Source organism: Equus caballus, chromosome 15, assembly GCF_041296265.1.
Source record: "Equus caballus isolate H_3958 breed thoroughbred chromosome 15, TB-T2T, whole genome shotgun sequence".
Lineage (NCBI taxonomy): Eukaryota > Metazoa > Chordata > Mammalia > Perissodactyla > Equidae > Equus > Equus caballus.
This window is the reverse complement of record NC_091698.1, coordinates 81335721-81616509: the sequence shown is the minus strand read 5'-3', so window position 1 is coordinate 81616509 and position 280789 is coordinate 81335721. Positions and strand designations below refer to the sequence as shown.

The 280789-nt window shown below is 46.4% G+C and overlaps 1 protein-coding gene across 1 annotated transcript; it reads right to left on the bottom strand.

Annotated features, from left to right (window-relative positions):
• Positions 1-73934: 73934 nt before the first annotated feature.
• GALNT14 (polypeptide N-acetylgalactosaminyltransferase 14) lies at positions 73935-280194 on the bottom strand. The gene is made up of 15 exons (XM_023619292.2): positions 279388-280194; positions 150140-150309; positions 123903-124001; positions 116285-116352; positions 114061-114126; positions 113765-113886; positions 106736-106823; positions 105882-105966; positions 103272-103375; positions 92809-92935; positions 90487-90579; positions 86330-86413; positions 85716-85860; positions 75709-75828; positions 73935-74492 (listed from the first exon to the last, which is right to left on the bottom strand). The coding sequence occupies exons 1-15, from the start codon at positions 279514-279516 to the stop codon at positions 74334-74336; spliced, it is 1659 nt and encodes a 552-aa protein (XP_023475060.1). The 5' UTR covers positions 279517-280194; the 3' UTR covers positions 73935-74333.
• Positions 280195-280789: the final 595 nt, after the last annotated feature.

Here is a 280789-nt window from a genome sequence, read left to right as displayed (position 1 = left end):
CCCCCTCATCACGTGCACGCATGAGCCCTGCCGGGACATTGCTGCTGCCAGAGGGTCCTCGGGCCTTCCCATGGTCAGGAGGTGAGGCTATGCCCTCTGTGAGCAATGCCCTGGGGCACAGGAAGTGATCTTTAGTGATAAGTCAGGGCCTGTCCACCAGGGGCAGAGTAAACTCGTAGAGTAGGTTTTAGAGGAAGCTTTCTCTGCCTGCCCACCTCTGTTAGCCAAATGATTCTTAATCTTGGCTGTGCATTAGAATCGCTTGGGAAGATTAAAAAAATGCTTATGCCCGAGCCCCACCCCAGATCAGTCAAGTCAGAATCTCAGGGTTGAGTGCGGCTGCTCTTGGCGATAATATATTTAAAAAGATCCTGAGGTGCTTCACATGTGCAGCCAGTGTTGAGAACCATGGTTCACTCTCTTACCTCCTAGGTCCCTTCTCTCCTGGCACTTCCAGGAGCTCAGTACTTGAACACCACCCTCTGGCTGCCTCAAGGCCCCAGTTCTGCCACCCCATCCAGGCCTGCTCTTTCTTAGAGCACTCTGTGCCCCCCCCCAACACACCTCTCTTCCAGGTAAAACCCTCTTCCCTCAGTGTGGTACAAGGGGAGTACACCAGTTTTCAGGAGTCTTAGAGGGAAGATGTGCGTTTTTCTATCCCCTTCATTCACAGTGTATAAATGACTAATGGTCTTGTGGTCTCGGGCAAGTCATCTAAGAAACAGTTTCTGAGAAGGAGATTTATGTGCGGAAGGTTTATTGGGGACTTTTGTGGGGATCAGTGTCTGTGAGACAATGAAGGAAGTAGTACTGGATAGAGGGAGGTACTGGATAGAAGTAACTGGATAGAGGCCGTGGCAACAAAAGTCTCAGCTGACCCCATGGGGTCATGGGCCCATGTGTGCACATCAGGTGTAGACTCTGATGGCCCTTCAGAACTGTCGCACTTTGGGGCACGGGGGCAAGTCTTTCATATCCCCTACATGGACCAGTAACTGCATGCAGTTTGCCTTTGGGAAGGGGGTGTGACCTAGGATGAGGTGGTTCTCTTCAGTCAGGGGCTGTTCAAGGCAATGCCTGGAGAGGAACTTGCCTGAGAGCCATCAGTTGTCAACATGCCCAGCATGTTCGGGGAATGACATCTGGGACTGACTATCTCAGTCCTGAACCAGGATCTACCTGTCATTCCGCATCATCCACTACACCAAACATACCCAGGGTCTTTATTTTTTGAGAGAAGCTTGCCGATGCAAATGAATATCTATTTAGTTTCCTCCAGGAAGAGAGGCTTCTCTGTGCCCTTGAGAGGCATCTTGCATGTGGTATAAAAACTTTGGATTTGGATTGGAATCCCAGCTCAGCCCCTTACTTATTTTAGGCAAGTCAACTATAATCCCTAAGCCTCCGTTAATTCGTCTTTAAAGTGGGGCTGATGATTGGGTGCCTTGCAGAGCCGCTGAGGGTTAAATGCACTGGGTGGGCGGTATCTGAGGCAATGGAGCATGCGTGAGTTGGGTTTCGTCCACCTGGGCTTTCTCTTCCCATCTCTGACCCTACAGGACACTTAGGGTGAGACTGAGCCACTTCTCTCCAACTCATGCTGCTGGTCCTGGTAGCTGAGATGCTGAGAGAACACTCAAGGGACTGTTGCCCCCATTTGGTCCTGGACTTCCTCGATTCTTAGATTTCCATTTGCCTCACTGGAGTACCAAGGAATGCCTTGACCACTTTTCCTTTAATTGGTGGCCTGGCCGGAAGGCTTGCGATTTAAGGGGAGTTTTGTAATAGTAAACAAGACCCCTCAACCTTCCTGGGGCCTGAAGAAATCCTAAAGTCAATGTGAAGGACAACTACCAGTGAGTCCAAAGAATTGACTCAGACTGGATTTTTGCTTCATCAACGGAGTTGCCAGGTTCCCAAATAGTATTCATTATGAAGTTGATTAACAACCAGGCTTAGCAAAATGCTGTGAGAATGTCACATGCAAAAAATAAGTGGGACTCAAAATAATGTATTCAATATGATTTCCACTATGTCATACAATGGCTCAGGAAAATTCTGGAAGCAAAAACGCCAAGATGTCACAATAACTGCCTCTGTATGGTAAGATTGTGGCTGATTATTTTCATGCTTTCTTTGCATGTTTTTCTATAGTTTTCATTTTTTCCACAATGAGCAGGGGGTAGGAAAAGAAAACAGAAAATGTGCTCCCACCAGAGCGAATGCACATGCCAATGTTGCCCACTGGCTTCTCCCATGGATGACCATGGGCCTGCAGAGGGAATACAAAACTGTATGTCTGTCTCACTTCCGTGGGCTCAAAACTTCTGTGTGAGGAGATGTAAGCAGAGCAGACACTTGTGCTAACAAGCGTTTGGAGTTTGGCTGCTGAGTGTTTTCGGGGAACCTCATTGTCAGCTGCAGGCTGCCTGTTGCGTGGGGTGGGTTTCCCAGCCCTCACAGGGTAATTTTATCACTAAGGACAACAGTCGTAGCTCTGCATAAGCAGCTGTCCTGGTGAGACAGAGTGGGAGACTGTGGCTCAGGTGTCAGGGCTGAGGTGGAAGTGTGAAAAGGCTGGTATACCAGATGTCTGAGGGGGTCGGGAGCTATAAGTAGCACTGAGGGGCATGTGGGGGCCCACGTAGTGGGGAGTGGGCTTTGATGTGTCCTGGTAAGTCCCATCTGTATTCAAAATATGCACCCCCTCTGATGGTCCACTGCCCCTGCAGTTCCTGTGAGACTTTTCTTGGGACCTTTGAGGACAATGTCATTTCATTATCAAGTGTTTTTCAAATGTAACCCATTATTGAGAGAATTAAGGTGGAGAGCCAGGTGCACGGAGAATGAATATCAAATGGATGGGTTTCGATGAAGGTGGAGAGAGGTTTTAAGCTGAGGAGATTTTAGAGCTGGATGACAAGATTACCTTGCCTGATCTCTTTGCTTTATAGGAAAGAAGTTGAGCCCCAGAGAGGTTAGTAATAAGCCTGGATTTGACCCCCATCTGAATCCAGTCTGAATTCTGCAACAATAGGCTGTCGGGATATGTCATGGGCTGAACCATCTGCCCCCAAATAAGATATATTGGAATTCTAACTCCCGGAACCTCAGAATGTGATCTTATTTGGAAAGATGCTGTTTACGGAGGTAATCAAGTTAAACTGAGGTTATTGGAGTGGGCCCTAATCCAGCATGACTGGTGTCCTTATTAAAGGGGAAAATTTGAACACAGAGGCAGACACGCACACACGGGGAGAACGCCATGTGAAGACTGGAGTTGCTGCTGCCCACGCCAAGGAGCTACCGGAAGCTGTGAAAGATCTTCCTCCTTGCGAGGGAGCAGGGCCCTGCTGACACCGTGATCTTAGACTTCTAGCCTCTAGAACTGCGACGAAATAAATTTCTATTTAAGCCACTCGGTTTGTGGTACTTTTATTACAGCAATCCTAGCAAATTAATACAGAAGATTTGTCAGAGGGATGGTTTACAACATTGGCCCTATTGGATGGAGGAAAATCTGTGAATTCCAATCATCCATGCCAACCCCATACCTCATGACCATTAGCACTGAGATTGGAAAACTCATAGACAAACTACATTATTTGCTGCAAATTTGGAAACTCAGATGATACTTAAGGACCTGAGAAACCAAATATTGTCTGTGGATTGGTACAGCCATGGAAGAGCATGTACGTCAAGATACCCCCAGGATCCACAGAAAGAGGCTGAATCTGGATCAGGAGAGACAAGCCCAGGCCCAGGTCATGAAATAAAAGCAGGATGGACTTGCTTTTGCTCCTTCTTGAATTTCAAAGACAGTGTCATTCAGAGATCCAATAAGCTCTCAAATGCCATTAACTAAGGAATCAAGCTGAACTGACTTGACCCAATGACCTGGTGTGTTGGCACGAGAGAGAGGAGAGGAGCTTAAGAAAGGCAGGTGATGGATAAAATGCAAGAAATACAGTTTCTTTCCCTTTTTAAATCAGAGTTTTTCTCAAATCCAGCCAGCTCAGCACTGGAGTTCTTTTTATTAGTAAGAAAGGAAGTGTAGGGACACCCAGCTGTCAGAGATGCTGTCTGGCCAGGACCAATCTTGGAGACAAGGAATTCAAGCCAATTTTGCTTTCTCTCCTTTCTTTCTTTACCTTGCACATTACATTGCCTTAGAGCTCACAAAGCAGCAAGGGGCCCTGGATTAGAAATTGACTTTTTCCCAGATACCCTTGTTCCAGGAATGTGGTCTGAGATTCTAATCCATTGACACCTTTTCAAGTATACTGATCTAGCTGGCAAAATACCGTACAATCACTATGGGAAAAGAATGAACTCTAATGATTAAAAAGAAACTTGGAACTTCAGGGTATACCTCCACAAGGGGGCATCTGTGTGTAAGGCAACGTAAAACTCTGAAGTTGACATTGGAACTCACTTGAAGAGCCCTGACCTGTAAAATGGGAAATGGAATAGATTAGTCATTTGTAGATATATATTTTCTTTTTTTTAAAAAAATCAATGGAACTGTTTCTTCGAATTTTAATTGGAAGCCTAAATAAATAAAAATAACTTAAGAAATGAATTGTTCTGTTTAAAAATTGGGCAAAAGTCTTGAATAGACATTTCCCAAGAGATGTTTCTAGTTTTCCAGTATTTTTAAGAAAACTGTTACGAAGATCTTTATGCAAAACTATTTGTTCACTTGACTGATCATTTTCTAAGATAGATTCCTAGCTGTGGAATTGCTGAGTCAAATGTTATGCAGATTTTAAACTTTTGACATAGTTTGCACACGGTCCTTCAGAAAAAAATTTTTTTTCATTTTATTGAGATGTAATTGACAAACAGCACAGTATATGTTTAAGGTGTACAGCGTAATGACTTGACTTATACATGTTGTGAAATGATTACCACAATAAGTTTAGTTAATATCCATCATCTTATCTAAATGCAAAAAAGAAAGAAAAGGTTATTTTCCTTGTGATGAGAACTTTTAGGATCTACTCACTTAACAACTTTTTTTTTAAATTGAGGTATAATTGTCATATAGCATTATATAGTTTCAGGTGTACAACATAATGATTTGATATTTGTATGCATTGTGAAATGATCGCCACAATAAGTCTAGTTAACATTTGTCACCATACATAGTTACGAATTTTTTTTCTTGTCATGAAAACTTTTAAGATCTACTGTCTTAGCAACTTTCAAATATGCAATACAGTGTTATTAACTGTAGTCACCATCCTGTACATTACATCACTAGGAATTATTTTTCTTTTAACTGGAAGTTCGTACCTTTTGATCCCCTTAACCCATTTCGCCCACCTGCCACCCACTGCCTCTGGCAACCACGAATCTGTTCTCTGTATCTATGAATTCATTTTTTGTCAATGTGTGTTTGTTTTGCTTTTTAGATTTCACATGTAAGTGAGATCATACAGTATTTGTCATTCTCTGTCTGACTTAGTTCACTTAGCATAATTCCCTCATGTTCCATCCATGTTATTGCAACTGTCAAGATTTCGTTCTTTTTTATGGTTGAATAACATTCCATTGTATACATATGTACCACACATTCTTTATTCATTGATCCACCGATGGATACTTAGGTTATTTCCACATCTTGGCTATTGTAAACAGTGCTGCAATGAACATGGGGGTGCATTTATCTTTTCGAGTTAGTGTTTTTGTTTTCTTTAGATAAATACCCAGAAGTGGAAATGCTGGATCATATAGTAGTCATATTTTTAGTGTTTTAAGGAAACTTTATATTGTTTTCCATGGTGGCTGCACCAATTTACATTCCCATCAACAGTGCATAAGTATTCTGTTTTCTCCACATCCTCGCCAACACTTAAATTACTTGTCTTTTTGATGATACCCATTCTAACAGGTATGAGGGGATATCTCATTGTGGTTTTGATTTGCATTTCCCTGATGGTTAGTGATGTTGAGCATCTTTTCATGTACCTGTTAGCCATCTGTATGGCTTCTTTGGAAGACGTCAACTTAGATCTTCTGCCCATTTTTTAATTGGATTGTGTGGAGGTTTTTTGCTGTTGAGTTGTATGAATTCTTTATGTCTTTTGAATACTAACCACTATCAGATGTATGATTTGTTAATATTTTCTCCCATTCAGCAGATTGCCTTTTCATTTTGTTGATGATTTCCTTTGCTGTGCAGAAGATTTTTAGTAAGACGTAGTCCCACTTATTTAGTTTTTCTTTTGTTACTTTTGCTTTTGGTGTCAGATTCAAAAAATCATAGCCAAGACTTATGTCAGGAAGCATACTGCCTATGTTTTCTTCAAGAAGTTTTATAGTTTCGGGTCTTACATTAAAGTCTTTAATCAATTTTGAGTTAATTTTTGTGTATGGTATAAGATAGTGGTCCAGTTTCATTCTTTTGCTTGTGGCTGTCCAGTTTTCCCAACACCATTTATTGAAGAGATTGTCCTCTCCCCATTATTTGTTGTAAGTTAATTGGCCATATATGCCTTGCTTATTTCTAGGCTCTCTGTTCTTTTCCATTGATCTATGTATCTTTTTTTGTGCCAGTATCATATGAATTTGATTACTATAGCTTTGTAATATAGTTTGAAATCAGGGAACATAATGCGTCCAGCAACTTTCAAAAATGCCATACAACAGTGCTGGCTATAGTCATTGTGTTGTATATCACATCTCTAGTACTTATTTATCTTAGGAAGTTTGTAACTTTTTAAAATAAATTTATATTTCCGTCAATATTTTATGAGATGTCCCTAATCCCAAAGTCTGCCCAACACATACTAAAGAGTAATTCTCTTTAATCCCTTTATAAATATGAGAGGCATAAAAAGTCTTTTAATGTTATTTAAGGAAATTTCTTAACATACAGATATTTTTAATTGTTATGAAGTTAAATCAAATTTTTACTTCATGTGTCAGATTTAGCACAAGATTAGGAAAATATTTACTTATTTCCTCTGTAAAATTTCAAATGCAAAATATAAAATTAAAACCTTCATTGACACCCCTCCACTCCCAGTTTCTTTCCTGGAAGTAACTACCATTGTCAATTTAGTATTCTTTCATGACATTCTTCACGTTTTATATTTAAATCTTTAAGCCATCCGGAATTTATTTTGTTATATATTTTAAATTAGGAAGCTTAGCCTCCCCCCAAAACACTCTGTGGGGTATAATACTAACCCATCTCCTACCCGTGGATCAGAAATGCCCATTTGCATCATATTTTAAATTCTCATACGTAGTCTAGTGGTTAAGATTCAGCGCTCTCACCACCGCTGCCATGCGGATTCATTTCTTGGTGAGGGAACCACACCACCTGTCTGTCTGTCAGTTATCATACTGTGGTGGCTGCATGTTGCTGTGATGCTGGAAGCTGTGCCACTGGTATTTCAAATAGCAGCAGAGTCACCCGTGGTGGACAGGCTTCAGCAGAGCTTCCAGATTGACAGACTGGGAGGAAGGACCTGGCCACCCACTTCTGAAAAAATTGGCCAGGAAAACTCTATGAATAGCAGCAGAGCGTTGTCTGATGTAGGGCCAGAGGTGAGAGGATGTGCAGAAAGACAAGGCAGAGTTCTGCTGTGCTGTACACAGGGTCACTAGGAGTTGGAATCAACTGAATGGCACTAACAAATTCTTATATTTGCTTGTATCTTTCTCTGGACATTAAATTCCATTCCTTCTTTGGATACAAATTCTGCTCCATTAATTAGGCTCTCATTCATTTACTTCCAATTTATATTGAGTGACCACTGTATGGCAGGCGTGGGGCTACTTCAGTGAAACAGACAGCCATCTCTCATCTCATGGAATTCCGTTGTATGTTCATATGGTTGTTTAAGATATAATTATGCAAACAATTACTTAAATACAAAATCATCAGTACTAAGAAGTAAGTATAGGGCACTAGGAGAATTAGTTTTCTTAGTAATACGAACATGATATTTTCTTTTTTTTAACTTCTTTTTTTATTTTATTGCAGTAACATTGGATTATAACATTAAATAGCTTTCAGATGTACATCATAATATATTTCAAATTCTGTGTAGATTACATCATGTTCACCACTCAAAAACTAATTATAGTCCATCACCTCTCATGTGAGCCTAATCACCCCTTTTGCCCTCTCCCCCCCGCCCCTTTGGTAACCACCAATCCAATCTCCATTACTATGTGTTTGTTTGTTGTTGTTTTTATCTTCTACTTATGAGTCAGATCATATGGTATTTGACTTTCTCCCTCTGACTTATTTCACTTAGCGTAATACCTTCAAGGTCCATCCATGTTGTCACAAAGGGCTGGATGTCATCAATATTGTTTTATGATATTTTATTTTGAATATTGCATATTATTGATATTTTATTATGATGATGATTAAACTTTATTTAATATTTTAACGCCTAGGAGAATAAGTCTTCCCTTATTAAGCTTTTTTCAGAAATGTTCTGGTTTATCATGAACATGAAAATGTTTGTTTATCATGTTTATTCTTTTTTTAATGCGTTTTGGTGAGGAAGATTGGCCCTGAGTTAACATCTGTTGCCAATTTTCCTCTTTTTTAAAATTCTCCCTAAAGCCCCAGTACATAGTTGTATATCCTAGTTGTAGATCATTCTAGTTCTTCTATGTGGGATGCAGTCACAGCATGGCTTGATGAGCTGTGTATAGGTCCATGCCCAGGATCCAAACTGGTGAATCCCTGGCTGCCAAAGCAGAGTGCATGAATTTAACCATATGCCACTGGGCCAGCCACATGTTTATTCTTTCTTTTTGCCTAGACATTCTTACCTTCATTTTAAATGAAGGGTTATGTATCAGCCCAGGGCAGTGGTTTGCCAGGGTCTGGTTCTACAGCTCCTGGCAACCAACGATGTACATCTCTCCCCAAGTCCAATTCAGTGACATCACACGAGTAGCTTGAAATCATCCATGATGGGAATACTTACATCATGCAAACTTGCAACAAGCACAATCAGAGTTCCTTCTTCCCTTCTCAGAAAGCCAGTTTACCACCACACCACTGGCCCAGGGACATGTATAAACCTACTAAAATGTGTAGCTAAGGCTTGAGCTCAGGTCTTCTGACTAAAAATCTGTGAATTACTTAATTTCAGCAATTTCCAGAGGTCCCTCCTGGCTTATGGTTCCAGGCTATGAAAAACATAAGCATACAGAATCCATATCAGACACTGATCCCAAATAGTGTATGTATAAGCTGAATTTTAAAAAGTAATTTGAAAAACACATTAAAGTCTTACAAATACTCTATATATGAATTGGTCAATATTTTAACTTCTAGCACTCTATGCTGAGAAAATAATTCCCAAAATGGAAAAACATTTGTGGACATAGTTCATATTCAACTTTTAGTTGGGTCCTCAGGAGACAAAGAAGCAGATAGTAGGAGAGAGAGCTGGTTAATATGCAGGCGATCCTCTTCTAAATGTTAGATTATCTACTTTTGTGATGATTCCAGGTGTTTGGGGTCATTCACATGTATAATCCCTTTAATGGAGAGTCTATCAAAGAGAACTTTGTTTTGGAGAACACTAACTGAAGGGCATTTGTACAGCAGGAATGTAGACTCAGCATTATTTATAAATGAATCCTGAAATTGTTTTTCTCTGTTTACCATTGTCTCTGTTTTTATGTATATTTAAATGCTAACTGAATTAGAAAGTGTGTAGATGAGTCAAGTCAAATGGGAGCACTCAGGAAAAGCTTCCAGAATAAGGCAAAACATGTGGGCAGTGATTTCAGGAGAAGAGACAGATGGTTTAGCAGGGAAGAAAAGGGGAAGACTTTCCAGAATAGAGGGAAGACCTGGACTCCTCTCCTCCCACAGACACACCAGTGGTACAGCTAAACACAGAGCAATTATCTCAAAAGAAATTCAGAAACTAGCTGAGAGACTCCTACACATTGGGCAAATGGGAAATACTCTCCCTGAAATGGGTAGGAAAGGCTGAGCTACACTCTCACTATAAACCCCATCCCTGGCACAGCACCATATAATTGGGAGGGAACTCCCAACTCCCAGCTGCTCCCTGAGGAGCGAAGAGTTTGAACCTCACATTTAGTGCTCAAACTTTAAGACTCCCACCTGAGGGACAGGTTCCCCAAAACATTTATCTCTGAAAGTCAAGGAGGCTTGTGTCCAAGAGACCCATAAGACTATAGCAAACAAAGGAAGAGTTGTTAATAGCACAAGCAGTCATCATGGTCTTCCCGGAGGGTCACTGCAGAGGGAGCAGGAAAAATCGCCCATATCCCAGTCTTTCCCTGAAAGTGGTCTATCTGTAACTTTAAAAGCTGCCGCCTGAGGGTCAGGTTTCTAATTTAGAACGCATCTAGGGGTTGGCTTTGATCTTCCCCACAGACTGGGTAGCTGACAGACACCTCCCCTGCTGTCTCCCTGTAGCTTGCTCCAAGTCTCCAGTTTCTCCCTGAAAAACGCTTGTACACGTGCCTGCACCCAAGCTTTTGCAGCTGCTGCCTAAGAAGCGGGTCCCTGGTGCCTGACTCTGTTAGCCAACGTGGCTTCCATCCAGGAGTCCCACAGGACTGCACCAATCAAGAAGGAGCTTAATCAGCTATCCCCCAGGGCTGAGCACAGAGAGAACAGACAAAAGTGCCCATCTCCCAGTATTCCCCTAAAAAGACTTCATCTGCATACTTTAACAGCTGCGGCCTGAGCATCAGACTTCTAATTTATCACACATCTAGACGCTGGCTTTGATCTTCGTCAGGGACTGGGGATGCCAGTGGACACCTCCACCACCATCTCCCTGTAGCCTGCTTCAAGTTGTCAGTTTCTCCCTGAAAGGAGCTTATACATGTGTCTGCACTCCAGTTTTTTCAGCTGCCACCCAAGAGATGGGTTCTTGGATCACCTGGTTATGCTAGCCAACAGGACTTCCATTCATGAGTCCCATAAATCAGCAGAAATCAAAGAAGCAGTTCTTAATGGGTGCAAGAGCACCTGTCCCACAGCTACACACCTAGTCTCAGTACTGAAGGACAGGGCAAAACTGCCATCTCCCAGTTTCTCTCTGGAAGAGGCTTAACTACATACTTTCCCAGCTGCTGCCTGAGGGTCTGGCTTCCAATCAGCCTGCTTCTAGGCACTAAAGGTGACCCTCTACTTTGAGACACTGATGGGTCTTGGCACAACCTCAAAAACTAGGAGCTGCTAAGAGCAAAAACAGTGACCTGGACAATCACAAAGGTTTGAGAGACTACCAAGAGCTCAGGGTGGGCTGATTGATGAGGTTCATAACCTACATGAGACCACTGTGTCAAGACTGGGAGAGGTGGCTGTTTTATCTAACACACAGGAACCAATACAGAGAGTCAAGGGAAATGAAGAACACAGCAATCTGTTCCAAACAAAGGGATAAGATAAATCTCCAGAAACAGATCTTAATGAAATGGAGATAAGTGATTTACTTGATAGACCATCAAAATATTGCTCATAAAAATGCTAATTGTGATTAGAAGAGCAATGCATGAACAAAGTGGGAATTTCAACAAAGACATAGAAAATACAAAAAAAAAGTATAAGAAATCATAGAGCTGAACAAAACAATAACTCAACTGAAAAATTCAATAGAGGGGTTCAACAGCAGATTAGATCAAGTGGAAGAAAGGATCAGGGAACACAATGACAGGGCAGTGGAATTCATCAAGTCAGAGTAACAAAATGTAAAAAGAATGCAAAAGAGTAATGATAGCTTAAGGAACTTATTGGACACCATCAGATGGACCAATAAACACATTATTGGTATCCCAGAAGGAGAAGAGAAACAGAGGAAGGAAGCTTATTCAAAGAAATAATGGCTGAAAACTTCCCTAACCTGGGAAAAGAAACAGATATCCAGATCCAGGAATCCCAGAAAGTACTAATTAAGATAAAGCCAAATAGACCCACACCAAGTTGTATTATAATTAAATTGTCAAAAGTGAAAGACAAGGAGAGACTCTAAAAAGCAGCAAGAGAAAAACAACTTGTTATGTACAAGGGAACTCCTGTAAAACTATCAGCAGATTTTTCAGCACAAACTTTTCAGGACAGAAGGGAGTGGAATGATATAGTCAAAGTGCTGATAGAAAAAAGCTGCTAACCAAGAATACCTGGCACAGTTGTTCTTGAGAATTAAAGACAAAATAAAGAGTTATCCAGGCAAACAAAAGTTGAAACAGTTGATCACCACTAGCTCAGCCTTATAAGAAATGTTCAAGGGAATTCATCAAGCTGAAATGACAGAACACTAATTAGTAACATGGAAACACATGAAAGTATAAAACACTGGTCAAAGTAAGTAAACAGTTAAATTCAGAATACTCTAAGTTGTAATGATGGCAGGTAAGTCACTTACAAGTCTAGTATGAAGATTAAAAGAAAAAAGTATTAAAAATAACTACTACTACAATAATTTTTAAATGGTCAAGCAATATAAAAAGATGTAAATTATGACATCAAAAACATAAAATGTGATGGAGAGTGTAAAAATGTAGGGTTTTTTTTCTTTTTTAAGATTGGCACCTGGGCTAACAACAGTTGCCAATCTTTTTTTTTTTTCTGCCTTATCTCCCCAAACCCCCCAATACATAGTTGTGTATCTTAGTTGCAGGTCCTCCTTGTTGTGGGATGTGGGATGCCACCTCAACTTGGCCTGTCAAGGGGTGCCATGTCCACACCCAGGATCCGAACCCTGGGCCGCCGCAGCGGAGCGCGCGAACGTAACCACTCGGCCACAGAGCCAGCCCCTGTAGAGCTTTTATATACATTCAAAATTAAGTTATCAGCCTAAAATAGACAAATAATTATAAGATTTTTTTATATAAGCCTTATGGTAGCCACAAAGCAAAAACCTATGGCAGATACATAAAAATAAAGGAATCAAAGCATACCACTACAGAAAAATCATCAAATCACAAAGAAACTGAGCAAGAGAGGGAGAAAAGAGCTACAAAAGATCCAGAAAGCAATTAACATATGGAAATAGTAAGTCCATTCTAATCAATAACTACTTTAAATGTAAATGGATTAAATTTTCCAATCAAAAGACATCAAGTGGCTGAATGGATAAAAAAACACACACACAGAGCAAGATCCAACTATATGCTGCCTATAAGAGACTCATTTTAGCTTAAAGACACACACAGACTGAAAATGAAGGTATGGAAAAAGATGGTTCTTACAAATGGAAACAAAAGAGAGCTGGGGTAGCTATACTTACATCAGACAAAATAGACTTTAAGCCAAAAACTGTAACAAGAAAGAGACAAAGAAGGTCATTATATAATGATTTAAAAAATCACTTTATGAAGAGGGTGTAACAATTATAAATATTTGTGCACCCAACATAGGAGCACCTAAATATATAAAGCAAATATTAATAAATCCAAAAGGAGAAATAGACAGCAATAGAATAATAGTAGAGGATTCCAATATCCCACTTTTAACAATGGATAGATCATGCAAACAGAAAATCAATAAAGAAACATTGGACTTAAACTACACATGAACTGAAACACCCTAACAAACATATACAGAACCTTCCATCCAACAACACCAGAATACACATTATTCTTAAGTGCACATGGAACATTCTCCAGGACTGATCATATGTTAAGCCACAAAACAAGTGAGTAAATTTAAGAAGACTGAAAATATATCAAGCATCATTTCCAATGACATTGGTATGAAGCTAAACATTAATTATAAGAAGAAAAATATAAAATTCACAAATATGTGATTAAACAACATCCTCCTAAACAACATGTGGGCCAAAGATGACATCAAAAGAGACATCAAAAAATATCTTGAGACAAATAAAAATGGAACACAACATACTGAAAGTTATGAGATGCAGTGATTAGCAGACATTTATTCCTATCCAAAATGTCCATAAGACATTCGTTCCATAAGACATTTGGTCTATGCCACAAAGATTCTTGATACTTGCAAGGCCATTTGGTCTTGCCAAAAATGTTTGTAAGACATTTGGTCCACATGAAAACATCCTTGATGTTTGGTCATGTTTGATCTTGTCCAAAACATCCATGGATACATTTGGGCCATGTCAAAAGGTCCTTGATATTTGGTCCTGTCCAAAACCATTTGGCATGGACCAAATATGATCATGGACATTTTAGACAGGACCAAATGTCAACGACCTTTTGGCATGGGCCAAATGTGTTATGGACCAAATGTCTTATATATCAAATTCTTATGGAGCAAATGTCTTATGAATATTTTGGGCAGGACCAAATGTCCTGCAATGGAGGCAGCAAGAGCAATTCTAAGAGGGAAGTTTATAGCAACAAAGGCCTACATTAAGAAAAAACTGAAATAAATAACCCAACTTTGCACCTCAGGGAACTAGATACTAGAAGAACAAACTAAGCCCAAAGTTAGGAGAAGGAAGGAAATAACAAAGATCAGAATGGAAATAAACAAAATAGAGAGTAAAAAGACACTAGAAAAGAACAGCAAAACTAAGCTCTTTTTTTTAAAAAAAAATAAACAAAATAGAAAAATCTTTAGGTAGGCTTACTGAGAAAAAAAATAGAAAGATCTCAAATAAATAAAGTTTTAAATCAAGGGACATTACAATTGATACCATACAAATACAAAATATTGTAAGAGACTACTATGAACAATTATATGCTAACAAGATGGAAAACCTAGAATGGATAAATTCCTAAAAACATACAACTTACAAAGACTAATCATGAAGAAATAGAAAATCTGAACAGAACAATTACTAGACCCAAAAAACAACAGCCCAAAACCAGATGGCTTCATTAGTGAATTCTACCAAACATTTAAAGAAAAACTAGCACCAATTATTCTCACACTTCCAAAAAAATAGAATAGGAAGGAACACTTCCAAAGCCATTTTTTGAGGCCAGGATTAGCGGCTACCAAAGCCAGAAGAGGACACTACAAGAAAATAAAAGTACAGGCCAATATCCCTGATGAACATAGATGCAAAAATCCCCAAGAAAATATTAGCAAACTGAATTCAACAGTACATCAAAAGGATCATACACCATGATCAAGTGCTATTTATTCCAGGGATACAAGGATGGTTTAACACCCACAAATCAATCAGTGTAATACACCACATTGACAAAATGAAGGACAAAAATCATACGGTCATCTCAATAGATGCAGAAAAAGCATTCAACAAAATTCAACATGTTTTCATGATAAATACTCTTAACAAACTGGGAATAGAATAATATACCTCAACATTATAGTGATCATGTATGACAAGTCCACAGCTTACATCATACTCAATGGTAAAAAGCTGAAAGCTTTTCCTCTATGATCAAGAACAAACCAAGGATGCCAACTTTTGCCATTTTCAATCAAGGTAGCACTGGAATTTCTAGCCAGATCAATTATGTAAGAAAACGAAATAGAATTCACTCAAATTGGAAAGGAAGAAGCAAAACTGTCTCTATTCACATATGGCATGATATTATATATAAAAAATCTTAAAGAATCCACCAAAAACCATTAGAAATAATAAACAATTTCAGTAAAGCTGCAGGATACAAAATCAATGTACAAAAATCAGTTTTGTTTCTATACACTATTAGAAACTATTATAAAAAGAAAATAAGAAAATAATCCCATTTATAATAGCATTGAAAAGAATAAAATACATAGGAATAAATTTAACAAAGGCAGTAAAAGATCTATACCCTGAAAACTATAAGAAATTGATGAAAGAAATTGAGGAAGACAGAAGTAAATGAAAAGATATTCTATGCTAGTGGATTGGAAGAATTAATATTGTTAAAATGTTCCTACTACCCAAATCCATCTGCAGATTCAATGCAATCCTTATCAAAATTCCAATGATATTTGGAATTTCATAGGCACAGAAAAAAAGTCCAAAAATTTGTATGAAACGACAAAAGACACCAAATAGCCAAAGCAATTTTGAGAAAGAAGAACAAAGCTGCAGTCATCATATGTCCTGATTTCAAATTATATTATGAAACTATAGTAATCAAAGCAGTATGATATTGGCATAAATACAGACACACAGGTCAATGGAACATAATATAGAGACCAGAAATAAACCCACGCATATATGGTCAATTAATTTTTGACAAAGGAGCCAAGAATATACAAGGGAGAAATGATAGTCTCTTCAACATAGGATGCTGAGAATAATGGATTGCAACATACCAAAAAATCAAACTGGACCCCTGTCTTGTACCACTCACAAAAATCAACTCACAATAGATTAAAGACTTGAATGTAAGACTTGAAATCATAAAAGTCCTAGAAGAAAATATAGAAGGTAAGCTTCTTGACACTGGTCTTGGCAATTACATTTTTGGATTTGACACCAAAAGCAAAGATAACAAAAGTAAAAACGAACAAGTGGAACACATCCAACTAAAAGTTCTTCTCAGTAAGGAAACCATCAACAATATGAAAAGGCAGCCTATGGAATGGGAGAAAATATTTTCAAACCACATATCTAAGGAATTAATATCCAAAATACACCAGGAATTCATACACTTGAATAGCAAAACCCAAATACCTAATTAAAAAATGGTCAAAAGACCTGAGTAGGGGCTGGCCCCATGGCCAAGTGGTTAAGTTCACGTGCTCCACTTTGGTGGCCCAGGGTTCACTGGTTCAGATCCTGGGTGCAGACCTACACACTGCTCATCAGGCCATGTTGTGGCGGCATCCCATGTAGACGAACTAGAATGACCTACAACTAGGTTGTACAACAATGTACTGGGGTTTTGGGGAGAGAAAAAAAGAGGAAGATTGGCAACAGATGTTAGCTCAGGGTCAATCTTCCTCAAAAAGAAAAAAAAAAGACCTGAGTAGACATTTGTCCAAAGAAGACATACAAATGGCAAGCAAGTACATGATAGTGTGCTCAGCATAACTAATCATCAGGGAAATGCAAACCAAAACTACAGTGAGCTATCACCTCACACTTGTTAGGAAGGCTGTTTTCAAAAATACAAGCAAAAACAAATGCTGGTGAGGATTGGAGAAAAGGGAACCCTTGTGCACTGTTGGCGGGAATGTAAACTGGTACAGCCACTATGGAAAACAGTATGGAGGTTCCTCAAAAGATTAAAAATAGAGGGGCCGGCCTGGTGGCATAGAGGGTAAGTTCTCATGCTCTGCTTTGGTGGCCTGGGCTTTGCTGGTTTGGATCCTGGGTGCAAACCTACATACTGCTCATCAAGCCTCATTGTGGCAGACATCTCACATATAAAATAGAGGAAAATGGGCATGGATGTTAGCTCAGGGCCAATCTTCATAAAAAAAATTAAAAATAGAGGTACTATATGATACAGTAAACCCACCTCTGGCTATATATCTAAAGGAAATGAACCATCATCTTTAATAGATAGTGTTCATTTCAGCATTATTCACAATAACCAATATATAGAATAAGTGTCTGTCAATGGGTGAGTGGATCAAGAAAATATGGTATATATACATGCAATGGAATATTATTCATCCATAAAAAGGAAATCCTGCCATTTGCAACAATATGAATGAACCTGGAGGGCATAATGCTAAGTAGGCATTAAGCCATAAAGAGAAAGACAAATGCTGTGCATGGCGTACAGTATTACTTACATGTGGAACCTAAAAAAACAATGATAATGTTGTGGACAAGTAGAGTATCATGGTGGTTGCTAGAGACTGGGACTCAGGAAAATTGAGAGATCTATATTTACATCAAAGTTATAAGATGAATAAGTTCTGGGGAGCTAATGTATAGCATGGTGACTCTAGTTAATAACATGGTATTGTAATTGTATACTTGAAATTTGCTGAAAGTTGATCTTAAGTGTTCTCACCACAAACACAAAAAAGTTAACTATGTGAGGTGATGGGTGTGTTAATTAATGTGATCATGGTAATCATTTCACAATGTATCTGAGTATCAAATCATTACATTGTGCACTTTAAATAGATACAATTTTATTTATCAGTTATTTCTCAATAAAGCTGGAAAAAATGCTCATATCAGTTAGCCAATATATTAACTTCTGGCATGCTATGCTGAGAAAATAATCCAAGCAATTGAAAAATAATGTGTACATAGTTCATATCCAACTTTGATATGTTCCAACTACAGTGTTTTAATGTGACAAATTAGGAAAAGTAAAAATGTTCAGCCATAGAAGATTGGCAGGTGAATTATGATACATGCCCTCTGAGTAATAGTGTTCAGTCATTACAATTAATTTTATTAAGACTTCAGTATGGTAAATGCACATACAGTTTGGTAACAGCTATACAAAAAAGAAAACAAAAACCTAGGACTTGCAAAACAATACATATAATTTCTTCCCTAGGCATAAGGATGTTTGGTTACTTTCCCTCCTATTTGTTTTTAAATTTTCATTACATATTTCTTCAAAATGAAAATAACTATTTTATTTGTTTTTCATATCCAAGAGATAGGGGATATAGGTGCTGGGCAGAAGCTTTGAGTTTTAGAAAAGGCCAAAATTTTTTAAATATTTAGATATTTGATGAATTTTATATACTTACAATTGTCATTCAAATTTTCTATAAATAAAAAATAATTTGAGCAATGTCAGCATCATGGTGTAATAAGATGTCCCTTGTTTTTTGTACCCCCTCCAAACAAAAATAATTCAGGATCCATTCATGGACAAAAGTCCCTTTTTGGGAGTGGTGGGATCTAGTAGCATACACTAAGGGAACCAGGAGGAGTCTTGTCCACCTCTGCATTGGGTAATACACATATAGACCTCAATCCCACCTGTGGAACCTTCAGTGACCCATGAACCAGTCCCTGCCCCTCTTGGCTGCAGTCAAAGAGCCCCTGGGAAACACTGTCTTAGACAATCATCCTTTGATAAGAGAGCCTTTGTGGAAGTCCAGGTTTCCAGAGGAGAAGCTCTAGCACACCTGTTGGAGCAAAAAAAAAATATGAGTTTGGACATATTGGAGAGTGCAGTCAGTAAAGACTCCAGGAGGTGAATGCTACTTCAAATGTGAAGACAGCAATGCAAAATTTCAAGGAACATGAAAAATCAAGTCAACATGACATTACCAAATGATCACAATAATCTTATAATAACCTACCCTGAAGACATGGATATCTGCAATTTACCCAATGAATAATTTAAAAGAGTGGTTTTGAATTTGAAAGAGGAAACTTTGGAAAGAGAAAACCCAGTGACATACAAGAAAACACAGAAAGATAATTCAATGATATCAGGAAAACAAGAAATGAAAAAAATGAGAAGTTTAACAAAGAGATGGAAATCATAAAAAGGACAAAACAGAAATTCTGGAGTGAAGAATGAAATGGGGAGAAAAATGCAATAGAGAGCATTAACAGCAGAATGAATCAAGCAGAAAAAAGAATCTGTGGGATAGAAGACAGGAACTTAGAAATTATCCAGTCAGAGGAGAACAAAAGAAAAAGAATGAAAAAGAATGAAGTAAGTGTATGTGATCTGTGGGACCACTGAGTGAATCTATTTGTGAATTATTGGAGTTCCAGAAGGAGAAGAGAGGGAGAAGGGGGTAGAAAGCCTATTTAAAGAAATAATACTGAAAACTTCTCAAATCTGGAGAGAGATTTGGACATCCAAGCTCCTGAAGCTCATAGGTCACCAAACAAAATCAACTTAAAGAGATCTTCTCCAAGACACGTTATACTAAAACTGTGAAAAGCCAAAGTCAGAGAGAGAATCTTAAAAGCTGCAAGAGAAGAAAAATGTTTCTAATTTACAAGGGAAATCTCATACGTTTATCAGTGGATTCCTCAGTAGAAATCTGACGTGCCAGGAGAGATTGGGGTAATATATTCAAAGTACTAAAAGAGAAAAACTGCCAACCAAGAATACACTATCCAGCAAAGTTATCCTCCAGAAATGAAGGAGAGATAAAGACTTTCCAAGAAAAACCAAAGCTGGGGGAATTCATCACCACTAGACCTGCCTTACAAGAAACATGGAAAGGAGTTCTTCAAGCTGAAATAAAAGGACAATTAAAACTTGAACACATATGAAAATATACAACATGTTGGTAAAGGTGAGTATATAGTCAAATTCAGAATACTCTAATACTGTAATATAGTGGCATGTTAACCACTTAACTCAAGTATAAAGGTTTAAGGACAAGGGTATTAAAAATAATTACAGCTATAATAATTTGTTAATGAACACATAATATAACAATAGGTAAGTTGTGACATTAAAAACATAAAAGGGGGCAGTAAAAGTGTAGAGTTTTTGTCAAAGTTGTTATCAGCATAAAACAGACTGCTATATCTATAAGATGTTTTATATAAGCCTCATAGTAACTACAAAGCAAAAACCTGAAATATTCACAAAAGGCAAAGAGAAAGGAATTCAAAACATACAGAAAGTCATCAATTCACAAAGGAAGGCAGCAAGAGAGGAAGAAAGAAAGAAGGGAACTACAAAACAGCTAGAAAACAATTAATAAGATGGCATTAACAAGTCCTTACCAATCAATAATTACTCTAAATGTAAAGGGATTAGATTCTCCAACCAAAAGGCATAGTGTGGCAGGATGGAATTTTAAAAAGACTCAATTATATGCTGCCTCCAAGAGAATCACTTCAGCTTTGAAGACACACATAGGCTCAAAGTGAAAAGACGGAAAAAATATATTCCATCCAAAAGACACTGGAAGTAACTATACTCTTATCAGACAAAATAGACATAAGCCAAAAATGATAAGAAGAGACAAAGAAAGTCATTATATAAAGGAAAAGGGGTCAATTCATCAAGAAGATATAACATTAGAAAATATTTATGCACCTAACATAGGAACACCTAAATATATAAAGTAAATACTAACAGATTCTAAGGGAGAAATAAACAATGGTACAATAACAATAGAGAAATTCACTACCCCACTTTCAACAATGGACGGATCATTCAGACAGGAAATTAACGAGGAAACATTGGAGTTGTACAATACTTTAGAACAAGTGTATCAAACAAACATACATAGAACACTCCATCCAACAGCAGCAGAATACACATTCTCCTCAAGCACAAATGGAACATTCTCCAGAATAGATCATGATAGGTTACAAAAGAATTCTTAGCAAATTTACGGAGACTGAAATCATACCAAGTTTCTTTTCTGGCAACAATGGTATGAAACTACAAATTCTAACAAAAGGAAACCTGGGAAATTCACAAATATGTGGAAATTAAAGAATACGTTCCTGAACAACCAATGAGTCAAAGGAGATATCAAAAGGGAAGTAAAAAAATATTATGAAACAAATGAAAATGGAAACGCAACATACTAAAACCTATAGGAGGCAGCAAAAACAGTTCTGAGAGGAAGTTTATAGCAATAAACGCCTACATTAAGAAAAAAGATCTCAAATAAACAATGTAACTTTACATCTCAAGAAACTGGAAAAAGACCAAACTAAGCCCAAAGTTAGCAGGAGGATGGAAATAGCAAAGAGCAGAGCAGAAATAGTGAATTAAAGACCAGAAATATAATAGAAAGGATCAACAAAATTATGAGCTGGTGTTTAGAAAAGATAAACAAAATTGACGAAAGTTTAGCTAGACTAAGAAAAAAAGAGAGGAGACTTAGATATAATCAAAACTGAAAGAGGAGACATTACAACTGATGCCACAGAAATATAAAGGACCATAAGAGATAACTACGAACAATTACACACCAACAAATTGGATAACCTAGAGGAAATGGATAAATTCTTAGAAACATGCAACCTATCAAGACTGAATCATGAAGAGATAGAAAATCTAAACAGATCAATAATGATTAAGGAGGTTGAATCAGTAGTCAAAAATCTCCCAAATAGGAAAAGCCCAGGACCTGGTTAATTCACTGGTGATTTCTACCAAACATTTAAAAAGGAACTACTGTCAATCCTTTTCTAATTCTTCCAAAATATTTAAGAGTGAGGGGCTGGGGGCTAGAGGAAATGGGGACATATTAGTCAAAGGGTACAAACTTTCAGTTATAAACTGAATAAGTTTTGGAGATCTAACGTACAGCATGGTAATTATAGTTAACAATACTGTATTGTATACTTGAAAGTTGGTAGGAGAGTAGATCTTATATATTCTCACCACAAAAAAGAAAAAAGTAATTATGTGAGTTGATGGAAGTGTTAGCTAACACTATGGTGGTAATCTTTTCACAATATATAAGTGTATCATATAAACACGTTGTACATCTTACACTTAGACAATCTTATACGTCAATTATATCTCAATAAAACCGGAAAAAATAATTTTATACAAGAAAAAATTTAATTGATACTTTTATTGATTTAATTTAACTATATTCTATAAATAATGGTACATTTATACAATGGAATATTGTATAGCCATTCACATATACAGACACATGTACAACATTTAACAACACTGGGAAATGCTCATGATATAATGTGGAGTAAAAGAAAAAAATCATAATTGTATAGAGAGTACTATCTAAATAATTCTGTTTGAAAAGCACAAATAAAATCAGGCCAAGCTCATAAGGGTAAAGTTGTATAGAACAAAGATTGGACAGAAATATTTAAAAATATAAACTCTGGTTATCTCTAAATGGTGGTGTTATGAGTAACTTTTATTTTCTTCTACAGTCCTTCTGTATTTTCCAAATTGTTCATAAAGCATGTACATTATCCTTAAAATTAATGAAAAGATATTTAAAAAAATATTTTGCCTCTATAGAAAACAGTATGGTGGTTACTCAAAAAATTGAATATATGCTGCTAAGACTGATGTCAAAGAGCAGACTGCCTATGTTTTCATCTTGAAGTTTCATGGTTTTAGGTCTTGCTTTCAAGACTTTAATTCATTTTGAGGTAATTTTTGTGTGTGGTGTAAGATAATTTCATTCTTCACATGTGGCTGTCCAGTTTTCCCAACACCATTTATTGAAGAGACTTTCCTTTTTCCACTGTATGTTCTTGGCTCCTTTGTTGAAAATTAGTTGTTCGTAGATGTATGAGTTTATTTCTGTACTCTTGATTCCGTTCCATTGATCTGTGTATCTGTTTTTTTGCTAGTACCATGCTTTTTTGGTTGCAAGAGCTTTGTAGTATATTTTGAAATCAGGGATTGTGATGCCTCTAGCTTTGTTCTTTTTTTCTCAAGATTCCTTTGGCTATTCGGGTTCTTTCATTGTTCCGTATAAATTTTGGGATTCTTTGTTCTATTTCTGTGAAAATATTGTTGGAACTTTGATCAAGTACCATGTCTGACTGGACAAGGGAAACAGTAGAATAAATGAGCAAACGGAACTACATCAAACTGAAAATGAAACCATCAAGACGAAAAGATAACCTAAAAATTGGGAGAAGCTATTTGCAAACCATATATCTAATAAGGGATTAATATCTAAAATATACAAAGAACCCATACATCTCAATTAAAAAAAAACCTAACAACCCAACTGAAAAATAGGCAAAAGATTTGAACGGACATTTCTCCAAAGAAGATATACAGATGGCCAATAGGCACATGAAAAGGTGTTCAATATCATTAATTATCAGAAAAATGCAAATCAAAACTACAAGTGATATCACCTTACTCCCGTCAGAATGGCTATAATAACAAGACAGAAAACAACAAGTGTTGGAAAGAATATGGAGAGAAGGAAACTCTCACATACTGCTGGTAGGACTGCAAACTGGTGCAGCCACTATGGAAAACAGTATGGGGATTCCTAAACACCTTAAGAATAGAACTATCATACCATCCAGCTATTCCACTGCTGAATATTTATCCAAAGAACATGAAAACACAAATGCACAAAGATACGTGCACCCCTACGTTCGTCACAGCATTATTCACAATAGCCAAGATTCAAGGGATGAATGGATAAAGAAGATGTGGTATATATATACACACACACACACAATAGAATACTACTCAGCCACAAGAAACAATGAAATCCGGCCATTTGTGACAACATGGATGGACCTTGAGGGTATTATGCTAAGCGAAGTAAGTCAGAGGGAGAAAGTCAAATACTGTATGATCTCACTCATAAGTAGAAGATGATGACAATGACACACAAACACATAGAAACAGAGATTGGATTGGTGTTTATCAGAGGGGAAGTGGGGAGGGAGGAGGGCGAAAGGTTGTGTGGCACACGTGTGGTGATGGATTGTAATTAGTCTTTGAGTGGTGAACATGATGTAATCTACCTAGGAACTGAAATATAATGATATACACCCAAAATTTATATAATGTTATAAACCAATGTTATCACACAATAAAAATCAAATATAGTCATTTTACATATTATATATATTTTTTCTATAGTTTAACGACAGGGACGTATTCTGAGAAATGTATTGTTAGGTGACTTTGTCATTGTGCAAACAATAGAGAATGTACTTACACAAACCGAGATGGTATAGCCTACTACACACCTAGGCTACATGGCACTAATCTTACAGGACCACCATTGTACACGTGGTCCATCGTTGACCAAAATGTCATTATGACTGTATAAACTTACCATATAATCCAGTAATTCCATTCTAGGTATATGCCCAAAAGAATTGAAAGCAGGGCCTCAGATGTTAGTACACCATGTGCATAGCAACATTATTCACCATAGTCAAAAAGTGGAAGCAACCCAAGTGTCTATCGATGTATGAATGGATAAACAAAATGTAATACATACCTACAATAGGATATTATTCAGCCTTTAAAAGGAAGGAAGTTCTGACAAATGTTACAACATGAATGAACCTTGAGGACATTATGCAAAGTGAAATAAGCCAGTCACAAAAGGACAAATACTATATGATTCCACTTATAAGAGGTACCTCGAATAGCTAAACTCACAGAGACAGAAAGTAAAATGGTGGTTACCAGGAACTGAGGGAGAGGGCAATGGGGAGTCAATCTTTAATGGGGACAGAGTTTCAGTTTTATAAGATGAAAAGAGTTCTGGAGATGGATGGTAGCGATGGTTGCATTGCCATATGAATGTACTTAACATGACAGAACTGTACACTTAAAAATGGTTAAAATGGTAAATTTTATGTTATGTAGATTTTACCACAATTAAAAACAATATTTTCATGTTATTTGAATTAAAATCCAGGAGCTGGCCAGGTGGCATAGCAGTTAAGTTCACGCACTCTGCTTCCATGGCTCTGGGTTTGCCGGTTCAGATACTGGGCACAGTGCTACACTCTGCTTATCAAGCCATGCTGTGGCAGGCATCCCACATGTAAAGTAGAGGAAGATGGGCACGGATGTTAGCTCAGGGCTAATATTCCTCCAAAAAAAAAAAATCCAGATAATGCTAGGGTCACAGATACAGTGATAAAGTTGGAAGGCAGTGGGCCTAATTGTGGAGGACCTGGACAGCCCAGCTGAGCTGTTAAGTAAGAGGAGCCATGGGCAAGAGAGGTGGAGAGAGCAGCACTACAGGAGAACTAGTGTGGCAGCCACGCTGGGGATGAACCGAACAGGGGTAGCAGGAGAGGGGAAGGAAGCCAAAAGTTATCAGAAGCCTCTTACACCCTGGATGCTCTATGTCTGCCTCCATATTGGTGGAGATAAAGGCTAGGAGAAGTGACTTGCCCAGGGTCCCAGAGCTAGTAGGTGGCAGATCCCTGTCTTGAGCTCAGATGTCTAACTGCACATCTCTGCTCTTTTCTTCGTGCCATTCTACCTCCATTTATTATAGGTGAAAGAAAGGAGGAAGAATGGTTGGAGGAGAGAAGAAGACAGAAGGACTGGGAAGAAAGTAGAAAAAGAAAGAAAAGGAATGCCAGGAGAAGATGAGATTCAAAACTGCAAAGAAGAATAAACTTTTAAATAAGGCCCTGAGTCTGCAATGAACTTTTGACAATTACGGTCTGTCAGCATGGTAACTGATTCATAATTATTTTATGGGAGTTTAGCAACTCTATATGTAACTGGCTCAGAGCAGTTGCAGAGTTGTTAATCCTGAATGTTTATTACCCACCATTCAATAAACAGCTTAATAAATCTAAAGAAATCCAATTTATGGGGATGGTTATGGCATGCTATTCAAATTCCAAGGAATTACAATAAAACCATGTCTATTAAGGGTAATGCAGTTTTCTTTTTAAATTTGATATTGGAGGATGCTGGAACTTGACATCCCTTTGAGCTATTTTTGTCTGAGCCACAGGAGGCCAGGACAGGACTGAGGTCAGAAGCTATCTCTGGGTTGCTGTCTGCCAAGGCAATGGAGTGAGATGGGACACAGGCTTCACATTTTCCATGATTTTTAGGGATCTAGGTTCCTGGTGATGGTGACATTTCAGGGCTGTTTCGTTCCCTGTTCAAGGCTCACCTCTGACCCTGGTGTGGTAGAGTATGCCATGGCCCATGTTGGGTGGGCTTTGGGCATCTTCTAGAAGGTGACTGATTTGGGAAGGAGTGATGGTTTCTTTATTCATAGCTCCTGTCAAGATCAGGGACTTCCCAGCTCACTTCCAGGAGCCCAATGCAGCCACACAGAGGGCTGTAGGTAGAATAGAAAGGAGACACACACACACACACACACACTTCATGGTATTACTTATCCATTGGCCCATGGATTTCCTCTTACTCCCTGACACTTTGTCTGCCATTGTCTCCCATTAGGGAAGCAACTGGTTGAAGGTGATACAAAGAGAGAGCAGAGAAAGAGAGACTCAAATGGGAAAGATACTGGCCTAAAAAAGAATGGATCTGTCAGTAGCCATGCTGTGGTGATGGCTCACATAGAACAACAAGAAGGACCTAAAATCAGAATACACAACTATGTACTGGGGCTTTTGGGGAGAAAAAAAAAGAGAGAGAGGAATATTGGCAACAGATGTTAGCTCAGGGCAAAACTTTCCCAGCCAAAAAAAGAGAAAAATATATATATGTATATATATATAGATGAATAGACATTGACCAGTGAGAAAGTGGAGGAAAGGAACCCCAGGTTAAGGGAACAGAGAAGGTGAAGGAGCCTAGAATGGCATTCATTCACCTGCATAATGCCAGGAATTGTTGGAGGCACTGGAGATACAGTAATAAATAGGATCAAGTCTCTGATTTCGTGGAGCTTACACACAAGCAGGTAGGGACAAGTTTTAAATAGTCAAACATAGAAATGAATAAGTTGGTCTTAGGAAATGGACAATCCTGTGTGCCTGAAGTGTGGGGTGCATGATGAGGAAAAACTGGGCATAAGCTTGAAAAGATTCAAACTTAAAAGATTGTGGAGGGTCTTTAGTGCAGCGCTTAGGGGTTTGCATTTTGTCCTTTAGGGAGTGGGTAACTAACACAGATTTTTAGTGGAGCAACATTACTAGGCTTATGTTTTAGAACTAAAACCAAGTAAAGAATATATTAGTGGGAAAGAAACTGGATGCTGAGAAAGTAATTAGAATGTTATTACTATAATCTAAGAAAAAGATGATAAGAACGGATGTAGGTCCGTATCTGTGGGAATGAAGACAGAGAGAGATTTGAAAGGCATTTCAGAGGTACAAACAAGATCTGGTGACATGAGCAATGAACGAGAAAGAGGCAAAGATGATACGTTGACAGACTGAGTGACCTGGAAAATATTTACACCATTCTTGAAGATAAGGAATACAGGAGAAATAGGAGGTTAAAGGAACCCATGCAGTTGAATTTGAGAAGCCTATGGGACAGCTAGTAAGCTGATAACTAGAAATGTCAGCTAGGATCTCATCAGATAAGTCCAGGCTGGAGCTAGTGATTGGGGAATCTTCAGTCTAGATGTATAAATTGAAGCCACGAGAATGCATGAGGCCACTTAGAAAGAGACTGAAGAACATTAAGCCACCCTGATGAAACTCATGCAGAAGGGGATAAGTGAAGAAATTTAGGATAAACTCTCAGGGAGAATGATGTCCTAGAATCAAGGAAAGAAGTGAAAACATGAAGGGGTTTATAGGGCAAATGCTGCCTGAAGGCCAACCAAAAGCAGGAAAAAAGGAGGCTGTTTAATAGTTGAGCAATGAGAAGGCTGTTGGAGACTTTGAGTTAAGCCATTTTATTGATGTGATGGGAGCAGAATGTATTTTGTACAAGATTATCAGGAAACAAAATCCCAGAAAGTAGAGAAATGAAGCATAGAAAACACTCTGAAAGAGTGTTCCAGCAAAGAAAGACTTGGAATAATTGGATCTTACAGTCATGACATTCATTCTTTCATTCAATAAATATTTTTCAAGCTCCTGACACATTCCAGGTACTGAGCTGGGAGTTATTGTAAGAGACCAGTAAGATATAATTCCCACCTTCAAGAGCAGAATAGATATTCTCAAGTGCACCTGGGATATTCTCCAGGATAGACCATATGTTAGGTCATAAGACCAGGCTCAATAAATTTAAAAGGTTTGAAATCATGCAAAGTATATTATCCATCCACAATGGGATAAAATTAGAATTTAATAGCAGAAGGAAATTTGAGAAATTCACAAATATGTGGAAATTAAAGAACACAATCCAAAATAACTGAGTCAAAGAAGAAATCACGAGGAAAATTAGAAAATAGTTTGAGAACAATTAAAATGAAGACATAATTTTCTAAAACTTATGGCATACAGCAAAAGCAGTCTTAAGAGGAAAATTTGTAACTGTAAAGCACTATGTTAAAAAAAGAAGACAGATTTCAAAACAAAACCCTAAACTTCTACCTTAATTACTCTTAAAAATAAGAGTAAACTAAATCCAAAGCAAGCAGAAAGATGGAAATAATAATGATTAGAATGGAAATAAATGAAATATAGAATAGAATAACAATATAGAAAATAAAATCAAAAGTTTGTTCTCTAAAAAAATCAACAAAATTGATTAATCTTTAACCAGATTGATTTTGAAAAAGACTCAAATTACTAAAATTAGGGAAAAATGGGGACACTACTATTGACCTTATAATAAACAGTATTGTAGGAGACTACTATGAACAACTGTAGGCCAACAAACTAAATGACGTAGATAAAATGCACATGTATCTAGAAAGATACACACTGACTCAAGAAGAAATAGCAAATCTTAATAGACCTATAACAAGTAAACAGTGAATTAGTAATCAAAAAACTGCCCATAAAGGAAAGCCCAGGACCAAGCGGCTTCACTGGTGAAATCTACCAAAGTTTTAAAGAAGAATTTGCACTAATCCTTTCACAAGCTCTTCCAAAAAATAGAGGGAAATTGGAATCCTCATAAATTATTGGTGGGAATGTAAAATGATGTGGTTTCTTTGGAAAAGAACTAGTTTGGCAATTTCTCAAAAGTTAAACAGAGTTACCATATGATCCAGCAGTTACGCTCCTAAGTATAGACCCAAGAGGAATGAAAACATGTTTGCACATAAACTTGTATATGAACGTTCGTAGCAGCACTGTTCACAATAGCCCACAGGTGGAAGCAACCCAAATGTCCATCTCCTGATGAATGAATAAACATAATGGAATATTCATATCCATACTTTAGAATATCCATACAATGGCATATCCATATCCATACCCATACAATGGACTATGGAGCCATAAAAAGAAGTGAAGTTTTGATACATGCTACAACATGGATGGACCTCGAAAACATGTGAAGTGAACGAAGCAGACAAAAGGCCACATATTGTATGATTTCACTTATATAAAAAGTCAAGAATGGGAAAATCCATAGGGACAGAAAGCAGATTTGTGGTTGTCAGGGACTAGGGGAAGAGGACAATGAGGAGTGACTGGTGGTGGGTACGGTGTTTCTTCAGGGTGATGAATATGTTCTGGAATTAGATAGTGGTGATAGTTGAACAACCTTGTGAATATACTAAAAACCAATGAATTGTACACTTAAAAAGGTATATAGTATGCAAATTATATCTCAACAAATAATTTAGTTTATGCATTTTGGCAAAAAAGATATAACAAAGATAATAGACAAACAATAGATCCATTAAAATGTTTGTAATTCAGATGGTAGATGAAGGGCTAATTTCTCTACTGTGGAGAGAGGAATTACAAATTGACAAAAAGACTTAATCACAATAAATAGAACAAATTATATCAAAATACAATTCAGAGAAGGGCATATGCAAATGACACAAAATACCCTCAATTCATGGATAGTCACAGAAGTCTAAATTAAAATAACAATGTGATATCTTTTTGCACCCATCAGACTGGCAAAAATTTAAAAAGGCTATCATATCTATTGCTGGCAGGGATGTGGGGAAGGAATAAAGGGTGATCTCATACATTGCTGGTTAGGATAGTGATATAGTTATAGCTCTTTTGGAAGCTAGCAAGCAACAATTATTAATATTCAAGTACATATATCCTTTGACCTAGCAACCCCACTTCTATGAACGTAGCCTATATAAATAAAAAGAATCGTTTCTAAGGACATGGACACAGGTAAAACCATACATATGTGTTTTTTTGCTGAATTGGTTATTGATGTTTATAAATAAATATAAACTGAGTAGACTGTTACACCTATACTGTGGAATACTGTGTAACCACAAAAAAACACAAATTGGACAACTGCTAGAAGACTTACAGGAATTCTATGGGTTTTATTGGATGAGAAAAGAAAAATAAAGAAAAGTATGTATAATATAATCAATCCCTTTCTAATAAAAATAATTACAAAGAACAACATATGTATATATGCATATATTGAATACATAAATCTATATATGATTATACTTTTAATATGCCTATGAAAACAAAGGGGTAAAAGATCACTTTGGTGGTAGTGGTGGGGTAGTGGTGGGGAAGATACTTGAAAGGAAGCAAAAATGAATGGTACAGAGACCAGTTGGGAGGCTCCTGGGATAGTCCAGGAAAGACAAGATGAAGACCTTGACTAGAATAATGTCAGAGCCCAGGGGATTGAGGATCTCTCAAAAGTTCTGCTGGAACATCCTCTCTGGGGCTTTCTTTTGGAGTCCCTGCTTGCCTTTTCTCCTGCAGACTAGTGACGGGCCTGCTGGTTTCTTGCTCCACTACCAACATCCATTCCTCCATCTTGGGTTCTGTTCTTTCCACGAGGCCAGTGCTGAATGAAAGCATCTTCACAGCTTCTCCCAACCCCTACTCTTGCCCCAGTTATTGTCTGAACAGGCCTTCACATCCTTCTGATAATCTCCATAAATTTGGACCATGGAATCCAAACAAAAACCAGACAGGGTCAATAAGACATCCAAAAATGATATCTTAACGGCCTTTTCCCGTTATTTATCCTTGGTCTATATGCATAATCAAGACATCCAGCTGTCACTTTCCTTTACCTCTGTCTGCCCGCTGAATGTTTTCTGTATTCATCCTTCTAGGAGCCAATTCCACTCCTTTTTTCACTGCCTACAGCTTCTGAGTTCTCCCTCCTCCCTTCTATCCCAACTCCCTTTTCTTCAGACCTCTACTAGAGATTCTCGTGTTGGGGGTAGGTTAGTATATCAGAATCCTGAGGGGAAAGCTTTTCAAAATACACATGTCTGCCACTCTCTAGCCTGCTCCCCTCCCCTATGTGCCATAGGTTCTGGAAAAATGAGCTCCTTTTTTTTGTGAGGAAGATTGGCCTTGAGCTAACATCTCTTGCCAAGCTTCCTCTATTTTATGTGGGATGCCACCACAGTGTGGCTTGACCAGTGGTACTAGGTTCATGGCTGGGATCTGAACCTGTGAACACTGGGTTGTGAAAGTGGAGCCTGCAGACTTCACTATGCCACTGGGCTGGCCCCATGAGCTTTTTTTTTCATGGTAATATTAAGATGGTATTCACTGTCTCCATTTTGCAGATTAGAAAACTAAGGACCAGTGAGATTAAGTGATATCCCTAGGCTCTTCTGACTCTAGAGCACATACTATTTTTATTGCAGTCCCAGCTTTGTAGGAGAATTCGCCAAGGGCTCTGAGGAGGTGACTTTTTCTTCTCAGAGGAACCCTTGGGAGTCTAATGCCCAATAGCTTGTTTTTTTGTTTTCACTTTTCTGCAAACAGTTGAACTTCTGATATGTGCCAGGCATTAGGGTAGGTGCTTGGAGCTTGGAGTAAGGAAGGTGGAGGAGAGATATGGAAATATAAAGATGAACAAAAGAGAGCATCTGCCTTTGATGAGCTCACAGCAAGTGGGAGAGTAGATCAGTAAAAAGAGGCGCTTAGAATCAATGTGATCGTTACCTTTACAGGCTAGAGGAATTTGGGATTTAGCCTACCTGTGAAGGCTCCCAGTGAGAAGGTGTTTAAGATCCTCTTAAAGTAAATGGGTCTGTTTAGACTTACCTGTCTCTAAAAGAGAGTAATACTGTCCCTCTGTCTGAACTTGTAAAGCCTACCTCCTTTAAGCCCATTATGTTTCACCCCTAGCTTGGGAGCGACCTAAAGTAGAACAGTCTCCTATTTCCCCAAGATTTCTGAGGGCTCTGCATGAACCAGGCTGCCATGAGCTTTTGCTAACAAGGTCTTCGAACACTTCCCAGCCTCAGGAAGACAAAACAAATGCACGAACAAACACCTGCAGCGGGTGAGCCTTTACAGTGTTTTTTAAGAAGTGAGTGTGATCTTATAGGAAAGAATAGAGGTGAAGAAAAAGGAAGAGAAGAGAGTTCTGAACAGACGGAGGAGTATGAGCAGAAACAAAAGCTCAAAATACTTTTTGTGTCATAGATCATGGACTATGGCGCTAGACCCCCTGGGTCTGAACCCCGGCTCTGCCAGCTCTGCCACTCCCTAGCTGTGTGGTCTTGGGCCACTTATCCAGAAGGGCAGGACATTTCTGGTTCTGAAACAGAGAGAAATGTCGGGAGGTGCTGAAATTGTAGGTTGGTCCAGAATGTAAGTGATCTTACCTGAGTTTGGGCTTTAGTAGGGGGGAATTGGGAGCTAGAGCAGATTTTTTTTTTTATTAAAGATTTTTTTTTTAATTTTTTCCTTTTTCTCCCCAAAGCCCCCCAGTACATAGTTGTACACTCTTCGTTGTGGGTCCTTCTAGTTGTAGCATGTGGGATGCTGCCTCAGCGTGGTTTGACGAGCAGTGCCATGTCCGCGCCCAGGATTCGAACCAACGAAACACTGGGCCGCCTGCAGCAGAGCGCACGGACTTAACCACTCGGCCACGGGGCCAGCCCCTAGAGCAGATTTTTAAGGTGAATGTTACAAGGTCAAAAAAATTATTTTTGATCATTTCTTCATGTCTCCCCGGTGGTTTTCCTACCTGGCAGGGATTTCCGTAAAGCATTTGAAGAATGCCTGTGAACGGAATCAGCTACAGAGCAATGGCAGAGAAACACACATCTGACACGCACTGAATTGCCTATCTCTTCAAAGCAGAGTGGAACCCCGAGAGGGAGGGAGGTACCCCAGGGTGAGAGAGTGGAAGGGGGACTGCAAAGGCAAACGCTTGTGCTGCTTCTGCCTTTCAGGCCCAAGAACTTCTGAAACATCTGCCTTTCCTCTGTGCTTTCAACCTATAAAAACTGCCTCTTTGATCTAAAAGAAAAAGAACGAATTCAGCCTTTAGCTTAATGCTGTTGGCTAAGTATTTCAGAGAGGCTGCATGACTTAAGCATGAGCAGAGAACCAGGCATTGGAAGAAGCAGCTGTGGAAATAAAGGCAATCCACTTAACTTGCATGAATCACAGTGTTCTCCTCTGTAAAACAGGGGATGTAACCCTTGTCTCACATTCCTCCCAAGGAGGGGACACAGGAGGTCATGTAAGGCAAGTTTCTTCAGCAGATATCTGTTGACACATTAGTGACGCTTAACAAATCCCTGAAAACCACAACAGCATACCACAGTAAACACTGGATTAGCTCATGAGTCTGGGGTCCAGCGGATCTAGGCTTGGCTGCGCCTGACTGTGCTTGTCCAGGTGACTGTGCTCAGCCGAGGTCACCTGAATGGCTCTGCTGATATGAGCTGGGCTCCTTCATATGCCTGCGATTGGCTAGCTATTGCTGATTAGTATGGCATTGGGGCAACTGCGATGCCTGGTCTCTGTTCCACAGGGATGTTCTTCTAGTGGAGATGGCAGAGAGCAAGGATGCGTGGAAACACACAAGTGCTTTTCAACCTCTGCTTATGTCACATCTTCTAGTATCACGTTAACCAAAACAAATCACACGGTTAAGCCCAGCATCAGAGTGGGAGGGCATTGCAAAGTTACAATGGCACAAGGCGAGGATGCAGGGAATGGTGAAGAATTGGGGCCATTTTTGTCATCTACCACAGCCTCCATAAAGTGCAAGCTATGCAAAAAACTGTAAGGTAATATCACTATCCAAAGGCAATTTGATCAGTGCATGCTTGTTGAATTGATTTACATGAGCATTGGCCTGTTTCAGACCTGATTATTTTCACAAGTTCTTCCAATTGCCCCACAGTTTTTCACAGCTAGAATAAAACTCCATTTACAAACTATCTGTAAATTTTTCTTGGACAGCTGAAGTTCTCTGCTTCTCTCCACCTGATATTATAGCATGTGTGTATGTGTGTGTGGAGGCAGAGGTGGATGTTAGCGGTGATTTTCTGTTTCCATTTAGCTTGAGTTATCAGCGATAACTTTAACTTGGCAGTTTCATCAGGGCTTTTTCTAAATGTGCTGACATTTCAATTAAATGTCAGTGGCATCATTCTGTTTACCAGCTGGAAGATTTGTAATAGGGAATATTGGTAGTGCCAGGGACTAGAGATTTCCATTTGGTGAAATGCCAGCCAATGTCTTTTGTCTCTACTATATACCCTAAGGGTCCTCCGCACACGTGTTTTGACAGACTCATTGTCCCTTCAAAATGTCCCTGGTGCTTTAGGTCAGGAATTTTCAAACTGTTCCCTGAATTCTAATGGGGGTGTGTCAGGGGTTAGGTTATTTATTTTTTGTTAGAACATGGAATAAAACTTCTTCTGCCCTCTCAGTTTAATTAAAGAATAGCCTGAAGTTTGCAGTGCAGGCAATTAAAAAGTTATGATTTACAATTACGCATTTATATATGTTAACCTTTTCATTGGAAGCAGCAAAAAGAAATAGTTATTCCAATCATGGACTGTGGGGCTAGACTGTCTAGGTTTGAACCCCAGCTCTGGCCACTCCCTAGCTGTGTCATGTTGGGCCACTTATCCAGGTCTCTGGGCCTCCAATTCCTCATGTGGGAATGATAATATTATCTGTTAGAGTTCTGAGGCTTAAATGAGTTAAAATGTTTGAAGCACTCAGAGTGGTGCTGAAGTATTAGTTATTATGCGTTATTAATACAATGCAACCAAAATAAAATACAGATATAAATCAGACGCTCAAGCTTGATATAAAAAATGCAACTGTCACCAATGGTTCCTGGTTTAATCTTGTTTATCAAAACAACATTGGAGAAATACAACATAGAGAAGGACATGGCGACCCATATTATGAAGGAGTTTGACAAGAAGTGCAGCTCCACCTGGCACTGCTTTGTAGGGAGGAACTTCAGTAGTTAACGTGACACATGGAACCAAACCCTCCATCTACTTCCACCTGGGCCAAGTGTTCAAATCTGGTTAAAAGAATGGACTCTGACACACACCCAGTGGTCCATCCAAAACTAAGGACTGCAGCCTAAATGTTAAATACAAGAACCCAAAATCTATAGTGTTACCTAAGAGCACCCCTCGATCTCTGACCCTTTATTGTATTGTTTTGTGCAGAGGGCATTCCCTGTACCAGTTTGTTGTGGTTATAAAACAATTAGCAAAAAAGCTTACATTTGTATTTATTTTCTATTCCATACCTCTCTGCCCCATGTTTTTTTCCCTCAAAATCCATTTCTTTAAAAATCTTTTGGAGAAGCAAAAAACGTTTTTAATTATTGTCGTTATTGTCCGTGGTTGACTTTCTAAAAAGTAAATATTATTAATTAGAAATTATAAAGTAAAGACATAAGTTCCAGATGAGATTTCATTTATGGGAAAATAGATTCTGCTGCTTAAAAATTTTGAAAGCCACTGTTTTCAGCCATCCTACATGATTCTGTAATTCAGAATTATTCAGGGGCTTAAAAAGCAAATCAGATAAAGATCCAGCTTCCAACATATATGGCTCTGAAGGACAGATTCCAGGTTGGGTGTTTGAGCCTAGTACTGTGGAGCTGAAATCATTCCGCAATGGTTCCCACTAGCATATCCAGTTGAACCAAACAATTTGTAAGAGCATTTGGTGACAATAATCTTCTATGGAAAAAGTAATTGCCTTGTGTGCAGACCAGGGTCTGGAAACAGTCCTCTGAATGGTTGCTAACGCATGAGAGGCCGCTAAGGTATGTGTGGTTATTACCATCATTGCCGTTAGGCCTGGTTCTAATATTCTGGTTCAGCAGAATCCACAAATACGCAGGACTCCAAGGGGAGCCATGGCAGGTCCCTGCCTCTCCACTTCTGTCACCGTGTGGACACATCGGTGCAGATCAGTTTGATTCAAGTTGAGGAAGAGCCTGGTGGACCAGCAAGTCCAAACAGCAGTGGTCGGCCCCCTCCTGTGCCAGAATGCTACGTGCTGCCCTCACTCTCCCTGTGCTTGGAGAAAGCCCTGAATGACGTTGCTTCTTCATCAAGTGAGCAGCAAGGAGAGATACTCTAGTGGGAGTGCTACCAGCTACCAGTCATGCTCAACACAGCTCCCTACAGAGGCTAGAATCCTCCCCACTTTACAGATGGGCATACTGAAGTCTCAGTGACCCAGGAGGGCCCTGAACTAATGGTTTCTGACTCCAAGTCCATTGTGGTTTTTACTCTCCCAGCTACCCTTGGGGTCTACTTCAAGGATGAGCTGGCAAATACTGGAAACTTTAACTTATAAATTAATGCAAAGCTTGATTAACTCACATTATCACTCTTTTTGTTGTTATTGTTACAGGACCTTATTCAGCCATCTCCAGTTTTGCTCAATGCTCTATATGCCCAGGAAGCCTCAGAGAGATAGAATCTATTCTCTTTTAGCTATTTCCAGTGTGAGGAGCCAAATGCTCCCATGTCAAGGGCTCCTACTGCCATTTTAGTGACTTTATACTAATCTACAGAATAGAAACACTTTATTCTTAACATTTGTTATGGTTGACCATGTATGTTGTTTATACTTTTCACTGTAATATATATTGCTGTAATAAACATCTTTGCGCTTAATGCTGAAACATCTTTGTTGGTATACAGGTATGTAGCTTGTTTTTATACGTATTTTTTATAATGGCATGAAGAAAAGCTCAATTCTGAAAGTGAAGAAGGAGCACAAACTGGGCTGGGCTTGCTCAGCCACCTCCTTTGACTGAGTGGGGAAGGGGGTTGGTACTGGGAAGCTTGGTACTAAATTGTGGAGGGGTTTGAATGGCAAATGAAGGTATTTTCACTTTTTTTCTAGGAAAGGGGTTTTGCTAAAGAGGAAGGGAGGGTGATATGTACAAGCCAAGTGTGGGACTGTAAATCTGAGGTCAAAGGATAGAGTTGAATGGAGCAAAAAGACATGAGGCAGGGACAGAAGTCAGGCCCTCAGAGCTATGGTCGTTATGGCTATCTGGGTCCCTGTTTCCTTGTCCATGAAATGACCAGAAAGCTTAGAGTACAGAGGAAGAGTTCCAGCCTTGGAGCCAGATAGACCTTGATGTAAATTCTAGCTCAGCTACTTACCCCTCTGTAAAATGGAGAGAATTTTACATGCCCCATAGTAATCCTATGGTGTTGACTACAATTATGCTGTAGAGAACATGGTCCAGTGGTTGCCCAAGCTTGGATAAGCAGTAACTATTTCGTTCTCATCAATTTTATGGACTGGAGGTTGCTTAAGCTGTCTTCCAGCTCAGATGTGCTGTGGTTCTACTACGTGATGAAAAAACAATTTAGAAGAATGAAGGCCTAGAAATTAAATCACTTGCTAATGGATTCATGGTTTAATCTAAAAAAAGAAAAAAAGAGTCCTCTCCTGGCAAGGATGCAAAGGAAAATAATAGTAAAGATCCAAACATTTAGCTGAGAAAAAATGATATTGACTAGAGAGGTTTTCTTTAAAGTGTGTTTAATTTACATCACTTGATGCTGTCTGGGCCTTACAGGTCAGTTTCTCCCAGTTCCCAGGAGAGGAATGGAACGACATGAGGAATATACCTTGAAATTCTTGGATGATAAAAAAGGATTAAAAATCAATAGCTTTTCTGCTTCAACTCTTTCAATTTTGTTTTCATCTCCCTTCTGTAGAAAGAAGCCCTGCTATTGAAGAATGACTGGTGTATTTTTGGTGTGTTTTATCAAGGGATATAGGAAAGTTTCTCCAAGTGCCATCGCCAACTGCAAACTTCCACTCCATCAATGTTTGGCAGAGGTCGTAGTGCTGGATCTTGGGGAAGATAAAATGCTAGAACTGTGCTGTTCAACATGGTAGCCATTAGTCACGAGAATTAAAAACTCAGCTCTTCAGTCATACTAGCCACATTCCAAGTGCTCAATAGCCACCTGTGACTAGTGGCTACTGTATTAGACAGTGCAGGTAAAGTATTTCCATTCTTATAGAAAGTTCTATTGGACAGCACTGGTCTAGAGACTAATTTGCTGATCCAGAATCTGAGTCTCCAAACATTAGAGAGCACAGAGGAATATTAGAGATTGTCTAGTCTTTCCCCAAACCACACTAGGAGGCAGAAGACCAAGTTCCAGTCCTATCTCTGCCATAACTTATACATTGTCTTGGTCTATCAACTAAGGATCACATGCCTTGGTTTTCTCATCTATAAAATGGATTTAATCATTCTTCAGTCTGTCCACTAATTATTTTTTGAATATCTACTAAGATTAGGCATTTTGCCACAGATGATGCACATGAAGACAGGTTCTGTTGGATTTCTAGCAGCATCCCTCAGAGCTGATTGAAACACAACAATGTATCACAGCAGGGAGAACCATCGAGATAATGTACACTGAGGCCTCCATTGGGCCTGGCACACAGAAGGGGCTCATTGTGCTAGCTGTGCTGTCAGAAGCCACAGGAGATAAAGAGGGCTTTTCATAGAACTGTTTTCAGGTTCTCCCTTCACATTTTGTTGGTCTTTTACACATTCTTGCAAGCTGAAAATGGCTGAGAGAAGAGATAGAGCAGGGATACAGAAGCTGTGTGTTTGGGCAAGGCGTGGCCTTAATTCCAGGCCACCTCCTCACCCTCCTGCTCCTGCCCAGGGAGGTCACAAGCTCTAGGAACCAATGGAAAGAAGCAGTCAGAGGGGCTCCCATTCTGCTCAGATGAACCTGGAGTACCTGCTCTGGAGGGAGAAGCTGCAGGAACTGCCTCCAATGTTCATCTTCACTCTATCGCGTCTTAGCCTTACTAGCATTGCCTATTTATAGGACATAGGCAAGGAGATAGATGGAGGAACTGAAGCCTAGACAGGATAGAAGACTCACTCACACTCACAGTTACTGGTACTCAGGTAGTACCAGTATGGGCCCTGAGGACCATGTTTCAGCTGCTAATTACTGTCTGTCCCTCCCTGCCCCCATCAGAGCTGTCTGTGTCTCCATCATGTGTATGTGTAGGTGAGGACACCTCAGCCCTGCAGCTCAGTGCTTCCAGAGAGTGTTCTGGGCTAGAGGAAAGGTGACTGGAGGTTGTGTCTCAGCCCTACCATCAACTTGGCTGTGTGTTGTTAGGCAAGGCGACCAACCTCTCAAGCTCGTGCATCAATAAATGACCATGATGGCTGTGTCTTGTGTGTGGGTTCTAATAAGAACTAAAACTTGAAAGCTAAAAGGAAAGAGTATGCACAAATTAAAGCCCACGCAAGGGTATTCATATTTTTTGACTAGGCTGGGTACTTTGGAGATCTGCTGATGCCCAGTGCAACATCCCATGTAAAGAATTGAGGCTTCAGGAACATGGAGAAAAAGCAAAGAGCTAGGATGAAGCTCTCAAAGCCTTCCTCTATTGCTAGTCTGAAGCCTGCTCTAACACCCCAGCTTCCTTCTCTGGCCATCTATAGCCACAGAATCTCAGGGACAATCGGGTCCCAACTTTTACCTGTGATCAAATTCTCTAAACAGCATCTTTGTACATGGGTCATGTAGCCTGTATTTGGACACCACCAGTAACTGAGAGCTCACTACTTCCTAAGCCTGCACATTTCACCTTTGGGCAGTCCTAGCTGATAGAACAGAAGGATGAAAGGTTCTTTTGAGAGTTGTATAATTTACTGTTAATGACTTCCTGGATGACCAAGTTAAGGAGGATGCTGATGCTGTCCAGGCTCAGTGGTAGAATGATTGATCAGTTGGTCTGCCATTGGTATCAAAAGGAGAAGCTGTGGAACAGATGCAGCATATCTGCCCCCCAGTGCTAGAAGCACTTCTTTCTGTGAGTCAACTCTGCTTCTACCTAATGGTTCTTGTTTTTCCTTATAGTGGACATGGTTGGCGGCCTTGACAAATATCAACCCATCTTTCTTCCTTCCCAACAGAGGCCAATATTTCTCAGGTTGCCACTCTTCCCTCATGAAATCTCAAGAGGAGCTGACCTGTAGCAGCTCCAACTTTGATCATGACTAGTCTTAAAGAACCAGAGTAATCTCATCTTCTGTACCACAATAATTAATTTAGAAATGAACACGTGATCCAATTCCAGCCAGCGAGATGTGATTGAAGATGTTTGCTGAGGGCTTCTAAGAGCTTTCTTCATTTTTCTGAGAGTTATGGGAAATCAGTTCTTGCTTTCCTATTAGACATGAACAAGAGAGCGTGTAGCCCTTGTTGCTACTGGTGGCCATCATGAGCACTCTAGAGTAACCAATTTAGGATAAGGCTGACACTGTGGGTAGCGGAGTGGAGGAATGGGAAGAACCTGAGACCTTGATTATATCATTGAGCCCCTGAATCAACCAGCCCTGAGGTCCATCTACCTCTGGACCTCTAGTTATGCAAACTAGTAAACGCTCTAGTTATTTAAACCTGTTGGACTAGGGTGTTCTGTTGTCTGCCCTAATTAATTCATCCTCCTTGAGCCTTGTAGATGTAACAAGTCTAATTCATCTTGGAATGTCTAGAGATGCTCCCGTGTCTTCTCTTCTCCAGGTTCAACTTCTTTGGTTCCTTCAATGTCCTCATATAGGAGGGCTAGAAGTAATTCAGTATTTTGGAGGCTTTCTTCTAAGAACATTCAAATTGTTTCAAGTAACTCTATAACAGCTGAGAACAGTTTCTGTTTTCCACATCTAGGCATCTGGCGAGGCCAGTAGAAAAGTGAGCACCAACTGTGTACTCTGCCCCCTTCCTCCTGACACAGCTCCAGGAATCCGTATGCTGCTAGTGGTCATACGGAATTTCTCTTTCCTCAGCTTGGCCGAGGCAACCACGTTCTTCCTGGCTTCTGGGTAAATAACTCATGTTCTCGTCACTGCGCGTCACAGATAGAGAGTTTTCAGTGGGGTTCAATGTAATTGCTACCATCTATCACTTTAATAGCCTAATGAAGGTGAGATGTAATTAGAAAGGGTGTCAGTGGAATATGGAGTTTGTTTTACAATTATCTATACAGCCGGGGGGACCATCAGCACAGAACATTGCCTTTTAAAAGCCCAAGAAACATGCGGCATAAATGTTCATCCCTGAATGACTTAAAGGGACCCATGGTCAAATTCTACTGTGTTTTCTCTTAGCTCCTTTGAATACTGATGCAGGCTTGTTTGCATCGGGCAAGAGGTGGCTCTGAAGAAAGCTGCAGTTTTTGTAAATCAAATCCTCATTTCCTATTGACGTACATTAACATTGCAGAGCTGTTTCTCTTCTCTTGTCATCTCCTGAGTGTCTTCGGCTGCCCCTTATTTGACGAGCAGTTAATGATTTCTAAACAAACATTATAATCATCCTGGACTTGCTAGTGGAAGGAACTCTGGTAGCATAACATTCCTCTTCTTCAAGTGAAGAATTTCTCCCTGAGGGTTTTTTTATTGCAGTGAAATACACATAACATAAAATTTACATTTTAAGTGTACAATTTAATGGCATTAAGTATATTCATAATGTTGCAAGACCATCACCACTATCTATTTCCAGAACTTTTCATCATCCCAAACACAAGCTCTGTACCCACAAGACAGTCACCCCATTTCCCCCTCCCCTCAGTCCCTGGTAACCTCCATGCTCCTTTCTGTCTCTGTGAATTTGACTACTCTAGGTACTTTATACAAGTGGAGTCACACAGTATTTGTCCTTTGATGTCTGGCTTTTCTCACTTAGCATAATGTCCTCAAAGTTCATCCATGTTGTAGCATGTATCCAAATTTCCTTCCTTTTCAAGGCTGAATAATACTCCATTGTAGGAATATACCACATTTTGTTTATCAGTTCCTCCATCAATGGACTCTTGAGTTGCTTCCACCTTTGGGATATTGTGAATAATGCTACTATGAACATGAGTATACGAATGTCTGTTTCAGTCCCTGCTTTTAATTCTTTTGGTTATATACCCAGAAGTGGAATTGCTGAATCATACTGTAATTCTATGTTTAACTTTTTGAGAAACTGTGATACTATTTTCTACAGCAGCTACATCATTTTATATTCCCACCAGCAATGCGTAAGAGTTCTAATTTGTCCACATTTTCACCTACACTTGTTATTTTCCATTTTTTGTTTGACAATAACCATCCTAATGGGTGTGAAGTGGTATCTCATTGTGTTTTTGATTTGCATTTCCCCCTGGGGTTTTAAATATCCAAATCCCTCAAGAGGAGTTTACCTGTCCTGGTACCCGGTGGTAGCAAGCCTCCAGGGGCAGAGCAGAATCTATGCCCAGGAGCCTCCCAGAGCCTCAGCTGCCTGGGATGTGAGCCAGGGATTTTCACTCCTCTGGAAGAGACAGGTTAAAGCACCAGATTTTATTCTAGTTGGGATGGGGCAGAGGGCCTTGGACCTGGGAATAAACAGAGATGGCCTTCATCACTATCTTGTCCATGGGTTGATCTTGGGTGAGTCATTCGACCTCTCCAAATTGCAGGTTTTTTTCATTTGTAAAGTGAGCACATCCTCTGCTCAGAATAGTTATGGAGTGTTAAATAATATAATGATGCACAAGTACCTGGCACAGTTTAGCACATGTCAGCCTGTCAATAAATATGATCCAACTAAAGAGTTATTCATGATTGTACCTTGGCTTCTATTGGGCTCAATTTGTCCCAATATGAACCTTATAAATCCCATGAGGGCACACAGACTAGTTCAGATATTCCTCTTGAATCCCCATAGCCTAGTACAGCCTCAGCCATATAGGACTCTCTATTAGTTGACTGACTCATTATTTGGACTGTAGCTTTCAACCTAAAACCAAAAGAGAACGAATGCCAGCTTCTAAGTCAGCAAGACTGGGAGGGGCAGTACAGGGCAAACAACCTCAGCAACATCAACAAAAGACCCTAGACCTCAACCAAAACAACAGTAGCTTACACATGGAGAGAACTCCATGGTCAAGACAGCATTTCCTATATATGATCATCTCCTCTAATTCTCACAACAGCCCCATGAAAAAGGGGTCATTCCCATTCTCATTAGGCAGATGAGCAAATCAAGGCTCAGGGAAGTTTAGGAACTTACCTAAGGTCCAGAATCCAGGAATTTGTGGTGTCTGGACTTGAACCTAGGTCTTCTGATGCCAGGTCCGGGGCTAGTCTGATGACCGTTCCTTCTAAGATTCTTGACTCACACGCATTCTAGATTCTGATCCGATGGTAGGAAGACAAGTAACAGAGATCAAGAGCTACAAGAGCCTTTTGTTTCATCTTTCTCACACCCAGAACTTCACCATCCAGGTAATTTACTGGATGGTCTGTTACATTTATGTATGATGGTTTGCTGAAATGGAACTGAGGAGTCTCCCTGGTACCACCTTTCATCTTCTCCCAAACATTCGTTCAACAAACATTTGTGAGAACTTAAGCTCAGGCCAGTTTCTCTAGCTTGACTGTGGAACAACCACCTTCCATAACCACCTTCTCTCTCCTGTCCACCACCCCAGTGCCCCGCTGCCTTGGTTTGAATGTGGTTTATCCCACAGGAAGAAATCAGTGGCAGACAGACCGCTGGATGGCTGACCCTTATTTAGAAGATACTGTCAGTGGGAAGAACATTGCCACCAGATAATGATCACTTGCTGCTAGATAAATGCCAGGGCCTGTCTCCTGATGGATGTTGTGTAAGAAAATAACAATTCCTCAGCGTAGCTCTGTTGGATTGCTGTGGTGCTCACCCTTGCTAAGGGGCACAGGCACCCTTTTGGGAACTGAGCCACTGGAGACCAAGAATTGCGTCAGTCTAACACCCGGTGATGAGACCAGGAGGCAGGGGAGGCTGAACGGGCAACAGGGAGGGAAGGACGAAGCTCCCCCTCCAACCTGCCATGTGACTTTGGGGTGCTGTCTTGATTTGACAGTGCCTCAGCTTCTCCAACCTCCACTGTAATGGCTGCCACGTGCCACACGAGGCTGTTTTAAGTATCTGGGAAACACTTGAAACCAACATTAGGACGTCAAAAGGCATTTCCAGCCCCGGTGAAGTGCCTACAGCAGCTCCATTTTCACAGCAAGGCCGGCAGCAGGGGCAGGAGAGTTGGAAGCAGAGACTATGGGGTCGGAGAGGGGCTGAAGGGGAGCTGGGAGGTGAGAGCTCCCTCAAGTGTGAGGAGATTGGTAATAAAGTAACTCTCACTATAACACAGCCCAGTGCTCCTTTCTGGAGAAAAAAATGCTGAATTTGGAGTCAGGTGGTTCTGGATTCAAATCCCAGCTCAGCCACCCGTTAGCTGCGTGATTGTGAGCCAGACAGTCCTGTTGAGTTTCAATTTCCTGCTGTTAAAATGGGAGCACGACTCTCTCCAAGCCTGAATTAGTGCCCTGTCCCCCCAGCTTTCCCCTTCTTCCCCGTTAGCTCTCCTCAGTCTGCACCGGAGTGAGCCTTGTCAAACACAGGTCACATCATGACATCCTGTACTTCACTTCCCCAATGGAGAGTGAAAGGCAAAGGCTTCACAATGGCTTACAAGGCCTCTCAGGACCAGGGTCCCTGTCCCCTCTCTGACCTCATCTCCTTCTACTCTGCTTATTCCACTCAGCCTCCCTGGCCCCTCCCTGCAGCTTGGTGCCTTTGCGCTGGCTGTTCCCTCTACCTGGAACACTCTTTGCCCAGATATTTGCATGACTCCCTCCCTCCCCCGACTCCCTCAAGTGTTTGCACAGAAATTTCCGTCTTAAGGAAACCTACCCTCACCATCATTTAAAAAGTTTAAGCTCACTCCCCTCTGACCTTCCCAATTTGTCTTATCTCCCTCTGTTTTTCTTTAGCAGATACCACCTTCAGCCATACTGGATACGTACTGTTAACTGCTTACACTATACATATTCATTGGGTTTATTGCCTGTCTCTCCTCACAAGAATGTTTGACTACAGAAGGGCAGGGATTTTTGCCATTTGTATTCGATGCTGTGTCCCCAGCACCCAAAAAAGTGCTTGGCACATAGTAGATGATCAATAAATATGTATCAAATGAAATGCGTGTTGAATTATGCCTATTTTTCAGGGCTTTCTGGAGGATTAGAAATAATAAATACCAGAAATAATAAATATAAAGCCTCCAGCACAGGACTTGGTCTTTGGGAGGTGTTCAAACATCTTTAGTCTGGGCATGCATGCAAGGGGTGGGGTGTGTGTAATGTGGAGTAGTGCAGTGGGGTGTGTGTGCGATGCCTCAAGCTCTGCCTACGTCACCGATCGACAAGCAAGACTTTCTGGGACCCATCTGGGACTACATACGTTAGCACAGAGGGACTTATAAATGCTCAAAATTACTCTTTGTGGAATGTATTATTATCATAATTCTCATTGGAGATGAAGTAAAAGTCTCATCAAAATAGAATATTTTGCTCAAAGTCATACAGCTTCTAATGGAGCCATTCCTCACACCCCAGTCCCCCACCCCCAGTAAGGGGAATAATTGCACTCATTTTTCACAATCAGTGGCTCACTTTTTAAAAAATGCTTCTTGTAGAAAAGTTCAAAAATAAGAGTATAAAGAAAATAAAAATCACCCATAATACCACCATCCAGAGCTAGGTATGATCAGAATTTTATTCTATTTCCTTTCAAGCTTTTATGCTATATATAAATTATAAATGAATAGGTTTATTTAATAAAAGTGGATTTATACTATAAATATTATAAATCAACTTGCTTTTTGTTAAAAAAAACCTACATTATGGATTTTTTTTATGTCACTTCATTTAGATCAACTTTATTCTTTTTAATGGCTGCGTAGTGTTCTATAATATGATGGACCATAATCTATTTAACGAACCTTCTATTAATAGAATTTAGTTTTTTTCCAGTTTTTCCCCCATTACAGATAATGCTTCAATGAGCATCCTTGTACTTATTACTATTTCTGTGGGGTCGAAACCTAGAGGTGGATGTTCTGGATTGAATGACATGCACATTTTAAATTTTGGTTATGGAATTTCATTGTCCACAGTGGTTCCCAGAAATTACCGGAGCCAATAAACCATATTTCTGTCCAAACTCATCATTTATGTGGCGTTTTTCCATACCATCTCTCTCTTGTCAATTTGAAGAGAAGGCAAACACTTTAGCCTGAGAACATTTTCCCCATTTTCTTAAATAATTAACCAATAATGCCCCATGGGCCACTAGGGTTTGACTAGGAAAGCTCCCCGTGTAAGTGGTATACTCTTTTGCTTAACAAGCATCCAATGTTTAGCATTAAATGCAATGTAAGCCATAAATTTCCTTCATGACTTTTATCCAATTGAAGAAGTTCCTTTCCCTAATTTGCTGGGTATTTTAATCATGAATGGGTGTTGAATATTGTCAAATTCTTTTTCTGTATCTCTTGAAATGATAATATTATTTTTCTCCTTTATTTTGTTAATGTGGTGAAATACATTGATTTTCAAATGTTGAAACAACTTTGCATTCCTGGGACAAACTGCACTTAGTCAAGGTAAATTATCTTTTTTGGTGAATTTGATTTGCTATACAGTCATGTGTCGCTACCGACAGGGATATGTTCTGAGAAATGTGTCGTTAAGCAATTTTGTCATTGTGTGAACATCACAGAGTATACTTACACAAACCTAGATGGTATAGCCTACTACACACCTAGGCTATACAGTACTAATCTTATGGGACCACCGTTGTGTATATGGTCCATTATTGACTGAAATGTCATTGTGTGGCGTATGAATGTATTTTGTTTGTGATTTTTGTGTCTACATTCATGAGGGATATTCGCATGTAATTTTCTTTTCTGTAGAGGCTTTGTCAGATTTTTGTATCAGGTTTACAGTGACCTCACAAAATGTATAGGACATGTTCTCTCCTCTATTTTCTGAAAGCTTTTGTACAAGATCAGCATTAGGTGTTCCTTAATTTTGATAAAATTCAGCAGTGAAACCATCTGGCTTTAGAAGGCAGACATCAATCACAACATTGCTCCCCTATATGTAATGTTTCATTTTCCTCTGGCTGCTTTCAAACTTTTCTTTCTATCTCTGATTTTCAGCAGTTTTACCACGCTGTGACTTGTGTGGTTTCTTTTTCTTCTTTGTATTTATTCAGCTTAAGATTCACTGAGCTTCGTGGATCTGTAAGTTTGTGTTTTTATCAAATTTGGGACATATTCAGCCATTATTTCTTCAAATATTTTTTCTGCCTCATTGTTTTTCTCCTTTATTGTATCCCATTTACACACATCAAGTTATGTTATGTTTTTGATTTACTGCTTGATGTTGTGCTATAGATTTCTGAAGCTCTCTTCATATTTTTCAATATTTTTCTCTCTATTCTTTAATATAGACAATTTCTATTAATTCATCTAATTAATCTAAACTTCAAGTTCACTGACCCTTTCTTGTGTCATCTTCAACCTAGTATTCAGCCGAACCAGTGAGTTTTTCATTTCAATTATCATATTCTTTCATTCTGGATATTCCTTTTTTATGGTCTTTTTTTCTCTGCTGAAGTTCCATATCTGTTCATTCATTATCTGTATATTTTCTTTTAACATCTTGTACATACTTACAACAACTATTTTAAAGTTCTTTTTTGCTATTCGGACAACTTGAATAAGTTTCTATTGCCTGATTTTTCTATTGAATATAGGTCACAGTTCCCATTTCTTCATGTCTAATAACCTTTAATCATATACCAGATATTGCGGATGACATGCTGTAGAAACTCTGACTTATTATCTTACTCTCTAGCATACTGAATTTTGATGTAGCAGGCACTTAACCTGGCTAAACTCAAATTCTAAACTCTGTTTTCCTGAATTGGGTATCAGTTCTTTTAACTTTCCAGCTGGGTTTCTTGGAGTCTCCCCAACACATGTATAATTCAAGGGTCAATTAAGAATTTGGGCAGAATTTATAAGAATATTTTGCGTTTCCCCTCTTTGTGGCTCCCTCCTCTCCAAGATTTCCCTCCTCATTTTCCATCTGTTCTGGCAGTCCTGAAATCTGTCCTTAGACTCCTTAAGCTTGTAAGACTATGGCTTCCTGGTTGAGTTATATTCCACGTGTTGTATATCCTAGATTGGAGGCCAAGGGGAGAAGCTATCAGGTGAAAAGCTGTATTAATGTGAATCTCATTAGCACAGTTCCCTTCTTTCAAGGGTTAATTGTCCAGTTTCTGCCTGCCTTTAATAATTTTCCAGTACCTTCAAGTGGCTTTTTGTTTGTTTACCTAGAGTTTATAATTCTACCTGCAGAATGATGAGTCTAAAACAAGCTACCTTACCATTACCAAAAGCAAACACCACTGGTATTTGTGTGTGTGAATTGCCTGTTTTCTATCTTCCACATTTTGCTATTGACATATTCATTTTTTCTTATTAAATTATAAACTGTTCCTTATGAGCTCATTTCTGCATCTGTTCTGTTCATAATCTATTTCAACTGGCTGGCAAAAGAGCTTCTGTTTCACACTCTTGAAACAGAATATAAACAATGGCCTAAGAGAACATTTACAAATGGATGAAGGACAAACATAAATATGGAATTAAAAATCACTCCAAGGTGGTATCTACCTACACACTATTATATAATCCTCTGCATTTAGAACTTGTAGTGTCCTCACTGCAGGCTATGCATGACACACTATTCCTGTCCTCAGACCAATTTGCTTAGGCTACTTTTCCTTCTGTAATGTTCTACTCACTGTTTGAACCCAAGGAGACTTTACCTACCATGGTGTATATAGAACAAAGATCACTGAATATGGAGTCAGGAGACCTGCGCTATAATCCAGGCTCTTCCATATTATAGTCAATTTATAAGAATCAGTTTCTCCACCTTTAAAATAGGCATAATAAAAGGGTATTGTGCTGTGGATAGAATGAAGGAGGTGAAAATGCTGAGCACGATGTGTGACACACAGGAAGAGCTTAAAAATGTCGAATCTGAATTCTTTCTTGACCTGTCCACAAATGAAGAACAGAGGTGAAGGCTTCTTGGCTGTGGGTGCTGCAGATGATACCATGGGGAGAGATGTGAATGCGGGTGGAGGTAGCAGTCCTGCACAGATAGACGAGAGAGAAGAGGGAGGGGGGAAGTTGGGACTGAATTCTTCTAACCACTAGAGTTTAGATTTGCTCTCTGGAGCAATAATAAATAGATACTGTGTTAACCCACTGAATTTCAGATGGTCTGTCATGCAGAATTATTGTAGAAAACAAACGCAGGTGACTTGATTAATATAATGCAGCTAGTAATGTGAAATTGGATTCAATTTCCAGCCTATCTTACCCATGATGCCAAGCATTTTCACAGACTTGAATGTAATTAACTGTGTACCTGGTTTATAAGAGGAGCACCATGAATCCTGATATCTGAATCTGAATCTTACTTACTTTGCAAACATCTTCCAGGGAGCCACACACAGGCGAGACTGGGGACTCTGGAAGGCAATCTCAGCCACAAGGCCATCATATTTCTCTGCATCTAGCTGAGCTGCCCTGGGTGAGGCTGCTACCTGGGGTGCTGGGTGAGAAATCCACTGAGACTGGAAGCCTAGAGCACCAGCTCTCCTCTCTACCTTCCGCAGCTGTCTGACCTGTAAGGCTCTGAGAGGCCTGTGTGGGATGGGCTATTAGTTTGCTTGCACTGCCATAACAGAATACCATAGATTCGCGGCTTAAACAACAGGATCTTATTTTCTCAGCGTTCTAGAGGCTGGAAGTCCAAGATCAAGGTGCCGTCAGGGTTGCTTTCTGCAGAAGCCACTCCTCCTGGCTTGGAGAGGACCACTTTGTCACTGTGTCCTCACACGGCGTTTCTTCTTTGTGTGTGTGTGCAGAAAGAGCGAGCTCTGGTATCCCTTCCTCTTCTTATAAGGCCACAGGCCCATCAGATTAAAGCCCCACCTTTATGACCTCGTTTAACCTTAGTGACCTCCTTACAGGCCCTATCTCCAAATACAGTCACATTGGGGATTAGGTCTTTAACATATAAATTTTGGGGGGGGGGGGCACAATTCAGTCCACAACAGATAGGAAAGTCAGAGCCATGAAATGAGGAGGAGAGGGTCAGAGAGGGCCAAAAAACAACAGACAGCTTCCTTGAGAAAGAGCACAGCAAACCACGGGCCCTGATGAACACGGCCGCCCAGTGCGTACACAGTTCTTCGGGCATGGGGCCAGTCAGTTCAGACACCATAGGGATTTGGTTTGTTCCAAGACACCAGCTATTCCTGCTGAGTGGAGATCAAAGCAGAGCTCTCTGTGGACCAGAGCGGGCCTGTGAGCCTGTGCTTTCTCAGGCAAAGAAAAAAATAGAGGGAGCTGGAGATCATCTTAAGGATCCCCAAAAATATCCAAAGGAGGTGATAACCAAGTTCCTCAGGTTCCAACAATAACCTGTGCAGGGCTGAGGACACATAACATCTGAAAACTCTGAAGAATGTGCACAGGCTTAGGGCGAACCTGATCCAGCTTCTGAAAATCCAAAATTAAAAACGAAAGGAAAAGTAAGGGCGTGATGCTCTCTACGGTCAGATTCTCCATAGGGCTCCTTTCAGCAAGAGCTCCCTACTGCCATTAAAATATTACTTGAGTTGCAAAATGCTAATTAGTCCTAACTTTTCCAGAATACATTTACTGCGAACCTAGCTACCCTGGTTTGACGCAGGTTTCATGTCCTCACATTTCTTTGAGCTTTTCTTTTCCGGCCCTGTGCTGGGCATTGCACTAGGCTCAGGGTTATCGAGGTGAAGACTCAGTGCCTGACCTCTAGGAGATGAGTGTTTACTGGAGGAGCTGGCCCTGTGCACAGCTGGCTGGAATGCAGTAATAAAAACGTACCCACGTAGTACACCGTTAATAAATTTTGGTTGAATGAAATGTTGAATGATGTGTAAGATAAAGAAAAGATTGGCGATGGTGATGTCAGTCAAGTTCTATGCCCAGGAGGGAGGGGCTGGATGCACCCTGGGGCCCCTTTAAATTGTCCTTGACTCATCAATCCTTATCTTCTACTCTGAACTGAATTAATTCTGACTAATAATCTCTTCCTCCCTCCAGAGGCTAAAATGGAAAATTCTTCATTGTTCTTGAAGGCTTTTAAATAATGTCTCAAGTACATTTAACATACTGGAGGGAAGGTTGGATCTAGGAAAGAATATGGATTTCAAGCATGGCAGACCTATGCTTGGAAATTGCTTTTATTGAAAAAAAAAGTTTTCTTGGGTAGTATGTAATTTTTGAGTGCAAGGGATATGCATTCACGCAAATTCCTCAAACTTTTGCCATGGTCAATGGCACCTCTTTGTGGGAAATCCAGAGAATGAGATTTTGTGTGAAATCTTTTGCACTCCTCATGTTATGAGTCTTCTCTGGAGTGTGCAGAATCATTAAATGCTCTTCCTGGCACTCTCTCCTCCTGGTTTCCAGGATTATGCCTCTGATTCTCTTTTTATTTTCTCTCTCAGTCTTTGCCAGCTCCACTCCCTCCTCCTGCCCCAACATTGGAACTCCTTGGGATTGTCTCACAGGATGATCTCACTGTCCTCAGGCACTGGTCTGTCACTTATATGCCAATGACTTCTACATCTGTTCTCGAGCTCTCCCCTCATCCTGGGGCTCCTGGTTCAAATTCCCATCCTCCTTAGATAACTCCTCTTGGATTCTTATTGTGCCTGAAATTAAATAGGTCTGAGAAAAAAACATTTACTTTTTCTCTCAACTCCCCGTTTACCTCATCCCTGACCTGGATTCCTTGTCTCAATTAATGATGTCACCACCAATTTGGGCATGCTGGAGCAAGCTTTGAAGCTTCTTGCCCCCTCATCTCTCACATACAGATAAAAGAAAATGCTATGGGTTGCCCTTGGGAATGTTTCTAATCTGTCTTCCTCTTCATATCTATTAGCTCTGCTCTCTTCAGACCCTCACATTTTTTTTCTCTTGCAAAAACATTGCAAAATCCCCAAATGAGTCTTCCTCCTCTCATCCTCCTTCTTTTTCAATCTCTCCTCAACATCCTGATCCATTTCCTTGCTGTCTTACTGTCTGGAACCTGCTGCTATGATCTTTGTCCTATTCCTGGCCAAATGAGTGGACTCTGGGGGCCACAGGACCGTCAGGTGGCTGGAACAATGCTCCCCCCTAGACCCCTGTGTACTGCGGATTCACTCCTTTACCCTGCCTGGGGAGGTGGGATGAGAGTGTGGCCCTCACCCTCTCTGGTCCAGGTGTGGCAGGGGCTGACAATAAAGCCTCCTTTGGTTTTTCTCATTCCCTCTGTAAGCTCCCACTTGATTGCAAGCAAAAAGCCAGCTCTTAGATCCAGCTTCAGAACTAGGAGTGAAAATTTCAAACATATATGGAAATAGAGAGAAAAAAGTGTCATAAACCCCAATGAACCATCACCCACCCAGCTTCAACAGTTTTTAACTCATGGCCCATCTCGATTCTTCTTTACTCCATGCAATCCACCTCTCCCCTCCCCGGGTTATTCTGAAGCAAATCCAAGACTCAGACGCTGTTTTTCAACACAGCGGAAGCACCAGGACACTAGCCCTTTGGTGAGTGATAGCTTTGGTGCCCACGTTCCTCTCGTCTCAGCACCTCTCCAGGTGGCAGCTCTTGGGGACAGGACTCTACGAGGGGCTCTGGGACTCAGCTCTGCCTAATCATGGCTCGTGACCCTCTGCTCCACTGTCATCCATGGGTGACACCGCCCCCTGTCCTTAGGAGCTGAGGGGAGTAGTTGGGGCTACACTCCTGGCAGCCCTGCTCTGCGGCAGGTTCCTCACCCAGCTCTACATGGCCCTCTGCTGGAGGGATCTGAGGCAGCCAGCCAAACTACTCACTACCTCCCCAAGTGACTGTCCCACCCTCAGGATGCTCACCAGACTTCCAGCAAAGTTAGAATCCATTCTTGAGCTTGATGGAGGACCAAGGGAGAAGGAGCAGCCACACAAAAATGGGAAAGAACCCAGATTCTGGGGAGCTAAAGTAGAAAATGTGGTATCCAGGTTCCAGTGGAGTTTGGGGCAGGAACAAGGGTGACGAAGCCACAGGTGGCACAGCATAGGGATATTGTGTCCAGGCAGCTGGAGGAGAGGGGTCTCAGGCCAGAAATTGCAGTGGTTCGCTTCTCCAGGGCTTTAGCAATGCCTCTTTTGTAATCAAAAACATTTGCAGGGCTCTGGGCTCAAGATACAAATTTGCATATTGCTTTACATAAGTCAGCATATGGAGTTCACTCACCCCTAACACCAAGAAAGGGAAATTAAATTCAATTAGATTAATTAGTGCAACTGATTGCAAATTGTTTTCAGACCTAATATTAAGGGTGCTGCACGCAGCAAATACAGAATAGATTTTTTAATTGGGAGAAGGGGGAGGATGGGAGGGAGGCAGCTTGGGCAGCCCAGCCAGGTTTGCTAGAGAAGAGTGAGGGAGAGAATAGCCAGGGTGGGAGGAGGGCGCCTGTACTTCTCTGGGACCTTTGAGTCCCCCACCCCACCCCACCTCATGCATACAATTGTTCCAGATTGGGCAGAGGCTGACTTCCCTGGAAGATAAAGCTTAGGTTTAGGGTCACTCTCTGGCATGATGGATTCCAAGGCTCAATACCCAGTGTTACATTTGTAAGTTTTTAAGAGAGCCCCCCAGATTGTATAAGTTTTAGGTCCCTGACAACCTACGTCTGCTCCTGCTACTTTCCCGTCATTCCCCTTCTCCCTCCTTTGCTGGTTTGCTTCTGTCCTTTCCTGCCTTGTTTCTTGGAATTCAGGGTGGGAGGAAAGGGCTCCAGGGAAGAAAGGGCTTGGCGGGTAGGTGCTAGGGCAGCCCCTGCCTTTACCAGCCCTGCAAGTCTGCAGGCCCTGTGAGCACAGGCCTGGTCCCTGCTGAGCCAGTGCTGACTCCTGGCTGGGCACACATCGGCAGCCTCTGGTTCTCCCAGGGTCAGGACTCACCTGGCCCACTCTTATCAGGGGTCTGTCTGGGCTCAGGGAAGATCCTGTGCCTGGGACTCATCTGTTGGGGCCTGTCCCTCCCTGGCCTGCAAGGGCTGCTCAGTTTGAGGAGGATGAGCGGTTGCCTTAAGTCCTGTGCAGAGAGGACCCCCATGAAGAGGCCCAGCTCCCCTGGCTGGGGCCCCGACACCCTGTAAGCTCTTGCCCTGATCCCTGGACTGCCAGTCCTGCCTGGCATTCTCCTGCCAACCCGGCTGATGACAGGAACTGTGACACTGCTATGCCTGGCCTCTTCCCCCCCGGCCCTTGCTCTCTCCCTTTCCCAAAGGCTTACGTCCCTGAAGTCTCAGCATGCCTAGGACTGAGTTGTTCTCAGTTTCGATGAAAAAGGACTTATCCACTTCCTTGATTTTTGCTTTCCAGGCTGGCCCCTTTGATGAGGTGGCAGAAGGCCAGGGCACTCCCTAAAGAGGTAAAGGGTCTGATCTGGGAGCCTCTACCCTACTTCCTTCCCACACAGTTTCTCAACAAGATGCTATAGATGGGCTTTCTGCACGATGAGTCACAGCTGGTGGCACAGGAATTCCTGGATGGGTCAGCTGTGTCCCGGAGACTCTTCCGCCTGACTCAGGTTGGAAGGATTCATTCATTCGCCATTCACATATCACCTCCGGTACTAGGCCCTGTGCTGGTGTGAGATGATTCAGAGGTAGACCCATACAGCCCAGTGACGGGCGTTAAGACAAGACCAGAAATAACACGAGACAGAATAGGATAAGCCTTCAAGAGAGGCACAAACAGGTCCTAGGTTGTTCAGAGGTAGGGAAAGCATATCTGGGTGGGCAATCAAGAAAGACTTCAGAATGGAGACCATGCAAACTGGCCTTTCAGGCAGGGTAAGATGGCAACAGGCGGGGATGGAGAGAAGGGCCCACTATGGAGGGGCCAGAAGCAGTCACAGGATGAGGTGGCAGGAGTCTCACGCCCAGAATGTAGATCTTGGGTAGGGAAGAAGTTGACAAGTTTGAAAGGATTGTGGGCAAAAGGCAACCTAAGGGGAAATGGAAGAAGGAATAGCATAGGAAGGAAGTAGGGGAGGGTGGGAACATGAGGGTGGAGGAAAAGGCCTCTGCTCCTTTTCATAAATTCCCCTCCTTTCCTGCTGCTTCCAGCTGATGATGAAGAAAGAGGATGGATGACCTGGACTCACTGGCCCCAAAGCTTGGCTCGGCTTGGTGTGGGCTGAGGCCTCTATACATGTTTCCTGCCAGCGGCTGGGGTTCCCCTCAGAACCCCCGAGTTCCTCAACTGGGCCTTGGGCATCTGAGGAGGAGCAGTGGCTCTCCGTTCAGGCAATGGCCTGTTCTGCCTCATGAAGAGTAGGCTCCTGACACTGCTAACCGCTTCTAATAAACCCCATGCTGGTGGGTGCAGCACCAGAGGTAATAATCGCTCTTCCTGGCTCCCTCAAACCGCAGTCAGGATTCTAAAGATGCATGAATCAGAGATGGCAGCCTGTAACAAAAGCTTTACCTCCAGCTGTTTTGTTCATTTTCTAAACAACAACAGAACATTCCCTCTTTTTCCACCCCTCCTGCTTGTTCCTTCGTGTTTGAGATCCATTATCAGTCAAATGCATTTGTCTAAACCTCTAGGCTTATACAGCTTGAGGGAGAGAGGCCAGAAATGCCCGAATCACAGGAAGCTGCCCTGTGTCCTATGGTCACTCGCGTTTGCCTCTCTTTGCTGCTGGTAACTTCCCACCTAGAAAGGGATCCTAGGTCCCTCTCTGCCTAGCTGGACACAGTCCATCTCCCCTGCTGGCTCTGCCTCTGACCCTCTTCCAGGGCTGTAGCTCGGGGAGACCTGGCCCTTTGTGCTGAGCCTTAGCATCAGGTGCCCTGGCTAATACCTGGACTTCTGCCTTGTGCCGAAGCCCTGGTCCTAGTGTTATTTATACCTCCGTTCATGACCTTAGAACCTGTCTTGGTCCCTGCTTGGTGCCATGGTTGTTTTAAGGTCCTAACTTCTTCTTTTTATTTTAAATTGAGATGAAATTCATATAACATAAAATTCACCATTTTAAAGTGAGCGATTCAGTGGCAATTATTACATTCATAATGTTGTAAAACCACTACTTCTATCTTGTTCCAAAACATTTTCATCACTCCAAAAGGAAACTCCATACCCATTAAGCAATTACTTTTCATCTTTTGCTCCTCCCAGTCCTTGGCAACCATGAGTCTGTTTCTGTCTCTACGGATTTGCCTACTTTGACTGTTTCATATAAACAGAATAACACATGATGGGACCTTTGTATATGGCTTCTTTCACTTAGCATAATATTTTTATGGTTCATCCACATTGTAGCATGTATCAGTACTTCATTCCTTTTTATATCAGAATACTATCCCATTGTATGTACATACCACATTTCGTTTATCCGTTCATCTGTTGGTGAACAATAGGATTGTTTCCACTTTGGCCTATTGTGAATAGTGCTGCTAAGAATATGCATGTGCGTATATTTGTTTGAATAGCTGTCTTCATTTCTTTTGGGTATATATCTGGGAGTGGCAAGGCTAGGTCATATGATAACTCCATGCTTAGCTTTGAGGAACCACCAAACTGTTTTCCGCAGTGACTGAACCATTTACCTTCCCACCAGCAATGTATGAGGGTTCCAATTTCTCCGCGTTCTTGTCCATACCTGTTTTCTGTTTTTTTATTTTTATTTTTTTTATTATAGCCATCCTAGTGGGTGTTAAGTGTTACCTCATTGTGGTTTTGATTTGCATTTTTCTAGTGATGTTTTTTGTAATGATGTTGAGCATCTTTTCTTGTCCTTATTGGCCATTTGTATGTCTTCTTTGGAGAAATATCTATTTAATTCTTTTGTCCATTTTTTAGTTGGGTTGTTTGTCCATTTATTGTTGAGTTGAAAAGAGTTCTTCATATATTCTGGATACCAGACTCTTATAAGATATATGATTTACAAATATTTTCTTCTACTCTATTTCTTTTCATTTTCTTGATAATGTCCTTTGATGAACAAAAGTTTTTAATTCTGATGTTTCCTGAGCTTTTGGTGTCATATCCAAGAAATCACTGACAAATCTGAGATCATAAAAATTTATCCTTTTCTTCTAAGAGTTTTATGGTTTTAGCCCTTATATTTAGGTTATTGATTCATTTTGAGTTAATTTTTGTATATGGTGTGAGGCAGGGATTCCTAACTTACTCTTAACTCCTGCTTCCAAGCACACCTCAGCTTGGGATCCACCTGGGGCCCAGTAGCCTGCTGGCAGTTGTCCCTGATGCCTACATTGATAAGTGTTCCTTGCCCTGGATTATCTGTTGGTCTAGGAAACCCCTCCATCCTGTGTCGGCCTCCATGATGTGGGTTGCTTGTCCAGACTGCTATTTCTTGCCCTGCACTGGACTCCACTAGACAGGACTTCCTGTCAGCCAACCAGCTAGATCTGTTCCCCCAGCTCCAGCCCGAACTCTGTCATGGGTCTAACCCAAGCCATCTCTCTCCCCTGAAACTGAGCTATCCTTCTGTTGCATCAGGCCATTCCAGCAGTATCCTGTGACAAAATCAAGTTTCATCAATATAGTGCCATTGCTAAGGGCATGGACTCTGGAACTGGGGACCAAATCCCAGCTCTTCCACTTATAACATGGGTGACTACAGAGAGCTGTTTAACCTTTTTGTGCCTCAGTTTCCTCATCTGTTAAAATGGGGATAATTATTACACTTACCTCACAGGGTTGATGTGGCAGTTAATAGGGTTAATACATAAAAAGTGTTAAGAAGAGTGCCCAGCACATGGTAAATCCTCCGTGAGTGTTAGGTCTTCTTAAAAATGTCTAAAAATACCACTGGTCCCTGGGAAGGGTATTACAACCAACCAGAACAACATTTTAGCATGGATGAGCTCATTGTTTTCCTAGGTCCAGGGATAGGAGGGGGTTACCTACCAGACCAAGGAGAACAATAAACTTCCTCATGCCAATGGCCATGGCCAACAACTAGACACAAGAAAGGAAGGAAAGAAGGAGGAGGTACAGGGCTCAAACCCAATCTTGCTGGTTGCAAAATTCTGTTAGTGCCTCCAAGTTAGATAAATCTACAGCAAATTCAGTCGCATGATATCTGTGATCTAATAAAAGCTACAGAAAGCAGGAAGTGATTTTGCTGAGTTGTCCAGGGTTATTCTATTTTTTCCCCCTGATTTGCCTGCGATTGAGCTCTGGGGGAGTCTTGTTATCCCTGATGTCATCACCATTGGTAGGTTTGTGTCCTGGTGCCAGAATCATGAAGGTCCCCCAGAGTTACCTGTAAAGAAACCTGGGAGGAGGACCCCTCCGTGCCACCACCCCCACGGCTGCGGCTGTGTTCTTTTCAGAGCTGCAGATGATTCATCCCTGGAGGGAGGTTAGCCACCTGGATTTATTGTCTGTCTGAACAGGCTCTGTGCAGTGAGACCAAATAAAAGGGAAAAAACAGAGCTGTCTCAGCAAAATCTGCTGAATCAGAATTAACAAGAAAATCTTGTAACTAATGATCAGAAATTAAAATGTACTCAGGAGCTGAGGTGTTTAACTGAATAGCAACGCTGTGGGTGATACTGTGCAGGAGAATGGAACTTTTTATAGCTCATATTCTGCTGTGGCAATTAAGGGTAGACTGTTCACAAGCTTATCTAGGTAGGGGGCTGGTCCCCCAACAACCTGGGGACCACTCCCGACAGGGACTCCTCCCCTCCCCCCAGCCCTCTGTGTCTCTCATCAAAGGTGCTCTACCTTCCCATAGCACCTCTCAGCTTACCATCTTTATCTCATTAGATGCTCATGACAGCCTCATGTAACAGTTGAAACAGCTTAATCCTACCTCCCTCCCTTTTACAGAGATGAACACTGAGGTGCAGAGAGGTTATGCCAGTCAGAGGTAGGGCTTGACCTACGATTCATGTTTTTGAATTTTTGGAAATTCCTGTACAATGACATCCTTGTAAACAAATAGATAAACTCTAGTTTAACTTTTCTGTTAACTTAGATTTTTCACATATTGTGTATTTAAAGGGCCACATACTGTAGCAAGCTGTCAAATATTGGAGCCTGCAGTGTAAAAACAGGGTTGTTTTCTATATTTTAAATGTTAAAAATAGCTTTCATTAGAATAAAAGTCAAATATTTTCTTGCTTGCCTAACTCTAAAAGCACTTAGAAAGTTTTACAAAGTCATTTAGATCTGGGGCTGCATCGAACCGTGAATGTTTTCAGTCTCTAAGTGAATGTCTCAGAAAGCTATAGGGACTCAAAAAGAAGGTGTAGAATGAAATGGGCCTTCAGGCTGGCCACACCACCTTGCCTTCCAGGCAGCTCTTGTGGCCACCGAATTACCAATATCACAATTAGCCACACTTCACCTACCAGAATAATAGACTCCCGCGAGGGAGGAGCCTGCAGGTCCACATGCGGAGGGGGAGACACTGTGGGATTGGATTTGAGTTTTAATGGCAGGCGTCTCCCTGGGGAGACAGAGAGGAGGCTGCTGCTCCCAGAGGGAAGAGCTGCGTTCTTCAATTACAGGAAGCAGCAGTGGGAGCTGGCTGAGAGGAGAAAAGAAGCCAGTCAGGAGCTGGGCCACTGGTCTTCCTTCTAGCACTTAGTAGTGCCTCATTTTCAACATCTCGAAAATGAGGATAATCATACCTCCCTTGTAGGGTTGTTGAAAGTCTCAAATAATAATGTAAATTATACACACACACACACACACACACACATATATATATATATGTACACACACACAAATACTTACATATGCAGTGCTCATCCTAGAGTAGGCATTCGATGATGACATATATGATTATTAGAAGGGAGAGAAATAGTAGTTGTACCTGTATTGCAATAGCAGGAGGCATTTGCTAAGTATTTCCTAGATTTGACTTCTCTCTCCTCTATGAATATACAAAAATATTCTTCCAATAAAAGTCATGCTGAAGTCCTATTTCAGTATGACACCTCCTGCAACGCCAGCCTGAAGTCATCACTTCCTCCTCCACGCTCTGTCTGCATCTCTCATTAGACCAAACATTGTAACACCCAATAGCCTCCTATCTATTTACAGGACCTGGGGCACAGGCAGATCCGGATGGTCCAGGCAGAGTAGGGCAAGACATCAGGACTTGGGTTTGTGAGTAGTGATATGTGGTAAGGGATCAGGACATAAGTCTTGGCAGGGGCATGTAAATCCATAAGGCCAGCCTGAGACCAGGAGGCCAGTGTGAGGACAGAGAAGAGTCAGGGTGGGAGGACTACAGCTGAGTAGTGGTGCAAAGCTTAAGGTCTGGGGTTGAGGCCCTGTCCAGCCAGGGCAGTGCACTGGCAGAAGTTCAAGTGGGCAGGTAGTTTGCACCAGGGACAGGTGGCCTGGGACATCAGAGCTCCAAATTTAGGCATTAATCATGAGAGACAAGGGTGTGCAGACCCCTGTGAACTAGTAGGTCACCAGAATAACTTAAGGGATTTTCTCAAAATACAGATTCCCAGGCTTCAGCTGCTGAAAGTCTGAAAGAGTAATCGGAGGCACTCTCGGAAGAGATACAGGCTTTCCTGTTCTGCGAGTGCACGTGCTTACCAGGTGATGACTGAGGAAGACCGCCTAATAGCAGTGACCTTGAAACTTAATTACAGACTTAATGAAGGTTACTAAGAAGCAGAAGGTCCTCAAGGCACATGAACCAGAAGCTTAAAAAGTGAGAGTGATGAGCTTACAAACACTTTGTGAAGAAAAATTTTATAAAGAAGGGCAAATACCACCTTGAAGATCAAAAAACCAAGGTCAAGTTACGTAAAAAGAAAAAGAAAGAAATCATTTTCTGAAGAAAGCTCCATGCAGAAACATCATCACCAGGACCCCAGGTTGTCTCCTCAGGGCGCCCTGCATCGCATACTCCCTCTCAAACAGACCCACGACGAGTGGCAACGGCTGCGTGAGAGAGCACCGTTGGTGCGAATCAGGCAGTATTTGGATCATACATCCTATTGATTGAACCAATTTCTAGGTAATTTCCTCTACATTATAAGATGAGTCTCAGGCTCTAAGCTCAGGCCCACCCCCTGAGAGGCTGGGGCTGAGTGTGGGACCACTGTGAGGACATTAGGGTCAAGAGGCCTTGGTTTATCAAATGTATTTATTTCTTCTCCTTCATAGAAATGTGCTTACCGAAATGTGGTAGCCTTGGCTCTCTTCTTCTGCCTTCTATCCAGAAAGCCAAGCCTGGCATAAATCTCCCAGGTAGGAAACTGTTGGATTGTTCTCTAGAGAAACTAGAGGAACCAAGAGCAAACACTGACCAATATTGACAATTGGGATCATCCCGATGAAATGGCCAGATCACCTTTGATTACTCTCCGGTTCGGCTCACCAGGTGGCATGCCCTGCCCACACAAACAGAATTTCCAGACGTTTTAGTGTTTCATTCTTAAATATACCCTTATATCCATAGCTAATTGGAAATTTGAGGAAATCCTCCAACCTAAAAGACAGAGAACAAAGCAAGCCAACAAATCTAAAGAAAACTAGAGAATTTCATAAGGGAGTGCAAGGGGGAAAGAAAACATCTAATGATTAAAGAAATAGTATAAGAAAAATCTCCAGATGTGCAGGATACAAAAGTTTCTAAATAGATATTTGGAAATATCAGAAGACCAAGTACAAAGAGATGGTCCAAGGGCTTCCAGGGAGAAAAAAAAGAAGTAACAAACTAAAGAAAATGACTGCACTGACATCAGTGGAAGCTCAGGAGCAGCAGTGGAAGCTAGAAGGCAAGGAAACAATTTTTGGCAGACAATTTACCGTGTGTCCCTTGCATCTCTGAATGCCTTGTAAGAGAGGCACCAACTGCCTTTTGTCTTGGACTATCTTTTCAAGTATGTTTGCATAGTGAACAGCTTTGGAAGATGGAGATAGTGTTTCTCTCCAGAGCAAGAGGTATGTCCATTATAAAAGATTTGGGTTCTCTAAGCTTGGGGCTCCTCTCCTGTAACACAACCAATTGTTTCTTCAAGTGCCATTTGGCCCCCTTTATGTCCCCTAGGAGAATTGGGGTTGGGGAACTGGTGCAAAAAATGCTGATATTATGGCTTCTCTCATTGCCGTGAGTAATGAACTGTCCTTTATCTCTGACCCAGGAGTTCGTGTCTTCTACCAGCCTCCATGAAACTGGGGCAGGCCAGCTTGCCAGCTTGCAAGTAGGACACACCTCAGACTCTTCACAGTTCTTCACATTAATGCATTCAGAATTTTGAAGGAAAATGATTTTCACCTTAGAATTTCACATACAACCAAAGTAGAAAACAACTATGAAGTAGATATTTTTTACAATTCAAAAAATTTTACCTTTACAAATTCAAATTAAAAAAATTGACCTCCACTGTGTACCTATTCTTAGGAATGTACTCTAGGATGTTGTCTAGCAAAAACAAAAAAAAGGAAATAAAAAAATAAGAAGATATATGATCCAGGAAAGAGGAGACGTAAAACTAGAGATTGGAGAAGAAAATTCCCAGGATATCTGCTATGTAACGTGCTTCTATGCAACTGATAACATTGGGACATTTTAACAGAGAGCCTCTTGAGTGAGGACACTAAGGAAAGGAAAAAAAAGGAAAGAAAATGACGATTTGTTTGAGCTTATGAAAAGTATTATTATGACATGTTGGAAAATTTGGAGAGAAGTGTGAGAGATTCACAGAAAACCAGGGAAATGAAAAAAAATGAAGCAATTATTAATTCTAGGAAACACAAAAGATTGTACAAGAAAGGAGGTTGGTTGTAACTCACCATTCGGCTCAGTGTGTAAGTGCTGATTATTGATTTTGCCAAAAATTATTTTAGAAATATGTCACAGAGATAAAGGAGAGAAATGTGGGAAGTGGTGTGGAAAAACTAAGTCCTTATCTACCATGGCACGAAGTCAATAGATAATGTCTAAAACTGATATTTCAAGAAACAGCAGTATAATTTTAAATTATAGAGGTAAATGCCGGGGAAAGCCCTAGAAGGGTGAAGGATGGTTATCTCTGGGACGAGGGAGTGCGTATGGAATAGGGGGTTTCTGTAAACATTACTTCAAACAAGTATTACTTTGATAAAAACAATTAACAAATATAAATTTGAGCTTTTTAAAGACAAATATAGCTGGCACAGGCTTTTAGTGGGCTGAATCTCCCTTTTTTCAATCAAACTGGCCTAGTCATTATCATCTCAACACCTCAGCTTTTCTCATCATGAAGAGAAGACAGAATTTTTAAAATGTGTTACATTTTCAATTTCTTGGTAACACTATATATAACATCAGTCTCATGTTTTTCTTGATTAGATTTTTTAAAAGTTAAGCTTTCTTGAAAAAAGGAAAGAAAACAGAGACCTGGGATCAGGAGCTGAAAGAAGGGGTTCCAGCCCTGCCTGCCCCCCGTTCCTTACTGTGTGTCCTTGGACAAGTTACCGTGCTGCTCTGAAACACAGTTTCCTGCTCTGTAGAGGAGGAAAGCCACCCCTTCCTCACAGGGCAGTTCCAGGCAGGTCATGGGCATTTTATTTTCCTGCAGTCTCAGTAGACCCTGGCCACTTGCATGGAGAAGCCATCCACTAAGTATTGGCTTGATTTCGGCAAACCCAGAGTGATTTCTAAAGACATTTTAAAATAGAAGCAAGTGGCTGCTGTGATTTGGGTACAGGCCTGCCAAGAAGCTGGAATTGGACTAGAAGTGCTCTTTCAAAGTTCTGTTCGTGCTCCGTAGTCTAGGCTTTTCTTTCATTCTACCACAGGAATACAGAATTCAAGGCAACGCGCTTGGGCTGTTGCAATTAGAAAGAATAGATAGAGAAGAGGCTGAGGTAGTCAAACCTGTTTTCCCAGGAATGACTTTGTTTTAAAATGGAGAATTCCCACTTGGGCCACCCTGGATTCCCAGTAGATGCGAGGATTTAATCTTCAAGACACTGGAGCTTCTGGTTCTGGATCTGAACCGTGTCCTGTGGTTGGAACACATCTGCCCATCTTGCCTTCCTATGGGTTCCCCTTCCCAGGTGCCCCTTCCTTGGTCGGCTGTTACCCTAAAGCTGACTCAGTCTGGATGTCCCAAAGCCAATTGCGGCAGCAGAGGGCAGTCAGTGGTCATCCCTCTGGACTCTTGGCCGACTGCCCTGCCATTCTCAGATGGGCCAGTCCTGCTCAGGGTGGCTGGGTAACCTGAGGACAGCGGGGAGCTCCCTTCAGACAGTTCTGAATGCTCTGAAGTTCCTCTTCTATATATTGTCAATACCCCAGGGTCCCAGGGCAGAAGCACCCAATTCTCCATCACCAGACACTGGGTTTGAGAGTTTTTCACTTGCTTCATGATCCACCAGAAAGAATTCTTGGCAGTTAGAATGAACTATGGCTCGTTTGTGCTGCCCGAGTTGCAAAGGCCTGTTCTGGACAGAAAAATGTGTATGATGGTGGCCGGGCTGATTAGAAATGAGAGCAAATGGAGGAGCACCTTAGTGTGGAAAATCTGGTTCGGTCCACTCAGGGTGGTTCAGTTCTCAAGCACTCTTTGAAGGCCAGACCCTGCTAGATGCAGCGTGGGTCCCATCCTTTGAGGAGCTTACAAAGAAATGGGGCCCGGAGGACAGACACGTAAACAGAGGAAGCACATGTCACGAAGTAATTGCTAGGGTAGCTATGTGGAGGGTGCTGTTCCCGCAGAAGGACATGGAGACACAAAGTGGTCCATGAGCACATTGTGAGGATACCACGGGGACACAGAGGGGACACCTAGCCTCTCTGCTCCCCTCCTATAGGGGATATAGAACTAGTTTCCCGGGGGATGGCTCAGCCTTCCTTTAGTCCCATGTTCTTCTCCAGCCTCAAAACAAATCGTGGGAAGTTCATAAAGACAATGCCTCCATTATATTCTAGCCAGGGTTGAGCCAGGTACTCATAAACAGCGTAGAGAAGCCGATGTGGGTTTCTTGGTCTGGAATTCTGCCCTCTCTTCCTCTTGTCCTGTCAGCCTCATGGCTCAGCCATCCCATTCTCTGTGAAGCTCCCCCATTCCCTCCTCTGGCCCCTTGTACTCAAGTGACCTTTATGAGAGCCATGACCACACCGATCACATCCGCCCTCCCACTCTGCTCTGTCCTCCTCTTCTCGCTCAACTCTCTCTCTAAAATAATACCTGCTTCTCCCCTCTGCTTGCTGTCCTTGAAGGCAAGGACCAGGTGGCCAGCTCCTGGCACAGTGCTGTCACAGAACAGATGCCTAGTAAATATTTATTGCTTAGTGATTTGCATATACATTTGGGGGGCTGAATTGCCGTGTACTTTGTGAGGCAGCATGGTCACTGAGAAGAGGCAGACGGCCCTGTCACTTACCAGTCGGGCAACCTCGACCAGTTATTTAACTTCTCTGAGACTCAAGTTCCTCATCTGTAAAACTGTGAGGAACACCTTTCTCTTAGGAAGGTGGTTGGCATTCAATAAAGTAGTCAATGTAAAGCCCGTGGGCATGGAGTAGGCACACAACAATAGCTCACTAGATGCTGATTCTTTCTCCCTTCCGGACCTCACAAATGGCTGGTGGGTGAATGACTCTGAGGGTCAGCGTGGCTAACCAGGTGTTAAGGATGTAGAACTACTTAATTTTAAAAGTCAGCCCCTTAGAGAGTTTTGCACAAAGGACTTCACTGTATTTGTAGCATTTTATTTCCGGTGAGAACACAGTATTTGTTGTTTTGTCCTCCATGTGAGAAGTAGCACCGACTAGAGGTTATGAACCCAGAACTCTGGAGTGGACTTCTTGGACTTGAATCTTGCTTCTACTACCAGTGGTACGACTTTGGGCAAGTGACTTAACCTTCCCAGCCATCAAGTCACTCACTTGTAAGGTGGAGATACCAGTAGTCGCTGTTATGATATAGCTACTATTTTCATGAGGATTGACTAAGTTAAATTCTTTAAAGCTCTTAGAACAATGCTGAGCACAGAGTAAATATAAGTGGTTGCTATGTGCTTGCTCTTCTTTTGTGTGTCTAAAATGTTTTATAATTAAGTACTCAAGTCTGGTTATCAGATACTCAAATGGAACAGTTAAATGTGGGAAGATGAAGGCACTTGCTCAGCAGGCAGAGCAGGAGCCATCCAGCATTAAGGCCTTGTTCTCCACCTTGTTCCATCTCCTCCCCCCATTTCTCCTCTCCTCCCACATCCACCACCACCATCTCCCACAACCATTGTCTCCTTTCCACTCTGACTGATGGTGATATAGTTCAGGCCTCATAATCTTCCTTGGACTATTTCTGGAGTCTCTAACAGATCCCTCTTCACAGAATCTCACCTCCAAACCACCTTACTCCCTTCTACTCGATCCATCTTCCTCCTTTTACAGTCTGATCAATATTACTCCCTTGCTCCAACACCTTCAGTGGCTCACATATACTTAACCAATTAAGTTCAGAATCTTCTTCCTGGCATTCAAGGCCCCCTATCCGGCCTTACCTGAAGCCCACTCTCTTGTATGTGTTCTACACCTCAGGGTGGTTGACATGCTCCACAGTCCTCAAAAAGGCCCATCCTTTCCAGCTTCTGTGCCTTTGCTCAGGCTGTTCTTATCACCTAGGATGTGTCCCCATCTCCATCTTCTTGAAATCCCACTTCCCCCTTCAAGTTCATCCCACGTGGGGTCTTTCCTTCCTTTGAACCTCAGAGTTCTTTCTTGAACCTCTTTTCTTTCACAATGTTCTGTCTGAACTGCTCTGAGGCCTTAACATCCTCTTGCTCAGGCCCAAGCTTCCTAGAGAACCATCAGCGGATCTGGAACTCCTGCCCTGGTTTGGTGAGATAGATCAGACCCTACCTCCTGAGCAGAGGACCCCACCAGAAGGCAGCTGGAAGCCTAGGGAACTGGGTGCGGGCACCAAGCCGGATACCGTGTTCTGACAGGGGCTAGGGAAACCTCCAAAACCAAAATTCAGGCAGGTGCCAGGCTGACGAGTGAAGAGGGGGCAGAACTCAGCCATGAGAGGTCGACTCATGGGTTAGACAGGAGATTCAAACAGAGGGTAGGAAGCAGAGCCGGAGACGTTTCCTGGGTGTTGGGGTGTGACATGATTGCCCCCATAAGGGGGGAAGGAGCTTCTGGGGGTGCGGGCCAGGCTGGACTTCCTCTGCCAGGCCTCTGTTACTCGCATGCTTGTCCCCTGTTCTTGTCTATAACACCACAGATGCTGTGCAAGACGCTGTGCATGGCATGGCTTCCCCACTTGGCTCTGCACAGACCATGCACACCTGGTGGCTAGCACACAGCTGACAGACCCCATCAGCGTGTACAGGTGGGGAGTGAACACGAAGGCTGAGGGAGCACCAGGTGGGGCAAGTGGCAGAGAGCTGCAGGCGGCGAAGCGCCAAGAGCAGCGAGGGCCCGCCATTCTCCCCCCGTTCCTCACTGCTCTTTGCTGCTTGCTTCCTCTCCTGGACTCATCGCCCATCTGGAACCAAAAATCAGTGCTGCGGGGCTTTGGGTCCTCTACCACCCTGGCAACCCCACGGGGGAGTCTCAGGCCCCAGCCTGACCGCCGAGTGACCTCTGAGGATTGAAGCTCAGCCATTAACACTCCCAGGCCTGCCCTCTCCTCTGGAAACTGATGTTTAATTCTCACAATAAAATCACAACGAGGACAAACAGTTTTAGACATAATATGTGCCTGGCTCTGTGCTGAGAGCGTCACATGAAACATTTCATTTAATCTTGCAATAAAATTACGAGATAGGTAGACTATTAGCCTTAATTAGAGAGAAGGAAACTGAGTTCAGAGAAGTTAAGTAATTTGCCCTAGTCACACAACTAGGAACTGGAGAAGCCAGGATCTGAACCTAAACCCATGGGACTAACTACTGTGCTTTAGAGGAGCGTGCTGGTCAAAGAAAATGGGGAGACCAGGCTCAGGGGAGGGCTCCTTTCCTTACATCAGGGCAGGAGAAATTGGGATCCTATTCAGTTAGCGGGGAGGGGTTGGCAGAGGGGAGGCATGATCGCAGGGGTGAGAAGGGAGGCCGAGAATCAAGGCACAGGTGAGGGGTTGGCCTTGGAGGAGGCTGCTAGGGGTGGAGGACGGCGCTCATTCCACAAGCCTCAAACTCCTCCACCAGCGGAGGAGAAAGTTATTTTCAGTGAAAGGCAGGGGAGGAAGCTGGAGGAATCTGGGCTTGGGTGGAATGGAGTTCCATCTCCTCGCTGTGGGCACAGGCCCAAGGCACCTCCTCGAACTGGATAGGCCTGTGGAATAGAATAAAAGGCCCAGCCGAACTGGCTGCCTCCCTTGATCTCACACCTCAGTGCTGTGACGGAGAACAGCTTTGGAAAAGAGCTTTGTCTCTCTGCTGGCTCCTATTTAGCCTCTGGCTGTCAGCTCACCTTGTCACACCGCAGCGGGAGGAGGGCAGAGGAGGGAGGGAGGCGCAGTGCACACCCACACCCCATCCACTTGTCCTGCCGTCACCAATGGCTGTCATTTACCCCAGCATGTGGCCGGCCCAGAGAGGGCTGTGCTCTCGGAGGCTGGATTTCTCAGAAGGCCATCCGGTGCGCCTTCCACAGGGGGCTTGCCACTCCTGGCTGTGCTGGACAGTGAGCTACTGCAGCCTGTTAGCCTTAGCAGCAGGTGCAGGGATCCTGGGCTGCTCCTCCCTGCAGAGCGAAGCCAGGTCATATTGACTGGCTGAAATGAACGAGGTATCCGGCCTTGTCACATCACAGAAGATGCGTCTCTCACCCAAGGTTTTTTTTTTTCCCCTCCTTTCTTTCTTCATTATGTTTGTAATTTTGTTTTATTATTTCCCATTGGAAAGCTGTGAAATGAAAATGATGCAATCGACTGCTGTGAAATAATGTCGTGCTCGAGTCCTTTTCCAATAAGCCCCGAGGTTTGCACTGTGACGGCTTCATTAAATTAGTCGGCTCCATGGCAAATGGAAAAGCGCTCGGAGCTTCGGATTTTGCTAATCTGAGTTGGGCTGCCTGAGACCTTAGACCACCAGGGAGCTCGGGAGGTTGGCTCTGCGTGCTGGGGAGAAGAGGCATTGGCATCGACCTCGTGCAACATCCCAGAGGTGCCATGTGTGCACAGCTGCTAGACGGCTCATGCAACCCTCAAACCTTCACCGTCTCCTCTGTGTGCCAGATGCTGCCCCAGGTGTTGTCACGCACCAAAGGAACGGATAGGTCAGGGCACTGTCTCTCTAGGGGCACAGTGGACAGCATGTGGAGTCGGGGAAGGGAGGGGTGCAGGTAAACTATGGACCACAGGTAAAAGGCGAGCCTGTCCTTGAAGGCCAGCCACAACTCAGAGTGCCAGATGCCAGTGAATATGCCTGAGATTCTTGCAGATGAAATGCAAGTGCTCCCGTCTACCCTCCCATCACCATCCCCCAGAGTTTATGAGAACAGATTCTCTGGTGCCGGGCTCTACTGCAGTATTAATGATCTCCATTACTGATAGTTCTTTCCAGTTAGCACTTGCAGTATTAAACTCCGTCATTATGAAGTAAAATATGCACGATCCCTAAATCTGTGTGTATTATAATGAGATTTCATTGTTATAAATTTGTCTTCTGGGTCCTTCATTTCTGCCTTTGCTGTCTTTTTAAGAGTCTAATGTCTGATCACTGTAGCCAGGAGGTAATTAGGAAGTGGTACTAAAGAATCACAGGCTTATTCTCTCACTCATTCACAGAAATTTATTGAATGTCTAAACTAAGATACAGCTAGTGGGAAAGACATTGGTGACAGCCAATTACAGCACTAAGGAATTTGGGTCTGACCTGACATGGAAGCCCCCTCCCCGACACACGTATAAGTATTGGATAAGATGCTATAAGACAATTTGAAATCACAGCTGCATTTGAAAGGAAGAAAGTGGGAAATTCCAGACTCCAAAAACAAGTGGGAATTCAAAGCCAGAGTGGTGAGTGAGAGCTGAAAGGGAATTGAGGTCAGAGATGTGGAATCAGGGCTGGGGTTTTAATCCCCAAGCAGAGGCAGAGATGAAGACCACAGCCTCACAGGTGGCTGGGGCCAGAAATGAGACCCGACATATAGCTGGGTGCTTAGAAGGGCTAGACAAGCCCCACCCACCAGCTGGGTGAGCGGTGATGGCATGGGAGCAGGACAACAATTTGGGTAGAGAAAAGATAATCTGTGAACGATCAAAATCCAAGCTTGTGCCAAGCATAGATGTGGGGTCCAAATTCACGTGACTTTCACAGTATGGAAACCACAATTGGAGAAATCAGTGGACAAGCTGGTTTGAAATCAATGGAACCCAACAGAGGCAAACTGAACCTTCCCCGAGGCATGCCTCCACAACCAGCACACCCTGGGTGCCCAGAGGAAACCCCCACTGAAGATGAGCTCACACAGAAAAATTACACAGCACATAAGGAAAGAAACTGACAAGAGAGCAAGTCTCAGATTCAACATGGCAACCGGCTTGGCACCTATGCTGACCCCAGAATTACCTAAAAACTCCCATTTCTGCCCATCCACTTAATACCATCATTCCTTCAACTCTAACCCAAACACTAGAGAGTGCCTGAAGCCCCTGCCTCTCTTCTTTCCAGTTCATAAATATAGATATGATGGATGTATAAATTCCTTTTCATTTAATTTGCATACCATACCATTAAGATACTTAGGAGCTCATACTGTTCACATCTGCTCACACTAGCCAAGTGTCATCCCGGGTGAGGGGGTTTCTGCCACACTCAGCCACTTCCTCACCTGGCAGTGTGGTGAGACTGCTCCAGGATGGTGACTCTCCAAGTTCATTTGGGGGTCTCAACCTTGTGAGCCCTTAAAATATGAAGAGTGCTGGTCCTTTTTGCTTTCATAGGCTGACATCATTTGACAACCGTTCACTTTCACCTCCAACTTACTGACCTACCAAGTGAATTCTCCCAGGTTCCTGAAATCTGGCATTCAAACTCAGTGATCAGAGTCGACTGAGCACTCTAATTCAGCATCTACCAAAAGACATGACTGCCAGGTGAAGCTTGGCCACACTCACTCTGCTGCGCAAAGGCAGGCCGCAGGCGTCCTAGACTGGAGCAGGTCACTGTCCTATCAGGGTACCATCAGCTTTGTCTCGAATTGGTGGAGGTTTGCAGCTGCTACTATTCTTGCTTTTAAATCACAAATTACTCTTGCTTTGGCTTCCTCACCATCAGCTTAGTGGATAGAGGGTGTTTGGATAACTACACAGTTGTAGGGATTCCTATTTGCAGCATCAGAGTTTTTAGCTTCTATTTTCCACTAAGGAGGACTTAAGACACATGCCCTGCAGCTCACGTCTGAACTGTCCGTATCTCCACTAGTAGACTGCCCTCCACATCCTTCACAGAGAGTCTTCATTATCCCCCCAAGGCCTTTCCCTGGTAAGAGGGATGTCAGTGGGATTGCTGAGCGTTGTCTCTTCTCCCACATCCAACGCAGCTGAGATAGAAAATGCTTTCCCCCCAGGGCATAGGCCTCCACTCCTGTGTCCCCCTTTCCTCGAGTGTTCAAGAGAGACATATGGCCGTCTACACTCTGTGACTTTATAGAGATAGCAAAATGTAAGTCAAGTCACTTTATCTTGGACAAGGAATAGCTTTTCCAATCATCCATTTAGGAAAACATTCATTGATGTACCTGGCCCAGTGCTGGGGATAAAGCAAGGCAAGAGACAGCTTTCCTGCTGCCAGGAACTCAGGGACACAGAGGGAGACAAGAGATGAGGACAGTACCAGCCCTGCTTTCAGTTATTTTAGTGTCGTGCCTGCTTCCTCTACTCAGGGGAAAGGGCACTGGTGAATCCATCTGTTGTTTCTTCTCTGCAAGGGCGGTTTAAACTCTGTGGACACAGAGCTTGAGGAGCCATCAGAACATCTTCTTCTATCGATGTTTTTTATCTATTGCTTGGCCGCTTCTCCTTTTCGGAGTGGGGAGTGAAACAGCCCCACAAAAGAGCCAAATCATAAGTAAAGAAGGCAAAAGGATTGCATAAACAAACACAACCACCCGAGGAGATTCTGGGCCTGTACGCATTCAGCCCTTACTTTCCACATCTGCAGTCAGCCACGGTAATGCATTTTATAATGATGAGCTTGAACAACGGCCCATCACTGAAGGCTCTCTGGATGAAGGGGAGCTGGACACCTGTTTAGGGTACAAGAGCTACTGTGGTGGACGGATTCTAAAATGGCTCCCAATGATCCCCACCTTCTGGCATCAGCTCTCTTGTGTAATCCTCTCCCCTTGAGCATGGACGGAGCCAGGGACCTGCTTCTATCAAATAGAATATGGTCAAAGTGATGGGGATAACTGGTGAGATTAGGTTATACAAGACTGTGACCTCCACCTTGCTGGCACTTGTGCCTTCCCAGCTTGCTTGCTTTGGGGAAGCAGTCTGCTACGCTGGAGAGGCCTATGTGGCAAGGGTCTGAGGGTGACTTCTGATCAACAGCCTGTGAGGAACCAAATCCTGCCAACAACCACTGAGTGAGCTTGGAACCATTCCTCCCGGGTTGAACCGTGAGATGACTGCAGCCCGTGCCAACACCTTGACTGTCGCCTTTTAAGCTACCCTGAAGCAGGGGACCCAGTGAAGCTGTGCCTGGATTCTTGACCCATAGATCACAAATGTGTGTTGCTTTAAGCTGCTAAGTTTGGGAGTAGTTTCTTACTCAGTAATAGATAACTAAGATTGTTACTAAACAGCAGATGGTGAACTAACCTTGGCAGAGAATAGACTGGCATGTTTTGGGAATTTAAACAATATGGACTGATTCTTCTCTTAAACCCTAGCTGATAAGAAAGGACAAACACAATACTCAGAGCACAGTGGGAATTTATTAGAGAAAATCCTGCGCTGACAGCCACAGACTATAAGGGCTCCCAGGGACATCAAGGGCAGTGATTCTAAGCAGCAAGGGGCGTCAGAATCAGCTGAGGAGCCTGGACCCAACCCTGGACCTACTGAAGCAGGGTCTCCACAGGTGGAACCTAGAGCCCTGAATAGATACCATTTGCCCCGATGAGATAGACTGTGCGTCCCGGGGTCAGGCCACTGATGTGCTCCTGCTCCCACACTTGATATAACAGGAAGCGAAGGGGCAGAGAAGTTATGTGCCTTTTTCAGGTCACACAGCCTGTTGGTGGCAGCTCAGGAGAAGAGCACAGGGCTGCCATCTCCTTGTCCTCTGCTTTGTCCACTCTGCCACAAGACCCCACCACCCCACATCCCCACTCAATGGAGAACCAGCCTAGCCCTGAGCTAACGAAAATAGAAATAAAGTAAGAGAGACACAGAGGAAACTTCTAAGGTTCCTTTATTGGTTTTGAAAACAACCTCCATTCTTCACCCCTCCATCTAGTCCTGGCCTAGAGAGAAGGAAGGCTTTTCTCTCTGGCCGCTTTGGTAAGAAAAAGAACAACATAAACACTTCCCATTAGAACTGTGTCTCTACATACCAAGCAGGGCTGGAACTTAATAGCATTGAGAACACGTGGGCTCTGTCTCTGAGCCCCACTTGGTTTGCCATCTTTTCCTCCATCCTCCCTGAGACAGCCGCTCCTGTGCTGGGGGGCTCTGCCTCCACCTCCCAGTCCAGGGCGTCTGCAGTAGTTGCGGGCTGCTCGCAGCCTGATTTCCAGTCTGCTTCAACAGGAGAAGCGCCACCCCCTGGCCCCCGCTGGTTCTGGCGTGGATCCTCAAGAGCTCACCATGTCCCAGTGCTGGCTCATAAGTGAGTTCTCACATGGGTTGACAACGACTTCCCTGCCATTCTCAGTGCCATCACCAAACATGTCCGTGTCTAGGCAGAGGTGGGACGCCACGTGCTCGATGCGGGAGCCAGCCATGGTCCATTGCTGAGAAGATGGAGAGGAGAGGGGATGAACCAGGATTCTCTGGCTAAGACCCCGGGTCCTATCAATAATATCAGGAGTTGCGGTGTAATCAGAAATGTTTATATCGTATGTCTAGGGTCACCCAGGGACTTGACTTCATGGTCTCATGGAGGAATAGAACTGCAACTAATTGCTTTGCTAGATATTATTGTTGTTTTTTTAAATAGGATAAAAAAAAGTAAAAGCAAAAATCAATATGTTTGCTATGAAAACTCATTAGAAGGCAATAACTTTCCAAGCAATAGGCCAGAAAACGTGAAGTAAGCGAGTCACAGGAGCAACCACAGAAATGATCTGCACTTGGTATTTGCACTGTCACAAAGAAGTGGGAGAGAGCTGGGGGATGGCGGGAGCAAGGAGGGCCATGAGGCAGGGGCAGAGGGGCTCCTGGGCAGCACCCGATGCCGTGAACCTCTGCTCCTTCAGCACATGAGGGGCCCCAGCAGAGAGGTGGGTCTCACGCTGCTGCTTCCCAGACTTCACCTCACATGACAAGGAGGAAGGGGATGGACACGTATTGGGGAACCACCATTGACAACGTACCATGGACCATCTCAGTTAATTGCTCTAAAGAGCTACCTGTGTGGCGGGCATCATCAACCCCATTTTAGGGAGGAAGGAAAATGAAGCTCAGAGAGGTCCAGTAACCTGGGAGGGGTCACACAGTTAGTGGATCATAGAATGGGCATTTGAATCTTAGTCTAATGCCACTACTCAGTTGACAGGTAACTGAGTGCGCCAACACCTTGCTGCTGGAGGAACTGGGCACCTGGTGCATCCCGAGTGCTATGAACTTTGGTGGCCATCCTGCTAGAGCCCAAGGCCCCTGAAGGCAAAGGTCTGAGTCTTGCTCATCCTTGTGGCCCTGCAGGCTCTGTCCCAGTTCTCTCTTGTTCTGGGATCCCAGGTGGGCATTGACGCAAGACAGGACAGTACAAGATGCACATGCACACTGAGGTCCAACGAGGTCACTAGGCTTTTAGGGGGCAAGCTGACCACTGCTGCTGCGCCATGTGGGCAGCACTTCCTTCCCTCTCCCGACCACAAGGACCTCTTCCGAATTGACCCTTCCTCTTCTCTAGTTTCTCTCTCTCCCTGCACATGAGACTTAGACCTACACAGGCAGTCATGTTCTTGAAGGTGGCCATGCCCCAGGGCAGACCCAGTGAGCACTTACCTGTTTGTCATCTTCATTCTTGCAAAGGACAAGAACCACCGGGGCGCCAGGGAAAACGGTGATGACCGACAGGCACAGCTCCTCCTGTATGATCTGCTGGGTGTATGTGAAGGCCCATATCTGGAGGGAAAGAGGCCAGGAAGGGTCACATCGGGATCCTTGGAAGCCCCCACTGGTGGGACACTACTGTGCCTGCGTGGGATAATGAGGACAGCCGGTACAAAGCACCGGGGCTCCTAGCAGGAACTGACATCAACAAGGTCGCCCTAGAGAATGCTGCTCAAGAGCCAGAGACTCAGAGATCACACCCCCACTGAAACCTCTGTCCCCACACCCTGTGAAGGGGACTGGCCTGGGGAGTTCAGGCCGCCTCTGCGAGGCACTGAACAATTCGGGGCTTTGGGCAGGAGCCTAAACAACACAACAGCCACGCAGCGTGGTGTCCAATCTCTGTTTGGATTGGATTGGTGTCTGTACCCCACACCTGATATTTTAAGCAGCTACTTGGTAGGTCACCCCCAGCAGTCTCTAGAATGCCCCCTCTTCTTTGAAAAGGAGCCCAATTCAGCATCCTGAGAACACGAGAATTAACGGCAGGAGGCAGACAGAGGGACAAAGGGAACGAGGAGGTGTTCTGAGGGAGGGAGAGGAAGAAGAGCGGAGAGGGAAGAAGAAAGTCATGAGAAATAAGTTATTCCCAGTGGGTGTGTGCACTCCAGCGCTTGGGTGTAACAGGTCATCTGGCCTCTGAGCTCCTGCGGAGAGAGCAGAAGTCAGATGGACAAGCAGAGTCCTGACGGTGAAAGAAAAGGGGCATCCTGAGAGGTTCATTATGGGAAAGGTTCCTCACACATTTCCTCAAAGGTGCCAGAGATCAGAGCAACCAACTGCTCCTGAAGAAGCCCAAACTACTTCGCAGTTCATAAATCAGGGGGGCGAAGGTGCTGGCCTAACAGTTGTCAAATGTGAACCTCCAAGAGGTTTCTCCCACCTTGGGAAATGGGGATAACCCCTGCCCTTTGCCTTCATCATGCGGCAAAGCAGATGATTCGTGAATTGGATGCCCCGAGCAAAGCTGCAGAGAGGACCCTGTTGAGGGCCGTATCTCTCCTCCCCTACTATACCCTTGCTGACCAGTTGACCCTCGGCCTCTGGACCAGGCCACTCCTTGGCTACTTCTCCTTAGCTCAAGAAGGAAAAAGGGTGCCTTAGCTGGTCAGCCCCTGCTCTAGGACCATGTGTTCCGTAAGTCAACAGGGTCCATCTGCTCCTCATTTTGCTCCTTCCCTAGCTCATGGCAGCCACCTCTTGGCCCCAGGTCCTCACTTGACTTCGACTGTCCCCTGACATCTCCAATGTCTTTCTGTGACCTGGCTTGTTCCTCCTCCTCTCCCACAGGCTTGGGCCCTTCTGCTCTCCCCACCAGACCACCTAGATGCTGACAACTGCTTCTCCTGATCTGGGACCTTACCCTGTCCCTCACACCTGGATGGGGCCACCACCTAGTGGGAGCCACTGTCCCCTAGGGTTGTGTCGTGCCTGTGGATTCTTTTGTCCCTTTTCAAATTGCTGATGTTAGGGGAAGACCTAGACCAGAAAGTCCTCCCTGGGGAGTGGAGAGAAAAATAGAGACGAAAAAAGACTGGCTGTGAGATGAGAATTCTTGAAGCCTAGGGATGGGTACATGGGGGTTCTTTATACTCTTCCATCTATTTCTATCCCTATTTTAAAATTTTTCTAATAAAAAGTTATGAAACGTACTCCTTGGGACCTATCAAGGGGTTCTCTGGCCTTGTGCATGTGAGCATTCTCCACATGGATCTGCCTTCCTCCAGGAGAAGCTGGAAGGGGAGAGACCTTTGTGTGCACAGAGGCGATGCAATACCGTGATGGCCCTGCTACATAATGGTTAACGTTTATGGAGGATTATTACGTGCCAGGCACTGTTCTGGGAGCTTTATACAGAGTAATTTAATCTTCAAAAGACTCCTAATAGGTAGGTATTATTATTATCCCCATTTTACAGATGATGAAAGTAAGGCTCAAAGAGGTTATCCAAAGTCACGTAAGTGGCCCACTCTCTTCAATAGCTCTGCTAGTGCTGCTGCTGCCGCCAGTCATGGCTGGCGCTGGCGCCCTTCTATTCAAGTTTAATCACAGGGGCTGTCTGTCCCTGAGACGCCTCTTCCAGGTCGTCAATACTAAAACTATAGATCAGCTCCATCTGGACAGCAGAGAACTGGCAAGAGGTTCTTCTTCTTGGCCAGTTCCCAAGGACAACCCCTAGGAGGAGAGAAGCAGAGTCACCCCCCATGGTGGGGACTGGGGACAAGGCAGACCAGAGAGTAGGCCCCTTCCCTAACATGGGTGGGAACTGGGGCAAGAGAATGAATGGAGGCCCACACTCTGTGGACTCCACTCCAGACCAGGGGACAAACGCAGCACTGGCTTCCAGCCTGGGCCTGCCCCTCCTTCCTTCCCACTCCTCTCTCTCCCTGACTGTGAACTCCCAGCCTGCATATCCACATGTGGTCATTCCCCTCACGGTCCCCCTTGGGCCTAGGTATGTGCTAGGGACACAGTCCCCCCTCAGGAGGATGGACCCAGGGGTGAGATCCATGCAGGTCCTGAAATCAGGCTCCACCCATTCGGGTGGGGGCTCTTGGGTCCTAGACATCTGGAGTAGAAGGTGGGAGCGGATCCTGGGTGTGGGCCCCGAGGATTCCCTGCCCTCTGGCGGTGGGGAGAGAAGGGCCCAGGTTCAAGAGCAAGGCTGCCAGGGAGCTATTTGTCCAGGCCCATCGTACAACTGGCCTCAACTTTAGACATCTGCATCATCTGGAAATGAGGCTGAACATGTAGTCACTGATGTGGAAAGAAGACAAAGTTCATCCCTCTGTCTCATTATCCGACCACACAGCTCGCAGTGAACCATGAATTAGCATGTTAAAAATAAACCCTGTAATTATCCTATGATCACCATAATACACTGGCTTTGTATTTTTTATGTTAAAAGCATTAACTGATTAAATATAAAAACTTAAAATATACCACCATTTCCGAAAGCCCATTTTGGCTTTTCTTCTTTTTTTTAATATTCTACGGGCTTCAAAGACTGGAAGTGCTGGGGGTGGGAGGGGAGAGGTAGTTCTTTTGACATCTGAGACACCCCCTCCACAAGGGCCTTTCGGGAAGGAATGCATGTGGTACACCCCAGGCTGAGGCTGGGGCTGAGGAAACCACCGCAAGACACCCAGGGGAGGATGTGCACACGCAGACGGGAATCGAAGCCCTTACGCTAAGCGGGCTTTCCGTTAGCTGGTGCTTTACTGGCATCAAAAGAATTCAGCCTCACAATTTCCCAGAGGAACACAGCTCTCTGGCCACATCTGCAAGAGAGGGGAGGAGGGAAGCAGAACACAGGAGTGAGTTGGGCAGGAAGCAAGGAGAGGTTTTCCGATTCCCATTCTGCGGCCTGTCAGACTTCCCAGAACGACCAGTGATGAATGGGTTTATTAAATGTATCCTGGAGTCAGAAATGGATTCAGGAAGGCAGCAGTGGTTGGTTAGGGTGACCTGGCCTCCATCGCTGAGCACTGGGCCACCTGCTGAGACTCCATCTGGGACACTGGCAAAGTCATAGCTCCTACTCCCAGTGTACACACACACAGCTATACCCATGAAAGGTAACCCAGAGGCCATTCTGGAGGTGGTGTGGGTGGCCTCGCCCCTCTGGGACAGGCTAGGAGGGGGCTGAGGAGGAGGGGGTCCACTCCTGGACCTCCAGCCCCTTTGTTCCTGCCCTGGAAGAGGTGAGCTGATGATGGGGAGGGGATGGTTCAGGCTGGACAGGCTTAAGGCATTTTGTGCTTAGAGGAAGTCACTGGAGGTAAGCACTGTGGGTGGGAGAAGGGAGTGGCCTGGCTTCAGGGGCAGGAGACTTCTCTCTAGTCAATGCCCATCTGGCTGCAGCTGTGAAAGCCTGGATGAATAGGGGCCACGGCACGCAGCCTGGGGCTTATTGTCTGGCACTGGATGGAGAAGCAGAGAGGAAAGATCTTCTTAAATGGAGATAAGTGAAGGAGCGAAGTTCTGAAAGAGGCAGGCAGGAGACGAAGTGGGGGCCCCGGCACAGGGGTTCACTTAGAATGGTCCAGAGCCACCTCTAGCAGGCAAGAAGCAATCAGCCCAGGGCAGTGGTTCTCAGTTGGGGTGATTTTGTCCCCCTGCACCTACCCAGGGGACATTTGGCAGTGTCTGGAGACATGTTTTTATTATTATGACTAGGTAGGTGGGGCCAGGGTTTCTGCTAAAATCCTTCAATGCACAGGACAGTCGCCACAGCAAGGGATTACCTGGTATTAAAGCCAATAGTGCTGAGGTTGAGAAACCCTCACCTAGTCTTAAGGACTTGGTCTCCAGGAGGCAGCAGGCCTGTGTCTGAACCCTGCTGTGGCATTACTCGTGTACGATCTCGGTAGCACTGGTCAGCTTCTCTAAGCCTCACTTACTCTGTCTGTGAAATGGGGGTGAGGAGGGGGTCACTGAGGTCAGTGGTACTCTGAGCAATGCCAGGAGCTGACCCGAGTTGACTGTGAATGTGGGACCTCCTTGGTGGGATGGGATCTGAGCCGAGAGCATTCAGGGCCACTGGCAGGCCCCGAACCTCTTAGACCACACTGGGCAATGCACTCATCCATTGAACACGCCCTTGAAGCCCTCTTCAGACAAGGTGTCTGGAATGAACGAGTGGCTGCAAGTGAAACCTTAGTTAGCTGATCTCTTGATGCAGCTGGATCCCTGAAGGATCACTCAGATGCACTGACTGGCCATGCCAGGGTCGCCTCCATCAGCTGCGCAGACACAGACCTCAGCCACATCCTGGTGGAGGGCCTCTGACCAAAGGCGGCAGGGTGACCTGGCAGGCTCTGAGACACACTCCCCTCCTTCAACTGGGGCCTTCACTAGACTCACTTTTTGAGACTTTTCTTTCTTTCCAGTCCATCCTGTCCTTTCCTTCAAAGTTGTAGGAATATACTTACACATGAGATTAAATACCCACACCCAGCACATTTTTTGTAGAGTCCTGTTGACGGACTCCGGAGTGACTGCCGGGGCTGTAATCCTGGCTCACCTGCTCATTAACCCTGTGAACTTGGGTGACTTACTTAATTCTGTTCCTCAGTTCCCTCATATGTGAAATGAAGATAATATCAGTCCCTAGGAGGATAATGGTAAGGAACAAATGGGTTAATACATATGTGTGCCCAAAACGGTGCTGGCCACAGAGCGAGTGCTCAGTTACTGACTGCATGTTGACTATGATGATGGAGGAAGCCAATAGGAAGACAGATGGGCCTAGAGCTCTTCCTTTGGAAAACTGCCTTTGCTTTGCCTCCCAGGAGAGACGCTGGAGAGGCAGTTGTGATGGGCCATTCCCAAGGGTGTGTTGAGAAAGCTTGGGAAGGAGGGGTGGTATCAGGCATGGGAGGCGCTGTGCTGGCACCCTGTCCCACTGGTGGACCCACTTAGGGGTGCCAATGTGAGTCCAGGTTTGGGGGAAGAGCTTTTATCTTCATCTCACCCACCCAGGGTATCAGCTGCCTGCACGCATACTTCACAAGCCAGTGGCCTAAATTGCTAGGGACATAGGTAGAAGGACACACTAAAAAGGTTTTAATTTACGTTTTTTCCCTTTCTTTAAATTGGGATAGCAACTAGATTGCTGCATCTGTCTTCCTTCTTTCTTTCACAGATATTTTTCTAGGGAATCCAACAAAGTTAAGAGGGAATTTGTTAACCTGGAGGCTGCTTGGGCTTCACACATTTACAAACTGATGATGTATTTCTCTCACATTCCACCCAAGGCATCAGTTTGCCGACATCTTCAATATATAGTCAGATTAAACATTTTGCTCCCAAGGTTGACAAGCCAGCCAAGAAAGGGATGTTAGGCAGAAGGATGAAGGATAGATGGGACAGGGAGTGGAGAGGGACATGAGCCAGCATCAGAGCCAGGGGACAGCTATAGTCTGATAGTCTCCTTTCAACAATGAGGACACCCATGTACCTGGGGACACACCAACTGGAGAGGACAAAGCCAAGTGGAAGCAGATCTCAGGGCTCCTGACCCCCATCCTCTGGTGCTCTTTCACCCCAGACATCTAGGACTCTGGAGCTCCCCACCCAAGTGGATGGAGCCTGATTTCAGGACCTGCATGGATCTCACCCTGGGTCCATCCTCCTGAGTGTAGACTGTGTCCCTAGCACACATCTAGGCCCAAGGGGGATTGTTTAGAGGGAGTGACCATGTGTGGATATGCAGGCTGGGAGTTCAGGGTGGGGGAGTGAGGAGTGGGAAGGAAGGAGGGGCAGGCCCAGGCTGGAAGCCAGTGCTGCGTGTGTCCCCTGGTCTGGAGTAGTGTCTGCAGAGTATAGGTCTCCATTTATTCTTTTGCCCCAGTTCCCACCCATGTTAGGGAAGGGGCCTACTCTCTGGTCTGCCCTGTCCCCAGTCCCCACCATGGGGGGTGACTCTGCTTCTCCCCTCCTAGGGGTTGTCTTTGGGAACTGGCCAAGAAGAAGAACCTCTTGCCAGCTCTCTGCTGTCTAGGTGCAGCTGATCTATAGTTTTAGTATTGATGACCTGGAAGAGGGGCCTCAGGGACAGACAGTCCCTGTGATTAAACTTGAATAGAAGGGCGCCAGCGCCAGCCATGACTGGCAGTAGCAGCAATAGCAGACTATTGTGTGGTGGCTAGATTGTCCAAATCCTGCCTCCATCACTCACTAGTATATGAGCTCGGATAATCTCTCTAGGCACTGGTGTCATCTGTGAAAGGAGGAGAACAGTAATACCTCCTTACCAGGGGGCTTGTGTCATTTCCTTGATGTGGCCTCTCAGAGACAGAGGAGGTGGAGCAGGAGAGAGGCTGAATGAGTCATGGGAAAGGGTGTGAGGGGCAGATGCGACTCTCTTTGCACAGACCAAGAGGCAGGACGAGGAGAGAGACATGGGAGGGGAGAAGTGGGGAGAAGAGGCAAAGCAGGGTTAAGAGGAGCGAGCCCTCCAACCCTGGGACGCATTAGCAGAGCGGTCAGGAGGCAGGAAGGCAGGACTGCGGGCTCATGCCAGAAGGATGAGAAAGGTAACACCAGTCAGTGCTACATGTGTGTATACTCCACACACAGATGTGTGCACACACACACGGGGATTATTCAAGCTGAGCGAGTTATGTGGATTTCTATCAGTCTAGGGTGGGTTTACCACCTTCAAAACACTTGGACATGCATCCCAGTCCCGCTGTTGGCTGCGCCCCCTCTAGAAGGGGGTTGTGTCTAACCCAGCCTAACCCCACCTTGCACCCCAGCCTGCAGCCTGCGGCCCGGGGCACCGTGGGCACTCGGTATTTTCTGCTCAGGCGGAACGATAATCTTTCTATCTCCAAGTGTTCTTCCATTAGCCTGAATTCACACTGCTGCTACACAAACCCAATTGTTCTCTCCAAAGCAGAGAGGAGCCACAGCTGGCACTACCATCTAGAAGAAACTCTGCTCACTTCAAGACTGTTACTATGATAACCTTTAGTTTCCCACAGATAATGGCTTTTTCCTCCTCTCTCTCACACTCCTGGAAGGTCACCTGGGATAGGCACTATTACCCTCTGGTCAAATAAATGCCTGGCAACCTCTCCCTAGGGCCAGGCTATTGGGGGACCAGAAAAGCCCCCGCTTTGTGGAGACAGACCAAGCGAGCTCCTGTCCCAGGGAAAAGGGAGGCGACAACATTCTGGCTCTTGGGACCCCCATGAATAGCACCCATACACAGAGTCAGAAGAGAGGGATGTGCGTCACCTACTCACATCTTACAAAATGCCATTTGAGCAAATTGTGTCACTTCCAGCCAGGCTGCCACACCTACAGCAAAATGGACACCTCTGCTTCCTCTGCCTTTTCTTGTCTGACTCAGGCAGCCCCCTCCCGTGTCCTGCTGGAGCAGAGAGTCGGCTCTTGAAAATGTCACAGCAAGGGCAGGCAGGTGGTGAGAAGCCTCAAACGCTGGGCCAACAGTGTGGATTTTTGTGGTAGACAATGGGGAGCCATTGAAGGCTATATTGAGATGAGGAACAATGTTTTGATGATTGCAGGTCAAATGGGGGATGAGGTGCAGGGACTGGAAGTTGTGGCCAGATTCTAACACAATGGTTCCCCACAGAGAGGTTTTGTGCCCTAGGGGCATTTGGCAAAGCCTGGAAACAGTTTGATTGTCCTGAGTGGTGTGTATGGGGGTGCTACTGGCATCTGGTGAGCAGAGGCCAGGGATGCTGCTAGACAGCCTATGAAGCGAGGACAGCCCCCACCACAAAGAATTATCCAGCCCAAAAAGTCAGGGGTGCTGAGGCTGAGGAATGCTGATCAGGCATGAAGAAGTGAATGCAGGGTCCCAAGAACAGCTATTCCGAGGGAAGAAGTGATGGGACTTGCAGAAGCGGGGGACACAGGAGAAAGAGGAGCCACAGCAGATGACAAGATTGGAACCATGGAGTCTGGGAGAAAGTGGCCACGTGGAGAGAAATAGTGGGGTGGGGAGAGGGCCGGGGTGTCTGCCATGTGCTGGTAGCTAACCGTTGGCTTGAATTACAGATGAGTTTGTTGTGGCTGTGGACTTGCTCCATCACCCAGCCTCAGCCCAACACCTGTGAATGCTATTTCCTGGGCCGCCCTCCCTCCCCTCCTTGATTTGGCCTATTTCCCTCATCTCTCAGGACGCAGCTCATTTTCAAGTCCTCTGGAAGGCTTCCCTGATTCTCATGCATATGTTGGATGACTCTCTTGGTGCTTCTATAGTGCCCTGGACAAAACTCTATCCAGGACTGAGATTCTATCAGAATGGCTGCTTACTTGCTTATTTCTGTGTTTGATCCCTCAAGGGGCCATGGAGGCCTGCAGCCTAGCTGTTCATCTCTGCACTTTCACCATTGGAGAAAATGTAGATGTTTGTTGAGTGAATTAATGAATGAATTCATGGATGGATGAAGATATAGAATTTGCGGCTCACCGAAACAGAGGAGGTTGCTAAAGCTGGACGCATGGATAAAATCTCCAAGAAACCAATTTTGGAGAAAAGAACAGCGACCTGAGAACCTTGGTGAATACTCATCATAAGGGTATGAGAGTGGAGGAGAAGAGCCAGCAAGAAAACAGAGATGGAAAGAGCAGGAGTGCAGGAGAATCAGGATCAAGCAGCATCATCAGAGCCAGGAAGAAAGGTACGAGATGGATGTGCTGTAATGCATCCAGCAGGCCAAGGGTTACAGAGATTGAGACAGGCTGTGAATGTGTCAGTGACCTTTACAAGAGCAGCTGCATCCTTAGAGGGGAGAACGCTGACCTGCAGAACACAGCGGTGTTATGCTGATGAATCAAGTAAGGCACAAGGAAACCTTTCTGAGAAAGGGCGACACAGTTCCTCCAGACCTGGGGAAGGCAGGAGAGAGCAGAGGTGGAGCCACAGGCCTGCTGAGGGCAGGACTGGGACAAATGAGGGCACCGTCCAGAGCAGGGCTGCGGACGACGGTGATGGTTTTACCAAATCTGACGTGACTACCTGGCAGTCATTGAAACCAGCAGGAGGCTCACAGAGCAGGCATTTCATCCTGCTTTTCTCCATTTGCATTTCATATTTGCTAGGAAGCTGTTCCCCCACCCTGCCTGACCCAGCCCACATTTACTGCCAGCAGGTTGGATACCAATGACGCCCTTCATTCAACTGCTAATTTAATGGCAATTTCCTATAGGCATGATGTTGCCTGCGAAGGTGTCTTTCAGAGAACTTCCATGCATCTGGCAACCCAGCAGAGTGAACCCAGTCCAGACTGAGGGTGCATCAAACTTCTCCAGCTCTGCAGCTGAGCTCTGGCTATAACTGGACACCTAATGTCATGTAGAAGCAGGTGATGGGGGCTGAGTCTACGCACACGTTCATATATCCCCAGCCAATTACTTACCTGGGACATTGTATCCTCGCCTTTGCTCTTGACACAGGGGCTTAACTTGACATTGGAGATCTTTTGGTTATCCTGCTTTTGAGACTCTAGGCACTTCTGCCTCTGTCGGATATTGCCCTTCTGGATGGACGAATCCTTGGGGATTCTAGAGGAAAGCCACAGGAGAGATGAGAATCTGCTGGTCTTTGGACTAGTAATACTAGCAGCTGGAGGGGTTGGGGCAGTGTTTTGAGAATGGCAGGGGTGTTTCACCCTGGGCTGTGTTATAAGAATTTGTGCTGCTGGGGGTGGGGTGCCACTAGGAACAAGGCCACCAGGAAAGACACAGGAGCCGCAAGGGTAGATGGAGCCTGGAACAGAGCTCTCAGGTCACCCCAGGGCTCAAACCCCAGAGGATGAGAAATACTGCTACTAGCTAACCATTCATCTCTGATGCTACTGATTAATATAATTCCTCTCTGGTTTCAGGGATAAGGGGAACCAACTGTTCTTCTCAGACCTGCATATCCTTAATAACTCTCATCTAGTTTGCTACAGGCTGTCTCCTCTCCAGACCAAGTCAGCCGAGGGCCCCTCCTTGCAGCCAGCAAAAGCTTGAATGGTAGAGTAGATACCTGAGTTCTGGGTAGACATTCTCCAGGTACCACTTGAAGCTCTGGCACAGCAGAGTGCTCCTTAGGTCCACTCTGCTGTCAATGCTAGGGATGACGGCGATGGGGGGAGATAAAAGATAAAACACAGATAAAGATTAAAAAAAACGAAGATAAAACACAGCTGTGTCAGAGACAAGTACCAGGCTGGGAACCAAAGAGCACAACCTGCTCCCATGTCTCTCTGGAGAGTGCTGGAGACATTAACCAAGAGAGATTTCTAGGGCTTCAGACAGAGCTATGGAAACACTTAGCAATATCTCACAACAGTGCCATAATGACACCAAGGACTTCGGCTTTTACTTGGAAATGGAATTTGGGTGTGTTTTTACTTTCCATTAAAAACCAAGCTACAAGAACATAAAGTGTGTTAATAATTCACTGTTGGGGCTTTGCCTACTTACTCACAAATCTCTCCTTGGATTTTGCAATTGAAATACCACCCCTGACTGCCCAAGCCTCAAAGAATCCTCTCCTTTGGCTGGTCCTGCCGCCTGGGCAGGTATCTGTTCATCAGATGTTTATTGAGTACCTAATATGTGCCAGGCATTGTGCCCAATGTGGGATATGATCGTGAGCTTTTGAGCAGTAGAGAAAGGTAATGAAACAAGAGACTCCAAGCCTACATAGACATGAGATGGACATGTGGGGGCTGTGGGAGAACCTCAGAGGTGCACCCTTGCTTGTTGGGTTTGTGGTGGTCAAGGTAGTGATGTCGGTGCTGGTATCTGGAAGGAAAAGTAGATGTTATCCAGACACACCAGAAAATGGGTGAGGTAGGGCCCCTGGGAAAGACAGGGGAATAGTGAAGAGAGATTAGTGCATGTGGAAAAGTGAGATGAGTCCTGTTGGCAGAGGCAGTGCTGCAGGAGGTTAGAATGTATGCATGTACGTATATGTGTGTGTGTGTATGTGTGTATGTGTGTGTGTGTGTGTAGTTAGGAGGCAGTGGTGGAAACCCAGGTGCTCATCATGCTTTCAGGTAGGGAAATGAGTGTGCAAACAGAGAGAAATCACAGGTTTGAGTCCCTCTTCTTCTCTCCATCTGTACCACCAGCTCCTGCCTGAGTGCTATTTACACTTTGTCCTTCCTTGGCAACCATACAGAACTGGCCCCGCTCTGTCCAGCCTCACCTCCTTCCACCCTTGCCTAGTCCAAGTGCTCTCATGGCACTGGGATTTCTTATACAGCACCACCCACATTTCCTCCCCAGACTCTAAGTTCCATGGGGACAGCAATGATGTCACTGTTTTTAAACAATACTGAATGTTCAGTATTTAGCAAGGACCTGGGTGCTCAGCGCATGAATGAGGCAGTACCACTGGGACTTGGTGAGCGTTTGGATGTGCAAGGAGAGGAGGAAGGAGGAGTCAACGTTGACACCCAGATTTCTGACTTGGTAATAGGATGCAAGGAAGAGCGTCCACTGAGATGGGGAATATGGGATGAGGAGCAAAGTGGATGAGCTTAGTTAGGACTTGTTGAGTGAGAGGCGCCAGGGAGATATCCAGGCAGAGAGGTCCCGTTGATACTTGTATATAAGGGCCTGGAGCTCAGAGAAGAGGTCCAGGTTAGAGATAGAGATGCAGGTAACAGCAGTGTAGAAGTGGTGGTTGACGCCAGGGTGAATGGGTAGTAAGAAGAGGGATTATGACAGACTCTTGGGGAAGCCCAACATAAAAGGTGGGAAGAGGACACTGAGGCTGCAAACAGGACCGAGAAGGTGGAGCTTGAGCAGCAGGGCAAAAGCCAAGACCGTAGTTGTGGAAACATAGATATCAGAGATGCCCTGGAAGAGGGACAAGGAGGGAGAAGACATCCCAATGAAGTAACGGATGACGTAAAGGGGCCAAGGGAGTCACGCGTGAGCCAGGTGGGAGCGATTGCAGGAGACTGGGGGAAAGGCCGCACACACATCACATCACAGTCAGGGGAGGAGGGATGGGGAGGTGGAGCCGGAGACAGCGGATGCGGACAGCTGTTTCATGAAGCTTGGCTCTGATGGAGAAGACAGCGGTGTGGGTGATGAGCAACGTTGGACCGAAGGAGAGTTTTTGTAGTTTGTTTTCTTTCCTCCTCTTCCTTTTTTTATTTTTAAGATGTAAGACACTGAATCCGTTTAAAGGCAGATGGGAACCATGCAGTAGAGAGATTAGGGATCAGGAGGGAGTGTGGAGACATGTGGAGGGCAAAGTCCCGGAGAACACTGGTTCCCACAATGTCTGCACCTCAGAATCACCCAGGGGTGGGGGATGTCTGAAAAATTCTACTTCCCAGGCCTCACCCCAGACTAAATCAACTCTCTAGGGGTGAAGTAGGGGCATCGGTAGTTTGTGAAGCTCCCCGGGTGACTGCAATACGCAGGCTAGTCTGGGAACCATCACCCTAGAACCTTGCTCCTTGAATTCAGGTCCACAGAGCAGCGGCACAGCATCACCTGGGAGCTCATTAGAAATGCAGCCTTACTCAGCCAGCATCCATAGCTTAACAAGCTCCCTAGGGGATCTGTGTTCACATTAAAGTTTGAGAAGCCCTGAGCCTGGAGGAAGGGGGAGATGAAGCCAGACAGTGGGAACTCGATAAATGTTGATTTATGAATGAATGCAGGAATGAAAGGTGCATCCAGAGTACAGGTGGAGGGCTGGCCTGACACAGCAGGAAGCACACCTTGTTCTTGGAGATGAAAGAGACAGAGGAGGATGGTGCAGATATTGTATAGTGAAGTTTATAGGTGGGTCTGTCTTGGGAAGTTGAGGCCATCTATTTCATCCATAAAACAGAAGGTGTCATCTGCTGTGAGTGAAAGGAGGGGAGTGGCCTCAGAGGCTGGGGAGAGTTGAGAAGGTTTAAATGGCAAATGAGGGGGAGCACTGGCCAGGAAAATTGGCAGGACCAGTAGGCACACTGAGGGCCTCCTGGGACTGATGGCCATGCAGGGTTAGCAGCACCTGCTGATGTTTCCCAGAACAGCTCAGCAGCTGTGCACAGGGGAGGACAAAGGACAAAGTTGGGGTCATCCAGGGTAGAGGGAACTTTGCTTGGGGATGTTGATGGATGCACAACAGGGCAAAAGATCTGAGGACAACAACTTTTAAGCACTCTCTTCAAGCATAAGAGTGGAATCCAAGCTGGAGAGGAAAGTACGGAATAGAGGGGTGGATGGACATGGCCAGTGGACTGGGAGGTGATGAGGACTCAGAACAAATGCCTTACGAGGCTCTGGGTGAAAGAACTGGGGGGACAAATCACTTTGTCAGGGTCTGATTTAATCCTCCCAGCAGTGATGGGCTCGACCTGTGAAGTGCTGGCTGTAAAAAACACATCTGCTCAACAGCCTGACCAATGAATGACATTAGTATGACAAAGAACCATCGGTTCACCTCCAAAAAGATGAATGATAACATAAATGAAGTTGCCATCTTTCTCTCTTCAAATCAGCCCTGGGCTGGGGAATGCAGCATCATTTAGTTTTGGAATCAGACAGGTGTGGTTCAAGCCTCATCTCCCTCTTACAGTGACGTGATCTAGGGCAAGTAGCTTAACTTCTAGAGGCCTCAGTGGTCTCATCTGTAGAACAGGGGTAATTATACCCATTTCTCAGAGTTTGGGGAGGACTAATGAGATATCTTCTGTAATGGCATCTAGCACTTCATAAACACCCCTTCCCCTGTCCTCTTCCACCCCCGTGAGGCGGGAGCGCTGCTGTAGGGGACACTGTGTGATGCTGCTCTCCACAGGAAGGAGGAGAATTCAGGCTTGGCGGACTGAGAACTAGCAGGAGGGAACTCAGACCCGGAGGGACTAGGGCTGTTTAGTCCCACATCCTACCTTCCTGTAAAAAGCTAGAAATATTGGTCCATTGAACAAGGCACAGCCCCACCTAGTGAGTTGGTGGTCCAGATTGCCAGAGTCATTCTACCAGAGCTGCCTAAAGCTCTGCACCACCAGAACTGGGCCGGAGGAAGAAAGGGTGGGAAAGGAGAACAGCCCTAGTCTGGGCCCCGGAGGGGCTGAGAGGCTGGGGGGACTGGCTGACAGGCCTGTCAGGACACGCTCGCCTTGGGCCTATGAGCTGCAGCTCTTCTCAACTCTGCACAAATCAACCAGAAGGGACACTTACTTTCCAAACGGCCTCTCCAGGGCGAACGGCCGGGCAGCATAATAGTACTGCTTGTATTCATCCATCCACACTTCAACTGTCCGCTTGGTGTTCCTGTGGGGAGAGGGGGTGTCACGGAGGGGCTCTCTGAGAGGACCCATGATGCATCCAGTTAAAAAACACACACGTGAGCCAGTTGGCAGCACTACGGGGTGGGGCAACCAGGATCCAGTAACACTATTCTTCCCAGGGTGCTGAGCCCAGACAAGCCCTACGCCCTCTCCAAAGGGAACTTTACCCCAAGATACAGGATTTTAATAGTTATGACAAACTCTTCCCCAAAAGGTACAGACCAGAAAACTTACTCTAGAAACTAACAACTTCTGTAGCTCTTTTTAAAAAATTCTCAGTGAGAAAAGAGCCAGGAGAACCTGGCACATCCACGTGGTGCTAGAGACCAAGACGAAAGAGCGGGACCTGTGTTGGCCATCTCGCCTCTGACCACCCAGGCTGGTCCCCCAGGTGCTCCCCCTTACACAAGGGAAGTGTTAGGGTGCCAGCTCTCCAAGGGGAAAACCAATCACCGGGTCTTCCCGGCAGCTGTGCGAGCAGCTTGGTGCAGGTGTAAAGAATTAAGGAATCAAGCCATTTGTCCAACATTTTGCCAGCTCTCTTAAGTTTTTTAAATCAGGTATTTAAGTATCAGGTATTTGAGTCTGACCCCAAAGGTCACAGAAAGAGAGAGACAGACATGGAGGATGTCATTATTCAGCAGTCAGGGAGGCAGGGATATCAGGAAGAGCCCAGAGCAGAGACAGACGACGTGGGAAAACAGTCAGATGGCGGGAGCAGTGCGGGAGCAGCACCTGCCGAGGCGCACGTGAGCGAACTTGGGCTCTCACTGAAAAGGACGTGTTCCTCCACACTTCTGGTTCTGTTTGGAGCAGAGAGAATTGATAGAGGAGCATGGTGAGCCCTTCCAAGCTGGTGACATGAAATGACAGTCATGCACACAGCCTAGTTCTTGGTGCACTGAAGGCAGTTAACAGCATCCTGCTGGCTCCTTCCACTGGCCTGACCATCAGCAAACTGGAAGCTGCCTAGTAGATGGCTGTGCCACCTTTCTCTAACCACTGAATGACCCACTGGTGGCATGCAGGGAACCCACTGGCCAGGGCCCAGTCTCAAAGACAATGAATGTTCTGGATCCCAAGGCTCTGCCCTCTCATCCCAGCCTGGCTCCACTGCACATCACAGCCCCACGGCTGCCCTACCCCAGATGCCCCCAGCTCACCTTTCCCCAAGAGCAAAGCAGCCTGACCTTCGTTCCCACTGCTCCCGCCTGCTGGGCTTCTTCGTGCCCGACCCTTGCCACCACTGTGCTGTGACAGGTGTTGTTAACTCTCCTGCTCAGTCCCACACCTCCTCCCAGACCGCCGTGTCAGGACACGACCCACACCTGCTCATACGTGTGAAAACCGAGGACCAAAGAACTCAGAAGAGGAAAGCGACACCTCAAACGAAGGAAAACACCAAAAGAGGTGCATAGCTCCTCCCTCCCCAAAATAGACCTAATGATAGAAAAACAGGCAAAAGGGGAATAAATGGGTGAGTGAAGCTGTCAGAGGACAAGAGGATTAGCAAAAAGGAGAGAAGAAGCCAGAGGAAAAGATGAAAGAGAGAAAAAGGGATACACATGAATTATTTTTCAAGGAGAGGAGACAGGTTGAAAGAGAAGAAATCAAGCAAACGAGAGGGTGTACGAAGGAAGCAGGCAGGAGGAAGCAAGTGGGCACTGCTGGGTCGCTGAGTCCCTGGCACCTTCATCCTGTTCCCCAGGCAGGAGATGAGATGTTGCAGGGCCTGCCCAGCCTGGGCCCTGTCTATGTACCAGTGAGGCCCTGTGGCAGGCATGTGAGTTGTATCCACCTGTACCTCCCCATTCCCAGATCTTCCAAGGACCTTTCCGCTGGTGACTCAGCCTGAAGGCAGGAGCAACAGATCTTCTACAACTCAGAGGCAAAAACAGCCTCCTCTCCTTAACCCCAAACAACCCAAAACACCCCGAGCCCTGAGCCCTGGAGGATGGTGCTGCCCAGTGATTTGAAGCCCCGGAGGCCACATGTGGGGCCCCAGGGGAGTCAGTGGGGGAGATCAGCCTGGGAGCCGCCTGCCTAATGCCAGATTGGCATTAGGCAGAGCCCCAGGGAGCACGATGTGCATGTCCTGTCCATTCAGAAGGCTCAGGCAACCTACCGGAGAACCTAGGACAGCCACAACCCATCACCAGGAAGGCCCTCAGTTTTCTGCTGCCCCCACGGAGCCCCTGGAACGTGCACTTACTTTATATATGTGTTGGCGTTTCCATCTGGGAAGACATATGGGTGCTTCTTCCGGAAGACATGGCCCACTCGGCTGCAGGGGACAATCTCGAGGCTGCCCCCACACATCCACACTCTGAAGGAGATTTCTGCAAGACAGCAAGGCTCCCTTCATCACTTTGCACCCCTGGAAGGGAGGGGACACACGACAGCAGCTTCAAGGCACTAGGCCCGAGGAAGTGGCAAGGGCGTGCTACACCCAGCCTAGGGTGCTCCAGTCACAGCGTGTGCTCTGCTGGCTGGGCAACCTCAGTTTCCCCATCTGCCAATGGGGATGATAATAACTCACACTTGGGAATGTGGTAATGAGTTAATATGGAAACAGTGGCTGGCATGGAGGAGCACCTATCTAAATCAGCCCCTGTTCCATCCCCTCATGGAGGGACATATTCAGGGGCCAACATGGTGGGGGGCTCTGCTGCGATGCTTTAACCTGGAAAAAGGAACCTTGGGACAATGAGAGAGCTGCTTTTGGACACGTGGAAGATGGATTAGACTCGCTGGTATGACCCCAGTGGGTTAGAACCAGGACTGAGGAGAGAGAATTTCTATTCGAGAACATGGGAGAATTTTCAGACAGTCAAGAGCGAGATAGAAGTGGCTGAAATGGAGGTAGTGAGTTTCGCACTCTGACATGCTAGCAAAGGACATGGCCAGGATGCAACGAGGAGGATCAAGCTCCCAGGAGATACTTAGACAAGAAGTCCAGGAGAGCGCCTACCAAAACCCAGACTGCAATTCTACCAAAGGGCGCCTGAATCGTAGCCCAGGAGGAAGTTGGAGCATTAACCAAGAGCTGAGAGCAGCCACAGACAATGCTAGAAGCCTCAAAGATGTTGCTGGGGGTGCTCCCCTGGGCGGGGATTTTGCACACATACCCATTTCTTCCTGGTTGGCTGCTGCTGCAGGGACCTCAGAGAAGTGGGTGGGGTGCAGCAAGCAGAGGCCCCTGGGGCTGCTTACTGGCAGGCTTGAGGCAGTGGTGCTGGCCCAGAGGAAGCAGTGGAATACCAACAGGTTGGGGGGCATAGCTTATCATGGCCACTGTGTAGAATTGCCAGCACAGAGTGATAACAAAAAGCAGAATGACCGTAGGTAGTTTTATTATTGCTTTTAACCTCTCTAGACAGTGTACCCCCTTACTGCACCCAGGGCAGGCTGCCCTCCTGCACCCCACTGGGTCTGCCGCTGGTGGGAAAAGCCAGCTTCCTATCTGGGAATTCGTGCCCAAATTCTGCCCGGCCCATGCTTCTGTAGTCAAACTCAAGTATGAGGAAGACAGGCTGGGTCAGGAAAAATCCATGTCCGTGGGTAACTGCCCCTGGGAGGGACCACGTGGAAGTAGACCGGGTGTCCACACATGAGCAGGGAATGAGGCTATATTCCAGTACCTTCCCACCACATATGTGCCCTGCACCCTCCATCACCTTGGGCCCCATCTCGCTAGGTTTCTTCACCACCGGTCCTCTCTCTCATCCACTGCCCCTCCCACTTCCTGCTCTGCATCTCCCTTCATCCCAACTCTCAAAGAAGGTGCTTGGACCACAAATTCTTCATCCTGATCCTCACCTGCTTTCTCACTCACCTGTCCTTATCCACCCTTTACCTGTATCTTCCTGCCTCCTGCCATGTGTCCTTGGAAAGGCCAGTGAGTTGCAGGAAAGGCTTCCTTGACACCAACTCCACTGTTGCCACCTTCTCCACATCTCCCCTCTGCCTGCCCAGGTGCTGTCACGAATGGGCCACTGCTCATTCCCAGGAAACTCAGATTTCCCTGAGTGGGGACAATGTGTGCTCTAGGATGAAGAAAGTTCTTCTCAAGATTGCTACTGAATGATGACAAGAACAAGGGATGGGGGAGGAACGGGAAGAACTTGGCTTTGGGGTCAGCAGCCCCGAGCCTGCAGTAATCTACTAGCTGTGTCCCTGAGGAAACCTGCTGGAACTCCCTGAGGGTGGGTTTCCCCAGACGTCAAACGAAGATCATAAAAGCACTCCACAGGATTACTGTCGGCATCAAATGACATAGAATTCTGAGAATAACTGTGCAAACTCCAAGTGCAGTTAAAAGATCTGCAGCAGTTAGGACATTCCTCTGAAGCCAGTCACTAAGACACGAACACCAATGGCATCGCCCACTTCCAACTTCCCAGACGATTTACAGCCTTCTTTGGCTACAGGAGGCACTTGAAATTCGTGGATTCAACGCTCCAGATTTTGATTCTCTGTAAAGGTTCATGATACCTGGCAATCTGGCGTGTGACTGGGGCACTGATGAAATCGTGTGTGCCAGCCTGGTGTCTGTAGGAGTGAGCTTAGCCAACTGCCAGCACCCACCTCTCCAGCTTGCAGTGAGTGCACCAAGGGGCTGAAGAGGTGGTCCATGGAGTTATGTAGTACTTTTGCGCATTTAGGCTCAGGATGTCTTCCTTAACAGGTCTAAGGTCTACTGTGCCTCAATCAACTCCTCTCTGGGATCTCAAAACACAGTCTGCTCTAGTTCCCAAAAAGGAAAAACCTCTCATGTCTCAAAACCAGAGACGGAGGCCTTGCTTACTGATATAACCTACAAATTTTGTGCCAGCTTTCTTCCAAAAATATGCATACGTTTCAGCTATGGTCTCTTCCTTTCATGTATTCAAATGAGACATATGTCTCTCTTTATTTGCAAAGCGAATCCCTCCAACCTAGGCCTCAATCTCATCCCCCTACACTCCTGCAAACTGCTTCTTTCCTGTGCTCCCTTTGCCCAGCATTTTGCTTCTCTCTGAATCTACTGACCCCCCTCCCCTCTGCCCAGTCATGCACAGACCCCCCAACTTGGAAAGTAGTCACCTGAGCCTGCTCCTTCTCCACCTTCCTTCCAGTCTCCTGGCATTCTTCACCCCAAGGCTCTGTCTCTGAGTGTCTTCCTGACACTGCTTCTTCATCTGACCCCAACGTTCACTTGATGCCGAGGACTCACCTCCATGCCGCCAGCCCCAGCTCTGCTCCAGGCTCCAGCACCAACTTCCAATGGCTTCTTCATACTCAGTCGAGGAGCGCTGGGCACCATCAGAGGCATCAGTGCATCCTGCCCGCCTGTCAGCACCTCCCACAGCCGGCAGCAGCCTGCCTCCTCCCTCCACCTCGAAAACCACCCTTCCTCCTCCTCATTTTCCTGTGCCTGGTGCTTTAGCCTAAAACTTCAGAGTATCTCAGTTCTGCAAACATGAGCCATGGGACAAAAATGACCTCTTCATTAACTCCTGGGCAAGGCTTTGTTCGGTCCTCTTTCAGGTGAGAGCTGAGTTGTGCCAACAACCTGCTTGTGGTTGTGGATGTTCTTACTACACGATGCAGAAGCGGTTTTGATAGGACAACTGCCGGCGGGTAGCTTGCCATCGAAGCACCTCTCCCCAACTCCTAAACTCATGCTCTTGCCCTGATTCCACCCTCCCTCAGGAGTGAACACTCACCATCAGCCAGGACAGCTGTGGATACAGAGATACTGACTTCAGGGCACTCAGACCAACAAGAGACAAATCTATCGCCAGCTGTCACGTTTCTTCCTCATCCACTCATTCATCCAAACCTGACACAGGTCCATCTTAGTTCTCCTTCAGGCCAGCTGAGGCTCACAGCAGCCTGCCTTCTGAGATGTGGCAGGAGTTTCTCTCCTCTAGAGTTCAGACTGTCGTAACTGAGATGTTCAGAGACACGCGGGCTGACATACATTGCTGTGCTGCTGCCAGAGTCGAGGCAACCTGGGAAGTCTGTAGATCAGTGTAACGATTTACAGGTACTATAGTGTGGACTATTTAAAACAGACAGACAAGACACAGAGTTGCCCTTCCCTCATCTACACCACTGACTTCAGCAGAACTATGTGTCCAGGACTATAAGCCTGGCCCAGTGACTGGCAGATACCTGCTGAAGCCTTTGGAAAGTTTTGTAATCCTGAGGCCTGAGGCAGCGGGGGCTCGTACAGCAGAATTGCTGTAGACTGAGGTGTGAGGCAGCGAGCTTCCAGGTACAGCCCAGACCCTCCGCTCTCCAGGTCCGCAGCTCCTGCAAAGTCATCACTTTCTTAAGTGAAGGAGGATGGAGCAAAAAGATGATGTAGGGAGTTCGTAGGGGTGGTTCTTGCTGACTCAGCGCCCTCATAATCTCCCTGCTATGAATGTCATGCAGACTCAAATCCATTTTGAATTCTAGGCAGGGAGATGTGTAATTATTCCACCCTCATTGGGGGCACTGTTATCTTATTTTCTTTAAACTTCAGATTCACATTTGAGAGCAAATTGCCCTCTCCACCCTCCATTCTCACCTCTTCTGTCTCCTCATAGGCCACCACCCTTCATCAGAACCAATGTCTACCTGCAAAACCCATGACTGGTGGACAGGAATTCAGGGAAAATGAGAGAGCTTTCTCCCCAGGAACCAAATCACAGCAATTCATATGCCACTGCTTGGCCAGACTGGTCAAGATTCTAATTTCAGTTTATAGGCTGGTTTCTAAACAAAGGCAAAGGGAGCAGTAAAATGGGCTCCACGGGCTCCACTAAATGCAATGAGCCCTGTTTTAAATGAAGCCTCATATATTGTATAGACATATATTGCACACATAGCAGCATTATCCATTCCACCTTTGGGCAAGCTGAAACCTACTGAGGACAAAGGGAGTAGAGTGGACAGTGGTGGGCAGAGACATTCACCTGGCTGTTGTTATTTGTAAGTCTACACATAAATGTGGCGACAGGAAGCTTTCTTTTCAATAATGTTTAAGTTCTTAGTGCCTCCTGGGCCAGAAAGCTCTATTATTATTTTTTAATGAATGCATGAACTTGAGTAGAGATAATCTTATTGGCCCACAAGACAGCCTTGAGTCTGTAAGCAGAACTGTGTTTCACACACATCTAGGACAATCAGGCTGCATCCAGGCCCCCAACTTCTGACCGAGTAGTCACCACAGGCCCACCGTGGTCACCAAGGGACACACAACTGCAGATGCCAAGGTGTCACCCTTTATCCTTCCATCATCCCCATGGAAAAGGAACAACCAGTGTCCTCTCTGCTGGGACTCGATGAGACCTGGGGATGTTCGGGAGCAGCAGGAAGGGAGGGCCTCGAGGGACCTCACCTGGGCATGGAGATTAAGCAAAGTAGCCCAGACAAGGGACAGAGCAGTGGCCTGCTTCGCTTTGCTCTCCATCTGGGAGAAAAGATGACTTTTCATCAGACTTGGATGCTCTTCTCAGATGAGGCCATTGCCCTCATCTTGAGCCAAGGAGCATAGAAAGGGTGAGGCCGAAAGAGAAACTTGGAGGGATCAACTATTCCAGCATGTTGGATGTAGTCCTATTCTGACATGGCTCGTATGCAGCCTGAGGGGAAGCAGAGGCTCTGCACGTGGTCTAATCAATCTTCACAGCAGCCCCGTGATGTCGGGAGTGTAACCATTGCTATTGCTGCCATTACAAATTACCACACTGACCGAGTGTGGGGGTTGTTGGGCCCCCTGCTAAGGGTCTCACGAGGCCAAAATCAAGGTGTCAGCAGCATCATGTTCCTTTTGGGGGCTCTGAAGAAGAATCCACTTCCGAGCTCATTCAGGTTGTTTGCAGAACTCAGTTCCTCACGGTTGTGGGCCTGAGGGTCCCTTTCCTCACTGGCTGTAGGCCAAGAGCCTCTCTCAGCTACTTGCATGCTGCCCACTCCATCTTCAAACCAGCAGCGGCCAGTCCAGTTCCTCTCCTGCTGTGAATCTCTCCCACTTCTGCTCCATCTCTTCTGCCTCTGGCTGGAGAGAGTTCTCTGCTTTTAAGGGCTCATGTAATTATACTGGGCCTGCCTGGATACTCTCCCACCTTCAGGTCACTGATTTAGTAGCCTTAGTCCCATCTGCAAAGTACCTCTTGCCACATAAGGTAACATCCTGACAGGTTCTCGGTAACAAGCTGCTCTCCTTGACCCAACTGTAGTCAGGCTCCTGGAAGCCCTCTTCTCAACCAGGCCTCTACCTTGGCCCCTGTCCTTGTGAGGCCTGCATTGCCCAGTTTTAGCAAGAATCTTGTTAAGCCAGTTTGGAGAGAGTCCCTCATCCTTGATATCTGATGACGCTGGCAAGAATCCTTAGGTCAGTTTAGCAAGATTCCTCCACCCTTGATGTTCCCTCTCAGTGATCTTCCATCCACCAGCCCCCAACCCTGCTCCTTGGCTGAAAATCCCCACTTGCTCTTGTATTCAGAGTTGAGCCCCATCTGCCTCCACTATTGTGAGTCCTCACACTTATGATAGTCCTGAAAAGTCTTCCTTACCATTTTACCAAGTGTCAGAATAATTTTTTCTTTAACACCCGGATTAGGGGGTGGATATCTTTGGCGGGGGAAGGATTCTCCCTACCACAGGGATCATTGTCTCTACTTTAAAGACTTAGAAACAGGCTCAGTGAGGTGAAGTAATTTTCCCAAGGACACACAGCTAGTGACGACTACAGGATTCAAATTTAGGCCTGATTCCCCAGCCCATGTTCACACACACGCGCACACCAAGCCTGACACAGCCTGATGTCCCTGACCACATTCTGGGGTTGGGGGACAGTGGCTCCTCTCTGGGCCCCACTTCATCTCTCTTCTCAGCACTAGCTTTTGTATCTGCTCTGCTTTGGAAATCCCCTGTTATAAATCCAGGAATCCCATACTCACTCTTCATATATGTGCCAAAGCCTCCTTTTTGGAAATGTGCAGTCCCCATCCCACCACCACACACACACACACACACACACACACATACACACTGCTTACAGGGGCAACAGCTTCCTTCTATCTCTAACGACCAAAAGCTAAAAGTGAGATGCACTTCAAGTGAGTAGATGTGTTAGATATATTACACGTATCCTGTGTTATGCAAATTGGAGTTTAAGCATCCAATTTTAATGCAAAACAACTTCTGAAAAAAAAAGGCTAAAAGCCACATTTCCCTAAAGCCTGTTCCTATGCTGTACTGCAGATGTAATTATCAAAACTATTCAGCTCATCTCAGAAACACTTTGCTGGAACGATGGCCCCAGGGTCAGGCTGGGTGAGTGCCTGTGCGTGGGGCGGGCTTTCAGGCTGCCGCTGAAGCTGCTGCCAAGGCAGGAAAGCGGGATGGGCAGGGCCAGCGGGCCACTGAGGATGGTCATGGTCATGGTGGCCCTGGCCAGAGCCTTTTCCAACATCTCACAGATTTTTGTGCTGTGAAATAAAGCCAGTGCAACACAGGCAAACACGTCTAGAACACACAGAGATCCCATTTCATGGAAAGGAAAGGTACCTCTACCTGCCATTGTCCCTTTTCTCCGTTTAACGCAATAAGATCTAATTTAAGGGGAGCCTCATAGATTGGAGATATATTGCCCTTCCCACCCTGACTCCCCTTCCCAGGCAGTTTCTGGCTTTTGAACACACAGTTAGGAGCAGTTTCCACTGTTCCAGGCCTTGAGGTCAAGAAGTCGGATGAAGGTTCTTGCCCTGCTCCAGGTTTAGTAGGTGGAGGGCAGCAGGCGTGGAAGAATAAACACAAATACATAAGAGGGCTCTGTGTCAAGGTGGAGAGGAGAGCCAGGTGCTGAGGGGCACAGAGCAAGGGGGTGGGTGGGCAGAAGACAGTCAGGGAAGGTGTCCCAGGCCCCGTAGAGGTGGCCCCAGAGCTGTGGTGGAATCAGTGCTTGGTGGAGAATGGAGGCCAGGTCATTGTGGAGGGTCCGCAAGTCCGGGCAGTGCAGGAGGTTCTGTCACTGCCTCTGCACTGAAGGCTGGAGAGGCGGACAAGGCCAAGGAGCGACCCAGCTGAGGAGCGTGGGCCTCGTCCTTAGGACAAGAAGCAGCCACTGGTAGGAGAGTGGGAGAGATCTGCATTTCAGAGAGGGTGCTGTGGCAGGAGTGGGGGATGAGGGCTTTGACAGGAGCAGAATAGAGGTGGAGGACCTTTCAGGAGAGTCCTGGGTGGAAAGAGGCAGATGGATGGGAACCATGCTGAGGGAGTGGCTCTCCAGGACTTGGTGAGTTGGGGTGTTGGGGCGGCGGGGGGGGGCCCCTCCTGCTACCCCTGGAGAAGGAATTCCTTCACTCTGACATGCAGCTGCCTTCACCCCTCAGCACCACCGCTCCTCCACAGCTGAAGCATCCCTCTCCAGCCCTATCAACCCCCTGATCACCAGCCCATCCAGCACTGACTCTTCCAAATTCCCACCTTCACGTTCTCAGGTGCCTCGCTATCCTCACTTGCAGAATTGAAGCTGTCCACGTGATATAGCCACCATTGAAAAAGCACTGAATTTTCTGGCATATGAAATGCCAAGAAAAAAAAATCAGAAATGGCTTTCAAAGTGCTGGGAGCTGGCCATAACACGATGGAATGTTGGGACGGGTGAAAACAAAGTGTTCCCTGTGATAGCTGTCTGCAGCATTTTGTTGGTTTAAAATTTTGTGATGGATTGTAAAATGTCTCTCCCACACCTCCCCAGAAGCCCCTGCCTACTTCCCTAAGCCAAGTAGATGAGACGGCCACTTGATTTGAGTGGATGTATGTCAACATTGCAATAAAGAGAAGGTTCTGGTAGGTTGGACCAAAATGTGCTATCATTAAAAATAATTTGCTGCCTCAATCCAAATGTCACTGCCACATGGAGGAAGGACCACATCTACTCTGTGAGGTTCAAGAGGACAGAACACGTCCTGACAGACAGAAGCTGGAGGGAGATGGGCTTCAATTTAGAAGAATTTTCTAACTATTCAACACAAAAATTCTCAATGACAGAATGTGCTGAACTGTAAGCAGCAAATGCATCATCATAAGAAGCATTTGAGCAGCAATTGGATGGCTGCTGTCTATCAAATATGCTGCAGAAAGGATTCATTTGGGGGCTGGGAGGAAAGGCTAGAGCACATCACTAAGGATCCTGAGAAGTACTGTGCTCATCAGGACATCTGCTGGCTGCCCAGAAAGAGAGAAATCTCATCCCCATTGAGAAGGCCAAGGGTCTACCTGGCTCCAGGTTCTCTCAGGCTGATGCAGGCAGATCCAACATCAAACCCACCCCAAATAACCCCATCGCGTTCCAGGATTGGGTTCCGAGAAGGGCACTTGGTTTGGTTTATGGTTGTTGGGCTTTTCTGCTGTGTCTGATCCAGCCCCCAAATGGCAGGAGACAGACTTTTCTGATGGATTCCTCCATGCTGCCCAGTTTGGGAGAACAGATGCTATGGGTCAGGCCAGCAGCCATAAATTTCCAGGAAATAACTCTTAGTGACTGAGGAAGAAAGCCATAAAATACTCCGGAGGGAGGGACAGGAGAAAACAATGGCAGAGGACAATGCACAGGATTACTGCTAAGTGCCAGGACGAGCCCCATGGATCATTCTCCTGGCTTGCGCCACTGCTCCAGAAGCCTGTGCCAAACACGCTCCCCAGTGCCCAGAGAGCCAAGGGGCCCCAACTCTCTGGGATTCTTCTTTTCCTGCGGTTTATTTAACAAAGAGTTACTGAAGCCTCCTTCATGGCAGGCACTATACTAAGCACCAGAGGGACAGCTGTGAACAAAATGGACCCAAATCCCTGTCTTGTGCAGCTTAACTTCTAGTCATCCCTTAGGTCTCACCTGCTAAAGGAAGGAACGGAAACTAACATTATTGTGCCCATATGCTGCCAGGATTTTTACAGACTTGCCTCACTGAGTTTTCACAACAACACCAAGAGGCACCCCTGCCTCAAACTTTTAATACCCAAGGAAGCTGGAGGGTCACTCAGCATCATCAGCTCAATGGAATGGGTTTCTGACTGCTCTTTCTCCCACAGCCGCAAACCACAGCCCTGCACCACTGTGGCCAGACCTAGCCATCTGTTTCCACAGTTTTGGAACCTGTAACCCAGCCTCTTCATCCCCAAGCCTTTCTCTGCACTAAGAGACAGGGCAAGACACCCCCAGGGTTTCTGTAGCAGTCGCCCCAGATCTTCCCCATTCACCTAGTGCTGAGCGCTATAGGCATAGAGCAGTCAACAGATGTTCTCCAGATGTCCACGGCGTTGCTGTCAATCCTGCTCCTCATTCTCCTTATCCTCATTCTCTTTCTACCTCCAAATTTCCAAGTTCAGTGCTCCTAGCTCAAGTCTCTTCTGGCCCTCACACTTGGGGTTCCTCCTTAGTCTTCCTGGCTTCTGCGTCTCAACTGTCCCCTAACAGTCTGCCTGGGCATGCTTCATTTGTCCTCAGCATCCATGTGGTCCATGGAGAAATCCCTTGTTACCTCTGCTCTCTCAGCAACCACTCCTCTGGTGCCCCACCCAGCCTTCCCTCAGAGGAGTGACTTACTCCTCATCTCCCCAGGCCTCATCCCAGGCGCATGCAGTCCAAGGACCCAGAGATCCCCCCCTCAGCCCCAGGACGCAGAGACAGTAACTCACCAAAGTTCTCCCCACCCCAGATGTCCATGTCCATGTCATATTTCCCCAGGTAATCGAACCAGGATTTGTTCATCACGAAGAGCCCTCCAGCTATGACTGGAGTCCTGTGCATTTGGAAGGAAAAGAGGATCAGTTAGGGCAGGAAGACCACTGTCACATTCTTTTTCCCTGGAAATTCAGAACTCAAGGCCATTTTCTTCCCATTTCTGCTCCTCTTCAGAAGGGCCAATACATTTTCTACTTTCCATTTATCTTGCAGAGAAGCTAAGTCACTCATCAGCACATCTCCTGTGGGGGCTGGGACTCTCTCAGAACCCCAGCTGTCCTGAGAGCCTGGGGAGCCTCCACTGGCCTCTCCCACAGGCCCTGCTCAGTGTAGCTCCCTTGGGAGCTCCACTCTTGGGAGTGGGGATGGTGGGCACTGAGTAGGCAGAGAAGGGCTGACAAGCACGTGTTAACAGTACATCCATTTCTTGAAGCTGGGCTCTCTCTCGCTCTTTTCCCCTCTGTAATGGATTTAGTTTTGTCCCCCTAAAAAATGTATTGGGGTCCTAACCCCAGTACCTCAGAATGTGACCTTATTTGGAGAGAGGTAATCAAGAGGTAATCAAGTTAAAATGAGGTCATTAGGGTGGACCCCAATCCAATATGACTAATCTTCATATAAAAAGGGGACATTTAGCCACAGAGGTAGACATGCATAGAGAGAAGAGCCATCTGCAAGCCAAGAGGAGAGGTCTGGCATAGCCCTCAGAAGGAACCAATCCTGCCAACACCTTGATTTGGACTTCCAGCCTCCAGAGCTGTGAGACAATATGTCTCTGTTGTTTAAGCCACTCAGTCTGTGGTACTTTGTTACAGCAGCCCTAGCAAACCAATATACCCTCATCTTCATTTTCTTTTCTTGGGGTCCCATCCAACCTCCCCCACCTTCAACTGCTGAGAGAAGCCGCTTGGAAAGAAAAGGGGTTACAGAGGAAGGCAGGCAAGGGTAGCAGAGTGCAACCAAATAACACGGTAAGTATAGGGATGTGAGTCTGTAAGAACCAATGGCTGGGGTAGGTGGGCAAGCCCTAAGGGCCCTGGCCCCTCATTCAGTGGGCCCAGAGGGTGAACGGAGTTTTCTCCTATGTCAAACAGTTAGTTGACGGGGAGCAGGTCAGAAGCCTTGGTCTCCTGCTGCCATGACACCCTGCTGTTCCCCAAGAACTAGCCTAATCTTGGGAAACTCTTGTTCTCTGATGAGCAGAGAAGAGAACCTGCCCTGAGAACCCCACCCCTGGGACAGAGAAGGGAAAAACCCAGAGGCAGCTGCACCACCACTACCTTTATCGTCAACTTGGCCCACTGCTTTGAGGTGTCTAGGCAGGCAGATGCTCTTCCCATACCATACTCACATCAGGTGCTGCCATTGGTGAGTGACCGAGGAGCTGCATGGTGCTAGGTATGGTAAGAAGGTTTTACTCTCCCTTTAGAAATAAAGGGAATTATCGAGAGTGCCATCTGGCTCCAGTCTCCCTCTTGGCATCACTCTAGATCACGAAGGCTAGAGGAAGGCGGAGGGGCTAGCAGGTAGATGAAACAGAGGTCCCACGGTAGAGATTTCTCAATCCCTACACCTCTTTCTGGAGCATCACCATTCAGCTCATCATAGCCCTTCGGTTCTCAATTTGAGGTAAGTGATTTCAAACATTTATATGTGGCAGGCCCCAGTGATGCAGAGATGCCCTTGAAGAGTTCAGGGAATCCCTAAGGTACTGGCTGGAGAAATCCCAGTTCAGTGACCTCTGTACCTCTTCAAGCACTTCCTATCCTCCTGACACCCGACCTGAGGCAGATATGATTTAGCTTGGAGATTCCCAACAAATCTGGGACGTGCTTACCATCCAATCTTAGGCAGGAACATCGAGGCCACACACTCTTGATGCTGAGACAAGAGGCTCCCCCACTAGGTGGACCCCTATGCTCTATTCTATGCTGAGCCCTCAGATAGGCCCCAAACCCCAGGCAGCCATCTTTCTACCATGTGCTGTGAGTCACAATGCGGAGTGGAAGAGAGAATGCAGATCGGGACAAAGCCATCTACAGAACTGCGAAAGCAACGCAGAGTTGATGCCACCATCATGTTCTTGCACAGAATAGAACAGAGTTGTTTGTTAACAAGTAGCAGTGGCCATGCCTTGATAGCAGCCTCCCCTTACAGCAATGGCTGACTCAACTTTCCTGGGCTCAATCCTGACATCCAAGAGCCAGGGGCTCTGCTCCTGCCCCTAAGGGACCATCTTTCCCTTGTCAGAGGCTCAAAATGGACCATGTGGGACCCTCCAATGTTTAGCAGGAAGCATAAGTACATCACGGCATCCGTGTGGGTGGAATACACTGGGCAAAATCCTCAGCACTGGCCTCTACCAGGCCCCCATCCCCTTAGCAGAAGTCTCCATGCAGACAGAAACCTCCTAAAATAAGGGCAAAAATAGAGCTGGCCTGGCAAAGCATTCTCTTGGTCTCTCCCCAATCTTTTGAGCATCTAATGTGGGATGACTCCTTATACCATGTGACAGTAGGAAGGATCAAACGGAGTCTGTCCATGCCACCCCTGCCCTGACTTACCTGATGGGTTCAGCAGGGTCCAGGCGCTGAGCCTTCTGCTCTGGGGAGAGCTGCTCCCATTGAAAGTGGAGGCTCCAGTCAAACCCTGGAACACAGCACCCACTCGGTTGATTTAGTCTCTCAGATCTATCTGCAGAGCTTGCTCATTCTGTCCCTTTGCTAGAAGTTCAAGAATGTGCCTAGTTTCCCAGGGAAGCTGGTCCCAGGGATAATGGGTCTCACTAGGTTGATCAGCAACAGGGCTGCAGACTTTACCTTTCCTTCTCTTTCTCTACCTCCTACTGCCTCTCTGGGCCTTCTCTCCCAGGTGAGTTAGAGAATAAAGGGCAGAGGATAAACCGTGAGATCAGACAGACCCCAAGAGGAGGGCCCAAGGAGGAAAAGATAGACAGTTATGGGATGTGTACCTTGGCCAGGAGCCTCGGGAAGGTGTAAGCAGGAGGTTTGTGAGGGGCTGAATCACCTCTAATCAGTCTTGGGGTGCGGACAGCACCAGCCCTGGGCAGAGAGCTGTGGTGGGCCTTGAGGAGAGTGTGGTGCCTACTGCTGAGGTACCAGAACAATCCAGGCCCCACAGAGCCAGGCGTCCCTGCTTTCCTCACATTCTCAGGTCCTGGAGTGAGTTCTGTGTTGAGCCAGAGCTGTGGGGGCTGGGAAGGTCCTGCCCACTCCCTGGGCCCTTCCATTCACAGTCTAAGTGATAAGGGTCACTCTGGAGCCACTGACACTGCAGGATGCAGGACTGGACGTTCCAGACAAACCACCAAGAGACTTTTCCTCACTTTCCGCCTTGAAAGCAATGACAAGGAGAAAAAGAAATTCCTTACTGGGGAGAAGGCGTTAGCCCCACTCACCCCCTCTGAGCTCTGTGGCCGACTCGATGTAGTTGAAGTTGTCCAGGTTGATGATATCAATCACAGGGCACACCACGCGCGTGTAATCCTGTAAAACAACAGACCCTGTGCTCAGTGTTCAGAGTCGAGGAGCCAGGCCGGGAATCAGGGGGCTTGGCAGAGTCTCGCCCTTCTAGTGCCAGAGACTGGTTTTGTGGCCTTGGCCAAGCACGTTCATCTCTGGATCTCAAATTTCTCATCTATAAACTGAGGGCACTGGATGCTGTGACCTCTCTAGTTCTGATGCCTAAAATACTAAGAGCCTTTCTCTGACCCCTGGGGGCCTTCTCAGCCTCAGTGGCCATCTAAGCATCGTGGAGACAAAGTGGAGGCTGGCTGGAGAGCACTGCACCCCAAAAGGTGAAATTAAGAAGAAAGGGGCTCTAGACGTCCTTCACCATCAGTGGGCTCTCAGGATACAGTCAGCCGGAAGGTGACCTCAAGCCTGTCCACCCAAGAAGCAAAGCCACACACCCACAGAGGGGACCTCTTGGAATTTCCAAATACTTTCATTCTGTGCTTGTGGTTCATAGGCAAGTTGATTAATAGCATCTCCAGAGATTCCTCACTTCAGTTGCCACCTGTGTACACACAAATCAGGGCCTCCAGCCCTGCCCTCCTTCCTCCCTGCCAGACTTGGATCCAGGATGCGATTGGCCACCTCCATGTGGATTTCACCCAGCCTTTTGGTGGCGGCTTCATCAGCGTCTTCCCAAACACGCTCCTTCCCCTCGGTCCCCTATTTCTGTGAACAGAACCATTGCATTTCCCCCTTCCTCCCAAGCCCTAAATTAAGAAGCTTCACCTCTGTCCATCACCCGGATCAATGCTGCCGATTCTAACTCTGAAACCACTCTTCTGAATGAATCCTGCCCTCCTTTCCCCCTCACACCTGGAGTACTGCAATGGACCCCTAGTCTTTCCCACCCCACCTCACCTTTTCCCTTTCATCCTACAGGCAGCTGACAAAGTTGTCTTTCTGAGACACAAATCTCACTCTGCAGCTCAACAGCTAAAAACTTGAATTGCCTGGAAGATAAGGTTCAAACTCCTTAGCCTGCCATCCAAGACCATAAAAAATAGGTCTGCATCCACTTTCTAGCCTCATTGCTTGCGACTTCCCCCAGGCCACCCTGTCTACAGGCATCAAAGTCCAGGGAACATTTTCAAAATCTGCAAGACAAATTCACCAGTTCTTGGGGCCCATCAAGGCATTGCATATATTTTAAAAATGTTCCCTAATTCTGAGTGAACACCCCTGTACCTGGCATGCCCTGGTGGGCAGTATAAACAAGCTGTGAACATGGAGACTGGATAGCCAAATGGGAATCAAGCAGGCTGGGAGAGCCAACAGGTCTGGGCAAACCAGGCAGGACCACTTTTCCAATCCTCTGCACCTACTACTCCTGGACAGCACAGGCAGGAACCCCCACCTCTCCTTACAGCCATTTAATTTCCTGGTTCAATTTCTCTCCCAAATGAGGCTGTCTTCTTATTTTAAGCTCAGATTCACAGAGTGCCTGCTTTTATGTTCACAGACTTAATTTGGCCCTCAGCCTCCACGTGTGACTCATCCTGACAGTGACAAGGTGCCTTGGAAGCCAACTGGACCACGTGGAAAGAAATGCTCATTTTCAATGCATTGCTTCTACCTCTGGGATGTGCACAGATGTTTCCTTCACAGTCAACACAGCACTTGCCCAGCTGTCACAGTTCGCTGGGGCTCCTCTTCGCCATTGTCATCGTGTGTCTCTGTGTGTCTACACACTGCGCACATATATACAGTCCTCTACGTCAATACTTACCCATGGACACATCCCAAAGACATTCTTGTGACTTGACTTCTGAAATGTTCTCAGAAGTCCAGAGATGGACCTTCTGATAAAGTCCTCATTTTGCCTTTGCTTGCTGAGTTTCGGGGCCTCTGTAGCTTCACTAAGTCCTTATGCAGACCCTTGTGCAGTAAAGGATTAACCTTGCCCAAAGATATGTTTGGCCCTTGCCCAGCTTCTGGGAGGTAACTTCTAAGCCCTCAGAATGTCCTGCCTATAGGAGTGTCTCTGTTTACCTGGGAGCCTTGGGCTATACCAGAGAGTCTATGCTAACAATGTGATTTACAGCGAGGGCCCTGGGCCATGTGGTTCCAACTCAACTTGACCTCTGGAAGGGCGTGGAGACCATGGGGGTGATCAGCCATGTCTATATGACTGACCCCCCACAAAAACTCTGGACACCAAAGCTTGGGAGGCTTCCCTGTGTTGTGATACTCTACATGTGTTGCTATACATCCTTTCTGGGAGAAGTAAGTGCTGTCTGTACACCACGGGGAGAAGACAACTGGACACTCGTGCCTGGAACTCTCTCTATTTACCTTTTCCCATTGCTGGTTTTGATTTGTGTCCTTTTGCTGTAATAAACAGTAACTATGTGTGTGACAGCTTTGCTAAATTCCGAGTCCTTCAAGTGAATTATTGAACCTGAGGGTGGCCTTTGGGACCCCCCAAAACTGCAATCCTAGGTTTTAAAAAACTTTCCTTAATATGAAAACCAAAATGCAAGATAAATTGCTGGTTGCCTACCTCAGCCACAGGCTTCCTCAGAAGCCACCATGGGCTCTGTCTCCAGGGTTGCAACAGGCTTTGGTGTACCCTCCCTATAAGTTCTGAGGGTTTCCTGTCACAACTCAGTTGTGGTATCTGCTTGAAGTCATGGAGACCAGACAGGTAGTGAGGGGTGTTTGGGGCTAAGTGCTGGATGGACCCATGACCTTGAAAAGGGGCTGCAGGAGACTTTATAAATGGCTCATTAAAGCCAGGACACAAACCTCTCTGAGTGACCCTGGGGGTCAGTATTTGCTCCACTTCTGTATCCCTCAGTCCCAGTCCAGAGCCTGGGGGGCAGCAGGTGTTCAATGGGCGTTGGCTAAGAGAGGGCGTCTATTAACTTCCTCTGAGGACACTGTGTCAATAGCTGGCAGCAAAGCAAGTGGGTCAACTACAGCTGAGAAAGATGGCCTCTCCTCCTATAGGCTTGAGGATAGAAGGACTTGCCAGCCATAAAGACACCCAGACCCATCACAGGTCCTCACCTGTGTGCCCCAGGAGGCTGTATCTTTCAGGCTAGGTCCACAGGTAGGCTCCAGGAGGCAGCTAGTGGAATCCCTGGCAGATCCAGGACTATACCTCTTCTCCCCTCCCCTACACAAATCCAGGTCCGAGCCCCGCCCCTCCACTGAGAGCCAACGGCTGTCAATCACCTCTGCATTCACACCTCTCCTTTCTCTACCCATTCAAATAATTAAAACCACATGTGAATGGGCAATCAAAAAGTTCCTAGAGAGGATCATTCACTTATTTCCTCAACCAGCATTCCTGAGCACCTACTCTGGGTTAGGAATTGTGGTGGTACCAAGATGAATAAGACCTCACAGTCTAAGGAGGGAGGTGGACAGGCAGTAGAGGATGACACTAGGCTCCCTAAGCAAGGTTAGAGGGAGGGGTGGGGGAGCAGGAGGGGGTCCTCGGGGAGGAGATGCTATGACAGGAGACCTGGTTCTAGTTCTGGGTCTACCATCCAGTGCACGTGACCTTAAGTAAATCAACACACACTGAGGAATTCTGTTTCTTCATCTGTAAAGTGAAGACAAATTATGATTTGCGAAACTGTCCTGCCTTTCTAACAGGCCTTTTGGAAGAAACAAAGCATGTGAGAGGGCTTTGAAGCATATGTTAGCCATGGTTTGTATCAATTTACCAAATGCTACAGCAATTCCAATTTCTTAAAATCTTTTTCCCTACTAAAGAAATATGTAGATAAAGAGGAGGAAAAAAGAAGCCTCTGCTAAAAGAATAAAAACCAACTTGGGGCTTGTTTCAAGTATCATCATGTAATTGAAGGGAAGGGAAATGGAGGAGATTTTCCATGTGGAAAACACCAGCTGAGAACAGTTTCTGCCGGCTCAAGCCCAGCCTCTTTCTTATCTCTTTCTATTTTTGAAAATCCCAAACTCCAATTACAGCTTAAGATTTCCACTTCCACTTACGATTAAATCACATTTTACTGTGAGAGAAGACACACATAACGACACGAGGTAACACAGGCTGACACGTGCCCACACTCCCTGTCCCGAAGGGGATGTCTATGTCTCAGCGTAACCAACCTTTATCAAGGGTCAGGGTCTGGTGAAAACCTCTGTAGCCCACGGAAGCTGCTGCAGCCCCCTGAGATGCAGAGTGCGACCACAGTTGGGGGTCTGTCTGACTCATCTTCTGATATAAAAGCTTTAAGTCAGACTGCGGTGGGGCCCTGGAGCTCAGCCTGGGAGGTTGAGCTCTATCTTGGGGCCCAATGACTCCCCTAGGAGGAGTGCTGGACCGCAGGCAGCACTCACATGCAGGGAGGAGGAGAAGGCGGCTCCCTGGACCTGGCCTGAGGCTGGCCAGAGAGGTGGAAACAGCATTTTTCAGAGATGGCTTCGGGGATGGAAAGGGCCTGGCAGGTTCCTTAAGGCTGCCCAAGGAAAGCAAAGCCCCCCTAACACATCCTGCAGGGACACACCAGCCTGGGCGAGCCGATAGGTCAAACACTGAATTACCACAGGACCCAGCAATTCCACTCTTTGGTCTATACCCCAAAGAACTGAAAGCAGGCACTCAAATGAAAACCTGTACACCAATGTGAGCGGCAGCACGTTATTCCTAAGAGTAAAAGAGTGGAAACAATCCAACTGTCCACCAGCAGATGAATGGATAACAAAACGTGGTATAGACTGTGATGTTGATGTTGTGATATAAGAAGAAATATGTATTTGGCTTTTGTTCCTGGTTCATGGCACAGAGCTTCTAAAACGCTTGTAATTTCCTGAATGATTGGGGTGAGAAGAGTGTCTTTTGTTATTCATAATAAGCCTCTTTCACTATACCTGAGTTTATGCTAATGAGGCGGCTCTTGGGGGATGGGGCTGGTACTGGAGGAACCAACCCTGTGATTGGAGGTTTGGAACTGTCAGCTCCAATGCTTACCCCCTCCCCTCCCCCTCCCCATTCTCCCCCCACTCCCAGAGAGAGGAGAGGGACGGGAGATTGAGTTCAGTCACCAATGGCCAATGATTTAATCAATCATGCCTACTCCAAGTGATGAAGGCTCCATAAAAACCCTACACCATGGGGTTTGGGGAGCTTCCAGGTTGGCGAACTAAGTGGGGTGTGGATTTGGCTTACGGCCCATTCCAACTCTCCCTCGAAACTGCCCAAAACAGGTGCTCAATAAATGTCAGTTACTTTAGGGGCAGGAAGTGAGCCTGCCTTCCTCCTATTCCAACCTTATCGCCTCCGCAAGCACTGCATCTCGTTTCTTATTATTATCATTTCCGAACACTGAGCACCATACTCTATGACCACAAGGAGGTGACTGGTGTCCCCACTGGGTTTTAACTATACCTAGAAAAGGAAACTGCGGGGCCAAAGGGACAATTCTTGCCAGGAATGATCCTAGCTGGCCATGCAGTCCAGAAAAGCTTCCTGGACTAGGGGAGATGTGGACGAGGCCCTGAAGAGAACAGGGTTGTGCAGAGGAGGGGAAAGGCATCGGGGACAAGAAAAGCTTAGTCAGAGGTGGAGCAGTGGGAGTGTTGGCACGTTCAGGAAGAAGGAGCAGCCCAGCTTCGTCAGAGCGTTAGACTGGGGAGGCGGTGTGCTGTGGCCACAGGCCCTCCCCTCTCTCTGCGGCTGGGGAGCACCTAGGGAGGGGAGGATTTGGAAGGGCCCCAGGGCCAGGCAAAGCCCCTCAACTGAATAGTCTGTTCATAACCTACTATTTCTCAATCCAGACCTCTTCGCTGGGATTATGTCAAAAAGCAGGCAGACGGGATTTTCCTAAACAGCACTAAATGTAGGAGCCCTCCCCATCTCAGGGAAAGTGGTCATGAGATGGGTTCAACATCGAGGCCCACGTGTAAGAATGCTGTCAATCCACCGAGGTTCCCTCATTGGAATGAACAAAGTTGGTAAGGATTTCCTAGTCCTCTGAGCTCTTCACACACCTCAAGTCTTTCATCCTTTTAACACCATCATTTTGCAGGTAGGAGGGGAGTAGCTACCTCGAAGAGTGAGAAGGAAATAACCACAGCACAGGGAAGATGCTGTTGAGGAAACATTGAGGTTCCAGTGCTGATGGTACCAGCTAGGGAATATCAGCCCAAGTTACATAATCCCTTCCAGATGGTATCCTCATCTGCGAAATGGGTATGTGAAAAATACCCGGCCTTGTACTTCACAGAGCAGCTGCAGGAGTCAGTAACTCAGGGAGAAGGTGAACTGCACGGATGCTCATCACCGACCCTGTGTCTACAACATGCAGTGCCTCCTGTAGATCAGGACGGGGTGGATGGACTTCTGGGAGTACAAAATCAAGATGGGAAAAATTTAAATTTTTTTTTCACTTTCAAGAGGAGTAACTGAGACATGGAGAGAAGAAGCAGACAGACTTCCAGAGTAACTTAAAGGCAGACAGAGGCAAGGAATTCAGGTCTCTTAGGATCCAGCCCACCTGCCTTAGCCTTTGGGTGAGGGTGACATGTGGGTAGAGGTAAGACAGAGGTGTCAGGAATTAGGTGATGAGGCCTGGCTAATTCCACTGCCTTTTCACAACGACACTCATCAGGGATCCCTTTCTGGAACCTTCTAAAGTCTGGGAGAAATTGGTCTGGGCAGTTCTCCTGCCAGGAAGCTGCGTGTGTCATGTATCAGGTGCCTGCAGCACCCCCTGCAGGCCTGCTGTGGGTGACGGTATGGTACAGACAACGGGTCTGGGCCTTGCTCCACCACTGCCTGCTGTCTACCTCAGTCTCTTCATCTATAAAATGGGGACAGCAGTCTGTCCTGCCCACCTCCCAGAGGCACTTGGGGGCACAGGTGAGGTAATGAGCTTAGGAATCCTAGAGAAATTGGGGGGCAAGGAAGCCAGCCCTGCTCCTCAGTTGGCCTCACTCACCTCTTTGACTCTGTGCAGCAGGGGCTGGAGCCAGTCCCTGTTCACCTCACAGTGGCTGTCCATGAAAGTCAGAATGGCACCCTCGGCAAAATCAGCACCCCGAATCCGGGACCGGACCAGACCTGCAGTAGGGATAAATGGCCCAGTGGGTGCCCCTGTCACTCCATCATCCAGCAAGCCCATGGAGGAGCCACTCAGCATTCCCTCCACGCACCGAACACACACCCAAATGCACATACACCCCACCAGTCTGCCACATCGACATCCCCAGGTCCCACCCAGCCACACAGACCTACCTTGTCGGTTTTCATTGCGTAAGCATTTCACCTTGGGTAACTTGATGAGCTGATTGCAGTCATCAGCTGCAAAGACAAAAGATCACCTGGAGTGAGTGCCAGGGGATGGAGGTGAACCTGAAGTAGTAGGTAGTAGGTAGGTAAGAGTAGGCAGCCTCGCCTCCTGTCTCCACCCCCAACTGCGGAGCCCTGTCTAGACTCCAGGGTGTTTATGGGCTTTGGAAGGGGCTGAATGAACACTGCTATCAGTACACAATGTGGCCCAGTCTGTGCAAAGTGAGGGGCCTCTTTGGAGCAGGTCAATCACACAATGGCACCTGCATACTTGATGGAACACTTCTGGATGGGAAATCTTGGCATGGACACTGGGGACATTTCTCCTTTCTACAGGTCTTTCAAAGTCTGAGGTAAGAGTCCTATTCACTTTAGTGGGGTCTGGTAAAAAGCTTCCAGGAGGCCAGAGAATGGATGACATGAATTTTGGAGTTTCCTTTCAGATCATGGACCCATAATACAGGAGACCTTATTTGTTAAGGGATCTGTCCAGTGTGTTTTCCATCACAAGAGCTGCTTCAACTCTCCACCAGGCAGGGAAATATGCCAGGCTAGACAAGAGACCCCATCTTGGGCATTCGCCCTGCGTTGTCCTCCAGCTTGCCCGCCTGCCTCATCACTTCTTTGGCTCACCAGTTCTTGGCTCTGAACTCCATATCGTGACCCCGCCATTTTGGTTTTGGCCCATTGGTTTACCAACCTTAGCCTCTCTGCTTCTCTGGACTCTACAGAGTGACTACACAGACTCATAGAGGCTTCCTTGGGGCCCAGGTACTATTCTAAGCACTTTGTGTTAACACATTTAAATCCTTATCTAAACTATATATAAAATAATTATTATCACCAATTTATAATCAAGGAAACTGAGGCACATCCAGGTTAATAATTTGCTCAAGGCACAGAGCTAGTAAGTAAGTAAGTAAGTGACAGGTCTAGGATTTGAAGCCAGGCAGTCTGGCTCCAGAGTCCATTCTGGGAATAACCACTGGGCTGTTCTGGTTCCAAGTGAATCTCACAGCACTCCCTCCTCCAGCCTCAGCACCAGGCTACCTCCCAGCAGGATGAGTGTCTCCCCACCTCCAAGCCCTTCCTCACCAGGGAGGGGCGATCAGATCATGGAGTCTCAGAATTCAGAGTCTGATCCTATCACTCTTGACCTGGTCCACTTAGGCATTACTTCCAAGGTTCTGAGGCTATGTCATAGGTGTAGATTTGTAGCCTTCCTACAGCAGACCCAAGCATGGTAGTGGCCTCTATGCCCAGCTTCCAGCATCAGCACTGGCGGAGACAAACTCTACTCTCTTGCAACTCGGAGCTGTCCCCAGTGGCCACTGCCTGCTTCCCCCCCTGGCTTATCACCAGGAAGAAGCAGTTTTCCCTGGATGTGGGTGACTGCCTGGGACCGGACCCAGGCTGCTGGCATGATGGCTCTCAGAGGAGATGTCAGAATCCCAATTACTTGAAGTCTAACGATGCTTTTACAATTATCATGCCTGTCAAACTGAACACACAGATGTTGGAAAACACCTGCATTCTTTTCCTGGGGAATGTGGATTTGGAGGGTGAATTTGTGTGGGACCCAGGTTCTTTGATAGAACAACTAGGAAATGGTGATGACCAGTGGGTTGGAAGGCAGCTGCTCACTGTGTCATGGCCAGGTGATGGGATATCCTGCAGGGGGTCCCAAACACAGAGCTCACCCAGTCGTGCCGTGGGGATGAAAGGGAGAGGGTATGTTAGGCTCAGCTCAGGCTGGCACATCACTACAGCACACGAGTCACGAATCTCTAGTGATGGGCACTGCTTCTGGGCTCTAGGTCCCAGTGTTGATCCTTTGAAGGCTCAGATCCTTTCCCATTTCCAGGAATGCAGGTTAGGGGGCAGTGACACACAAGCACGTGCACACGCATGCATGCACACATGCATACACACACCAACCCAATCAAGAATCTGCTAAATTTACCTGCTTAGGTCCTCACAGCAGAGAACCCAAGAAATTATTTTTTAAATGTAAGGTTTATCTCCTTCTTGAGCCCCACATGGACACTCAAAGTCTTCCATACCTAGTACAAACCCAGGCTTTCGTCCCTCCCCTGAGAACCAGGGGGCTCGCCTCTCCTTGTTACGCAGGGGCTGGGAACAGACAGAGAGAGGGAGCGATGCTACTTACGGTCATTGCTGAAGTCATCCACTAATATGATTTCCTTGATCAGATTCATAGGGGTGCGGTTTAATACACTGTGAGATGAAAAGAGGAAAGATCGTTACGCTTCTAGTGGCAAAATACATGTACTAACCTGAGTTTTAAATAGACGCCACTGCCTTTGAGGAGTGAAAACTCAGAGCAACCAAAGTCACGTTGCTCACCCGTGAGCCACTGGGATACAACTCTGCCTCCTCTTGGTGAAGGCCTCCACCACCCACCTAGCACCTGGACAGAAACCCAGGGGTCCTCCTCAACGACCCTCCCCTCTCTGCAGCTCCACAGCAAATCAGGGACCAAGACTTGCTGCTTCTGCTTGAAAATGTCACGCCAGTCTTTTTCACCTCTTACACCTCCATCCTGGTTCAACCTCTTTGGCCCATTTTCTTGCAGGAGCCTGGACCTGCACCAGCCCGCTGTGGCCTCCAGAGTGAGCTTTCTAAAGCACAGATCTGATCTCTGATTGTGTGACTTTCCTTGTTAATGCAAATAAATGCATTGACCAAACCCCTACCATGGGTCTCCCCATCTACACCCCAAACCCTGAGCCTGCTCCTCCAGGCCTTCACCATCGGGAGCCAGCTCCCTTTTCCGAACTCCTCATGCCCAGCGCGTTACCTGGAGAAGTCCTGCTCATTCACAAGGAAGAGTCTGTTCTATTGCCGACGAAGCTTGAAATGCCCTCCTCGGCCACAAGGGCCAGTTCAAAGGTCACTTCCTCTCTAACAGCCTTCCAGCCTACTTAGTGAGAAGTAATCCCTTCCTTCTCTGGGACCCGCAGCAGTTTGTATCAGAAGCTTCGCGTGGCTTTCATTGTTGTCTGACTCTGAGTGGGTTTTGCTGGCCCTTAGATGGTTATATCCCCGGGGCAGGGGCCTTGTTAAGTTACTCTCTGTGTTGCCAGAGTCCAAGAACAGCACCTTGACCCATAGCCATTTCCTCCAGGGATATTTAGCGTACACCTACTATGTGCTAGCACTGGGTATGTGATGAGGAACAAAGGAGACGTGAGGTCTGCCCTCCAGAAGCTTATGGTTTAGGAACTACTTACTACAAGCTGTGCAATCTTGGGCAAGTTACTTTACTGCTCTCTGCAGTAAAGTATTCTCATCTGTAAAATGGGGATAATAATAGTAGTACCCATTTCACAGGGCTGTTGGGAGAATTAAGGGAGAAAATGTATCCAAAGCATTTAGCACAATGTCTGCAACGAAGTAATAATTATTACTACTTTGTGTGTCAGTAATGATTTTTGAATCGACTTCATTACCCTCCTGTGCTGTGGATCTGTTCCCATGGGACAAGGCGGGGTTTGCGTGTTCACGCTGGCCCTCAGGCCTGACTGGGATGGCTCAATTCTGCTTCTCCTGAAGGCCCCAAACTACATGGTTCCTCAGAAACATTCCTGGGCCACAATGCCCCCTGTAGGACAGCCACAGCCATGGGAGTGGGCGAGGGGCTTCAGTTGGGTGCTGGCTGAGGTGCTGTGTGCGTCCCCCTCTCAGGAGGACCACTCTGAGCCCTGTTTCTGGTGAGCCGCCTTCCCCAGCAGGATGCAGAGACTCTCCAGGAGAACTCTGCCTAGAGCTACCTTTATTTATGAAGCCTTAATTCTCACCATGGCAACTAGTGTAAGGTGGAGGGAGGGACCTCCACCCGGAGCCCTGAGCCTCCATTGGGAGGTGGGGACAGGGAGGGGCAGGAGGTGGTGGGAGGGGATCCTCACCATGAAGTCCCAAAGAAAACACAGGCAAACCCACCAAGCAGCCCTCTAATCAGAGAGGGAGGGGAAGAGGGAGGCAGGAGGAGAGGGAAAAGCCGCTGGAAGAATACCCTCTAATGAGGTTTGATGAGGGCTGCAGCTTCTGCTTGCCAGTCCCCCAAATCTCTGCCGGCTCTTTGAAATTCAAGAGTTCTCTTCTGTGAACATCAAAAGGTAAATCGCGTGCAGCTCTGTGCTGGTTGAACTGAGAGATGATTAGCGAATAAAAAATGTCCAGGGTTTAAAAAAGAAAAAAAAGAAATCGTCAGCAGTAAGTGCTAATTAGACCATTTCCTGGTAACACCTGGCTTGTTTTTGCTCCTCTAATCAGAGCAATTGGAGTGATGGCGGGGGGCTCCTCAAAAGTGGCTAGGGGCTGGGGGGGCCTGAGGTGGGCAGGCGCACTGGGGTCCAGGGGTGGAAGGAAAAAGGGCAAGGTCAAGTCCAGTTCAGGGGGCCTGGCCTGGCCCAGATGGTCGCCCAGGCCTTCCCTGCTGCCCCAAACCTCATTTCCACCACCCAGAGCCTGGTTGCCCAGGCCTCCCTCCTTTGCCCTCACCAGCTTTTCTGCCAGGACACCTCACCAGCCACTCCATAGCAAAGCCAACCCTCCCTTTCCCCCAGGGCCCAGCTTAGCACATCCTTGTTCTTTGCTTCACCCCAACTGCGGCTGTCCCCTGCCTGTTCCTTACACCACCTTGGCCCACCTCACTGGCATATCCAGGTCAACCTTGCCCGGGAATTATTCCAGAACCAAGTCTCCTATACACAGCTCACCTCTCTGCCAGAGGGTGGCTGCGCAGGCAGTGCCTACATCTCCAGCTTTCCACCTGCTGCACCCTAACTGGGGGGCCCACGTGGAGCACCCCGAGAGGCGGTAGGTTATGGCAGTCTGGGAGGCCAGGTGGTCTCACCATCCACTAGCTGTGCAATCCTGAACCAGGCGCCGGGGCCGCTCCCAGCCTTCGTTTCCATCTGTAATTACATTTTCCTTGTAAAGGCAGGCGATATTAATACTTGACCTACTTCACGGGCTTTTGTGCGTATGAAATGAGGAAATGTATTTGAAATTGCTTTGTGAACTCCGCAGTGCTATGCGCAGACAGCATTTATCAAACGCTCCATAAATACCAGTTGAATGAAGACCTGAGGCCGGTTGATGAGTTGACACGTTCTGGAGTCAGACTGACTTGGGTTCAAGTACCGGATCTATCTGTATATCCTCATTAACTAGCTGGGGAGCTTCTGTTAAGTACTGAACCTTCAGCACCACAACTTCCTGAGCTGCATGAAAGGAGCTTAGCACCATGTCTGGCTCAGTGGCTGCTCTCTGAATCTGGGTGTTGATAATAATGATATTGGTTCTCACAGTGTGATCCCAGAGCCAGCAGCCTCAAGGTCACCTGGGGACTTGTTAGAAGTGCCAATTCTTGGGCCCCAGACTTACTCAGTTAGAATATCCGGGGATGGGACCCAAGAAACTGTGTTTTAAGAAGCCCTCCAGGAAATCCTGATGCCTGGTCAACTTTCAGACTACATTAGAACACTGCTGCCTATCTGGCTGGAGGAGCATCATGACACCTGTTGTCACCTGTACAGGCTCAGTCTGTGCCAGGCACTGTTTCAAGGCCTTTATCTACCTGAACTCATTTACTCTTCTCCATAATCATGCGAGGTAATTATTACCAACAGTCCTTGTTTTGCAGAAAGGAAAACTGAGGCAGAGAAGTGGAGGAGCTTTCCCAGGGACACACAGCTGATAAGGGCAGAGCCGGCAAATCTGGCCCCAGAGTGTAATTTCTTAACCCCCTTAACCTGAGACATTGCTCCTCTAAACATAGGGTTTTACAAAAAAAGTGACAGCAAGGAGACTCAGGGTATAAAGTGAGCAATCGTGCATGCACCAGAGGCCCCATAGGGCCACAGGATGCCCCAAGAGGACAGGGACAACCCTGGGTCTCACATATACACGGGGACCTGCTGCAACACCAGTCAAGGTAAACGACTCTTCAGGGCTTGTTTTCTCTCGCCTTAGATGAGAAAAGTCCCTAACTCATCAGGGTTGTGATTCACTCTCCCTCCCCCATCACACTCCCATCATGCCTCTGCCCAGCTCTGAGTGCCCCCCGCGTGTGTTCCACCCCCAGCCCCCAGCTAACCTGGGAGCTCAGGGGCAGAGCTGGCCAGAGGGGTGAAGGCCTGGCCAAGCGCTGGGTGGCAGGGCGGAGAGGAGCAGTCCGCCCCAGTTCAAAGAGCCTGGCGGCAAAGGCATCAGAATTCTAGAACGTTAAAGATGAAAGATATCTTAGAGAAGATCCTTTCATTGGTGACAAAAGAGAGAGAGCCCTCTCCGTGGCTGGTGATTTATTTGTGCCACAGTGTAGGGAGTGGAAGGAAGGTACGGAATCCCAAGGCAAATATGATACTTGGCAATGGAAGTTTCTGGAGGTAATCTTCCTTGCCTCCACCCTTAAAGTTCACTTCTACCTAGCCTGCTGTTGATGTAAATGCCCGTCTGTTCACACATGGCTCTCAGGCCCCCTGTCTGCTGTTTTTGTGCATCATACTTGGGTCTGAGCCCGCAGCCTGGCTTACACGGGAAGCTCCTGAGAGGCAGGAAACAGCTCCACGGGCTTTCTTGGCAAAGCACCCAGAAGAGTTTGGTGTATAGTCTGGCACGTCATGGATGCCTTCTAAAAATTATGGTGTTGATGGGCCCCAAGCCCCCTCCCAGCATGCAGGGCGCCGGGGCCTCAGGGGCAGCCCTCCATCAGGCCAGTGGACAGAGGCTGCACCCTGGGGCTGCACCCCTAGCTGCCCCCCACTTCTACCCAGGAAGGCAGAAACCCGAGTCCTGGCCCTTGTGCTTCCTAGCCCTGTGGCTCTGGGCCTCCATTCACCACGTGCACCCGGCCTCACAGGCCCTGGATGGGGCTCCAACTGAAGGGAGAGATGGAATGTGTTCTGTAGACCATAAAGCTCAGCATACATTTAACATATTAACATTATTATTATAAAGCATCATTATTACTATCATAAAGAGATGGAGGAGCAGCAGGAAGAGAAGGAGAAATACGTCTTAGAGCTGAAAGGGATGAGTCTGAGGGCAGCAGCTGAAGTGCCCCTGAGAACATAAACACAGTGATAGGGAAGCACAAGGGGTCTGGGGTCTCCTTATTATATTACAATGCCCCCCAAATGTCTCAGTGTAATGTCTTACTTTGGGAAATGTGTTAGAACTTGAAACATGAAAGATATTTTTATCACTGTCTTTATAGATGTGGTTAATGACCAACCCAAGGTCACAAAGCTCAGAAGTGGCAAGGTAGGGACTTGAACCTGGGTCTTTCGACCCCAGGTGCAGTGCCCTTTTAAGGAGCCCATAGCCTCTGTTCCTTTGAGAGCTCACTAGCTGTGCAGATGTAGGGATGGCTAACATTGATCCAGCACTTTGTGCCAGCATGGTTCTCAGTCCTCTACCTGAATTAACCAAAGCAAGTCTGTGGAGTCAGCACGATTATTATTCCTATTTCCCTGATGGGGAAACTGAGCCATAGGGAGGTTAGGTAAGAGATGAGTAAGATGGGGTCCTTGCCCTAAAGGAGTTCACTGAGGATTGCATCCGGGAAAAATGCATTAAGTGCTGGAGTATAGATGTACAGAGGAGGAGCCCAGAGGAGCCCTAATGGGGTGTGAGGGTGGTTAAGGGGGATGGAGGTACATGGCATCAGAAGACTCCTTGAAGGAGGAGAAGAAGCCAGCCGGGAAGCCAAGGAGCCTGTCTGGGAGGCTATCATGTCCTCATGGAAACATGTGGCAGACACGCCCAGCCATGACCTTGTGCACTGGGGCTGTTGTCTGGCAACTTGGAATCAGCCACCTCTGCTCCACCATGTGCCTGCTCTGCCTTCAAGGTCCTAAAACTCCATTCTCCCTTCACCAGAAGAGACCCAGGTAAATGGGACCACCCCCCATCCCTGTTCTCCCACACATACCCACACAGGTTTACAAATCAGAAGGCACTTTATCAGTCTACCGTGAGACTCACAGTGACACCTGACAGTGACTTGGGACATTTTCTTGCAAGAGCTGAAGGCTTTTTGGGAAATCAAGTTTGAATCAGGCAGCTTGTGGGGTGAATGAAGAAACCAGGGCAGACAGGGCAAGCAGCTGGCAGAAGAAACCAGCCAGCCTGTCGCCAAGGACATCTGGGTGCAGACAGAGCTGCCCCATGGACAGGGGGAAATGCCAGGCTGAAGACTGCGTGTTTGGGCAGGCCCTCCCTTTTGTTTCTAAAAGATGAGCTGACCTTGCACAGTGGACATTCATCATGAGTGACAGGTGGCGCCGAAGACTTGGTGCCCACCGTTAGAGTGAGCCCATCACTGACTCCCTCCTGTCACCTGGAACTTCCCCACTTGTCCACAGCCATGTGGGTGTGGGAAGGAGAGAGGGAAGGTGTGGCTTGTTGATGGAAGTGACAAGAGATCTTGTGTGGTTAGTTGTACTCTCTTTGGCCCACATTTAATCTTACCTCCATCTCTGTGGGATCAGGCAACCATCTGATTGGGATGGGCTAGCAGATAGGGGACAAGCTGTAATGGGCCATGTGTCCCAGGGCCATGGAGGTGCCTCGGCCACTTTACTCCAGGGCTAGACCCTTGCTCTGGTGGAGGCATGGTTGGGCGCATCCTTGGTCCAACCCCTCCTCCAGGGATTCTGAATGCCACCACTGTGACTGGCTTTACCTTATTCAGGTTGCTGAGAAAAACTCTGAGGTCAGAGTGCGAGGGGTGGAACCTTGCTCACCATTGTTAGCTCAGCAACAATAGGCCTTAATTTAGTATCTCTGAGTAAGTTTTCTCAGTTGTAAAGTGGGCACAGCGGTGGCCTCTCAGCTGAGAGCACATGGGGACTTAGTGACTGGTGGCTGCCGTTACCACCATCCAAGATGCCAATGCTGCCGGAGACCTGAGTGAGGAAGGGCAGGCCAGATGGTGTTGGGGTGAAGTGGGCACAGGGAGAGGGGCTCCAGAGGAGAGGAAGGAGCTCCCATGGGGAAGGAAGCCAAAACACCCAGGGTCTTCCGAGAACTGGGGTGAGGAATTCCTGGCCAAGTCTCCGGGCCGCGTCTGTGCTCTGAAGGGAGTTCTGCTGAGGGCTTCGCTGGGACTTTCGCATATCAAAAATCCACGCAGGCCACAGGCCATAGGTAGCAAGGACGTACGGGTTACACCAAGAGCATGGCCCTGACTAGGAGCTGAAGGTGGATGGAGAGGCCTGAGGGGGAACGGGGCTGGAACACAAGGTGATGGTTGAGAAAGCAAATGCGAGCCACTTGGGCTGCTCTGATTTGTACCATAGACCATAGCAGGTGTGTGGGAGCTGCGGCGAGGGAGGTGCTGGGATAGGCAGCACTCAGCAGACCTGAGTTCTAATCCCAGCCTGATGCTGGGGCAGGGTATCTACTTAGCCTCTCAGGGCCTCAGGGCCCTCGGCAGCTGTGAAAATTAGAACTCCTGTTCTGGAGGCAGTCTAGCACAGCGGTTAAGGGCAAGGGCTCTGGGACCAGGTCCTCTATGAACCTCAGTGACCTTCCGTAAGTTACCTAACACCTTGGGCCTCTGTCTTTCCCCCAAGGAAACGAGATAATAGCTGCCCTCGTAGGAGTGTGAGGAGTGACTGAGTGCGGTGTGTTGAACAGCACCTGGCAGGCAGTTAGAATACCTGATATTCTTATTAAAGGGGTGGTCCCCCAGGGAGCAGATACCGCTTACCAAGTGCTGGGCCCGGTAGGGCTGACAGATGGGAAGGCTGTCTTACCTGCGGATGGTTCTGAGCAGGGTGGAGCGGGCCTCGTTGTGGAAGGTGATGATGATGCTGGTGGGAGGGAGGTCTGTGCAGTACACCAGTGTGGTGCATCTGGGGAAGGAAGCACAGGATGACAAGTAAGACCTTTGGGGGCAAAGCAGATCTAAAGGGCTGGAACCCAGGGCATCGTGGTGTCACCAGTACAGACGGATGCCTGGCGTCTGGTGGGGGCCGCCCCAGCTGCACAGCACTGGGTAAGACCCCAGGGCCTCACCCAGCCCTAAGGGAGGCAGGGAAGCTCCGAGAATGACTAAAGCTGAATTTCCCACCACCTTGGGGAAACTTGGGCTTGGAGCCAAATTAAGTTGCTATACAGAACACAAACGTGGATTTCTTGCTTGGCTGAGTTCGTGCACAGCGGTTCCTAGCAGCCGTGCAAACCCACCCCAAGACGGGTTCTGCTCCCCAGTCTGTGTCCAGCCCAGCCGGCAGAGGTCTCACCATGTTTTGGGCCAGCACCTCCAGCCCACCACACCATGCTGACCCAGACCTTCTGCCACACACACTGAAATCTGGCCTGTTTAAAGAGACAGAGCCTCAAACCCCGGCATGAGCACTAAACCCCATCTTGAAAAAGCATTCATTTCCACGTGTCCAGGATCATTTCGTATGACAATTACATCTGGGGTAATTTCAATTTAATACCTCACTGCAAGTGAAAATTGTAGCCTTCAGCCCGAAAATTACTATAATAATGAAAATAAACCCGCCAAGTGAGGCTAGAGCCACCAGGGGCTATCTCTGGGTAAATGCTTCCCCCTGTTTCTCGCTCTTTCAGGGGTTGTCCAATTATGGGGTGGGGTATTAAACGAGGAAGTAAATAACTGACGTTTGGTGAGTCCAATATTCCCTCTCTTCATTTTCCGATTTCTTCCTAGGCCTGAGGGTTTTAATTCGGGGTCCAGAGACTCAAGGATGGACTTCAAGGGGACTGTGAGCCCTCTGAATTTGCTTGCAAAGTTGTGTATGCAAATGTGCATTTTTTTTTTTCCATAGTTTTCACTAGATTCTCAAAGAAGTCTGTGGGCTAGAACACTTCAGAACCTCAATCCTAGGCCAATGGGCCTGATGTCTCTCTGGCCTCCCTGATAATTCTGATACTCTTTCCTACAAGAGCAAACACTGAAGAAGAGAGAGCTTATGCAGAGGAAGCTGGGCTACTGTGCTCAGAACCTGAGCACAGACTGGGCTTGGGTCACCCACAAGGAGCCAGGAATTAGGAAAGGAAGGTCCTGGGGGGAGAGATGGGGAAAGGTAAGTCATGACCTTCAGGCCTTCCTGTGCTCCCCTCATGGAGACAGCTTCTCATCACATGGTGTCAGCTCCACCTCCTAATAAAACCCTTCTGGATCCACCCCTCCTCCGTCATCCCCATGGGCCCGGCTCAGAGAGTCTTTACTCCTCTTGGGGATCCCTGTGGCAGCCTCCTGACCAGTCTTCCTGCCTCCACCCTCTGCCCCTGCCAGCCATGTCCTGTCTACCACACAGCTCTGCCCAGGTCTTCCTCTGGCTTGAAGCCCACAGTGGCTCCTGATGTAGAAAGTCCAAACTTCCTATTACAGCCTTTAAGACCTTTCACAAACTGTAGCCTCATGTGTTGCCATAACTCTCTGCCACTGTTCACACTATTACTTCTGCACGGAGCAACGTCCTTCCTCCTTTCCCGACCTGCGCTCCTACTCATCCTTCAAGAACCAGAGTGAACGTCCCCTCTGTTGTGAAGGCATTCCATAATCCTCCAGATAGGTAATGACCTCTCCTTTGGGTTCCCATAATTCTGTACATATCTCTCTTCTAGTGCCTCTCGAGGTAGGACTGTCTCCCCCACTTGACTATGAGTTTGTCTAGGGAAGGACTTGTCTATTTCCATATTCCTGGCACAGGAGTTAAGTAGATTAGATGCCCATTCATGGAGAAAGGGAGAACAAAAGTCAGGAAAGGCATTCCTAGGTCAGCTGAAGACTCAGCCTTTTAAGGTTTCAGAAGGTGCGGCAGCCAGCTTTGCAGACGGCTTCTAGTGATTCTCACCTACTGGTCCTCATGCTTTGTGCAGTTCTCTGTCCCACTGAATCAGGGCCAGCTCATATGACCAACTGAATATGATGGAAGCGACAGTGTGTGACTTCCAAGGCTAAACCATAAAAGCACTACAGGCTGTGCCTTGGCCACTTGGAGGGAAGCTAACTGCCACGCCGTGAGGACACAAGCAGCCCTGCGGAGAGATGCCCAAGTGCAGAGGAACTGAGCCTTCCTGCCCACAGCCAGCACCACCTTGCCCACTGTATGAATGAGCCACCCTGGTAGTAAGTCTGCCAGCTCCAGTCAAGCCTTCAGATGACAGCAGCTCCAGCGGCTCCAAGCCAGAACCACCTGGCCTAGATGCTCTGAGTTCCTGACCCCCAAAGACTACAAAGGCAATCAATGATTCCTGTTGTTTTAAGCCACTGAGTTCTGGGGGGGATTTCTTGACCCTTAGATAACCATTATTAAAAGGGAAGGAAAATGCCTTGAAAAAGCCCTGGATTTGCCTGTCTGTGGACACAGACCTGAGTCTAAGTTGGGAGCAGTGGGGAGGGAGGCAGGCAGGTGACTGGTTGAGGTGGATTTGGGGGGACCTCAGTTCGTGTGCTGCAGGGTCCGTGAGGACATGGTGGGGCTTGGAGAAACCCAGGCAGAGGAGGAGGCAGCAGTGAGCAAGGTCAGCACCAAAAGGAATGAGGTGGGAGTCAGGGAGCGGGAGGATAATCCTTTGTCTCTTCACAGGAAGGTAACACAGCAGAGAGCTGAGCAGATCCTCCCTGTCTCCATCAGAGACGGGGAGAAAAGACAGCCTGAGCAGAGCAACTCAGAAGCCCCCGCTGCCAGTGCTCTGCCAAGGGCCAGGCTCTGGGCACCACCCTGGAGATAGCCTGCCCTTCCACATCCTGGGAGGCAATGGGACCTCAAATCCCAGGTTTTGTGATGTAAATTATTCAGGGGTAAGTTGGTGTGGGAGGTTGGTACTGGGAGTTATCTGCTTCGAGAGCTTTTGGAGACAGAGGCCACTTTTCCTGCCTTGGAGGCATCCAGCTGGGGAGGCAGGTGTATCAACACGCAATGACACAGCGGTGGGCGTGCACACACGTGCAGGGAGAGCGGAAAGGCAGGCGTAACTCCACCCGGGGTAGTGAAGAAGCCTTCACTGAAGAGGAGGTGCTGGATCTCACAGAGTGAGGTAGGGACAGATGGACAGAAATGGGGTACAGTGTTCCAGTCATGGCACGGTCTGGACCTGCCAGCTGAAAGCCAAGTGATACAGTTCATAGAGTACTCGCCAAGGGATCTGGACACCACTGACCAGCTGTGGGACTGTGGGCAAACCCCCTGCTTCTCTAGGCTGTGTCTGCTCATCTGTAGGACAAGGGTTGGGCCCAAGGCTCTCCCGCTAAAGGTTCTCACAGCATCAGTAATCAGAAGCTTTGATTGGAGCTGACACTCAGTAAGCATGGTTGATTTGAATGGAATGTTGCAAAGACCATTCAGCCTCTGAGGCTCAACTGTGTGGCTGGACATCTGAATTTACTTTTCTAAGCTTCAGTGAAGACAATAACTTTTAACTTGTAGATTTTCCCCCTAGATATTACTGTGTTAGATAATAACAGATTGACAAATAGTAACTATCATTATTTTTATCATCAAGTTCAAATCTTCAGACTCCTCCTCCCATTGGGTGGAGCCAGATCTTGCATGGGCTGGAAAGGCATCTTTGGTGAGTGGTTCTGCCCTGAACAACAGTGGGTGAGGGGCATTGAGAGGCAAGAGGAGGAGAAGAGCGCAAAGAGCATAAGCACTGATGTTAGAAAAAGGAACTTGGGTTGCAATGTTGATTTCAATACTGGATCTGCTGAAAACTGGCTGTGTGCCTGTGGGCACGTCATTTACCTTCCCTGAGCCTCAGTGTTGTCACCTTAAAATGCAGACAAATGCCTTCCTTCCAAGTTTGTTGTGAAGACTGCAGATACTGCAGACAAAGGACCGGGTGTTTAATAGGTGCTGAGTAAATGGTAGCTAAAATTACTCTAATTACAGCCGTACAGTGGCTGCACCAGCCTCCATGCAATGGTCAGTGGTCATGGCCTAGACCCACAAACTCATAGTTCAGAGAAGGAGAAGTCTTGGAGATGATCCAGTCTGACTTCCTAAACTGGGCAGAACTGGGCGGTATAAGGGGCATTGGGTGGAGCCTGGGCGGTTGTGCTCCTGGGCCTCAGCTCTCCAGGCTCCTATGCCTAAAGGATAAAGGACAGGGGGCTCTTTCTGGAGGCTGATCAGGAATCCCAGTACCTCCCACATGCAGAGGCTCAGGGAGGGCAGGCAGCAGGGCGGTGCCTCACACCTCAATGGCACAGGCGGCCCTGCTCATGGGACTTTTTGGTCTCTTCCTTCTGCCCCTGCTCATAGCTCACAGTGCCCGAACTCATCCTTTGTCTCATCTGACTCTCACAACAGCCTCTGAGAACCTCCACTCCACAGATGAGAATAACCGAGGCTCAGCCTCGCTCAACCTGATGAGTGATTCAGACAAGCTGAACCCGGGTCCTGGGACTTCTTGCTGTTATTTGTCCCTAGGGTCTCGCTGTGAACTCACCCTGGTTAAGGCACAGGAGCCTGTGGGGCTGCTGCTGGATAGGGCCACCTGCCCTCCAAAGTCCAGGGGGGCCACAGCCCCACTTAGGAATGACCACTGGGCGCTGCCAGCAACAAGGCCAAGGGGCTGAGAAAAATCCTTAAAACTGGACACCGTGGGGAGAGTCAGCTGACAGTGGGCTTTCTGTGAGAGGGATCTAAAAGATTAATCAAACAGCAAGATCTATTAGGGACACAAGGGGAATGAAAAAGGCTGCCAGCACTGAGATCTGGCGCCGGCAGACGGACGAGAAAGCATGTTTATAATTTATTGAAGATTCAGGGGTTTTACTGGAGAGAAGAGCTACTGAGCAGGAAAGATGGGTGTGGGGGTGGAACCAGGAGGAGGGGCGGAACCGCTGCCCTGTGGACAGACAGATCCAAGCCCGCCAGCCCGGGGCTGCTGTCCTGATTGCCACAGTGGCTCATGAATAACTCACGCTCCTCTGAGCTGATTTTCCATGTGTAGTTTTTCTTTTCTTAAAGGAGGATTCAACTAAGACTCTTGAGTTCTCCAAGTTCAGGTGGGTCTCAAAGCGCTTCCTGAACCATCAACTTCTTGAATGTTCAGTGCCATTTACCAGCCTAGGATGCTTCCAGAGGTGTTCTGAGATGCTAACCCCAGGGCACCAGGTGGGAGCTTCTCCCTCTTCGGTCTCTTTCCATCCTCCAGCAGCCAAACACTGCTCTCCTGCCCACCCCACTCCGCCCCCGCCCCCCTCCCCCGCACCTGAACATGTGCCAATTCGGGCGTGTCAGAAACACACTAATCGAGGATCGCTGTCAGTTATCACAGAAATGTACTTCTGTGCACAGGCCTTTTATTCTACTGCACAAGCTCATTAAACTGGCAGCAGCATGTGGACCCGTGTGTCTACACTCAAACCACCACCCCAAGAAGCAGTTTCTACTGGGCTCTAGAATCCAGTAGTTACAGTGACCCGCCCAGAAGGGAGGGACAGGCTGCCTGCTGCTTCTGGGTAGTGACAGGAAGATGGGGAAACTTCTGGCAGAAGTGCCATAGGGACATCCTAACAGGTGCTCCCATTACAGCCCAGATGGAGCAGGAAAGGGGCAGTGAGGGTGTCATTTCAACAAGGCCCCAGAGGGGTGGTTAATGAACATCTATTCCTAAACAGAGAGCTTCAGTTCGACCTTTGAATCCTGCAGCGCCAGTGCACATGGCAGAGGGCAGACCCAAGCAGAGAGAATGAATGGGTTACCTTCTCTGTGTGTTCCATGTGCCTGAACTCTATAGACACAAAGGCCGCGGGAAACAGAAATAAGACATAAAGTGGGGGTGGGCCCAGTTTCCTGGGAGAATACTGTCTGTCCCCACAGGAGTGACACTCTGTGGATTCCCGGGTGCAGGTGTGTGGGGCACATTGTCCCTTCCCCACTCCCATCTCTCTCACTGTGTCATCCGCTTCAGCCCAGAAGAAAACTTGTGGAGACCACCGTCTCCTCCCCTCGTTTCCCCAGCCACCAACACCTGCTCAAAAACTCACGTGTGTGAGGAAGAAAAGGATGAAAGGGGAAAAGCTCTTGGCCCAGTGACCTTTCCAGAATGTCAGTTCCCCCAGGACAGGGACAGTGAACTTGCTGTCAGCTTTTAGAATCAAAGATTTTGTTTTCAGAGCTGAGATTACCTAATACATTCCCAGCTCAGTTCTATGTAAGGAAGCCTGCTCTCAGCTCTGAGGAAAAGGAAGATGACTGAAAACTGTGAAATGCCAAGTCTAGGACTGGCCTTTAGGTTCAAACTCAACGGTTTAGAAGAGAAAAACACAAGCAGTCTAAAAAGTATGACAACTGTAAAATCAGAAATTCCTTTTAATCTCATTTCATGGGCAACACTGATACACTATAAGGCATGAAATTTTTATTTCATGTCAATTTCACATGCAGATTAATTTGCTCATTGACATAAACATATACTGTTCTCAACAGCCATTCTGAGTACTACAGAAATCCTGCATCACATAAAAGACACTTAAAATAATAGTGAGAACTGCGATTCCATTACACTGCCACGTTTTGAATTGCTGAACGTGTTATTAAGTTCATGTGTACTGGGTGGCATACTGGGAAGGGATAAGTGGGCCAGGGCAGTGAAGCGAACTGCTTAGAAACTAGGTTGGGCACTGTGGTGGGCAATTGATGGCCCCCAAGCCTCACCTTCTTGTGTAATCACCTACCCTTGAGTGTGGGCTGAACCTGGTGATTTGCTTCTAAGGAACAGAATACAGCTAAAGTGATGGGATGTCACTTCTGTGATTAGGTTACAAATACTGTGACTTCCATCTTTTTGGCTCTCACGGTTTGGTGAAGCAAGCTGCCATGTTGGGGAGCCCCACGTGGCAAGGAACTGAGCGTGGCCACCAGTCAACAGTCCATGAGGAACTGCCAACAGCCACGTGAGGGAGCTCGGAAGAGGGTCCTCCCATAGTCATGCCCTGAGATGCCTGCAGCCCCAGCTGACACCCTGATTGCTGCCTGTGAGAGACCCTGAAGCAAAGGACCCACCCAGGCCATGCCTGAATTCCTGACTGGGAGATGAGAAACATTATCATTATTTTAAAACACTAAATTTCGTGGCAATTTGTTATGCTGTAATAGACAATGAATACAGGCATCCTTGGCTACCGAAAAAAAACCCAAGTCTACCAGGGTTTCTCACTCCCCTGGAGTCCAAGGAAAATTCTCTTGGGTACTTGGTGGAAGAGCTCTGCACTTGCATTGTGGTTCTCCCCACATGGTGCTCCCAGAGCCCCCATAAGACCCTCATTCATGCTCTGGTGGCCTCTGTTCCACAAGATGATGCCGGGCATGGGATGCCTTGTAGCCCCTACATACAGAGGGAAGCTCTTCAGCAGTACCTTTGGGGGTTGTTCCACTCTTTATAGAGTCAGCTCCCTTAGGGGTTTTTAATATGAATCACAACACTTTGAAACTTATTTGAGTGACTCTCTTCTCACTTCTCCAATGGATGGTACATAACTAGTACCCTTCCACATGCAGAGAAGAAAAGTTAATTCATTTCAAACAATGGATGTTGTGGGGCTTTAAGGCTTAATTCACTTTCAGAAGTTCAGTTAAGAAAGGGTGACCTAGGGGCTGGCCCCGTGGCCGAGTGGTTAAGTTCGCGCGCTCCGCTGCAGGCGGCCCAGTGTTTCGTCGGTTCGAATCCTGGGCGCGGACATGGCACTGCTCGTCAGACCACGCTGAGGCAGCGTCCCACATGCCACAACTAGAGGAACCCACAACGAAGAATACACAACTATGTACCGGGGAGCTTTGGGGAGAAAAAGGAAAAAATAAAATCTTTAAAAAAAAAAAAAAAAAAAAAGGGTGACCTAGACAGTATCACAGATATTCCTCCGTTGCATGAACACAAGGCCATTTGGCACAGGACTTGGTCTCAGGGTGTGCCCATTTAGGCCAACAAACACATTCCCTTGTACCAACCACCATCATACTCTTGGTTGAATCTACCTGTCAGACAAGCTCAGGGTCTGTGCTTCACTCTTGCTCCTTGGAGGACCCTCTGGATTTCTTAGCCACCTACTTCCAGCAGCATCAGACTGCTCAGAAAACCTACACCTTGGCAATTCCAGGGCACTTCCACTGTTGGATTAATTGCAGGCTGTAGATCAGAGTGGTGATTCCAGAAGTCACTCTGCAATATAAGAATGCCCCATGGGGTCTTTCCTGACAAACTGGGAAGCTAACTGGGGAAGGAGGACACTATGACATAAGGGACCTTGTTGTCTGGAGTCCCACAAAGGCTCAGTCTCTGCTTCTGCTTTCTTTTGTAGCTCACAGAAGTGGGAAGGCCTTTCTTTTTTTGGCTCCCTACAAACCCCTGGGTTGTTGCAGCATTGGACTGAAGGGACCATAGAGATCATCTGGTTAGGCAGTCCCTGCACTGTGAGCTGGTGGACAGTAGCTCCAGGAGAAGTCTATGAATAAAGAAGTCTCTGTGAACGAAGTGTACAAGAGTCAAATAAGTTTGGCAAATGAGAAATACTGGAAAAATACTAGATCCCCTTTGTGGTGCCCCACCAATGCACAGGAACATGTTAAAAGTTCTGAGGCCTCTGCTGGCCTACTGTTTACCAAGCTTTGATCTCCAAAGCTGCCCCATCCCCACCCTTGCAGTCTTTCTTTTTTTCTAGCACACAATCCCTTGCATATAATGAAAACTCAAACATTTACTGGATATATATTGAATTAAGCCTACCATTTCACATCCTACCAAAAAGAATTCTGTGGGACACGGGTTTAAAAAACATTGGTTCCAGCTCCCTCCTTTTTTTTTAAAGAAGAGGAAATTGAGGCCCAGAACTGCGAATTGACCTGCCAAGTTCACTCTGCTAGTTAGTGGTCAAGCTAAGATCTCCTAGTTCTTGGCTATTGAACTTGCTGTTTCCTTAAGGCACTCAGGCTTGGGGGCCTCCTGTCAGATGGTACAGAGGGGCCCCAGGCCCCAGTCCACATGGGCTTACTGGCCACTTCTGTAATTAAGTGACAATTTACCTCCTCCTCCCCTCAAAATACTCCCACCAAGGTCCCTATTAATTCTCTATGTTGCTAACTGCAATGGAAATTTTTCAGTCTTTATCTTACTTGTCATTTCTGTGGCACTTGACATTGAGGGTGACACATTTTATTAAACGTTTGGTCTTTGCCCTTGGCTTTGGTGAAATCACCCTAGCATGGCTCTCCACTTCTTAGGCTGTTTCCTCTTGGTTTTCCTTTTCTTTCTCCCATCTGAAATTCTGGTATTCCTCCCCAAATTCTCTCCTAAGCCATCCTCTTGTCAATCTTCCTTCTCTTTGGATTATCTAACTTGTTTCCATTTTCCATCTCTTTGCTAATGACTGCCACCATAACCCTAATCCTGATGAGCATCTTCCCTTGGATGCCCCCATCAGCTGGTCTCTTCACCTGCCCTCTGCCTCCAGCACCCTGGCCAAGCCTGCTGACCCTTCCCTGTTCCCCAGCTCACCATCTACCGTGTGCCCAAACACAAAGATATTCTCGAATCCTACCTCTCCCTTCCCCATACCCAATCTATTCAAACCTAGTCCTGTCAATCCTTCCTACTTATCTCTCCACCTGGCTGCTTCTCTACATTCCCATCATCTCTTCCTTGGATTACTGCAGCAAGTTCCTAGCTGGCTTTATCCCCTTCCAATCTATTCTGCACATTGCAGCTAGAATGATCTTTCCAAACCGCAAGTCTTTAACACGTTTCAACACTGTCCAATTGCTCACAAAATAAAGTTGAAACTCCTAATCACAGTTTACCATCCTTACTGACCCGGCACCACTTCTGACTCCTCTCCATGCACATCCTCCAAGTTCCAGCCATGTTCTGCCTGACCTGTCTTTCTCCCTCTGGCCCTCCCACTGCCTCTCTCCCATATGTCTGAAATGCACACTCCTCTCTTCTAAAGCTTGGCTAATTTTTCCTTTTTTAACCTTGGTTTGGAAGTTACTTCCCCTAGGAAGCATTTCTTGATCTCCCAAGGCTTTTCCAAAGTGCTCCCCTAAGACGCCACATGCACCCCATCAATGTAATTTACTACCAAGCATTGTGAACTTACTTTTCCGTCTCCTCTATCGACTGTTAGCTACAATGAAGGCAAGGACTTATTTGTAGCTGAAACCTCAGTACTAGCATCGTGGCTAAACACAGTAGATACATAATAAAGGTCTGAAGAATGAGAGGATGGATGAGTGGGGGAGGACGCAGGTGAGGCTTCCACGGGGGCAAAGCCAGAGGGGAAAATATCCCTTGCCAAGTTATGAGTGACACCAGTTCAAGAGAGCTGCAGCCCTGTAAGCTGAGTGAGGTGTCAAGTCAGTCATGCAGAGAAGAGAGACCAAACAAGTCACCAAAACTGAAGTTGGAGTATGAAGCCACGGTGGCGAGAACTGGGAGCCTAGGGTTAACGCTGTCCTGGGAGACACCTGGGACAGTCATCTGGTGCCTGTGGAGAGCTCTCACAGGGAACAGATTCTCTGTTGCACGGGAAGTACTCAGCTGTGTTTAAAGGCCGGGATGTTCCTTTTGTTTACCAAAGTCCCATGGATGATGAACAATGCTTCCTCGAGTGAGAGGCCAAAGACTGGATCTTACCTGATAGGATTGCCAGACTACAGCTCAGAAACTCTCTTCTCCTAGCTCTGCACTGTCCAATATGGTAGCCACTAGACACTTGTGGCTATTAAGCATTTGAAATTCTAGTCAGAATGGAGATATGCTGCCAAGTGTGAAATACACAAGATTTCAAAGGCTCCATATGGGAAAGATTGAAACATTTCTCAGTAATGTTTTTTACATTGCTTATGTGTCAAGATGATAATATTTGGCTATATTGGGTTAAATAAAATATATTATTAAAATTAATTCCAGTTGTTTCTTTTACTTTTTAAAATGTGACTGTTAGAAAATTTTAAATTACATCTGTGGCTCACATCTATTTCTGTTGGACACCGATGTCCTAGGTCATCACTGAGCTGTAGCTTGTATATAATCTAATTTAAAATTTCAACATTAGTGTCAGACAATGGTTTCTAGACGTTGGATTCTTTTGTATGAGTAAAATAAAACAACATAAATTATAGAGACTATTATTAGGTTTGCAACATTTTATTTTGCAGGAAAGAATATATTTAAAAAATCCCATCATCTAGCATCATTTTTTTTTTCATAAAAGGGTGTTTAAATACCAGAAAAGGCCCCAATCTCAGAATAATTAAAAGCCCTTTAAATTGTAAAATTTAGCTTTAAGAAAATCTCCTTCATGGTCTCCCCTCTCCCCCAACTCCATGGATCACATCTGCACAAGTTCACTAACTGACATCAGAGACTACAGTTCAAGGGTTTGTTCCCCTAAAGGAGGAGGAGCCTGTGTCTGACCACCCTCTGCTGGCAGCATGGACACTAAACACAAAGGACAGGATGTGTCCACTCTTGGCTCTGGAACCAGAAGCCCCAACTCTGTTCTTGGTGCTGCTGATACTAAGGAGTCGGTTGGTTTTTCCAGTCTCTGGTCCCAGAGCTCCTCCTGCCCTTCTGCTGCCTGTGCTGTCTCGTGCAACCTGGGCTCTCCTGACCTGGAGAATGCAGACCCCTCTGGCTGCATTTAGACTCCCTAGAAATGACCATTGCTCCACTCAGCACCAGGGCCCCTTTGCTTTTCCAGACCACTAATTTTGGTGGTCTCATTTTCACACTGACCAGTCCCTTTGGAGTGAGTGGGATGCTGAGGTTTGGTGGCAACCATGGGGAGGTGGCAGTGCCTTCTCTCCAGGAAGATCAGCAGCTCTCCGGAGGCTGCAAAGAGACTTCTCTTGGGACGCTGCCAGGATCTGTGCTAGTTGGTACCAAGCACCACCCAGATGGCAGCTGTGTGCGTGCATGTGTACGTGTGTGCACGTGTGAGTGTGTGGGTACGCGTGAACAGGGGGGAGTGTTCTCAAAAGGCAAATGGCAGAGTGTAGCTGGGACCAGGAAGTGTGGAGGTGGGCCAAGGCTTATTTTTGAAATGTTTCCTGAAAAAGATTCCTCACTGTCTGGGACTAAGGCCCCTTCAAGTCTTATTTTAGCTCTGCTTGAATCACGTTACACAATAGTAACAATAGATAACATTTACTGAACCCTCACTATGTCTCAGGTATTCTTCCCAGAGCTTTAAATCTGCACAATAATTCTTGGAGGCGGGTGATTCTTCCTCTCTCGTTGTGGAGGAGACTGTGAGGTCATGGTCAGTAAGCAGGAGAGCCTCGATGTAAAACCGGAAGGTCTGGCTTCCAACTCTGTGCTCTCACATGCTCCACAAAATGCCCTTTGATGGTCATCCGATTCACGGGCTCTCAAACCTTGATTTCATATTGGCCTTTTTCTCTACCTTTGGTCTTGAAGGCTGCATGCTGGAAAGTTCTAGAAAGATGGAAAATCATAAGTCTGGGCTGTCCCTCACCTGCTAAGGAATGATGTCTCCTCTTGATATTCCCTGAGCTATTTCCTGATATTTCTCAGTTTCCAGCTGAAGGGTCAGAGAAGAGACATTCCCTCCTTTTACTTAAAAGGGGAAAAGTTCCTTAAGTTGAAGCAGCTGAGATAAGACCTGTAGCCTAGAGACTCCAGGGATGTAGCCAGACTCAGCACACTGAGGTCAGGAATGGTCTGGTTGAGGGCCAAGTGTCCAACATCTCTTCTTCGCAGGGGACTCACAATGACGTGCCCCTCTGGATGGTCTGAGATGGGGAGGTAAAAAGCAAAGGCTTCCCACCCCTTCCTGCACCCTCCTAGCCAGTCAATCCATCCCTGAGTCAGTCCTGCACCAAATTCTGCCTCCATCCCTCTTTCTCTTCTTGCTCCCATCTGCCCAAGCCTGGCCCACACCCTTGCAATGGCCTCCTGATGGTTCTCGCCTGCAGACCCCGGCTCCATCTCATCGTTCCCCTTCCACTTAATCTTCCTAACACACTACTTCACACATATAACTCTCCCTACCTTCAGTAGTTACCTACAGCTAAACCTTGACTGCATCCCAGGGCCTCTCTCATCATGTTAACCCTCCAGCCCTGCCCCACAGCTCCCTTGCCTGGGCCTCTGGTCTGGCTAACCCAGTCCACTCACCTCCCTCAGCTGTGCCCTGCACCACAACCTCCAGACACCTCCCTCACTCTGCCATCTTCTTTGCTAGGGCTGCCTAAATTGTAACTGTTGTGCAATATTCAAGCCCCCGTCAGCTTCCTCCGTTGCACTTCTCAAGGGCTCCCTGCTGTTACTCCCCTTTATGCATGGCTGCATGGCCCCATCTTCTCTGTGGGCAGGGGCCACTTTTCTACTTTATGTTCCTTTGGGCAAGTTACTCAACCGACTGGAGTCAATTTCCTCATCTTGAAAACCAGGATCATAGCAAGGTTGTTGTGAGGCTTAACTGAGGAAACATATATAAGGTGCCTACCACATGTCAGGGGAATAGTTCGATCAATAAACGTTGGCTGATTATGGTCCTGGATTTATGTGCGAACACGGAGAATTCTTTGTTGAGTGAAGGTGGTTTTAAATTTTCCATGATTTGATTTTCTCCCTGTGTTCTGAGGATTCATTCCCACTCCTGCACTCCCAAACCCTGATGTTTTCAGCAGACAGTTTGAGAATGAATCCAGTGAGGTGCTCTTTCGAGTCTCTGTTCCTTCCACTGACGCTGATGAAGAGCCTGAGTGCCCGATATTGTGCTAGGCTCTGGAGGGAGATACAAAGATCAGTCAGCGCACCCGCCCCAAATTGCTCAAGGTCTCTGAGGGGAGACAGAAGGCAAACTGATGCTTGCAACTCAGGGTAATGGGTGCGGCTCACAGGTAAGCATGGGAATGAAGAGCAGTTGCAGAACTTAGCCTGAGATGTGTAAGATGTCAAACACAAGATGTCTTCCTGGAGAGGTGACCACCCCCTCCAACCTGGATTCCTGAAAGATGAAAGAGCATCCTGAGCAGAGAGAGCAACAAAGATGAGGAAGCGTGAACCCTCATTGCATGTGCAGTCAGGCAGCTGCAAGCCCCGGGCCTGGCTGGGTTGGACATGCCTTCAGGGCAGGAGTGAGCTGGTGGCACTGAAGGGGTAGATGAGGAGCAATGTCTCTGCATTTGGAAAGCTCTCTGGGAGGAGATGTGGAGGATGGACTGGTGTGGGGCCAGAGCCAAGTAGGAGGGCAGGGCAGCTGGGGGTACTGAAGTCGCCCAGGTAAGAGGGCACAGCAGCTGAGCATGGCAGCAAAGTCAGGGATCAAGGGCTCTGTAGGAGGCAGATTCAACAAAATGAGAGTAGGAGAGGAGGAGAACTCCAAGGATTTGGTCTTGGGTCAAAGGGTAAACAGTGGGGCCTGCCCCAAGACTGAACAGGTGGGAGCAAAGTGAGTGTTTGCTGTCTTGAGAGGTGGTTCAGGCAGGCTCAGTGAGGCTTGGGGTAAGGACTAAATGATGTGTCCATATGATGCATCAAGGAGGAGAGACACAGTGAAGCAGGGAAGCAAGAGAATGGATGTAATGGCGCCCGCTCTGGCTAGCTTCGGGGTCATCATGAGGGTCAGGGGAGGGCAGACATGAGAGTAGTCCAGACACGATAAGGTTCAGTCACATATAAGGGGCTCCTCTCGTTGCATCAGGGACACCAAGGATAACCATGAGGAGCACTTGCTGATCATGACCCTTGCTAACCCAGAGGGAACCCCGCTGGCTATGTGACCCCAGGTCCCCAGCAGAGCCCTTCTTCTGTCACATCACACATTCTTCAGTTCGTTTTCTAGCCTCCCTCGGGCCCGGTTGCTCGCATCGCTCCATCCTACTGTCTGTCACCGCGGCCGGCACGGGCGGCTTCCTTTCCACAGCTTCTCCCACCCACAGCTGTCATCTCCTCTCTGCTCTTTTCATCTCTTATCAAACACATTTTGTACTTTCTGGCCCCCGGCCCTTAAATCACTCCCTCTGCCGGCCTTGGCTTCTATCCTCAGTATTTTAAAAGTACAAATTTCACCAGACGTGGCATGGAAATTGCCTCATTGCTTATTTTGCGTTCCAGTTTTTAAAGTAAGTTTGACATTCAGGCGAGTTAAGCATCGGGCGCCGCGAGCCAAGGCTGAGGCAGGAAGCTCTCTGCAGAACTTCCCTGCCCGCGCCCCCTCCACCCCCGTGCCACCTTGCTTTTGGAGCGTACCCCAACTCAGAGGTGGGGGGCAGGGCGCTGAGCCAGGACTGTCCAAACTCATTCACGTCACCCCTTTCTCCTCCTTTGGAGCTGTCCCGCTCTCTGCCCTGCCTCTCCGACCTGCTTTTACTCACAACTGTGGAGCAGTGGAAATATCACAGGGCCTGCGCACTAATGCTGGTCCTGACACTAACGCCGGTTTGACTGCTCATCACCACAGCTAACAGTCACGAGTGCTGACTAGTTAAAGACTGCACTCAGCATTTGACATGGATGACAGATTTGCTCACCCTCACAGCAACGCTGCGTACCATTATTATCCCCATTTTACAGATGAGGAAACTAAGGCTCTGGGAGTTTAAATAATTCCCTGAGGAGGGCTAGGAGACCTAGCCCTGCCACTTAGTCAACCCGTTACCTTGCCTGGGCCTCAGTTTCCTCCCCTGTGAAATGACAATGACCCCTTCACCCAAAGGGCCACTGAGGATGTCGTGCGAAAGGGATGTGAGAGCACTTTGTAAAGTCTCATATAAATATGAGGTGTGATTATTCTTATTCTCAGGACTTCCTGCAAGCTTCATCCATTTATTTAGGAACTGCTTCCGGAGCCCGAGCCTCCTTGGGGTTCCTTAAGCCTGTTCTGCTCGCCCCGTTTCTCTCTGGCATTAGAGGCACGTGCACTACAGCACACCACGCCAATGGCTCTGTAAAGCACTGGGGGAAATGGTAACCCAACACAGTGCTCTGGGTTCCAACCCCTTATTCTAGACTGAAAAATGTGAGCAGGTCACCACTTTGGAGTCAAGCTGCCATCCACGTGATGTGCCAACTCCAGGAGCAAACAGCTCTGCTGTTGTTGTGTTTAATAGATCCTGGGGCCTTCAGAGAAGTGCAAAGACGGTGTCAAACCAGCTGACATTTGGATCTCAAGCTGGGAGGAGGTCTGGCAACCTACACTGAGTAGATGGCATGAGGGGGTGGGGGAGGCCAGTGCAGGGAGATGGACAAGGCAGCGCACAAAGGGACAGCACTAATGGTTCTGCAGGCCCTGGAGTCCTGGGAGGAAGGGAAGAGTGTGAGGGGAAAGATTAATCTGGGTCTGAGGGGGAGGGGAGATGCAGCTGAGCCGCAGGGAGTCATGCATCTGGAAATAGCCTCCAATCTGATTCAGTTCCTAGTCAGTTCCCACACCTTCTTACCGGCAGAAGTATTTTCAACCAGCACACAGAGCTGAAAGTGACCTTAACAACCATCTCTGAGCTACTTCTCACTTCTTACACGCGGGAAAATGGACACCCAAACAGCTGAAGGGCCAGGGGGTATCTTATAAAGGACCCAGGTTTTCTCACACTCAGTCCAGTTGTTTTCCCCGGATTTTAACATGCTACCTTGAGATATGGGACAAAATGCCAAAAAGTAATCAGAAGGGGAGCAGGTAATTGAGGAAGGACTAAGAACCAGGTTTCATGTTTGGTTCTGGGGTAAAGGGCACAGAAAGATGAATAGAGAAGAGACAAAACGTTTGATCAGGTGGCCAACAAACATAAGAAAAGATGCTCCATTCCACAGATCAGTGGGAAAAGGCAAATTTAAAGCACAATAAATAGAATAAATAGCAGGACTCAGCTTCCAGAAACGCTAGAGTGAAAAAGGCAGACAACAGCATGTGATGGTAACAAAGATATGGAGCAACTAGAACTCTGATACACTGCTTGTGGGGGTGAAAACTGGTATATCCTGTCAATTTAAAAAGCAAATTTGCCTGTTATTTTATCTCAAAATGAGTTTATTTGGGAATAGCCAAAAAATCCCTGTAATTTGGGATGTGCGTGCTATGGTAAACCATAGGCAAATCCAGCAAACAAAGAAGGGGAGCTGCTTTTATAGAGAAAAGGGGGGAACAGGGGAAATCCATTGGGGGTTAGTAACAGTTCACGGCAGCAACAGCTTCTCATTGGCTGAGCTGCGGTGTTTCCCATTGGCTGGGCTGTTGCCAGGTGGGGAGAGAAATCTTCCTTCAGTAGTAGTGTTACTTCCCGTCCAAGATGCCAGCAACCATCTCTTTCTGTTTAGTGTAACTGATGACGTATGATAGTGCATGAGAGCTGCCCCTACAGGCCTTCCCAACTCCAATTTAGCTAAGGTTTCTTTTATTAATTTTCACAAACCACTTCCTTAGATGTTTGACAGTATCAACAAAAGCTTCCAGGGATACACCCTACAGAAACACATGCGAGTTCACCAAAAGAGAAATACCAGATTAATCATAGGAGTTCTGTCTATAAGAATCCCATACTGGAAAAACCCCAAGTGAGCATGAATAGTAGAATAGATATACAAATTGTAATATATTCATACAAGGGAATACTATGCAGCAATGAGATTGCATGAACTGTGTCTTGCAAAATGTGGCTGTACCTCATGCACATAACTTTGAGGGAAGCCAGACACATCAGAAGACATACTGTGTAATTCCATTTTTGTGAAGTTCAAAAACAAGCAATGCTAGTCTGCGGCATTTGAAGTTCAGACAGTGTTCCTCATGGTGGGGAGGGGGGGTGGGGGCACCAGGGTGGCTGTTGGCAAACTGAGGGTCTCGTCTTTGATCACAGTCCTGGATGCAGAAGAAGGGCATGTCCTCTTTGGAAATTTCTTCAAGCAGCACATGTCTGAAGTGTGAACGTTTCTGCATGTATGTGATACTTTGATACAAAGTTTATTTAGGAAAAGATGAAGAGAGATTCTGGTTTGGGGGCATATTTTGGTCTTGCAGGGATATTTCAAAAGCCACAGAACTCAAAGGATTCCATACAGCCCATGCAATAGGCAAGGACTGCAGTCAAACTCAGGGGGGCCTTCTCCTCCTCCTAGAGCTCCAGCCGTCCCAGCGCTCCCCATAGCACTGAAGAGAATACCTGGGAATGCAGAGTGCAAACCCAGGGCTCCTCCTCAGCCTTCTGCCTTCTTAAAGGTGCACACCCCAAAACAATTTTTTTTTAAAGTTAATTTAGAGGAGAGAGAAATGATACCACCTTCCCCTTGGTGTTACTGGCCCTGAGTGCATGGGCCAGGGCTTATTTTCAAAGCGAGCTTAAGGGATCGTTCTTCCCATGGGGAGTGATCCACAGATGAGAAGGCACTGGTGGCCTGTGGAGGGCACTAAGGCAGTTCCCAGTCACCCAGCTGGGGGTTTGCTCACTTGGGGCATCTAAGTTCCATGAGAGCAAGCTTTTGGATGGCTCGTTTACTGAAATTTTCCTTTCTAATTGTCTTGCACTCAACACTTTGCAGGATGAATTTTTCATGGCAAATATTTAATTCCAAATCAGTTTCCCATCCTGGGCACTGAACACACTTCTCTATCTCTTTCCACATCTCTCTCCATCACCTCATTCCTCAGGCAAAGCATAATAAAAGAGGCAAATTCAGGGGCCCAGCCTGGTGGCGCAGTGATTAAGTTCATGTGCTGAGCTTCAGTGGCCCAGGGTTCACAGGTTTGGATCCTGGGTGCGGACCTACACGCCACTCATCAGCCATGCTGTGATGGCGTCCCACATACAAAAATAGAGGCAGATTGGCACAGATGTTAGCTCAGGGCCAATCTTCCTCACCAAAAAATAAAAGACAAAAAATAAAAAGAGGTAAACTCAGAGAGGAAGAAGGGAAATCTTCTCTCAGAATAAGACCATTTAGTACCTTTCACAGCCACACAAGGTTCTTCCTGGGTTACCTGCCCCTTAGAATTTGACTTCAGTGACAGAACACCAGAAGAAACTATTGACTCCATTAGCTAATTGAAATATGTTATTTCTGTGGTGGGAAGGGCAGCATGCAAGGGATCAGGGGACCAGGAGAGGAAGGAATCCTGGCCATCCTCTATGGTCTTTCTTCCCATCTCACCCTGGGGAGAACCCATTCTGAGGCCCTGTAGCAGGGACTCAAACAGCTGCCAGGGTAGCAGACATAGTTCTCCCACAGAGCTACTTCCGGGATGTTTGGAAAGTCCTCCTGCTGTTCCCTTCAAAGCTCCCTGAATTCTGAGATGCTCTGGAGTGAAGTGTGCTCAGAGCCACTGTCAACAGGCTCACAAACTCCTGTATTGAAAAATGGTGCACAGGAGGGACCAGACCAAAGCAGATGGGGAGAGCTTGTTTGCAAAAGCTAAGTGTCTGTGATGGGTTTCCCCTCCCCTCCCCTCTGCCTTGATGTGGAATCACCAACTCTGTGCTGAGCTAGTGGAATAGCCTTGACTCTGAGGGAATATGAACATTTTTTATGCTTAGCTGTTCCAGCCGTAAAGATTTTTATCCTATTACTGCTAAGTGACGAGTACAAGGGGAGAAATGATGATGATGTTTGGCAGCCATTCCAACCGAGTAAATACAAGGAGGGAAAAATGCGATCCAAGACTGGGCCACTGCCCCTTCATTTCCCAGGATGAAAAGGAGCAAAGGAAAAATGTCTTCCTGGTGAGATGTATCGAAGTGTGGAATTTTCCCTCCAGGCAAGCGATGGGCATCCCACTGTTTGAACCATTTAGCACCGCACTGGACAAAGGCCGGGAGAATATGCCGAGGGGAACAATCGAACCCAGCTGGCTCAGGAGGAGGTGACCTAATGAGGCTTCCCAGCTCTCACTCCTTCCAGCCCACAGCTCACGGCCACAGTCCACCCTGCCACCTGCTCCCCTGCAGTCAAAGCAACCCCATAGTAAGTATTGCTAGGCAACACACCAGTGAAATATACATTTGCTTTATCAAAGTATTCCCCTCTTCTTGAGGGGTGTGCCTCCATTTAATGGCTTCTTGTCTGCCAGACGTTTTATGTGCTACTTGGATGATGGCAAATCCAGCTGTTGTCATCGGCGTGTGGTGACAGCGGTGGGGGTGGGACAACTGGAAAATGAGGACTATTTGTTAGACTAGTCAATGCTTTATAATCAGCAGAACTCCCCTGGGAAATCTCAGACTCATTCCAGCTAGACGCTGTCTCTTCCTTACAATGAAATAGTTATTGATGGCACACAACCCCCACCCCCTGAGACAGGTGCCACGTCTTATTCATCCTTATGACCCCACGGGACCTAGGCAGCGCCCTGGAAATTAAGGCTTTCATGGGTGTCCACAGAACTGTGGGCCTTAGGGGGAAAATTTGGGACTAGGATGCCCCGATGCAAGGGCAATGTTCTGTCCACACTGAGGCTGGGTGGAGAGTGGAGTGTATACCTGTGTATATATCTGGAGTGAGAAGACCAACCGCGGAAAAATGAACTGCTCTACAATTGAGTGGCGAGTCACGGAGTGATAAGGCTTCAAGGTTATCTAGCCTAACTACAGAGGAGAAAACAAAACCGAGAGAGGAGCAGGGACGTGCAGAAGGCCATTGTTGGTTACCTCGTCCCCATTCCTCTCACAGGGTCTGAACCAGGAATGAGGAGACTGAGCTGCAGCAAAGACGTGTAAATGGCAGCAGGTTTCACTCTCAAGATTGTGAAAATGTCAAACGTTATGGAAGGGGCGGGGTGGGCACGGGAAGGTTGTCAGCCCCTAAAGGTGAATGAGCAGGGGATCCATTTGAAACTGTAGACACTCTCCTTGCAAACCATCCTGGCTGTGGGCATCACTCACTGCCATGGACCCCATAAGCCTGGGAAAGCGGAGTTCAAAGCCGGGCTCAGCCTTATTTTCTCTTACTCCTTTCGCACTTATCCCACACTCCAAGTAAACCCGGCTGTCTCTCAAAACACCGTCAGCTCCATCGGGCAAAGGACCAAAAGAAAAACGGTGACTCTATGCTGTTCCAAACAGGGAAATTAAGCCCCCGTCCTCTCTGGGTTTTCTTCTATCATGTGACACCACACTATGACTTGCTTCTCAGGGGTTCCACACTGCCAGCGCATTTGGCATTTCTATCGGCCTGCTGGGTGAACACTTCCACAGGCCTCCTCCTGTCTCCCTCCTCACCCGCCTGCGGCACGTCTGGATTCCTAAGCCATTCACCCATGCCCGCCCTCTCGGCAGCGCTTGCTCTAATGCTTGGCTAATAGTTCTCTGTCTCAGGCACTGTCCAAACGCCTCCTATAAATCAGAATCCAATTACGGTGGTGAGAAAATTGGAAGCAAATTTAATAAGCGCAGACCCCTCCCACATGCTGTCTCTTCTCTTTTCAGTAATGAGAACTCTTTAAGGGAAAACGCCTTTTTCCTTTAACTGAGGATGTTCTCCTGACCCCTCATCTGAAGCCCCTGAGGATGGAAATATAACGAAAAGGGGGCTTCTTCCAGCTCCTCTTTTCCTCTTTGCACATAAGGCAGATGGAAGAGAGTAGTCAACTGTCTTTCCAGTCTTACATTTTCTTTCATTTGTTCAACAACGTTTACTGAATTCCTACCACACACCAGGCACTGTAGTAGACGCCATCAAAGACTGCTCCCCCTAGAGGTCAAGTGGTGCCATAACTAGCTGAACCTTAGCTACAAGGCATCAGGGGAACATAAAGGTGGACCAGGCGATGAAGCCTGCATCAGTGGGGTCGGGTCCCACAAGGGAACCAGGAGTTCAGCATGGGGCGTGGCCACCGGTAAAGGAGTGGTCCTGCAGTAGGAGATTCTTGGTTAAAGTGATTCCGACTGCCAGCAGGATGGCAGCATATAGATCCTGTGGTTGAAGGAACTGGGAGAAGAGGGAGGGGCAGGGATGAGCCAGAGAAGCCAAAAGTCTCCACAGGGCCTGAGACAGAAGTCCTGTCACCTGAACAGAGGGAGAGCGTGCAGCATGTAGGCAGGAAGCTGGCCTTATTCCAGGGCCTCTACTTTCTACTCAAGCCCTGAGGCCTTCTGCTGGGCCACCCCACTGTGGGCTTCATCTAGTCCACAAAAGCAAGCTGCAAGTGCATGCTGATGCCCTGTGGTTTTCAAACTTGAGTGGGCATCAGAATCACCTATAGTGCTTGTCAAGACACAGACCGCTGGCTCCCACCCCCAGTGTCCCTGATTCAGTAGTTCGGGGTTGAAGCTTCAGAATCTGCATTTCAAACAAGTTCCCAAGTGAGGATGGTGCTGCTGGTCTGAGGTTTGGGGAACCACACTTTGAGAACCGTTGTTCCAAGCACTTGCTGTTCAAAGAGGGATCCCTGGCTGGGCAGTATCAGCCTCACTTGGTAGCTTGTTAGAAATCAGAATCTCAGGCTGAATCAGAGGTTAACCAGATCCTCAGATGATTTGATTGCCTATTTAAGTTTGAAAAACACTTACCTAGAGCAGCAGTTCTTAATCCTGGCTGCTTGTTAGAATCAACTGGGGAGCTCAGAAAAGAGATACTTCAGCTGGTCAGAGTCTGGTTATCAACATTTTTAAAAAGCTCCCCAAGTGATTCTTCCGGGATGGCTGGACTGAGAACTGCTGAGGCTCATCCTCATGCAACACACTCCACGTCCATAGGGGTTGGAATCTACCATGCTCACTTTTCTAGCATCGATCTTAACCTTGAAACCCACCACTGTTCCTGCCTGCCCCAGCACTACTCCTGACAACTTAGTCATCTTCCTAATGCCCCTTCCTCATACTGGTGTTCAGCTGCATCTTTTGTTTGAGCGTCTTTAGTTTTCTCAGGAGAGTCCTCCCCTTCTATTCCAGGCTCTGCAGTGTCAGCCTGGCCATATTATTACCCTGTAATAATAACAATGGACATTTTTGGACAATTTACTATGGCGTAGGGAAGTACTTTACATATATTTTATTTGATCCTCACAAAGGCTGCATTAGGTAGGTATCATTATTGTTATTTGTATCCTGATTTTTCAGAAGAGGAGACTACAGTTCAGAGAATCCAGGAAATGGTGACTTCGCTCAGCTAGTGAGCAGCATAGCCAGGACTGGAGGCGGGTGATCCGGTCCCAGAGGCTATACCCTTAACCCCTGGGCTGCACTGACTTCTGCTTGATTCCCCCTTACAGGAAGACTTGGCCTTGTCCTGTCGCTAGGAGTGGGAACGCATGTTTATGTTTCACCCTTGAGAACCTGGGTAACAGGGGGCTTGCTTTACAGCAGGGTTCTCATCACAATTTTGTCCCGCAGGGGACATTTGGCAAAGTCTGGAGACACTTTTTAGTTACAACGTGGAGGGGGCTACTGGCATCTAGTGGGTAGAGGCCAGAGAGGCTGCTAAACATCCTACAGTGCACAGGACAGCCCTACCACCAAGAATTATCCAGGCCAAAATGCCAGTTCTTGTGGAGATTCCGTGGTCTACAGCATGTAGGTCACCAGCAGCCCAGCTGTTCGGCGCTGGGCAGGCAGGGCCCAAGAATGGGTCCCAGGGCTCTGTCAGCCAGGCAGGCAAGCCCCAGGCGTTGCATCAGGATGATGTTAGGATATAGCCGGGAGGCTGGAATCAGAGGATTAAGGGACTTAGTTGGTGACTTCAACTTCATGAACAGAGATTCCCTGGGAGGCGAGGGCTGGAAGTAGGAGATCCTGTAGGGGACTGTTTGAGAGAAGAATACTGGGCCTTGCTGGCGGTCTCTGGAACTCTCATTACTACAAGGGCTATATGGTCACAGGGTCAGCCCAGTACCAAACTCAGCCTGGAGATGGTTGATTCGATTGGTGGCTTCTCACTGCTGGCCTGGGGCCTTGCACATAGTAGGTGCTTAATCCCCCTGCCATGGCTACCTGGTCTCATGTGCTTGCCCTCAGTCTCAATCCCCTGTCCTTTCCCCTTCCTGTTCATTCAGATTAGGATCCATAAACCTGAAATTCTCTGAGTAACACAATCCTAGCTCCCACAGGGCAAGGTTGAGGCCCTGAGGCAGACATATGGCTGACACACTTTTCCTTTTTTTCTTCCCAAAGGGTGTCTGGATTCTGTCTAAATCCTCTCTTCCCTGCTTGCTGCAATCCCAGCAGATCACACTTACTTAACAGATGGAACACACTGGGCTAGGTGCAGAGCCTGGAACTGGACCTGGTGAACTTGGATCCTTGGGGACAGGCTCAGTTCTTTATCCGCGACCATCGTATATATAGGCCCTTGTAAACCTCTTTCATTTCTGCCTCTCAGATCATAGAATAGGATGCACACAATTAGTGCTGCTCAGGGTATCCCTGCCTGCTCAGTGAATTCCCCAAGGCCTCCCTTCTGCAGGCGGGAGCATTCAGAGGCGTCTCTCTGAGAGCTCTTACCCAGATGCACCAGCTCCTTTCCTGGCCAGGAGATGTCCTCTGTCCCTCTGGACGACCTCAGTAACTAGACTCAGGACAAGGGAGGGACCACCTGCCCGAGACCCAGTGGGGCTTCTGAGCCTCTGCCTCCTCCCTCTTCCCTGTTCTCCTATATGGAGTCTCTGCTCAGGGAAATAAAATCACCCAACATCTAAATAAAGTTCTACCAGGTGCCAAGGACCAGGATAAGTGCAGGAGAATTTTAATAGGAATAATGCAAGACTCCGACTTTAGAAAGCTTACAGGCTAGCAGCAGGGAGTGTTCTAGGTATAGGCTGTCCCCTGGGTCTCTGGGTGTAGGGGACCTCCAGGCCCTGCTGCTAAGGAAGAGTCCTGTGGGTACCTTGAGGGGACAGTTAAGTTTGCAGACTGTCAGAGTTAGAAGAAGCCACAGATATCATCTAGCTCATCGCCCTAGCTTTATCCACAGGGAAACCAGGACTCCAGCCCCTTCACGAGACACATGCTGTATAAGCCAAGGTTTCTGAGCTGTACAGCCTAGGTGGGGAAACTGAGTCCACCAGCCTTCACATATTGCCAACTTAAGCAACACCAGATTGACCAGCCTCATGAGTCATGAAAATTCTTACTACCCTGCTCCCCAACATCCACAATTTGGTGCCCGTGGATGGAAACTAATATAGAAAGCTAAGAAGTGAACACCAGTCCTACAGCCTTCAAGCCCCAAGCAAGCCAGCCCACTACTTCGGTGTGGTGCAAAGACCACTTCCTGATGCAGACAGGCACGCATCCTCATGGGCCTTTGGCACACCTGGGCCTCCAAGCTTGGAGGCTAGCAGGCCAGGAGGGAGGAGCTGGGGTTGAGGCTCACCTGCTTACTACTCAGGCCTCACCAGGAAGTGAAGGGCTGGCATGACTCTAGGAAGGATTTGTAATTAAAAAAGTGCCTTCACAAAGACTGTTTTTGCTGTGAAGCAAAGCTTTCTACATTGTGCCAGGCCTGGTCTCTACAACCCACCTGCAGGTGTGGCCTCACCAAGGGGATGGCAGGACAGAGGCTGTGTGGCAGAACAGCGGCGCAACAGAATGGGCTGCTGTGAAGCTGACAGCGGACCCAATGGCAAGAGAAGAGGCCCCTCTGGCTTCTCTTCTCATGTGGCAAAATATGCCTGGGCTGTCAGATCAAGGACCTCTCCCAGTAACAGAAGAGATTACCAATCTGACTTCCCAGGGGTCTGTCCCTCCTGCCCTCCTTCAGTTTGAAAGCCAGGCCAGGCCATGGGAATCTGCCAGGGACAAACAGGCTCTGGCTGTCGGGTTTTTAGTGCTCCATGATTCCTTGGCAGATGTCACCCAGGGTGACCAGTGGGTGAGCGGGGCAAGGTGCAGGTGAAGGAGGCCTCGCACCCTCTCCACGGGGGCGCTCTGGGATGGCTCACAGCAAAATGCAGCACAGACAGGGTAAATTACCACATCATAAACCCTTTAGCATCCAACTGGCAACAAATGGTTTACCTGCCCCAGTTCTTGGCACTGGGCACTGCATGCATCAAGCCTGCTGTTGATCTGTCATGACAGCAGGGAGGGGAAAGGAGTAACGGAGAAGGAGAAAGTACCTTAAATGGCGAGTATCAGGGACAGCCCGATTGCTGGAGATCCGCTCGCTCTCCCGCTGGTTGAAAGCATACAGCTTATAGGGATCATCGCCAACGCGCCACTTTTTGGCATTCAGATACCGCCGCTCATCAAACTGGTCCCACTGGTCATCCCAGTCAGGCTCTGAAATCTGTGTGAACAAACAGGAAGTCTGTGAGAATGGCTCCTGGCCCTCCATTAGCCCCCTCTGTCTGTTGGTGTAACCGCAGAGACCAGCCTTATTCTGGTATGGTTTAGCTCAAAGATGGACACAGAGGTAGGATGTCAATAAAACCATCGGCAACAATAAAAACAAACAGAACAAGGGCAATCAAGGCAGCCACCACTTTACTGCTCACTGTATTCCAGGTGCTGTGCTGGGACCTTTCCTCACGTGACCTCGTGTCACTCTTACAGTAGTTCTATGAGAGGGATATTGCTCACATTCCCATTATGCAGACAAGGAAACAGTTTCACTAGTCTAAGTACCTTGCTCAAGATCCCACAATTAGGAAGTGGCAGGGCCAGGACTTGTATTCTAGCATCCCCACCCAGAGGCCACCTCTCCAGGGTAATTTGAGAACAGCCGGAGGAAAAGTGCCAGCACAGTAGCATAGTAGGTACACAATGACTGTCATTCCTTCCTCTGCCATAGGAAGGCAGCATCACGAAGTGGGCGATCCATCTATAATGGTGTGCTACCCACTAGACAGACATCCAGTGTGTTCCTTTCTTCCCCCAACCAAGGAATCTGCAATTATTAAGAAGCATCAATGGGGGAGCAAGTGATAACCCTCACCACATGTGGAGACAGCACTTTAGAGCATACAAGGTGGTTTCTGTATTCATGGTCTCAATTCATCCTCCCTAAACCCTCTGTGCTGAGTTGGGAAGACAAGGTTTCAGAAAGGTTACTGACTTGTCTGAGGTTGCACGGGTGGACAGTGGCAGAACCCAGAGCAGAGCTCAGTCTCTGGGGCCCTCCAGTGCATTCCCACAGCAAAGAAGGTGAAAGGATGTACACAGGGAGGGGATGCCCAGAGCCCAGGCTGCCTCATCTGCCCACCCACACCAGCTCCACAGCCAACACTCTCCACACAGCCAGCAGGAGGTGCGGACTTCAGGGGCTCAGCAAGCCGGATGCTTCCGTTCATGGCCATGGCCTAGTGGATGCGAGCACTGTCATCCTAGGGGAGAGCCAGTCTGTCTCCAAGAAAGCTCAGACCTTTTAGGTTCATCAAAGCCAAAAGAACACTGCATCTCTGGGAAGAACCTATTGACCAGGCTCTGACCTGGAATGTGAGGGCTGGGGCCCTGGGGCTGGCATTGTCACCAAGGATGACATGCTCATCCATGTGTTACTGACCCTAGTCGCTTTGCAAGTATCTAAAGCTGCCTGGTTACCACCCATCCCATCACTGACCAGGATGCCCTTCTGCTCTTAGGGAACCTCACAGGAAGGCACAGAGCAGGCCCTGCAGACAGCAGTGCGGGTGCTCAGCCCACAGAGGCAAGGTAAGGTAAAAGGGGCCGCTTGCCAGTGTGCACATTTGTTCAGGAACCATTCGATCTTATCTGGTAATTGATCTCTCTCTCTCTCTCTCTCTCTCTCTCTTATCTCCTTTTGAAACAGCATTCTCCTGCTAATAGCACAAAATGAAGCTTTGGAAACCAGCGATTTTTATCCAATAATTGATTTTATTAATGTCCTGTGATACTGCTGCTACACAGGGGGAATATGGGGGGGGGGGTGTGAAACTCCCAGCCAGTGCTGTACAACATCACAGCCTGACAGCTGTCACCTGTGCTTAGAAGATCACGGCAGGGTGACCCTGACATCCCATTCTCCAGGAAAGGGTCATGGGGCCGTGAGCCGTCTCCTGCTGGCTCATTTCCAATTTAATTCATTGCAATTCTCTAAATAAGTTGGGAGCCCTACAGTGCTCTGTGCTACAGAGGGGAGATGTGGAGACGGAAGGTCCCTGCCCTTGAGGGGACTGCCGTGTTGCAGAGAGACACGTGAAGATACTCACAACACCTCTAACAGAGGAGTGAAGGAAATGGGAGCAGCTTCCTGGAAGAAGGGTCAAATGAGTTAGAGCTGAAGGATGAGCAGGGATTTTACTTTGCTTAAGGGGAGACTGGGAGGGGAAATACGCGTGTCCTGAAAATCCAGATAAGAGGTAGGAAGGCTGGAAGAGGAGAATCTGTTCAGGAAATGGGTAGCTCACAGATGGGGAGGCCAGAGTGTGGACTGTAAGAGAGCATGAATGAAAGAGGACTCCAGAATGCAGCTGAGTCTGTACGAAGCAGGTCATGGGGAAAATGTCTCTGGCCACAAGTGTAGGAGGGAGTGGAGGGAAGAGAGCTGCCGCAAGGAGACTAATTGAGATGTGACCTCAGTAATCTAATCTCCTGGGAAGAGAAGCCTGAGCTGAGGCCTGCTGGGTCCAGCCATCACTAGAGAAGCAGGTGGAGGGGCAGTCACCTGTGGAGAGGCACAGGGGCTGGTGAGAGGGCAGGTAACCAATCCCTTGGCCTCATCCCAAGCCCCTACTCTCTAGTTACACCAGACAGGGCACAGGGCCAAGAGGGCATGAGGTGGGGTGACCTGCTTGGCCTGGCAATCACCAGCCTAAAGGGTAGTTAAGCATCCCTGGCCTCCCTGGCAGGATCTGCCTCCCTGGAGATGGTGCATGAGAACTCAGTGGGATGCAGGACTCCAGAAAGCCTAGAGCCAGAGCCGCAGCCAGGTTGGCGAGAGAAACCATGTGAACAGTCAGCGGAGGGCATCCTTGGAGGGGATGGCTCCCTGAGATGGTCATGTGCACAGAGCTGGTTCACACTCTGGTGCACTGAGATCCACGGGGATGAACTCCCAGCACCGGGAGCTTGCCTCTCTATCATAGCTGGATGTATTAAATAATGATGACGCTGTGTTTAAAATACTAGCACTACCATGTGAATAGCAATTTCTATTTCACAAAGCAGCTTGCGCATATTGTCGTAGGATCCACACGCAACCCCATTTGTACAGGGAAGGACGTGGCTTAGGTTAGATGGTTTGCCCATGTGCGACAGCTAGTAAGAGATGGGATCACCGAAGGGATCCTCTCAGAGCCTCCCAGCGCCATGGTCTGCTCTGCCCTACGCGGGACAGAAACAAGGGGTGTCTCCTCTGCTGAGGATGAGTGTGCAAAGACCCCCCTGAGGAGAGGAGTGAGGGACATGCCCACAGGAAGGGCCAGGCACTCTTGCCCTGCTTGCCCCTGAATTGAGTGGCTATGTCCCTCCCAGGATTTCTGAAGGGTCACTGACTGCCGGATGCATTCAGAACTAATTTGGAGTTGGCTTCCAAGCTCTTCCACTCACGAGTCCCCACGTCCAGCCTCTAAGGGTCCAGAGCACTGTATGTTGGACCCAGGCTTTGGATTCCTGGCTTCCTGGCTCATGTGAAGATCCGGGAACGCTTCATTCAGAACATGCACTTTCACCTCTCCAAACTTTCCTCGCCCCTACCTCACTTTCTGACCAGAGTTTCTTCAATCTAGAGTGAGTGTGTTTCAAACAATAAGTACCATGCCACAAACAGAAAACAAAGACAATCTTTTAAACAGAAAATATCTGAGTAAATGAGCCAAACTCCTGGCCCAGCCCAGTGCTTAAATAATCTGGCACCAAAGATGAAAGCTCAAAAGCACATCTGTTAAGTTTGCTTAATTTCTTTCCTCCCACCATGCTTCCATGAGAAATCTTGAATTCCCTTCCCTCCATCCTTTCCTGGCCTGTTTTCTCTCACTCCAGTTTCAAGCTGGTTATTTGGCTCAGGAATCATGGGTGGAGTTTCCCCTTCTGTTAGGTTTTGAAGCTGCCTCTATTTCCCACTGATGTTTTTTCCCTCCTCCCTTATTTTCCCCAGCTTGGTACTACTAAATCTCTTTCATTGTCCTAATTCTCTTCTTTTCACCAGATTTAAGAAAATCTCTATTCCTTGATAAATCTTCTATCCTACTCTGAACTGCGCCTGATCCTTAAAAGAACTTGTCAGACTTACCCTATAACAAAACAGCTAACACCTTGGGGGGCACCTAACATAAATATTTACATTTAATCCTCACGATAAAGACATCAATATTACCATTCCCATTTTCTTTTTTTTCCTGAGGAAGATTCGCCCTGAGCTAACATCTGTTGCCAATCTTCCTCTATTTTGTAAGTGGGTCACCACCACAGCATGGCTGCTGATGAGTGGTGTAGGTCTGTGCCTGGGAACTAAACCAGGGCCGCTGAAGCAGAGCATGCTGAACTTAATCACTAGGCACTGGGGCTGGCCCTACCATTCCCATTTTATACCCGGGGAAACCGAGGCACAGAGAGATTGAGTAACTTGCTAATTGTCACACAGGTAGTACATGGTAGAGCCAGGATTTGAATCCAGGTAGCCTGGCTCTAGCTCCTATGCTTATAACCATTAGGTGCCACACCTTATCACAGCCTCAGTGCCATTTTCTTGGGTCATCTTCAAAGACTATGTGTTTCCCATTAATTGTTCTCAGTCAACTTCTTTCTCTGCTTTTTTGAGGGATCTTCTTCCCTCAAAGGATTTCTGTGCCCACTTTCACCGTCACCCCAACTGCTCTTCATTCTCCCTTCTGGCAGTCATTCTCTTCCCAGCAGCAGGCTTGTTCCTGACAGCCAGGGCAAGAGAAGGTGGAACTCTGCAGGCAGATTCCTGTAGAAAGGTGGGAATGCACTCGGCAAACACACGGGAGAAGGTCAGAATTGAAAAAAATGAGATAACATTGTTTAACGATGATATAACAGATCTATCCATCCAATGTTTGAAATTCCAGCACAACATTCATAATGTTATGTGGAAATAACAGCATAATGTCCAGTGGACATTGCTCCTGGATCCAGCCAGGGACACAGAAGTCTCAAGTAGCTGGCTCCAAGCTTCAAAGGACTGTGACTTCTAGAAGTCTCCTTCTAATATTGAACCAGAATCTGTCTCTTGGTAATATCGCCCTTTGGGGTCTGGTTTTATCCCCAGGGTTATCTGATACAAATCTAATCTTTCTCACACTTTTCAGATATTTAGTGGCAACTATGGTGTCTCTCACGTCTTCTAGCCCCTCGTACCATCATATGAGATTTACAACTCAGGAGAATTGACAGAGGAGTGCCAAACATCTACTAAAGGGTCAAGTAGAACAAGACCAACTGAAGTCAGATGGAGTTCATCTAGGAAGAAACACTGGAAACTCTTCCAACATGTGGCACGAGAAGGGAGACATTACTCACGATAGAGTCTAACTTTTATATCCAGGTTTCCTGGACAGAAGATGTTGGGTGGGAATGCTGCGCCTGTGATAATGTCTGATATTTACTGGGCACACAAAATTCACCACCACACTCCCCTTGTCAGAACCTCAGAGGGAAGTAGGGGACCTCAAATTATTTCTAGCCCTTAGACACCTAAGATAAATAGAAAATTGTATCCCCAGTTTCCAAAGGGGAAACTGAGGCACAGGAAGCTAAATGATTTGCCCAAGTTCACACAGCTGGGAAGTGTCTGTCTCAAAGCCCCAGAGACCCAATTTCTAGGCCAGCTGTGCGGCTCTGGAGTTCTCATCTACATGCATCCAGGCTGCTTCCAGGACCACACCCCCTGCTTCCCAGCACCACACCCAGGGCCCCAGCTTTCCACCCACTGGATGCTTCTGCTTCTAGCACTATGGCAGACCAGATACTCATAGGGTCCATCATGCTAAACTACAACTAGATCCTGCATAGATAACAACAAATGTGTTTTTTCAAGAATTGCTGGGCTTTCTAGAAGGAAAATCTTCAATGTGAGGAGGGGGTAAGGCCAGGAAAAAATACAGGGTGCTACAACCAGAGCTGGGATAGCTGAATGGTAAGCAAAGACAAATGTGAGGCTGCCCTGAGGGTAAAGGTCATCGAGAAATATCTCCCCAAAAGTGGAGAAAATGAACCTGAGTCTCCTGTAATTAAGGCCAAGAAGGAGAACCAAATGGCTCCAGATCAGTTATCCCTAGCTTGCACCAGGAGCAAGTGTAAATCCTATCTGGAGGACAGCATCTCCAATTTAGACCCTTAGGGTTCCCACAGAGCTTGCCGAAAGATGAAATCACAATAAAAAATGGCCAGACACACAGGGAAATAACTCACTATAAGTGAGAGTCAGTAGAAACTATAAAAGACAGATTTAGATCCTCCAAGGACTTCAGACACAGGAAATACAGATACAAAATGAAGCATAACTGTAGATAAAATGGTTAAAATCTGGAATAAAAAATTAGCAAGAAACAAAATTTCTTTGAAAAAGAACCAACCAGAACTTTCTGAAACGAAAAAGTATAATAAAGATTACAAGTCAATACCAAACAGGCCAATCAGAAATGTTTGTAATCTGCAAAGCATTTTCATTGGAATATCTCGTTTGTATTACCCCTGTGAAGGAGGCAGGCCAGTTATATTGTTCCCATTCCGCAGATGAGAAAACTAAGGCTCAAGAAAGCAAAGGAGCTCGCTCAAGACCACAGAGATAGTGAGTTTGCTACTGAGACTCTAACCCAGGACTTTTGACCTCAAAGTTGTGCTCCTTCCACACGCCGAGATCTTTCACTCATCCACAGGGTCACCATTTTCCCCCTGCTGGGCAATCACAAGAATGCAGAAGGGTCTGCTGACTCCTGTAATGTCCTACTGTCCACCTAGCTTGGGAGTGACTTTATTTTTCCAAGGGCAAGTCAAGAGAGTAAAGAGGACAGCTTAATCCCTCATCACACTAATACTGCTGTGTGAGTCCTACCCAGAGTGAACAGCTGGGAAAGGAAGGGTTGGTCGAACAGACTCCCCACAGCATGCAGAACAGCCTCAAATCCAGGAGTGGCGAGCCAGCCCTTTGCTCACCTGGGCTCATGACAAAGGAAAGAGCTGGAAAATCCTCTCCCCTCATCTAGGGACAGCACATCAATTATGGATTATTAGATAAGATCTTCATTTTAATATCTCCACCATGTATTATCACCTCTTCCTCTCACTGGAATTCTGTCTTGGGAGTTATTTAACTGATGTGCAGAAATCTAAATTTAATTTATTATGATCTAACTCACTTTAGAAGCCAAATTGCTCTGCACTGGAGAAGGATCAAGTCAATATCCCACTTGGCTTTCTATTTATCTTCCGTAGGGTTTTGTCTCCTTCTTTTTAGTATTCATTTTATCTCGGGTGCTGGTAATAAATTTAAATTTTCCTCAGAATTAGGCAATTGCTCCTTCAATGTTGTAGTTTAATGGTTAGTATTAATTATATGAAAGTCACTCCTTGAAGAGTCTGATAGATGGAATGCACATATAATTGAGGGGGAAAGGGTTATTTCTCAGACCAAATGAGGTAGCACATAATTCAGCAGGGATAAGTTTATTCTTCTATTGTATCTCCTTCTGTCTCTCTTCTCCACTATCCTTCTCACCCAAGAGCCACGTGCCTAGAAAATGGGTCTTCTGGGAGCTGCTCACTGTGGCTTCTCTGAGCTGCTAGGGGGTCTGACAGCCTGGACCTCACGCCCAGATGCCTCTCTATTGCTGGCTCCTTTCTCCATCTGGTTTCAGTCCCACTTAGTCTTTGACAACAAGAGCTACCACCCCCTAGCCCTCTCCTTCAACATACACATTCACCACCTATATCCCACTTGTACACCACACACGAATACAGCTTTGGGGGGTGCTTCAAGCTTTCTGGAAGAAGTTTTGATAATCATTATAATTGCCTGAAAGCTCCAACTGTGAAATATAATGTGATTAACAGAATGGACAGAAGCCCAACTTTTGTTTCTGGAATAGAAAAAAAGAAACTCACATAATTTGGATCCTATATGGAGATTAATTTGCTCACTAATTAGCATGAGAGGGAGGTGCCAGGAAAATAGAAGTCAGCGTGACTGGGGAAGGCGGCCTGGCTCCCCTGCACGTGCCAGGGTGCGTGAGCTCTAATGCTGATGTGTCTGCTCCCTTCCCATCCAAAGTCCTATGAATTCCACCACCAAAGCCTAAACCCAGAGCTGCTTTATGGAGAGAGTCATCTCAAATTGCTTGCTGCTTGCAAGAACAAGAACACCTCCCAACTGCTGGTGGGCATGAGGACTGAGAGAAAGCTGGCCCCACCCACACCATTTATTTCTGCATCCTCTTCTTTGTGTTCAAAGACTGGAGCAGTAAGCAGATAATTGGAACCTGAGAAGCCTCTGTCCTTTCCAAATCTGAAACCCAGAGAGCAATATCTCAAGCAAGGAGGGAGTCGGGTACCCACACAAGGCTCAGGAGAAAGAGGATTTCGTGGACTGGATGGTGCAACAGGAGGGTGGATTTGTTAACCAGGAGCCCAATGCTGGAGGAAAGCATGCCCAGTGCCCAGGAGAGACCCAGGAGAGATTTAGAAAGAACTAGAAGTGGCCTCAGGAAGACAGGCCTCTAGCTGGACAGAGCTAGACATTGAAAAGCATTGTCTCCAGTGTGGACAGTTGAGCTGTCTTGGGTGCAGTGTCCCCTCGTCAGACTGAGGGCAGGTCTGCAAAGGTGAGGCTACAGCCTCTCCCAGGGCAGGGCATGAGAGAAGGGGAGGCCAATTCCTCTGGGGTGGCCCAACAATGTAGCCAGAGTGGCCTCCAGCAGGATAGAGATGGGACCTCCGTGGTCAGAGGCTCACCCAACTGGAAGCCACTTCTAGAAGGGGGAAAAAAAAACCCCACTAAAAACAAGATTTGGATTTCTCAGTGACTGAAGAGGTCTCCCTCCAAAAGTCAGACTCCTCTCCCCTCCTTCGCCTGCACAGGGCCAGGAAATCATTTAAGTCATCATCAGAAAGCTCTTTAGCCTCCAGGAATAGCTATGGAGGCTGGCAATTTTCAAGAGCCCCTAGGGAATGAAGGTACCTCGTGGGGGTCACAAAAGAACATGTCTTCAGGGTCAGTGAGAACAGAAATACGAGTGAATATCTTGTAGGTACCACACAATACCTGGTAGTTACATGGCTTAAACCTCCCTTTGGGTAAAACAAAATATGCCCATGGGCTGAATGTGGCCTGCAGGCCACCAAATTGTGGTCCCTGGGACAGTAATGGAATAAAAGGAAAAGGGTAAAGAAAGATAAAGGAAGGAAGAAGGAAACAAAGGGAATGGTGCTCACACTATGTGTCAGGCTTTTGTGGCTTTTTTTCTCCTTCAAGAGGCCCTTGGTACATTTCCACACAATTTCACCTAGAAGAAATCCAGCTGCAAGAGTGTTTGTGTGCAGGAAGGTGGAGATGGGCAGAGAAGGGGAAACACAGCAGCAGGGATGATCCTGTAATTCTTCTCCACAGTCCCCTCGATGCCGTGAGACAACTTGAGTCAGGAAAGCCGGTCTCGAGCCTGGCTCTGCTCTGCACGTCCTTTCAACTACTTGTGGTCAGTTTCTTCCTCCCTCCCAAGGGCAACACTAATCTTTACCCCACACGTTTTTACAGAATTAGATCTCAGAAATGATATAAGACATGAAAAATTGCTTGGCAAAACATAATGCATATGTAACATATTATTATCGTCAACATTGCTGCGGTCACTATTATTTGTTTTGTGGACTGAATGGTAATGGAGAGAAAATGCAATTTACAGTCATCCAATTTATGTTTAGCTTCTTCCTTCCCCGGGGCAGAAACAGGGTCTTTGACAGTATCCACAGGCGACTGGATGCATCCCCTTACTGTCTGGCTGCGGTGAAAGCAATAGGTTATTATCAACACTGATAGTTCCTGGGACTCAGCAGGCCTTTTCTACTCAAAATCACCTTCTCAAACATGGGTTTGAGCACAGTGCTATGCAAATGATAAGACAAGAAAACTACTTTAAGAAGCAAAGTACGTAAGGTTATCACCAGCTTAGAAGGCTAGAAATTGAGCTTTATGTGGCCTCTGTGCTAGCTCCCTTTTTATGCATGTGGGGAGGGGGCCTGAGGCCAGCACAGAAGCTGTGCTGGGAGATTGTGGAAGAGACCTGGGGATCTCAGAGGTGGGGTCAGAAGCCTGAACCTGCTTGAGACCCCAAGTATCCCATTAGGCCAAGGAGTCTGGATGTCAGGGCTCCCTGCTCAACTTCTGGCCCCTCTCCTCCAAGGACTCATCAGCCCTGGAGGGTCTTCTCCACACCTCCTGAGACCTGGCTTCCAAGGGCTGGAACGGCCAGTCCTACAGTGACACTCACAAGGAATGTGTTTAGCAAGGTTTGCAGGCAAAGATGGCCTTGGAGAAATCAAGATGGAGACGGCTGTGGGAAGCCAGGGAAAAGGGCCAACTTGAAAAAGTGATCACTTCTCACTCTGGGCACCATCACTCAGAACAATAACCACAACGAATAGTTTTGTAGTGTTTACTCTCTGCCAGGCTGTGTCCTAAAAATGTCACTCACTGAATACTCAGAACAAACCTGAAGCAGGTGCCGTTAGGAACCCTAGTTTACTGAAGGGGATCTAAGGTTTGAGGAGCTGAAGGGACTCAACTAGTAAGTGGACGTGCTGGGATTAAACCCAGGTAGGGGGGCTCCACCATGTCCTTAACCAGGACCTGCAATGGCAGAGGGTCATGGGTGAAACGAGGCTTCCAAACCCTGCACCTGCCTATAGAGGAGGAAGGAAGGAGGTGGGAGGGGGCACCAGCTAGAAGCTTAGCTGTACACTTTCTGCCAAGGTTATCCTGGAAACATCCTCCCTAATCCACATGCCAAAAGGTGCTAAACTGGAATCTGGCTAGAAAGAGAGTTTCAGAGTCAACTGTCCCTAGGCCCTGTCATTCATTCCCCAAAGGAGACATTAGCAAGAAGCCTCAGCTCTTGGCTGCAGAGAATTTGTTCCTTCTCTTCTACGCCTCGGAGGTGCAGGCCAGATCTCCCCAGATACCACGTGCAGCGCGGCCTGGAGCTTAGCGCATTTTCTATCCGCTCTGTAAATAAGGTGACATCCAGATACCCTCTAGCTCCCTCAAAACTAGGTCAGCTGCTGAATATGTAGGTGTGGGGTTGGAGGGAATGACTTTGAAACGATGTTATCTCACAGGACTCCATGGGGACTGCTGGCTGGCTTTTAATGAAAGGGGCTCCTTTTATGTCAAAAGCAGACCCAGAGTACTCAGATGTCACGCCAGCTGAATCTGGATGGGGGTGGGATGCCCAACTCAGCCAAGGGCAAATTTAGTGCTGCAGGCGACATGGCAAGTGATAATGGCAGTGAGCCGAAAAAGTGGGAGAAATCCTTATGAGCCTGTCCTAAATACTGACCATCTTTACAAAACAGCAGGAGTCTCCTCTATGGCATCTTGCATGAATGATAAACAAGGGATTTATAATGCACTTGCTTATGTAAATAAACCCACAGCGGCATTTCCCTCGCCTTAGGAAGCACCGATAATTGCTCCCCAAATGACATGCTAGTCACCAGCCATTCTCGTCCATTCATTACAGCACCTGTGGCAGGATCCCTTCGGCAGGTTAATCCTGAACTGTGATAGGGATGTGAAGTGCCAGAGTGATATTTAAAACATCTACACTCTAATTCAAATTTTTTCTTTTTAAAGAGTAGCACCTGGGCAAACATCTGTTGCCAATCTTCTTTCTTTTTTTGTTTCCTCTTATCCCCAAAGCCCCCCAGTACATAGTTGTATATTTTTAGTTGCGGGTCCTTCTAGTTGCGGCATGTGGGATGCTGCCTCAGCATGGCCTGATGAGTGGTGTCATGTCCGCACCCAGGATCCGAACTCGTGAAACCCTGGGCTGCAGAAGTGGAGCGCATGAACTTAACCACTAGGCTACGGGGCCGGCCCCTAATTCAACTTCTCTTAATGCACTGTGGCTTTCTCTTTGCTTCTTCAGAATTAGGTGTCCTCTGACTTTAATCACATCCAGGACTATATGGGAATCCAGATTTGCAGTTCAGATACCTTGGGAAGAGATTAATCACTTCTCTAGAGCTGTTTTGGTTTATGTTTTACTTCATTAAGAGCAGTCACTACAAGATTCCTTAAGTAATCCATTTCTTTAGTGCATTAAAATTAGGTTCTGGTGATAAAGGACATTCAGTATCTGAACTTTTCCAGAGCTCTCTTCTGGGAAATGAGGTTCAAACTATCAAAGGCCCAATTGCCCGGAGCGTTTCCGCCCACCTACCTTCACCCTCTACTCGCAGCAGCCAGCATCCAAAGCTCTCCAGCCCCCAGCCCCTGGGCAGGGCACTTCCCTCCTGCACTGTGTTATGCTGTGAGAGTGACCACTTTGTCTCAGGTTCCAGCTCTTCTTTCCAAGAGGACAGAGTCAAAGCCAACGGCATGAATCTGCCCCTCAGATTTTCCAACACCATCCTCTTTCTTCAGTTTCCCAAGGACCAGATTCTCTCCGAGGGCCCTCCCATCATCAGGACCCTCTGCCTGGGGGTGGTATCCTCTTGTCTCATTCACTAAGTGACTCAGCGCCGGGTTCCCACAGGCCTGGCCATCTTTGGCCCCAGCAAAGAGCCTTTCCCAGCACAGTAAACATTAAGGCTTTCCAGGCAGCCAAGACGACTGTACCTTCTGGTCTGCCTCTGAAAGCAAGGCTGGGCAAAGAGGCAGTCAAGTTGGGGGTGGCTGGAGGGTGCAGTGTGTACAGAAAGTAGGTCATTAGTGGTAAAGACTACAATTTTCAAGAAGTTGTTAATGCTTTGTTTATTTGGATTTCTCCAAATGCGACATTTTAATGGCATCATAATTGTGTGATTACAGTACAGTCAACACCACTCAGGGAGAAAAGGCAACAGGGACTCAGGCAACCTGCTGAGGGAGGCAGCTCCCTGCATGAGCAGCCAAGGGGACTGTCTCAGTCCTGCTCAGGCCAGAATGCCTGACAAGCATGAGCAGTGGCTCCCCAGAGGATCTGGCGCTAGACAGGGACCATGGGTTTCCAGGAAACTTGCACCCAGCCTAGCCCTGGGACAGAATCAATGCCCAAGGCAACAGGAGGGGAGATGAGGGCAATTACCCCTCACCCTGGAGGCCACCGATAACAGCATTGTCATTCACTTCTTCATTCACTTTATGCATGTGTGAATTCATTCACTTATTCATTATTTCTTGAGTTCTTACTGTAATCTGAGGGAAAAGGTCAATGGATATTCAGAAATGAAAGAACAAATTAAGTAAGAAGGAGAGAGTGGCAAGGAAAAGGATCCCACATTGATGGGCACCTATCAATCCCTATCTCTTGGCTTCCAGGAGCCCTCTCTTTTGGGCTTTCCCTCAAACTTCGGCCTCTCCTCCATCTCCCTTGCTGGCTTCTCCTCCTCCCTGCCTTCTAAATGTTGGCATTGCACATGGATTTAATCCTGGTCCCTCCTCTCTTCTCATTACATGCTCACTACAGGTGACTTCTTCCATTCCTGTGTCTTCAAAACCTTCTAAAGATGGATAATTCCCAATATGTCTTTCCAGCCCAGATCTCTTCTCTGAGCTCCACATCTATATTAAACAAATGCCTACTTGACAGGCCTGCTTGGGTGTCTCACAAGCCTCTCACTCTAAGTAGGTTCCAAATGGAACTCTTGATCTTCCCATCACAACTGGGGCCTCCAGCAGTCCTTCACATGTGGGGAAATGGCACCACCATCCATGCAGTCACTCAACCAGGAATGTGAGAGTCATCCTTGACACTTCACTTGAATCCCGACACACATATCTAACCCATCACCACATCCTGTTGATTCTACCTCGAAAATTTGTCTGCCTCCATCCACCCACCCTCCCCTATCTGTACACCCATGCCCAACCACCACTGACTCCTTCCTGGAAAACTAATAGCAATAGGCCCCAACTCCATACTTCTACTCTTGGCCCCGATAATCCATTTTCCAGAGTCACCTCCTTAAAAATGACACCTGCTCCCGTTCTAGCTCAAAACCCCTCCCATGACTCCACTGCACTCAGAATACTGTCCTATCTCCACCATGGCCCTCCAGGCCCTGCTCCATGTGGCCCTACAAATTATCCAGCCTCATCCCAGTCTCTCTCCCTCCTTGTTCATTATGCTCTGGCCATACTGGCCTCTCTTCAGCTTGTAAAACAAGATAAGCTCTTTCCCATCTGTTATGAGCTGAATTGTGTGCCTCCAAGATTCATCTGTTGAAGTCTCCGGTACCTTCGAATATGCCCCACATATGGAGACAGGGCCTTTAAGGAAGTAACTATGGTTAAATGAGGTCATATGTGTGGGCTCTAATCCATGTGATGGTATTTGCAAACAGGAACTTTAAAGAGGTGATTAAGTAAAAATGAAGCCATCAGAGTAGAACCCTAATTCCATATGACTGGTGTCCTTATAGAAAGAGGTAGAGACACCTTGGATGCCCCTGCACAGAGAATAGCCCATGTGAGGACATAGCGACAAGGCAGCCATCCGCAAGTCAAGGAAAGAGGCTTCAGGAGAAACCAACACTGCCGACCCTTTGATCTTGGTCTTCAGGCCTCCATAACTTCGAGAAAATAAATTCCTGCTGTTTAAGCCACCCAGTCTGTGGTACTTTATTATGGCAGCCTGAGCAAACTAATTCACCATCTCCGGCCTCCATGCCTGTTGTGCTGTCTTCCTGGAATATTCTTCATCTGATTAACTACTCAGCCCTCAGCTCTCACACGAACTGTTACATCTTTAAGGAGGCCTTTCATGAATCTCTAGGCTGCCTCAAGTCCCTCCTTATACTCTCCTAGAACCTTGTATATCTCCTTCACAGAAACTGGAAGTCCCAGCCTATACCAGAGAACTTCATCAAATTACATACTTCATGTCTGCCTCTCTGACTAGTCCAGAACCTTCTCAAGAGCAGGACCGATGTCTGTTTCACTCACCACAGGTCTCACTGGAACAGTTCCTGGCACATGGTAGATTCTCAAATATCTGTTGAATAAATGACTCAACTGATGTTAATTATCTCACTTAATCCTCTTAAAAGCCCCAGGATTTGGATGTCACTATCCCCATGTCATTTACAAGCAGAGGCTAGGGGAGGAGAAATAAATAAGCCCAAGGAAGTAGCAGGCCTGGGAGTCAAACCAGAACCATCAGCCTACAAAGAACCAGTAATGGCCCCATCAACCCAGAGAAGGGAAGACCAGCAAGGACTGGGCCATCAGAGAACACTGCAGGGAGGAGGCACGTCTTGGCCTGGGCCTGTAGGGATGGACCAGACTGAAACAGGAGTCCAAACTGGAGGGAGGCAGGGGCAGAGTGGATGCCCAAAAGAGCTGAGTTTGCCATCTCTCTCCTTCAGTTCCTCTCTCTGTGACCTCGGGCAAGTGATTAACTTCTCCCTCTCACTGAGAGCACCACAGCTGCCTATTCTGTAAAGTCATCACACTGCTTTATGAACTAACGGACTAATACAAGTAAAGCATTGAGCAGTCAATAAATTGTAGCTACAACTTTATTTGTTAGTAAAGTGAAGACAATTGTGTATGTCTACAGGACAGGAAGTGATCTCAACAGTAAGGCAGCGAGGAGACATGGATAGAGCCAGGAGACCTGGCTTTTACATCTGCCTCTGCCACTACCTTGTATCCTGGGGTAAATCACTTCTGCTTGCTGGGTCTCTGGTTAGTTTCCCCACCTACCAAATGTAGGGGTAACATAGAGCAGGCATTCTTAACCATTTTGAGGCGATGTGATGGAAGCCATGGCCCTTCTCCCCAGAGAAATGTTCTTGTAGACCCAGATCCAAATTTCTGCTTTCAGTATCAAGGACCTAGGGCCACCATGGAACCCCAGGAGGCACATGGCTGTAAGAGAAGTGGGTGCCTCCCTGAAAAGATGGGCTCACAATGGCAGACCTGCCTGGCAGGGAAGAAATCAATGATGTCCTCCTTCTGACCCTCCCAGCTGCCCTTTAGGGGGCTGATAGCCAGTTCTCCAACTCTGCCAGCCTCTGCCCATCCCATGGTAAGCACAGTAATGAGGCCTGCTATGCAGAGGGATCCCGTAATTGGTCCCTGTTCTGTGCTGTCCTGGAAAAAGACAACAGCCTTGAGATATATTATCCAGACGTGCAGTCCCCACCTGGCTGCCATCTAGGCAGCCCTAGAAAACATCTCCAGAGGTCCATGAGGGAGCACTGGGAGGAAAAGCAGGGTGTTCTTAAGCTGCTTCCCAGAAGCTGAGGGTGTTTGAAATGGGGCAGGGATAAAGAAGGGTGGGGGTGTCAGCCCATTTCAGGAACCTTGCTACTCCTTGGTGCCCAGCTCTGAGTACAAAAGATATTTCCTTGGCCTCTTTACAGAGCTGACCAACAGACATGCTCTCGGGATTTAAGTCTTTAGAGCTGTATTTATTTTTCACATTGCTGCTGTAATGACTTTTCTGAAATACAGTTGGATCCCATTGACAGAATAAAGGCCAAGTTCCTTACCATGGCTTCGAAGTCCTTCGCTGGACTTCGGCCTCATCTGGCTTACTCTCGCTCCCCACACACTGGCATCCTTACGTTAAACTGCCACCACCAGCGCTGGAAGTAAGTTGAGAAAATCTGGTCCCTGCAACCTAAAAGTGTCCCCTCCTCTTAGGTCATGGCATTTACTATAATTACCTGTCTTTTGGGCCTTCCTCCCTGAAACTGCATATGCCTTAGAGGTGGGAGCGTGGGTTTTCTCTCTGAATCCCCGAATCTGTACAGAGGCTGGGTGTCCTGATGAAGACCGCCCACAGCCTCAGGCCAGCTCTCCCTCTCCACCCTCACCCTGGCCGAGGCTCTCAGGCTGCAGAAAAGCAGACGGAACGCAGAACTCACACTCTGCCTTGTGGAGGAAATGAATAGGCTCAGACATGCCGCGAAAGGGTCAAGAACTGACTTGCCCTAAATCAGGGTTGGTAGGTGAGGCAGGATGAATACAAACCTTACGGCAATGAATGCAAACATGTCACTAGGGAAAAAAAAAAAACAAAGACAAAGAAATAGAGCACCGTGTGAAAAAACTTAAAAATAGCACCACACATACACATAAAACAAAAACCTCTGTCTGACAGAAAACCTAACCTAAGGAACATGCTTTGTATTACACAACAACTTAAGAACATGAATTTAATAAAACAAGAGCTAAAAGATTAGATGATAAAACAAAGAAATGAAATGAAGAGTCATAAAGTTGAGAACCACAAAACACTTTTGCAGAACCAGTAAATAAAGGAAGAAATTCCAAGAAGCAGAGCAGACACAGCAGAAAATCTAATTATTGACACCAACCAAGGTTCCAGTCCTGGTCCGCCACCCACCGGCAGTGGGCCCTTAGGTGAGTCACTGTGGCTGCAGAGGAGAAAGGCTTCCATTACTAAAGCAATCAGGAGAGAGAAGAAACATGGAGAAACAACAAAGGGGACCCAGCACCCAAAAACTGGTGAACCTGAAGCAGAGACACAGGTGGAACACACAGAAAAGTATTTATCTTCTTTTCAAAAAGAGCTCCTGAAACGAATAAAGAATGAAATCTACACATCACAAGAGCTTGCCATGTTCCGTGAAAAATTGACAGAACAATTGATACGAAGACATTTCCTAGTTTAGGTATTGAACTTGGAAAATTGAGACAGAAATCATCAAGCGTCCAGGCAGAACTAACAAGTCACCTGCCAAAGGGAAAACATTTGCTGACTTCAAACCTCCCCATGGCCACCCTCATTGTCAGAAGACAACGAGGAAATACCCACAGAGGCTAACTCCAAGCATGACCCAGAGCATCCTAACCTGCTGGAGTGTTGTTCAAGTGTGAAAGGCGGGAGACCAACATTCTCACCATCAGAGAACTCAGGGCTTACAGCACCTCTGAGCCCATTTTGAAGAATCTACTAGACAACAACACCCAGCCAATGAAGAGATGGTTCGGGATGAAAAGCCCCAGAATGGAGTATAGGACCCAGTAGAGCACTGAATTTACTTAATTATGAAATTAAAACTAAACAGCTATGGGAATGGTCATAAAACTTACTACTTATGTGATTTGGAGTAAGCTACTTAACCTATTCAAGCCTCAGTTCCCTAACCTGTAAAATGGAGAGAATCATGCCTATCTTACAAGGTGTAAATATTAAGAGGGGCTGGCCCCGTGGCCGAGTGTTAAGTTCACGCACTCTGCTTCTGCGGCCCAGGATTTTGCTGGTTCGAATCCTGGGCTTGGACATGGCAGTGCTCATCAGGCCATGCTGAGGTGGCGTCCCACATAGGACAACCAGAGGCACTTACAACCAGAATATACAACTATGTACTGGGGAGGTTTTGGGGAGAAGAAGAAGAAAAAAAGATTAAATGAACATATCATAGGTAAAAAGCAGTGACTTGCACATAATAACTGTTCACTAAGAGGTGAAGGTGACGAAAGATGAGGATGAAAATGAGAATGAAAGTCACCATTCCAACTCTTCCCACCAGAAAAAAAAGACAAGAGGAGGAACCACTGCTCTGGGTCTGGACAGCTCCCAGTGGAGACTGTGGGCCTTCGCAAAGGTCCCTGTCCCAGTGCTCCACATCAGAGGAGGGAGAAGCCTGCCCCGCAGAAAGACATGGGCCCACAGTTTCCAACCAGGCAGAGAACAGCCCCCTTTCCTCAGGACAGAGGTAGGGAAGTTGAAGACTGAATGGGAAGCAAGATTTCACCTCCTGTGAAGCACAGGGTGCAAGGTGGTGTGGCTCTGGCTTACTTGCCAGCGGGCACCTCCTCCTGATGGCCTGGAGGGGATCTCTCTAGGACCAGCCGTGAGGAATGCAGCATCACAGGGAACACCTCACACATAGGTCAGGAAGCCAAGGTCCAGACTCAGCACTGGCATCCACTTATTCCTCTTAACCTCTCTGCATCTATTTCCTCATCTGTGAGATACGAGGGTGGCAGTCATGATCTCTGAAGTCCTCTGGGTCTACCATAGGTGTGCAGTACAGAGTTCTGAGCGGGCTGCATCCCTAACATGAAGTCGTTGTGGCCACAATTAATTCAACAAGCAAACTAAAGGAAAGAGGGAGAAAGGCAAAGGGAACATGAGATTGAAGTGTAAATTAGCAGGTGAGGGGATGAGGAAAGGAAGCAGGCAAGGAAGAGAGCTCTGCACCCTATGACAGAACCCATGATTTTCAAGTGCCCTGCTGGCTCCCTGCCAGTGAGAGCTGAGCGCTGCCCTCAACCTGCGTGTAGCACCCCAAATTCCACTCCTGACAAGAGGACTGCAGAAAGACGTTAACTCCGCCTTATAGAAAGGGTCCACAAAATGGCATAAAAACTGCATCCATCTACCCAAAAATCAGTAGGCTAAAGTTTGAGAAGAAACAGGATATTTGCATAGTCTCAAAGGATATCCCTCCAAGATTTTTATTAACTACAAAGGGGAGAAATGGTAATTTTACAATGGAGAAACCTGGCAGGCACCACCTTAGCCAAGTGATCAAGTTTAACCCACAGTAATGACATATAGATATCACGTGTCTTGCACATAGAAATGACACACAGAAAAGGCTCAACATCACTTCTGGAGCATTCTTGCCAAAAGCACATAACCTCACTCTAATCTGGAGAAAACATCAGACAGACCCAACTGAGAGACATTCTACAAAATAACTGACTCGTATACTTCAAAGTGTCAAGGTCACTAAAGACAAGGAAAGACAGAGAAACTGTCACAAATTGGAAGAGACTAGGGAAACCTAATAATTAAAGCCAACGTGGGATCCAGAATTGGATCCCAGGAGAGACAAAGGATGTTAGTGGAAAAACTGGCAAAGTTTTAAAACGTAGTTTAGTAAATAGTATTGTACCAGTGTTAATTTCCTGGTTTTGATCAATATACTATCGTTATATAAAATGTTAATATTAGGAAAAGCTGGGTGAAGGGTATACGAGGATTCTCTGTATTGTCTTTGCAACTTTTCTATAAATCTAAAATCATTTCAAAATAAAAAGTTCTTTTTTAAAAAAAAAAACAACAAAACATGTATCTTTCCAAATCCACAGACTACTGAGCTCCCTAAAACTAACTGTCCTCAATGAAGCATAACCATGATGCACACGGGTCCTGAAGTCAGATGTCATGGGTTCAAAGCCCAACTCAGATACTTACTTGCTATGTGACCCTTGAAAAATTACTTAAACTCTTTGTGCCTCAGTTTCCTTATTGGTAAAATGAGATCAGAACAACAGGTCCACAGAGAGGCTATAAGGTGCATTGGATGCTGCTAGTGTCTCACCTTGATCCTCTTCATAGGCTCAGTGCATTTATCCCCTTGGCTGCTAATGACCTAGTAACTCAAAGCTGTCTCCTTCTCCAGATAATTCACTCCATTGAGTAGGAGCCTGGTAAGGACCCCTTCTGGGAGTGACCAAAGGTCAATAACCAACTGACACCGGGCACAAAAGGCCAGCCCTCTTGCCTCAAAGTGGGACCAACTCTGTAACAATTCATAATCCAGGGCTCCCTGTGGCACCAGGCCAAAGCTAGTCTCCAGTTGACACTACATCCTTGCTAGCTTTTAAGCCCTGCCCCATCCTGCTTCCCTCACACCCCTTCTTCCGGAAGCACTCCCCAAGTAAACAACTTTCTCAAGAATCCATATCTCAGACTCTCCTTCCAAGATCAGACTGTAAGAAGGTGGATGACTTGCTGGCCAGATGGCCATAAGGACCTCAACACTGGTGGCTGGTGTAATAAGCTGTGGCAGCGCTATTTTCAACACACCTGTGGTGAACTGGATAGATACAGACAAAAGGACAGGCCCTGGCTTGTGCAATGCCATTGGTGTTTGAGAAGTTCGATGGAAACAGTACCTACATAAACTACGGAATTAGGTAGTTGCTGCTAAGTGGCACTGGAGAGAAAAGCCAGTCCTTTTTCAAAAAGGTAACCATAGCCAGGTCTTTTGAGGGCTATTGATTACAGGGTCTAATTTGTTATTGACACCTTGAAACTCAACGTGCCATCACAGTTCCCCTGCTGGATTAGAGGCAAAGAGGGGTCAGCTAATAAATGGAGTCCTGGCCCAGATTAGTCTCACAGTGGGCTGACTGGACCCACAGACCCACGTGGTGGTCATTTCCCTAGTTCTTGAATGTGAAACTGCAAGGACATACTTAGCAGAAGTACCACAGTGGTTCTTTGACCTGTGGTATAAGAGCTATTGTGGTAGGTAAGGACAAGTGGAAGACCCTGAAATCTCATTCCCCGGGGGAATTAGTGCCACCCATAAAACTTTAAAAAATGCCAAGATAGTGATGCCTATCATAAGCTCATTTAAATCACCATTCTGGCCCATGCAACACTGGACGGAGTATGGCAGATGATAATGGGCTACCACAAAACTAAGCAGGTAGTAGGCACAATCGAAGCTGCTGTGCCAGATGTGGTATCTTTGCTAGAGCAGACTGACACAGCCTTGGATTAGTGATCTGCAGCTACTGACCTGGTGAATGCCTTTTTTTCAATACCCCTCAAGGAGGATCAGAAGTTCACTTCCACATGGGATGGACAACAATATACATTCACAAGTTTGTGCCAAGGCTGTGTTAACTCTCCTCTTCTCTGTTAACAATATCATCTAAAAGAACCTGGACTATCTGGACATACCTCAGAACACTGAACTAGTCCACTATATTGGTGCCATCATGTTAACCAAGCGAGATGAGTAGAATTGGCAAGTATCTTGGAAACCTTGGTAAGATACACGTGCTCCCAAAGGTGGGAGATATGCCCTGTAATGATCAATGATTCAAGGGCTTGACCTTGGGCTGAAGTTTTAGGGGCCCAGTGACCTGGGGAATGTTGGGGCATCTCCTCCAAAGTAAAAGATGTTATTGCACCTGCACCTTCTCCACTATAAAAGACACATAGCTCTTGGTAGGCGTCCTAGGTTTTGGAATCAGCATGTTCTATTCTTGGGAATACTGTTCCTACCCATTTCAGGAAGCATCAAATGCTGCTACTTTTAAAAGAGATCCAGAGCAGAAAAGGGATCTGCAGTAAGTCTAGGCTGCAGGACAAGGAGCCCTGACATTTAGGGCACACAACTTGGCAGATCCCATAGTACTAGAGGTGTCTGCAGTGGAGAAAAATGCCATACTGTAGCTTCTGGAAAGGCCCAATAGGGGAGCTGCAACATAGAACTCTAGGGGTATGTAGCAAGGTTACATACGCTGTTTGAGGCAGAGAACTATACACCAGGACACGCTACTGGGTCCTGGTAGAAACAGAACTTTAAAACATACACCCCTTAGGCCTGGGATGTCAAGTAAAAAGGGACATGGAAAAAAATCTAACTGTGGAATATTAAACACTGATGTACTTAGAACTATTAAAAATAAACTAGATAGCGTCATACCTACCAAGTCATAAGCTTGAGTAGGCCTGGGAGCAAGCCATTATTAAGTGGAACTGGAACATCCAGAATTAGGCTTGAGCATGTCCAGAGAACACAAGAAAGCTGCACAAACAGGTGTCCCAGACACCCCCCTCCTCGTCACTTACAGCTATTGCACTAATATCTCTTACTCAGCTCACAACTATGGCCTCAGCGGGAAGGGCTCTGGGTTCCCTATGACAGAGTAGGAAAATGTCTGAGCTTTGCTCACAGGTTAGTTGTGCAAACCACAAATGGACTGTTATTGCACTACAGCCACACTCAGATGTGACTGAGTAGAATGGTGATAAGGGAAAATCCTCCCAGGGTAGAGTTTCAGACAGTGCACCTAGTCATCCACCTTGTGTGGACAGAGAAGTGGCCCAAGGTAAGGATATACATGGACTAACAAGCAGTGGTAAATGGCTGAGCTGGTTGCTCAAGGGCCTGGAAGGAGCAAGATAAAAAGACTGGAGAGAAGGAGGTCTGGGTTAGAAGCATGTGAGGGCTTTATGGAAGCTGGCACAACACGTGAGGATCTCTGTATAACAAGTTAATGCCCACCAAAGAACATCCATGGCAGAACAGGCAGTGGCCAGGATGGCTCCTCAGAAGTCAGCCAGCCTCTGTCCTCAGCCACCCTAGTGCTTTCACAATTGGCTCATCGATGAAGTAGTCATGGAGGCAAAGATAGAGGCTATGCATGGGCATAGCAGCATGGGCTCCCTCTCACCAAGTCTGACCCAGCCACTGCGACAGCCACATGTCCAACTTCCCAACAACAGAGGCCAGTGCTGAGCCCAGTACAGCACCACCCACTGAGGAGACCAACCAGCCATTGTGTGCAAGTGGCTTACACTGGATCCTTCCATAATGGCAAAAGCAGCGATTCATCCTTCCTAGATTAACACATATTCCAGGTATGTGTTCGCATTTCTTGACAGTAGAGCCTCAGCTAGTACCACTGTTTGAGGGCTCCCAGAAAGTCTGACCTATCAGCAGGGGATTCCCTATAACGTTGTCTTGTACCAAGGGGCTCAGTTTATGTCACAGGGGGTAAAGAAGTGGGTACAAGACTACAGATCCACTGGTCCCAAAACATACCATGCCGTCCTAAAGCTGCCAGCTTACTAGAGTGTTGCTGAGGCACCAGCACAGAGATGATGCTCTGAGAGGACAGGACACCATCCCTCAGGGAGCTGCCATACACCAAGGGCCAGCGTGTGGTGCTTTACATTCAACAGGTGGAATTCAAGGGGCTGGGTTCCCATCCATCACTCCCACACTTAGGGAATTTATGGTTTTCTCCACAATTGAGGCTTTTTGAGTCTAGAGCCCCTGGGACCCACAGAGGGGACACTTCTACCTCTCAGTCCCACCTAAGGGGACAGAGTTCTCCTAAACTTAAAGCTATGGCTGCCACCTCTTCAGGTTCGGTTCCTCTTGCCAAGAGGGAGGGTAACTGCGGTGAGATGAGAAGGTGGAGCTGCCGCATAATGGGGGTGGGGAATAATATGCTTGGCACTCAGGAGATGCCCTGGAGCATCTCTTGGCACACCCAGACTCAGCCATAACTGTAAATAGGCAGCTACTGCAACCACTGATTGACAGGGGCATAGTAACCAGGGCCTCAAGGATGAAGGTCTGGATCACCCCCCTGGGCAAGCCACCTAGACCAGACCTCGGTGCAGTGGAGGCAGAGAGGCATCTAGAGTGGGTGGTGGAGAAGCAGACAATGAGAATCAGGTACAGCCCTGGAACCACCACAGCAGCAGGAGCTCTAGTTTGTTCTACTCGCCCTCTCCATACAAGTTCCCCTAAAAAACTGTGACCAACCAGAATCCAAGAGCTGTACTGGAATGGAACATGGTCTGTACTGGATGGAGTGGTGAACTATGGTGGGTGCTGTTGTGGTCCCACCCAGATCCCTTTCTCTGCACCTGTATACTCTCCCCCAGCTCCTGAGAGTGAGGGCTACCAACTTCTCACAGCTGCCCTCTTCTGCAGAGAACTGCCCTCCACTGAGTAGGACCTGCATCCTGGGAGGTTACAGCCCCAAGCCTGGGCAGTGGCAATCTTTGCTCCAGGGCTCCCCGTGGGACCAGGCCAAAGCTAGTCTCCAAGACCACTGCCTTGCGTGGCATCTTCCTCTGCCCTGCCCTGCTTCCCTCACTCTCCTCTCCTGGGAGTACTCTCAGTTACATCACTTTCACGAGCTCTGACTCTGTGGATCGCGATCTAAGACACAAGGTCACACCTGTAAAGTTTAGAATAGTGCCTGGCACGCAGCAATTTCTCAGCAGGTGTTAGCTGTCATCCTTACAACGTGCCAGGCTCTGTGCTGGGGGCATTCTACTCACTACTCACTGACTCCTCCTAGCAACCCTGCAGTGTGAATAACAGGATGACGGTTTCATGGATGAGCAAAGACTCAGAGCTAGCTGTGGCCGACTTCCAACTTGAACCTCAGTCTGTCGGGCCCACGGTCATTCTGTTAATGTCATTTCTGTGTCACATATCAATTCTGTCTCATTTTCATAAAGGTTCCAGAGACTCTAATCTCCTTCTATCCCCATGGCCCTCAGCAGGGATGACCTGACCCCTGGTACCTTGCAAGCCAGAACTTTTCCTCCTGTGCCCCATAGGGCCTGCTAGGAGTGACAGCACACCCTCAGCATCCACCTCCTACCTTCCTTTCCTCCATCCATCGCAAGCATTTCTGACAGACCCTAGCAATGTGAATTCTCCTAACTCTATTACGACCTTAATGACATCTGAATTTACTGTAAATAATATACATCACACAGTATCCATTTGTATAAATATTTAAATTTCCTGAGGAAACACAAGATTTTTATTTTTATTTCTAGGGGACCTAGGTTCTTGGACAGACTGATGAGGAAAAGGTTTAAAGACTGGAATCTTCTGCCCCAGGTACCGAGTCAGAGGTGAGTGAGAGGGGAGCAAAATGAATAACACTTTCACAGCACCCAGAGGGCCCACTCTGCAGGGAGAGGATCCTGGGTCTCGCCGTCCATAGAGACCACCTAGGAAAGACCCGGAACGCCCAGTCCCTCTCACCTAGGACTCTGCCAGCGCAGCTGCACTCGGCAATGGAAGGGCTGAGAAAGAGGGCACTTGATGAAATGAAAAGGCAACCAATTTAAAAGAGATTAAGCAGGGAAAAGGCGATTTAATGATCAGCTTTTGCCACCGTGAACTAACTGAACCCACTGGCATGGAGACTAATGGTTTAATATGTTGTTAAACAAGGGGGAGACGGCTGTGTGAGTAATAAGGCATCTGGAGTTACAGCGACAAGGGTAAAATTACCCTCCCGCTGGCCCATGGCCTCGGGGCAGCACTCCACTCATTTCCTGACTGAGGTCAGGGCCACAATCCAGCGGCTTCACAGTCCCAGGAGACGCAATCTTCCTGAGAAGAAAAGGGGCCTGGAGACATGTGAAAGGAAGAAAGCCTCGGAGGGCAAGAGGAAGGGGGTGAGGTGGGCAGCTCGTGCATCAGGGCCCACGGTCCCCAGGCCCGCAGAGACCCACCTGTGCCGGTGGAAAGGGGCCATCCCAGCTCAGGCACCAGGGAGCAGCAGCAGCTTCCAGGGACTTGGGAGGAATAACTTGCCACATATTGTTCATTCTTGTGAAACCGTGTAGAGGGGTGGGCTTTTTTTTCTATTTTTAAAGGTATTTGAGGTAAATGACATCTGGAACAGTGAGGGCTCCTGGGGACAGATGGACAGAGTGAGTGGTAAGGAGATTTGTGCAGGTTCTTTGGGATGTGAGAGCATGATGCCAGGGATGATGACAATAAAACACACAGTTTGACTCAGCACATAGCCCTCATGACCTCATGGCCTTTCATTGCGATCTCTGTGGTTGTGTGGTGCACCCCTATACCTCACTAGACCCTGCAGCGCAGACAGATTCTCTGTGAGGGGTCATTAAATGAGTGCGTGAACGAGTGACCATGGGCCCCTCACAAATGACAATATGACAGGGGCTGGAGATGGGCGAGTTAGGTGTCTGCAGGTAGTATGCTTAATGCTTTATTGGGCATCATCTCACATAACCCTCAGAACAATGCCATGAGGTAGGAAAGATTAGCTATGCCCCCAAGGCCACATGCTGGTAGAAGGCAGCCAGGCTTAAATGCAGGCGTCCTAAGTCACCACCCCACGTGCTGGGAGGGATTTGAGAATTTCTTGACATCAGAGCTTACTTTGAGTGGGTTTTGCTTTAACTTTCATTTGTAAAACACCCTTCCTTCTGGAACTGCAGAGCCTAGTGTCTGACGCCTCTTGCCAACACACTGTCATTTGGGAGGGGCCCAGAGTCACTCGTTCACTCATTTAAAGACCACTCACTGGGAATCTGTCTTGCCCTGCAGGGCCCGGGCTAGGCAGAGGGCCACAGGGGTAAACTACACAGCCACGCAACCTAGTCCTGTATCAGGAGCCCGCAGGCCACAATGGAAGGTCATGAGTGTCATGGCACTGTAGGCCCAGGGGAGACAGGGTTCCTTGCCAGGGTAAGCAGTTGGCCAGCACCCCAGCTCTGGCCTGGAGCCCTGACCCTATTGAGAATGGCAGCTTGGAGGAGAGGAAAGAATACTGGAGTCTAGTTCCATCTCTGCGTGACCCCAAAAGACCAAGCTTGAAGCCTCCATTTGCCCCTCTGTAAAATGGGAATCATGATACCTGAGCTGCCTGCGTCATAGGGTCATTGTGGGAACTAAGTAAAAGGCTGCACGTAAAAGTGCCTGGACACCCTCACAGCTCTCTACAAATATAAGGGATTAGTATGGTGCCAGAATTTAAGTATAGAATTGTGCTGGGGGGGAGGGCGGTGACAGGCGCTCAGTCTACCCTGTGAACAGCATCGCTGAGTGCTAATTGATCAGGGGTTTGGGGACACACATGTTAGACAGATGTGCTTTGCTGCTATAACACAGCAAAGCAGTGTTGGGTCATTATCCAGGACATGAAAATAGATTCAATCTATAGAACTGAACAGTTTAATTGCGTTCATTAAAAAGGGACTGAACCTAAAGTGAACCTAAAGTGAGAGCTGATTTGTCTATAAATGTTCCATCAAAAACACGGGCTACAGTTTTTAGCACCTTCATGTGGGTCAATGACACCCCACAAAACAGAGAGGCTTAGAAAGAAGCAGGAGACCATCAGCAGCCCCTGCCCTCCCCCCATCAGAGGCTGTCAGAGCACCCTCTCTGGGCAGCACAAGGCAGAGGGGTGGGCAGTTCCCAAGTGTGCCTGGAGTTCAAGGTGGCCTCAGGGATCACATAAGGATCGTCTTATCTACAGGCCCAAGGCACCTGGCACACTGGGGAAGCTAGTTAATTCTCTACTCCTCAAAAGTCATGCTGGGCCTAAGAATGGCCCTCCCAGACCCACTTCTCCTGCACCCTCGGGAGGTAGGGGGGAATGTATTGCTGGTGGGAACAACCTACCTCTGTCTTGTCCTAATCTGCCTCTGGGCTCCCAAACATCGTACAGCTTATAGGGACCATTTGGGACAAGGCAGCCCCACCTGCTGATCCAGAATTCATCTAGCTCATTCCTGCTCTGGGTGAGCCAGCGGGGAGAAACCGGCTTTCCAGCAGCCTGCACATTTCTGAAAAGCCAATTACATGCTTATTACTCCTCTCCAGGAATGAAACCCACGTCCCACGTGGCCAGCCCCCTTCCCCAGCACACACTGGCTTATCTCAGCCATGCGGTCCCTCTGCCAGCCACTGCTGTCAGAAATGTATAGCTGGGCTCTTAATCACCTGCCAATGGGCCTGGAGGGAAGGCAGGAGCCTAAATACCCATCCTAGAGCAAAGAGAGATGCACACAAGAGCTGGAAGAGCCAGCAGGCACTGCATGGATGGGCCGGTTTGCAGGTGAGGAAGTGACACTCCAAGGGCCATGTGAAACTGGGGTCACTAAAGGGCACCAAGGGAAGAGGAGGTTTTGGAGGAGGTCTGGGGGCCTCTCTCTCACCTCTGTGGGCCAAATGCAGCCTGCCACCTGCTCTGATTAATAAAGTTTCATGGAAACACAGCTACACCCACTGGTTCACACACTGCCTGTGGCTGCCTTCTCATTACAACAGCAGAGCTGAGCCCACGTGGCCCACAAAGCCTAAAATATTTAATATCTTGCCCTTTAGAGAAAATGTTTGCCGACCCCTGGGGTAGCAGAAAGAGCATGGGAGCTGGAGGCTGGAAGTCAGGAGACGAGATTAAACGTGTACTCTGTCCTGAGCTGGCTGTGTGCCTTGGGTAGGTTTCTTCAACCCTCTACAGATAGTTTTTCTCATCTGTAAAATGACGATATAATATCTACTTTACAGAGCTGTGGTCATAATTAGTAAAAATGAGATAAGCTGTGTGAACAGTGAAGGCCTCGAAGGCAGATGCATCAAAGAGTAATTAGATAGAAGAGAGATTCTCTCTTCCTCTGTGGTTCTGAAATATATCTATGCATCCTACTCTTCATGGGCTAGAACACTTTTGGAGATCCTGCGTGTGTTTTGCAAATATGTGTATAGATGGGAAGCGTGGATCAGAAAGGGGAGGAAAGGAAAAAGGGAGAGCTGTTCGTTAACATCGACTTGATTTTCTCAGGAGAAATACTGATAAGCGGACAAATCAAAGCCTTTTTTTTTTTTAATATGGACACAACCATACCCAAAATGTGGCCACATTACCTGCAGGGGATGGTGGGATGCTGGGCCCCATCATAAAACCTGGCCTCGGGTCAGCCTCCCCTGGATCTTGACTCCGTTCTTGGCCCTATAGTGCTGGAATAAGGCCACTTTTTACCAACATCCTACCTTCCTCAAAGTCAGAATATCATCCCACAGGGGGCCTCCAATTGCATGTACCACTTCTACAAAACAGTGTCTTCACACTTAGCACGTGTGTTAGGAACTAAGGAGGTGCTGCTGGGGCCCCAAGACAAGTGGGAAACAATTCCTGCTCAAGGTGCTTACAGCTCCTGTGGGAAGAGGGGGCAAGCAGGGCCAGGTAAGGACCTTTAGCATCCCTAAGCACAGAGGAAATTATAATCCTAAATAAAAACAAGATGCCACATTAAAGCACAAGACTTTCAGGTATACTGAAATGGACAGAGGTTCTTTGTAGCTTTTCTAATACCAAAATTCTGGGTCAGTTCGCAGGAGCTGAATTCCGCTCTGACTCCCCCACCACAGGTGGCCCTGCTGTGCTGTGGCCCTCAGCGTGCACTCTACCAGCTTCGAGAGGAAGTCCGCACTGACAAGAAGTGCTCTGGAGAGCCTAAGCAAAGGGCAGAGACGGTCAGGAGGGACCACTTCCAGGAGGGGTCTTGTGGGAATGCTACATGTGGGGGCACATTTGAGACAGGCGTTGAAGAACAGGCAAAATTCCAACAGATTGAGACATGGGAGAAAGTTTTCTAAGATATCTAAGGATCTGGCCAAACACACGCATGGGGGTAAAAAAAAAAACCAAGGCGTATTTAAAGGAATGGTAAAAATTTAAATTTTCCCTGGAGTAAAGGTTCTGGTGGATGAAAAATAATTCTAATAAGGTAGAATGTGGAAGGCCTTAACTACCAAGTGTGTTATTTCTATCTCATCCCCTCTTGCCTCTTTAAGGAATTCCTTCCTGTAATTACCCTCTCCGTCTCGCACCATCACATCTCCTCTCTCTGCTGGATCATTTCCATCAGCACACAAATATTTCCCATCTTTAAAAAACCCTCCCTTGACCCCAGATCCCGCTCCAGCAAACATCCAGGTTCTTGGCTTTCCTTTATAGAAAAAGAATCCTGTCTTCACTGTCTCCTCCCCTTGAGCCCCACACCATCAGGTTTTTACCCCTATGTCTCCAATGAAATGGCCCCTATAGAGGTCATCCATAATTTATGAATGGTCTTTATGAAGGTCATCCACGATCTATGAATGGCCCTTATGGAGGCTATCCATGATCTATGAATGGGTTTATGGAGGTCATCTATGATCTATGAATGGTCCTGATGGAGGTTATCCATGATCTATGAATGGTCCTTATGAGGGTCACCCACAATTTATGAATGGCCCCTAAGAAGGTCATCCATGATCAATGAATGGCCCTTATGGAGGTCATCTATGATTTATGAATGGCCTTATGGAGGTCATCCATGACTTACACACGGCTAAATCCAATTGACAATTCTCAATTCTCTCATGCTTGATCCCGCAGCATCATTGCACAGTAGCTCAACCTTCCCACTGGGACACTTTCCTCCTTTGCCTCTGGGACATCACTCTCTTCTGGTTTTCCTCTCACCTCTCTGGCCACCCCTTCTCAGTCTCTTTCTCCCTTCTAAGCACTGACATGCTCCTGGTTCTGCACCCAGGCATCTTCTCTTCTGTATCCACACACATGCCCTGCATGATCTCATCTAGTCCCAAGGAATTCAACACAGAGATGACTCCTAAATTTATACCTTTACCTCAACCTCTCTCCCTCTTCATATCCAACTGCTTACTCAGCGTCTCCATTTTAAGGTCCAAAATATATCCTGAACATATGTCCCCAACTGAAGTCTTGATTAGCCCTCTAAACCTTCTCCTCTAAGCCTTCCCTGTCTCCATAAGGGGCAAATCCATCCTTTCCATTTCTCCAGCCTTCAATGTAAGCATTACCTTCAACTCCTCTCTGTGTCACTCCCCACATCCTTTCTGCGGCAAACTTGAAATACATCCCAAGTGACCTGTCAGCGCCTCCACCATTATCACCTAAGCCGAAGCCAATGTCATCTCTCATGTGAACTCTAACTGGCCTCCTTCTTTCTTCCCTTTCTCCCTAGAGGTTATTCTCCATACAGCAATCAACAAGAGTGGTCCTTTAAACACATAAGTCAGATCATCGCGGACTTCTGCCCAAAACCTTCTCCTGGCCGCACATCTCACTCAGGAACAAAGTCCTTACAATGGACCAAAGACCCCATGTGTTCTTATCTCTACTGCTCTCTCCTCACTCACTACATTCCAGTCATACTGGGATCTTGGCTATTCCTCCACCATGCCTGCCAAGGACCCACTTCAGGGCCTTTGCACTTGCTCTCCCTTCCACCTGGAATGCCTTTCCTCCAGATATCTGCATGGCTCACTCCTGCCTGCTCAGATCTCATCTCACCTCTTCAGAGGACTTGCTCAACCGCACTTCCACTTATTCTGTTCTATTTTTCCTCATAGCATTCATCAGCACCATATAGATTATGTATCTATTTTCTTTCTATCTCCTCTCACTAGAATGTAAGCCCCATGAAGGCAGGAACTCCACTGGGCATCTCTAACCCCCAGTCCAGAGCCTGACACATAGTCCTACTCAATAAATATTTGCTGACTAAATGCCAGGCTCCAGAGTATGGATTTTATTTGGAAAAACAATGGGGAGGCACTGACAACTTCTGAGGAGAATGACCCCACACAGCAGTTTCTAGGACAATCTCCCCGACAGTGATGGCAGGCTGGTGAACCTGTAGAAAAAGCCGTAGACTGGAAGCCAAAATACCCGTCATGTGGCTCAGCTCTCACCTGGACACTCTGTGTGCAGAAGGCTAGTCACTTCATCAATTTGGGCCAAGCTTTTTTTTTTTTTTCTTTTTTTTTTCATTCCATGATAATAAGGAAACTAGCTAACATTGATTTGAGTATTTATAGTGGGTTAAATATTTTACATGGGTCACTTCATTTAGTCATTTTCATAACTCTAAGATGTAGGTATTACTATTATACCTATTTCAGAGGTGGGAAAACTGAGGCACAAAGGTTTATGATAATGTTAGGAAGTTGACATCCCAGACCCCAACGCAGGAGGTCTGACCCCACAGCTTGCGTTCCTTCTCACTGCATTCTGCTTGCCAGCAAGTGGGGGCTGGATCCATGATCTGCAAGGCACCCATCACTAACATTCTATAAAAAGGAGAGAGAGAGACAGGCGGAGACAGACACAGGGAGCCATGATGGAGAAACAGAGAAGGTGAGTGAGCAAAGGAAGCAAGCGTGCAGGTGTGAGGCTGAAAGAGACCAACCAGAGAATGACCAGACAGGGCTGGATGTGAGACAGGGAGTGGAGAACCATAGTACTAGAGTGGTGAGAAAACACTCACAGGCATCTTGGCCAACTGGACATGGGTGGAGGGAGGAAGAAGAGACCAGGGTTGAGGTCAGTTCCGAGAGCTCTAAGCTGGGGGAACAAGGTTGAAGGGGTCTGTACCACAGGAGAGAAGTGGAGGTGAGACAGTGAGTGTATTAGTCAGGGTTCTCCAGAGAAACAGAAACAAGAGGAGAGAGAACAAGTGAAAGAGAGAGAGAGAAAAATTTTAAGGAATTGGCTCCAACAATAGTTGATACAGTCTTGAGTCTGAAGGCTGGAAATTCAGGCAGTCTTAAAAAGAATGCCTTCTTCTAGAAACCTCATTCCTTGCTCTTAAACCCTTCAACTGATTGGATGAGGCCCATCCACATTATGGAGGGTAATCTGCTGGACTCAGAGTCTGCTGATTTAAATGTTAATCTTTATGCAAAGTCTACTGATTTAAATGTTGATCACATGTTTAAAATACCTTCACAGCAACATCTAGACTGGTGCTGACAAAATAACTGGGCCCCATAGCCTCACCCAGCTGACACATAGCATTAGCATCACCGTGAGCTTGTCCTCAGGTGTGCTGAGCGTACAGTGTTGACTGTAGACCCAGGTGGAATGTTGGGCGCTTTCCGGAAGACATTTCTCTCCAGTAAGGGGCCGGACCACTGGCTTTTCTGCAGGAGGTTTGCAAAGGTCAGAGTATCCATCTTGATTCCCCCTTTCCTCTTATTACTTTGCCAGGTCCCTGAGGCCTTGTAGAAGCTTTTTTCTTCTACTATTACGGCTGTTGTTATTATCCTTCTTAATCTCGGCAGGAGGATGCCCTGGCTGGCTTCCAAGAAGGAGAATTACTTTCTGTCTCCCTTACACTCTCCTGTTGCTTTTAATTAGATGCAGAGTATCTTGTCTTCTCTCCCCAGACAGACGCCAGAGAGTGGCCTGTGATGGTTTAAGTGGCCACTCTCCCCTGGCTCAGAGATGAACGAGGCCTAGAATGAGGTCATTCTTGCCACTACATGGAGACGTCTACTTCTAAGGAGATTCCTGAGGTCTCTGTGCTTATTGCATATCAGAAGAGGGGCTGCCACAAGAATCACAATGGGTTCTAGTCTTGCCTCTGCCACTAATGTGCCAGGTGACTACCTTTATCGATCTCTAGTCTTGAGTTTCCACACAGACCTGGCTCATCTCTAAGGTGTTTTCCCGCTCTATCATTCGACTATGCCATCATGGCTTGTTATTTCCGTCATGCTCATATACAAAGAAAGGGGTCTGGCTTGAGTCAGCGTGTGTGACTATGTGTCCAAGGACTTAAGGGCACAGATGGGAACTGAACCCAGGACCCTCAATTTCGGGTCCAGAGCCCTGTCCTCTCCAGTCTTCCCCATGCTTCTCACTTTTGTGAGCGAAACCCAAGGTAAGACATACATTTCACGCTGTGACCAGTGCACCTGCACAGCACATACACCTACAAGCCCAACAGAGACTAACATTTTATGAATGAAACTCTCCCTTTCTGTTTGTAATGCTTTCTCATTCTGTCCCATGCCTTTAAAAAATTACAATTCACTGATGCATCATAATCCATATTAAAAAATACTCTAGTGGGGTTGGCCAGTGGCATAGTGGTTAAGTTCGCATGCTCTGCTTCAGACACCCAAGGTTCACAGGTTTGGATCCTGGGTGCAGACCTGCATACGGCTCATCGGGCCATGCTGTGGCAGCATCGCATACAAAGTAGAGGAAGATTGGCACAGATGCTAGCTCAGGGCCAATCTTCCTCACCAAAACAAGATAAAATAAAATTTTAAAAACCCCAAAAACCTCTGGTCCACCTGACACTGTCCAGGCACAGTGAAGAACTGGGACACGCACGTGCTCTCCCAGGGGCTTAAAGACAGGCTCTGCTCTCAGAATTTTCTGACTCTGAGAAGTCACAGGGCCCAGGAAGAGATGGAATCTTCCACCTCGGGGGTCCTAGCACAGTCCACATAGACACCATACTAAAGGCGTCATGAATGAGATCAGCCAAGCTGGCAACTCTAGGAAGAAAGCTGGTACCTGGACACCAGGGGTTAATAGTAGCCTGTCCCCAGCATGCCTTTTTGGATTGGTTATGGTATTAGCTGCCCATTATCTGTGCTTCTATCACCACAATTTCATGTGCCCACCCTTAATAGGAATCTAAATGAAATTCAAATCCACCATCGTGTACCCATATAAACCGTACACCTCCATAAACAATAGTTTTTGCCTCTGGAAGGCTTTAGGCAACAATTGCTGCCTGGGGGACATGACATGCTATTCGGGCCATGGTGTGCGCGTATGTATGTGCGCAAGTGCATGCATGCTGGAGGCAGGAGGCTGCAGCAGTGGCATCTTCCTCAGGTTAAAGAGGTTTGCTGAGCCCATTGCTTGTGAGAATATGCAGTGAGGTGCATGATGCATATGAATATGCTTGTAACCCAAACCCCTTCTTTAGTGTTTAATGTTCTCATTAATAATTCTCCTCGTTCTCGTTGTTACCAGCACGAACTTTTTCTCATCTTCCTTGTGCTCCTCAGTGCCAAAGTCTGACCCCTCACCCACGAGGTTGCCCAGGGAGACAGTATGAGAGCGCTTGGCCACTCTGACGGGGGCAAATTATTACCATGTCCTTTATTGGCCAGCACGTATCTTGCCAAGGGCTCCACCTACTACAGGCACCTCACTTCTCTAAGATAATGGTCCTATACCCCCAGGACAGCACAGGCTGAAGCTGCCACGAGCCCCCAGTCTCCCTCCTCCTCCTCCTCACCTCACCTTGGAGCCAGATCCGAACTCTCAGCCCATCCAGGGCCACCTCTGGGCTGAACACGCCAGAGCCCCTAATTTACCCCTGCTGGATGATGATGCCGACATTCAGGGTGACTGCCCGCAGCCAGGCCCAGTTAACGGGCCATCTCCATCCAGGTTAGAGCCTCCACTGTCTGTCCTTCTCCCCAGCATCTCCCAAACATAATAGTCTGTGTCAGAAATACTGCTCCTGTATTATAAATATGCAAAGCTTGGGAGGCAGCAGGCAACGGGGATAAAACACCAGGGATTATTTACGAGTCTCCAACTCGCACGCTGGGGCTTTATTTGCTTAATGAATGGCCAGGGCCAGCCATCAGCCCAGGGATTTATTTCTCACTGGGAGCAGAAGACACTAGGATGTGGAGACGTAAAAATGACAAATTCTCCAACTTAGCCAAGGTGGTATTTCATTGCCACGATGTCTAGCGGGGAAGGGAAGGTGAGGAGACCGGAAGGACGGCTCACATGCTAAGTAGCAACGGCTGAGCGGAGCTTACAGTTGAGGGATTGGGCATGTTAAAAAAAAACCAAAAAAACAAAAACAAAAGTGCTGCTTTCCAGAATGAAGGCTGAGGGCTAGGAATGAGGGCATTTGTTAGCAGTACAATGCTCTTACTACCCTCAGCTCTGCTGGGTGCTCCCTGAGCTCCCATTTATCGAAATGCCCCATCCAAGAAAATTCTATGTGTGTAGAGGGAAGAGTATTGGCTGAGAAGAGTAGAGGCTTGGATCTGACTTTCTATTCAGCAACTCGCTAACAGTGTGACCTTGACGGAGTCACTTCAACCCTCTGGATCTGTTTTGTCATTTGTAAAATGAAGGCTTAGAGAAGCTCTGTGACCCAAACAAAGAATGGAAGTCAGGAACAGCCAGCCTGCCTATCACACACACTCTGCCGCTTCCACCTCCACATTCACTGTCACAGATGCCACTGCACCACCTCTGCCACCACCATCACCCCCACTGCCTCCACCATCATCACGTCCAAATGCCTTGTCTTCACCACCAACACCCAACTGTCTGGCCCTGTACAGAGCCAGTCTCACACGGGGCGGCAGTGGTGCTTATGTCCCCTATTGGTGAAGCCATCTGGGCAAAGACTGATCATTGTCTCCTTGAATCTTTCTCCACTTCATCCTTCTGGTAACAGAACCCCTGAGTTTTCGCTGGGCATGACCATCCAGCTAGTGACTTTACTTCCCAGCCCGCCTTGCAGCCAGATGGAACTTCATAACGACTGGAAGGTGAGTTGAAGTCATGTGTACAACAAATAGGTCACAACCTTTAAAAAGGAAATTGACTATGCCTCACTCTTTTCTTCCCCCTTACCCTGGGCTGGGACATGGATTTGCTGCTGGTGGCCAGTCTCAGCCATGTGGACAAGGGCAATGTTCTAAGGCATAGAGGAGCAATGAGGCAGACTCAGGCTCTTCACATGACCTCATGTTGCAGGGCACTACCCATCCTGGACCACCTTTGGACCGTTTAGAGAGAAAAGAAGAAGCTTCTACCTTGGTTGAACCCCTATAATTTTTGGTATCTTTGCTACAGCAGCTTAGCGCATATCCTAACTAATATACCTCCCACTGTCCTTCCAGGAGGAGAGAGGCCTTCTCTGCTCGGTGCAGCCACAGCACATCATCTCTGTGATAGCATATCATATATACTTATTTGGCTATTACATGTGAGTCTTCTAGAAAGTAAGCAGCTGGAGAGCAGGCCCTGTGTTAACTTCATTCTGATATCACTAGAGCCGAAAAAGTGTTTACCATGTAGTAAATACTCACAAAATTATAGTTAAATGAATGAATAAATTCCCTATCAGACCCTCCCATGAAGTTTTCAAGGTTCCTAATTACTGAAGAACTATGCCAGGAATCAGTTATGTATGGAATGACCTGACCATTTTTAGTTTTCGGAACAGTGCAAGAGGAAGCAGTGGGCATCCAGTCCTTAACTGACATGCTGGGAATGAAGGCAATAAGATTTCTGGAGACTGCTGCCACTCCTAATGGCCAGAGTAAGAAATGTTCTGTGACGTGGCAGCATCTGTCCACTCACCTCCTAGGAATCACACAAATCTGGGGCTGGATACCACGGTTGGACAGAAGAAGAGAAAAAAAAAGTGTTTGTATCAGAAACCACTCCAGGTATTTTTAGGAAGAGGGATTTAATAGAGGCACTGAGAAGCTTATAAAATTGTTGAAAAGGCTGAGGGAGTAAAAGTTACGGAAGTCAGTACTAGTGTTTAGGAAATCAGAAAACGCAGGAATTGTAAGAGACTGCCACCAATGGTCTCAGCTGCATACAGCACAGAGTGGGTGACACCTCTGTCACCATTCATGGGAGGACACCCAGAAGGGCTGGCAAAACCTCACGTCTACCATCTGCTGAGGTCCATGAGCCTTCCCATTGAGCCGTTGGAGCAGCAATGGCTTCTGCTTCTTTCCTATCCTGCAAATTTCAGGCAAATGCTTCTTGTTGATGGAATCTTTATCACCAGAGTCTGAGAAATGTAGTTTGCAGGAAGAGTCAAGAAGGACAGAGATGGTGCTGAGCACCAACAGTCGATATCCATCACAGCCTGGATTTAGATAGGGTTTAAGGTGCAGATCCATCAGCAACTCTTTTCTTGAGATGCCTATTTCTGTATTTTGGATTCACTAGGTGCTGAAAGATCTTGATTTTCCCACTTTCAGGCCAAAAAAGTCACTAATATTCAAGCATCACGAGAAAGCATGTGCACCCCCCAACCCCAACCAGCCAGTTCCTATTGTACAACTCTTGTATGAGAATGAAGTTTCCAGTAATGGAGATCACTCTGTGTTCAGAGATTTTAATGTCATAACCTTTAAGTGACTACAAATCCTTTCTCAAAATTGCAGACATCTCAAGTCCTGTCCTGACACCATGAGATCACTTAACGGGGGAAATGTCTGGATGGTTGTAGGAGTGCCATCAGGTGACCCTAGGGTACAAGCAACTCCAGATTTGGGGAGCTCGTCCCCTTGCTCCCTACCTAACATGACCTCAAGTGGGTGACTAGAAACATTTATTAAAGAAAGCACATCACTTGGACACATTTTAACTCTCGGATTACTGGACCATCATTTTCAACAGTTACTCTTAGATGCCATGCTAACATCACAAGTGGTAATGAGGAAATCATATCTAGACTCACTAAAGTGATTGAAATCTTACTTTTGATCCAGTCTACCTTTGTATTGCGCTGAAAACTATTGATTAGCCTCTCATCTACCAATGCCACCTGCACTTTCTCCTACTTTACTTACCACTTCCTCCCTCCCAACTCACCAAGTTAAGGAAACCGAGTCCTGAGTCCTCAGTTACAGCTTGTTTGCACCCATTCACATTAGGATCCCTCCAGACAAGATTGTATGGAGAAAAAAGAAGTCTTTAAATGCCCTGCCTAAGCCTTGAAAATAGCTGCCACCCTTAGAATCCCATGAGGAAATGTGGCTTTGGGCACAGGATCTTGGCTACACTTCCATTTTGCAAGGAGAGGCAGAGGCTCCCCTTCCTGGACACACCCGGTAGAGGAGCAGGCCACGGCTGGACACACGATACTGGGGTAACATGTTCTCTCCCCCTTACCTCTCCTGTTTGGAGCCTCTGTCTCTGGCATTGCTGAGCTGTGCCCTGCTCCCTCTGCCTGCTCCTCTGGGAACTCCTGGTAGGTGCCACATTCATCTGTACTTGGATGGAGGCATCTTTGTCGTTCAGAAAGGCCATGCTGAAACCATGGAGGGATTTTGGGAGAAATACCCAGGTGCCAGACTCATGGTACAAAGGAGTCCCTGAGGCCTGTGGTAATGAGGCCAGCTCCCCCAGCTGGGTGAGCAATCAGGGGCTTAGGCCAAAAGCCCTAACCTGTGAAAGAGTGATTTTTCTCAGAAAGTCCTCTGTGCCCGTGGTCCTAGGGAACAGGTGGTTATGGCTGGCTGAGGACTCATCCACTCACGATACCTCCAGCCACCAATATCCCAGAACTGCCATGAGGGTGGGGGGTGGCTCCAGAATGTCCTGAACAGCAACTAAAGGCAGGGCAATTTCCATTTCCAGGCTGCAAGAAACAGACGAAGCAGGCAGTTCAAGGTAGGTGGCATTGGCTTTTGCTGCTTTTACTTCTCCGGGAGCTTCCAAGGTCAAGCATATTAAGAAGAATCCTGGGGCTGTGAAATGACTGGAGCAGCCTGGAGGTCTGTGCAAGCAAGCGCACAACTTGATTCTGCAACCTTCCTGCCAAGGTAGCTGTTGAGAACATCCCCCATCACCACCTCCATCCCTCAGTTTTCTCTTTCCAAGCCCAGGAAGCCCCTCCTCAGCACAGATCAGCAGCACTGCTGAGCAATTAAGGTCAGATTAACCTCCCATAGATCTGCCCTGAAGAGAAGATGCGCCCTGCACTCGGAAGCCAGGAAGCCCTGCCTCAGGCTGCACTTTGCTCAGTGCTGGAAAAACAGCTGGGCTCTGTAAGAGAAGGAGCTGGGAAAAGCTGCATCTCACGTCCTACGGGGACCCCTGGGTCAATCAGCTCCAAAGCAGCCCTGAGCTGGGGGGGACCTGGAGTCACATCGCACCCCAAGTTTGGCGTCATAGTGTGATCAGTAAACATCCTTGGATGGGGAACAGACGGGGCATCATCTGGCTGGTGCTGCGGGTAAGAGAGCAGATGGCAGTGAAAGACTCAGGTCTCCCAAATGAGCTCTGTAGGCTCAGTGGCTGCTTGTCTCAGGCCGAGTTACTGAAAGGTAGATGAGCTCTTGAGGCGCCGGCGTCTCTCTGCCTTGCTGGGCATTTCCCTCCTGCTTCCATGGACAGGTGTTCCCACCTATCTACCACATGTGTATGGGTCCTACTTGCAAAACCCAATGCACCAGCGGCAGGGACAAGATGGGGTCCCTGTCCTCCCTGGTGGTCTCCCTGATGACTCTAACATGTCTAACAGCAGAACCACAACAGTTTCTATTTCAAAATAAAGAACCATGAAATCTCAACACAAGACTGAAATTGTCCCAATTCTCTCTTCCAAGGCCAATCATTTAAAATGACCGCTCTATGTTGTTGCCTCCCTTCCCTTACTCAAGACTCTCCAGCTGCCTTCTGATGCTGCTTTTGCTTCCTTCGTTTGCTAAGGAAACTCCTGGGTGTGGTTCACAGACACTCCCTCATCCCCAGACCCGCTTGCTTCTCTCTTTCACATCTCAGGGTAACAGCGAGCTACAACAGTTCCCAGTTCCTGGTTCCTTCCCACCAACCTTACCTTGGCCCCTTAACAATCTCCACGTCTTCACTGGCTGAGTCCTCGTCCACCCGACTTCCCATTCCACTCCTTTCTCCACTCCTCTCCCTGAGATAGGCAGGGCATGCCCAAATGTTAGTTCTGAAACTAATTTCTCCAGAATTCTCTCCCACGTTTCCAACTGCCCACTCAACATTTCCACTTGGATGTTCTCACGATTGAAAATGCACATCAGAAACGGAACTCATCATGAAAACAGCAAATGAACCCTGGTACTTGTCAAGAGCTAGAGCATTCACAAGTGGATTTACACCTGTTTTACACCCATTTTCCCGTTTAAATCATACCAAGAAATCCTGAAATGTAGACCAGCAAGCATTGCTCTTCTCATTTCATAGATGAGGGAACTGAGGGCTCAGAACTGCTTAAGATCAAATAGCTAGTAAATTATGGAACCAAGACAAAACTCAGTTTTTCTCCTTTCTTCCTTCTCAGATCAAAGATCCAAAGAGCCATCAAACCCTGTGAAGCCTTCTTCCCTTCCTGATTGCTTCTGTACTGAACCGGCCCTTACACTGCCACGACTCTACCCTAGCCTCTTGTCCCGAGTTGCCTGGATTATTGCAGTGGCCTCACACATTCTTTAGCTGCTGTAATGCACTGAACACTGACACCAAATAAACCTTTAGAGCATTTATTTCACATTGTTACTCTTCTAGGAGAGGTCTCAAGGACTCCGCCCAGCCCGTTCTTCAAAACAGGGCTGATCCAGCCCCAGGCCCTTCACACCATGGCCCCACCTTCCTCATCCTCCTCCTTGGCAGCTTTGCCTGGAAAGTTCCCCTGAGCTCCTCGGGGCTATTCCAGCCACTGACTTTTGATCTTCTTCTAGTCTTTTGATTGTTTTTCTCTTCTCTATTTGATTTATTTCTGCTCTAATCTCTATTAATTTCCTTCCTTCTGTTTGATCTGCTTTTTCTAATTTCTTAACGTGGAAATTTAGGTTATTGATTTGAGATCTTTCTTCTTTTTATCTACAGGCATGTACAACCATAAATTTCCCTCTAAGCAATGATTTAGCAGCATCCCATAAGTTTTGGTAGGTTCTGTTTTCATTTTCAGGCTTCTCAACATATTTTCTAGTCTCCCTGTGATTTCTTCTTTAATCCATTAGTTATTTAGGAGTCTGTTGTTTAATTTCCATATATTTGTTGATTTCCCAAATTTCCTTCTGTAATTGATTTCCAGTTTCACTCTACTGTGTTTGGTGAAACTGTTTTGTATGATTTCAATCCTTTTAAACTTATTGAGGTTGTTTTATGGCCTGACAAATGGTCTCCCTTGGAGAATGTCCCGTGTGCACTTGAGAAGAACATGAGTTCTGCTGTTATTGGGGAATTGTTCTAGAGACGTCTGTTGAGTATAGTTGGTTTATAGTGTTCAAGCATTCTACTTCCTTGTTGGTCACCTGCTGAGTTTTTCTATCCATTATTGAAAGTAGGGGATTGAAGTCTGCAACTAGTAATGTTGAATTGTCTATTTTTTCCTTCAATTCTGTTACTGCTTCACAAATTTTGGTGCTCTGCTGTTAGGTGATTACATGCTTATATTTGTTAGGTTTTTCTGATAAATTGACACTTTTATCATTTTAAAATGTTGTTTTTGGTCTCCAATAAAAATTTTGTCTTGTCTGATATTAGTATAGCTCCTTTTGGTTATTGTTTGCATGTTGTATTAACCATTCATTTACTTCCAACCTATTTGTGTCTTTGAATCTAATCCACTTACTCCCAACCTATTTGTGTCTTTGAATCTAAAATGTGTCTCTTACAGACAGCATATAGTTGGATCATGTTTCTTTTAAATGCATTTTACCAATCTCTGCCTTTTTCTTTTTTTTTTTTTTTTTTTGCTGAGGAAGATTTGCCCTGAGCTAACACCTGTGCCAATCTTCCTCTATTTTCTCTATGTGGGTTGCCACCATAGCATGGCCACCAATGAGTGGTATAGGTCTGTGCCCAGGAACTGAACTCAGGCCACCAAAGTAGAGCACATCAAATTTAACCACTAGGCCAGGGGGCTGGCCCCTACTGATCTCTGCCTTTTGATTGGAGTGTTTCGTCTATTTAAATACAATGTAATTACTGATAAGGTAGGATTTATGTCTGTCATTTTGCTATTTGTTTTCTATATGTCTGATGTCTTTGTTCCTCTATTTCTCTGTTACTGCCTTCTTTTATGTTAAACGTTTTCTAGTGTACCATTTTTATTCCCTATTGTTTCTTTTGTGTGTATGTGAGTGTGTGTGTATGCGTTTTAGTGGGTTCTCTGGAGATTACAATTAACATCTTAATTTATAACAATCAGATAAATACCAACTTATTTTCAATAGTATATAAAAACTTTGCTCCAATATAGCTCCATTCCTTCCCTCCTACTTTATACTATTATTGTCATACAAATTACATCTTTATGCATTATAAGCCTATCAACACAGTTTTATAATTATTGCTTTGCATAGTTGTCTTTTAAATCAGACAGGAAAAGAAAGGAGTAACAAATAAAAATACTCTTACACTGTAGTAACTTTTATTACTGATCTTTATTTCTTTGTGTGGATTCGAGTTTCTGTCTACTGTTCTCTCATTTCAGCCTGAGAGACTCTCTTTAGTATTTCTTATAGGACAAGTCTTTTAACAACAAATTCTCTCAGTTTTTGTTTATCTGAGAATATCTCAATTTCTCCTTCACTTTTGAAAGGTGGCTTTTACTGAAGATAAAATGCTAGGTTGACAATCTTTCTCTTTCAACATTTTGAATATTTCATACCACTGACTTCTGGCCTCCAAGCCTTCTGATGAGAAATTAGCTGTTAATCTCATTGAGGATCCCTTGTGTGTGACAAGTCTCTTCTCTCTTGCTGCTGTCAAGATTCTCTGTCTTTGACTTCTGACAGTTTGATGACAATGTGTCTGGGTGTGGATTTCTTCGAGTTTATTCTACTTGGAATTCATTGAGCTTCTTGGACGTGTAGATTAATTTTTTCATAAATTTGGGAGGTTTTTGGACATTATTTCTTCAAACATTCTTTCTGCCACTTTCTTTTTCTTCTCGCCTTCTGGGATTCCTATTATGCACATGTTGGTATGCTTTATGGTGTCTCACAGGTCTCTGACGTTCCGTCCATTCTTCTTCATTCTCTTTTCATCCTGTTCCTCAGACTGGATAATCTCAATTGACCTATTTTTAAGTTCACTGATTCTTTCTTCTGCCAACCCAAATATGCTCTTGAGCTTCTCTAGTGAATTTTTCATTTCAGTTATTACATTTTTCAACTCCAGAATGTCTATTTGGTTATTTTACATATATATAATTTCTAACTTTTTATTGATATTCTCTACTTAATGAAACAATAGCCTCACACTTTCCTTTGATTCTCATATGTCCCCTAAGTCACTGATGGACCCTCAGGCCTATTTCCTTAGTCCTGTCACGTATGAGGTGGAGAAAGGTCCACCTTGGAGGAACTCTTTTCTCATTTAGCTCCACATTATTCCTGAATCACAGGAGGGTAATGTACATGATCATGTTACAGATATAAAATAGAGGAAAAAAACAAACATATTAATTCAAAAATGATTTATTTAACACTTGTTAAATGCCAGGCACCATTCTTGGCACTGGTGATTCAACGATGAATACAGAGTCTCAGCCCCTATAGTCAAAGAGATTTCAGCAGAAGGAAGAAATGCCTAAGGCCATCAACAGGCAAAGGAAACATCAGGAACAGAACCTATTTGTCCAGATGCCATACTTTCCTGTCACTTATGATCTTTAGTAGATGTTTATTTCACTCTTTGCTCTGCTTAGGCTATGATGCAGTGGTGCTATCAATAAGATCTGGCCATATTTAGGAGCCTGAACAGGAGATAAAGATAGCAAAAGAAGAGACTGACATTTGTGGTCAATGCTCCTATGTAGAGGCTTCCAGGCATGCTTATCCATAATCACAAGTAGTTATCAAGAAGCACAAATTACAAGAAACAGACACTTTCATGCAATACTATAGACGGCTTTGCTTGTCACCCCCGTTATAAAGCTTCACGTGAGAAATTTATTTTAGAACCAAGTAATAGAAAAAGCTTTGCTTCTCTTGAGAAACTGATGGTTTCTCCCTTTCTGGTAATAGAGTTTTGAAACCACATCTCCCTTTTCACTTTGGCTACTAGGAAGCTTAGAGCTAAATGTGAAGCTTAACTACAGCAATTATAGTTACTGAAACATTGAGTTCTTTCCTTCCTGGTCTTGACTATCTATATTTTCCCTGGTCCAAATTCTTTATTTCTATTTTTATATTCTCGTGAATTTATGATGTGTACTGAGCATAAATCACTTTATTAAGTTATGTGACAGGAAAATCATTCAGATATTCTTTTTTTTTTGCAATACTGAAAAAGACCTAAAAACAAAAAAGTATTTTCCCTCTCTCCTCTGAGAATCTTGTGTCTCCTCATCTCAGAGGTTGTTATCATGTGTGTGGCTAAAAACAGAAGCTGCTGGGAGCCAAGAAGACAGTCTCACCCAGTCTTGAAGGGGTAGTAGACCAACTCAAGGGTGAGTGGAAGTTCTGAGAATGTCCCCTGAGGCTGAGATGGGGCTTGGTTTCTGGAGGTGCCATGAGCGGCAGAAATCGGGGCTCTCTTCCTTGCAGTGCCCTGCAGCTATCGGGGGATCTCAGAGGACACCTGATGCTTCCAGCCTGGGCCCTCGAGCTCTCTTAACACAGAAGCAGAGGAGCCACTGGCCAACGGCTCACATGGGCTAGGATGCGACCAACACGGACAGCCCACAAAGGGAGCCTTCCCCAATTCTCCTGAACTGATGAGAATCCTGAGGCTTTCGTATAATCCTTAGGGAGTGGTGGGGGGTGAGGGGCTCTCAAATGACAGATTGAATTTCCTGCCAGCCCAGCAGGTGGAAGCTTGGCTCTGATTAAATTTGATTTAGAAAAATAAAGAAATGTGACATTTCTTGCTCTCTACTGTTGTTGCCTGAAATTCATACTCACTACATGGGATATAAATAAATGAATGAGTAAATAAACAGACCAGGGGCCAGAGTGCCTAGGATGAATTCCCAATTTGCTGTGTTTCCACCATTAGGGTCGTACAACCTTGAAACACAAGGGCTAATGGAGAACTTGGCACTTAGCACAATAAACACCATCTGTGGGGACTTTATGGTAAGGGATGGAGTTAAAAAAGCCAAAGATAGTGCCAGACTTCATAAAACTTACAATTTAATGTGGGCGGCACATTCTAACAATAAACATTAATGAGAAAGGACAGCCATACAGTCGTGTGGCATATTTTTACTACACACTCACTACACATAAGGCACAAAAGAGAAAGGTAAGGATTAAGACAGCACCCAGCAGGTAGGAAGCATACAGCTTGGGAGGAAGATGTGAGAGGCAGAATCACAATACTCTGGAAGAGGGACACATGCTGTCAAAAGGATTTGCATAACGTGGTATGGAAGGAGAGGTCATTTCAGCCTGAAGAAAGAGAAGTCTTCAAAGAGGAAGGGGTGTTTGGCATGGATTTTGAAAACGGAAAGGACTTTAGCAGAGTAAGGTATCCTGAGGGGCACTGCAGGCCAGGGGTGATGACGGGGTGAGCCCACACCTGCTCACGCTCAGGGACACGGGGTTGCAGTAAATGCTTCCTCACGGATACGCCTCATGGTGCATGAGGGTGAATGGATAAGTGGTGGTGAGAAGACTTGAAAGGTGCATGCAGGTCAGTCACAGACGGGGTTTTGGAGACCGTGCTCAGGTGTTTAGATTGTAAGATATAGGCAAGGTGGTGTGGAGTTTACAGATCTTTGAGCAGAGAAGGGTCCTGATAAGAAGGATGCTTTTGGCAGTTTACTTGAATAGCTGAATGTGGGATGCTGCATTAGAGAACAAGGATAAAGTGTTACAGGGAGAAGGATTAAGAAGTCCATTAAAATGCCTTGGGCACTTGAACTATAAGAGAGGCAGAGGGTCATGGAAAGAATGTGGGAGATGCAAGAGAGTTCACAGATGTGAAGTGAGGAGCTGGGGGGAGAGGGAGAATGAGGATAGATATGAAGGGAAGACTGAGGTCTCAGGCCTGGGTGAAACAGGGAGTACAGGAAGAGGAGGATTTAGGAGGAAAATGACGAGTTCAGGTGAGAATGAATGGAGCCTGAGGTCCCAGTGTGGGCCCTCTGATGAGATGCTTAGCAGGCACCTCAACTACAGAGACATTATATAAGTGTGCACTCAGTTTTATACGTTTATAACCTGATCTTTCAAAACTGGTAAATTAATGGAGATCCATAGTCATCTAACAAAAGGATTCTTCACCTTAAAAAAGCATTAATAATAGGGTACTTTAAATAGTTAGCTCCCCTGGTGAATATAAAACAGGCTTTAACATTTTTTTGGAAAGGTGACTTACACTTCTCTTTTCAAAAACTCATCTGTTGTGTTAAGTAAAGCATATCTATGTATGAATATGGAATGAACTGGGAGTCTTCAGCCACATAAAATTAATCAAGGTGGACATCATGAAGGAGGCAATGAATTTTAAAGAGAATACTGAAAGGGTGGCATTTGAATTGGTGAAGAACAAAGATTGAGGCCTCAAAAAAAGGGGGGTGGGACTGTAGTTTCACTGGGATGGTTAGCCTCCCATGTTCTCCCCACTCCTCTTCCATCCCAGAGATGGGTCCAGTGGCGCTGGCTGGGACGTGGGGATTCCAGCTCCACCCATGGCCTTCTTCATCTCTGTAGATGGCAACTCCACCTATCCATCTGTTGAGGTGAAAACTCTAGGGTATCCCTCACTCGCTTCCTCTTTCTTACCCTCTGTATCCAATCCATCAGGAAATCCTGGTGGCTCTCCCTTTGAAACATACCCAGTTATCTGCCTCTTCTCGCCAACCCCACTGCTGCTTCATCCAAGCCATCGTCTTGGGCCTAGGTTATTTCAATAACCTCCTGATAGGTCTCACCGCTTCTGCCCTCGTCTTCCTCAAGTCTATTTCCAACACAACAGCTCGAATGGTCCTTTTCTCAAAACCCTCCAATGGCTCTCCATTTCCTTCTGAATCTAAGCCAAGGTCCTTCTCCTGGTTTACAAGGCCCCACATGATATGACTCTCTTACCTGTCCCACCTCATCTCCTACTTCTGCCCTCTCCCCTCACGCCAGCCCACTCCACTCTGGCCATGCCAGCCCCTTGCTGTCCTTCAAGCACTCCAAGCAGCTGCCTACCTGGAGCCTTTGCAGTTGTTCTTTGCTTTGCTGGAAAGCCCTTCCCCCAGACAACTGCAAAACTAAAACCCCACCTCCTTCCCGTCTGCACTCAAACCCTGCTTCCGCACTCTCGCCCCTGTGACACGGCCACCTGCTGCCTGCCGCTCCGCAGTATTCCTAGTCCCTCTCCTTGCTCTCCTGTCCCTTTGCTGCATAGCACTTATTTCCTTCTGACATACGATCTACTTTCCTTATTGATTATGCTTATTATTTACTGGCTATCTTCCCCTGCTAAAACAAAAGCTCCATTAGCATTCTTTATGTTTTCTTTTGTACCTAGCCCACTGTAGCTATTCGATAAATAACATAGGAAGGAGTCAATGAATGAATGAGTGAAGAAGAGAAAAACGATGTAAACAAACAAGGGGAAAAACCACAACTCAACAACTTCTGCCAAAAACGCTGCCCTTGGAGACGGAAGGGGAAGGATCCAGTCACTGCGGGGCCACAGTCTGGTTTGCGGGGCTCTGGACAAGGCATTAAAGCTCTCTGGGATCCTCCACCTTCCCAGAAAGGGACGGGCCAGGTGGTTTTTTTAGTGCCTTCCAAAAATTATTTAATTCATTCAACAAATACATATTAAGGACCTACTACATGGTAGGTCCTGTGCATATAAAAATTAATAAGATAACACACCACACTGGTCCCTTCCCACAGTTCATAGAGAGCAATCTGTAAACAAACACTATAATACAATTCACTATCAGATGTCTCTAGGAGACATAACAGTGATGGAATCAGTGGAGGGCATGGGCCTGCTAGGTGACAGGGTGCCGCCTTGCATCTTGGAAAGCAGCGCCAGAAGGACCCACCCTCTGTGAATGCTGTCAGGTTTCCTGACTGCCAACCTCATGTACCGCCCTCTCTAACAACATAGCAAAGGACTAGCAACTTATTATAAGACCATTTAATCATGCAAAGATCAATTTTTTCATGTAATTGTTTCTTCATGTTCCCATTAGTAAGCCTTTCAAAGCCACACAGTGTTGTGAAAAGTCAGCCCTTTCGTCCTGACACATCAGAATTCCTAGAAATATTTGGAAGGACTCGGCAGGAAAATAACGCACTGCCCATTTCATCTAGCAACGGTGTTGTGCTTGCAAACTCAACACACTGCCCTCTTAAAATAAACACAATGCATAGAGCTTGCTTTCTTCCAAAAACCCAAGGTTCACATTCAAGTCAAGTAATGTTTTCCTCTTTTGCATTCCAGATTATTATCATTTACTGACAACACCACCATTTTCATCAGGACATTGATTTATTAGGTATCCTGTGCCTAGGATGTAATTCAGAGCATGATAAACAGATGTGTGGTCTCTGCACTCTAGAAACTTGTACTTCGATACTGCATATTAACAGTGCACAAACCAGAAAGGATTCTTCTAGAAATTACATACTGTCTATACTCTATCCCAAGTGTATCAGATCCATCAAATGTACTGGAAATTCAAACCAATACAGGAACTCACTATCTAGAAAACCTTCAGAAAGGACTTCGAGATGGAGGGTGGGGAGGCAGATGTAAGGAGTCATTTGCATATTGGGAAGAGAAGAATGACCAGGTTGCTCAGGGAGAGTGTTACGGGACCACTGAAATATTTGAGAAGCACCCATGATCTGGGGTGTTTAGGAAGATGAGAAAACTGGCCTAAAACTTGAATTTTGAAGCCCTAGCTATGAGGGGGCCATTTCTACATCCCAGCATCCAAGGACTGGCTGAGATTTAACAACAACCAAAGTGCCACGCTGAGCTCAGACTTGCCAATGAGGAAGCATTAGTTTCTAAAGTCCACACATCTGAGTTATCAGGTGCATTCACTGCCCGTTAACCCAGGATGAAATTCTTTTCCACTTCTTGCACAAAATACAAGCATGAATCCAGGAGGAACTCCCATGATCTCTCCTCCATTTTGGTAAGAAGCTTGTAACTGGCCATTCCTCCCTGTTCCCTGTGGTTATCAGGAAAGTCAGAGTAAAACATTAAACTTTCCGACAGAAACCACATGAGACTTGCAGTCATCTGTTTCTGCTCTCCACTTCCCACCCTTCTTTACCTCCATCTCTATTCTGTATTATCATCATGTTGTTATTGCTGCATATGCCCCTCCAATCCTTTGTGCAACAAACCAGAGAATAATAATAATAACACACCGATAATAATCATGTTAAACTTTTACTGAGCAAGTGAAGTTATGAGCAGTCATTGGGCTAAGCTTTTCATGGAACATTTTATTTAATCCTCACAGGATTTCAGTGAGGTAGGTGCTATTATTATCTACATTTTAAGCATTTAAAAAAAAATGAGAGTAGAGGAAGTTGAAATAATGTGCCCAAGCAGCAGAGACCAGGTTTGAATCTAAACAGACTGACTCTGGAGTCCATTCTCTTAGAGCCCCTACACATATATACACCCAGGCATAAAATACTTTACAGGGCATTATTTGGACTGCTGCTATATCACAGCTGGTGAATGTGGTATGGAAACTGATGATAGCTACCTGGCTTCTGAACACCACTTTACAGTAGGGGTTAACTGTTGGCCCACAAGCCAAATTTGTCCCTTAGATATGCATTATGGGAAGCCTGGGCTAGCTATTTTTTTCTAATCGAATCTAATTTTGCTCTCCAGCTCTCCACAGCTCCCACCATTCTTCACTGTCCAGCTCACTCATTTATGTCACGCATTTCAAGTTCACAGACCTTGCTTTAGAATTTTCAAGATATTCTCCCATCTCTCACCTCACTTGGTCTTTGAAATGTTTCTGGAAGGGAGACAAGACCAAAATCAGAATCCCTTTTTGCAAATGAAGAAACTAAGGCACATGGAAGTTGAGCCCCTCGTTTGGGCTCAGATGCTAGGAAGGGGTGTGGCTGGAAACAGATTCCATTCGGGTCTTCTGCTTCCTTCTATGGGGCTAAATCTCACAGCATCTATCACCCTCCCCGGTGGAACCCTGAAAACACAGGGTGCACAGTGCCAGCCATCAGCAAGGGAATGAGCACTTCTCCAGGAGAAAACAGAGAAGAGACTGATGGGCAGGAGGCTGAGCTGTGGGCTTCAGGCTGCTGAGGGGAGGAGCCAAGAGGCCGAGCTTGCAGCCCCCTGCTCCACTGCCCCCAATCAGACCCCGCAGGAGCCCCTTACCCTCCTTCTGCTGCTCCTTACCTGATCACTTTACTATAAGACAGGGTGTCCCAGTAGCCCAGGTTCCCATTTGTGGCCACTCTCTGGCCTCTAACAGCTTTGGAATTGGGTCTTCCCAAGGACTCTTCTCTGAGATCTGATGAGCACCACAGGTAATGTTTCCACCTTTGTAAATCTACAAACAAGGGGCAGGAAGGCCCAAGGTGCTCTCCAGTCTCCCTTCCACCTCCAAATTCATAAAAACCTGGGCTAGCGACCTTGAAAGTTCCTTTCTAGAAGAGGAAGGTGGCCTCGAGCCAGGGGTCCCAAATCTGGCTGCATGACAGGATCACCTGGGAGAGATTTTTCAAAATGCAGATTCCAGGGCCATTCACCCAGACATACTGAATCATAAACTCATCGAGATGTCCTGGAATCTGCACGTGGACCATCTCTGCAGATGAGCCTCCTGCCTTAAGGGGCCAAAGTTGTGATGGAGTTTTGTTACCAGCCACAACCAGAAAGAGGACACATACAGACGGAGACATGCTGTGGGAACTGAAGCATGCCCACCCACCTTCATTGCTGGGCTCGTTTTCAGTGCCGGTATCCAACGTATACTGGAGAGTGTTGGCTCACAGCCAAGCACCAGCCCCTTAGGAGTCCAGCTCAGGGTCCATAATAGGTAGATTTAGGACATTTTAATCCAAAGCTGCCAAGCGTGCGAGATGCCTCTAAACATCCTAGAGCCAGCTGCCAGCTCAATGGGAAAAATGGCGCAGACACAAGGGCCATGAAACCACCTGCACTGGGCCCAGCAGGGCACGCTCAGAGTCTGGGATAACCTCATCACCCCCAAGAAGGACTCCCGGGTGTATGTGCTACCTGACCCAGGTGGGAGGATACACGGCAGGAAACCCTTATTGGTCTGTTTTTCTTGCTTTCTATTAGGAACTACAGGCTTGGGGCCATCTGGCTCTATGGCTTTTGGCTATGGGACAAGGGAATGCCCAAATGTGACTGGAAGCAGCCACTTCTCCCCAACAAGGACCATGATAAGGGAGAAAGGCAGAGGGAAGATAGGGCTCTGCTTCTTTGTTAGCAGATAGCCCTAATGGTAGCAGGACTGCAAGTCCTGGCCCAGAAGCCTAAGGCTTGGGGAGGACCTTGCTTTGCCTCCACCCAATTCCAAAACCGACTACTCCCCAGCCTCTGGAAGCTAAAGCAATGAAGGCCAGATTCTCAGGAGCATAAATAAAGGAGAGAGAGTGCCAGAGAGGACTGGCTCCTGGGATAGCCACCCTGGCTCCTGCCTGCCTGCCTTCCCAGCACCTGCACCCTTCTGGGGAGTTCTGCCATTGTTCCCCATGCTGAGCTGCCCACCACGAGGCGCGCTCTCATCCTCTCTCCCTCCACGAACCGAGAGCTCTGCATGGACTCCTTCACTCTATGTGCTGCTATCGATCTCGATCTTGGGCCAGGTCTGCTCTCTGCCAAGACCCCAGAGAAGCCCCTCAGGCCCTTGCAATCAGGACTGAACTCGACCCCCTAACATTCGCCAGAATTCAGGGCCCTCCCCCTGACCCGCTCATTCCCACCAGGACCCTGTCACTGGACAAATGCTCCTTCCAGCCCATAGGCCCCCCTTCCTTCCTTCCCTCTCTTCCTCTCACCCCACCTGGCCAGCCTTGCCTCATGAATGAGAACGGAGGAGTGAAGGCCATTAGAAATCTCTAATGTGATCCTTGCAAATCCTGCAAGCTCCCATAAAGGGTATTTTGTCCAACTAGCTTTCTGTGGTGCAACATAGTCATCCACTTGCTTGCTTTCTTGACAGCCCTCATGTGCTCTACCCCAGGAGTCTGTCTGTCCACTTAGGTGTCATCTGCCTTGGCACTTAGGGTCTATGTCTTCAGCTCATTTTCAGGTATCACATGCAAACCCGCACTTATTAAACACTCCAAGTAGAAATGGTTGTCACTCAAGGCTACAAAGAAAGAAGACCCAAGGTTCCTTAGAAATCTCCAAAATCCAAAGGCTCCTGAATGCTCCAAGTCAGGGCTGAGCTGGCTCTGCTGCTTGGCTCCCAGGTGACCAGGGGACAGCCAGGCCAGCGCGGCACGGGCCTTGGGAGCCTTTGAACATCACTGGCAGCTCACTTCCCTGCCCTCGGGTCATGCAGAATCCAAGAACTGGCGGGGGCGGTGGTGGCAGGCATGGGGGGCGGTGAGTGGGGACAGAGAAGGGGTGAGGGGGTGCGGGGCAGGGGAGGTGCGCAGGCTGAGAGGAAAGAGAGGAAGCCGCAGGGCAAAGCAGGGAGGACCAAAGCAGATGGGTGCCCTGCTCAGACTGGCGTTCAGGGAGGAAACAGAACTGCAGACCTCGGGGTCTATAAAACCCAGCTCCTCTTCATTCGAGATTCTGCTCAGACCTCCTTCACTGATTCCCTTCTGACTTCACATTAAACTTTACTACAGCGCACAGCTTGTAAATGGCATCAAAACAATTTACTATAGCCTCTGTATGCCTTGGTTTAAATAATAAACATTTTTATTTCACTCTTCTGTGAAATGAAAGTCTTGCGGGGGGGGCAAAGTATAGAAAAGTAGAAGTGGGACTGAGAGGTGGGACAGAAGAAGCAGGAAATACCTGCGACCCGCAGTGATGTGGGAGCCCCACTCTCTAGCCACAAGGAGCTCTCTCGTTTCACTGTCCTGGGCCATGCGTTGAGCATCATGCTACTCACTCAAGACAAGAACACCAGGTTCTACGGGCGAGAAGCTGTGTTGATGGGCACAGCTCATTGGGGTTCCAGTAGGGCGCAGACATGACAGGCTCAGGATGTGGTCCACAGCCCGGCATAGACACCCACAAAGGGCAGAGGCCAGAGAGTAAAACTGAGGAGGAAGAGGCCAAGGGGAGAACCATTTTGGAATGAGGTTTGTGAGGGGACATTCAGGGGATAGAGCTGAGCAGGAGCCCAGCAAGGTCCTAGGGAATGTGAGGTGGCAGGGAGCCTGGCTCCCAACTGGGGGCCCTAAGGGCACTGGTGGCCAGGGCCCCACCCCAGGAAGCAGCAGAAGCCAATCACGTCTGGGATATTCTCGCTGGAGGCCAGCACTAAAACTCCTTAAGTGGAAATCATTCAAGCTCCCAGGCCTCCTGCTAAACCTGAAGTGTCAGCAACTAGCCAGCTTGTTACTTTAACTAATGCCCTTCTATTTTCTGCAGAGTAAACAACTTGATCCCATTAGATGTTGTAAAATATTTACCAAGCGGCCAGGGTGGCTTCCTTCCTCCCAGTGTGCAAGATGGAAGAAAGCTCCGGTTAGGCCTCTGAACAAAGATCAACAGACATCACCATGAGCATTCACCCGAGGCATGCAGACTGGGGAGGGAGCGGGGAGAATGGGAAAGCAGCAGGGAGCAGGAGCAAGTGGCCACCAGACAGAGCCTCTGGAAAAGGAGAGGAGCAGTAATGCAAGTGGCATCGGGACTGGATCCTGGAATGGAAGAACGAGAACTAGAATAGCCAAATAAAGTGTGGGGTTGAGTTAACAGTAATGTACTCATGTGGTTTCTTAACCGTGACAAATGTTCCTTGCAATGTAAGATGCTAACATTAGGGGACCTGGGTGAGGGGTATGCAGGAACTCTCTGGGCTATCTTCACAATTTTTCTGTGAATCTCAAATTATTCTAAACTAAAGAGTTTACTGGGGCTGGCCCCGTGGCCGAGTGGTTAAGTTCGCGCGCTGCGCTGCAGGCGGCCCAGTGTTTCGTTAGTTCGAATCCTGGGCGCGGACATGGCACTGCTCATCAGACCACGCTGAGGCAGCGTCCCACATGCCACAACTAGAAGAACCCACAACGAAGAATACACAACTATATACCGGGGGGCTTTGGGGACAAAAAGGAAAAAATAAAATCTTAAAAAAAATAAAATAAAATAAAAAAAAAAAAAGAGTTTACTACATAAAAAAGTGTATGCGTAGCCCTTTTGGAGGCCAACAGCGACAGGGACCCTTGCTGCGTCGGACCTTACCCCAGAGAGAGCCTGCAAGTCACAGGCAGTTTGTAACTGAGGAGGAGAAGGGCAAAGAGGAAAAGGAGAAGGAAGGTCTTCCCACGGAGATGGAAGGAAGGAATCAGGCAGGAAGATGCTGCAGAGAAACCACTGTCGTTGCCAGAAAAGGTCCCTGGATGGAGGCAGCGAAATGAACTGGGTAGAAAGCCTCACACCATGCAGAATTCTCATGCCACGTGGAATGTTCTCGGCTCTTATCAGGCAGCCCATCCCTAGAATCCTTTTGAAGCTGCCTCCAGTGGTCTCATAGAAAACCCTCTATCAGGTAGCGCATGTTTGGCATTCTCATCGCAGGCCCAAGATGGAGTGAGTAACCTCTCTGGCCAGGGAGAGGGAAGCTGGCAGCGACCTCCCCCCACTGGAAGGAGCTCTGGGCTTTTCCAGTTCTCCTCTCTTGCATCAGCCTTTGCTGGCCTCCGCCTAAGCCCCACCCTAGCCCTCTCCAGGGCAGGTGCAGTGGATTAGGTGAATATGACCAGTGTGGTGTGTACCTCCTGCTCTCCTGAGTGCCTGGCCTGTTCCTACCCCCTGCTGAATTTCTGCTCTGAACATAGGTAGTCACACCCTTCTTTGGGTCTCTTCTCATCTGAGGCAAGAGCAGAGTTTCCCAATTGTCAGAATGAGGTAGAGGGAAAGTGTAACGGTTAATTTTATGTGTCAGCTGGGCTAGCCTATGGTGCCCAGTTGGTCAAACAGCCATCTAGATGTTGCTCTGAAGGTATTTTTTATGTGATCAACATTTAAATCAGTAGACTTTGAATGAAGATTAACTTTTAACTCAACAGACTGAGTCAAGCAGATTACCCTCCATAATAGATGGAGGGCCTCATCCAATCAGTTGAAGGCCTTAAGAGCAAAGAGTAAGATTTAATGAAGAAGAAAGAATTCTCTTCAAGACGGCAACATAGAAACCTGCCTGAGTTTCCATCCTGCCTGGCCTGCCCTATGGATTTCGAACTCAAGACTGCAACATAAGCTTTTACTGAATTTCCAGTCCTGCAGATTTTGGACTTGCCAGTCCCCATGATCACATGAGCCAATGCCTTAAAATCAATCTAGATAGACGGCGAGATGGAGATAGAGATAGACCTAGAGACAGAGATAGAGGTAGACACACACACACTGGCTCTGCTTCTCTGAGGACCCTGACTAATACAAGAAAAGCAGAGGGTCCAGAACATCAAGGCAGGGTCCAAGGCACCTGCTCCATTCACTGTCCTGTCGATGTCCCTCTGTGGGTTTAGAGATGTGACATCTCATCACTGGGGCTTCCACAGCTTTATCGCTCAGTCACTGAAATAAAGAGTTCATATTGATTGTCTTAAGAGGATGTCTTTCCCTGTACTCAAAAGTGACAGTAAGTGACAAACATTTCAGAAATAGCTTAGTGGACATTCCCCCCACTGCCTCTCATTTTCAACTCAAAAATAACAACACATCACTCAACTTCTCACTCCCCCGTCACGTGTACCCTGGGCTGACAGAATTTCGTTGGTGAGGAGAACAAATGTGCCACCTGCCAAGAAGATAGACTCATTGAGGTGCCGAGTTATCCACGAGGGTGCAACAGAACCCCCTCATCAGGACAGGCTGCTAATTCTTTCAAGTTGTCCTTCTGCCTGCAATTCTCTCAGCATCAAGGAAAGGAGTAGCACCCACGAAGCTGCCCAGGGGCTCTAGGCTGACCCAGGAGTCCACAGATCTGGGTTACGTCCTCAGTACCGCACACAACACTGAGTTGCTCCTATCCCTGTGCTCCTGTGAGCCTCGGGTCCCTCGCTCTGTTAAGCAGAGAATGCTCACCTGACAGAAACGTTGGTGACACATACAGTTGGGTCAATGACATCCTAGAGATCACATCCTAGGTGTCACTAGAGGACATGCTCAAGGTCAAACAACAGAGCATGAAGTTGAGTATTTTCACTCTGAATATTTTTTCAAGGAGGGGTAGCAAAGAGCAGCAGCCTGCTCTTCACAGAAGCCTAATGTCCTGGGAGGCAGCAGGGCATCCTTCCTCTACTCACCAGATACCCCTTCCCTCTGCTTCAGTCCCAGGCACTCTGGCTCCTTCCCTCAGCTCAGCTGCTGACCTGGAGGAACGTGCTCTGGGAGGTGGAAAAGAAACACCAGCTCCATCAGCCTCGACTGGAGAGGACCAGCCAGGCAGCAGATGCTTTAGAAATTGGTGGCCTCTTTGGGACCTTCTGCCTTTTTCCTTCAAATTAGGGTTGCCAGATTTAGCAAATAAAAATATGAGATGCCCAATTAAATTTGAATTTCAGATCAACTACAAATACAACTCATGGAATATTTGGGTCATACTTAAAAAAAAATTCATTGTTTCTCTGAAATTCAAATATAACTGGGCATCCTGTATCTTATCTGGCATCCCTACTTCCAATGGAGGAGAGCCTCGAGAGCTTCAGAGTCAAGCCCTGCTTGGTCACCAGCCTGCAGGCCTCTCGTCGCAGTTCCTAACAGCTGGGGCCACTCACTCAGCCCAGACTCAACCCTAAGTTGAAGAAGGAGGGGTGGAACCAGCTGCAGACACACAGCGCAGCAGAGCCCCAGTGCCCCCAACCAGCCTCACTTGGCCCTGAGCCCTAATATTGTGATCCACTTCTTGTACCCGCATAGCTGTGCTAATGTTCCGCCTGGCACCTCGTTGAGGCCTGGGGACCTGCCTGATAATATCAAGCCCTTTGCCCGACCTTGGTCTAGTGACTAAACCCTGGCATAATGGGTGGAGGGCCCTGACTGCCGGGACAGTTGGCCACTTCATCTTGAGGACCACCATCCTTGCTGGTGGATCTGTGACGGCACACAACTGCAGCCCCTGGACCCTGCACCAGTTGCAAGGATAAACTCGCCCACTAGCACCCACAGCTGGGTGAGCTCTCCACCCAGGAGAGGGGGACTCTTCAGCCCATCTTCCCTCACCTGCCCTCTCACGCACTCCCATCCTGTTGGTCTCCAATTCTGATGGCCATGGGTTGGATCTTAGCCAGGTCTGGTTTCTGAGCAAGATCACCCTTCAAATTAAGACCCACAAAAATGCATCTAGGGATCTTTCCACACTAGAAATCCCATTGCTTCCCCTAAGGCACCTGTTCCATTTGTGGCCTGAATCCAAAAGCTTCTGATTAGACTGGCTTCTTAGCAATCCTGGCATCCACGCTTTCTCAGCAAGAGACATAGCAGGGCGTTAATATTCTACTAAGGGCTAACCCTTTGCTTCTCGTGCCAGTTTTCAGACTATAGTGTTCAAGGGACCAGCAAATGAGATCAAGGTTGGGAAGGCCCCTCATACCAGTTCTTGCCCATCTCTGAGCCCCTGTCACTGCTTGGCAGGAACCCCACCATACCATAGTCCGGCAAGGCCTGAGGAGAGTGCAAATCAGCACCGTTCATGCCCTCATGCCTTCACCTACCTGCTGAATTTACGTCAGGCCGCCCCTGTGCCAGGTGCTGCATTAGGCTCTGTGGATACAGAAGGACCAAGTCAGTGCCCCTGCCTCCAAGGAGATCATACATTATTTAGGGAGAGAGACAGAAAACAGGCCACTTCAAGGAGGTATGACAAATGCTTCAATGTCCTGGGGTGAGCTGTCTACTTAATGGCTTTTCTGATTTTTTTTTAATGGTTTGAGATAAGATTGAAGTCACATTTACATCTGTGTGAACTTGCTCTGGCCATTCTGTCAACGTGACCAAAGAGAACCTTGGTGTGGCTGGCTCCTTCTTGTCATTCCAGTCTCACCTTAAATGTCCCCTCCCCTGAGAAGCTTTCCCAAATGCGTTATCTAAAGTGGCCCCTGTCACTCTACCTCCTGTCATCCTGTTTTATTTTTATTACGGCATTTATCATGGCCTGGCCTCTGCTTATCTATCCACCTGTCCTCACCTACAGTAGATTCCTGTCTGTCTCCTTCAATGCTACACCCGCAGCACCCAGCAGTGCCTGCAGCACCCAGCAGTGCCTGCTTCGCCGAGTTTACGGCACAAATGAATCAACAAATGAACGGAGAGAAAGGACAACAACCCAGTGGTTCTCGACGTCCAGGGGTCCGTGAATGTAATAACAGGGCACTGCGAGCTATTTTAACCTATTCCAAAGCCTAACAGATTTCATCTGTTTGCCTACCCTTGATAAAGCTCCACAGGGGAAATAAAATGTCACATTTCTTTGCCTTTGACTAAAATGATATCGACTCAGTTTGTATTACTGGCTCCCATGCTAGTCAGAGACTCTGATTAGTAAATATATTTTGGTTATTAAAAGTGGGAAAACAAAAGCATCATAACATCAGAGCTATTTACATAGTGGCTAACATTGTCGATGCAAATAATCTATATCCAATCAATAAATCAAAATTGAGGTGAGTTTATTATGAGCCAAATGTGAAGGCCATATAGCCCAGGAGAGTCCTTCCACAAAGGAACGGAGCACTCCAAAGAAGTAGGTGTGTACAGAGGGATTATATACCCTCAAAGAGCATGCATCACACATGATTGAAATGCCCCTTTTACAATAGTCAGGAGATTGCCCTGTCAGCACAGCGATTGATGGACACAGCAGGTAGTAGGTCTGCTGTCTTGGTGGGCACAGCAGGAAGCAGGTCTGTTGTCTCCAGCTGGGTGGTTACAGGTGAGCTGGATGATCACAGGTGAGCGCAGCAAGCAACTCCTAGTCTAGGAAGAGACGCTTATCCTTAAGGAAATGCTAATACGGGGGAAGTTGCACCTTTATCTTAAGGGCATTTGTTCTTGCCTATGGGACACAGGAAATGCTTAAAGCAGATATACAATGCACGGCTCCAAGGACACATCAGGCCCTTTTGGAAAAAAAATAAGGTTAGGCCAAATCAGCTTTACACCAAATGGCTTCCTCATATACTCCAATATAACTTATTGCTTGCCATTTTTATCAACATCTTTCAAGATAGGAGAGCACGGAGGAAAATAAAAAGTGCTAAAGCATTCTCGTGCTGGAGGAGAGACAGGGAATTCCTGCCTATTTTCTGGGTGGCAAGACTGAGGCTCGAGGCCACACAGAGCCACAAGCTGGGAAGCCAAGCCAGAGTTCTGCCCATTAAACTATCTGAGCAAAGGAGGATGAGGCTTTGCTGAGAAAATATTGCTCATAAAAGAAATCATGCTCTGGAAAGGGAGTAATTTAAATGAAAGCTGAAATTATTATTCGCAGCACAAATACTGTGTATCTTCAGGCTCACTGGTATCAAACGGATCAGCCATATAACACTGGCAACCTTCGGAAGGGCTAATGAAAATTTGGAAAGTGTACACCCATTAGCAAGGCACCAGCAAACTGCTTTTCATTATTTTAATATCTTCAAAAGCATGAATGACATGGGCACTTATCCCCTGGAAGCTGACCTTTGAATAGCACTTTAAATGCTTGGACTAAAGGTGCTGGATAAACCACAGCCCAGCCGTATCATTTCACTCCATCAACTGACCGGCCTTTGCAATGCAAAATTTCAGGGTGGAAATAGAACAGCCTGGGTCAGCTGAGACTCCAGCTGCCAGAGGCCAAAGGGGCCATCATTCCATTACCTGTTCTCTGAGTCCTGACATGCCCCTGCCACCTGAGGGTCACCCATCCGTGCTGTGCTGGGTCCTGGGAGGGGCCTCCTGTTATAACGAGAGGGCTTCGAGAAGACTTGCTGAATGGGGAACAGGCTCCCCCCTGGCCAGCCCCTGGCTATCAGTGGCCACTTGAAGGACTACACAGTGGATCTGTTATTTCTCCTGCCTTCCAGAGCAGCAGGGGAAGAGATTCTGCCGGTACAGTGACTGGCTGCTTTATTTCTCTTAGGAAAAGTCGCCCAGCCAGAGAGGACAGCAAAGAGCCGCAGCCTAGCCTGACCAGAGGACCTCTAGTCTTGCCAGACTGAGCGAGACCTGTGGGCACAGTGTGAAAAGCCATGATTCTCCTCGCTTGCATGCTTTCATCCAAACAGAATGTAGCTTGGTTTAGAAATTAGATGTGTTCTTGAAAATTCAACTATAATTCTGAACTTCAGGTCAAATTAAAAGCCCCAGGGCATAGGCAATCTAAAGCAGTGGTTCTGTGTCTCGGACATGAGTGTGCCCCCAAATCACTCAAGTAGCTCATAAAATGCAGATTCCCAAGCGCCACTCCCAAAATTCTGAATCAGTAGGTCTGGGGTAGGGTCTTGGGAGTCCACATTTTAATAAGCTTCCCAAGTGATTCGGAGGTCTGCATGCCTTCAACAGATCCCACTGTGAGGAAACTCCAGGCTGAACGTGATGGTCTGGTTTATTCTTGTCTGCTTGGTCAGTTCAGGCTCATCTGTCCCCACTCTCCTTTCTCAGGATGCTTGTCTCAGACGTGGGATCCTGAGAAAGGATCAGCAGGTAGGTCAGTAAATCCAGAGGCAGAAAGAGCCAGAAACATCCCAGGGACACTCCCGAAGCTTGGTCCAGGGGTCTCTACCTTGGGACCTGGGGAGCGACTGGCCAGGCCTATGACCAGACCTTCGAGGCAAGACCCGCCACAATCCAGTGCCTATGGTTGCAACAACATAGGGATCAAGGCCATCCAGTCCAGGGGTTCTGAAACTCGTGTGTGTGTGTGTGCATGCACGCACTGTGGGGAAGCCCCTCTCATAACAATGCTTGCAAATGCACAAAATAAAATGCAGACTATTATGAAGGAAACAAATTACACTCAAATTCAAGTTTTTCAAACTGTTGTTTTCACCTTGGTAGAGTAATATATGTGTTTCTTTAGGAACGCATTCAACAACAGGATCTAGCAGTGGTCTAATCACTGCTGTGATTTCGAGGTAGTAACAAGATGAAAAAAACATTTCAAAACACCTGTAGCAGCTGCACTGTGTAAGTGCAAAGCTGGGGCCAAGCTAGGACACCCAGCTTAGCCGCTGAAGCTCGGGGCCTGGCTCCTGTCCCAAAGGAGAGGTAACAGCCCTCTTTACAATCAACAGGAAGAACAGTCAGCAGGTGCTTCATTTTTTCCCATTGAGCCTTAGGTCATCACGTGACCGCCACACCCCACCTGAGGGCCTGGGGAACACCCATTCAGCTTAGTGAGGTGGTGGTGAGCCCTGATTTTGACGTCACAGCCTCGGGTTTGCATCCTGGTTATTCTCTGTTTGCCCCCAGACATACTCTCTCTCACCTTTTCCACCCTGCTCTGCACCTCGGGAGCTGACCACTACAAAGCCTTCCTCCGCGTGGGCTCCAACAAACAGCTCCATCCTGCTCCACTAACACTCTCTCTCCCCTGGGCCCCAACCCTAGGGGATAACTGCTTCCTGCTGCTGCTGGTCCTTGAGGGGTTGCCTGTCCCCTGCTGGCTCCCTTACCCCTGTCCACAGATCTTTAAAAAGCCCCTTCAATAAGATCCCCTCAGCCACACACTGTGTATGCCAGTTGTTTCTTGCCAGAGCCTCACTGATAAAACCACTCCCCGGCAATGTGACCTTGAGCAAGTTACCCCACCTCTCTGAGCCTCCTAATCTGTGGGAAAGGGAACTGCAGTGCCTACCTCATCAAAGGGGGGCTGTGGGGATCCAGTGGGACAATGTGTGTATAAGGCTCAGCAGGGTCCCTGGCCCATGGAAGCCCTTGGTGAGTCACCTTTCGTTTCAGAGCTGGCAATGAGCTCCAAGGACAGGTTACTCTGCAGCTTATTCTTGGTAAACAGACCTGGTATATCCCTTGTCCAGAATCATGTTAGGGGAGGTCTTTGGTGGCACAAAGTGCCCAGAGGCCTCTTGCCCTCTGGAAGCACTCAGCAGCCAGAGGGGCATTCCCAGCAGGAGAAAGGAGGTAGTCAGGCTGGCCCCAGGGTGCCATCTGGCCTAGGGGACGACACCCTCTAGATTTCCTCTTCATCTCCCTCCTCTTTCCCACTTCAGCAATGAATCCCCACCCTGACAGGTGTGCAGAGCTTTCATAGACTGTGTCCCATCTGGTCATCACAGCACAATGAAGTGGGCCTTACTACACTACTTATTTTTTGGATGAGACAAAGCTCAGAGATATTGTCAGACAGGAGACTTGTCTAAAGTCATACGTGTACTCAGTACCAGAACCAGGCCTAGTGCCCACATTTTCTAAACAACGTCTCAAATTCTTTCCCAACAGAAAGACCTAAGATAGCAGATAAAAATGACTTAATAAAACCCTCCCCTTCAGCAGTCAAGGCTGGAAAGACAGGCGTTTCTGCTGAGGAACAGAAATGGCATCGAAGAAATGTGGTCACCTGTCTACTTGTCTTTGAGCGTTTATGTTTTTTTGTGTAATTCAGTGAAAATAATTTCAGAAAAAGCAGAGAGATAAAAGAAACATCTTATGTTTAAGTAAAAGTTGGAGAGTTGAAGATCTTAACCTCTTTATTTCCCAAGGGACATTTTCTTAACATTTGTTTTAAAGGGCAGTGAGCTAGCCCAGTGGCTTTGCCCTCTTCCTCACCTATCCAGCATTAAGGGCAAAAACAATGCTAGTTTTCTTTGAATTAAAAGCAGAAATCGCAGCCCATTTCTTTTTGGAACAGAAACAGTCTAACATTTTATGCACGTGTCCTAAAATATTACTTGTCCTGAATAAATACTATCAGAAATTCAATTTAACATACGATTTCTTGGTAATGCTAAATTAAATTTCCCCTCGCTTTCAACGAGAATTTCCGACTCTCCTTCAATCGTCAGGATGGACACCAGCCCGAGCTCTTTCCCCTCCTCAACCCTCAAAATGCTTCATGGTCACTAATTCCTACAACATACCTGAGGAGAAGGTGACTAGCATTAGCTCTACTTCACAGATGAAGAACCCAGGGGCAGAAAGCTTCAATGGCTTGCACAAGAGTGACAAGGAAACCAGTGTACCAGCCAGAACTAGAACCAAGGAGGGGCCAGGTCAGGGGTTTTCCTACCAGGCTAGGAAGAATCTCTTATGACTACTCGACTTTGCCAGATTGTCTTTCTCCGCCCACCATAAAGCAGTCACTCAGGTCTCTGCTGCGCCAACAATCCACACGAGACCCCCCCGGCACACACACTTACCACCCAGGGCCTCCTATTTAACCTAAATAGGGTCAGCGTCCAACGGGTCCCACTTTTGCTGAGAGAAAGCCCGTCAGTGGAGGGAAGGAGGTGATTATACACTCCTGAGCTTAATAGGGGAAAGCAAATGCATTCCGAATAAATTGAATCCGCCTTCACAGAGCACGAGGAACCTGTTCATAAAACATTTGCTAACCATTAACTACAGTCCTGCTATTAAATGCTGCTAATAGCAGCTCCTCAAAACTGTGCCTCACCAGCCTAGCTGCACCTTTAATGGGCAGGCGGCTGTCAACGTGACACCTGGGGCCCTGCCGCAGCCCAGCCGGGGTGATATGTTTAAGTTAAACAGCTCTCCTGATTAGTTTCGGTGCTTTGGGCCCAGCGGGCCACCTCTCTCCAAGGGAAGCCGGTGCAGGCCAGGAAGACAGCCAGTTCCGCAGAACCACCTGGCTCTGCTTTCGTCCTGCGTCTTGACTGCACTCTGCCCAGCCAGGAGTTTTCTAGGGAAGCCCCAGAGCACACAGGGTGATCGGCAGCATTCTAGGGCCACAGGGCGGATCTCTGAGAAACAGGCAGCTGCTGCAGGGACTGCAGACTTTCTCCCCAGCAGGGTCTTAAGAGAAGGCAGGCCTTCCTCTGGCTCTTCCTTCTGCATTTCTTCTCATCTTCCCTTCTTTCTCAAGTGTTGGTGTTTCTCTTTCCCCTCTTCAAGAGACCCCTGATGGCTCATCCACACCCAGGCAGTCAGCCATCACCCATATACCAAGGGTCCCAAACTCCACCAGACCTCCCTCCCGAGCTACAGACTCCCTACTGGGTGTCTCATGTGGATATCCCATAGACACTTCAAACTCAACGCAGCTACAGCCTTATCTCCCCCTCCCACATCCAAGATGCTCTTCTTCCACCCAACTCCAATCTCAATAGCAAGTTCCTTTCTCCATCCAGTTTCTCAAACCAAACATCTGGCCTCTTCCTTAATTTCTTTCTCAACCCTCACATCCACTGACGGGTTTGTTAATTCCACTTCCAAATATCTCTGGCATCCACCTCCTTCCTCTCTCCCATTTTAAATGAAATCATCCTTACTCCCAAGGACATCATTACTCCCCCTTTCTCCTCACTCCAACGTGCATCCTCTAAAATGCCATCAGTGTAGTCTTCGTAATTACCAGCCCTGGTGGTCTAGTGGTTAAGATCCTGCTTTCTCACCATGGCGGCTCGGCATTCATTTCCCGGTCAGGGAACCACACCACCCCTCTGTCAGTTGCCACACTATAGCAGCTGCGTGTTGCTGTGATGCTGAAAGCTATGTCACAACAGTATTTCAAATACCAGCAGGGTCACCCATGGTGAACAGGTTTCAGGAGACCGTCCAGATTAAGACAGACTAGGCAGAAGGGCCTGGCTACCCACTTCCAAAAAAATTGGCCATGAAAACCCTGTGAATAGCCACAGAGCACTGTCTGATATAGTGCCGGAAGGTGAGAGCATGGCGCAAAAAGACCTGGCAGGGTTCCACTCTGCTGAACACAAGGGCTGCTAAGGAGTCGAAAATCAACTTGACCAACAAAATTTTCCTAAAATTGAGTAATAACCATAAATTTCCCCTCCTGGAAACAAACTCTTCCTCCTGTAGCTTATATGTCCTTTCCCTTTGGGACCCAAACTCTCTGGCCAGTCACACCAGCAGGAACTTTCCCCAACAACCCTGATTCTCCAGCTACCCCAGACGACTGTGCAACCTTAAGAGCACCAGCATCTCAATGGCTGCAAGTGTTTGCTCATGCTAATTCCCCTGCCTAGAATGTTCTTTCCTTATCCCTTATCCTTTAAGCCCTGTTCCCCGGCCCTCTCAGCATAAAGTCTTGCGACTCCATCTACACCTGCCTCTCTTCTGAGTTCTCATCACTCCATCTTATAACCCTGGCATCTGCCCCCAGGTGCCACTGTCACCACCCACACTGAACCATCCTTGAAGACAGGATCATAGTTTAAGTTTATTCATACGCCCAGCATTTAATACAGTGCCTGAACCAAATGCTTTCAATAAAATCTTGAAAATGACCTGAATTCCTGCCTGGCAGTACTTAAAAATCATTTTGCCTGGATGGGAAAGATTTGAAAAGACAATTCTACAGGAGGAGACCTCCAAGATGAGAATTTCATTCTCATTGCATCCTTACTGGGCAATGAGTCATCTTTTACAGATAGCAAGAGGAGAAACTGCCTGGCTCACACCAGCGCCACCAGAACTCAGAGTGGATGTCACATCTACACTGGAGGGGAGTGGCTCTCTCCCCCAACAACCTGCTGCAAACACTTGATTTTAGTGGGAAAAGAGACTGCATCTCACCTGGGTACACATCTGCCTGTACGCTCCTAATGGGTATGAGGACACAAATCAAACCTACAATAGTGTCTCTGCCACCACAGCTTTTGCTGGCTCCCTGGAGACTCTAGACACAGGCACAAAACGGAGAGGAGAATAATGTAAGATAGTCAATTTCTAGAATATTAGAGCTAGAGAAAACCTCCAGGGCCAAGTCCTCCAGTGCTTTCCTGACCTCCCTCAGAGCCCCAGGTCCTGTGGTGATGCAGAGAGAAGAATGGGGCAGTAGAGTCTGTCCCAAATGCTGGTCCCCCCAAACCAGAGCTCCAATTACATCCAGTTCATATCTAAGACCTGGCACAGATTTCAATCAAACTAAAAGGATTCCACTGGGGGAAATATTTGAAAGTTAATGTCTATTCTAGTTCCCTAGGTCATTCAACAAGCTCATAGAACAGCAAAACAGTATGTTTATAGGTCAAAATATACGGCACAGGGGATACTGATTTCTACTGGGCTGGCAGACATTAGACGGTCCTTTTGGATCTTGCCAGACACTCCTACACCTTGAGATCTGAAGCCTGGGGGGACTCTTACATCTCCTTCCCCAGGCCCCATTGGATTCTCTCTGCCTCTGGAGGGCAGCCCTTTCCTGCAAAGGCCTCTGGCTCATTCCTGTCAAAGGAAAAAGACACGCTCCTTGTGTCAGGTGTCCATGCAGCCTATGCTGCCGGGTCCTGCACCAGCCCTGCCCAGGACTAGGCTGCAGCCATGAACATTCTCCAGTTCGACACTATTAACTGGTATGGCCTCTTAGAAAGGGCTCTGCTCTAAACGATGGGGAAAGGTAAGTAGGACTGGGGAAGAAGGACAAAGGATATTTTTGAAAACTACAGAGCCAAGTCCTCTCCTGGGAGGTATTCCTAGGAATACTTTTCCCTTGTCTATATGGATCTCCAGAATAAACAGGGCCAAGAAGGGAGAGAGCAATGAAAACTGTCTGCACAGTTAAAGAGATTCATCTCCTCTGTCATCACAGCTGATTAAGTGCTCACACTTTCAGGCTGGCTGCGCTTCTCCTCCGGGCATGAAAAGTGCAGGCAATGGAGGAGTGACTGGAAGCAAGCCCCAAACCCACCTTTCCTTTCCAGATCATCCCTGAAACCCTCCCCGCTCTGGACTCCCATAGAATTTGCAGTCCATGCATCCATCTCGGTCCTTTATCATCCCCTCTTTTGTTTTATTATTTTAACTATTAGATGGATGCTTTAAGTCCCAAGGCCTTGAGGACAGAGATGCTGTCTGACGTTTTACCCTCTGTCTTCAAGCCTCTTCTTTCCTCTCTTCTTCCCATAAGGAAGGCTGAGATGCCTGAGGGAAAAGCATTGCTGTGAGTCAGTCCAAACCCCTCCCTTCTATTTCATAGCTGTGAGAACTTAGGCAAGTCAATCACTCACTCTGGCTGCATTTTCTGCATCGGAAAAATGGGAAGAATACCTTTCAGGAAAGAGGTAAGAATTAAGGCAAAGTAGATGCTCTAAATAAGACACACAGCTCAATGCCTGAGAAATCCTAGTAGACAAGATGCAAGAGCAAACTGGCAGAGAGCTGGGTAGGGTCAGACAAAACCAGTAAGGGGCCAGGAGGAAGGCCTGGGATGAACAAATGCAACTGCACACCTTCCAACCCCGTCAACTTGTAAGGGCCCCTCCTGAGTCTCAGACTGACAGGTCCCACTCACCACAAGGGACTTAAAAACTGATGTGTGAATTGAAGCATTGTGAAAGGAATCACATTCAAATTGCACTGGGGATCTCCTGCTTTGAGAAAGACTACAACAAACCCTCCTTCGAGTCCTCCCTAGATGTCCAACAAATCTCCCCTGGGGGCCTTGGGAAAGCAGAATAGCAGAAGGCATGAGGCAGACTTGGGTTTGAATTCCAGCTTTGATACATTCATGCCAGATATCCCCACAAACTGCCCGAAAACCCAACCCATGGGATGGCAGTAGAGCACAATGGCCAGAGCATAGGCCTTCAACTCAGGATTCAAATCCCTGCCCCAGCCTCCCCTTAGCTGTGTGACCTAGGGCAAGTGGCTCAACTTCTCTGAGCCTTACTTTCCTTATCTTGCTCGCAGGGTTGATATGTGGGAGAGAGGAGACAATAGCTGCAAGGCGCCAAGCCCAGAGTAGGATACCACCTGACAGGTGCCCCCTTCCCAGGACCCCATTTCCCCTTTTTCATCAACCTGGAGGTCCCACTCTGGGCGGGCCCCCTGTTAGATGCTTTTCATCAGCTCCTTAGCTAAGCCGTTTTTAGGCTACTCCAAGGGCCAGAGCACTACCATCACAGGGAGACAGAGGGAGAATTCAGAACACCCTTCCCGCTGTACAGTACCCAGGAGCCGGTCAGGAGCTGGAGGGAGGCTGTGGCTTCGACAGCAGCTGTTATCAAGGCTCTGCCCTGAGAACTCCTAGTGGCCAGGGGGCAGTGGGAGACGTAGTGTCCAGCCACTTTTAAGGGTCTTGATTTGCTTGTGAGAGAGAAACAAGGGCTTATTTATGTCCTTGGGGCCAAGCCAGCAGGGAGGGGGCCGGGCGGTGCAGGGAAGCCTTTAATTTGAGCTCTTCCCCTCAGAAATGCTGACACGGGTCGGACAGGAACTACATCTCAGCCAAAACATCATCATCCCAACCATCCTGGTGGAAACATAAAAATCGACTGCAAATATTGGTTTCTGTGAAGAGCCAGAGTGCAGAGCAGCCTGTGGCTCAGCTGCAGGTGGGCAGGGAGCCGCCCTGCCCCTGCCACCGATGCCTGCTCGCAGCTGCCGGGCCCTCCCCAGGCCAGCCTTCCCCCGGTGCCACACAGTGCAAGCCCCCCAGGCTGGGCCACTCTCTAGAATCACGAAAGAGAAATCAGAAATCAGAATCAGAATTGGAAAACAGAAAGAGAAAGGGAAGCTGTCCAGGGTGCTTAAAACCCAATTCCTAGGCCCAGGTGGGCTGAGAATGGGGGAGGCTGAGAGGGGCACCTGCCACACACCCAGCTTGCCCACATCCTTGCTCAGGGTAATTGGACACCAGCCCTTCCCCACTTGGGGGACACCCACCCAGCAACACCAGTAATGCAGTGGGACGGTGCTGGCCCCCCACTCACCAAGCATCTCCTCTTCCTGCCCCAGCAGTAGTGGCATCATTGCTCCCTCAGGGACTATATTATCTGCTATGACTCTTCCTCTCGCCAGCCCCAGGGCCAGCAGAGGGCCCTGGCCCTCTCACTCAGTCACTAGGCCTCCCTGGCCTTGATCCCCTCATTTGTCACTTGGGAGAGGGCAGATGAGGTGAGCAGGGAGATTCCCTCCAGACTCGTTCCGTGCTGAGAAGAGGAAGAGCAGCAGGGCCCTCAGACCTTGCAGCCACACAGAGAGTCCACAGGCAGGAGCAGGCAGCCCCACTGGGGACAAGGAGAAGGGGCAGAGGCCCACGCAGGGGTGAGTGCAGAGGTGCAGAATCAGGAGGTCGGGCTTTCTTTACCGCATCCTAGGGACTTTACAGACAATTGAGCTTCTCCCCAAGAGCCCTCCTCCCAGTAGGCTTCGTGATGGGCAGACAGCACATGCGCTCAGGAAAGCAGGGCGTCTGCAGGTGATTGGACCTGTTGTGAAACTGGACAGAGTCCCAGCTCTGCCCCTAGTGCCTCTGAGACTGAGGTTGCGTTCCATGCCTCAGTTTACCCAGCTTCAAAGACAGGGGAGCCTACCCCTATTGCAAAGGGAGGACTTAGGCACCCGAGTCTATTCCTTTAATAAAAATGATCCTTTGTACCGATGCAGTGCTCTGCTTCCAGTACTATCAGCTCGCTTAATTTTCATTAATGTTTTGTGATGTGAGCATGTCTCACCCCATTTTTCAGACAAGGACTAGAGCTCAGAAGTGCTTGGTGACTTGCTCAAAGTCACCCTGTGGCTGAGCCAAATCCAGGTGGTCTGCACAGACACAGCAGTACTGTTTCCATGGGCTACAGTCTAGGGGAGTTGCACACAGAAAGGCTGGGGACACAGTCCCTCCACCCCAAGTCTTCTCTGCCCTCCTGTGGGGGTGGATGCTCCCCATCTGCATCAGCACCAAAGTTCAGGAGCCTCCGCTTCCCATCCTGCCTTCAGCTCTTCCCAGAAAGGGACTCCAAATCATTCCCCAAAGTGGAACCTCTGGTCACAACCGTGGGCCCCTGCAGGCGTCTGTGTTCTGGCTGATTGTGAAGGAAGACAAACGGCTGCACCCCAAGAAAGGTCCCTAATCAATGGCAAACTCACTTAAACAGTACCAAAGGTACAGAGCTACCTCCGTTCCTCTCCCGACCCCAGAGGATCCAAATTAGAGGCAGGACAACCACCCAGCACACAGCCACTCATCACCTGCCCCTGGCAGCCCAGGACAGCAAAGGGGCCCCTGAGTGTTCAAGATGACACTGGATTATTCATGAAAAAGTGGGAACAACCCAAATGTCTACCAGCTGATGAATGGGTGAACAAAATGAGCTACATCCATATGAGGGAATATTATTTGCTAATTAAAAGGAATGAAGTACTGATTATTCATGCTACAACATGGATGGACCTTAAAAACATTATGCTAACTGCAAGAAGCCAGTTACAACAGGCTGCATATTGTATGATTCCATTTACATGAAATGTCCAGAATAGGCAATTCCATAGAGACAGAAAGTGGATTAGTGGTTGCCTTGGGCTGGGCGGGGGACATGGGGAATGAATGCTAATGGGTACAGGGTTTCTTTTGGGAGATGCAGATGCCCTAAAGATGGTTGTATGACCCTGTGTACACCCTGAAACCAAAGATCCGTATACTTTATATGGGTGGATTTTATGGTATATAAATTATATCTCAATAAAACTATTCTTAGAAAAAATAAGAAGATGCGAGGATCTTGGCCCTTTATCTTCCTTTTTGGAAAGGGACAGGGAAAAGGTCAATATCTCAGAAACACCAGTAAACACTTTCATCATTATTTGCCACAAGACCACATAAGAAAAGCAAGAAGGTCTGTGTGTATCCGAGCATGTTTGTCTGGGGACAGGTTAGACAGCCTGTGTCTGCCCTATAAGTGTCATACCTAGCATTTATTGCATCCTAGCTCTGTCCTAAGCACCTTGCTTGGGTTCCCTCATTTATTCTTTACAATAGGCCTCTGAAGTAAATGTCTTTATTATCCCCACTTTACAAAGGAGGAAATGGACTCTCCGGGAGGTGAAATGTGACACGTCGCCAGAAGACTGGCATATCCCCAGTGCTGGCGCTGCAATGAGAACCCGGGTGGTCTGTCTCCAGAACCTTCCCTCTTCCTGACCCTGGGAGAGTTCACTGGAGGCAATCGGGGGTCATGCCGACCTGCAGGAACAGGGCTGGAGTTTCCTGGAGGCTGACCCCAGCAGTAGAAACTGAACTCGCAATAGGAAGATGTTTTTCTTCCTGAGAGGCCTTGGGCAACAAGGAGATGGATTTCCTTTTAAATGACTGTCCACTGTTGTGTGTGATAGCTCTTTGGTTTTATCTAATCCTCTTCAGTTCACGTTACTGCTGTCATTTGTCTCCCTCATCCCGATGGGGTGATGAACTGTCTTCTCCGTGAGAAGCAGGCACTGTGACAGGGAGGAAGGAAATCCATCAACGCTGGCCCCAACCCGGTGAAAGAAAGGAGAATGGCTTAATCAACCAACCAACAGCAAAGCCACAGTGTTTCCTCCATCCACCTACTCCTCCCCTCTGAGGTCCGCAAAGCATCCTCCAAGAACCTCTGGGAAGAAAGAGACAAACTGTGAGCCATCCCCTGAGTGAAGTCCTAGGAAGTCCCTGCTGCCACACAGCAGGACATACAGTTTAATCCCAAGTGCAAAGCCCTCTTCCCCAGGTTAACCAGGGACTGCTCCACACATCCACCCATTCACCAAGCACCCGTCATAAATTCAGTTTGGACCCAGCACTTGTCCAGCATCCTAAAAGAAGCCCATAAACAAACCCAAGAGATCAGTTTGGGTGTCATAAAGGGGACCGTTTCCTCAGAAGACCGAAGGCACCTAGAAATGGCAACACCATGCTGGCCTTGCCCACGCTGTTCTGTCCTCAGAAACAGATACCCACAGACCCCCGGGTGGGCACCTGACTCGAAGGCCATCTTCTCCCACCTGCCCATTTTACACTGAATTTAAACAAGCTTGCAGTTAGGCTCCAAACATCCTGTGATTCATCCATTTTCTACCAGCCCAAAACACGCTCAGCAGCAATTTATCAGTGTGCTCGAGGGGAGGCGGCTGACAGTCACGAGCCAGTGCAGCCCCAACAAGCAATGCTGTGAAGCACACTCCTAATTTTAATTTGAAATTCTACAGCCTGCAATCTGAATTTTTTTCAGGTACATCCAAATTCCAGTGTGTAGCGAATGCTCAAATCATTGAGGTGGTGGTGCAATCCAAGATCCTTTGTCCAACCACAAAAATGCAGATTTGGAAGTTTAGGTAACTTGACTTTGAAGGGATGGGGAGAGGCGGGCCCTGCTCGGAGCTGGGCACTAGCCTTGCAGGAGCCATAGGGCTGCCTTTATTGGCAGAGAGATGCCCAGGCCCTCCTTGGACTTGGAGAAATGTAGAACTAGGGTCAACCAAGGGTGACCATCATGATTCTGGGTTCCTCCTGGACTTGACCTTCTGCAACTATTTCTTGAACAAAGTCCAGAGGACACCAGAGCATAATGGAGAGCCAGTGGCTTTGAGGACAGCCACTCAGACCTGAAATAAGGGTGGACAGAGAAGCTTGGTTCAGAAACTGGCATCAAGTGATATCGTCTCCCTCACTTCAGCCATTCCAGCTCCTTTCCCTTCCCACCCAAGCAGGGAGGGGTCCACACAGCCAGACCCAAAACAGCAGCACTGCCACAGTGGTCGAGGCACTGTAGCTTCTGACTGTGTGTCCCCAGCCAGCCTCTCCTACCTTATACGTTTATGTGGCTCACATAATCTCAGGAATCTGACCCATAGCTTCTCAGCTGCTCGCCAGCCCTCATCCTTCTCACCTGACCCGGAGTGTCTGAGCCTCCCTTCCTCTCATGCTTGCCCTCCTCTGAACTCTGGTATCTCTCTGTTCCTTTAGACCTCTCAGTGGGTTTCTAGCCTCTGAGGCAGGACTGGCTACATAATTGGTAGGGTCCAGTACAAAACAAAAGTGCAGACTCCTTGTTCAAAAATCATTCAGAATTTCATGATGGCAACAGCAGACATGAGACCACGCACAGTGCCCTGGGCAAGTACATGAGCCGCATGCCCAGGAAGCTGGCCATGCTCTGGGGACTGCCCCGACACAGAGGTCGGGACGGAGGTGCTGGTTAGAGATATCTCCCAGGGGACAGCGAGGACTGCAGTGTGGGGACCACCATGTGTGGGAGAAAGGAGAAGAGGGAATCACGGAGGGATCAGAAAGGGAGGCATGATAGAGACATGCGGAAGAACAGATGAACCCAGGGCAGAAAGGAGCATTTCAGGATGGGAGGACTGAAGGTACAGTCTCCAACCTGCACTACACAGAGGGGATGGGGAGAGGGAGGAGGAGCAGTGGGGGGCCTCAGGCTGGGAAGAGCTCATTCCACCTCCCTCACTTCCAGTCTCCTTCCTACACACACACACACACAGACACACACACACACACACACACACACGTCAATACATGATTTCCCTTTCCTGCCCCATTCTCTTTTTCTTTGCCCCTTCGTTGCTCTCTCCCCTCTTTAATCCTCACCTTCCTCTAGTCTCCTGGTCTGCCCTCCCTTCGTCTTCTTTCTGCTCTGCTTCTTTCCTTCTCTCTTTTCCTTTCCATTTCACAATCCCTTGTTTTGATTTGCTTGGAAAATCCTGCCCTTCTTTGCTTCTCCCTTGCTGGACTCACAGACCCAGAGACTCGGACTCCTGGAGCTGAAGGAGACCTAGGGGACATCCAGTCCCACTACAAACTGGCACGTGCGTCCCTCCAACAGCATCCCTCCTCTCAGTGGATGGGGACAAAGGGACTTCCCTCTCAGCCCTCTAGATGGGGCACGAGGGTGAGGCAAGCTACGTATAGCAAGACACCATGCAGAACTGTGCCACCAGACTGGAGCCCAGTGCTCCTGCTATGACCTCTGCCCTGTGATGGGCGTGCTAATCATCTATGTGTCTTATTGGAGCCCGACATTCTCAATACATAATGATAAACTCACTTTTGCACTTAAATAGGTCAGTATTGGGTACATGGAAGAAGATGTGGGTGTAAGGAAAACACTCAAATTCAGAGGAAATACCAGGAACCACAGGGGTCAGGCAATCTTTGCTGGGAAAACCCCTTCCCCAATTGCTTAAGTGATGGCAGCCAGTGGTCACCCAGAAACAGTGTCTATGGGCTTCGGATCTGGAGTCAAACAGCCATGGCTCCAGCACTAACCAGCTGTAGGATCTTAAAATAGTTAACTACTCTGTGCTCCAGAGTCCTCATGAGCCAAACAGGAATATTAACAGGATTCACTCAGTGGGGTTTTTACCAGGTTTAGATAACACAAATACCTCTGCCTTGTGCCTGGCATATTACATGCACTCAAAATATGTCCATTATAAAGATGGGACTTAAATAAATGTGTTTGTTGCAGGCAGCTATGCGCAGGGGTTGGTGTGAGCACAGGGGATACAGTGGTCAAGAAAACCGACAAAGACTTACCCCCTTGGAGCCCGCATTCCAGTGGAGGAGGCAGACGGATCACAGATAAGTTATCTCTGCTATGAAGAACAATAAAGCAAATTCAGGGATAGAGAGCAAGGGAGGAGCAACATCTGCGGTGGAACCCCGCTTTCCATGGCCACACGGGGCCCTCTGCCTTACACCAGGGTGCCGACTTCTCTACCTGTTTGTTATTTGAGCCCTGGGTTCTCTGCACATAATAATAATCAATTAGGGTTTACGTTGCAAGCAGCTGCCTGTGAGTTGGGCACCTAGAAGAGGCAAATGTGGGTGAGGAATGACACGGAGGTGCAGGGGAAGTAGATAAGGGAGGGCCAGAGGTCACTGCAGAGGATGTGGGGCTGACCGAGATTTCAGCTCCTAGTAGACTGAGCAGAGGACACAGCCTGGGAGTCAGCCCTGGATCCAGCTTTCAGTTGTGTGACCTTAGAGAAGTCCCTTGAACCCCCCAAGTCTTCGGTCCCTTATCTGTGAAACAAAGCTGCAAGGGACAGCTGCAGTGAGCATTACTGACAGCACACATGGAGAGCTGGGCACATAACAGAGGTTCCACCATCCCCACACATCCTTCACATGCAAATGTGTCTCACGCATCTTTGAGCTTTCATCCCTACCCACCTAGAAGCTGCTCCAAAAAGGTTTGTTGATTGATCTGGAAACAATCAGAAATAATCTCTGGGTCCTGGAGACACAGCTTTGAAAAGTGTTTCTTGACTGATTCAGAATGTGTGTCACAGCTGGCTCTCGCAGCACTTTCGAGAAAGAGAGATGAACCTCCGGGAGAGGTTAGGCTGGACTGTGCCCAATCCTGAGAGTGACAGCATGTTTACAAGAGCTATTAGGGGCTGCTACTCCTCACAGGCTTACAGAATGATTTGCTCCACCTGGACTGGCAGGCTGCTCCTTTGCTTCTCACTGTTGAATTGATTATTGAACCACAAATATCCCATTTGAATAACATGATTTAACTTCCAAGCAGGCAGGAAGTTCAAAATCCATAGCAGAAAGACCCCACCCTGATGTTGGGTTCTGCAACTCTAGAACATTCTACACACCCGTTCATGAGTTAGAGAAATCTTTCTAAAGCACCCTACAAACGACTCTGATAGCCAGCCACGAGTTCCACAAGACCAGAGACTGCATCTGTCTCTTCACCAGGGAATTCTCTGTGCCTAGTCCAAGTGCCTGGAGCTCAATAAATACTTAGTGAATGAATGAATCGACCTGTCTATCTATCTGTCCAGAAGCTGTCTTAACTGGAGCATACTCCTGTCACCAACAGACCTGGAAACCACAGCGTAGAAAGAACAGTTGAAAGAACCAGAGAAAGGAGTAGAGCAGGTGCAGGCAGGGACATGATGCTGCCCACATATCTTCAGAGGACTGTCCTGCTTAAGGCTCCCATTTACTGAGCACCCACTACAGTCAGGCACCGTGCAACACAATCCTTCTAACAAGTCTTCAAGGTATATTCTGTTACTCACATTTTCTATATGAGCAAAGGGAGACTCAGAGAAGTTCAATAACTGCCCCAAGAGCACATAGCTCCTGAGTGACAGGTGACGCTGCAAACTCATGGTCTGTCCACAGCTCCCCACTTTCGAACCAACTCTGCTCCTATGAATACTCCATCTCCACTTCTCCCCTGAGCCCACCATCCTCTGACAACCCCCTTTCTGTGAGAGGACCATTGAGCAGCAAACAGTGGGAGGGGATGGGTCCTGGAGAGATGACCACTGCAGGATGAGATCACCACATCTCCATGTGATGAGCACTGTTGAAGCACCAATGCAAATGCAAAAGAAGTACTAGATGAGTGTGTGTACATATACACAGATTTACATGGACATGTAGACAGAGTGGCCTCAAGAAACTCATTACCGATTTGTGAAAATAGGAAACAATGAATAATGCAAAAATATTGCCTTACTGATTTGGACAGTAAGAACCATAAGCAAGGTAACTATACGATTTGTCATCCAAACTGGAACACTCTTAAGCATGAAAGGAGGCACTGCTAATAACTGTGCTGGGACAAGAGCTATAAATGGGACTGGCCAAGGTGAACCAGGACATAAGGTCACCTATGGTAGGTAGATGGTCACAAGCCCCAGCCGAACTTACTCAGACTCAGCTATATCCTATACAAACGCTGACTTCTGCACAGTGCCACCCTAACCCTGTGACATCAGCACTAATGATTACTGTTGTTACTGTATTATTATAGTAACAATCCTTATAATAGCTGCAGCTTCTATTGATCAGATACACCAGACACTGCTCTGAGCCATTGCAAACATCATCTCATTTGATTCTCACAATGATAAGACGTGGCATTGCTAGACCCATTTTACAGATAGTAAAACAGACTACAAAGACTTCAGGTGAAGTGACACGCCCAATGGCCACAACAGCGAGGACTCAAAACTCCGGCTGTCTGAATTTAAAGGGCCTCATCTTACTTACAGGCAAATAAAGGTTCTCCCTTTATTTATTCTCACCCATATTCCTCAAGGATGCTCCAAAATCCAATATACCCCACCACCTTTCACCACCCACAGCTCGGCTCCTGTCAGCTCAGGCAACTACTTTCTCTCCATTTTAGCATTGGTCTCCCTCTTTAACATATGTCCTTCTTTTTTCTTCAATTTTTTCAGGAAATATTTTTTCCTTCAAAGTATTTCTTTCTCTGTCTCCATTCCTGTTACAAACCTCCAAAGGCACCAGCTCATCTTGTTTGATAAGCCTAAGAGTTCCTTTATGAAGGTAAATGAAAGCCCAAGTTATAAAATAAAATTAAAAATAGTAAACAGTTATATCATCCAATAGTGATACTGAAAGTACCCAGAAATCCCCTTTCACAATCTCCAGAAATCTTTACTTACCTCCTTACCTGTCTTTAATTAAACGGACTTTTCCCTGAGTACCAGGAAAATACACACACTTCTCACCAATTCCATCACCTTTGTGTTTCATCCCATAATTAGCAGGGTAGCCACATCCCTGCCTATTTTCCATAGCACGAGCATTGCATTTCAGTCACAGTCAAGGTTGAAAGGCTAAAGTGGACTAGCCAAGGAACCTGATGAAGATTTATCATGTTGTGTCCAAGGGGAAATGTGTACTTGGTCATGCGTGAAGCCGTGGATGCGGGATGGGACAGACCAGGGCAGCCCAGAAGTGGGGGCAGGCTGGAAGAAAACAGCTCAAGCTGGGAGCTGCAGACATTGCCATGCAGTGTCAGAGATGACAACGCAGAAGAGAAAGCCAAGGGGGAGGGGCAATCTTGAGACAAGACTGGCTCCAGTGGAGACCGAGCTGGTTCTGAAATGAGGAGACTGGAAAAAAGGCCAGGCCCAATTATATTCATTAGTCAATAGGAAAAACAGTATCGGGTGTAAGGTACGGCAAGGGAAGTTCAGGCTTATTAGAAGGAAAAAACTTAAGTGGTAATGATCCTACTGGACAATGTTCAGAGTTTCTGGGAGGCTTGGAAAATGGAATTAGGTTGGATAACATTAGAAAATCATAAGTTCACCTGGTCTGCCCAGACCTGGTCTTAATCAGCCCTTCCCCTATTAAAGGAACACAGAATGATAAGGAAATCTTGTTTTAAAGTTTACCAGAAAATTGAGTCCAACTAAACGATTTTTGAATAAAGGGTCTAAGTCTGAATTTCTCATCAAAGCAATGCTGTAAGCCTTTGGCCTGCTGAAGGCTTCTCTTCCCACTGCCTGGACCCCAACCAAGTCAGCCCCACTCAGTCTGCACTGAGCTTGGCTGATGTGAGCTTTTGTGGGCCTAGCCCCACAGGAGGGGCAGAACCAGGGAGCTCTCAGGCCCTGGCTCCTGGGGGCCATGCTGCCCACTCAGGACAGAGTGTTCACTCATGGCAAAGGTTCAGATGCTGGACAGCATGGTAAGACCACCAAGATAAGCCACAGGGAACAGCACAGGCACGCAAGGCCTGGGACAAGATACAGGCCTGGGAGAACTTGGGTGTGGAGAGAGAGCAGGGCAAAGCACAGTTGGGTTGCAGACCACAAGAGCACAGGGCTGCAAACTCAGGCAGGCTCCTTTGGGTCTGCTGCAGCAGGAAGCTCGTAGGCAGGTCCCCTGCTGCACAAGCCCATCTCAGGGCCTGGGAGGAAGTGCAGGGGAGCTACGCAGCGGGGCTGGGGTTGGGTTTGGAGTGAGGCAGGTGGGCCCAGACCTCAGCTGCAGACCATTTTCAATTAGAGAAAACAAAGCAATAAGAAATGGAAATGAATGCCATGATATGTGGCTCAGGTGGCCATGCCTTTGGGAAACCAGCTTATCTGAACCCAGAGCCAAAGCCCAGCCTCCACATAAGGAGGGAAGATGGAGGGATGGGAAGACATGCTCCTCCAATTAGAAATCTACACATCTAGGGATAATTAGCTTCTAGGCGAGACTCCATCAACCAGCAAAGTGGCTGTGTCAGCATGAGGTTCCCACAGGCTTCCTCAGTCATGCAGGGTCCAGATCTCCGGTTCTGGGCACAGTGAGGTTCATGTCACACAGCCCCCATCACGACTACTCCTTCTGGTGGTCACCCCGACACCGGGCCCTTTTGGTGCTCTGGGGAAGACCAGGCTGGGCACTCAGGGCCCTGCTCCAGCCTCCAGCAGTCTTGGATTTGGCCAGTCCCCTGTGACCTGGAGCCACACCAGTTGTCTTAGGCTGGCATGAGCTCAGTGAGCATCAGAATCCCTTCTCGAAGGGCTGCAGTGGTGCACATTAACGAAAACGGTGCATGGGGCAAAATCAGAGCTGACCAAAATGATATTTTTTTTCTGATGAAACAGAACACAGACAAGTAGAATATATACTGAAAATACAACTCGTGTGTCTGGCCACCTGTAAGGTGGATCGTGTATGTTACCCAACACCTTAGAAACAGCCTGAGAAACCAAACAAAACACATTACCCTGAATAATAAGGAGAATAGAACTGCCAGATAAAATACAGCACACCCAGTTAAGTTTTTAGTATAAGTGTGTCCCATGCAATGTTTGGGACACACTTATACTAAAAAAGTTTGTGCTGTTTATCTGAAATTCCTGTTTACCTGGGTGTCTTCTATTTTCATTCGCTAACTCTGCCATCCCTACCAGAGAACCCTGTGGTGTCCACTCCACAGCTAGACTCTCGGTGCAGCTCTATGACGGTCCAGCAAAGGACAGCTATAAACGACCAAAAGTGAGATGTTTGTATACAGAGAACAGCTAAAATCATTACCTTCCAGAAGAGGAAGACCAAGAGGAGAAATTACCTAAATCCAGTTATGATTTATTACAGGAAACACCCTGTTATGAGAGACCCAGAGTACATGGTTTCTCATCCCAGGCTTGTGACATGGGCAAGTCACTTAATTTTTATGTTAGTTTGAAGACTGGACTAGGAAATCAGGGTGTTCTTTCCAATCCTAAAGTGTTATGATTCTGTTCAATTAGAACTATATGAACAGGGTGAAAACAAGTGTATTTATGCTCTAAGTCGTAGAAAAAAAAAACGAGAGGGCCTCTGTTTCAGCTTGAGACATGTAGGTGCTTTTTTCTTTTTTTAACATATCCATCACCTCACATAGTTACCTGTGTGTGTGTGTGTGTGTGTGTGTGTGTGTGTGTGTGTGTGAATAATTAAGACCTACCCTCTTAGCAAATTTCAAGTATATAATGCAGTATTATCAACTACAGTCATCATGCTGTACATTAGATTTCCAGAATTTATTCATCCTTCATAACTGAAACTTTGCACCCTTTGACCAACATCTCCCCAACTGTCACCGGCCCCAGCCCCTGGTAATCACCATTCTACTCTCTGCTTCTATGAGTTTGACTATTTTAGATTCCATATTTAAGTGAAATGATGCAGTATTTCTCCTCCTGTGTCTAGCTTATTTCACTTAGCAAAATGTCCTCCAGGTTCTACCATGTTGTGACAAATGGCAGGATTTCCTTCTTTTTTATAGCTGCATAATATTTCATTACACCACATCTTCTTTATCCATTCATCTATCGACAGACACTTGATTTCCCAGCAGGCAGAGAAAGTATGTGGCTGTGTTCTAAGAGATGATGCCACAGTTGAAGCCAGAAACAGGATCAGAAAAGATAGAGGTAAACCCATAAACCCAAGTAAGTTATTTGGACCTCTAACACCGTATGGGGTCCATTCTGCAGCTGACAAAAGGGAAGAAAAGTAGCCTTTCCATAAGACAGCCCCATCTCAGACTGCATCTGATTCCAAATGTGTGTCTTAAAATGTTTTGTTGTTGTGAAAATACTTTCTTAAAATCACATCCACTGATCCCCATGAAAAGAATCTGTTTCAGATAGGTAAAGATCAATTCATTACAAATGATGCTGATAAGGCTTTATGAAGGTCACCCGACAGCTGGCAGAAGTCAAGCACATGGCTTCTCAACAATGACGAAGGAGTATCAAGTTTGTGTGATCACAGCTATTTCTTCTCTACACATACAAGACTGTCTTCCAAAGAAGACTAATTCAGTCTAAATTTAAACATCCTTTGGGAATTACATAAGTAGAAAAGCTTACCTTTCTTTTCTAATATGTAAATAGGCAGAAAGGAAAGGTAAAGACTGAGTTAACTCCAAAATGTAATATTATAAGTGTTTTGGGTTGGATCTGTCCAAAACAGTCTAATTCGTCTCAGCAAAAACACATTTTTACATTTACAACAAAAAACAGTTAAACATTCAAAAGTGCACATGCTTATTTTGTTGGGAAAATTATACACATTTGTTTGATTAGCTTTGGTAAATAAAATAACCAAGTCATCACTCAAGACAGACGTGGCTGCAAAATTGATTCAATGAAATGTCAAAATAAATCACGGCTTAAAAATGCATGGTATGTAACTTCTAAAAATGAAAACCACATCTATCTCTGTCAGAGTTGTGAAGACTGTGCATTAAAATTATATCAAAAACGAATGCATTTTTGAAGGGAAAATATTGATTTAATCGACTCTTCCTGACTAGTGATTCAAATCATGATTTGAAACAATTTGATTTTAATGGAGCCCACCCTATCCAAAGTCATTTATAATGCCTTTGGAGTGTATGATGTTATTTTCAGTGGTCTATTTGTCTCCCTAGTTATAGGATGCTCAGATTGATATGAAAGGGCTGGGTTCCCAGGCCACATTAACAGAGGCTTCTGCAAACTTACACCAGTTGCAGATAATCCCAGTTAGCACAACCAAGCATCAACTATGAGTACTAAGTGACCCAGCAGGCATGGGTCCAGGCAGCTGTGTGGGATGAAGAGTGCAGGTGTGAAGGCCAAGCCTCAACAATAGAAGTTCAAGCGCGGCACTCCAGGCTTTTGTAGAATTCTGAGACAGAGGTCAGGAAGAAGGCTGACCTTGGTCACAGGGTATTGTAGTACTCAGCAGGTCTCGGCCCCAGGAGAGGCTGAGAGCCAGAGATCAGGACAACCAGAGGCTTGGAGGAAACCAGCTTTTAGAACCAGAGGATTAAAGGAGCCCTGCAGGAGGCGGACCTGATGCTGAAAATATGAGTTAGAAGGTCAGGGAAATAGAGTCGTGCAGGAGTTGACCAGACGAATCAATTGTAACCTGTCTCAGCTTCCTGAAGGGGATTATTGACCTCCCAAAGACTTAGAATGTGTGGCACCGGTCAACCTGGTACATGGGAAGTGCCCAATATTAGTTATTACTGATGATGATGATGATGATGATGAATGTTCTCAGCTAGTGTAACCAACTGTCCAGTTTGCCCAGGACTAACGGGTTTCCCAAGATGTGGGACATTCGGTGCTAAAACTAGGAAGAGCCAGCCAAACCAGGATGGTTGGTCCTTCTCTCCCTGCACTGTGTCCAGAATGATCACAGAGCCTGGGATGGGACAGAAGCTACAGGTGGGCTCAAGAGCCTTTCACTGCGGGTAACAGAGGGAGGGAGAGTCGGGAGCCAGGTACCACATCTTCCTGGGGCTTAGACTGAGTTTTCTTATTTGAGGATCATGGTCTGGCTTTTCCCTTCAAGGCACCTGGTGAAGGGAACATAGTGAATCGATGATCGTTAATGAGCTGCCCAGTCTAATCATTTCTTCCCGTCGGTTCCAGTTAAATAAAACAGAACCGAGGGTGGGGGGAGGGTGAGGGAGAAGGCTTTGGCTGTGCCTGGGATCACTGAGTTTCAGCTGGTCTCCCCACCCTTCACCAGGTTTTAACCTCTACCCAGTGCCTCACTGCACAAGCCTGGCAGGTGGTAGGCACTCCACCCACATGCAGGGCATCTGAATAAGCTGAGCGGTGGGGCTGGGATTCCGATGAGCTGCCTCCTTGGATGTGTCTCTATGGAAAGGCCTGGAAGCTTGTCTGGGAGTTACTCTCAGGGAGCTACAGTTCAGCGGGCAGGCCCTGCTCCCCCATGTTAGGTGGCTGGGGCCCACGGCCTTCCCTATGACCCTGTCACCGGACCCCAAGCGAGACCCAAGGAAAGGACAATTACACACCCTTGGGTTCTTATTCCCTCACCTGCTGCTGCTGAATCTTAAAACAGTGGATGCAAGGAGGGCCCAGAGAACTCTTGGTGAGAGGATGTTGTTGGGGGAAGCTGCCAGGGACCCCTCGGTTCCCTGAGGATTTAGGGATGGATTTAGGAACAGGGTTTCTAGAAGCTGCAGACACATACCATAGTAGGGAGGAAGTGCACTGAATTCAGGGTCAGAACCTGCATGTTTATCACCCTCCAAATTCAGCCTTAGCTAACACATGCTGATCGGGCACTGGGAGCAGCCACGGTGCAAGTCACTTTCTCAGATTTTGCCCTCATTTAATCTTCAACATAAAACTCCAAAATAAGCATTATTATGCCCCATTTTTTTTAATAAGGAAACATTCTCAGAGAGATGGAATCTAAGGCTAAGAGAGTTGAGCAGTTCAAGACAAGGAAGCTACTTAGGTGGTTTGGCGTGTTGGCTGAAGCTGAAGCAGTTGATTCTGGAACCCTGAAGAAGTGGGTCAGGACAGGGGTTGGGAACATGCACTGAACTGATGATGGCTGATGCAAGAAACCAGGAACCTCAAGGCAAGAAGAAGAGTCTTCTTTGGCTAGCTGTTCAGTGTGGCATTTGAAGCCCCGTTGTTGATGCATCCGGCTCATCCACGTTTCTTAAGAACTTCAATGCTCTGACCTGATGTTTGGCTTGCCTGGGTCATGGGGGCGAGGGGCATCCTCCTTGGAGACACGCTGAGGTCGGGCAGTGAAGGAGAGGCATGAATTCGGACACCCCACACATCAGGATTGGAATATTGGCTCTGCTCCTTGGTAACTAAGCAGCCTTAAGCAAGTTACTTAACCTCCCTGAAGCTCAGTCTCTCCATCCATAACCAGGCTCACCCATAGTTGGTGTGAGTGTTAAAGACAGTATGTGTGACACGCTTAGTATAAGCATTGCATGGGGTACAGTGTAGTCCTCCCTACATGGGAAATGTTATTTGGAGCAAACATTTGCTAACCTGCCAGGGTGCCAGGCTCACAAGCCAAACAGAAGCTATCCTACTCCCCTAGTCATGCATGTAACCACACCAGACTGACTGGTCTAACGAGGAGCCTTGACATGGAGTCTCCATTCATTTCTTCTCGTCTTCCAGGTATCCAGAAAGGCAGGCCAGGATCTCCTAGGCACATTTACTACTAGGAACATCAGGGCACTCCAAGGCCATCAGGACCATCAGAATGGCTTCCAGAGAGAAAGAGGAGCCAGTGCTCAAGTAGGACCTTCACGGCCTCAAAAAGATGCTCCAAGAACAGCCACAATTGAGTTCAACTCCAAGCCAAGAGATGATGATGAGGGAGCCTTAACCACAGAAAGGCAGCAGGGAATGGGGCAGAAGGCACACTCGCGGAGGTGGGGAAGCCAGCTTCTGCAGCTCCCTGGCCTGGGCACCGAAGTACTCACCCGGAAGACCCATGTCCACACTGGCTCCCGCCACCTCTGTACACTTTCCCGTTCTCCCTGCCTGTCATCACTGCCCTCCTTCTAGGGGCTCGTTAGAAGTCACTCCATTCCCTTTCCGTCACCCCTCAGCTCTCTTGTGCTCTCTTTTATTTGGGGGGGAGAAGGATTGGCCCTGAGCTAACATCTGTTGCCAATCTTCCCTTTTTGCTAGAGGAAGATTGTCCCTGAGCTAACATCCATGCCAGTCCCCCTCCATTTTGTCTGTGGGATGCCACCACAGCATGACTTGATAAGTAGTGTATGTCCATGTCCAGGATCCGAACCTATGAACCCGGCTTGCCAAAGTGGAGTGCACCAAACTTAACCACTATGCCACCGGGCTGGCACCACTCTCTCTTGTGCTCTCTTGATGCTTCTCTAACTGAAATGCTCAGTTCTGCCCACGTGTGACACTTGCTCTGCCACCGTCACCCCCAACCCTGGCCATAAGGTCTCACTACATCCCAAGATGTCTGGACTGGGGGCACATTCTATTACAGGCTACACAGAACTGCTAGCTCTTCAGCTCTTACACCTGCTACTAGCCTCCAAGTCACAGCCTTTTAACCCCACAAATCAGCTCAGGCCCATGGACGTGGGACGGCCCCGCAGAAGCAGGCACCTTCAGTGCGTCTGCCTCCCACTGTGCTCTAAATCACCAGGCTGTATAGCTCTCCAGGCCCCTGACCTTTCCTTTCCAACCCCCTCCAGGCCTTTCTACTGCTGAAGATTCTGACCTTGAACAAGTACCTTCATCCCTCTGGAGCTGTGTTTACAGCTATAAAGATAGAAGTTATATGAATTATGTTAGTAGGTGAGATTAAAAGGCCTATGAATTTAGCAATACCTTCAAATGAATTTGTATTTTATTCATTACAACACCATCACATGAAAAACAGTAGTACCATTATGAGTGAGATTTATTATTTAGTTCTCCAATAGTGAAGCAATGATTGGTGCACTATGGAGTCTTGGACCCGGGGTAATAATTCCACAGTCCCCCAGGGGTCTGCAGCCTGTAGGCTGGCAAACAGTTGACTAGACAATCTCCAAGGGCATTTCAAGGTCATTCATTCAACAAATATTTACCGAGTGCCTGCTAGGAGCCATGGGAAGTGCCTATATCTCTTAGTTAGGGAGACAGAAAACATCCAAGAGAACAAATAAAAGAATGACCACTTAGCATAACTGGTAGGAGACAGAAGACTGACATGAAAAACGAGGCAGCATGGAGAGTGTGGCCTCCGTTAGGGAGAATGGTTCAGGAAGGCTTCTTCAGCGTAGTAACATTTGACCGTATGACCTACAGTACAAGAAGATATCAGCCATGGAAAGGCGTGTGGTGGGGAGCAGGAGGGCAGAAAGCATTCTAGGCAGAAGAAACAGGCTTCAAAAGGCTCTGAGGCAGGTACCAACCTAGTCTGTTTAGGACCTTTACGGCTGAGGGTGGGGACATAGAGGGGTAACTTATAGAGGGAAAAGTGATTTCATTCGGCTGTATTCAGTTTGGGGTTATGGCATCCAAATGGCAATGTGAAGACAGCTGAATAGAAGAGGAGGCTAAAACTCAGATCCCTGTGCTAGAGACGTACACTCAGGATTCATCAACATAGAGAAGATATTTCAAACCCTGCCAACAGCGATGGGGTTTAGAGAAAGAAGAGAAAAGAAGGTGAGTTCTAGACCAAGTCCTGAGGAACACCTCCACTGAGCCGGAGGAGAGGAGAAGAAAGAGATGGGGAGGAGCAGTCCAAGAGGAGGGGGGAAAACCAGGAGCAGGTGAAGTCGTAAAATCCAAGACAGAAAGGAATTCCAGAAGGCAGAAGTGGCCTACTGGGTGCAATGATCCTGAGAAATGGAGAAAGTAAGATGTGGACGGAAGCACATCCATTGCCTTCAACAATATGGATGATGTTGGTGACCTGGACAAGAGTGGCCTGGGTAGAGTAGTTGTAGCAGAAACCACTGGAGTGAGATGAAGAGAGAATGAGAGGTGAGGAATTGGGGACATTATGTGTAGTCAACCCCATCTAGAAGTCTGACTATCAAGATAAACAGAGCAGCACTGAAGATGGACGAATATGGTGTATTATTGCTCAGCAAGTATTCACTCCCTCTCCCTCAATCTCCACGAGAGGGGTGTATTTCTCACCCCACTGATGTTGGACTTGGACATCTGACCTGATCTGGCCATGAGATGTGCAGATACGCCCTGAACAAGGGCTTGAAATGAGCTGGCCTCAATGGGCTTGCTCTCTTTGGCTCCTGCCTTTCTCCAGGAGAAGAACATTCCTTGGGTAGCCTGCAGATGAGGAAGATGAATGACATGTGGCTAGGCTAGAACACAACGTACAACTTAGAGCCCAGCTTAAATCTGCAGAACCCTAGCCAACCCACAGGCCTATGAGCAAAAACACAAATGTTTGTTGTATGCCCCTGAGATGCTGTGGTTGTGTGTTATGCAGCATTATTATGGATACAATGGACGAATACAAGGGGGAATGTGTAGTCAGATAAGGTTATTTTTAAGATACAATTATGTTTGTATACAAATGGGAAAATGATCTACTGACATGAAAGAGGATTGCGATGCCTGGGAGAGACGAGATGGTTTTAGAAGGGCAACATCTATGTGAAGAGCAAGGGGCGACGGGATCCTGAGGACAAGTAGGGGAGTTGGCCGTAGATAAGATGAGGGGGTGCATCCTCCCCTGTAACAAGAGGGGACAAGGTGGGTGTAGATGCCAGAAGTAAGTTTAAAAGTCTGGTAGAGGAAAGATGAGGAGTTTAGATTGGATGGACTCGAACTTCTCAAGGAATGATGAGGCAAGGTCATCGAGGTCATTGGTGGTGGTGAAGGGGTGCCTTTTTGCCAGCTGTCTGCCCTTCCTTAAACGTCTTTCTAATTTTCTCCACTGATTTAAATTCTAATACGCCTGCTTTCTCCTTGAAAGTCTTTGCTAACTACCCATGCCTACCATGACCCCTCCCTTTTCCTAAGCGACTGTAATCTCGACCTCAGTCCAATACTTGATTAGCCTTCTCCTTGTTTGATGCAGGACTTACGCATCCCTTCCCTCTGCTGGACTTGAGATTGATGAGACATGGGGGCCATGCTGTCTGCATCTTTTGAATCCCCCACAATACCAATGACATAGTGACGGTCATGCTGAGGAGGCTTAATAATTATTTGTTAACTGCCTCAAGAAGAAAAAGTATTTGTCTGTCACTGTTGCCTCTTCTAGAATAGCCAACTTGGACCAAAACAAATCAGGCAAGACCAGCTGTTAAGAGTTAGCCATCAGAACTATTGTTTTTGGAGACAGACATGTTCTTCTGGTTTGTGGTTATTTTTTTCTCACTTATTATGCCAACTTCCCTGAAGCCTGATCTGTTTCCTTTTCTTGACTGCTTCAAAAATTCTTTCATCAATCCTGGCGTGGATGCACTGACATCTTCCCTGGGAAAACAGAAGGGTTATTTTCCAGATGTTCTTTAATGCCATTGCTTAGAGGGCTTTCCATTTTATTTTTAATGAAACAAAAAACGCCAGATCTGACAGGTGATGCTAGGGAACCTGTATTTCACGCAAGGGGTCCCAGAAATAACAAGCAGCCAGCATGCTCCCTCCATCCCAGCTATGTGGATCTTATTGATACCTGAAACAGAGCAGAGGGAGGGAGCTCCCGAGGGTCTTCCCAGCCTAAGCCAGGGAGGCTGAGTGTACCTTGAAGTCTTAGTTCAAGGAACCTGACAGTTTCAGAAGGTCCTGCACTGCCATCTTCAACATCCACCAGTTATATGTGAAGAAAGCGGGACTGGTCCAGAGAACACTTGCTTGGCAACAGGGCTGCCACAGGCAAACTTGTGAGGCAGGTGAGGGCACTCACCTTCCATCCCCTCAGGGGCCCTGATCCACCCTCCCAAGTTGGTGATCAGCATTTCCAGAGGCCAGAATGATGAAGCCAACCCACCCCTCCTCCTCTGTTGGAGCACAGTGTCCCTCAAGAAGCCCTCCAGTCCACGGCAGGCCTGGGTGAGGGTCCCCTTTTCTGAGCTTCCAGGAGCACCCTACTCTCCCCGTCTAGCCAAGCACTGACAATGACATTAGGTATTTCTCTCACTAGACTCTGAACTCTCTAGTCTGGAGATATATCTTGCTCACTTGTATTTTCTCCTCTAGCAGGTGTGCTAGGCACAAGTGAATGCTCAGTAAATGGTTTGTTTCACTCTAACAACATAGGTAGGCAGAGAGAACTTGACCCATCTGGGATAAGCCTCAACTCTGCCTGAACTGTGGAGGCTGAGGCAGTCACTTCCTCTTTAAGGGACTTCCTCCTCATCTCTGAAGGTAGATATTAAAATATCTACCTCATAGGTACTGTAAGGACTGAATTAAAAAATGCATGTTTTATAAACTGGTGAGTGTTTTACAAAGGTAAGTCATTAGTACTAATTCATACTAAAGTTATACAGGCTATATTATCTTTCCCAAAATTATTTTCACTTTGTCACAGACTATTTGACCTCCCTTGCCGTCTTCTGTGGAGAGCAATGTTTTTCTTCTTCAGCAGTGGTGGTATTTCAGGCATGGGCAAAAGGAATTGTATTTGTTTTGACTGAGGAGGTGCTCAGTGCCCTTAATTACAGAATACAGACCAGAGGTTAGCAAACTACAACCCACTGCCCAAATCTGACCCACCACCTATTTTTGTATGACAGGTGAGCTAACAATAGTTTTTACATTTTTAAATGGTTGGGAAAAAAGTCAAAAGAAGAGTATTTTGTGATCCATGAAAATTACATAAAATTCAAATTACAGTGTCCATAAATAAAGATTTATGGAAACGCAGCCATGTTTACTTGTTTACAAGTGTCTGTGGCTGCTTTCATGCTACACCAGCAGAGCTAAGTAGCTGCAACAGAGAACCTATGGCCTATAAGGCCCAATTATTTACTAATTGTTTTTTTTTTTTTATGAAAAAGTTTGCCAACTCCTGATACAGACCGTCTTTCTACTTGCCCTCAGGCTACTCACAGAAAAAGATCTAGAATGAGTCAAGATTCGGTTTTGGGAATTCCACTTTAAGAGAGACAGAGACAAAGGGGTCCTATTCAAGAGGGCAACCAGGAATGTGCTGGGACTCAGACATGAGCCACAGGAAGAATGGTTAAAGATAATTAAGGAGGTGCCTTCAATTATCCAAAGAGCTGTCATGAAGAAGGAAAATAAGGATCCTTCTCTGTGGCTGCAAGGAGTAGGCTTAGGACTGAAGACCCGTTTCAGCTCAAGATAAAGAAGCGTCCTGGCTGGCTGAGCTGTCTCAGGCAGTGAGTTCCCCATCACCACATATATTCAAAGCAATGAATGTTCAACATCGTGAATATGAAATGTAGTCATCAAGGACCAGTGTCTGGCCATGTCTTAGAATACTACTCATCTTGCAAAGACCTCCTTAACTACAACACAAGCATCCACAGGGTAGGATGTTCCTGGAAGCCAGGTTGGTATGTGATTTAACCATGGTTTATTGGACCAGGAGCAGCTCCTGTCTGGGGCTGGGCCCACTGGGGTTGCTTACCTTAGAACCTGAGAGCAGATCAGGGTGGGGACAAGAGAGAGGACAAGGGTGCTCTGTGTGACTAGGAGTGTAACCTTTCCACCCAGCATGTGGGATGAGGAGCAGAGAAGGTTGGTCTGCTAGGAAAGAAGAATATAGCAGATATATGGAGAGGAGGAGATGAATGAGATGGAGAAAGAGTTCTCCTGGAGCTCCCAACAGTCTTGCGGTCCCAGGCTCCGAACTCTTCAATGAGGCCTGGGTTCCACCATCACCCTTCTGGATCACTACATGAGTCTCACTCTGCAGAAGCCAGCCTGAGATGGATTCTCTGACTTACAGCTCAAATGACTTTAAGAAATGTAGTTTTGGGAAAAGGAGACTCAAACCTTGACAGCCTATCCAGTCTCTCCCAGTACTGGGGATCTAAGATCCCTTTAGCCAAACGGGAGAAGAGGCCATGCCACCTGTAGAAGCAGTGCCTGAGGAGTCTGGGGCTGCACATCCTGACCAGGGACCACAGATGTGGTCTGTCAATTCCCACACACCATGCTTGTGTCTCTCCTCTTTAGGAAGAGGATAACATGAATCCATCACACTACTCTGCTGCAAAGAATAATGAACAGCACCGTTAACAAATGACAAGCGCTACGTTTCTTATTATCTATCATGTATACATCACTTTATTTCTGTAGCATCCACCAGGTGTTGAATGCAAATGGACTGAAAAACACTTTTGCAGACTTACAGCCTCCTATAAAGAAAAACATCCGTGAGCACAGAATAGCAGAGCTCAGATTCCAAGTCCTAGACTGAACTGCCCTGAGAAGGATTGGGAGGCTCCTCTCAAGCATGTTGATTAGCTGGAAACCCACTGAATCCAGGTCATTCACATTTGTTTTGGTGCAATAAGATCGACCCCAGCCATAAGTTTGGACCTTGCCCCATTTGAAGACCACAGCTATGTGTATCATCAGAGAGCCATAGAAACTAGACAAGGGCAATATGTGGCTAGCTGCCCTCCATCACTCTCTTTGCTCTGGCAGTAGGATGGCCTCGGTCCTTTGATCCATTTTATTCCACATCCCAGACTTCACCCTTCCCCAGGTGTCTCTCAGTTTCTTCTCTGCTCTTTTCTTTTGGCTTATGGAGAATGCCAGTTCATGATTAATTAATTTTCCCAAAGAATGTGAGGCTGCTCTTGAGACTGGAAGGCACAGACTGCATTTGGTTCAGGAACAATGCCCCCTACAGAGACTCACTGGAGGGGGTGTGCTGGATGGAGGGCAAGGAATGGAGTAGGAGGAACTGGCCTCTGGTTCTATTTCTGCCTAATGACATTGAGCCCCATGGAGGTCATTTCTCCTCTCTGGCCTTTGTGGCTCATCTGTCCAAAGAGCAGATTGGACTGGGAAAGAGGCCAGAGCCACAAGGTAGGATTGTCAAGATCAAAATGAGAAGGAAGCCAGGAGCTGATAAAAAAGAACCCCAGGCAAATGTCAAGTCCAGGATGGAATCAGTGAGCACATTCTAGCTGAGTCACTAAGAGTGCAAATAATGTGCTGAGTTAAAGAGGTACCAAAAGCAGAGGTGAGTCATAAAAGCAACAATGGGAATGGGAACAGTAAGAGAGGTGGCAAAACCTAGAGATGACGACATCCTGGTGGACTACATCCTGGTGCAGATTTGTGGTGGGATAGCTTAATGTCACCAACACAAATACGAGGTGGGGTGACCACTAGGCTACCACCTAGCTCCCAGAGTCTATGAATTTCAACCTTTCTTGAGATGTGCTAACACAGGGGCATTATCCCCAAAACAGAAAATTACAAGCTAAGTATCTGACCAGCATAGCTTCTGCATGAAGCCTAGAGCTAATTGGGACCCGGGGGAAATCATCCTAAAAAAGTGCATATGCCAAAGTCTCTACTTACATTTATACAAAAATGGTCTCTGCCTCAACTTCCTACGTTCTACTTTCCCACTAAGACGTTCTTTGGTCCCGAAAAAGTCAACCTACCTACTCATCAGGACAAGTAATGATTACACCAGGTCATCAAAAAATAAATTTTACAACTCTTGACTCTCCGTGGGCAGAATGCAGACTAGCTAAAAAGAGAGGAAATTTATTTCCAAGACCAGCTATTTAATATCCTCATCTTTTCCAGGCTATCTCCCATAGTAGTTGTTGGATATATTCGACACATCACCTCCTTTCTCTGGAAAAAGTTCCCAAAGTAGCTGAGACTTATGACTTAGGAAAAGTTTCTCTACCTTTCTGTGCCTAGTTTTCTCATCTATAAAATGCAAGAAATGGCACCTGTATTCATTTTCTATGGCTGCTGTAACAAATTACCACAAACTTACTGGCTTGAAACCACATAAGTTTATTATCCTACAGTTTTGCAGGCCAGAAGTCCAACAGGAGTCTCAGGGAGCTAGAATCAAGGTGTCGGCAAGGGTGCGTTCCTTCTGCAGGCTCTCGGGGAGAACAGGTTTCCTCCCCTTTTCCACCTTCTAGAGCCCACCTCTATTCCTTGGCTTGTGTTCTCTTTTCCTCCATCTCCATTTTCAAAGCCAGCAATGCTGCTGTCAGAGTCCTTTCACCCAGAATCACTCTGACCTCCTCTTCTGCCTCCTTCTACTTTTAAGGACTCTTGTAATTACAAGGGACTCACTTGAGTAATCCAAGATAATCTCTTTATGGTCAACTGATTAGCAACTTAATTCCCCTTTGTCTTGTAACCTAACATACTCACAGTTTCCAGGAATTAGGACTTGGAATTGGGGGTGAGGGGCCTTATTTTACCTACCACAGTACCTGTCTCAGAGTGGCCGGGAAAGAATTTCCTTTACTAGCTAAGCAAAGAACCCTGGCCAAGCCTCTTGTCATTTTGGTTTCCTCCTCTAAAATCAAGGGCATAAGTCTAAGAAGATCTTTAAGAGTTATAACTTTATGGGGATAAAACAATTAATCAATAATAGATTAGCTTCTGCCTTATGCATTAGTTTTCGAAGCACTTGTCTATGATTTGTCTTAATCTTCGCATCAATACTATATTAATCTTCCCATCAATATATAAGGGAAGATACTGCTATTATCCCCACTTTGTAGAAGCGTAATCTGAGAGTAAGAAGTTAAATGATTCACCCAAGATCACACAATTAACAAATGACAGTCCTGGTTTCAAATTCGAGTCTTCTGATACCATAAGCCCTACAGTAAAAACCTGTTCTGAATACCATGGAAGTGTACACAAAGGGAAGCTAGTAACTACCAGCACCACCACCACCACCATTCAGCCAAAATACAGCATGATCTAAGTGGAGAGATGTGGTGATGGCAGACACTGGCCTCTAAAGATCACTCAGGACTCCGGGTGCCCCACTTTGGATTCCTGTCCTCTGGTCATGTGCAACTGAAGTATCTTCCTAAAACCATGTTCCTCCGTTCTTGCCGTCAGACTACATCTCATCAGCATAGTACTTGTTCTAAACCAAGGAGAAATAGTTATGAGCCTCTAGCTGGGGAAGGACTGGGGGAGAGTCTCACGCACTCTGTGCAGTGCTGGGTGTTCTCAAGGCCCTCCCGCTTGAGTGAGACCGTATAACAAACCACAGTTACGGAAGCTTCCCCCCATGCTCCTGAGTCGAGTCCAATGGAAGGGAAACATGACAGTGAAGACGTTTTCTAGGAAACAAGGAGAGGCAAGAGAAAGATTACCCGAAAGCCTTTGAGGTGCAGCAGGCCTTTGTTCTCTTTTGGCCCCTAGTGTCCATTGTCACATCAATGTCTTTGGGGACAATCTTTCTCTCCACTCTCAGACCATGTGCTTGCTCCATCCTCCACTCTCCACTCCAAGGGCGGCGAATTAACTCCTTCTACAAGTAGTTATCGAGCACATAATACGTGCTTTAGGCATGGGAGATATCAGAGAAGACAAGCCAGACGAGGCTCTGCTGTCATGGAGCTACCAAATAAACACATGAGCAGAAAAAAAACAACAAAAGAATTTTCAAGAGTGTTTTGGGCTAAGAGAAAATAAAATAGGGTCTTTGTTATAGACAGGGACGAAGGGTGTTATGTAGACTTTTCAGTTATGTTAGCAATTCTTCTTTTGTTTAAGCCCATTTGAAAAGGGTTTCCTGTCGTTCACACGCAAGCATCCTAACACAGGTGGCACTCACCCCTCAATACTGAGCCTCCCTAATACTGTCCACAGTGTAACACTGTACTGCCGGGGCCAAGACCTTTGTGATTATGGGAAATGGGCAATGGGAAAAAACCCTGAGCTGGCACGTTCCAGCTCGGCACCTCAGGTTCTAGTTCTTGATCAGCACTGACTAGCCGAGTACCTTCCACTTGGGTTGGAATATTTCCTCACCAGTGAAATGGGGTGCTTTCACGAGTTAATCTCAATGATCCCTTCCACTTCCACCATTTTATGTCCTGTGCTCTATATGGTCAGAGCTGTTCAGACTTACATTATAATTGGGAACTGAGTCATCTCAAGCTGGTATCAATCACCATGGTATGTCTCTATTAAGAAGCTGCAAAACAAGCATCTATCACTTGATTCAGATCCATACCAAATTGTCAGGGGAGATGCAAAATGCACACTCAGCAAATGCACTGCATTCTGCAAACAAACACTCCAGGGCCTAATAAAAGTTAGCGATTCGAGATGATGCTGATTTTACCTGAAAAACTCACCGTGGATGCCGAGGAGCTCTGCCTCTCTCCTTCACGGCTTATTAAGGGGGGAAAGGCTTTGGCAAATTGCATTTGTTTGGAGTAGAAGCATTTGTACCCTTTTCTGTAAGTAGGGGATGTGGGGGTGTGCATCATCTTGTGACATAAATATACAAGTCAATATGTCCGAATCCTGTCAGTATAATAAGCTCTTTTTAAAAATGAATGCACATACATAGTTTTAATGTGATTTTTTTATGAGGTAAGGTTGAGCATATCTTTTAACACATTTAGGACTATTTATATTTCTTTTTCTGTGAATTACCTGGTTATATCCTTTGCCTATTTTTTCCGTTGGGTGTGAAATTCTTTCTCTTATTGACTCTTTGGAGCTCTTTATCTATTAAGGTGACAAGTCCTTTGACATTTGTCTCTTCAGTTTACTGTATGTAGATTCTTTTTGCTATTTGGGTGATTTTGCTGGGGTTTTTTTCTTGCGATTTTTATCTAGTCAAGTATATCAGATTTTTCTTTTCTGGCTTCTGGATTTAAATCTTGGTTAGAGAACCCTCATCTGTATTTTCTTCTGGCACGTTTATAGTTTTGTTTTTACATTTAAATCTTATTTTCTTTTTGCATTTTATGCTGGTGTATAGACAGTGTGAGGTATGGATCCACTTTCATTTGTCTCCCATTGGGCTACCAGTTATCCCAATAGCACGTATTTAAATTTTTCCTCCAGTGATTTGAGATGTCACCTTTAACAAATACTAAATGATTATATGCATTGGAGTCTATTGCTTGACTATACTTCTAACTATTAACTGTTCTTTTTAACTCTCTGCATGTGCCTATAACACTCAGTTTTAATTAATGAGGCACTATAGTAAGTTCTAATATCTAGTAGGACCAGTCCTCCCACATTATTTTTCTTTTTCAGAATTTTCCTGACTATTCTTTATTTTTCTATGTGAACTTTAAAACAAAATTACCTAATTTTTTACAAAAGGACCTACTGGTACTTTTATTTAGAATGTATCAAATTTATAAATTAAAGAGAAAGACATCTATTGTTTTTCTGTCCATGAACATTGCATGTCTCTCCATTCGCTCAAAGCTCCTTTTGTATCCTTCAGTAGTGTTTTTAAATCCTCTTTTATATCTTATATATCTTTTCACTAAGTTTATTATTAGTTTATTTATATTTTTTGTTGTTATTGTAACTGAGGGCTTTTCCTCCTGTGTATATCCTGTTCAATGTCTGTTTATAAGAAAGGTATTGATTTCTGTTTACTAATTTTTGTACATTGTTACTTTACGGGATTCTTTGATTGTCTGAAATAGTTTTCCAGTGATTTCTCTTATGTTCTTCAACCATACAAGTACAATAGCTGCAGCTAGTGACCATCACCACCTCTCCATTTCTCTCTTCTAATTTTCTTCTCTTGTTTAATTGCATTGGTAACTATCACCAGTACAATGAGGAATAATAGTACCAATAGTGTAGACCCTTGTTCTTTAGTGAGAATTCCTTTAACGTTCCCCCATTAAGCATGATGGTGGCTTTTTGTCTGAGATAGATGTATTTTTCACACGTTAAGAAAGTATCTAGAGGTTCCTGTTTTCTTCTATTTTAAAAAATAAAACACGATGATGGGGCTGGCCCAGTGGCAGCAGTTAAGTTCGCACATTCCACTTCAGTGGACCGGGGTTCACCAGTTTGGATCCTGGGTGTGGACATGGCAGCGCTTGGAAAGACATGCTGTGTCAGGCATCCCACATATAAAGTAGAGGAAGATGGGCATGGATGTTAGCTCAGGGCCAGTCTTCCTCAGCAAAAAGAGGAGGATTGGCAGCAGATGTTAGCTCAGGGCTAGTCTTCCTCAAAAAAAATTAAAAAAAAAAAAAAATGATCATTGAAGTTTCTGAAAGGCCTTTTCAGCATCTATGAAAATAATCACATCATTTTCCTGATGATGTTCACTAGTGTAGAACTATACCAGCATTCCAGGAATAAAACCCTCTTGATTATGATGCATCAGTCTCCAAACGTATTGCTGAAATTATTTTCCTAATTTTTCAGGATTTTTGAATAGCTATGCATAAGTGGGATTAGTCTTTAGTTTTCTATTTGTGCCTTCTTAGTCAGCTTTTGGTAACTATTTCTATGGGAACATATTGGAATTGTCTGTCCCTTGTAAGTGACAGAATTTTCCCTGTAAAACTATCTGGACTGGTGCTTTCTTCTTTGGGGTAGTTTTGTTTTTGCTTTTGTTTTTTTAAAATGTCTGCCTTGGAGATTTTGGATTCTTTCCTGGGATCAGTTGAGTAAATTTTATTTCTTAGAAAATAATCTAGTTCGTTCAGGATTTCAAATGTATTTGCATAGAATTGAGCAAAGTAGTCTCTTGTGATTCCTTTAATTTCCTGTTTCTGTCATTATTTCCCACATATCATATCTTATTTTATGTATCTGCACTCGCTCCCACATTCTCTTGATTAAGTTAACTGGTAGTTATCGATTTCATTGCTGTTTTTTTCCTCAAAACCAGCTTTGAAATTGATTTCAACTGTTTCGTTTTCTAACATTAGCTTTTACTTTTATCTATTTCTTCCTTCTGCTTTCCCTCTGTTATACTCCATTTTATTCTGTTATAGCTCCTCGACTTAGTTGATTAATTCATGTGTCATCGTTCTTTTGTGTAGAGTTAAGGCCATCATTTTTCCTCTGAGTACTGCTTTAGCTGTATCACATCTGCTCTGATATTTAGTGTTTTTATTGTCATTTTCCAGAAAATCTGCACTTTCAGTTTTTATTTTCCTCTTTGAGTCATGCATTGAGTGTTTTGTTTTGATTTGATTTTACCTTTCAATCAGAGAATACTGCTTGTATTTTTTTTCTCCCTTTTGGGATTTACTCAGGCTATCTTTGTCCCATAATAGATGGCCAACATTTGTGAATGTTTTATGGACCACTGAAAGAGGCATTCTCTTCATTTAGTCTACAGGGCTTGCTATTTATCAGTCAGATCTACTTTATTACTTATTAATTGGGTCCTCAATATTGATTTTTATTCTCATCCAGTTGTCTAAAGACTGAAACATGAAAATAAAAGTGATCTGTTACTAGTGTGCTTTGGTCTATCCCTCCTTGCATCTGCTGAACGTTTTCAAAATTTTTGCTATGTTTTTTTCCATTGTGATATGTACATTTTAGCATTATGAAGTTCCCTTCTTTCTCTCATTTAATGCATTTTACCCTGAATTATACTTTGGCTGATGCAACCTTGCGATTACTACATTTTTTTCTATATTTACTTTTCATTACTTTTCATTAAAGCATTTTCCTGGTGTTCCTTTACTCCTTATTTCTGCCTTTTCAACCTTTCTGTGTCACTTTCCCTTAGAGGCATCTCTATAAACAACAAAGAATTGAGTTATTTTGGATCCAATATGAAAATCTTTCTAAAAAGGTGAATTAAACTCATTTACACTTAGCAATATGACAAATGGCTTTGTTCCTAGTTCTCATTTTATATCATGTTTTCTGGTTTCTTGGCATTATTTTTGGTCTTTTATGATTGTACTGTGTGATTCTGTCCTCTGTGATTCTTCTTGGAAGGTTCATGTTTTTATTCTAGTGGTTGCATTCATAACTGCAACATTATATAACAATCTTAACCTACATCTTTAGATATGATTAATTAATCCTATACTACGAGCAAAGACAAAATTGGTATATTTCCTCTTCTTTCCCTTCACTTTCCTTTCCACAAAGGCATAGCAAAGGCATAGTTGGGGTGGGGAAAGAAACACAGACACATGTTCCAGGATGCGTTACGAAAGTGCACGGAGACAATAACACAGTGTCAGCTGTACACAGGGAGATGACAAACACTTTACATAGCCCCTGGGCACCACTTACTCTGGCTATGATGCATCTCTTCCACCACCTGATTGTAGTCAATAATATTATCTTTCTGAATGTTTACCACTTATTGTTAAATATAATTATGCTTATATGACTTCATGTGTCAGCTCTAAATTATATCCTTGGACTCCCTGCTATTACAGAACAAGACATTCAGAAGACAGAACGAGACATTCAGAGGACTTACTATTTTTCCCCTTCCTCTTCCAATATTTGTTGGTTGTGTCATTTCTACATCATCAGGACACAGAACACTTACATTCTCCTCTGTTGCTCACATCCTGATATTGGTTTTAGTCTTAGTTTAGTTTGACAGTTGGAAACATTCACCATGCATCCTCAGTCTTCTCATCGTTGGCTGAAGTTCATGCTCTACCAGTTTGCTAAGGAAGGGCTCCTGGGAACAATATTCCCTGAGTTATCACATACTCAACACTATCTTTATACTTAAAAGACGGCTAGTATGGATATAAATCTTTGGCTCTCTTTCCTGGCTTATCCTGTAGATGTTTCACTGTCTTCTGGGCATTGAATGTTGTTGCAGAGGAAACCAGCGCCAACCTGATATTTTCTTCCTTGTGCCTGGATTTCTTTGCCCAGACTCCCAATGAATTCTTTCTTTCTTTCTTTTTATTTATTGTTCTTTCTCATGATCCTTTTTATTAATTTTGAAGTAATTTCAAGCCTAAGAATAAGCTGTAAGAATAGTACAAATTCTTATACTCCCTCTACACAAATTCCCTAGATGATGATATTTCACTGTATTTTCTCCAATTGGAGAAAGAAAGAGATATTTTTCTTTTCACATGTCGTCTATCATCTCTAAATATTCCAATGAATGTCTCCCTTCTCCATTAGAACTGACTATAGGAGAAGACAGGGACCCTTTTCCTATATAACTGCCATCTAACCCTCCTAGTCAAAAAATCAACACTGATACAGCACAGACCCGACCTGCAGACCCATTCAAATTTCTCCAACTGTCCCAATAATGTCTCCTTTCCCTTCCCAGTCCAGGATCCTATCCACCAAAATGTATTGCATTTAATTGTTTTGTCTCATCAGTCTCCTCCAATTTGGAACAGTTTCTCAGTCTTTCTCTGTTTCTCAAGTCCTTAAAAGTCTCAAAGAGGTGTAGGCCTTTCATTCCTTAGGATCTGGGTCCATCTGATGTTTCCTCATGACCAGACACAAGCCATGCATTCTTGGCAGGACTACAATAGAAATGATGCTGTCTCTCAGTACATCACATCCAGGGTCACCCTAGGTCAAACCATCCCACCATAGTGATGTTAACTTTGATCATCTGGCCAAGCTTGTGTCTGCCAGGTTTCACCACTGACAAGTCACCATGTTTCCACTGTATCTGACTAAAATTTTGTGGAAAGCTATTCCAATCTTGTGCCAATATACTGATCCTTATAAAACCTCCATTCACAAGACTCAGCATCCACTGACAACTCCTGCCTGTATCAAGTACCACTGCAATGGTTGCCAAGTGGTGAATATCTATTTCTATCATTTCTTCTACATTTATCAGTTGGCACTCTACCATAAGGAAGAGTTTTCCCTTCTCCCCAACTTACTTACTTATCCATTTATCTATATATTTATTGATTGACTTATTCGTTAATTCATTTATAACACTATAAACTCATGGACACATTTTATGTAATAGCTTGTAATCTGATAGTCATCATTTATTTTGACACTCATATTATCCTCAATTTGGCCAATGGAAACTCCTTCATGCTGGCTTCTGTGTCCTTTTTACATGTTCTAATCTTTTCTTGACTTTCTGGCAAAATCAAGTATTTCAGGTTCATTTTTTGCCCTTTTTTTGCCCCAACCCTTAAATCAGTCATTTCTCTGAGAAGCCCCAGGAACTTTTTGTGGAGGACGGTATTTAGAAATCAAGATCTGAGTATTCAGTGTGCATACACTGCTAATGCAGTTCCACTGCTTCCAGATCATCTCAGCAGAAAGAGTCCGGAAATATATGTGTATATACACACTGATACTTCTAATTCCAATATAACCCTCCAGGTTCTCTCTAGCCTTCTCTTCCCTCTTTCCATATTTATAAATCTCTTCTCAAACAGCAAAAAACATAGGTCCTCTTATCCTTTCCATATTTATTTACTTGCTCAATAAATTAAACTATTTGCCCCCTGTAACTAATCTCCCAATCATTCTAGCTACCTTTTGTGCCTGTGACCTCCACATCCACCCTCTACCCTGCTGTGGAGGGGAGGGGAAGATGAGGAAAGGGAAAGGCGATGGGAGGAGAGAAATTATTCCCTATCTTTAATGCCTAAAACTTTCCATGGCTATATCTTGGTGTTAAGTGTTTTGGGTAATTTTCCCCAACACTCAAGTTTGTGTTCTTTCAACATTTAGATTTAAGTCTTCCTTTATATCATGAAGGCTTTCCTAATTAATATTTTAAATATTTGTTCTATTCAATTATTTTGTGTTTTCCTTTAAGGACTAAAATTACACTTAGGTTGGATTTCCATTGCCTGTCTTCCATGTCTATCACTTTCTCTCTAATCTTTATCAATGCTTCTCTTTTTTATTGACCTTTCTCATTTCTACTGTCTATGTTCCACACTGTATTTCCCAATGTCTATTATCCCTTGAGATTCTTCCAACTTTATCTTCATTTCTGAGATAGATTTGCCTTTTTTCTCCTATTTCCTCCTTGAGTTCTGATAGCTCATGTTTCTCCACTTCTTACCATCTTGTCATCCCTTCCAGAACTCTTGCTTCTGCTTTGTAGGGGGACCAGGATAGCCTTTCATTATTAAAAAAAAAAAAAAAAAAAAGCTCTCTTGGAGCTGGCCTGGTGGTGCAGCAGTTAAGTTCACACATTCCGCTTCGACAGCCCAGGGTTCATCGGTTCAGATCCTGGGTGTGGACCTACAGCGCCACTTGTCAAGCCATGCTGTGGTAAGTGTCCCACAGATAAAGTAGAGGAATATGGGCACAGATGTTAGCTCAGGGCTAATCTTCCTCAAAAACAAAAACAAAAAACACAAAATACACAAACACACACAAAAAATCTCTTTGTGGGAAGGGGTAATGACTGGGAGGAGGCACAGGGAGACTTCTGGGATGCTGAAATGCTCTCGATCTTGATCGGGGTGGTGGTTACACAAGTGTACATGTATGTGAAAGTTTGTAAAGCAAAAAAAACACTTGCGTGCTTTACTGTATGTATGTTATACCTCAAGAAAAATGTTAAGGAAGGAAGTAAAGAAGGAGGGAGGGAAAGAGGACGTTTTCCTGCTCTCACAGACATTACTTCCTGCAAATAGGTCTTTTGGAGGATCTTTTGCATTAACCCACCTCCTCTGCTTCTCTGAAGCAAAACGGGCTCAGAAGGCACCTTCCTTCAGTTCTGGTCATGCCAGTCCCTGTCCAATGTCTGCAAATAAGGGATATAGCTGGGTCTCTTCAAGCTGCCCCTACACCTCCAGGACACTTACGTTGCTGGCACTCTCTGCCATCTGCTGCCCTGAGGCCCTCCTGCCACTCATCTAACCTCTTCACATCCCCAAGTGGCCTCTCCCAATCCCAGCTGCTCATGGCAGCCCTTGCAAGGATTCTTCAAACTCCACAGATGCTATCTAACCTCTCATTCTGATGAAGACGACATTTTTGTTTGTTTTATTTTTTAATTGTTCTTCTTGTTGCTTTTGTGTAATATCCAAGAGAAGAAAGCAGAAGAGGTTGTCTTGCACAAACAACCATGTCACGCTGGAAGCCCCGTTTGCCTATGAGCCTACTGGCTCACCCCAACATTTCAAACCAGTCACCCCTTGAGCCCCAGTCCCCTGTTAGCAGAATTGGCAGAAGGAACTGCTATCCTTCTCCTAGCTCCTTCTGAAGACGAGAGCAAAGTAGAGTATGGAGGACATGCACAGACATAGGGTAAGTCTCAGTGCTGTTGGGAAGAGTTTCCTGAACATCAAGACACATAGCGCTTTCCATGGTGCTGATCATTTCACTTCTCACCCTGGTTCTCCCTTAGCACCTGCTATTCTATAGACCACCAGCCAGTAAACAGCTGGTTCTTTAGGATGAGAATCATACCCCACCCCTCAGACTCTCACCACCTCCCCAACACCACCCACACTCACACCCAAAGACGTAGCAGATTCTTCAAAATACCAATTTGCTGGCTGCCCTGTCTTATTTCTCTTGCTGGCTGCAAAAGTAGCAGTAGAAATGTGCCACTACTTGGCACCAACCTCCTGGCTGTGAGCAAACACAGGCTCCCTCAGCCAGGCAGTGTGATTCAGGAAATACCAAACCCAGACTCCTGCCTCTGATGCCACGTGACCCCGAAGTTTCAGGCTACAGATGGGCAACATCAAATCACCAAGGCCCCCAGACTCTGCCATCACCACATCAGTCACAAATATCGCCCTAACTAATAGAAGTGGCAGATGGGAACATAAATTCTTCAAAAGCAATTCGCTTGCCAAGGACTAAGGAACATATGAGTGAAGTGTGAACAGTAAATTTTTCCAAGTTCAGAAGGCTGGACACGTCACCCACTCAACTATACAAACAGGCTCTAGAAGACCCAACCTAGTTTTCCATCCAGCTGAAAATGTTTCTGGGTGACTTATAGGCAAACACAAAGGTTAGTTCTCTCTTTCCTCTGCTACCTCTTCAAGGAAGGCCCACAACTACCAGAGGAAAACTCGAGACAGGCAAAAAACACTAGCAAGAGCATTGGGCTCTCAGCTTTTCCAAACGAATGAAGATAAAAACAATCCTTTGACACAATACTCCTTTGAAATCATATGCCCTCTTTCAGAAGGCTCTGCAGAATGGAAAGAGTTTCCTTGGCAAATGAGCACTCTGCAAGTGTTAATCATTTGCATGCTCTGTGCTGGTTTTCGTGGCTGGAGGGTCCAGCAGGCACCCAGCACTCCTGTCAGCAGTTCCCAGCTCCCTACTGAGCTTTGCATTTTACAGTGGCAAACACAGCCAGCTTGGACTAGGGGCCAAGAGGCCAGGTTCCAGATGAGTTCCACCACAAACCAACTGAGTACTCTTGAGAAAGTAACTTCCTCTCCCTCATCTCGGCATCCTCAGATGATGAAGAGAAAGCGAGTCTGGTAAACTCAAAGGCTCCCTGCCTCAACAAGTGAAGATTTTGGTTTACCCCCCTGAGCCTGGCTGTTATCTCATTCCCAGATCCCATACCCCTAACACCACATGGGAAGGCCTTGTGCTTTGTGAATCAGCCATCGCTTCACTCAGGCCTGGAATGCAGCTGTTACTGTGGCAAAACGCAGTCATCACTTCAAAACCAACGGCAATAGCAAATGACAGAGAAAATAAAATTCAGCAAACTCTTACAGCAAAACCAAGCCAGCAGATGAAAGAGTGGAGGAAGTTACTGCCTAAGTAACATTTCTCTAAATTGCCTACCGTTTGCCTCTCCACAAGAAACAGATAACAGAAGGAAGCCACCTATTGAGTCGGAAAATGCATCAACCCTTGTTCTCAGATGAATTCAGGCTGCTAATAGTGCTGATACTTTCAGAAAACCAAAGGCAAGGAATCTCAGGCTTAAAAGGAGCCTGTCAGAACGTGAAATGATGCCCTTTCTCCTTCCTTGAAAGTATAAACTGGTTTGGCTCGAATTACTTCTAATTAGGATGCAGTGAAAATGAAATACACATAAACACACATACACAGCGACGCATACAGGAACTAGCCCCTCCGTCCTACGGCAGTGCGGACAGATTGTAATGGACGCGAGGCAGTACAATCATTAAACATCTCTCCAGCTTATTTGCGCGCAGTGTGTCTCAATAATGTGTTATGAGGTGTGTTTGTAATTGGCTACTGCTGATAGTGGTCCTTGAAAGGGAAATGGAGTGTGTCTAAATGCAGACAAAGCTACTTAGCGCGCCAGGACAAGATGAGATGCTCCTCACAAGGTCCAAATGGGATACTCAGGGCTTCTTCCACCCATAGCTTGGGAGAGAGAAAAAGGAATAATCTGTCTCAATTTTCTCAGCTCCAGAAACAATATTTATAAAATAGAAGGTGATTTCAGAGCTCATTTATTTTCCTGGTTCACAGTCCCCACTCTCTGCTGACATCATTTTCTAACCAATTTTATTTCCAACAATAGCAGGAACAGCCTCAATTCTGCTTGAAATCGTTAAAAACAAATCCATTCTTTCCTTGTCCATGAGTCCCATCTTTCAAAGAAAAAATAGTTTAATTTCTACATTGCCTTTCTTTGAAACAATGTTCCAGGTTTCTGAGTAGCCCGACTAGATCCTTCTTTCTCCCTTTCTTGCCTCCTAACTCCCTGTATTCTTCACAAATGCAAGAAGCACACAGATTCCTCCTGATCCCCATTTCTAGGCACTGTATTCACTGGCTAATCAAGTCAAAGGCTGCCTACCTGTAGTGATTCCAAGGGCCACGTCTTCTAAACACGAGGCATCTTAGAAATTGAACAGGCCGAGGATTTAAAAAGTCGTAAAAAGAAAGAACCCTGTTTCTTACCCAGAAGGCAGTCTTTAACGAGCAAAATCAAAGCCTAACAGGAGCTACCAAGCATGGCGCTGGCTTCATGAAAACCGTGGACGTGTGCTAGCAGAGGGGACAATTAGCACTGTCTCCTTGGAGCGCTAGTGGAGGGAAAGACAACACACGGGCTGGGTGCCGGCCACCCCTCGCTGCGTCCTTCCCCTGACCTCCCAGTGGAACGACCACAGGAAAGAAGACACATGTTGTACTTAGGGGAGCCATGCAAACCCTGGCAAGTGACACACTTTTTTCTAAGTGCTCAGAAAACCATCTATTCTAAAATTGGGGGGAATTAATGTCAAGCTGATTGGTCTTTTTCTCTAAGTGGGAAAAACTGACTGTGAGACTTATATCAACTCTCACATAGGCACTAGATTCATGCGAAAAAATCTTAAAGTCAGATTTTCCAGTATAACTCAACCTGACTCAGGCGGTTAGGGGAAAAGGCAGGAACTTGGACGCTAACTCCAACTCCCTGAATGATGTGGGGTCAGGTACTTTAGTCTTCCGTCATTTATGTATCCCATCTCTAAGACAGGGCTAGACAAATCGTCTCTTACCCCGTGGTCTTCCAGCAGAGTCAGAGTATTTAAAATAGCAGGCATTCCAGAACCTCAAACACAGCAAGCCGGAGTGAGACAGAAAATACAACACTGCCTCCTGCTTCTGCTCTGAAGCCCCAGGGAAGCGGCCAGGCTGTGGATGGGGACATGCCCCCGCTGAGATGCCTGGCATGCAGACCCACAGGATTCTGCATTTGCGAGCCCCAAGGACACCAGGATGGGGGCACCCCGGGGGCCTTACCTGCAAGACTTCACAGGCCTCCAGGGCAAAGGGCCGGGGCTGCCACTTCTATTCCCACAATGTTGAGGTCAGCACTGGACACAGTAGATATTTGCTAAACATTTGTCGAATTTAATTTGTTCACTGAATCAACAGCAGGAAAGTCCCTGTCTGCTTGTCCCCCAGGCCAGTTTGGCTGGGACTGCTTTCCTGTAAGCCCCCCGTGCGGCTTTCATCTAGGACTTCAAACTACAACCCACCAAACCAAAAATAAACTGTAAATAAACTACTGCAAACTGCCCGAAGCTCACCCCTGAGCCTACCCTCTGGAGAATCCTGGCTCCATCACTGTGACAGGTGCTCCATGAGTGGTTTTTTTTTGCCTTTTAAAATGACGTGAGAGCTACAGGTAAATAGACAGTTGCTTGAAACTTTTTTCAGATGAAGGTCCTTATCTGGTTTTAATCACTTTTTCTACACAAGATGAGTTTCAATTTAATCCTTTCCTACTTTTACTACGTCTATTTTGCTTCTTCCTCATCATATCTTATTTACGTTTTAATTTTTTAAATAGGCCACCAGCACCGTTACCAACAGGACAGTCTCACAGACCGCTGTCACCTCCAAAGACGGGGCTGGGCGCCTTCTCTCCACACAGCTCTGTGTATTTGCTTCTTCATTTTCTTCTTTGTACACCTCCTTGTTCCACAGAGAACCTGAGCTCCCATTTCAGTCGCCAACTGCATAAGAGACTGTCCTTACGAGATGGCCAATGGTTACACACCTGCCCATTCAGAAGTATCCTCTGAAATGCTCCCCCCGCTGACAGCACTACGCAGCCCCAGGTGCAGAAAAGCAATCCTACTGCTGTTTCTTTCTCACTCTGAGCACTGTCTGTGCAAATCCCAGACAAAAACCTGTGTGCTTCAATGACACTCTCACATCTGAGTTGGGCCTCCTGGCCAGTCCATAAAGACCTTCTACAGGCACTAATTGGCATGAGACCTTGAATAAGTCATTCAGCTTCTCAGTCTCATTCTTCATGTAAACTGTGAAAAATGCTGCCTAACACAGAGTGTTGGGCGAAGATTAAATGAGATATATGGGACAGCACAAGGCACAATTTTTTGTGTGCAACAGATATTTAATAAATTTTGAAAAAGATGAGGATCTTATAAATTCTTTGTGAGTTACTCTTTGTAATGTGTCATAGTCTTCAAAGAAAAATGGCCAACATTCATGAACGAGGTCATATTCCGGTTCTCCTCACTTGAAAGGACATCTGATAACATCTTGACCAACCAATTTCCCGGCGATTCAGGGTCCACTTGGCACCCTGTCAACTCTGTAGAACAAGATCCGATATCATTCTCACTGTCCCACAACACCACTGAGCCTGTCCCTGATTTACTTCAAACCTTCTCCTTCTTGCCATCCCCAAATTCTTCACTTCGATCCTCAGTCTGCGCCAAATCCTCCTTTTTCTGGTTAGAGAATGTCATCACCATAAGCTTCTGGAACTCTTACTTTGCAATAGGTGGAACCTAGAAATCCGCAAGTGACCCCATAAGGAAGTAATTTCAGTCTAGATGAGTTAGGCTGATCCAGTGGTGTTATTATACGCAGCTACTATAAAATCACAGTAACACTTCCCAATGAATAGAAATTCTCTCAAAACTAAAGCAAAACCCCTCTCCTAGAAGGCAGCAAGATACAAAAGTAAATGCAAAGAATTAATCTTATCTTCCTGCTAGAACTTAATTGCTCTACAAAGAAACCTCAATTTTAAAACAGAATTTGCTGGGAAGTTTCTGAAAATTCACTGTTGAAAATTCAGAAACTGAGGAAGAAGTTTTGGACGACGTGCCTCTGCTGACAAGCGGAGTTGTCACTCTCAGCCCCAATCCAACTCCAGCTTTACTCTCTTGAGCCTGGCAGCCGCTGAGACCAGCACACAGGTGTGGTCTGGAGTATGTGAGAGAGATCTCAGGGCCTGCGGAGCTAGAGGGAGAAAGCTGATGCAAGATTGGAAGAGAGCCTGGAGAACAGCAGCAGAGAGGCCTGGAGCAAGACCAGAGTTCTCAAACCCTGCGCACAGCTTGGCCCAGAGGGAGACGAACCCCTGGGAGGAAGGCAGCTCCAGCTGGCATGAGTGTTCTGAAGGGGCCTCCTGTCTCCCTGGCCCAGAGGAAGGGTTGGGAAGCTGAAAAGGCCTGCCGAGGCTGCTCTAGCCTGGAGCTAGGGTAGCCCAGGGGGTCCTCCTGGTGTCTCAGGGAACTGACAACCTGCCACGTGGAACCACTCCAAAGTACAGGAGCCAAGACTGCAACAGTATCACCACTCTGCTGATCTCACCTGAAGGCAGCAGACAGCTGGTACTGAGCCTCATCTGGTAGACAAAGGAAAAAAGCTACTCACAGGCAGGACCAGAAGCCTGAGATGAACAAGCAAAACACTTAGAAGGGGAGGCTGTTGATGAAACAGAGCTGCTGGAGGAGGCAAAGGGAAATGCAAACGAAAATAACAACAGCACTTGATATTCAATTAAAGCACACACACAAAAAGACCTTCCGGAACTAAAATCATGATTTTCAAACTGAAAAGCTCATCAGATGAGTTGATGAAAGGGATGGTTGCTGTAGAGACCTGAAATAGTGGCTCAGAAGACTAAGTGGAGAAAAATGTGACAAGAGAGCAGAAATACAAAGAAATAAAAATCAGGGGCAAAAAGATATGTGAAGAACAGATCCATCCTGAAGACCTAATTTGTGAAGGACAGTAATCCCAGAAAGAGAAAAAGGGACAAACAAAGAATAGACAAGAATTAAACCAACGAAAGTAGAAAATTTCAGGCTGGCTCAGTGGTGTAGTGGCTAAGGTCATGTGCTCTGCTTCAGCGGCCTGGGGTTCATGGGTTCGGATCCTGTTCACGGACCTACACTGCTCATCAAGTCATGCTGTGGTGGCATCCCATGTACAAAATAGAGGAAGATCAGCACATGTTAGCTCAGGAACAATCTTCCTCAAGCAAAAAGAGGAAGATTGGCAACAGATGTTAGCTCAGGGCCAATCTTCCTCACCAAAAAAAGAAAGAAAGAAAGAAAGAAAGAAAATTTCTCTGACCTGGAGAAAGACCTGAGTCTGCCATTGGAACTGAGCTCCTCACAGGAGTCATAGGAAAAGACATACCTCAAGGTGTGTTCCTAAGCTCAAAGGATAAGAAGAAAATCTCACAAGTCCCCAAACAGAAAGAACAGGTACCTTACAAAGGAAAGGTAATTAGACTCCAAGTAAACCTGCCATCTGCAAAGCTGGAATACAGAAGACAATGAAAAACCATCCACAGAACACCAGACACGCAGCCAGATGTTAACCACCTGTCCAATTTGCAGAATGTTTGCAGATACACAAGGATTCATAGAAAATATAACAAACATACCCCATCTGAGGAAAATGCTCAGATCAAAACGTGAGTGAATTCAAACAGAAATCTTGAGATGGATGAGACGAAGAGAAGAGAAAACAGGGGTGAGAGATGAACCTTGTGATTTGCGCAGTTAAACCTAAATAGATGGTATTAAAGTGCTGGAAATATGTAATGTAAGTGACAAATAAGAGCACTTGAAAGAAAAGAGGCATTCTTCAAAGAAGAATGACATTTAGCTCTAGAAGTGTTAAATAATCTTAGCAAAATCTAGAAATTAGAGGTGGTAGAAGGTGGAGTGAGTAAAAGTCTTCTAAGTTGCATCAGCCTTCACTGTAAGGAAGGAGAAGTACTCCTGAAAGGCTCATTTATTAGGTTGATAATGAATGGGGGAGTAAAACATCTTGGCAGGGAAAACTCGTTGATAACCTATTTTTATAGAAATATGTATTGGAATGTCCTCAAAAGGAAGGTAACAGTCAGTGTTGATGGTACAGTAAGAGGTCCAAATTAACAAAAGAAAGAGGTGTTGAAATAGTAATTGGCCAAACTAGCAAAAATCATAAAAAGGAGAAAGATAAAGGAAAATAAATAGCAAATTTTCCACATATCAATTATTTCACTAACTATAAAAAGCTGAATATTTCTATTAAAATACAAACATTATCAGATTGGATTGAAAAATAAAAATAGGCATTCGAGTTTATAGAGAACTATAGGTTATTTGCAAGAAACGTACTTTAAGTAATAAAGAAACGTTGAAAATTAACAGAAGGACAAATGCAAATGAAAATAATATTAATATTAGATAAAGTAAAAGGTAAGGTACAATCTGACTAAACAGATTCCAATGGAAAAGTCAATCGGACTAGACAATTTCAGAGCTGAGTTTTACGTGGCCATTAAAGAACAGACATGTCAAAGTTATTAAACAATTCCCACATGTTTAAAAAAAAAACCTCTGTAATTCATTTTATGGAAGCAGTATACTCTTAAATCTAAACTCAGAGAGAGTACAAAAAACCCTCTACAAATCAACTGAATTCATAAATATAGATGTTAAAATTCCAAATAAATACCAACAAATAAAATCTAGGAGCACATGTAAAAACAAACTATAACTATACAGGTTCCTTCTAGGAATGCAAGGATGGTTCAAAATAAGGAAATAATAATTCACTGCATCAATAAAGAGAAAAATTATATGATTTAATCAAAATATGATAAAGATCTAAAACCACTTCTAATAAAAACTTGAAGTAAAACAGAAAAAGGAAACTACTAAAATAAGAATATTTAATAAAAGTAGATAGTAAATAGTGAAACAACTACATCCATTTGCATCAAAATCAAGAAAGAGTCCTGGATGGCAGTGGTATTTCATTTTGAATGTTCTCACAAATGTGACAAAACAAGATAATGAAATAATCAGGATAAATATTCAAAAAGGAGAGATAAATTTAACTCATTTTGATAATAATATGGTTTTATACCTAGGAAATCCAATGGACTAATTAAGAAGAAGCAACCACTGGATTTAATAAGAAAATTTTAGTCAAAAGTACGATATTGGCATAGTGACAGAAAAATAAGTCAATAGAACAGAACAAAACAAAGTTCCCAGAACTAAAACCCAACGAGTATGGGAAATAAATATATGATATAGGTAGAATTTCAGTTAACTGAGGAAAAGATGGTTTCTTTAATTAACTATATTGACACAGATAACTATCTGTTTGGAAGAAAATGGAGTTAAATCCCTACCTCAAACTAGACACAAAAATAAAATCCAGATGGACTTAAAGATTTAAAAGTTTTTTTAGAAGTCATATAGAAGAGGAAATTTAGGATGTTCTATATATAATGTAGGAGTTAGGAAGATCTCTTTAATAAGAGAGGACTTGTTAGCGATTTTTAAAAAGACTTATTTAACTATATAAAAGCAAGCAAAAAATTATACAGCAATAGGGCCAGCCCCATGGCCAAGTGGTTAAGTTGGCGCATTCTGATTCGGCGGCCTGGGGTTTCACCGGTTCGGATCCTGGGCGCTGACATGGCACCGCTTGTCAGGCCATGCTGAGGTGGTGTCCCACACAGCAAAACCAGAGGCACTCACAACTAGAACATACAACTATGTACTGGCTGACTTCGGGGAGAAGAAAACGAAAAAAGATCAGCAACAGTTGTTAGCTCAGGTGCCAATCTTTAAAAAAAAAAAAATTATATGGCAATATATACCATAAACAAGTCAACAGTGTAACAATTGATTAGAAAAAACCCTGCAATACATATGGCCAATAAAGAGCTATTTATACCATACAAAGAACTCATAATTGACAACAAAAAGATAAACAGCCCAGTGGAAAAATGAGCAGAGGCTCTGAATAGACACTTCATAGAAGAGCAGATCCTTAAGCGCAATAAACATGAGGACATGCTCAACCTCTCTGACGGTCAGAGAAATATAGTTACAATAAGATTCCATTTTATAACCTTTAGATTGGCAAAATGAAAATTACAACATTTACAAAAAGGGGATGCTGGGGAAAGAATACTCTCACTCTTTGCTAGTAGAAATGTGGATTACTACACTGTTTTTAAAAGCAATCTTAATATATCCATTAATATAAAAATTAGACTCCCTTTGACTCAAAATCTATCCTATAGAAGTTAAAGCAGCAACATGTAAGAATATGCGTGCACAGACATTTACTGCAGCACTGCGTGCGGTGACAAGAGACAAGGTGGATACCCATCAAAAGCAAATGCTTGAATAAAATAAGAGACATCTATCCTGTAGAATATTATGCAGTCATTAAAAATAATGAGCTAACTGACCCAAGGATTTCTAGGACGTATGGTTAAATGAAGAGTAAGATGCAAAGTATATATAATATGATCAATTTCTCTCTCTCTCCTTTTTAATAATGACCAAAACAGATCTGTAAATGTTTATATACGTTTACATAGTGATTACAGGGTGCACAGTGAAAGCTATGGAAGTTTACATACCTAGGTTGATAGGTTGCTTATCTAAAAGTGAGGGGAGTGGCGAGTGGAGGGAGTTAGGGAGAAAATAAATCTAAATCAATCAATTAATTAACAAGCAGCAATGAGAAATGCTGAGTAGAAAACACCCATTTATGTAAATCACTCATTTTGATGTTCTAAGATTGTTTTCAATATATACCTTGTTTTAAACAAAATAGGATCCTGCTATGGATACAATTTTGAATCCCACTTTATTCTTTTTAACTTAATCTTTTAAAAACTTTATCAGGAGTATACTTCCCCATCTACTGTGTTAGGTCCTTTCCTAGTCTAGCTTCCCAAGAAGATAATTTGGAGAGATGCACAGTGGATCAGCCACACATCTCAGTTAACACCAGCGGGCCATCAGACTTTGGGCTATCTCACATACACAAGAAGAAGAAAATCTTCCAGGCCCTTATCCTGATCCATCCTCCTGATAACTCCAGCTGGGATGTCTTCATATGTCAATTCCTCCAACTAATGTGCATGGGCTCGGGCCTTCTGGACTCAGATAACCAGCATGCCCCTCAGATGACATGACTAGGTGACTTTCAGCCACAGCCCTGGCAAGGCCTCGTTGAAGGGGAATGTAGACAGGCATGATGCCTTCTCCACAGGGCCTATCTCTAAAAGCAGCTACACAAATTAAAGATGAAAATAGGCAGTCAAAAAAAGCCAGAATCAACCTTGAAATAAAGAACATACACAGCAACCCTCATTTACGCCAAAGGGATAAGAGAAAGGGAATGCCAAATTCAAATTTCACTGAATTGCCCCTTTAAGAGCAATTAGCGTCCTCTGAGCAGTTAAAACACTTAAAGCCCAAAAATTTACTGAACAAAGTCCCCAGTGAATAGACTATAATATTCCCAACTGGGGAGATCTGTTTACTTTCAGACACACTTGCATCTTAGAACAAAAATAAGTAAATGCCTTTATTGTCAAATTTGTCCACACTCTGGCCCACGCCTGGTTTCCACTGACCTCTAGTCACTCTTGCTGAGTCCTGCCACCTCGAAAGACCCCCCTCATCCCTGCCGCCTACAAACTCCATCTCTCTAAATTCCTACAGAATTCACCTCTTGCTCTACAGGAAGACAGCCTAGATTTGCTACTGTCCTGGATTGTGTTGGTTGTGTCCCCTCAACTGCACTGTAACATACTGTAGGTGTGGTAGGACAATGTATTGGGATATTTGTCTTTATCTGTGCTTACTGGATTCTACCCCCTCACTCCCACCCCAGCCCTGCTACTAACCTCTGTATGTTAACCCAGACCCAACCAAGAGGGAAAGCTCCCTTACTTCCAGGGAGGTGGTACGCAAAAGCTGGTCTCCAATGAAAGAATAAGTAGCCCAGAGGGTGATGCAAAAAGGCAATTCCTCCAGCTTGGAAAGACCATGGAGGCAGCCAGTCCCGAGTGGTGTGTGCCCCAGTGAGTGCCAAGGTCCAAGAGGAATGACTCTGTGGTGCCTTTAAGGAGGTGGGACCCTGGACACAGGGGCTCCCAGCATCACAAGCAACCCACGAGCCTGAAAGGAGCAGAATGACAAGGGCTTGGTCAATGATGTTACCGCTGTGACCACAATGTTGGGAAGATTCGAGGCTCTTCCCCTATTCCTAGGCATCGAGGAAACCTCCTGGATCCTTGTGAAGCTGAAAGTAGAAGAGGACTCTCCACCCGACCTGGAGGAATGGGAACTTAGAATCAAACGGAATTCAATATGTAGAGAAATGCGGCACCAATTATAGACCTTGGTTTGGGAAGCACAATTCACAGATTAACACTGGCTTTTTGTGAGCAAGAGTTCGTCTTTATCTAATGCAGCGCTTCTCACACTTTAATTGCAGAGGAACCACCTGGGGGTCTTGTTAAGACGCAAGTTTCAAGTCAGTAGGTGTGGAGTGGCCTGAGATTCTGGTATTTCTAAAAAACTTCCAGGTGATGCCAACACCCTTCGCCCATGAACCACACTTTGAGAAGCAAAAGTCTAGGGCAAGGGTTAGCAAACCTCTTCTATAAATGGCCAGTAAAAATGTTAGCTATCATACACCATCTAGTCTCTATCACAACTATTCGGTTCTGTCCTTGTCGGGTGAAAGCAGCTGCAGACAGTATGAACAGGAATGAGTGTGACTGTGTTCCAACAGAGCTTTATTTATGGACTGAAATTTGAATTTCGTATAATTTTCATGTGTTCACAAAATATTATTTTTCTTTTAATTTTTTTCCAACTATTAAAAATGTAAAAAAAAGCCATTCTTGGCTCACAGGCCATCCATAAATAGTGGGGGAACGGGGGACTGGATTTGGCCCAAGGTCAACCCTGGTCTAGGTTGCCCAAAACAGTAGGGAACCCACGATAGCACCCCTGGCTGATTAAATTAAAGTGGGTTGCTCAGTGAGCCTATTTTCTCTCCTGAAGCTGGTTTTCCTTTCCCGTTATCCTTCCACTAGTGCTAGGCTTTTGAAACAGCAGACACTTTGGGGACAAGTGGATCTTGGCAAATGTACTTCTTCAAAAATCACTGAAATGACTTTAAAAGACAGCTCTAAATCCTTCTTCTAATAAGAGGCCCTGTGGAATAACAGGTTCCTGTTTTAGCAAAACAGCTTTCGGGATGAGATTCAACTTCAACTACAGTTTTCTGAGCTAACAGAGGAGTGACATGATCAGGGGAAGAAATTCAACCTTGCAGAACCACTCCTAGTAAATGCAAATCAGTCGTCTCAAACATTTATCCCATGAACCCGCGTAAAGATTCTCAGCATCCCCTCGCCTCACTTTGTACTTTGACTCCAAAGAGAGAAAAGACTTCTATCCATATCGATCTTGCAGTCCCTTTCACCACTAAACAGCCATCCTAGCGACACAGTTCTATTTTTCCAGGAATAAAGCAATGCATCTTCAAGTCCAAGAGGGAGACAGAGTTCTCCCAGAACACAAGAGGCAGAAGAGGCCAGAGGCCAGCAGAGAGCCACTGATCCACACTCCACCACTCCCTCAGAGTTCGCCCTGGGCAAGGAGGGCAGAACCCTGGCTCAGGCATCTCCTGCACAGGGCTTCCCACACAGCAAAGCCCATGTGGGTTAGCTGGATGAAGTGATGAGCTGGACCCAGTGGCCAGGTACAGGGGCATTTACCCACTGTCTCTCCATATTTGATACACCTGTCTCCCCACACTGGCTAGGCACTCAAAGGGAGAAACTCCTTCAAGGAGCTCACTGTCTTTCTTACTGGCCAATGACCCCAGTGACACGGCTCCAGCATCACAAAGACATGTCTTAGCTCCACCATTTATTAGATCTGTTGACTTGTGCAAGTCATTGGACATTTATGAACCTCAAGTTCCTCATTGGTAAGAAAAAGATCATCAATACATCATCCAGAGATAACACTGATGAGAACATTTTAACAACCTGCACGGCTCAGACACTGTTTAATTAGAAAGCCAGCCTTAAACATCCAGTATGACTGTACTGGAAGCTCTAGCTAACTCTCAGCTGCCTACCTCGTGGCACGGCTGTAAAGAATGAATGCCTTAACACAGATAAAGCATCTAGCATTTCTCCCAAAAGGCAGTCACATGCCCCTCTCCCCACGGAAACCTCTCCGTTACACAGAGACTCCTGGCAATAATGGTGGCCGCAAATAAGTCCCATCTCCAGGGCTTCCTGCAGGACACCAACAGTCCCTTGCATGACTTATCAAGGGCATGGCCAGAGATGCCCCCTGGGTCCTACTGGAGCCGGCTTCTCTCTCCAGACAACTCAGGGAGCTCCTGAGGGCTCTTCCAGATGGTCCTACCCAAGAACTCATAGCCACCCCAGGCAGGAAGACAGCTGGATCTCACACTGCTGGGAACACACAGGCAGCCTACGTGGAGGAAGATGGCTGATTTTGGGGGGAGGGACAGGAGGTGCAGGCACCTGAAGTGCCCAAATGCCATCCCATTCTCCTTGAATCCAGGTTAACGAGGACCAAACCTCAAAGCACCACCAAAAAAAGAACAACGTGGTCATTTTCTCAGCAACTAACTCCAGCACTGATTTCACAGGGAAAATCCTACGATCGCTTACCCCTCACAAAGACTGTGCCCAAGGAAAAGACCTGGGTCATGCTCTGGAATAGCCCTGACTTCTTCCCTGAGAAGCCCTAACACACTTCATAGGGCCTGACACGTGGCAGTAATACATGTCAGCTCTTTCACCCCCCTTTTGAGACTGGAAGGAAACAAGAAAACGACTTGATTACAGCTCAATAAACAAATATGCTTATGACAGGGGAACATGGGAAATCTTGGCACAGAAAAAGAAGAAAGGAAATTGCACATTATAAAAAGGAACATGCATTAAAAAGCAAAATAAAAATATCATAAATGCAGCTTATTTATGGTGAATAGCAGGTATTTGTTTTTGGTGCTAATAATCTAATTAGCAGTCAATCCAATGCATCCTTTATCCTCAGCTGATCCATAATTACTGCTCCATGCTGAGTATTTTCCCGGCACATGATAGCTTTCAACTCCTCAGCACAAACAACCAAATAATTGGTGCTATTATGCTGGATTCGGGACTACTCTCCGAAGGGTGATGTGGAAAGTGTTTAGCCATTCACTCTGGCCTTTGTATTTTCTGCATCTGTGGATCAATTTCTCACTGTTCCCTCTTTAATCAGTCTGGAGGTATGCTAAAGCACCCTAACACTCTCCAGAATGTGAGACCTTGGAGACTGCCTTTTCTAAAGTTTAACCCTGGGAACAGAAGCATTCCCAGTTGTCTAGGAGAAAAGTATTCATCAGGGACATCAAATAGTGCTGAAAGCCCAACATATTTCTCTCTGAAAATATTGTAAAGTTTTCTCTTTGAATATTGTTTTAAAATGACTTGTCCTGGAAGAGATAGCTTCTGATATAAAACTGTTTCATTCAACAGCTTCTGGTTTAAACAAGATGTGTGTGATTCTGGGAAGCAGAACAAAGGCGGGATCGAAAGGCTGGTTGCTAAGAGGAAAATATACTCAAGTCATCTCTTTCAAGAGACCAGATTCAATGCGACTGTGCCAGGAGAGAAGGAAGCGTGGGGTGGGCATGGTGAAGTGGAAGGAGAGTGGGCTCTGGAGCCAGACAGTTCTGGTTTGGAATCTAGCTCCCACCCCTAGGAGCAGCATGACCTTGGGATAGTCACTTAACTTCTCCCAGCTTTGATGTTGCTCGTCTGAAAAATGAAGTGAATAATGCCACCACACAGGGTTGTTAGGAAGAATAGACAGCTGACACAGGAAGCACCTGGCAATTAGTAGGGGCTCAGATTGTTGATTTTCTGGGTTTTTTTCCTGGATGCAAAAAAAATAGAAGCTGGTTTTCTACAAGCCAGTAGCTTGTGCCATATTCCATTCTCTGCAATTAAGCCACCACCTCTTACCAATAAGCACAGGTGGATTTCAGCCCGGAGTCACTGTGATGCAGCTAGATTAGTCCAAGTCTTCCTCAGGGTTTCTACCATCCTGCAGGTCCTCCTGCTGCCCCTGCCCTCCCCTAGGACCCTCTCCCATCTTCCTATGATCCAGCAACTAAAAGGTTATCACTCAGCACATACTTGCACTTTGGTCGGCTGGTGCCAGCACCACACCAGTTGTTAAATGTCTCCCTGTATATAAGAGGGAGAAAGATTTGGGAAACTGGATAGACATATCAAGGCCTTTCTCCGAAGACTCTCTTTCTTGTTGAGTTGCCCTAGGTTAACATCTGTTGCCAATCTTCCTGTTTTTTTGTTGTTTTTTTTCCCTCCCCAAAGCCACAGTACATGGTTGTATATCCTAGTTATAAGTCGTGCTAGTTCTCCTGTGAGCCACTGCCACAGCATGGCAACTCACAGACGGGTGGCTTGGTTTCGAGACGTAATAGCAAACCCAGGCCGCCCAAGCAGTGAGTGTCAAACTCTAACCACGAAGCCGTCAGGGCTGGCTGTCTCCAAAGACTCTTATTCAGGAAATAGAAACCAGTGGCTATAAAAAACGAAAACTGCTACACTCTAACCCCAAATGAGGTGCTAAAACCTAGAGTCAGAAGCCACACAGTTCAGATTTTCCTTTTGAACTTTTTATTAAAGTGGAACATACAAGCAGAAAAGAGCTTGCATTCAATGAATTTTCACAAAGTGAACACACTTGAGTAACAAGCACCCAGATTAAGAAACTGAATAGTACCAGTTCGCCCCAAATGCCCCCTGTCCCCTTTTAGTCACTAACCCCCACCAAGGGTCACCACAAAACTGACTTTCAACACCACAGATTAGATTTGCCTATTCTTGTACTTTATATAAACGGGATCCCACAGCCTGTGGGCCAAATCTGGCCCACCACCTGTTTTACTGCACCCTGCAAAGTAAGAATGGATCTCACATTTATAAATATTTGCAAATAATACCAGAAGAAGAATATTTCATGAGATGTGAAAAATATATGAAATTCAAATTTCAGTGTCCATAAATAAAGTTTTGTTGGAATATAGCCACTCATTCGTTTACATGTTGTCTTTCACTCTACAACAGGAGAGTTGAGTAGTTACGACAGAAACTGTATAACCCAAAAAAACAAAAATACTGTCTGGTCCTTTACAGAAAAAGTTTGCCAACACCAATTTGAGTGCATGACATTCATTGAAATACCTATGCATTTCTGTTGGGTTTATGGCTAGGAGTGAATTGCAGGGTCATAGGTATATACACATACTTCAACTTTAGAAGACACTGCCAAGAAGTCTTCCAAAATACATGCTCAGCTTTAAGAGAAAAGCTAAAACCTGGAGCAGAATCTATAATCTCAGTTTTAAGGGAGGCAGGGAGAATGACAGGGAGTTAATCTGACCCAGAATTGAGCAAATGAGTAGAAAACCATCAGGGTCTCTGAGTGGGGAGGGAAAATATCAGTTATCTAGATTTACATTTCTTTTCGTTCTTACTTCATGCACACATTTAAAAAATATAGCTCCCTTAATGTTGTCATGCTCAGTACAAGTGGACAACAGTGAAAAAAGTCATGTTTCTGCTGGAGATCTGGCAGCTAACAAAAGCACCACTGTGAGCCCTCTGCTAGTTTACCCGAATTGCAGACAAAATATCCAGGAAGACATCTGCAGCCTCCTGATTTTATGCTTTCGTAAGTTTAAGCATACACATGGGCAGCAACTACATCATCAATGGGCCTTCAAGGTGGAACAGCAAAACACAGGCAGGGCGCCCTCTGCCTTCCAGAAGGGAAGGTCTCAGGTGATGCTGGGTATCTTCCAAAGGCACTTCCCTGGAGCCATTCCCCCACACACCTGCCTTGCATTTCAAATAGGATGTATTAGGTTCTTTCAAATGACACTTTTCCTCTTAGAGGGGAATTGCTTCTGATTGTTTAAGGACCATATTCATCACGAAAGGGATTCAAATCAACAGTTTCTGTCTTAATTGCACAATCCTGCTGACTTGTGAGTTGAGCAGCCTTGTGAATGACAGCAGAGCCTCATTGCCTGCTGTCAAACCCCAGTGAGGGCTCACACAAGGACAGAGCCAGTGCCCACCACGGGACCGAGGGGGCTGGAGAGCCTCTCTCCACTTCTCCGGAGACCCCAAGTCTGCCACTGCAGCCCAGCATCTTCACACAGCAGAAGGCAGTGTCCTGGGCAACATTTCTGTAGGGCTTGTGGGTGAGTTAAACTTGGCCCATCCTGGAAGAAAACCTGACGTCCCCTGGCCTTGTAAAGATGGCTCCCATGTATAGGTCCCTTGATCCGCTCCTCAGTTTCCTTCTGAATGCAGAAAAGCAACGCTATATAGCCATTTCTCATCAAGAGCACTAGCTTTTTGTCCATATGAAAATATACATCTCGTATATACATATATAAAATAGATTTCATTTCCAGGAAAAGGAAGCTAACCAGAAGTTGAGCACGGCCATAATACAAACAGCACGTGCTTTATTCTCAAAAGAGCGAGTTCCAGGCCACTTAGTGGTTAGATGAGCTTGCCAAAAGCCTCCTCCCCCTTAAAACCTCAGCTTCATCATACTTCAGGAAAGGAGAATAATAAAAACATCCACTTCACAGGGTTGCAGTAAAGATCAAATGAGGCATTTGTGAACAAAAACGCTTTGTAAACTGTAAAACATCACATGAAGTCATGCAGGAAAGAAGTTACTTCTTATCTTCCCGTTCCCAATTCACCTTTAATTAGTCAAGACTTTCAGCCAGTTCCTCTTTTGATGAAGACCACCGACCCACCATAAGGACTTTAGTCAATTCAGTACCCAGCTGGCAGCCATCAACTGGCCATCGATTAACAGCCAATTATCTGGGTGGCTTAATTAATCTGTGGACCACGTGGTCTGATCTCCTCGAGATCCTAGAAAACAATGAGCCTGAAATACAGGCGCCAGCTAATTTTTCAATGGCCATCAAGGAATTTGGCGTCCATTATGCCCGCATGTTGCAGCTGCGAGTGACGGGCGCATAAATATTGATTGGACCAGTCTCCCTATGGCTGGGGGGAAAAATAAATGATTAGAGTGCTCTCAGAGGAACACAAGAAGCTCCATAAATCTTCAGCTCACACCACCAGGAAGAGAATCCTAATTTCCAAATCTCAGTGACGACAGAGAAAAGGGACAGTTAGCTGTTTTGGAGGGAGCTTGTCAAGACAGGGCAGTCATACCAGTCCTACAGATGTCTCTTCCCACTCTCTCCTGGTCTCGAATGAGATGCAAATTGGGTTTAAACAACAGGATCATTAGAAAGGAGGCAGCTGGGTGGTTGTTCTCTCCCTGGGCATTCAAATCCAATGGCAGGCACATGTGAGTTGCCTCTCTGCCCTGCATTTCCTTGAAAGATCTCTGTAGTGCTAACAGTTAAGAAGACAAGTGACACGAAGAGAATTTAATTATTTTTTTTAAGTGCCTAATCTCGTCTCCAGGAAATGGTATGCAGAAGAAACTTTGCACTTGAAATCGGCATTGTCCAGGAGGCAGCAGGTCAGATGGCTCCTTCATTCCTGCCATAAGGGTTCGTGCTGCCATAAAGGTGTCCAAGCAGAACGGCTCAGGGTGGTCCAGAGCGGCAACTTCCCTCTTCCAGAAAGAACTGTCTTTGCATCCAGAGCGGTCCCCGTATCTCCAGTGACCAGCAAGGCAGGCTGCTCCTGACCTTGGAGCCCCAGGGAAGTACTGGGCTCTTTTGCCGCCAGACTTCTCCCTGGAGCTCCTGACCAAGTACCCTGGGGCTCTCTGCTCTAGGCCTCATGAGCTTGAAGGCAGGAGGGGAACAGGGGGGCGATGGAAGAGGGAAAGCAAAGCAGGAAGAAAGAGGACTCCCCGGGTGGCACATAAATTTCTCACACAGAGGAGATCTCTTCCTCATTCTCCCCTATCAGCTTCCTAGTGTTCATTAGGTCCTGTGATGGCAGCAGCCGCTGCCAAATGCAAAGACTGCTGCCCCAGAAGGTCATATCAGGCCGTTTATTCTGAAATACCAAAATACCAGAGCCAGCAAATTTCAGGAGCTTCTGCAGAATTCCCCAGGGTACCAGAGTGCATGTGTGGGTGTGTGTGTGCGCGCGCGTGTGTGTTCTTCAGTATCCCAAAGGGGTTCTCTCTTAATCAGCTCAACATCTGAGGACTCGAACACTGATTTATTTTTTTGGTTAATCTAGTGTTTCTGGTAAAATAATTAAAAGATAAGTAATAGACACAGAGTTTCTGTGGTATAATTATTTATAGCCATAAGGTCTCACTTCAAAGTTATTCACAAGGAACCCGAAACAGCTCAGACTGCTGACAAAGTGAGTGAGAGACAGGCAGTGTTATAGCATGCTGCTCCCATTCCACAGGTGAGGAGACTGAGCCCAGAAGAGAGGAATCAGAATTATCCCTGGCACTGCCAAGGGTAGAAAGAGATGTCCAGGCTGCCATATGTATAAGAAAAACCAGAAGGTGAAACCACACTCGGTTATGACATGATGGGAGCAACCAAGAGGGGGTCAGGCTCTCTATCCCTTGACTCCAGTGAGCAATGAGTCTCTGAGGTCCATGCCAGGAGGAAGGCTGACCTCCCAGCTCAGGGTCACTGCAGGCAAGTGGGAAGACTCAGCACCAGCTGTAGAGGGCATAGGGCACGTCCAGACTCACTTCCCTGAACAGACGGCAGGTCTGTAATGGTGGTCTCTGGGGTGGAATGTGCAAACGCCATGGCAGGGTTCACAGACGCCCCCTAAGAGCAGAGGGGGAATCTGTCTCTGCTTTCTAATTCAGATTGTTTTCCAAAAATGCACTGGGGACTTTGAGATGCTCTGGAAGAGTGACAAAACTGCCAACGTTAGAAACCAAACAAGGGCACAGCAACACTTCTTCAAAATGTGTTCCTGGGTGCCTGATCATGGATGCGATTATTTTGGAAATTCGGAATGGGGGAGGTGTGGGAAAAGATGCAGGCAAAGGAGGTGATGAGATAGCATGTGAAATAGGCTGTGTGGAAATTCTGGGCCGTAGGCACCAGTCAACAGGCAGCCTCATTCTGTCCCTCTTCGGTTTATAAATGACCGCTGATGAGTGGAAATTAACACTTTTAAATGATACAAACAGACTAGCAACCTTGAAAACGCGTCACCTCTGACAGGCGGGGAGGCTTGTGACAGGGACATTAATTTCTCTTTCCTTCCTGGTTTTGCTCCTCTGTCTTCCCTGATGTGAGCAGATATATATCGTTCTGTGCCTCCAGGAAGGTCTGAGGCAGGGATCCCTGGGCTGTTTCCACAAGCACCAAGCCACTCAGGGGAACAAGGGTTTAGGGGGAGAGAGAGCTCCCCGGGCTGACTCAAAGAGATTCCCTTAGAACAGATCTCGGGTCCCTGGGGCAGGGCCTCCCTCCTGAACCTGGGGGCAAGTGCTGGCTGGGAAAGCAAGCTAGGCCACAGGTACAACCCAGGGCGGGCCAAAAATGACCCAGGGCAGAGAAATTCCCATCAGCCTGATGGGATTAGACAGGGTGGGAGAGGGGGTAGAGCTCAGAGTTTAAAAAACAAAAAGCTTCTTGGTCTCTAGAAAACAAAAACGTGCTATTTCTCGAATACTTGAGGTTCCACCTGCTACTCTCCTATTCCCCAGCCTCTCTCAGCAGCCGCTGCTGGCCCACCTGGCGACACCATCCCCACACCTGCTCCAGGAGCTGCCTTAGAGGGGAAAACAGCACAGAGCCCAGGACAGGCACCACACACACAGAAGCCAAGGAAAGGATGACCATTCCTCTGATAATGGGCTACTTCTGGTCTTGCCAGAGTCAAAATTCCCTGGACAGAGTCCAGTGTGTGCACACTGAACATCAGTAGATTAATACGATTGCTCTCTAAAATTCATGATTTTTTTTTAATGGGAGAAATTATCTACTAAGTGGAGAATAAAACAGTGTCTTAGACTCAAGGCATTTGTAGTATGCAAATATTACAGAAAGACAAGCTCTTTTCTAACCGTGTTTGCTCTATTTCTCCTACAGCACAAACACATTTACATGGGCCCGAGGCACTTTATTCGGAGGCTTTACTTTTCCAACATCTTCCTCAGAAAGTACCCTCAGGCCTCAAATGCTTTTGCTTTTACTAAACTTTAAACGCCTGGACTAAATTTAGTTTCTTGGAAATAAGAAACAAATTTGCTGATTCTTTTTTTAATTCTATCAGTTGTATAATTCCCCAAATGACAAACAAATGATAGCAGAGAGAGGAAATGAAGACATTTTTCAGATACTTTTTAATGGTATAGTATTTATCTCTAAAATACAGTTTGATTTAAGACATCAAACTTGTTCCATGATTTTCAATTAGGAATTAGAGCTTTGCTGAATTTGGGGTTGAGGGGCCCGGTACAAGAATCGAATCAACATTAAAAAGTCAAACATAAAGAAATCCTCTTGAGCTAATAATAGAACCAGCTCTTCTTGAAACTAAGAAGAAAAATCCAATTAATTTTCTTAAACTAGCCGTGCACCATGCCTTCTCCCTATCATGTGGATGGTGACCAGGCACAGGTTTTATTTTGTATCAGGCCCATTTTGAAGATCCTATGGCTAGGTGAATGAGGATGTTTCCTAACACTGTGAGGAAAGGAGAATAAGGGCCCGGGAGCCCAGAGCTAGAAGCTGCAGCAGACCCCAGGGAAGGCAATCTGCTGTATGGAATCTAAAATTTGGGAAGTCCCCAGCCCAGGATCCCTGGCCACAGCTCTCTCCTCTCCGGGCCCTCCACCATTCCCAACTTCTCTAAATATTTTTAAGGGAAGGGAATCCACTGCTATTGCTTTGGAAAATAAGCTGACCCCCTCCCCCACACTGGGAAGAAGCCCAGGCAGGGTGAAAATTTCCCCAAGCCTTCGGCACGTCCAAGGAAAGAGCTCTCCCCATGACCATGCATGAGCATTTCCTAGGAAAACCTAGGATACTGAACTCACTCAAAGACTGAATTTTTCCTTATAATAGACAAACGTCCCATCTGAATTCTTACCATCGGAATTTTCCTCAACCTACCCTTGAGGAAACAATCTCTGCCCTGGCAAATGATTCCTAAACCAATGGTGCTGCAACCTCCCAATGAGGCTGCAACCCCTGATCCGACCCTCCCCACCAGGGTGCACTCTGTCCAGCCAGAGGAGCTTCCTCTGCCTCCTATGGCCTCCTCCGAGGGCAGAGCAGAATTTCCCTCTGAGATGGTTCCCCCACAAATTCCACCAACCCTCCTGGAGCTCTCCAAAGGCCAGCATCTGGGGATGAGCCATGGAAGTGCTGGAAAGTAGGCGGGCAGCGTGCATCTGTAAACATCCCTAACCTACCCCCATCACCCACGAGTGCAGACCCAGGAGTCCATGCAGCACAGTGACACAGAAGGAGCATGTGCGTGGGCAGTTCCCAGAACGAGCCCATTCCATTTTTGACCCTGATCCTGCCACTTAATAACAGCCTTCTTATCTTAGGCCAATTGTTTAACTTCATTACTCAATCGTATCTACATAAAGTATTATCTGCCTTACGTGGTTGTCGTGGAGATTAAGTGAGCTAATATATCTGAAACGAGTCTGTGAATTTGTAAAGCACTATATACATGCTAGCTATTGTTATTTCACATGACTGCACACAAGGCTGGTCCACCAGGAATTCAAGAAGAATGAAATCGCTTGGCCAAATTTACACGGACCCAACCAAACTGCAAAAAAATCAACAGAATTGGTATTCTTCATCCAGCTCCCAAATGCTGTCCATCAACAGGCCGCTTCAGACTCACATGGAGCCTCTGTAAAGATACTGATTCTAGGACCTTCTCCCAGACCCGCAGGATCATAATCTCTGCAATAAACCCCAAAACTCACATGTTAAACAAGCTTTCCAGGTGATTCTGACATGCAGTCAGGTTTGGGAACCAACAACTGCACTCCTTCGGACAGGGAGTGCAAATTTCCTACCTAGATCAGTCATGGGAATAAAATGTTCTGGTGCTGAGAAAGGACCTCTCTTTGTCTCCCCACCTCTCTCCTCAAATACACATACACTAAGATACAGAGGGTTGCTCATCCACCAGACACAAATACATCCACCAATACACACCACACATATATGCGGACACACAAAGTCACACGTACAGGTGAAAAACTGGAAGGAGAAACATACTAACAAAAAGAAGGGTGCCTAATAATGAGGCATCAAGATTTTTAAAATCTTTAGGATTTATGCTTATAAAAGATACAGAAAATGGGGGAAACACGGGAGAAGATGTTAAGACAGAGCAAGCAGTCAAAGAAGCCCCCATCTTCCATGACTGCACAGTAGCGTGTCCGGCCGGCCAATATTAGACCACCGCCCCCACCCTGCCCCACTACTCATTTGTTTGTAATTCTGCTCAACCAGGAACTTGTGAGAGGCCCCAAACGGCAGGGACATGGTGTGCTCATCACAGCAGCCCCAACACGAGCACAGAGCCTGGCATCCAGCTGCGTTCGATAAATGTGTTCAGCACACACCAGGAAGAGAAGCGGCAGGTAAGGAGGAAGGATACAGTGCACGAAGAAGGGAACCGATCTCTTGTCCCAGGTCCCTGGGTGAGGCTGAGAATAAGTAAGCTTAAGGTAATGAAGTTCAGTGCAAAACAGACAGAGATCATGTCCCTGCAGGCGTCATTAACTGCATCACAAGGAGCAGAACCACCCAGGGGAAAAGAAAAGCTCTCCAGATCTACCGGCAGGTCTGAGGTGAGTGAGAAAATTGATCCAGTGTGATATAGGCTGTTTGAAGTCACCAGTCTGCCCTCGCCACTCCTCTGCTTAGTATCCCCTCCAAAGCCCCCTAGCATCCAGAAAGTCCTACCCAACATGACCCTTATACACCTCCCCAGCCTCATCTTTGTCATTGGCCACATGCCATATTCTCAAATTATGCCAAACTCACACAACGTGCTGTGTCATTGCTCTGAGCCTGTTTGGTACAGTTAACCTCTACCTGGAATGTCCTCCCTACCTATTGGCAAAGCTCCTCTTCATCCTTCTCAACTCAGTTCTGTTATGTCCTCCTCCTCCAGGAAGTCCCCAGACTCCTGTGATACCTAGTGCCCTGAGCCGTCTTGGCCCTCAGCACACTGTATGGTCCACTGCAGGTCTCAGGAAATGCTTGTGGAGCTCAACCGAGCAGCGGCAAGATTCCAAAACATATGAGCCAGAAGACTGAGTTAAAAAGGGATCCAACAAGCAACTTGATCTAGTGGAAAGATCCTGAACATCGGAGGTTGGGGTTCAGATCAGTAGAGCGATGGGAGGCAAATTACTTAAAGACTGAATCTGCTTCCTAATCCATGTAATAAGGATAATACCACCCAACCCATACAACTAAGGAAGGAGCACCACTGCAGACCGGCACAGGCGCTCTGTACTGTACTCACTGGGATACTGCCCCCCCCACCCCCATATTTTTCAGTCTCCAGCTGGGACCATGAGCCCCTCCAAGGCCTTTTCCTTGTCCCTGGAAGACTGCTCTGGACCCAATGCATAAATGTTGCCTGGCTGGTCAGGAAACCCCCAGAGGCCTCCTTGAGCGTCCCACCGCCAAGTCTCATTTCCCATTTCCCCAACTCCCACCAATACCAAGGAGTCTGTTTCCACAGGCTCTTTAGTGGTGTTCGGGGCACATTCAACTTCCAATGCAGCTGAAGGGCTCGGGGACAATTAAAAAGCAGAGGTGGGCCCCAGCAGCAGCTGCCCAGGAGGCTGCAGGGCGCTCGCCCGCGACGCACACGCGCGCGCGGCGCACCCCGGGCCTCGGGCCTCCGCTTGCCGGGCCTGGCAGCTGCGGGAAGGAAGGAGGTCAGCGCAGCCGCCAGACTTTTCGGGGGCGCCAGCACCGGCCGGCCCTGCCACCGGACCCAACCACCGGCGACTCTGTCGCGGCGTCCACAGACCGCTACCCACCGAGTGGCTCATCTGCAGCGCCCCCTCCGCCCCGGGACCCTGGCGCGTTGCCCAAGTTGATAGCCCCGCTCTGTCCGCGCGCGCGCGCGCGCGCGGGCCCACCACACACACCCACTCCCACTTAAACACATCGCGGGGCCAGAGATGCCCCGAGCTTTTTAAAATTTAGAAATATCACACTGTAGCCGCAGCCGGCACTCCGTTACCTGCTCGCAGCACCCAGACCCCCGACCTGGCTTCCTAGGAGCCCGCAAACCCGGCACGCGGGCTGTGCGCCCTCCTGCAAACCGCTGCCCCGCGCCCGGCGCGCCGCCGAACCCCGTACCTTGGGGGTCTGCACTTCAGGTTCCGCGGGCACCTCCAACTTATTCTTGGTTACCCAGAACAACAGTAGTCCGATAATCCAGAGCACCCCGAAGATCAGCAGCGCCAGGCGGCGAGGCAGGCACCGCATGGTCCCCTTTGCTTTCTCCTCTCCCAGAGCTACGCCCCTGGGGCACCCCCTGGCGGTCAGGGTCGGCGGGGCAGGAGTCTCAGAGAGCGCCTCGCTCTGGGAAGCGCCAGCCCCGGGATCTGGGTGGAGGGCCGGCGGGATCCTGCAGGGCTCCGCGCCCGCTTCGGAGAGAAGCGAGCAGGGGTAGGGGGCGCAGGGCGCCCCGAGGCGTGGCAGGGAAAAGCCGAAGGGCAGTCAAGCTGGATGCCCGCTCCAGCCGGAGAAGCACGGTGGCGGCCGAGATGCTCCCCGCGCCGCCGTTGCCACCGCCAGGGAAACTGACTCGAGCTGCGAGAAGGGAGGAATCCGAGGCTGTGCCCGGCACCCCGGGAGGAACATGAGGGAGGAGGGAGAGGAGGGAGAGAAGGGGGAGGGTGGGCCCAACAGACAGACCTACTCTGAGGCAGCCCGGGCGGGAGCAAGCGGTGCTCTGAGAGGGGTTGCTACCGCCGCCCGCCGACCGAGGCGCACGGTGCTGTTCTTGGCCTGCCCGCGCCGAGCCCTGGGCGCCGCTCCGGGGCCACCCTGGGTTGGGGCGGGAACGGTGCATCAGCGAGGCCCGCCACCACCAGCTGCGGGTTGGAACCGAGGAGCCAGCCCGCGCCAGGAGGAGCTGTGCCTGGGAGGACTTTCCCGCTCACCGCTGGGGGCTGCACGTGGCGCTCACACCCGGCTCCAGCCCTGCATGCACTCTCCCTCCGGCTGGGCTTTGGAACCGTGCTGCCCCAACCGCCATTCGCTCCCCTGGCCAAGGCCGAATTCAGGCACCTCCCCAGGGTGTTTCTCTGCCTGCCTGCAGGTGCCTGGCAACTTTTTCTGCTTAATGGAACGCTGAGCTGGTCTAAATTTAACTTTAAAGAATTCCTTTTAAAAATTAAGGCTCAATTATCTCCTTTAAGGGTTTTCTCTCCCTATAAGCATCAGGGCTCTGTGCTTGCAAGAAAGGGGGTACAAAGTTGGGCCAACCACACGGGGTTCTTGGAAAGTGACCCTGGGCAGACGGTACTGGGGCAGAAGGTTATATCTTTCAATAGTCCCTTTTCCCAAATGCCTTTGGGAAGCGCATCCTCCTCCCTCTTGCAGACTAAAACTGCTTGCATCTAGAGGCAGAGAAAATTCCGAATTGGATTCCCATGTAGGCCTCAGCTAGGCTGGAATAATGGTGATACCACTGGACTAGGGGTTCCTGACCCAGCTCAGCCACTCTAGCTCTGTGAATCATGGGCAAGGCCTT

Bases quoted from the DNA above. Each gene is read 5' to 3' on its own strand.
- GALNT14 (XM_023619292.2), bottom strand. From the start codon at position 279,516: ATGCGGTGCCTGCCTCGCCGCCTGGCGCTGCTGATCTTCGGGGTGCTC. The intron at 106,824-113,764 runs GTGAGTGAGGCC...GTTGTTTTACAG, and splicing joins TGCTGCACAGAGTCAAAGAG to GATTACACGCGCGTGGTGTG. The intron at 85,861-86,329 runs GTATCTACTCTA...GCTTTCCTCTAG, and splicing joins AATGTCTACCCAGAACTCAG to AATCCCCAAGGATTCGTCCA.